This window comes from Poecilia reticulata, chromosome 14, assembly GCF_904066995.2.
Source record: "Poecilia reticulata chromosome 14, P_reticulata-male-v2, whole genome shotgun sequence".
NCBI lineage: Eukaryota > Metazoa > Chordata > Actinopteri > Cyprinodontiformes > Poeciliidae > Poecilia > Poecilia reticulata.
Genome location: NC_088843.1, coordinates 19,368,750 through 19,641,580, shown reverse-complemented (window position 1 = coordinate 19,641,580; position 272,831 = coordinate 19,368,750). Strand labels below are relative to the sequence as shown.

At 40.4% G+C, this 272,831-nt stretch overlaps 7 protein-coding genes and 7 long non-coding RNA genes across 26 annotated transcripts in view; 9 read left to right on the top strand and 5 right to left on the bottom strand.

Annotated features, from left to right (window-relative positions):
- Positions 1 to 12,458: 12,458 nt before the first annotated feature.
- On the bottom strand, positions 12,459 to 15,173 carry LOC145554781 (uncharacterized). Its single transcript, XR_014090777.1, has 2 exons — positions 14,146 to 15,173; positions 12,459 to 13,648 (listed from the first exon to the last, which is right to left on the bottom strand). It is a non-coding gene; the product is annotated as an uncharacterized LOC145554781 (long non-coding RNA).
- A 19,717-nt stretch (positions 15,174 to 34,890) lies between these two features.
- Positions 34,891 to 36,611, top strand: LOC103476217 (uncharacterized). Its single transcript, XR_535424.2, has 2 exons — positions 34,891 to 35,846; positions 36,469 to 36,611. It is a non-coding gene; the product is annotated as an uncharacterized LOC103476217 (long non-coding RNA).
- Positions 36,612 to 40,061: 3,450 nt separating this feature from the next.
- On the top strand, positions 40,062 to 84,947 carry jam3b (junctional adhesion molecule 3b). 3 transcript variants are annotated; one of them, XR_001777305.2, is made up of 10 exons: positions 40,066 to 40,222; positions 73,414 to 73,482; positions 73,562 to 73,675; positions 73,747 to 73,899; positions 74,394 to 74,596; positions 77,604 to 77,703; positions 78,858 to 78,987; positions 79,127 to 79,181; positions 81,050 to 81,231; positions 81,321 to 84,947. XR_001777305.2 is itself a non-coding variant. In XM_017308737.2 (9 exons), exons 1-9 carry the CDS (start codon positions 40,174 to 40,176, stop codon positions 81,083 to 81,085), a joined length of 909 nt encoding a protein of 302 aa, XP_017164226.1. In that variant the 5' UTR covers positions 40,066 to 40,173; the 3' UTR covers positions 81,086 to 84,947. The 3 variants fall into 3 exon arrangements, 2 of the variants coding, with proteins under 2 accessions (XP_008426610.1, XP_017164226.1); XM_017308737.2 differs by having other exon boundaries at positions 81,050 to 84,947; XM_008428388.3 differs by lacking the exon at positions 78,858 to 78,987 and having other exon boundaries at positions 40,062 to 40,222; positions 81,050 to 84,947.
- Positions 84,948 to 90,155: 5,208 nt separating this feature from the next.
- LOC103476181 (uncharacterized) lies at positions 90,156 to 92,176 on the top strand. Its single transcript, XR_535419.3, has 3 exons — positions 90,156 to 90,436; positions 90,785 to 90,856; positions 91,798 to 92,176. It is a non-coding gene; the product is annotated as an uncharacterized LOC103476181 (long non-coding RNA).
- A 5,284-nt stretch (positions 92,177 to 97,460) lies between these two features.
- Positions 97,461 to 105,721, top strand: LOC145554906 (uncharacterized). 2 transcript variants are annotated; one of them, XR_014090953.1, is made up of 3 exons: positions 98,578 to 98,683; positions 100,010 to 100,333; positions 100,416 to 105,721. It is a non-coding gene; the product is annotated as an uncharacterized LOC145554906 (long non-coding RNA). The 2 variants fall into 2 exon arrangements; XR_014090952.1 differs by lacking the exon at positions 100,416 to 105,721 and having other exon boundaries at positions 97,461 to 98,683; positions 100,010 to 100,377.
- Positions 105,722 to 111,187: 5,466 nt separating this feature from the next.
- LOC145554868 (uncharacterized) lies at positions 111,188 to 112,239 on the top strand. Its single transcript, XR_014090901.1, has 2 exons — positions 111,188 to 111,562; positions 111,919 to 112,239. It is a non-coding gene; the product is annotated as an uncharacterized LOC145554868 (long non-coding RNA).
- Positions 112,240 to 112,526: 287 nt separating this feature from the next.
- vps26bl (vacuolar protein sorting 26 homolog B, like) lies at positions 112,527 to 118,570 on the top strand. The gene is made up of 7 exons (XM_081615671.1): positions 112,527 to 113,210; positions 114,505 to 114,661; positions 115,166 to 115,330; positions 115,442 to 115,617; positions 115,712 to 115,854; positions 116,596 to 116,834; positions 116,887 to 118,570. Exons 1-6 carry the CDS (start codon positions 112,988 to 112,990, stop codon positions 116,731 to 116,733), a joined length of 1,002 nt encoding a protein of 333 aa, XP_081471797.1. The 5' UTR covers positions 112,527 to 112,987; the 3' UTR covers positions 116,734 to 116,834; positions 116,887 to 118,570.
- Positions 118,571 to 122,451: 3,881 nt separating this feature from the next.
- On the top strand, positions 122,452 to 211,036 carry arhgap32b (Rho GTPase activating protein 32b). Of its 5 annotated transcripts, none has more exons than XM_008428365.3 (25): positions 122,452 to 123,011; positions 145,884 to 146,004; positions 157,934 to 158,039; positions 162,159 to 162,253; positions 162,717 to 162,801; positions 179,505 to 179,591; positions 180,991 to 181,128; positions 182,320 to 182,412; positions 183,586 to 183,708; positions 184,160 to 184,237; positions 185,316 to 185,397; positions 187,026 to 187,076; positions 187,390 to 187,464; positions 198,191 to 198,340; positions 199,836 to 199,938; positions 201,239 to 201,383; positions 201,866 to 201,948; positions 202,176 to 202,283; positions 202,793 to 202,938; positions 203,024 to 203,225; positions 203,460 to 203,605; positions 203,690 to 203,764; positions 204,239 to 205,057; positions 205,805 to 206,457; positions 207,468 to 211,036. In XM_008428365.3, exons 2-25 carry the CDS (start codon positions 145,910 to 145,912, stop codon positions 209,628 to 209,630), a joined length of 5,901 nt encoding a protein of 1,966 aa, XP_008426587.2. In that variant the 5' UTR covers positions 122,452 to 123,011; positions 145,884 to 145,909; the 3' UTR covers positions 209,631 to 211,036. The 5 variants fall into 5 exon arrangements, with proteins under 5 accessions (XP_008426587.2, XP_008426586.2, XP_008426588.2 ...); XM_008428364.3 differs by having other exon boundaries at positions 145,689 to 146,004; XM_008428366.3 differs by lacking the exon at positions 187,026 to 187,076 and having other exon boundaries at positions 145,689 to 146,004.
- Positions 211,037 to 213,115: 2,079 nt separating this feature from the next.
- Positions 213,116 to 217,323, top strand: h3f3c (H3 histone, family 3C). The gene is made up of 4 exons (XM_008428363.3): positions 213,116 to 213,271; positions 214,878 to 215,021; positions 215,793 to 215,946; positions 216,027 to 217,323. The coding sequence occupies exons 2-4, from the start codon at positions 214,894 to 214,896 to the stop codon at positions 216,153 to 216,155; spliced, it is 411 nt and encodes a 136-aa protein (XP_008426585.1). The 5' UTR covers positions 213,116 to 213,271; positions 214,878 to 214,893; the 3' UTR covers positions 216,156 to 217,323.
- Positions 217,324 to 221,239: 3,916 nt separating this feature from the next.
- On the bottom strand, positions 221,240 to 224,272 carry crx (cone-rod homeobox). Its single transcript, XM_008428353.3, has 3 exons — positions 223,661 to 224,272; positions 222,702 to 222,853; positions 221,240 to 222,564 (listed from the first exon to the last, which is right to left on the bottom strand). The coding sequence occupies exons 1-3, from the start codon at positions 223,755 to 223,757 to the stop codon at positions 221,926 to 221,928; spliced, it is 888 nt and encodes a 295-aa protein (XP_008426575.1). The 5' UTR covers positions 223,758 to 224,272; the 3' UTR covers positions 221,240 to 221,925.
- A 135-nt stretch (positions 224,273 to 224,407) lies between these two features.
- On the top strand, positions 224,408 to 230,931 carry LOC103476199 (uncharacterized). The gene is made up of 2 exons (XR_535421.2): positions 224,408 to 227,092; positions 229,413 to 230,931. It is a non-coding gene; the product is annotated as an uncharacterized LOC103476199 (long non-coding RNA).
- A 2,085-nt stretch (positions 230,932 to 233,016) lies between these two features.
- Positions 233,017 to 263,077, bottom strand: slc8a2a (solute carrier family 8 member 2a). 5 transcript variants are annotated; one of them, XM_008428355.3, is made up of 15 exons: positions 261,916 to 263,077; positions 254,841 to 254,912; positions 245,404 to 245,818; positions 245,119 to 245,256; positions 244,654 to 244,881; positions 243,266 to 243,544; positions 241,948 to 242,382; positions 240,924 to 241,285; positions 239,472 to 239,575; positions 238,978 to 238,995; positions 237,684 to 237,796; positions 237,383 to 237,406; positions 236,824 to 236,923; positions 235,987 to 236,256; positions 233,017 to 235,677 (listed from the first exon to the last, which is right to left on the bottom strand). In XM_008428355.3, the coding sequence occupies exons 3-15, from the start codon at positions 245,749 to 245,751 to the stop codon at positions 235,301 to 235,303; spliced, it is 2,796 nt and encodes a 931-aa protein (XP_008426577.2). In that variant the 5' UTR covers positions 245,752 to 245,818; positions 254,841 to 254,912; positions 261,916 to 263,077; the 3' UTR covers positions 233,017 to 235,300. The 5 variants fall into 5 exon arrangements, with proteins under 5 accessions (XP_008426577.2, XP_008426576.2, XP_008426580.2 ...); XM_008428354.3 differs by lacking the exon at positions 254,841 to 254,912; XM_008428358.3 differs by lacking the exons at positions 237,383 to 237,406; positions 254,841 to 254,912.
- A 584-nt stretch (positions 263,078 to 263,661) lies between these two features.
- Positions 263,662 to 265,990, bottom strand: nccrp1 (P1, F-box associated domain containing). Its single transcript, XM_081615770.1, has 6 exons — positions 265,755 to 265,990; positions 264,988 to 265,068; positions 264,795 to 264,891; positions 264,560 to 264,655; positions 264,249 to 264,387; positions 263,662 to 264,149 (listed from the first exon to the last, which is right to left on the bottom strand). Exons 1-6 carry the CDS (start codon positions 265,966 to 265,968, stop codon positions 264,003 to 264,005), a joined length of 774 nt encoding a protein of 257 aa, XP_081471896.1. The 5' UTR covers positions 265,969 to 265,990; the 3' UTR covers positions 263,662 to 264,002.
- Positions 265,991 to 272,193: 6,203 nt separating this feature from the next.
- LOC145554895 (uncharacterized) overlaps positions 272,194 to 272,831 on the bottom strand; it is a 1,271-nt gene continuing 633 nt past the window's right edge. Inside the window, exons 1-2 of one of the 2 annotated variants that reach the window (XR_014090939.1) lie at positions 272,390 to 272,831; positions 272,194 to 272,259 (exon numbers count right to left, since the gene is read on the bottom strand). The exon at positions 272,390 to 272,831 is cut by the window's right edge and continues 633 nt beyond it. This is a non-coding gene — a long non-coding RNA (uncharacterized LOC145554895). The remainder of the gene's footprint in view (positions 272,260 to 272,389) is intronic. The other variant, XR_014090938.1, reaches the window with a different exon arrangement.

The following is a 272,831-nucleotide window of genomic DNA, read 5'->3' as shown; positions in this document are numbered from 1 at the left end:
CTTTCTTCCTTCTGTTTTTCTGTCAAATTGCACCTCGAAGTGTTTGATGCAGCTACTGCAGAATGATCTTTAGCAAATGCATCTTTGGCACAGGTCAGGCTGTGAACTGGAATGGCTCCATCTACTGACCTAGAAGATTTATAGTGATAATACTATCTTTTTACCAGTGACTGCTATAATTGAATTTGGCTGAACTGTAAAATAAATTTTATTGATTAATATGAATTTTGTCTTCCATGATGTCACTATAGAGTCAAGCCAAAAATCACATGGTGATCCAAAGCAACAGGCTGCTTTTTATAATAAATAAATAAATAAATAAATAAATAAATAAATAAATAAATAAATAAATAAATAAAATAAAATATATATTTTTATGTTATTTTACACATTTGTTAAAACTATCATTATGTCGTGAGAGTATAAGACAGAAAATCTGTGAAAAAAAAATTCAGCTCTTCTGCCTTTTCCCAGTGTTTCCACGACTAACTGGAGAAACGCACCACTCAGTCAGAAACAACCAATCAGAGCCAGGAGGAGGGTCTTAGCGCTGTCAATCACTCTCATACTCACTCCTCCATATTGCTCTCTGCTATCCTTTGCATTTGCTATCTGCTACAAATGCAAAGGATGGTTATCAAAGCCACCAATGACAGAGGATAAATGGTTTCTCCACCATTAACACACTGAGCTGCATTAACTGATAGTGCTCAGACCCTCCTCTTGGCTCTGATTGATTGTTTTTGGCTGGGAGTGGTTAATTTCTGCAGGTGGCGATGGTATCTCGGAGGGGAGGTGGGGGAGATTGACCTTTTCACAGATTATCCGTCTGAAATTATACTGTCAAGTCATGGTGACAATTTTAACAAACATGGGGGGGGGGGGAAACGAATTTTTGTAAAAAGTTACATACTGCCACTTTAAAAGAAGGAAAACATGCATTCACATGCCAGCACTGCACTGGGTTACTAAGCAGAGATGAATCTGCTTTGGCAAAGATGAATGAGAATGAGTGAGACATCATGTTTGTTTGCGGAGCTCAACACAAAGTCGGTTTCAGGAAACAAACATGGAAGGAGCAGGTTTTAATTTGCAAAGATCCTTGTGTTGTTGTATTGGAAAGTACTGCATAAAATTGATTGATTCTATAAAATTAAGCAATAAAACTCTAAAGAGAATCAGATGGCAATAGAAACAGATGGAGAATCATTCAAGGGACACCATGACCACAGTTCTGTGTTCATGTTTTCACTCTAGTGTGGCTTATTTTTCTTGTCCAAACCACTGAAGATCACCATGTAGCGCATCACTTCAGTGAATGTCCAGGAAAACCTCTAACCACGCTGACTTGTAACCTGCGTGAAACTTGACATGACTCACTACATGATATTTCCATTTGTGGGCTACAACTGAGAATAATCATGATGACTAACGTTAATGACCTTTCTGCTCGAGCCAACGCCAAGTACCATATGGGTGAAGAGTGACATCATCTGCTCGGCAGCCACCCACCAACACCTGATGCAAGCGAGCGGCCTACTACTGCTGTCCTTGGAGTATTGTCACCAAGACGCCACTTGTCTTTCAGGCACTCACCTGAATCCTTAACCGCGTCCTCTGTGTGTGAGCCGGGGCGAGAGACGGAATGAATCAACCTCATTGTAGCCTGTATGTGTTTTACCTTTTTGTGACAATGTGAGTGAGGGGGAGTCTCTGATGACTCACTGCTGAAACACCGGGTTGAGATTCCTGCTGGGATCCTGAGTGGGAGGGAACAGTTAGCAGCATTTATGGCCGTCAAAGGTTAATGGAAGGTCACCGAAAGGTCCAGGTCACATAAAAGAATTAAAACTTCCTAAAGTCGCTCCAAACGTTGCCTGGATTTTATATAAACAAAAGAGCTATATCCCTTAAAAACAAATAAGAAAGGGCATTTACATTACAGCTCCTTTACTCTGCTGCTTAACTAAGCTGTTCAGAGTTTAAAGTGAGTTATAGTATTGTGGGAAAAGTTAGATATTTTTTGTCATTCATTACAGACCCGAGATAAATTCATTATATGTATAAATTACATGTAAAGTGAAATATTTCCAACATGTACTTCTTGTAATTTTAGTGATTATGGCTTACAGATAATAAAAACCCAAAGCCTGTCAGAAAATTTGAATTTTGAATAAGATCAATAAAAAGTATCTACATTAAAGTGATGTAGCATTAAGGCGATCAGTCTGTGCCTTGATTGCTGCCCTCAGGTCATTGTCGTTGTCGTTGTTGTCTTTGTTGTCTGGGATCACTCATCTTCCTCTCGACTAATCTCCACAGAGTTTCTGTGGGATTCAGGTCAGACCAGCTTGCTGACTAATCAAGCACAGTAATATCCTGGTCAATGGATCAGCTTTCGTAACGTTTGGCAGTGTGGGCCAGTACCACGTCCTGCTGGATAATGAAAGCAACATTTCTATACAGCTTGTCAGCATAAGGAAACATGAAGTGCTCTAGAATTTCCTGGCTAATGTCTGCATTGACTGTGGACTTCAGAAAACCCAGTCGACCAACACCAGCAGACGATGTGGCAACCCAGATCATCACTGACTGGAATCATCACAGTGTTATTCAGACAACATGAAGAGCCTCTTCACTCTTCCTCCAGACTCTGGGACTTTGATTTCCAAATGGAAAGCAAACTTTGCTTTTATTTGATAAGATGAGCTGCAGAAATCTACACTTCAGGTATGACACTCTGTTGACAGGGTAGCTATTAGCTGTGTCAAGTAGTGGGACTAAGAATGACTATGTTTAGAGAAAGCCAGTAGAGGTGGAAGAAGACCCTCTGGTTAGGGAAATCTGTCCATCCATCCTTCCACCAATCCATCCATCCATGCATCTTCTAAGAACAAGCCACAAGGCTAAAGGGTCTAGAAGGTAAATCCAGATCTCCCTCTCCTCAGTGACACCCTCCAGCTCATTTAGAGAGATCCCAAACTTAGGTCCAGGCTATGAGAGCTATATAATCCCTCCATCAAGATCTGGGTCTATCCAAGGGTCACCTCCATGCCCAGAAAACCTACAACCACAAATCTGAGAAGCAAACTTCCATGACCCCCATGGACAATTCTTCAAGTTTTAACATCTGGTTCGATGTCTCGCAGGTAAAACCAAAGCCACATTGTTCCTCCTGAATCAGAGGTTCAGCAATGAATCTGAGAATCCGCTGGAATACCGCAGAGTATTCTTTCCTAATGAGGCTGAAAAGTGTAATCCCTAGACAGCTGGAACACACTTTCACATTGAAGAGGTACATCAACCATGACAACCTTGCTGTGTCCAGAGCCTTTTACATATTTGGCCGGTTCTCATTCACACCCAAAGGCATGCTGCCTGGAAGCTTTTTAAATACCTTTGGGCCTAATGCAATGCCCTGATGTGCTTTTTTGTGCACTTTGCCATTCCATCACAAATCACTCCAGTAATTAAACATGAAGGTGGAAGCGTTGTGTGGAGGGGATGTCTTTCTTCAGCAGGACCAAGGAGGTTTATTAGAGTCGATGGGGTTGACCCATCATTCTTTAAAAAAAATCCCAATAAAATAGATTCAAATGTGACATGACAGATTTAAGGAAGTTCAACAGGTATGAATACTTTTGTGAAAAAGGCTAATTCTGACAACCATCAACCCACAGGAGGTAATAAAGCATGCAGTAGTAATGGATGCCAATCTATCTATGGATTGATGATTATTTCAACCCATACATGATATATGGATTGATTTTAAAGTTGTTGAACAATGGGAGACATCAAGATGGTAATAAGATCAAAACAAGACAATAGAAGCTAAGAAGAAAGAAGCGTCAAAAATGTTGGCACTGCTCCTTTAGCCATTGTTTTTGACCGGATGTACCGTGTAGTTTTATGTACCATGCTGCGCCTGTTAAATAGTGAGGAAACGTCAGAACTGCTGGGATAGAAAAACTTGAAGAAGTGCAGAGTTCTGCAGAGTGACCACAGTTCAAGTTTTCACTCTAGTGTGGCTTATTTTTCTTGTCTAAACCACTGAAGATCACCATGTAGCACATCACTTCAGTGAATGTCCAGGAAAACCTCTAACCACGCTGACTTGTAACCTGCGTGAAACTTGACATGACTCACTACATGATATTTCCATTTGTGGGCTACAACTGAGAATAATCATGATGACTAACGTTAATGACCTTTCTGCTCCAGCTACCATATGGCTGAAGCGTGACATCATCCTCTCGGGAGCCACCCACCAACACCTGATGCGAGCGAGCGGCCTACTACTGCTGTCCTTGGAGTATTGTCACCAAGACGCCGCTTGTGTCCTCTGTGTGTGAGCGGCAACCAGGGCGAGAGACGGAATGAATCAACCTCATTGTAGCCCGTATGTGTTTTACCTTTTTGTGACAATGTGAGTGAGGGGGAGTCTCTGATGACTCACTGCTGAAACACCGGGTTGAGATTCCTGCTGGGATCCTGAGTGGGAGGGAACAGTTAGCAGCATTTAAGGCCGTCAAAGGTTAATGGAAGGTCACCGAAAGGTCCAGGTCACATCAAAAAAAGAATTTTAGGTTGTGTGCTTGACAAGCAACTTCAAAAGTCCTCATAACAACAACACCATGTTTGACTGTCTATATGATGTTCTGAACCGAAACCGCTGTTAGGGTATAAACATTGATCCTAAAAATCTAACCAAACATCTTTTTCTTCTTTGTACTTTCTTCACATGAAGTTGGTTTATTGACAGATTATCATCTGATTTTTGATAAACAATGAAATGTATATGTTTGTGAACATTTATGTACTTCAAAGCAGATATCTGACTTGGCGGACCAGCAATCAAATCAGGTCAACATTCCCAGACGCAAAAGTGCAAATCAGTTAAGTGCATGTGGTCCAGTCCAATTCCCTATCAAATTTAAACGACTGGTCTCAAATAATTCAGCCCATAATTGGTTACTGGAGCATAATTAGTGGTTTAATTTTTATGAACCGAGCCACCTGAGCTCCATTGACTCTCATGTTCATTCATTAGTTTGCACAGGCTTTTCTGTCTCCTGTCCCGCTGCAGGTTGGCAGGAAGGAAAGATCCATACTGGAAACGAGGCCATCACTGTGCGTGTGTTGGTGATGAATCAGTCCAATTTGCAGGATGTTGATAAGCTCGATATAGCACATTTGAGAAATCCTCTAATCTCCCATGGCAAGCATTCAGCTATGGAAAACGGCTGGGTGGACCTAGAACCGGCTTCAAAGACGAAACTCCTCCTCAGAGCTACGGTTTCTAAGCTTCTGAGCTTCCACCTCATGCAGCACCCCAATCAGCTCCTTCAGACTAGCCAGCAGCAATTAGCAAATGGCTGGTGGGACTGTACATGTCCGACTCCTGCTGGAAGTACTTGGACTTTTTGAAGATGGCTGGTTTTTATGGTGAAAAACAGTCAAAAAGCATGTTTCTGATATCAAATAGTTTCTAAACTAATAAAGTTGTTGGTAATGAATACGCATCCTTTCAGAAAGCCATTTAAACTGAAGGATCTTCATACAGAGGTAAAACTATGCTCCCCTATGAGGTGTGAAAGGATCAAGTCATGTAACACAGCAGATGGGATGTTTTCAACTGAGCGTCTGCACTTTCTCAGTTTAGTCACTGAGCTGCGCCAGAGTGTTGTGCAACAAACTCTAAACGCATAAAAATGCATGTTTCCAATCCTGAGAAGATGTAGGTGAGCTACGGTTTTGGTACTTTTGAAGGCAGCTTTATGTGATCAAAGATAAAATGTGTAAGAAAAACACCTTCATTAAAGCAACTTGGATCCTCAGACAATATATCGCAGGAAGGTTGTTGGAAATCTTGCAGCCATTTCATGTAGACAAAAACAAACATGCACATCAATGTTATATTTCAAGAACTGACTGGTGAGTGTGTTTGTTATTATAACAAGAAGAAAAGTGTCTAAATAACCCGGCATCATCTCTGCTTTGCTGCACAGCAACAGCAGTGAACTGAAAGAGTTCAGTATAAAACATAAAGGACTTGATTATCTAGAAGTGAGTTTCTGTTTGAATGCTTTAACCAGCTAATATCCTGACGACAGTAAATGACTAAGAAGAGTCAAGTTCAGCTTGGACTTCTAGTGTCTTTATTAAACTTAGAGGGGCAGTTTGATGTAAAATCAACATTTACCTCAAGTTTTAATGTCATTCCGTCATTCAAAAACGTACCTGGAGATTTGCTTTGATTCTTTCATGCATGTTTGAAAAAAAAAAATCATTTTATCTCCAATAGCAACCATTCAGGTCTGAACACCTGGGTGGACCAAGCGCCACCTTCGAGGATGAAGCTCCTCCTCAGAACTGCAGTTCCCAAGCTTCTGAGCCCTCCTCCATGACTCCCCTACTCAGCTCCTTCAGACTAGCCAGCAGCAATTAGCAAAACACTTGATGGAACTGTGCATCTGCTGAGCTCTTTATGCAAGCTACTTCTCAATTCAACGCTTGAAAAACAATCGTTAAAGCTTAATAAAGGAGCAATGTGGTGATGGTTTCCTGAAGGCAAGTTTCAGAAGTTTTTAAAGAGACAGAGGTCCAATTTCAAGGCCTTCAAGTATAAACTCGAACAACTTTTGGGTCATATATTTTATAGATAGAGCACTTTTATAACAACTGAATGTAACACAGTTAGTTGATTGAGCTATGGAATGCCACTATATGACTGGAAAATACATAACTCTGTCCCTTTAACTTTAATGGCTCTAGATCATTTAACCATTTCCACAGAAGGTGATAGTGTTGACCCCTCAGGTTGAATTGAACATGTTTACTATTTAGTAGCACTCTGTGTATGTAGTGTAAAAATAAACATTCTGCCAATTTTCGCATTTGGATAAACCACTGTGACATTTATCAAATTGGATTATTTTCAGTCAAAGTTTTCGTTGGTCTGAGTTCCTCTCCCTTTGTATCGCAGAACCGTCCAAGCGGTTGCACATCCTATTCAACCACTAGAGGGCAGCACCTTACCATAAGCTGAACTCAATCCACTTGCATGCGGGCTCTGTTATACCAATCAATACAACGCAATACGGATTTTCAAATGACAACGGCATTGGTTTTAATTTCGTCTCTTAGATCATATCTGGAGGGTTTTTCAGGTGGAGCATAAAGTCAGATTAGTCAGAAGTTGTTTTTGAGATTGCCTGCTCCCAAAGAGTGATTGTGAATGGGGAAGGAGGGGGAAAAAGCAATTCTAATGATTCATGTGGTTCACCTGCACGTTGGAAGTGAGAAGCCGGGCCGATAACGCTAAAGAGGCGAAAGAACAGAGAGCCGCAGTAAATCTGGAGGGACGCTACACTGTGTCAAACACCGGCTGCTAGTAAGCTGCAGTCTGGCATTTCCCTCAACGACTCCTCTCGCTGTCGGTGCCGTTTCACATAAACCCTTCTGCCCTGAGCCACTTCCTGTATCCACCCACAGGGGGGCCGACCCGGCTCTGGGCAGGTGGGTTGCACTTCCAGGTGGCCTATTGAGCCGCCGCTGCTCTAACGGGGCCGTGAAACCGCTGTCCCTGGGTTTACTGTTAGCGCCTGTCAGCGCAGACTGTCATCTGAGCGTTTAGCAGAGCAGAGAGAGAGAGAGATGGCACAGCTTGCTTTCTGGTGCTCCGGCTGCGAGTGGCTGACAACAGTGGATTAAGGGACGGGTCATGGCCTTGCTGATGGGATTTTTCTGAAAATATAGCTTCGCCCCAGAGCACTGTTTTCCTTTCAAATGTATAAATAATATTCAGCGTCACATGTGCATTGTTAAGCATGGGAAAGAGGGCGCTGGTTTAAAACAAGTGTGTAGGTTTCGGAATAAATTCAGAATGTTTCCAACAGAATACCAATACAAAAAAAAACTCATATGAACTGTATTTCCACTGTAAAATGTCCGGTGATGTACTGTAAAGTACCAGTGCAACATCACGATGCACTGCTACACAAGTTAGCGCATTTTATTTCAGCTTGTAAAAGGTGTGTGTACGCTTTACTCTGTAAATAAAAATGAGGGTATGATGAGCTTATGCAGCCTCTAACATCCGTTCACCTTTTGACCCTCAGTTTATATTTAATACCGCCGTTAGCTGCACAGCAGCTATGTGACAACGGATAATCTACAGATATGGCACGATGTGTTGACATGGAAAATAGAAAACTGCTTCTTTCGACTGAACCGTAGATGCGCTTGATATTAACTGAAAATATTATAAATATCTGTTGTGTGGGCAGCAGTTTTCTTTAAAGCTCGTTATTCATGTTCTTAATGCATTTTTCTTCATATTGCTATTAAAGGAGTGACAGCAACAAACAGACCAGATCAACATGAACCGACCATTTCACAGATTTCTCTCTGTTCAAATCTTTGTTTTCATTTTTTTATTTTTTTTTGGCATTCAGCATAGTGCTTGTATTAGCATCTCTTATTTCCTCGGATTGTAAATTTATATTTGACTAGTGTTGCCAAAATATCCCAGCTTGCTCTGTTATATCTCAAATCAAGAGAAACGAGTGTCAGTTTAACTGTTAGGCAGCTGAAGTTATTTGTGTTTCAGCTGAGATTCTGTCCCAATTAGCATTGCAAAATAATTGACCTGGTGGGCATATTTTTTTATTTTCTTTACCAAGTCCAGACTTTAGTTTCAAAGAGAATCAGTGGAAGGAGCTGAAGATTAGGGTGATGGGAAGGAGGCCGTCCACTGTCAGAGGTTTGGAGCTCATTGTCAAAGATAAATAATCAAAACACCAGGTCAATGTTTTTCACTGATTATTTTGAAGGCTTTTCATAGGTTTTAGATGTAACTTCTTTGTTTAAAGTAAATAAAAGGAGATAATTTGTTTTTGATCTCTTATCTCTCAGTTCTTCAGACTCAAACCTCTGGATGAATTTAAATAAATCTAAACTTAAATCTTTCAGGTTTATGAATGATTCTGACCGTAACTATACATGTTTATTGCTTTTTTTCTTAGTTTTTGGCAGTACTTTTTTTTTTTAATTACATATTTAAGTATGTTTTAAAATTTTTTGACTCAGACTGTCCATATTTGTCTTTCTCAGTAAACCTAAAACAGCTTTGATGGACATGAAGAACCGTAACCACGGTTACCCCAATGTCGTGCAGAAAAATGAAAGTCACCTGGAGGCTGATGAGCGACTCTGAACGTGGTGCTACACGCTGATCGTGGAGCCTCACTTCAAATTGTCTGCTGCTAAAGACTGAGTGGAAAATCCTCTCTAGATCCGCACCGGAGACGGGCCTGGACCGCTGGCATTCTTCCGTAATCTCAGTTCCACACACACCCCTCAACATATGTTCACATCCACTCCAGCTTTCTTCTGACCTCTCCATTCACATCGCCAACGACGTAGCAACAGGCTGCTTGTTTTGCTGAGGTTACCGCCTCTTTTTTTTTTTTTCAAGAGATGTTATTTGTTGTGACAAATTTCCAAACTGAGCAAGGCCATTGATTTTGTGTTTTTTTTTTCTTTTCTTTTGCTTCTGTCGTTGAAGGGGGTGGACATCTGTGGACAGAAATAGAAAGGAATGGGGGAGGTTGGTGTTAAAAGGAAAAAGCCTTCAGGAATGTCCAACCTTTCACAACGAGGATAAAATTATCAATGACATAGACTTGTAGCCATCATGCCATTTATTCATCTTAGAGCGTTTTCTAAACTCTATTTACTGATTTGTGTCGTGGCACGGAGGGAAACGAATGAAGGCCTGGTGTAAGGATGCAGGCGTTACTTTGCTCCTCATCACTCGTACACAAATTCACTGTTGCAAATTCATGATTACAAAAGATTTCAGTATTAATGGCGCTCAGTTGTTCCAGCCAACTCGCGCACACAGAGAGACGATGTATTGGTTTTGGAACAACTGCAAACTTTATGTCCACAGATTTAAGCTTGCTCTTCACTTTGGAGTCTCTAAACAGCTGCTGTTATGACCCACTTTACATTTGGTGAACGTAACCAACCTGACGAAGTTCACAAGCAGGTTTTAAATCATGTGTCAAACTCGAGGCCCGCGGGCCCAGATTTGGCCCGTCCCAGCTTTTTATGTGGCCCTTTGAACTCCTAATTATATCGATAAATCCTTCCGCTTTTTCACAAATCTGCTAAATTTAACACAAAATCAATAAAATCTCGTACTAATATCGTACAAATTCCTTACAGGCATTTCTAAATTGGCACCACAAAATCTGCAAATCTGATTGCAAGAAAAAAAAAACATTAAAACAATCACAAAATCCTGGAGGAACAGCTATTTATTGATATTTTAATATTTTAACAATTTAATTGGTTTTATCAATATATTCTGGCACAACCAACCCTTTAAGAACATTCAGATTTTTGATATGGCCCAAAATGAACATGAGTTTGTCAGTCCTGTTTTGCATATTGGAAGCTCACATCAGTGTCTTCCTATCATCTCCTGCTGTATTCTTTTATGGTTCAGAGGGTTTGGAATCTGTCCCCAACGACTCACGCCAGTGTGTGTGTGTTTGCTCCTCAGATTCACTTTTGGCATTCCTTGTCTTTAGAGGTACCAGCATGCAGCTTCCAAGCTGCAATCAGCTGGTGCTGTTTGTCGAGTGTGAAGTCGTACCGGTCACTGGGTTTGCCCCGACTGACCGGACTTCCACTGTCGCACACAGCAGAGGAACGTCAACCCGGCCGGGCTCCTGTTCAACATCACAGCAACACCAAACCCACTCTCAGATCTTTAAATCTGACTTATTGGACTGCTCCCTGTGCTATCCTGTAACTTGTTGGAAAGATTTCTGGCATTATGCCTCTATTGCTTGGCGCACAAGTACAACGATCCTTATCGGTCCGTCTTGGGTAACCAGAACCTGCCACTGATGTCAGCTGAAGCAACTCTTACCTCCTGACAGGTTTGAAGACTTATGTGTTACACCACGGATGAAAATAAGTTACTCTTTGACTTCTTTTACCTTCAGAAATATCAAATAATACCAATAAGAATCAACCCAGTTCACACTCACCACTTTCCCAAATCTGTTCTGTAGTTTACCACTCCACCGGTGTTCAACTCTATCTAGTTGGTACAATTAGCAAGTACATATATTAAAACATTTAGATGTGACACAGTAGTTGAACCATGACACACTAAACAGAAAAAAACCCATGCAATCATATCTGCAGATGCAAATGACTTCGCAGAGAAAATGTTGTAGGAAACATTGAGACACTTTATCTTAAAAATCGGACTGTGATTAAAAGTGGGAAATCGCTCCTTTTGTTGGTCCTTTGCCAAAAGCAACATATGTTTAGGAACTAAATAGGTGAGAAATGTAATAATGTAATTTTATCTAAAAACTCGCTCATATTTTAATTCATTTTTAAGTTTAAAATCCCCTCCCACTGGCTTGTATCAAAATGAGTTTCATATGACACGTTCAGATTTTCGATAAATCTCTGCAGCCTTTTATAAACAACGTTCACATTTCATTCACAAATGTTAAGTGTTTCATCCTCTAATTTAAGACTGTTTGTCATTTTATTCAAACGTTTGTGCTTTGCTTTGAATCATCTGCGTCGTTGCTAGATTCACATCATATACAATCAGATGCCAGAGATTCTCTACATGGAAATCATGACTTACAATGCCTTTCTACTGGTGTTATAGTTTTCAACAGATTAGTGTCTGTCGTTACGATAGGCAACTTAACACTTCAGCAACATTTTTACCTTTTACCTAGCTACTTAGCTAGCAGTTACTTAGCTAGCAGTTGTACTGTTACAGTAACAGTAAGTACAGTAAGTGGTACTGTATAATGAAACATCTATCTATCTATCTATCTATCTATCTATCTATCTATCTATCTATCTATCTATCTATCTATCTATCTATCTATCTATCTATCTATCTATCTATCTATCTATCTATCTATCTATCTATCTATCGCAATATATTCTAGCAGGTTTGGAACTTTAAAATCAAACGTGATTTTTGAGATCCACAAAAAAAGTACATTTGTAGAGGAAGCAGTGCCATACCATGTGACCTTCTATAATTAACACAAAAAGTAATGCAAGTAGATGAAAAGTGCCAAGACGGCACTATTTACCTCATTTATATTCATTTTCTGCTCTTCCGTTTCCTGTTTCAACGTCAGAACCATATATGTAACATGAAACATGTTTAAGTCATGAGCCTCAGAAATGTCTCGGGCTTCGAATTCCTGATTAAAAATGTACTCTGCCTTCCTGACGGTTCATTACCGAGCAACTGAAAGTGGACTTCCAGCCGTCTATTCCTTAAGAATTAATTACATTGGAAAACATGCATGCAGGCAGACGGGGAGCGAGGAGGCCTCCCACCGTCGAGAGTCTGAACCATGTCTTTGGCAGTTAGTAAAGTTGGACATTATGTGTGTGACTTGAATGTGCTTTATTTAGCTTTACAAAGAGGGTTCTGTGCAAATACGGTACATCTGCTTTAAAACACCATTTGTAGTTACAGTTGTGTGTACAGATACAGATATAAAGTCATGGAAAATTTAGGACACCCAATAAATATTTAGATGTTTACCATGAAATATTCAAATATCAATGTCTGGCCTTGTTTTCGTTTTGCTTTTCTCAGTCACTTTGATGCATTCCTTAAAATTTGTTCAGCCTTCAAGCCATTGTGTCACTTGTGCGCATCGAAACAGCAGTTCCTCGGTGTTCAAATGTCTTCGGGTCAAGTCAGACCCCATTTCATAACAGTTTCTTACCAAACTATATTTTGTAGAGCCCATGTGCCTCTGAAGGCAGATATTTACCACATCATAAAGAGACACAACCTTTTGATTTTATCACGGTGGAATATTATATCCAATAAAACTCTCCCTCTCTTAGATCAGCTGACATCAGCTGACAGCTAAATGATTTATTTTTTATTAAACACCAGAATAATGAGAAAAAAAATTTAACTCAGACATTTACATCCAATAAGACTGACTATGTCTGTAAATAATATGGGAGTGATGTCATTATAAGCTCCATAAATTAATTTCAAGGGAAAATCTGAAATTACAGACAAACCTGCCACCTGTCCATCCTGGAGAAGTCCAGAGCCGTCGGCCTGTCTGCTGGCGTAGAGCGTGATCAGGGCTAACAAAATATTACAAAACAAATCTGAAATCTGATGTTGACTGACACATATATACCCAATATGACTTGAAAGATGTGATTTTGTAATTTAACATCTTGAAATTGGGCATCTTTCTCTTTCCAACACTCCTTCAGGAAGTCATCACAACAAGCCTCCTCTATTAACCCTTTAACAAAATTTTTACCAGCACCAAACTGAGAAGCAGCTCGTACGATGAGCTCAGCAGATGCGCAGTTCCACTAGGTGTTTGCTAATTGCTTCTGGCTAGTCTGAAGGAGCTGAGTGGGGAAGCTGTGGTGGAGGGCTGCTCCGTGAGGCAGCAGCTTGGAAATCGCAGCTCAGAGGAGGGGCTTTACTCTTGAAGGGTTGCCAGGTCCAACACATTCTGCACAGCTGAACGGTTGCCATGGGAGACGAAAGGATTTCTCAAACACGCATGAAAGAATCAACACTCCAGGTATGTTTCTGATGAGAGAATAACATTAAAGTGAACTTTCTTTACCACAATATTTTAATAGGTTGTGTTTTTTCCCTAGATTTCTAGAAAATACAACAAATTGACCTCTGATCAACTAAAAACCTCCTGCTATCAGATAGATTGATCTATTGGAGTCACATAGCTGCTTAAACGTTCCCTTCAAATCTGTTTTCAAAGAAGCTATGAAATGTTTCCAAAGCAGATACCAGACAGGTACTGACCAAATAGGTGGTCAGTAAGAAAATAGCTCAAAAAGTGATGAAACCACAAGGAGAGAACATTGATAACACACAGCACAGTAGAGCTAATTGTAAATCAGGCCACATCAGCATAATCCATCTGCCTAATCAGAGCATCAGCCACACGAAAATGCTGGAGGAATCGAGAAATACCTCAAAGCTTAAACAGTTTTGATGAAATCAAGATCAACAACACAGGCCAGATGCTGTTAGATCCCAATCCTTCTAAATTAGCATTAACTCACTGAGCATCTCTCGTTGGGGCTAAACAGAGCAGGAGCAGCCGAGTGCAGCAAGACGACACTGAGCCGAGTTTGTTCTGGCAAAGCGTCTGGACCGGGTGGCACCGGTCCAGCCTGTCCTTTCTGCTTTTCTGCCTAACGTTTCTGTACGGACGTTGGCACATTAAGAAAACACAAGTGAGGTCCGCAGGCAGAAGCAGTTGGATTAAACGGTTCTTGAGTCCGGGCCACACGAGGTGCTGAGGGACGTCTCTCTCACCGGGACGGGCTTCCTCCGAGCCGGCCAACCAGATGGCCTGCTGGCCGGAGCATCTTCTCAGCCAGTGCACCAGTCATACCAGGCATGCTGGGGTCAGTAACAGCTGCGGAAAGGGAGGAGACATTCGGTCGGTTTTGGCAACTGAAAAAGGAACAGGTGGGGTAGAGCTGATCCGCTTGGGGCTGGCATGCATGAGGGCGTTGAGTCGGCCAAAGCCACATATTATCATCATCACGCAGAAATCCAGAACATGACCCCCTATCAGCTCGTGATGATGAACTGAGAAGTGTCAACCTGCAAGGAAATCACGGCCACAACACAACACTTGGATGGATTGTTTCAGTTTGCGAAGTGACACAGGAAAAGCAGTGAAACGTTCTCAAGATGTCCACCTGTCTTGTTTGTAGATATTTATATTTGTAGGGGAAAAACGGTGTGTGTGATTTTTAAAAGAACTAACTCAGAATTTGTTTTATTTGAGCAAAACATCCGTCCTGCCTGAATAAACCCCAACGTTTGTTCTTACATGAGGAGTTGTAAAATCTGTTTCTACTGGTTGGACTAGAGTTAACTGCAGGATCTGTAATTAATTAATCACAATCAAACATAAGCAAAACGCATCCACAAAATAAGCAACATTTTCAAGTCAAAAACCCTTTATGAGCCCAGTAAGAAAGATATTTACTGCTTTTAGTTTGTTATTAAAGTGATTCAACCATCAGATTGGTGCAAAGCGTTTCAGGAATCCCTTATTTTGTTGAAAAAACACATCTTTAGAAACGTGGACTGTGGACGCAGACGTTAGCGTTGGGGACGTCTGTGCTGTTGTGACATGTTTAGCATCGAGATGCTGTTTCAGGCTTGACTCTCTTCACTGATTAGCAATCTCCTTTTAGCATAACATCAGTCTTTTCCAGTGCACCATCAAATCGTTTTTTGAAGGAAAAATTAACCCCCAGTGAGCCAAGAGGAGCAGCTAATTTATTTATCCTCCACCACTGTTGTTTGTACGTCAGATTTACAATGGTACCAGAAACGTGTGAATACAGACGTTCCGGCAAGAACATTTGCAGATTAATATTTTTTTTTTTCTTCACATTTTTAGCAAGTTAAAGTTAAATGGGCATTAAAGTCCTGTCCCTACGTTTAATATATTACCCTCTTTTTTCCTCCTCCGTGGGATCAGTGGGAGGCTCGTTGTCTTTATCCATGTTGTGCTGTCATTAGAGTTCACTAAATCAATTCTACATAAAATTGCACACAGAGCAGATAAATCTCTTGTTGCTTGATTGGTGGGTTGAATGATTTGACAACAGCTCCATGTCAGTCAGGGCCGTGTCTATCAGCTGCCAAGAAAGGTCATGTCGTAAAGAAATGCACACAGCCATTTTGGAATCACGTTTTATAGCGCTGCCGTGTTAATTCAGTTAAAAACCTTTTTCTGCCAATTTGACTCTTTTTCAACTGCATATAAATTACTATCCAGATAGATTTCTAAGTTCAGTAAAACAGAGGCCGGCTTCCAAGCTGCCAGTCTGCGGCCAACAGCGTGCAACAGCGTATTCTGGCAACGCTTGAGAGTTTTGTTAGTCAGCAACAGTGGCTCCTGTTTCTGACTGCCTCTGCAGTAACAGACCGAGGAAAAAGCTTTATCCAATCCTCAGCCCTTAATAAAAATAATCCAGAAGGCAGACTTAATGATTTTTCTTCAAAATGATATTAAAGGGCCACGACTGTGAGGTTGTGAAATAGAAGCCCAGTTTATTAAATGTGAGGACTTTTTTATTTTTATTTTTTTACACATCTCGTGTGTTAAAGGAAGACTTTGAGTTTTCCTTCGGCTACCAATGATGTAGAAATCCTTGTCAGCCATTAATAGGAACACAGGAACACTGTGTTGAAGGTAAAAAGTCAGAAGTAAAACCTACAAGAGTTCTCAGTACATTCTCAATAGATTTCCTGACATTTCAGTGCTGCCGCCTCACTGTAAGTTTAACCTGGTGACACAATGAGCAAATAAGCTGGAAAATACACGATTGTCAATTTGTACCTGAATAGTTGAGAGGAGGAGCTCTTGGAGAACTTCTTAGCTATCGCTGTGTTTTGCTCTACAGTTGTCATAATACAGGACTCATTGTAGAGTTCGCTCCAGGGCCGGTGTCCTGCAGGTTTTCGTTCCAGCAGGTCGGTGTCATGCTAATGCTAATGAGGCATCATTTGACTCAGGCGTGTTGAACAAGGTAGAGAAATAAGGGTCTGTTCACACCGGGGATGTCCATTAGCCCTCTTGTTTGGTACGGATCAAGATTTATTTCTCTCGTTTGGTGCGGTTTGCTTTCACACCGTGCTTTCTTGCAAGCGAACTGAACCACACGGGTGACGATCATTGCTCCTGTTGGACAAAAGCAACAGAGGTCAAGCCAGAGCACACAAACTTTGAAAACCTGCTTGCTGCGTTCATGTCGTGGATATTTTGAATGTCAAGAGGAGTTCATTCAGTGTGTGTTACACAATATTTTGAAATGGCATCAGTTTTGATCGTGACTTCAGCTGCTTATACATAAAACTTCCTGTAAGCAGGTTAGCCTCACTGTTGCAAAATGGACAATGATTGTCTGGAATATGATTAAATCCTCGCATATAAATTTGCCACTGTAATTACCGTGGAAACGGTGACTGCCACAGACCTTGGTCCTGCCACAGTATGTGCTTGCTAATCAGATATTTGAGCACAAAAGGATTTGGGTTACTGGGCATAGAAGAAAAAGTGATGCGAGTCAGCACGTTGACAGAGAATATCATGAGTGTACAGTTCAAAAACAGACAGAGAGAGGGAGAGAGAGGAATACAATGGAGCGACTCTGTGAGAAAACTTACATGGAAGCATGACAGATGTGCAAAATGAAGCCAGCCTGAATCGGGGAAAAAAGCAGATTAACTGGGTTCATTCTGTCACTGGGTTCAGGGTTGTCTTTGCTCCTCTCTGTGTGTGGTGAGTCGGGAATTCAGAAACAGAGGGAGAAAAAAGAAAGACAGGGAGGGAGAGGCCAGCTTGCTGCATGACTGACATTTTATCTGTGAGTAAATTTTCAGAATGTGACTTCCTGTGCGCGGCTGACGCACCGATCCGAGCCGAAGCCGTACGTCTGCGGCCACGTTTACCCTCCTGACAGGAATTTGTGTGCGACGCTGGTCCAGTATGGCCGAACACAAGAGAGGAAGAAGGAAATCCTCACCCTGACAATCCATTATTCCCTCTGTTCAAGCTGGCTGCTCCTTTATTCGCAGTCTATCAACTTCAATCTGTCATTCATATCAGCATCCTTTTCTCTCTCTCTCTCTCTCTCTCTCTCTCTCTTTCTCTCTCTCTCTCTCCTACATTTAGGTTGCCCACGTTGCTTCCCAGAAAACTTCTCAGTCCTCCAGAGATGATTCACTGCTATCACTTTTTGCTTCTGGTGTGACCACCTGCCTTCTTCTCTTGGTCAAGGAGCCTCTGCAACGCCAAACGATCCGTCCAGCTCTCCTCTGGCTCCGAGCGCACGTGCAGTTTGCTCATGCCTGCTGTCGGCTCCCATTACCTAATTGGAATTGAGATGCATCTGGCCTCTGTTTGCATATGCGTGAGGGTGTGTGTGTGCGTGTGTGTGCTACCCTCTTGGTAGAGATACCCTCTATGTTGCCCCCCCTCCCCTGCAACCCTTTTCTTGCGGTCCAGCTGGGGAGAGCCGTTTCAGCTAATAGCAACAAGGAGCCATGGAAGTGGGCAGATAATGGCCAAGTTGGAGAAAGCCAGCTCCTGTGATTCATTGCCGTTAATAAGATCACTGTTTAATTCATGAGATCCCGTCATGCTACAGTGGCTTCTTCGTCCGCGTTGGCGAACCGAGTTTACAGACGCTTCCGCGCTCTGAGCTCTTTCATCTACTAGGCTCGGTGACCTTGCATCTCCCGGCGCGAGATCCGCGGAGGCGCCGGGCACGCGCCGAGATGCCTCGATCGCGTAATTGATAGTGAGAGGGAGAGTGAGCCCTCCTTCCGCAAGAGGTGATTTAAAAGGCCTGTCACGTCAAATGGATTATAGCTCATTAATACGCATTAATGAAGCAGCCAAACTACTGGCTAATGACCTACATTTGGGGGAAAACAACAGGGCGAATTTTGATGAGGCAATAACTTTCTGCAATTCCTCTTCCTGCTTTTTACCAAAATAGGAAAAGAGTCGATGTAAAGCAACCATCCATTCATTATTCCTGCTTAGACTGGCAGGATCCCGTTTACAACTGTGGAAAAGTAGGCAATGCACGTTACTTTTATTTTGCATTTACTTTAGTTTTGCTTTACTTAAATATAATGTGGATGTCACTACCTGCTACCTGCACCACCCGACAGTCTTTAGTATAAACTATTAGTAGTATTGATACTGTACTCTGTGAATCTATTGCAGGCCCCATACTGAGTCCTTGTTGCAGTCCCACTGTAGATAAATCAGCTGAATATTTCTCCTCTGGTTCCCTGATGATTTCTAAACACAAACTCCACAAAATGCAAAACTAAGGATTGACAATTAGTGAAAAAGAAGCCAAATAATGATGGTAAATGACAACGATCTCATAACAAAAGAATAAAAGAAACAATTAAAAGACAAATGAAACACAAGAACAGCCAAAGGAACCCAGTAGAGAATCCTACTGAATTTTCTGATTCCTAACAAACGCTTTCTGTGCAGAGTTAGAGACAGATTTACAGCCTTGCTTTTAATACTGTATAACAGAGAGAAAGCGAGAGAGATGGCTGAAGGAGCAGAGAGAGATGACAGATTCATCCCCTTCAGATTCAGAGTGAACAGATGTGTACTCCTTCTGTGGTGAGATTGAGAACATCGCTTATCTGCATGGCCCTTTCCACTGTACGGCAGCTAGAAACAGCAGTCCTTGGTAAGATGGAACATGTCTCTTGTGCAATGTTTACCGAAGTCCTCATTAGGATGTCATACGAAGCCTAAAGGTAATTTGGAGCGGATTTCCTCCTGCCGACGTACAAAGGAAGAGAACGTCCACAGAGCGCTTGATGATTGCATCCGGATGAAATCAAGACGCTGGCCAACTGTCAGTCTCAGCACAAACAACTGGTTGATTAGAAAACATCTTGATTTTTATATTCCAGATTACTCCTCTGGTGTCCTCGCACGTTTTATAACGTGACTAAATACAACTGAGATCAGAAGTTTGCATACAAATATCAGAGGCGGCGGTAATGTAAGAATCATTTGGGGCTTTCGATTATTTCTTTTTGCAGGGTGAAATTCTGAAACAACAAACAACTGCAACAATGTTCTCCCCTCTCCCAAGTTTGTGTTTTTGTTGGTCGTACAATTGAGCAATTTGACATTCATAAAATAAATTTGCTTAATGGAAACATGGCAATTTTGAAAAAAAAAAAAACTTCCATTTGTCTATAAAAAGTTTTGCCGCTAGGTTTAACATTTTAGCCATCTCAAATTTGGTTTATTTTGCAAAACTGCAATGGAAACGCTTTTTAAAAATTTTTTGCATTTAGATTGCAGTCTGATGCAGATTTTTCCTAAGGTAAATGTGGAGATCTGTTTTCCTGTCACTTTGTTGTTCCATCATCCTGTCAGTGCTTTGGACATTCATTTAATATTCTTCCTCCATCTCTGTGTGATGGTCTGTTCCAGCCACGAACGTACCAAAAGTTCAAAGAATGCTTCTCTCTTCCTCTCTGAAATTTAAGCACAAAGTTTCAGGAATGACCTGGAAACGCCTGTCGTTAAAAGGAATCTGAGGGAAGAAAACTTTTTTTTAAGGTCTGTCAGCTGTCTTATCAAAAATAAAAAAAAATTACTTTTTCTCCTCTCTGGAGTGTTATATTGTGTCACTTCTCGGCAATAGTAATTATTTAGTTTCTTGTGTGTTTCTTGTGCTGTGTATTCGGTGCATTTTTAGTTTGTTCTGATGTTCTCTTCTTTCCTCAGTCTTCAATGTTCCACCTGGTTCCATCTCCATGTTTTCCTCAGCGTACGAGTTTCTTTTCTTCCTCTTTTTCTGTTTCTTTGCTGTTTTCTCCTCGATTTTTTGTCCTGTTCTCCATCACCCTCAAACACCGATTCATATTTTGTTTTTTGTTTTACGAAACGAATAAAAATGTATGCATGTAGCGGAAGCATCCTTTTTTTCTCCCCACAGTTTTCATTCTCACACTTTTTATTAAGAGTAGCTGAATCATTTATGGCTTTAGACAGACGGAGCGGTTCTTGAGGAACGCTTAATGAACTAAGTTTGAATAAATAATATTCCAGAATTGTCTCCAAATAGTCAAACGCCACTGATTTTGTTCACGCCGACACACACTTACTTTAGAGATCAATGTATATTTCCGATCTCATTTTTGCGTGGAACTCGGGTACCGACGAAAAATATGCAACGTTATGTGAGTGAGCAAAAACTCGCAGGTTATTTTTGGACTCTCCAGCTTTCTGTCACAGATTTATTATGCAGAAGAGACGAGTCTGGGTTTCCATCTTCTCAGCAGTTATCCTTTTAATGTGGAGAGCAGGGCTGCACGAATGCAGAGAGCAAACACTTTGGAACCTGTTGCTCGAGTCTGCACTGCTTATAGAAACGCGACTATTTGTTTCAGACACATTTTAACAGGCAGACATCATTAATAACAAATCCACCAGCAGCACACTAATAAGCTGTTATGTCTAGAGTTTGATTTTTCTTCATGCTTTTATATTTATGATGAAATAGCGAACTGTCCAAAGAGTCTTTCGCTCAGTAGCCAGTGGAGATGGGGGTGTGACATCTTGTCTGTTGTTTTTGGTAATGCTAACTAAATCTGGTTTGTTGTGCTACTGATAAACTTTCTAAGTTTTTTGCAGGAAGTCATAGGATAAAGAAAATGATTAAAACAATCTAAACGATTCCAGTAGACAGCAGCAGCATCCAACAAAAGCTAAGAGTGACCAACTGCCGATTGCAGATTATTCAAAGGAGAAAGGTGTGTGTGTGTGTGCGCGTGCGTGCGTGTGTGTGTGTGTGTGTGTGTGTGTGTGTGTGTGTGTGTGTGTGTGTGTGTGTGTGTGTGTGTGTGTGTGTGTGTGTGTGTGTGTGTGTGTGTGTGTGTGTGTTAAAGAAAACATATTAGTGCTGGCCTAACACAAGCCCGTTCATCTTCCAAACAAAATCGCTGTGCAGCGAATAGGAAAATCAATATGTGGAAAATATTTAAGACAGCTGCCAGAAATTCAAATTCAAATTCAGAGCTACCAGAGAACCAGGTTAGCATGTTCATAGCAGTACATTTAGAACAATCAGCTATTTTCTGTCCAAACAGTCTTATGTAAAGTGAACAAAGTCCCACCTAAATGAACCGCAGAGCTTCTGGAAGAAAAACTTGTTGATATGAAGGCGAGAGCAAAGCGGAGACGTTTGGTCGTATTGCACAGAAACCTCAAATCAGCGATTATTCAAGGATGATCACCTTTCCTTTTATGACATTCAGTTGTTTTCTAGGCTTTCTTTTTTTTTTTTTTTTTTTTACAGTTTTATGATTTGTAGTTGTATGTGTTCCTAGAGGCATTTTAACCCTTTCATGCATGGATTATGATCCATTGTGTCAGGATTTTTTTTTCCATTTCTTTTTCTTTTCTTAAGGCATAAAAAATGGTAGGGAAGAAATTTTTGTAAAAAAAAATTTTTTTTTATTTTTATTTTTTTTATTTTAGGTGATCAATTGTAATTTTCTCCAAATACAAAGTTGTTATTTGAAACATACATCAGTAGTATTGTTCTTTAGGAATTATCTGATGTCACAATATTTTTGTTTTTTACCTGCAAGAGTCGTCTACAGTAGAAAAAGGGACCGGGTCGGTTGCCATGCTTTTTAGTGTGTCGGTCATATTGGATTTAACAAAAATAATTTCTTGCATTTGCAGCTGATGGTCAGTAGTTGATATGACGCATTAGTGTCCACTTCAGTGGTCTGTGTGCATTTATAACATAAAATTCCACAAGAAGCACAAGAAAATGGCTTTTAGACAGCTGTCTACTGTCAGGGCTCCACTTTCACTTTATGCTACAGACCAACACAAAATAGTGCAAAACTGTCAAGTGGGAAGAAAAAGGACGCATGGTTTTTAACATGTTTGTCAGTAATGTGGGATTTATATTTAACACCCCTGAGTTAATATTTTTGTGGAACCACCTTTTTGCTGCAATTACAGCTGCAAGTCTCTCCCAGAAATAAACTTTCCATCCTTTCTTCAGATTTGATAGAGGCTGTTGGGTCTTTAACTCACAAACTGATCCAAACTGTTCCATTGTATCTCTGGCTGTTTGTTTTGGGTCATCGTCCCATCAGTCTCAGCCTGAAGTGTTTTTCAGCTGTAGAAGGTTTTCCATTATTGCTCTGCATTAAGCTCCCTCCATCTTCCCAACTACTCTGCACATTTTCCCCTGTATTTGCTGAAGAAAAGCATCTCCTCAGTTTGACGCAACACAAAGTGTTTCCACCACGACATAGTGTGGCGGGATGTGCGGTGTTAGTTTTCTGCCACACACGTTCAACGTTGGTTTCACTTGACATGAACAATCTCGTCCACATTTTTCATCCTTCGTGCGCAAAGGACAAGCGGCAGACATGGCTTCTTCTGGTTCTCTCCAAGCACTGGCTTTCGTCTCGTCACACTCCCAATAAAAAAACAAAGTTTGTTGAGGAGCGAAGCTATTTTCTAATGACTAACTGAAAACCTCGTCAGGAACTGTTGATTACAAACGTATGGGTCCCATGACCTCTGAGGCAAATGATCATAGATCTTTATTTGTAAAAGCTTTCAGAAACTTGAGAAAATGTATTTTAAAAAAAGAAAAAAAAAATTTTTTCTGGTATGCTTACTCTCACAAAGCCTGTACCAAAAATTTTTTATTTTATTTATTTATTTTTGTACATCTTTCGCAAGTAGCAAGTTGGGAAATCACGAATGTTGACAAAGAGGCAAAGCAGCCAACGCACATGTCTGCTGGGACACTGAACGTTCACAAAGACTTACAGCTGTGTCCCAAGTCAACACACACACACACACGCACACACACACACACACACACACACACACACACACACACACCCACACGCACGCACACACACACACAGTTCCACCACTGCTGGAACAAATCTTGCGTAACAAGGTGTGTGAACGTATGCGTGCGGGTGTGCGTGTGTGTGCGTGTGTGTGTGTGTGTGTGCATGTATGCGTGCTCGTTTGTGGATGATCTGTGATTTCTTGTAAACTCTCCAAGGAGCTTCACCAACCTCATTCTTGATGGCCGACTCTTCCACCGGCCACCCATTCTTAGCTGATGAAGGATTCTCTCTCTCTGTCTCTCCTGTCTGTCTGAATGCGTAGCCTTTCACGACTCTGAATTGGGGAACAGGTGAGCACTGCACTGCTGAGACTTATTGATTGTGTCATTTATCTCACAGCATAGCCCTCGGAGACGCAGGGGGAACATTACTCACCACCTTATTACGCCCTTAACTCATTTTGACAGGTAGGAAAAACCTCCATCTCTGTGGGAAAAAAAACAGCTTCTGTCTGCCGTGCGAATAAATCCACGCAGGTTTATCACGATTAACAGATGATTATCTAAAGGGTTTATTCTTTTACGGTGAATTTGAACACCCTCGCCAAATATAGAATTGCATTTTTGAGAAATCTTCCAAATCCCACGATATGCTTTGGTTTTGAGGCCGTAGATCCAATCCGGCATGAAAATAACCTTTAAGAACACGGGTGAGGTTGTTGTGCTCTGCTCCAGTGCTTCACACTCAGTTTGCAGGTCTAATTTTAGCCCTGACTGGCTTTTACCCCTTTGAGGATCGACATTTTTTGCCACGAGGTTTATCTTAATAGTTGTACATGCACAATCCAACCTTCTGGATAAAAGCAGTGAATGATCTTCCTGTCAGGATGTTTCAGGTAATCTGTTAGTTCTGTGAAAAGAACTACGCCGCTGCTTTAGTCCGAATTTCATTTCAACATTGATTCTCAATTTCCAACAAAATCTTGTCATCACACTTGTTGGTGGGAGCAACTAAAATAGAAGAAGAATGTGTATTGACCCCCCTCCAAAAAAAAAAAAAAAGAATCAAGATGCCCTCATGTTGCAGATCAAATCTGGTTTTTTTTTTGCTGCTTCTTACCTTCGGGGCCCAGATGAGCGCAGGGCGAGGCGCCGCCATGGAGAATTCTGGGTGACAGAAGCTCTTAGTTTGCCTGTCTATCAATTTGTAAGATGTGAGACATGAGGGATATAAATACACCGTCTGGATCCCCTCGTCTCCATCCTTCAACAGTCCTCTCACTCTCGGTCCCTCTGACTGCAGACTGTCAGGCTGCCACGGCCCCTCGTGGAGGCTGGAGGTCCGCCCTGGTGAGCCGAGCGTTTCGCAGTTCCTGGCTCTGATAAGGAACCTCAAAATACCAACAACCTTCGTCTTAATCAGTGTGTCCGGCCACCACGACCCCAACGTGACAAACACCAGCGCTAGATTTTGGAGATTCTTCATCGCCTTGCTAACACATTTAGACCGCACCGCATTACAACCAAATGTCTTCGAGGAAAGACGCTCCGCATGTCTTGATTTCTCCAAATTCCAATCAGATTGACGAGACGGTGGATCCCCACTAACTGGGGGTTGCAGTATTTCGCCTATTTGTGGGTTTTTCTGTCGTTATGTACGGTATTTCTGTGAATACATAACGACAATGTATTCATGGAGCCTTTACCAATTCCCATTTGTTTTTATAAAGCACATCTAGAATATCCAATGGAAAATGCAGCTTGTTAAGCGGAAATACTTTGGTGCTATTATTGGTTTTCATTTGCAAAGCGGCCAATCCAGGAATTCTGTTCAATTTCCTCAGTGCTGATTGGCTGTAGGAAGAGATAAGGAAATAAGGAAAACTGTCCATGTTAGCTTCTGCGGTAATACTAACACAGTTTCATCTGCACATAGTAATTCATGATAAGGTATATTTAGGGTTTAAACTTTTGAAATATTCAGTAATAAATGGCTATTGTGCTACTTAAACCCTGCAAAAACTGAGCATCTACAGCACAGCAGGTTGTCCAGTTTTTTGTAAAACTTCTATTGGTTTTACAAGAAAACCAACAGAGGTTTTCTGAATGCAGTCAAATTTCCTGTGACATGTAGTGCCTTGCCTTTTACTCGTTTTCTTCTCCTGACTGATTCCTTTGTCCAGGGAGGTGATTTTAATCTTTTGTAACTCGTCTGGAAACAGCGGCATCAGCTGGAGGGTTGAAATAAGCAAATGTAAGGACAAACCTACCTAGAGAGCTGAACTTAATTTCAGCTAAATCAGATTCACTAGAACGGACAGCGGCTGTGAACTCAAGAAGAACTGAATGCTCAGGCGTTTGTTTACTGGGGAAACGTTAATGCCACAGACATTCATGTTCACCATCTAAAGTCTTGTTGAACATTAAACCTGCATTTCAGTGTTTTTGCTGTTTCCAGATTCCAGGTAGGTACTGGAAAGAAAAGAAGGCCGCTTGACAAACAAAGAAAAACCTTCATTTTTTTCCTCCCTTTGACATTAATTCCAGTCTGAATCAAAGATTCCTGTTCGGCAATCCAGAAGGTCCCTCACCCTGACCTGTTCCCAAGTAAAGGTTGCCATGTCAGCAAGCATCTTCATCTTACACTTAAACGTGGTTCATGCTTTCTACTGGGATGTTGTTGTTTTTTTTTTTTTAGGATAGAATAAACCAAACGCATTCACCAAAGGAACTAAAGGGTTGTTGTTTTTTTTACTCTCTGTCTGCTGACTCGGGAGTTCAAGTTCACATAAGTGGCTCCCTTTGCCGCATTATGAGCGTGTCTCTATTTATCTTTAGTCGAATTACCTAAAAACATCATGACGCATTACAAGCAGGGCATAGAGACTCTCTATAATGTGAAAAACTATAAAATTTTCAATAGTAGCTGCAATAAAATCCCCCAACGAACCTCTAGAGTAGCAATAAATTTATTGGAAGTGAGATCATGTGGGTAACTGACAACCCCACTCCCGGGGGAGACACCTAGAGGAAAAAAAGGTTTCAGTTTTCACCGACGTGTGTTTGCTGAGAGCAACAAAAAAAATTGCCTTAAGTATTCATGTGTGGTGCAAAATAACAGTACGCCGCTTCAGTCAGAGCGACAAGACGAGCATTTACACATTTAGAAATGTGTAAAAAAAAAAACTAAAAAGCATAAATGAAAAAACCCATTTGAAAAGTTAATTCTCTGAAATAAAATGTATTAACGAGGACGATTGAAATTGATGCTCACTTTGAACTTCAGCGTAGAGTTTCTGTCATATTATTTGCTCTTTTATGCTAACAAGCAACATTTGTAAATATTAAAGAGACAAAAATGAGTGTATTAATCACGCCTCCCAGTTTAACTTTGAAGTCAGGATAGCTGAATTCTTTAGAGGGTGTAATTTTATTTCCTCGGGCCGTTTTTGGGGTGCTTTTGAAGTCATTCGACATTTTTTATTAAACATGAGACAACTGTGTGTTCTTTGGCATAATGAGCCATTGTTAATAACATGATGATAATAAATTCACACAGTATAAGGCCCTCGACCTTTCCTCGAATAACACGGTGTTAGCAACTCAGCTGGAAAAAAATAGATGACATTGAAACAGAGCAGATTTTTTATTTAATTTTTTTTTGTATTTTCTGGTGGCATTTAACCAGAAGGAATGTAACAATTATTTAGTTTGGATTCAGTTGCATTTAACAAAAGAACATGTTAATAAATGTTTTCTTACAACTGACTCTTCAGAGTTTTCCCAAAACAGACATTTATGACAGAAACAATACATTTTGCTGCCTTGGCAGGTGTAACCAGTTTTTCTGAACATCAACAAACCTCATCATCCCGAGGCTAAAAATCCAAAATCCAACACAGCTATCCCCTTAACAGTTGTGATAGCAGCAGAAATAAACAGCCTATTAGCAATACCATCAGCATATACCTAATTAATGAAGAAGTAGTCTGCATGACTCTCTGTGTTTGGTAATGTCTTCTAACAAACCTGTGAGATCTTTGCATGGAAAACTGCCCTGGCTTTTATTTAGTGGTATCGGGGGTAAAGATGGCTGAAAGGGGGAGTGTTGTGCAAAAATTAACTTTTCTGAGCTTCCATCGTGCTACAATAATATTCCCTCATCAAAAACATACCTGGAATGTTGCTTTGATTCTTTCATACATCCTTTCGTCTCCCACGGCAACCGCTCAGCTGGGCAAAACTCTTGGAGCAACAGAGCCTCGCCTTCGAGGACGGAGCTCCTCCTCAGAGCTGCCGTTTCCACGTTTTCGGCAGCAATTAGCAAACAGCTGGTGGAGCTGTGCATCTGCTGAGCTACTCCTCAGAGCAACGCTGGTAAAAACATTGCTAACGGGTTAATAGAGGAGCAAAGTTGTGATGACTATCTGAAGGTGGAGTGTCAGAAAGAACAAGAGTTTCTTAAAGAGACAGATGCCCAATTTCAAGGTGCTAAATTAAATTAAAAGTCAAACCACTTTCAAGTCGTATTTGACATATACCATTTTTATAACAACAGAAGGTAACATAGTTAGTTCATTTTGCTATAAAAAAAAGGCATTACGCCTTTTCGGCCCGTTGTGAAGTTTGAGAATCAGACCGAACACTCTGGACGTCTGAACAGACGTGACATTCAAATGCAGCACATGACGCCTGGAATTTTACACAGCAGCTCGAGGTGAGGACCCGCTCCCGGCTGGCTCGGAGGCCCACACTACATGCGTCTCTTTGGGGGTCAGGAGGCAGCCCCCAGAGCAATAATGCCTCTATTCACGCAGGGCAAAAACGGTAACTGATGGCTCAGTTTGTGTGGAAATCACAGGAATCGTAGGCTGGTTCTTCCACCATCAACAGATCTTAAATGAGGGATTTCTTTTCTCAGCAACTTCTTTGACCAAACTCCCTAACCTCATCAACATAACCCAGAACGAAAGAACATTGTCAGAAGGACGTTGGCAGATCCATCTGCCCTGCTCTCTTAAGAAGGGATTCTGACTCGTAGAATAAATGTTACTTTTTTTTTCTCCCTTTAATTTGTCACCCACTTGAACACTGCAGACTCTTTGCAGGCAGAGGGAAATAATTAATTGATGAATGAGTATTATGACATCATTAAATATTTTATATATCTGCAGTGGGAGGAGAACAGCAGTGCAGTGGTTGGGCTCAGGGTTTGAACCTGCTGGCGCTGCTGTTTGGAGTTCAGATGTTTTCTCCTCCTGTTTTTGCTTCTCCAGCCTGAATAAATGCAGGAAGGGTTAACTGGGGGGATTGTCCTGACTGCAAAGAGTGACTGACTTATTCTGTGGCTCAAACATGAAACGGTCGCCAATGCTTGACCGGACAGTAGCAATTTCAAAAGTTCTGGCTGCATCAACTGTAAAAGCTGAGGATTTTAAATGTGCAATGAATGTATTTTAATGGTCCTTTGCTGACATTTTCCCAGAAACCACAGAAAGACGTGTAGCAATTACCTTGTTTCGGTTTGGGAAATCCCACACAGCCAAACAGGACTGCATTCAGACATCTGGTTTTGATGAACGTTCCTAATTTGACAACTTGGCAGCAGCCATTCATTTTCTAGAGCCATAATTTCACGATCAGACACACATTCGCTGACCGTCCTTTACCTTGAACTCGTCCTAGAGTCAAATGGTTTAGCAGCAATGCAGCGGCTGAACCAGACTTTAGTACACCAAGAGACCGTCTCACTAGGATATCATCTGTTGACGCTTTTTTTTTTTTCCAGATTTGGAAGTTTGTAAGATCAGTGTTGAAATTTTAATTCAGCCCGAAGCGTTGAGATGAAATATTAACTCATTACTGTCTAAAACACCAGAGGAGCTGGAGGCTGCTTTAAGAGCTGTTGGGGTTCTTTTAAACGGATGTTTTCAGGAATGGAAAACCTAAACAAGAATAGAGATTTAAGTTAAATTCCCAAAGAGCAGGTCGGAAGATCAATCTACCAACCCATCTGTCCATCCGTCCATCTGCCCATCGTCTATACCCACTAGATGTTGTTGGGTCACAGTTTTATTTTGTTGGTAAAAAACTAAAAGGCTTTGAAACCATTAGAAACCAGCTTCCTCCCACAGTCCCCAAACGGGACAGTCTGCTTAATCTTTCTTTTATTGAAAAGAAGTTAGGAATTCATTGCACATTGATTTTGATGGTAAGTTTTGCTCTACAGAGACCCGAAGCAGTGCCAAAATATGAATATATCGTATTTATATAGTATATCGCCAGAAAGTAAACAGTAATGTAGCTTAAACATTATAGTGGAATACGTAAGAAATGTTATTAATGTGTTCAATTTTTGAAAAGCGTTTATCAGGAAGAAGTCGTGTCAAAGGTACTGTATATTTTGCACATTATAATATTTTAAGATTGAAATGAGGCGAACGTACACTCCATGTAATCTCCAAGGAGTTTATACCAGGAAGCTGACTTTATCTATGTCGCAGCCAGTCAGTCTGCATTACGTCCGGGCTAATGCACCGACTGAGGGGGCAGCACAGGTGATGAAAGGACTCTTAGATAAAATCCCCTCTGCCGCTGCATGGATCAGTCAGAAAAGTCAACTCATTAGAATGATCACATCTTGATGGAGTTGACGCGTTAGTAAAGGTGTGGAGCCAACCAGACATCCTCCTTCGGGGTGTGATGACATACAGGGTTGTTCTGCTCCAAATTCCCACTGAGCTTTTTCCTGCAAGATCAGAAACAAGGTGATCGAGTTCGGTAAAATGACCAGCTCAACAACATCTGTCAGTGCAGTCGGTGTTAAGAACTCACTTCTGCGGTTTTCACATTAGAAGTGGTCAGTAAACACAGAGAACATCAGGTGTTTGTTATGAGAGGGGATTCCTCGTGTGGTTTAAATCTGTAAAAGCTGCCTGCACTACCATTTACTAATTTAATTTCCTAATTTAGTGCCTTCAAATTCGACAGCTGTCTCTTTAAAAACTCCACTCTTTCTGAAACTCTGCCTTCAGGAAGTCATTACAGTATTGCTCCTCTACTAGCCCTTTAGCTGTGTTTTTACCAGCATTGCACTGAGAAGTAGTTCTTATTGTGAGCTCAGCAGATCCACAGTTCTGCCAGGTATTTGCTAATTTCTGCTGGCTACTCTGAAGGAGCTGGGTGGCGGCTTTGCAGGCATATTATTTGTATTTTGAATGAGCAACCTGCATAACGGCAGGTTTGGACATTCATAGATGGTGTTCTTTATTTTTTTCCTCATCCTCAGCGGTGATGGCACAAGTAGCGCTGTTGACAAGTTTAAAGTAAAAATCTTCATTGGTTGCATTTGAATGCAGCCAATGAAGGGTGTAAGAGCTTCACCCTCATGTCCTGTAAAAAAAAAGATATTATTGTAACTGACTGATCTTGAAAGTTGAACTGATTCTGAGAAAAAGGGGAAAAAATGTTGTCTTAGACCAAAACAGATCTTAATCACATCAGTGTGACAGAAGGTGGAACTTTCAGTGGGTTTGAAAATGTTTCCTTTGAGTTGAGTAAAAGTTTTATGTCTTTTGCTTATGTCGCAGAAGAGTGAAAACTTCCGAAACACGAGTGAGACAGGCCCACTGGCCACAGCCCTGACGGCAGAGCTAAATTCCCTGACCTGAAAATATAAATGTTTACCTCTGACTAACGTTTCTGAGCGAGCGGAGGGGGAGCTTCACTCCTCTTCCCTGCAACAGAGTCCAACGTGTCCATCTGGTATCTGAAAAGCCGAACATCTGAGCTGTGGGTTGCAGTCAAAATATTGCGGTGTTGAATTTGATCAGTGTGGGAAAAAGCGGAGATGTAAGATACGAGCTTGTGTGAGAGGAGAAACAAATGGCTTGCCCGGGGTGGGAGAGCAGCAGAAGGCTCGGTCTGGTGGAACACGTGTCTGGCTTTAGCTCAAATGAGGACACCACAGAGTCACAGTTTGGAGCGTTTGCAGGGGCCGCAGCGCCTCAAGGTCACACCGAGCTAAACAGAGGCAAGCAGCTTTTATGTTTTCTGCTCAGGTTGGTCAGAGAAGAGCAGAGCAGTAGGAAATGAAGTATTACCTTCAGTGGGTCATCTGGTTTAAAAGCAAACCAGTTGTATATTTTACATTAACAGAGCATTATTCAGCAGTAAGCGAACACGTTAATCTCACTTGGGTAACCGGAATGCTTTCAAACTGACCAATCAGATCAGAACATGCGTCGATTCATGTGAGGAGCAGGGGATTCTGGGAAAATGCCAACTAAACTGAGGAAAGTAATATTCATACTTTCAATCTGGGATAGTGAATGCCATTCTGAAGTGATGTTATTTTTCTTATGCGCATACAAAATGTTGAGTTTTTTTTTAACCTGCTTGCCTCGTGCATTAACTGCAAATCGGACTTCTTAAGGCTTTCTCTCAATAACAGCTTTCCTCTTGACATTCTTCAGTAAATTAGATATGATTACATGTTCACACATCTTTTTAATGTAAAATATTTTTAAGAAAATTAAAAACATGAATCCCTTTTCTTCAGTTTGACAACAATCTGGTGTTTTGAGTTAGTTTCCCATAAACGATTCCAACAAAATGCACTGATACACACACTATTAGCACAAATTATGCTTCACTTTTAAGGTGAATGTATGAAATAAATATAACTCCTGATGTGCTAGGAGAATTTTTTTGTTTCTTTTTGACATCATACTTTCTAATTTGACAAAAGAAAAGCATAACTTTCAGTTCCCGGTTGGCGTAACAGACGAGATGTTTCTCTCCGCTTACGAGTGCGTTGCTGGAGAACAGCAGGAGAGGAGTGAGCTTGAAATACTAACATGAAAAAAGAAAAGGAAAACATTTGGTGCGTACAATGCCGGCTCGGTGCCAGCAGCTCAAGTTTTGATCGGATGAAGAAAGTGTGAGCGCTAGCATCCAAGTGCTGAAAGTAAATCTGAGACTTTGGCGAGTCTCTCGGCTTTTCTATTATTTAAAAGATACAAGGAACACAATGAAAACAAAAGATGCAATGTAGTGCATATGGATGTGTGTGTGTGGTGTGTTGGCGTGTGGATGTGACTTGGTTCCACTTTATCCCACATCTCACTAGAAAGCTTGATGCATTTAGTGCATAATTTAGCCGTGTTGTAGCTGTGTACACTTTGGGATATGGCATAATTGTTCAATGGAAATAACTGAAGTGTAAGTGGTACATGTGCAATGATGTATGCTTGTTGTATCTGTCTTTTATTCTTTTACAGCTTTTACAACATGATTATCCTGGCAGGGACAGTTTTTTAGTTTTTTAATGATTATCATCAAAAATAACATTCTACAAGCTTCCAATTTTATAAAAGGATTAATGTGGCTGTACAGAAATGTCAGCTCGTTTACAGGTAGATTCCAGCAGCAAGACTCTAAATTAGGCTTCCTTTTCATAGATCCTTTGCTAACTGTGGCTTGTTTACACTAACCAAACCAACATCCCAGTTTGGGACGTACTTCCAAATAGCATGCATCCTTTGCAGATTTTAGAAAAAAGTGCTCTCGTGGCATGTTCTCCTGTGTTCACTCCTTCACTGCCTAATAAGATTTGGCACAGTTTTAACCGTCCCATCTCACCTCTTCTAGACAAGGTGTAAATACTAAGGAGTGAAAGTCATGCCTTGAAGATATCAGGTTACTCAACATTCCTTAAAAAGAGTTTTAAAATCTGCAACATTTCAGACAGTTACACATTAGGAGATAGTTTTGTTTTTTATATATTTTGTACAATGTTCTTTTGATAATGTGCAGTGTTGTTTTTGTACCAAATTCACCTTTTGAAAAGATGAAACATGGTGACATCAGATAGCAAATTCTTTATCAGCTTCTGCCTTCTTTACTAGCTTCTAGCTTCTTTATTAGCAAGCTTCTTTATTAGCTTCCAGCTTCTTTATTAGCGTCCAGCTTCTTTATTAGCTTCTAGCTTCTTTATTAACTTCCAGCTTCTTTATTAACTTCTAGCTTCTTTATTAGCTTCTAGCTTCTTTATTAACTTCTAGCTTCTTTATTAGCTTCTAGCTTCTTTACTAGCTTCTAGCTACTTTATTAGCAAGATTCTTTATTAACTTCTAGAATTTTTGTAGCTTCTAGCTTCTTCTAGCTACTTTATTAGCTTCTAGCTTCTCTAGCTACTTTACTAGATAGCTTCTTTATTAGCTTCCAGCTTTTTTATTAGCTTCCAGCTTTTTTATTAGCTTCCAGCTTCTTTATTAGCTTCTAGCTTCTTTATTAGCTTCTAGCTTCTTTATCAGATTCTAGCTTCTCTCTCCCTATCTCTCTCTCTCTTTCTGTCTCTGCAGAACAGAGAGAGAGATGTGGGAATCTAATGGTTTCATTTTTGGTCTTCACTTACTTTCAGCATGTGCTTGAGCATTTTACTGCCTAGTGTGAAGTGACCAAGTTGTGAGTCAGCACCTCTAACTCTGAGGACATGGCTCTTAATTGGAAAAGATGGAGAGTCCATTTTCACAGGGAGTCAGTTATTCCAACTTCTAGGCGTCTTGTTCCTGAGTAATGCCGTCATGGGAAGGACTTTGGATAGAGGGATTGGGGGCTGTGTCTGTTGTAGGAGGAAAGAGAAGGGCCAAAGCATACGATGCTTCTGGAAAGTATTCACAATGCTTCACTTTTTCCACATCTTATGTTACAGACTTATTCCAAATTGTATTAAATCAATATCTTTCCTCAAAATTCTACCCACAAATAACATGGTCCATCTTGAATAAAATTATCCGATTCAGGATAGAAGAGGCTGAAAGTAGCTTGTTCTGGAAAAAAATGTATTCTGCTCAAAATGAAGTGACTTCTCCTTTGCATCAATAGGAGTAGATTGATGATCATGTGGAGTCAATTACAAGCAGACAAACAGATTAATGTGAAAATGATCCAGCAGATTTATTTATTTATTTTTTTGAAATACTTAAAGGGAGTGTAACAACATAAAGTGCATCATCTCAACAGCAGCTCTGCTCTTAACAGCTTCAGGCAGAAAGCAGAGTGGCTGTCTGGTGGTTCTGCTTTTAACCCTGCGGTGTCGTTTAGCTGAAAAGTTCATGGAGAGCAGGAGAGGAGTCTCCAGCAATGTTCAGAGCTCTGTTCCTGCAGCCGCTCCGGCACAGATCCCGGGCAGAGAGCAAGGTCATCCTGGTGACCCCTTCAGCTCCTCTCACTGTCCTCTACAGGGCTTTCTGTCTGTCATGTAGCAGCTAGAATAAACACACTGACATGGAGAACATGAAGACACTCCTGCCAAATTGCATCAGTGTTGAAGACATTTTTTTTATTTAACTTTAAAATAGAAAGTATGTCTTTATATGTCGCGACAGTACGAGATGAGACAGATAATCTGTGAAAAGCTCAAACTTCCCAATGCATCTCTTCCGGTCAGAGACAGCCAATCAAAGCCTGAAGGAGGGTCTTGGCGTTGTCAATCACTCTTGTGAACATGCTACTGAATGGCAGAGAAACAATTCACCGCAACAGGAAAACTGTCGATCTGCTGTCAAAACAAGGGGCGGATCTCAATAGTGAAAATATTCTAAAAAGAAAATCAGATTCGAGGAGCCAATCTGATCAGATGTAAAAAAAAAAAAATATCAGCTGCCGACCCGAACAGTTTGCAGCATCTCTGTCGTCCCAATCACTGCTGTGTCTTTAGCTTTCATATTCCTCTTTCGCTGCTCTTCCAGCGTTTTCCTCTTTCGCCTGTCATTTCACGTACGGCTCTTCATCTTCTGCACATGCAGGCCGGCTTCCGACCTTGTCAGCTATCACTTTGTCTGTGCTCCTCTCCTGCGTACACCGGTCCGGTTTCCACGTGCGTTTCCAGTTTCTTTGTTACCCTTTTGTGTCCCTTTTTATTTTTGTTGCCCGTTTGCCTTTCTGGCCTCTTTCAAAAGCTCCGCGCTCGGGCTGCATGTTTCACAAAACAAAATCTGCTTGTTTCGGGTACAGTTTCCAGAACGAAATTCTGCTCTCCGGCTGAACTGGAAACAGTTCACGTGACTGTCGAGTGTGCATATTGTTGGAGCAAAAAGAAATGCTTTATTTGACTGATCATAATGTAGTCGTCTGCCAACATTTCTAAGAAAAGAACCTTTGGCTTTTTGTAGGCAGTGCCGCTTTGAGTAAAGCTGAAGCTGCTGCCATGTTTTGTTTGTAGGGCAGGATTAACTTGGCATGACAGCAATAAGAGGTCCATTGGGATGCCATTAGATATTACCATCTGGCTGGCAGATCCACGGCTGACTGCATGGCAAGAAATTCACCAATCACAGGTGAGCTTTGATAAGCAACCGTTCATCCCCACAGCCACATGTAATGTTTGAAATGCGACAATGATTTTCATGAGTCACCACAAGGAGGTCGTATGTTAAAGTCAACTGCAGGTAAGGAGGCTAAGCGGCAGGTGATTAAGCGAGTGGTAAAAGGCCAGCGAAACCATCCGCAGCAACAAAAAGAATAATTTGTTTCTCAGAGAATCCGCCCCGATGTGCTCTGTAATCATTTTAACCTCATGCAGAGAAACTGTGCTCTTTTGGTTGTGTGTTTTCCCCCCATCGGCTGTGGGAGCAGAGTACATAAAAGCCCTTTGGTCTAATTCTGTTTTCCCTGACAAGAGGAAAAGGGGGGTAAAACACTTCTACAGTCATGCACAGTTGTTGTTGCTGTTGTTTCTTTCTAACCAGGTTGTTGCAGAGTAGACTCAGCCTCACACACACAGAGAAAGATGTTGAACCGGTCTGTGTGTCTGGGTGGATCGCAGACAGCTGAGATGTTCTGCGGCACAAAGCGTTGCCGTCGTAGACGCTGCGAAGAAGTCAGGAACGGGTTTTTTAATGTGCGAATCCGAGGATCTTGCTGCTTTTTCTGACTTCAGTGTGTTTCCTCCCCTGATAGATCTTCATGAGACTGCAGGAAGACTCCCTTCAAATGTTTCAACCACAAATATGCTTAAGAGATAAAGTAAACGTAACTCAAATGTACATTTGGTGCTCTGTGTTATATTTAAAAAGTTGTATTAAAGGCAAATATAAATTCTTTCTAAGTATTGTTGGATTTACAAATTGCAAGGTAACACACACAACGTTGAACTTTTAAATCAAATAACTAATAAACCTGGATGATTTAGTGCTCAACGCCTGAGCTTTCACGGCATTCCTCTGTGAAACATTATCTTTATTACACTAAAAAATAGGTTCTACTGTGGATAAATTGAACTTCCACTTGTACAATCAAATTCACTCCCCACATATTTGGGGATGCTTGAAAATCTGTCAAATCCTAAGTCTTACCTGTTCTTAAATTTGTATATAGCAAAATAACTTGTTTGTCATTTCTTTGTGATGAATTAATTTTATTCATAATTCTTATGGCTATTTGTTGAAGAATGAAAGGAATTTAAATCTTGGGCACAATGGGTCTTCCAAATGAACGATTCATATCAACGTCAAAATATGCATCAAAAGTCAATCATGAAGTTCTGATCTTAGTTCAGTAAAATGTAGACGGAGATGAAAAGGTGTGTGTGTGAGCAAGGCACCTACAAACCTGGTTCAGTGACAGTAGTTGTGGAATCGGCGAAAACTCCAGCAAATTAGTGTGAGAAGCTTATTAAATGGTACCGAGAATTGGTTTAAAAGTCACTTCTGCTACAACAATGGAAATACTTATAAACCTTCAACTGCTAGGGTTAAATTCTCCAAAATTATCTTTCTCATTATTTACTTTTTCATTTAGCATCATTATTTACTTTTTCATTTAGCAAAAATTAAATAAAATAATGTAGAATATTTTTGTAATTCTAACTGACCTAGAACAGGAAAAGTTTGTCATTGTTTAATGTCGGGTAGCGAGGGGAAAAAAGGTTGTGTTTTTTCACACAGGGTACGGACTTATCGGCTTTCCAGTGCCAAATGTTTCATAATTTCAAATAGGAAAAATTATGTTTTTGCCAGTCACAAAAAAAAGATTATTTAAAAAATACATAAAAGAAATGTGAAAGAATTCAATAATTTTTCAATGCACTCTGTCTGAAATACTTTATGGAAAAGAGTCACTCACAAACACATCTGTGTTTAAAAGGGACTTTTTTTTTTTTTTACTTGTGATACTTATCCAGATATGTGTATTGGTTACAAGAATAAAGCTGAATTTACTTAAACTGTTTATTTTTTAAGCACATACATAAATTACTGAAATACACATTTACTTGACAATTCTGCACCAGTACAACACAATTAAATAAATCAATGCCTTCATAAGCTTGGCTACATATGATTTAAAAAAACACACAACTTTAATTTGTTGAGTCAATGCATTCAGGAGAATAACAGCTAATAAAAAAATAATAAGGAAACTGAAATTGATCATTCTTTTGTTGGTCAAACAAGAAAAAAAAACTACAACAAACCTTTCAAAAAGTTTGGAAAGTGCAATTAGGAATTCTAAATATAATGTAAATTAATTAAGAAAAGCACAAAGCATAGGAATAGAGTGAATAGATCTGCCCTTATGGGTCGTCACCACTAACCAATCAAAATATCTTTTCAATATTGGGACCGATACAAATTTCAATGTCGTATTGGTGCATCTATACACCAGCACACAAATCAGAGGGGAGGAGCTAAGAGTCTTGCCCAGGAGTTGAGGGTCTGAATTCAGACTGTGGCTCCTCCCACTGAGCCACAGCCACCCTAAACGTTTAGTTGCTCACAAAAGAGGCTGCAACCAGACTGAAAATGACCGTTTCAGGACTCCAGCATCACACAATCTTTCTCACCTAGAGAGGAGAGTATTTGTGATATCTTCACATGGCTTACATTAGTTTATATCTTAAATTAGACATATGCACAGGTTATGCAACGCAATTCATAGGCACCCAAGCAGAATATAGACATGCTATACTTACATTTAGATAGAATTGTTGCACTAATGAAGTATTCTGTGAGCGTAACAATTGTCTCTACATTGACTTTTATGCTAACAGAATTCACCCAAAGAATACATCCACTGACGGATAATGAGACATAGGCAATATAGTAGCATAAATAAGCTTATTTTGCCTCATAAAGGCTTGTTTACTTGGTTGGGAGTATTTTTCTGCCCTGGCAGAGTTATAGCAGAACTCAGTACGTGGAAAAAAAATTGCTTGATGCAAGCAATGCATTTTGGCATAACCCAAGGACTGTATCCAGTGTGATGTGAAAGGACTTAACAAGACAGAGCTTGTTCTTTCAATGCGAACAAGGTAAGAGAGTCCTGGGCTGACATGACTGCAGCGCCATGTCAAGGCAGCATTTCCTCAGTTTATGACAGAGAAATGATTTACAGTGAGTAAAAATAAATGAAGGTCTATTTGTTGCACTACTAATGTTGCACTGGTGGTACTTGTACTTACGGCCTGTTGCTGGTACTTGTGCACTAGTGGCGCTTGTGCAACACCCAGAGCTATGAAGTATTAAACCATGTGTTACAGTTCAGATTATTGATTAATGTGTAATTTAAGATGAATGCATATGGCCTCTGTTGGGTCTTTTACATGTCATTTAGCTCATGCTGAATTTTGTGCTGAAGAGTTCTGATATAACTATTAAAAAAGTATAATTTTAATATTTGTGTTTAATAAGAAATATTGTTGCTTGTTCAGACAGCTTCATAAAGTTCAGTAAGTGAAACTCAGTGGCAAAATTGCTGCTCAGGAATTGCACAGTTGCTAAAAATGTTGGAATAAAGTTTTCAGACATGTTCTTTTTTATTGAGGATTAATGGTCTCTGTGCGTTTGATTGATCACAGTGTTGGTAGATGTAGACTTGTCAAGAATAAATTATGGTTTCACCATTATTTCAATAGATGATGCTTACATGCTACTCAGCAAATAAAAGGGGCAATGTCATCTTAAATGAACAACAAGTACTTCAACTCACTGATAATATTATTATTCTGCATTATTACTTTTTCTTCTTCTTAGATTTTTGCTTAGGATGCAGACTAGTCTGACCCAAGAAATTGAGAAACCCAGCATTTTTTTGTGTGTGAAATAAATAACCCATCAGTTTTTAGAGTGCACTTTCGGTCACAGCAGCAGAGTACTAAGTTCAGGTTTGATCTCATTAAGTATTTTCCTGTAACATGAAATAGCCTTGGGTGGTTACTAGAGCAGTAATTTATATTTATATTCTATATTTAGGAGCTATAACATCACCTAAAAGCATTTCTGTTTACTTTTCATTCAAGAAAAATAATGGCATTCTTTTATATATGTTTTTTTTTTTAAATCTCACTTCCCTTCCACATCACATACAAGTCTGGAAGCTGGTGGTTTCATATCTGGGTTCCCAGCTGGTGCCTGCCAACAGCAGTGTAAGGACACAGTAGTAAAAGCTTTCCTCATCGTGTCAACTATAAATTCCTGTCTGTGTGAGTGATGCTTTCGGTAGCTATGGAAACCCCATATAATAGCTCCCCCGCCCCTCTCTGCCTCTCTCTCTCCCTCCGGTAGTTTTCCCTCTAGGTCTCTCTCCCCCGCTCTATCCTCACCAAAGCTGTTAAGGCTACTTTGCGCATGTACGGCCAGCCGCACCGAGCATTGCATCGACACCAAGATGGCGAAAACACGTCTGGCTTGCCTCCTGACTCTCCTCTCAACTCACTGTAAGTACAAAATTCAACCCAAAGCAGCTGCCGTTTCAGCCCCGTGGCTTCGTTTGGGACGTGGCCATCATGGCCAGTCAACTCCTGCATCAGTTTTTATTGCCGTTTCTACCTCCGCGTTGTATGGAAAACGGACCGTGACTCACAACTAACTAGTTGGACGCAACTACCGTTAAACTCAAAAGTGACTGACAGTAAACCCGCTGTTTTTGACCCCAAATACATGTGGAGTATTTAGAACATGTTAACCGATATGTAAAAAGAGGATAGTCGCATTTTTTCACAACTTTTTGCTTAGTCCTCCTGTTTTTTTCTCAATAGACTGCGTCGCATTTACTGCTGTTTACATCAGTATTTCGCTTTTAAAAACAACATTAACGTAGCGGAGCTGTCGTTAAATCAACCTGGCGTTTCACGTCAGCTTGATTAAGTTGCACGTTTTGTTAGCGCGCACGCTCATGTGCACGTGTGTGTGTGTGTGTGTGGGGGGGGGTGTCCTGACTCAAAAGGTTCAGACAGGAAAAAAAGAAGAGAGAAAAAAAGAAAACTTTCGTCAAGTTTGGTTAATCAAATATGTATATTTGCGGTTTCGTAGCTGCAGCCGTTAACTATTTAACGCGGGACTGTGGGGCCGCGCTGACGGTAGAGATGTAGTGATGCGAGATAACGGTTTTTCCTGCGGCGGAATAAAAGCAGGCTGACCGCGGGAGGAGCCAGCCGAGCGGGCAGACTCTCGTGGTGGGTGCCCCCTCCTCTCCCTCCTCCTTCTTCACCGCTGCCTTTCAAACCGCACCGAAGCTTAACACTGGCTAATAGAAACGAGAGTGAGAAAAAAAAAATGTGTATGCTAGGTTTGTCTCCTGTAGCCGGAAGCGAAAAACGGACACCTGTAAGATATCACCGCAGTTCATTTATTTATTTCCGCATGAGCCCTAAAAGCCATGACAACCGCTCTCGTCCTTCTGATGATGTTTTATTGAGAGAACATAGTTACATTTGTGCTCCTATTAGAGCATATATATATATATATATATATATATATATATATATATATATATATATATATATATATATATATATATAAATTTACACCATATTTACTAACATTTTTTAATAGTTCAACACGAAATGAACTTTAATTTAGATCTGTATGCTTTGTGCAAAATAAAAATAGAACACCTTCCAATTTATATTTGATCGAAAGAAATTTAGTATTTAATTATGTCAAAATGGAAATGTCCTCATTCAAAGTTAGATCAATTTAATGCATTTTTCAATAAAGTGAGTGCACTGATCAAGTGAGAAAGCCAAAGCCTCTCCGTATTCAAAATAGCCTTCCTATTGATAGCTGAAGTGAGAACGGTTTAAATTGTGCTCATGTTTCTGATCATTTGTATACATTTAATGAAATCCCCCACACAGAACAACACAGCATCCTAGTAAATAAATGTCTAGTTTTTGGTAAGTTCAGAACATTGTAGCTTTAGCCAGGCCACTGACTGGTGGGTTTTTCTGATCTGCTACTAGAATACGGTTAATATGATATCGTTCTTAGAAAAAAGTCTCATTTATAGAGGAAAATAAATATGGAGTCACAAACACTTGTTTTCTGTTCTTTGTCACATTTCCCTTGAAAATCATTGAGCTAACGGGTTCCACCGCTTCGAGAAGTGTGGGTGTAAAATCATGAACATGAGTTACAGTTCTAATTATTGATGTATTTATAAATGAATATTAATTAATTCGACTGACTTTCATGTTGAGATGTAATTTATCTTGTATCAAAATACTCTGATGTCCAACTTTCACTTTGATTTCTCTATAACAGAAAATGACTTTGTTTAGTGAATTAAAGGAAATTGTGCTTCCTTTTTCTCTTTATCTGTCAGCTCGGCACAGAAACGCGCTTTGAGTTTTTCTCCTCGGATTAAGGTGTGAGAGGACAGGCGAACAGATCAAACCAAGTGGAGACATAAGAGCCTTCCCTGTGATCTCTCACGTGTGTGAGCAGGCTTATTCCCTTTACTTTAATTAGGACCGGCAGTGGAGCTTGTTTGAAATATGTTCCTGCGCTCTCCTGACATACCTTCAGGCTGTAAGATGATTTTTTTTTCTCTTTTTTTTTCTTTAATTTCAGATACTCTTGACGGTGTTCTCTTGTGTAAACCTCAATAGAAGAACAATTAGTTTTTCATGCGGGCGGTGAGCGTGTGAAGATTTAGGAATTCCTTTTGTCTCAGTGGACAGGGCTTAGCCATGTGGTCAGCTGGGCCCCAGCCAACACAGCCTCTGTCTTTGTAGAAACTGGACAAATGCAGCCAGACTTGAGCTCGCCACAAGCCGGGTTATGAATTACTAATTGTTGCTGGTACCACTGACAGTAATTTGAATGCTTCTTGCATTTTGGAAAAAGTTCTGCTCCTAATATAGATCCAAATGCTCCTTCGATGTGGGAGACTGAATGTTCGTAGGAAATGAAAGTGTCAGAGGTTGGTTCTTTCTCTGCAGGCCTTGCTTGGTTTCATTTTCTCTCTCTCGCTCTCTCTCTGTGAGAGATGAGCTTGATATTTCAGTTCATGGCGCTCTTAGGGTGGTGATCATCTGAATGTCCACGCAACTCTAGGCGGAACGTGCCGCGTTTCTACGGCCTGTCGTCGGTCACTGGAGCAAACGACGAGGCAAAGCGAACTCGCTTCCATCAGACTTGCATCCACCTTTTCCTTTGTTGGCTTTGGCCTGTTCTCCGAAAATACTCCAAAGAAATTCGTCGAAAAGGAAATCTGCCAGAAGGCTCCTGCCAAGAGCACAGCCAAGATATGTGGGGGCTGGAAGATGCTCAAAGTGGATTAGAAGTGAGCCGATAGATACTGTGAGATCATTTCTTTTACTTTTATAAGAAACACCTGTGCTGAGGAGTGAATTCAAAAGGTCGTTGTTGCTTTTTAAACCGTGAGCTTCGACTGTGGCGAGCAGCTCACTTTTAGCACTCTGATAAGAAAAGTATACACACATCGTCATTCAAATGTTTTTAATTTTCAGCATTCAAAGGATCTGTTTTCTTTTAACGTCCTGGATTTAACGTCATTTTCGCAGTTATCTGCCAAGGCCCAATTTAGGGCTGCAACTAACGATAATTTTGGTACTCAGTCGATCACTCGATCATTTTGACTATTCGTTGATTAATCGGATAAAGAAAAATTGCCACAGATTTTTCATCAAACTACTTAAGTGTTTTCAATATTAGGAATAAATTAAAAGATGGAAATAAACAAATAATGAAACTCCTTTATTTCAAATACAAAAATAAATATTTCATTGCCTTAAACACAATAACATAACGTTCAATTAATTTGAACGAACTAGGTGAATACGGAAAAATGTCACTCGATTAGTTTTGGGTAAAACATGTTTTCAAACAAAGATGTTTTTATCTCGAATACAAAATGTATACATATTTTGTACAGTTTTGGCTTATTTACTGCTCTGAATATGTTGTTTTTGTCAGCAAGTGACCTTTTTTGAGTCTACACACTCCGGTTAACGAATAATTGATTACTATATTACTAAATTATGTCACATAAAGCGTCTTTGAGTGTCTTAATAAAGTGCTGTAGAAGTCTCATAGTTGACGATTATTTCAACAATCGATTTGTCAAGGCCAATCCAGTTCAAGCCTTCTCTTTATCTCCATCGATTAGATGAAAAAAAAAGAAGAAGGCTGCCCCCTTGATGATTGCTTAAACTTTTGAAAACCTTCAGAATAACACACAGACAGGGTTCTGTCACCCAGTGTCTAACGTCTTTCTAAATGGAAACCTGGGACTCTTTTTGCACCGTTTGGCCAGCCAGGAGACGCTTCTCTTCCAGATAACTGCTGATGGCTCCCCAAGGAGGGTCTTGTTTTCTGATGTTTTCTCCCTCCACCTAAAGCTAGCAAGCAAATGTTAGGAACACACTCCAAATGACACGTTCCGTCCCCGTGGGCAAGTCGCAGACAGCCTGACATTTTTCTGAAGAGACAGTAAATGGCAGAGGAAATCGGGGACAGGCAAACAGAAAGAAGCCCTGCGCTGTTCGGGATTTGTTTTTGTCACGAGTCAGAAATCGGTGCGAGTTGGGAAGTTCTGCAGAGTTATTTGCAATCTCCATGTTGGAGCTGAAGCCGATCCTTATTTGTGCAACCGAAACCCGTCCGTGTCATGAGGTTAAAGCGCCCCGTGTCCCATACCCCATGTGGAATGACCCAAAACAGCTGAGTGGGAGCGGGCGGTGGTTGTTTTGAGCCGCGTCGCAGGCGTGACCAGAAATATCTGCTGAGTCCCTCCTAAACCTGACTGTGCCATGTTAGCAAATGCAGCATTCCAAATAGAAAACACATGGAGGCAGACAGCTCTGCATCATATGAGCTCTGACTAACAATCATTACCACCTGTTTTCCTAAAAGATAAAAAGAGTCCCCTGCCGATGAGCTGGCTGAGGTCAGAAGAGGAGGAGGCGGGGGAAGTTTTGAAGACGGAAAACTAAGTGTTTTTTGGCAGTTGAAGGCCTTCAGAAAAGAAGCGGGGTGTGTCGGTTTGTCTCCCGAAACAGAAAATCCACTTCACCGTGACTCAGAGAAGGATTCAGGACCTTGGCCTGTTTTTATTCTGTTTATTTATTTATTTATTTATGTTTTGACAATGTCTCACAGCGGTTGAGATGCAAACAGCGACTTACCACTCGCTCCAGAAATGGCAGCGGCATGCGCATGCTTCAAATGTCAATAAAACAAGTAAGTGAAAAAAAATATAGGGTTCATAAATCACAGGCCATCTTGAAGCAGCACATGTTGGCCAAAAGTTCATGATGAAAATATGATAATGACCGAGGTGTGGAGAGGGAGGATCCTTGTGGGAAGTTTGGCTTCTAGATTGGTCACATCCTGAACCTGACGGGGGGACTATGAGTTCTTGCAAGTGACGAGTCTAATTTAATTAGAGCCATCATCCATTGTTTGTTTTGTCAAGATGGCTCGATTCTGTGTTTAGGCTGCTCTGTATCAGGAACGATCTGCTTCCTTACTGGGTGCCTGGGCTTTGGGCAGCACAAGAGCAGCTTCCTGTTTGATTATCTTTATCTGCGATCACATGGCCCCCAGAGGGAGGAAGTGCCGCGCCGGTTCCCCCCTGCTTATGTATGCGCTGGATACTGATGGGAGTACATCAATAGGTCAGAGGATCCCACCATTGATCAAACACTAGAATGCTGTCAGCTTAGTGAAATAATTAGGGGGTTCATTAACAACGGCGAAGCAGCGAGCCGCGGTGTTTGCGAGAGGAAAATGCTGGAGGCTGCGCCCCTGCTGGGAGTCACAGCCATATAATCGCTCTGGATTCAGCTTTTGTTTACAAGGCTGTAGCAAAAGGGCAATTATTTTCTAAAAATAGCCACAAGGCAGAGTCATCTGATGACCTCAGGTGTTTGAAATTGTTCCAATGTGATAATGATAGTAGACAAGACTTCTGAACAGCAGCTCCAAAGTTTCGGGATGATTTTTTTCTTTTTATTTAACAAGAAGTGTAACTCGTTAGAATAAATGTAAAAGCAAGATTAACCTGTTATGTTAGGGGTTTGGTTTGATGTTTCTTCTAAAATTGTAACATGTTCCTATAAAAACAGCAAGGCACAGCTGGAGCGCTGTGTTTCATAAAACTTTAAAGGCCTAAAGGAGTCGAACATGACGTCAAACCCCCTAGTCAGAGGTTACTCTAGACATCTTTTCCCTGTAAGTTATTTTGACAAATCTATTCCTCTATCACCAGCTTGTCTACAGATATTGCAGAACATGTAGTCATCCCCTTTTCTCAGCCGTGGGAACTCCCACAGAACCCATTAATCCTTCCTGAACTCCCCACTTCCACCTGCTTGCCCTGTAAGCTGAGTGGAAGTTTAGAGCTTGCTTGTCTGTCGTCTGCCACCACATCACTCCTTCTTTTCTGGCCAATTTCAACAAACCAGTGGCTTGTTTTCTAATAATGTAGGTGTTCGAGCGTGTTGGCAAGTGCGTTGTAAACAGCAATGCCCTCTCGTCTTCTCGTTGCTCGGCCACAGGTGGTCTATGTGTGCTTATCATCAGTGAAGCTGTGAATAACCCTGTTATTATTAGGTGCCGCATGGTTATGTCTGAGATTCTGGGATATATTCATAAAAGTATTTCGTGGCGCTTAATGTGGACAAACCTGCGTTCGCACATGCTTCTAATTCTGAAACTAGACGCAAAGGCAGAGCTGCTCCTAAAATAGCTTGAAAGAGCAACCACCTTCTCTCTGCCTCTGACACAATTCAGGGGTAAACATGCCTGCACTTATTTATATTTATTTAAGTTACAGCCAGAATAAATTGCTAGTCTTTCTCGAAGACTAGAGTTACTTTTGTTTCACATATTGCACAAAAAAAGGAGCGGATCAGCTTGAGGAAATTTTGGCAGAGGACATGAAAAGTGGGGGGGGGGAAGGCAGAATTCTTCCTCTCCACCAATAAACTCTTCCTAATATTTTTGTAAAAAATACTTTGAATCAAAGAAACAATCAGTTTATAGTTACACTGTCCCTATTTGAAGAATTTTACAGGATCTAAAGTATGAGTGGAGGAAGTTCCTCTGCCAGCAAGTGTTCCTTTGTTATGTAATCAGTGTCTTTGTATCGCTGATTTGCAATAATTTTAGAATTTTATACACATTTTTACTTTAGTTCATGCTTTTTTTATCTTTGATTGAATCAGTTAAATTAACACATTATTTCAAATAAGAAACATCCTTATCAAATTTAGAAATGCCATCCAGACGCTGTTCCCTAAAGTTTTGAGGAAGGTTTCATCAGGTCAGAACCCAAAGTTCTTTGTTGAATGAAATAATAATAAAAACTCTGTCAATTTATCAATCAAACTTTATTCATGTAGCAATTTTTGTACTGTGTCAGGTGCAACACAAAGTCTGTGGACCTGTTTCCACAGAAGTTATAAACAGGTCAGCACCTTAAATTGCTAGAGACTTGCACAATAAAATGATCAAAATGACCAAATCAACTAAACGAATGCAACAATAATTATTTTGAAAATAAAATGAAGAGTTAAAAGTGACAGAATTCAACCAAAAATAGTAATTTTAATAAGAAAATATTCTAGACATGCATATATGTTTAAAATGGGAAAAAATAAATGTATTTTTAAACTTATAAAAATAATAAAGTTGAAACTGTACATGGCACACATACAAAAAATAGGAATCTGAAATATTAACAGCATGCTTAATCAATCAATCAATCAGTCAGTCAATCAAGTTTATTTGTACAGCACATTTCAGCAACAAGGCAGTTCAAAGAGATCAAAGTTTGGGATTCTTTACAACGTTCACGGTTTATTTATTTATTTTTGCTTTATGTAGGTTTCTTTATGTAGGTATTTATTTTTGCTTTATGTAGGTTTTTGCTTTTGTGTTTTTACATTATAAAAACACAAAATTAAAAAAGTTATTAAAATAACATGCAGTCGACAATTGAGACATCAGTGATATTTTTTTTATTAGATTTATTTGATAGGCACAGACACACAATAACGTAGATAAACTGCATAAAACAGAAGTCCAATGCTTGCATCATAGTGCTTATAGCGTGAGCTAATTTGCAGAACTTGACTCTAGTGACAAATGACAGTACATGAATATTAATAACTTGAACTTTCAACTTAAACTCCCAGCTCCCCCCCCCCCAAAAAAAAGCAAAACAGATTTTTGGAAAGTTTTACTGTGAAAAATGTGTCATTGTATTCCTACACTCTACATAGCAGGTGGAATTGCCATCCCTGTTAATTAATTATTTCAAACTCAACATTGCCAGTAATGGACAGAAATTTCTTTCAAGCAGTGAACCTGTCAAACTGTGACATAAAATACAATGTGGTTGAAAATTTGGGTGCACAGATCTTTGTGCTGATGCACCTATGAAAAAAAGTTAGGCGTGCCATTGCAACCGGTGTAAAAAGTTGGTCTGGAGCCCAGGAATCTGAGCCTCACATTTTGTGATTTAAAACACTGTTGCCTTAATAAGAGGATTGTTATTTTCAATGTTTCCACATCGTGACTGTATTTAATTTGCTACAGGAAATATTTCCGAACAGCCACATTTTTGTCCTTCTTGATAATGAGTCAGGAGTTTCGGAAACCCAAAAATATAGCTTTTTTTCCAGGACGGCGCCACTAGCAGGGAGGTGAACACACACAGACCCCTTATTAGTCATTCATATTGTTAACACTGTTTCTCTGTAAAAGAAAATGAGAAAGTCATGGAAAATCTTTGGGACTTATAGGAACTGTAGAGGTTAAAAGTGCAGATCTTTGGAAATATTTTTTTTTTACATTGTCACATTAAAAGTACTTCATGATCCTAAAATAGCCATTGGTTCACCAACAGGCTTTGCTGTACAGAATTTTAAGAAGAGTCCTAATTAATGCGTTTTGTATTTAATTGTTGAAATGATTCCTGAAATAACTCCACTTGATTTTTTTACATTTTTCTTGCCGCAACAGTAATGATCAAATCAAGGTAATTAGACTGTAGAAATTGGCATTATAATAAAGACTTAATGATGGCAGTAACTCTAAATCATTGTCATGATTCGCTGAAAGAGATGGAGGAAACAATACCAGGGTCTAATCAAACATTCATTTTAATTAAAACATTAAATGTTGCTGGTAAAATCATGGTTTTGAATATTTATCATATTTTTATTAATATTTTTATTTTTAACTCCTCGTGTATTTGATTTTTCAGTTTTATGCACAACTGTATATAACAAGAGTTCTCTGGAAAACAATGTTTACTAAATGATTTTATTATTGTACTGCTGAAAATAATCTTTTTTTTTAATCATTCTTCAACTTAAGATTACGAAGAGCTTTGTGTATGTAAAATCTTCACTTTACAGGCTTTATTTTTATTCCTCACAACCAGCGGTGATGGATCCTCTCTCATCCATCACTAGCTCGTGTCAGTGGGTGTTAATCCACCTACAAAGCATATATCATCTACGTATATCATCTGCTAACATCCTTTTGTGACAGGAACTGTCGGGTATTTTAGTAATAATTCCTCGAGTAATTGGACAAGCATGTGCTTTTTTTCAACCCATGCCACCTCCTGTTTCTCCTTCAAAGCTGTGCCTGCTCATATTTATGTGTACTGTACAAACCCAGACTACTGTTTACAGTTACCATGGAAACCCTCCAGCAGCTTTTAGCTTGCTCTGTTGGGAACATTGTTTTGGATTTTGCTACACTTTCTTTAGGTACATGATAAAATTAGAACTTAGAACACATACCGTGTTCTGTTGGTTTCTAATAACTGTGTTAAAGTTTAAATAAGAGACAGCAAATTAATGAATGAAGTGTGATATTTATATTAGAGAGAATAACTCAGTTTGTTCTATGTGCAACAGCATGCTTGTTGATAATCCTAAATGCTTTATCTGTGTTTTTTATGAAGTCCTGGACATTTACTATTTTTTTTTATTATCCAAAATGGCCCTAGTATTTTTTTCTCACATATGACTCGATCCATATGACATTTTATGTTTCTGTAAAATATTATTTCTTACCGTTTTATCTGTTTTCATAGCTTTCTATCGTACCAAGCCAGGTGCATTTAGAATAGAGCGAAGTTAATGCTCGACATCCAGTTATCTTAAGGCTTTCTTGCACCATCTCAAGTTCATCTTAAAATAATGCGGGACGCTTCTGACAGTAAAAATAAATCATAAATGAGTGTTGGACCAGATCGCTTTGCTGCGACTGTGTCTGTCATATTTGAAATGTCAGAGAGCTATGATGTTACTTTGATAGGGGACAAGATGTAACGCTCAGGAATGCTTACTATCTTCACATATGGTGCATTTATCTTCCCCATTAATGTGCCATATATGAAACAAGCCTAATGAAGTTTTGATGAGCAGTAAGATGATAGGATCAACTCTGGTGGCCTACTGAATCAAACAGAAGTATATAATTAACTAAAACTATTGATCTACATGGTGCATTTTCCTGCTTTAATTTCTACCAAACCCAAATGCAAAAACAAAAGTTCCCCGGTTTGGCTTGGCTGAACATTTACTGTGTTGCCTAGCAACTGCTTGGAGCAAAGATATTATTTGGCATATAAGCCCTAGAAAAATGTCCAATTGTAAACAAGCAGGATCCGGTGCGTAAAGCTGTGAACTTTATACAGGTCACTGCTTTCTGTCATTGTGCTTGTGGTAAATTGGTTGTTGTTGCTGTTGGTTGGGGTGAGATTTACCTCGCGTATCTGATCCTTTCGTCAATCTATCGACCGTGGTACCAACTAATAAAAGAAATCTGCATAGTGTCAACGTTTTTCTGCTGCTTTTCTTTTTTATTTAACAACAAGCGTATGTAAGAACTAGTGCCTAACGCGTTAACGCATGTGATTAATATGAAAATTTGAACGCGCTAATTATTACGTAATGTAGATTAATTGAGCTTCCTTTTTTGACCTAAAAGTCTCTCTCCTGTGGAAGGTTGCCTGGTTCATAGTGGTGGGTTATGGGCTCGACACACAGGGAGCGGCGAACCACAGCGAAAGGTGAAATTTTTCCACGACAGCAGACAGCAACAAAAGTTGAACATTTTTCAGCTTTCTTGTGTTGCATTGCTACCTTGCGTGTGCACGTCTACGTGCACAAACCTAAAATTTCACATGCACGAATTACACCGGTCACTTGGATGGATGAGGACAAGAGACTGTGGCCTCATTACAACAAAATTATTTCCTTTAAACTTTTCAAAATGTAAAAAACTGAGAATCTTCAGACATGTTTGGGTTGAGACAATAAAACATTTTCATAAACGTTTCTTGAAAACCTGTGTACAGTGATGGTTTTTGTTATGGGCTACATGGGCACCTGCCCAGGGTAACATCAGAAAGGTGTTGGAGCATCAAGAACTAGGAAAGAGCTACATCTTATCTGTCAGGTGTCCCCAGAACAATTTTCTACTACTTGCATGCATGTGTAGTGGAGTAAGTTTTTCTTAGTTGCTCTTGAGTACTGGGAGAATACATGACCTAATTTCTACTATAAGAAAGGCAGCAACAACAACAAAAAAAGCTAGATAATTGATTGCTTTTTAATTGGTTGGCAGGAGGAGGCGCTTCCTGCAAGAACCGTATCTACTTGCATTTTTTTTTAAGCTTACAAAGTTAGGCATAGTGATTAATCGCAACACTAGAATGTGATTAAGCTGATTAAATTTCTTCATCAATAGACAGCACTTGTAAGAAGCTGACTTTAGCATTTGAAACCAAACTGTTGCAATGTTTGTGTGATTGTATTTGCACTATAGATGTGGTCATTAGCTTTGTTTCAACTGAACAGTCACCGGTAACAACAAAAAGAGTAGCCAACATTCAGTCGAGCAGATCATCTGGCCATATGGTGTGAGGACAATCCCTTCAGGGCTGCTTAGTGCTAAATGTATTGAAACCGAGTCGCAATTGATAGCATTGTGGTTGGCTCACATGCTTTGGCAGAAAGCACTTCAATGTGATTGATCAAAATGGCCCTGGCATGGACTGGACTATACAACTCTGCGACTGTTTCCACCAAACCTTTCTCATCAGGCTTTGGAAGCGTAGTTATTACTTCAAGAAAAATGGGACTTTTTCTGTTGTGACCAATCACGAGAAGTGGTCAAAGCGTCCATGCCTTTTAGACTTTGCTGTGACTCATATCCAGAGTGGAGGCTCAGCACACACAGAGCTGCTGCCACATGTGTGTGAGGGCATACTCTGGGTAAGTGAGTGCCTTAGATATTTGTCAGAATGCCAGACATAGGCGACGAGTTTGCAACACTGTGGTGGGTTCCTGTCTGAGCTCCATTAGTGGTTGCCTTACAGTAGGACGTCCTAAGTTTCTGCATCCACAGAGCAGCGGAACAGGGGTGTAATTTGGTGAGATTTCACTCTAGATTGTTTGTTTTACGATCTGAATTACACTAATAGCGTGGCTAGAATCTCAAAGCGGATCACAAGCTTTAGGAATAACTAACTACATGAATTAGGGTACGTGAGGGACAGCAGAAAAAGAAGAAATTATTCAGTTGTAGAGGATGTGACTGTGGATATTCCACACCCTATCTCTTCTAAGGGATTTCCTGGATTTTTTTGCATGTAGTAATTGAACTAAATTGTCAGTTTGTCAACATTAAACCTCATATAACGTGCAACAGGAGAGTTACTCCCAAAATGACCACGTTATCTCCTGTGCCATTTCCTTTTCTGCTTTACATCTAAAGTCAGATTAAAATAACTCTTTTAGGGCTATAAACTGCAACTTTAAGCCTACCTCTGCCTTGCTCATTATTACACAAGATTTCACAGTCTAAAGCTGTTCTCATTTACTAAAACATACAGCAGAAAATTACAAAAATACAAACAATATAAGTTTTAGAGTTGTATTGAATTTGTTTAAATCACCAACTTGTAGCAGCAATACATAATTTGTAGGCGTGTTCTTGTTGAAACACGAGCGTAAAAAGATTTCTCCATCCGTGTGCCGGAATCTTTTCTTCCTCCATGTTGTTGAGTTAAAACTTGAAGCTGGAAAACAACTTTGAAGGACGTTGGTGGAGCCATCTTCCCAGAAAACACAAACATTTTATCGCGCTCTCTTAAAGCTTCAGCCATTTCTTCAATAGCGCCAGACCCCTGAAAACAAAACCATTTCTCATATTTGTTCTGCTAACCCTTAAAAGCTCTGAGCACAGATATGTGCTTCCTAAAATATTCAACATACAAAACCAAAGAGGCACAAATAATTTATTGAGAATTTTTAAAAGAAAAACAACAACAGGAGGAGAACAAAAGCCATTTAGCTGTTAGGGATAAAACAGAACAGGTGAACTCAAAGAAACCACTACACTCATAGTACTCTAGTAAAGTTTATTCTAGCTTGCTCTGGCAGAACAATGATTGCTGGGTTTCATCAGAGAATCTGCCTCTCCTTGTATTAAAATGTAACAAATCTCCTGTTTTTTCTCCCAGCCAGCACCGCCCACTACTCCTACTGCCCTTCCTTAAAACAGACTCTTTCATGCAGAACTGATCAACTGTACAGTTTTATCTCAAATCATCAACACTCGAGATCTGTGGGCAGCTTCCTTTGGGGCGATTGTTAGCGCGTTAATGCCGTTCAGCGAGAACAGCTCAGTTGTTCAGAGAGAGGAGACGACTGCAGAGCTGTTGTGACGTACTGGTTTCTAACCTAAGGCAGAACAACAGCCTGTAAGGCTGGGACTAAACTGCTGCTGCCTGCCTGTTACACTGTTTCTCTACAGATACAGAGCTGGTTGCGTTTAAGCAGATTGAGCCTGGCTCCTTGCCAGTTGCAGTCATGCTTTATCAGGGCAGGGCCTGCTCTGCGCAGTTCACTTGGTGAGCTCGATACCACCGAGCTGAGAAAAATAAACGCTATCTATTATCTGTATCAATGAGTAAAGTAGCTCTGTTTTATTAGCTTCAGCTTTCAACCTGTCTGTCATGATGAGTTTTTAAATGTTGGCAGCTTTGTTTGTTTTGCCCGAAATTGCACATACGCAATATGAAATTGACTACTTGCCTGCTCACACATCGTACCAAAAACAATTTTCTTTTTGTCCATATGCAACACTTATCCAACATCTTTATGGCAGTCTGTATGGTCCAATTCCGATCTCCCTCACCAAAAAAATAAATAAATAAAAAAATCTGATTCATGCCACTTTCATATGTTGTACCAAATCAGATGCCTATCTGATGGTTTTAACCCTTTCATGCATGAATTATGATCCTTTCTATCAGGATTTTTTTCCAAATGTTTTTGATTTTCTTAAGGCATAAAAGAAAGTAGTTTTTTGTTGTTTTTTTAGGTGATCAAATGTAATTTTCTCCAAATACAAAGTTGTTATTTGAAAAATACATCAGTAGTATTGTGTTTTTATGGGTTATTTGATGTCACAATATTTTTTTTACCTGCAAGAGTCATCTACAGTAGAAGGAGGGACCGGGTCGGTTGGTGTGCTATTTTGTCTGTCGGCCATATTGGATATAACAAAAATAATTTCTTGCTTGCAGCTGATGGCCAGTAGTTGATAGTGTATTTTATGATGCATTAGTGTCCACTTCAGTGGTCTGTGTGCATTTAAAACATAAAAATTCACAAGAAGCACAAGAAAATGGCTTTTAGACAGCTGTCCACTGTAGTGACCACTATGCATGAAAGGGCTAAACGTGATGAAGTCTGAACGGTTATGTCGCATTTAGTCCAACTTTTACGTCATTGACGTGACACATGCGTCATAATTTGGTAGGTGTGGTAAATCCAGACATGGACAATGGCTGAAAATTATATGAAATTAAGAACAAAGTTTGTCTGTGAAGTGCATCACACCACAATCCCACCACTAGCTCTGACTACGCATCCAAACAAAATTCTCCAAAGAAGCTGCAGTCAGTGCTCCACAAAAGCCCATTTCTATTAGTTGTGCTTTATTTTTATTAACTTCCTTCATATTGTTATGATTTCTTTTGTTATACTGTCCACTCTAAATAAATCTTTCCATCCATTCTTACTTCTATAGAGCACTTCTCTGTGACGTCTACATTCTCAGTACATGCCACATCGAACGTCACTTTGGAGTCATAAACTGTTCACGTAAAAGTCTGATTGTGATTGCATAATTCAGTGTCATTAATAATTATGCAACAAAACAGGTTTAATTTTAGCAAAAAAAGAAATTTAATTGAGCATCAAGAGCCGTGTTTGAACCGTTGCTCTAGCGTATATACATTGAGATTACTGCTTTCAGTTAGTAACTCTTCCCTCGCTACTTGCGAAGACAATTTAGAATGTAAACTTAAAAATCATCTTAGTAAAATCCTGTTTTACAGTATTTACTACTTCACACATGTATGCAGCATGATGTCCCCTCTGCTCCTGATGTAAACAACTCATCGCCGCTCATGGCAGAAAGACGAGAAAGTACCATTTGTGATGCTGTTTTGGTGACTTTTTTTTTAAAGTTTTTTTTTTAACCTAAATTCAGAACTGGGCAGAATCATCAAGATAAGCCTTTATGAGAGTAAGTCTCTGCTAAATTATTTTTGAGGTTTCAGCGTTAAAATCAGGTAAATTTTTTACAAATTACTTTGAAAAACTAGCTAGTGGCATGTAAAATAGCTGCAGCTTAGTTGGACAAACAGCAGGTAAAAAAATATATATATATATTTTTTCACCATGAAAACAGCAGTCTGTATATCAACCTATGCGTGCTGCTGCAGCTCTATAACTCCTGCCCAGCTTTGTCTCCTCCGTCACTGCAACGCACAATAGAATAGCTGATATAGAAGCACAGCTAGCAGCGTGGACGAGTGGATTATTCTGCTGTCAAGTCCCCTTTTCTGGAATTTCCCATGAAAACCAACAAGCAGTTCCTCTCCAAGTAGGTGATGCGTGTGCGGCTCCAGCGGGTGTGGGAGCAGGAGGAAGCGCAGATAGTTTCCCTGGCCACCTGTTGCTCCTGCGACATTCTCTCCCATGCAGCCTGAGCAAACTATTTGAGTCCAGAGGATGCCATTGTACACACTTGTTGTCTGAGTGGGCTGCTTGTTGGGAAATTCTTGCTCAGTTTGCGCACTTTGATGTCCCAATATTGTTTCGCAAGACACATCGCGTTCTGGGCCCTGAAATGATTAGGAGTCTTTCCCTCTGTCTGCCGCTGAGTGGAATGTATCAGACTGGAGAATGCAGCTCATGAGAACAGACTCCACCCTTTTAATTAGAAGCTCTTTTGCAACATTTTTTCATTTTCATGTTGATTTAGTTCTTCAGCGAAGACACTAAATTCCAATTGTTGTTGAGTATGTCATTCCAAAGTTAGGTGTTATAAGGAAAAAAAAATGATTTTGTTCTTTTTAACCCATCAAACAAGGGAGAAAGATGCCAGCCCCCCTCCTTGACCCTGAACCAGATTAAGTGGGAGTAGAAAACAGATGGATGGCATATATTTAGCAATCCATAGCTCGATGACTAATGCCATCTGACCCTCTCCTCCTATCCAGTAAGTTAGAAAAATAAGATTCTGGGACCATTTTATCTAAAGCAGCATAGAAAACGGTAACACTAAAAGCACACAAAGCAGGAAACTTTGGGAGAAAATGGACAGTTTTTAAAGCAGGGGTGGGCAATCCTGGTCCAACACACTTGAATCCAACAGCTGAATCACCTCCCAAGTGCAGTCAAGTTCTCCAGAGTCCTCCTTCTTCTTCTTCTTGTCGGTTTTATGGCGGTTGGCAAGAAACTATTAGTAGCATTACCGCGACTTACAGGTATGGAGTGTGGTTCGTGATGGTTTAAATATTTATCCTCATCTATATATATATATATATATATATATATATATATATATATATATATATATATATATATATATAGCAAGAGTATATATTGGGCCTCTGTCGCTTAATGCTCAGTTCCACCAGGTGTTTGCTAATTGCTGCTAGCTAGTCTCAAGGAGCTCAGAGAAGGAGTCACAGCAGAGGGCTGCTGTGCAGCTGAAGTCATGGGAGTTTCAAGGATTTCTAATAGAGCATAAATGAATCTAGGCAACACTCCAAGTACGTTTTTGATGAGATAATAACATTACCACATAATGTAAAGCTCAAAAAGTGAATTTTACATAAAAACACCCCTTCAAAAAACCCAAACCACATTTTGTTATGAAACCACCCAGCTTGAGGAATTTACTTTCAAAAGACATACCTATTTAGCAGAAAGTTGCCGAATATTATCATCAACTTTGAGCATTAGGCTCAAAGACAGTGATACAGCAAGCAGACTGAAAGTAGAATGGTTGCCAAATTACACGTTGATTGATTTTCCCTGCAATGATCATGTCACTGCGAGCTGCTCAGCACCCTTATCAGGGTCATGGACCATTTCTAATTTAAATATGTCTAAAAACAGAAATAAAATAGATTTGACCAAACAAAAAGCAAACATAACTTCCCAAAATTAAAGCTTATCTGCTTGTGTCATTCAGAGACTGCTTCAAGCTCAGTTTTGTTGTGTGTGCGTGTGTGTCTATGTGTATTCTTTAGCTACATTATCCATCTTTGCATTAAAAGTTAATATTTAGAATGACGCTATAAGCTGATTAGGTACAACATGCTCTTCAGTGTAGCTAACATGTTGGAACATGGCAGCTAACAGCCTCTCTCTCTGCTAATGCTGCAAAAGAAAAGCATATAGTCTGAGCGCTAACTGGAGGCCTCTAAAGCGGGAGGAACATGTCAGAAATGTAAATGTGATTCACATTTAAATTTGAGATCTTAAGCATTGTTGTTGTCGGGGTCAATTCAGAAAACTATTTCAAAATTTATCAGGAGGGGTTTCATTGTTTTTATACGGGAATAATAAAAATCTGTGGACATTATGTAAACCCAGTTCCCTCAGTCACACCTACCCAGTGGTCACATGTCAAGTCAAGACCCTTATACTCTTTTTTATTATTATTCCTTATTTGTGCTAATTTAGGGAAGAAGAAAAAGGAAAGAAAGAAAAAACTAAACTGCTTCAGTTACACCCGGGCCAGCTGCTTTAGCACATTTGACTCTTTACTTTATGATAGCTATTAAGTTTACATTCTTTCTGTCTAAAAGGCTGTAGGCTCCCCAACTTCGTCTTGTGCTGGAATCATAAACCACTATCACACTTTTCAGATCTTTAAATAATGTCCTGAGATTGTTATTTGGTCTGTTGGTCTGACAGGCTGATAGGGAAACTTGCAGTGCTCTGTATTTAAATACCATAAGTGCTGATTCTGCTGGTGATCTGGAGGCTGGATTTAATAGCTGAACAAAAAAAATGCCAAAATGAGCCTTCTTCTGAACTAGGGTGTAGATCTGATTCATGTTTATTGATGCAGAAATATTTCAAATGTAAATTTGCAACCCTTATTAACCTTACATTTAGTGTCTGACTGCAGTGCTTTTCAAAAAGGCTCCTCTGCACAACGTGGCTTTTGTTCCTACGTGAAAACAAAGGCCGGGCAATAGCCGGAGCTGTGTGTTGCGTTTGTTGCAACAGTAGACTTTAGGAAGACTGTGTTTTTTTGTTCAGACGTTGTTTCAGGATTGATAGCATCTTGATGACTGAGCTGAACTCTACTGGGAGGCCTTGTAATAAAGCCTTCATAAGCCTATTGCTGCTACCATCTCACACATTTTGCCTCTGTATGCCAAAAACAACGTTGGAATGTTGCAGACTGATCTAATTCCCCTTTATTAACAATAAAGTAGAATTAGGTGATTCGGTTAAGCATCGTAGTTATTTATTTAAAAGACAGCTGGAGTTCTACGTAGAGCCTAGACGGCCACGCTTACCTTTTCAGTCAAATTCTTTTTCGATTTTTTTTTTTTTCTTTTAACCAAGAGTGAGTTTTCAGGATGTGACGCAGATTAAACCTTTTGGACCTGCTAAGTCATCATGTGTCTGCTGTGTGCTGTTCGCTTATTGTTCTGTTGTCAGTGGAGCTTTAGCCAGTCGTGGTCGGATACACTCCCCATCCACAGCCTCAACAATGCAGGCTTATCCGGCAGCGGCAGAGTGGGTCAGCTCTCCCTCATCTCTCCATCACTGCGTTGGCCAAATAGGGCATTATTAGGAAAGGGGACTGCTGGTTGGTCATAAAACGACCCGGGTTATTATCCCAGCAGTCAGATTAGCCTGCTATGTCCATATGTGAATGTTTCCAGGTCTTCACGTGTTGTTATGGAACAGCTTCTTGACAGCTTTAAGAAAAAAAGTATTATTTTTTTGTCTGTTTTTATTGGACCACTGTGGTGTTAGTATAACTAATTAATTTAATTTATTTAAAGTAACTAGAGCTGAAACAATTAATTGGATTAGTCAGAATGAATAGATTACAAAATATTTGTCAATTAATTTAGCAACCGATTAGTTGTCGTTAACTGGAAGTAATAGACTCGAAAAAAGGCCGTTTTCTGAAAGAACAAAGTGAGAGTGGTAATTAAGCCAAAACTGCCCCAACAGATTAGCCCTAAACTGTATTGACGTTAAGTCAAGCTACAAATGAAGCGAACATTAAAGGAATGTTATATTGTTGCATTTTATGCAAGAAAATGTTTTGTCGTTTAAAAAAGGAGCTGAATTATTTGTTTATTAGCATTTTCTTATTCATTTCTAATATTGTGTAAAAGTGGTTAAATGTAAAATCTGCAGAGTGTGGCAATTTCTTACCCTGTTAATCGTCAAATGAATCGATAGAATAATCAATACTGAAATAGTTGTTAGTTGTGGCACTAAAAGTAGCATTTATTTGGTGATTACTTGGAAATGTTGGAATTATAAACATTTTTCAGTATTGTAGTAATGCAATTGTACTTGCATGTGTTTGTTGTAAAAAAAAAAAAAAAAGAAACAGAAAAAAGGTTGTGTGGAGATCCATCCATCCATTTTCTTTACACCCTTGTCCCTTAGTGGGGTCGGGAGGGTTGCTGGTGCCTATCTCCAGCTAACGTTCCAGGCGAGAGGCAGGGTCACTCTGGACAGGTCGCCAGTCTGTCGCAGGGCAACACAGAGACACACAGGACAAACAACCATGCACGCACACACACACACACACACCTAGGGGCAATTTAGACAGACCAGTTAACCTGACATGTTTTTGGACTGAGGGAGGAAACCGGAGTACCCGGAGAAAATCCACGCATGCACAGATGCAAACTCCATGCAGAAAGACCGGGAATCAAACCCAGAACCTTCTTGCTGCAAGGCAACAGCTCTACCAACTGCGCCACTGTGTGGAGATTGCATTCCTAATTAGGATTAAGGAAAAGGGTTAGGCAGCCTTGGCTAGAATGTAAGGCATTTGCAGTGACTGTCTCTGGTGCCATCTGTGCAAAGTATGGTGAGGAGCTAATTCTGGCTCAGAGTGTGGCCTGATTCAACAAAGATTTTGTGGTCGCAGTTTCTCTTCAAACATGGGATTTTGACTCTGGCTGCAGACTAAAACCTGTTGCAGAGAGAAGAATTAGCCCCCCTCATCACCCCCTGCACCTCTTCTCTTAGATGTCCTTTAAGCTGACGCCATAGAGCTGCCCAATTCATTTGGACATGGAACATGTGCAGCATGTCAGATTGTTCGCATAACAGAGACGCTGCGCCAGAAGAAGCACGCTCACTATCTACCCTCAGTGCTTCGATGTGCTGTGACAAGCCGTCCGTACTGTCTCCCTCAAGAGGCTGACCTAGGCTTGAGCAAAGGAGCTGTCAATTAGTTCATCATAAACAATGGTCATAAACAATGGTCAGGTTTTTTTCTGTTGTGTGTGAGTGTGTACGTGTGTGTGTGCGTGTGCGTGTGTGTGCGTGTGTGTGTGTGTGTGTGAGTGAGAGAGAAAGAAGGAAGAGCCACTGATGTTTCCACCTACCTGGGAGGGATCCCAACTCAAAGGTTGCAGATCTTTCTGTTACAAACACTAAATAGTGTCTGACCACTCATCTGTTATCACTATTTTTTTAAACAAATCATAATTACATAAATGCTACTCTCAACATTTCACTTTATATAGTACAGTTACCTTTTACAGATGATTTTGCTTCTGAATCAGAACCTTATTCGAGTTGGTTGTAACGCCATACTTGGGATGCACCAATATGAACATCCAACATCGCTGTTATGACCGATATACCCTATTACTTCCCAACTTGAGTCTGGGCTGTTTGGTTTTGTTGGGCCAATACCAAAAAAAAAAAAAAAACCAGTCGTACACTTTTATAAACATTTTATTTTCATCGATATAAGGCCATCTCGCACATACAACAGTGCAAGTGAACAAAAGGTTCAGATATATTGTTAGTTATTAAATATATCAGGTATCGCTCACTTGATAAAATAGTCTAAACAGCAAAAAAAAATCCCAATCATTTGATCAGTTTTAGTTGACATTATAAAATAGAGTACATCATTATCATGATAAATCACCACTATCACATTATTACTCTGTAAATATTTGGAGCAGCTCTTTTGATGAGCTCCACTGGCTTTTTGCAGCTATATGCCAAATAATAGGGTGACTGACTGGTCAAAGCAACATCCAGCTGTTTATCTGTTTATCTATCCTTTCATTGATTTTCTATGGGCGCATTCAAAAGAAAATCTGGATTGCGTTGCTAATTATTCGTGTTCATAAAGGAAGAGCCGGGTGGGGGGTGTGGGTTTCATAGTGTTTCCGAGGAGGCTGAATTACAGCGCATTGCAAATATAACCCAGCGGCGGATCATGTTTTCCATGAAGATCTCACGCCTGGATTTCTGTCGTTACATTTAGGGCTCCGCCGTTTTTTTAATTTTTTTTTTTTTTTTAATATCTTTGCGCTTGATGCTTATTGTTTCCAAAGTTACAGTACACTGTCGCCTTTGTTCTGTTTAATTAAGCCGTGATTCGCCCCAACGGCCTGAAAACTGTGTCAGAAAACAAAGGTCCGCATTGGCATGCTGGGCCGCTGAGGGCATGCGAAGAGGCAGTTTGACACCAAATAACCGGACTATTTTTATGCAGGCCCAAGATGTTTCACATGATTTAATGAATGTCGAATGTTATTGAAGAAAATCCATGGTTTTGTGGTTGCTCATGAGTTAAAATCACTGCGACATGTTGAGGGATCAAATGAAGGATTAAGTGCTTGTTTTTTACCTTAAAGCATCAGTTTAATTTGTATGTCAAAACCCTTTATTTATTTATTTATTTAATTTTTTTGACACAAGTCCTGAATTATTAGATCTATTAGAAAAAAAATGTGATCTTTAGCTCTTGATAATGCTTAACACTTTGTGTATATATTTTTTTATTTTCGTTATTTTTTTTATATCAGCATGTTCCATTGGCAGCTAATTACTACCTTTGGATTCCACTCATTTCAAGCAAGTGAAACGTTAAAGCAATCAGTGGCGGCGGCTGCGTGTAAGGTGAAAGAGTGAAAGTTTGTCTTCCTCCTCTGTGGTCCGGTCCTGTGAGCTAGTCATACTGAGCTCGGGGTTAAAGCGAGAGCGGGCCAGATGTAGATGCTAACGCTGACACAATGTGACAGGTTCCCAGGCATTCAATGACACCATCAGCCCCACCGCAAAGCCCCCACCTCCTCCACCCTCTCGTCGGCTCGGTCCACGTCTTTGACCCTGCCGGATCGGAGGCCTCACCGGCGGTGAGGCTCGTGGGTCACGCCGGACTCATCGGGCTCACAGATAACGGCCTGCAGCAGCTGCATATTCAAACATGGAATAAATGAATACACAAAGAGCTCTTGCAGGCAGAGCAAACTGTGTTTGAGTACACCTGGATAAGATACCAGAGCATTTGAATAAACCCCTGATACCGGGATCCAGTTCAGAGACAGAATGAGTTTATCCAGTTATTGTGGGATGTTGGGGACATCACGGTCTGTTCGGGTTTACAGGCATTCTCTTTCTATTTCTGTCATTTTATATTATATTATATAAGCCTTTGAAATTGTTTTGTTTGGAAAAATATTGCTTTGTAATTTTGCTGCTAGTGTGACCATTTTCTCTGAGATCTTAAGTTTCATTATTACCTTTAATTTGATTGAATATAAAATAATAAGGCAAAATCTATTCTGAGTAAATAGAAAACATACATTAAAGTGATTTATTGAGGACATGCAAACAAGGACAGGCTACAACTTTGTAAAATATTGAGTTTTTAATCTGTGTTACTAATTAGAAAAGTAGACAGTACCATATAATTTTTTTTGTGCCAATATATTCTTTGGCTGATGAACTCTAAAATATAACAATATTATAATATTATAATACAGTTTTTCACCCCTTCACACTGCTCTATTTTCTTGGTCTTCTTTCTTTAAGTGTTCTGCAAACTTTTCTAGAGAGTCGATGTGTTCTTAAAAATATTCAGTAATAATTTAAATGAAACCTCTGCACTCAGAGTTTTAAATAGCCTCCTTTTCGTTTTCGAAATAGATGACTTTGCTGTTTTTAAGTGCAGCCTTTGGCAAGGAACTATAGGATCATTATTAACACGACTTTCGCAGATTCTGTTGAAAAGTTTTGACTGCACTATTAAATCATCTCAAACGGACAAATCAGTTTGTCTAAACAAGTTTTTTTTTGTACTTAATGATCATTTTCTGCACTTTGACCAGGTTGATGAAAGTCCTACTGATGTTAGCCCTAAAGCCAGATTAGTTAGCTTTGTAACTAATAATCTGCCAGGGACACGGCTCCTACACACAGCTGCCAATCGTTTCAGTGATCGATTTGTTAACGTTGTAATGTTTCACCTTAATGAGGTGCCAGAGAAAGTCAAATTTTGCTCCCAACAAGTATTGTTTACATTTACCAAAAGTTATCTGTTTTAAAAGTCTTGGTGTGGAAACAGAAGGAGAATCATTCTTCATTGTTTTCAGACAGGATAAGTACATGTGACTTGGTGGTTTAGTCTTCCACCCATGTGCATACTTGTCACACTTTTAACGACTGTCATGTAACTGACTTTAAATTGATCTCACTATTTGTGTTTAAAGTTTTTTCTTGGCTGATAAAAACATTCTTTTAAATTATTGTCATGGAAATATGAAGCATACTGATTGTATTTTCTAACACAAAGGCATAAATGACTAAATTATTATTAGCATAACAATCAATGACATTATTTTTGAAACTGCAATGTGATATGTTTCATGTAAAATCATCTAAGTAATGGTTTACATTTAGATTTTAATTTATGCGTCAATAGAGCAGTTCAGGTTTCTTTTTGGTTCTAGGAATGTTCCATCGAACACGTGGACAGCAGAACCAAACAGTTGAGTGAGAAAAACCAGACGAGGCTTCCACGAACACCGTGAAAACCAGGGTCTGGTCTGTGTCTGTCCAGCTAAATGTGTTAGGTTTGTTTTCACAACCAGGCAGAGGCCAGAGAAAAACACTGCAGTTCACCCGTCTAGTTTTACCACAAATGGACGAGAGGTTTTATTTACCGAAACTGTGACGATCAAATGCGGCCCTGTCTCAAAAAAAGAAAGGTCGCTGTTAGCTAGTCACTGTTTACAGATAATTCACATTTCATCTGTTAATCTGTCATTGTAATTTTTTTAAAACCCCCCAACATGTTGCCATGTTGCATCTTTATCATGTTTTGTTGTCATTCTGTCGTCAGATCAACAAGCAATCTTTATTAGCTGACCACATCTGCACAACATGGCAACAATTGGTAACACTTTATTTGAAGGGGTGTGCATAAGACTGACATGACACTGTCATAAACATGACATAACATCTGTCATGACGATAAAGAAGTCTTTATGAATATTTATGACAGTTGTCATGAAGTCCATTGAAAGTCCATTAAAAAGGCCAACTTTGCATTAAATTATCATAATTTACAAAATCATGCAAAGTTGGCACTTTTAATGGACTTTTAATGCAACTTTTCGAGCAACTTTGCATTAAAAGTGTCATTATTTACCAAATGACACTTCATGACAACTGTCATAAACATTCATAAAGACTTCTTTATGCTCATGACAGATGTTATGTCATGTTTATGACAGTGTCATGTCAGTCTTATGCACACCCCTTCAAATAAAGTGTTACCCAACAATTTAAGAACTACTACAAAATAATTGCATAATATTAAACTTTCCTTCACTTTCCAGGCTCATTATAATAACTTGTACTGCTATCAGTCGGTTTCTGACAGGAACTGGATTGCTGTTTGTGAGACAGATTACATTTTAATTTGTGAATGATGCCAGCGCAGCAGACATTTTAGGCAGAAGATAGAAACGGTGTGGGAGGACATGGCCCTGTCAGAGACCAATTCCTCATTTTCTGATAACCAGTAACTGTTTATATTTGGTTTGATCATTTTGATCACTGAATTGTTTGCTTCTCTTGCTGTTAGATATCTCTTAAAAAAATATTTCTTTACATTTTTCACCTCTGTAAAAGACTTTATGTTGCAATTGATTGTATAGAAAATGCGATATAAATAAAGTTCTTTTAACAAGAACTAGAACATGGGAGCATTCAACTCCCCCTTGGGCAAGCTATTGATTTCTTGATGGTTATGGAGGATTGTAAGATTTCATTGGTTTTCAAAAACTCCTTTCCTCAGATCCAGGTTAGAGATGTTCAATAATCCATGGATGTGAAAAGTGTTTGATAGTTTTGAATATGAAACAGCAGCATCAGACTTTTCTGCCCTATTTTGACCATTTATCATTGATTACTGGAATCTTTTTATAGCAGGTTGTTTCTCCTTTGTTTCTCTCTTTTTCCACATCACCAGCTTTCAGCCAATAGAAAACATATGCAACACTGATCTGATCTTGCATATGATCTCCCCACATCAGTCATTTACGTCACTGCACCTAAATGTTGGCTGTTTTGGTCGTTTATATGATTGTGAGAACTCCATGAGACGGAAGAATGGGAAGAGGGAATGCTGCTTCCTGACTTCACTGGAAGCATGTCAACCTATGCCAGTCATGCCACGACACACCTTGAATTGAGCGGCCCACTCCACCCATGTTCAGTATGTAATACATTTATATGAAGGTTTAATATAGCTGCATATTTAGAATTCACTTGAGGTTTCCTGACTCTTGGAGCGATGCGCTGCTCTGGACTCAGCTCCAGTGAGGTGGCATTTGCTTAGCAGCTGAAGGAACATCTGACACTTTTGTTTCTTACTAGTAGCCATATGCTGTTTTTAACCTCTCCGCCTGTACACGCATTCTTTTTCATCGCTTTATCTGCATTTTGTATTAGACTGTGCCAGATAGATCAGTGGCTGATCTAAACCTACAGAAACATGTTTGTTTGTGCCCATTATTGAGTATTCTTTACTCAAGCTCCAAATAATAATAATAATACTTTGAAGCATTTTACATCAAAGGATATTTATCTGCCAGCAAACAGTGCTTATCTGAAGAGGAGCCAGAGATTGTTGTTGTCACCGATTCAATATTAATGTCTATATCAGTCCCAATATTGTCTGTTATTTTTGTCAGTTTCAGTTTCTTTATCATATTTATTTTTTTACAGTTTCACTGAACAAATTCAAGTTGTGTTGTTTTTACATGACTGACCAAGCTTATGAAACTATTGGTGTTATTTAACTTGTGCAGAGTTATCAAATAAATTTGTAATTTGGTGCTTTTATGTCTGTGTGTAAAATAAGAAACATTTTAAGTTAATTCAGCATTGTTTTTCTGAACGGTGTTGGTGTCATCTGATACTAAACCTAAGATATCTGTATCGGTATCGTAAGTAAAACAAAATTTTTTAAAAAGTATCGTGCATCTATGGTTAAAATTATTTTGATCAGGCATAATTTCTTATAGTGCAATGGAGCCCCATTACAATTGGCACACTAAGAGTTAAAAACTACCTTTTCAGATGCAGCTACAAAAATTGTCACCTTTCCATGATTTAAATTGGATTTAATGAGATGTCAGTGACACACCACTGCCCCTTGCCTACCTGTTGCTGTGCACTATCAGTTTGGAAATAGTTCTGGTCTGTAAAAACTCAGACGGTAAAGCTTTGGAAACACAGACGCACCATTCATCAATCTTATTCAGATAACGCTGTTTGAAACTAGAGCTGGCAGGTCACAAGCAGCATGTGTGCAAAGCAGCTGACTGCAGAAAACCTCTCTAATTATCCAGCTAGTTATCCAATATTCTGGAAACTATTACCAGAGTTACAGAGCGTTTCAATTAATAAAATAAAATAAATGTTACAGATTGCATTATAACAGTTGTAATCTATATATCTTGTTATTTTTACTACAGTTTTTCCTGTAGTAAAAACATCCACATCAACTGCTATACGTTGATGTGGATGATTGCTTAAATGGCATACTTTGCTGAAACCGAAGTATTTTTACTTCAAACTATATTTAAGAGGTTTGTAGAGAGGCAGAGGCAGGTGGATGTGTGGGAAAGATGTGCTGGGGACGGAGGAGAGCTGCTGGATGAGCGCAGCAGTGACGAAACAACCCGGGGTCATTCCTCATGCCAGCTCAGCTCCGAAGCCTTCATCCTGTCTTCATCACCTCCCAAGCTGACTGCTTTCTTATGAACGAACCGTTCTGGGGCCCGTTTAGTCACGTCCTCCCACAGCCACGGAATCAGGTGGAAAACGTGTGTTTCACTGGTGGTCACCCTCATTATGGTGGAAATTCTGTTACTATAGAAATCTCCCTGTGTTTCTATGGGAACCGGAGCACGCGTCATGATCATGTTGCAGGAAGACGTGCATCGTCACCAGCATATTTCTGATTCTGTTTCAGTTTGCGGAACGTGTTTTTTCCTCTCTTCTATTACTGGATGTTAAACATTTATGCCCGTTGGTAGTCATACATTGAGGGAATAAAACTTGTGGTGGTTTGTGTGAGAGCATAAACATTTACACCTTGTAAAAGCAGTTCTAAGTGAAGAACATTCCCATCAGAGACTCTTAGGGATGATCATGGAAAACTCCACAGTAAGCCTAGAGTAGAAACTATGTGACACAAATCTTTGTTCAAATAAGATATTTAATAATAATAATTTTAAAAGAATGTTTTAAGCTGCTTCTAGTGGTTAGAATTAAAATAAATCACAAAGCATCACCATTCTATCATTAAGAGATCCACAACAAATAGTTCATGCTGAATGATGTTTTATCTTAAGTTTTGGAATAATAATTTTTCTTAAACAAGGCTGACTTATTGACTGTTGTGGCTGACCAAAGTCATAAAATTTTTTAAAGCTATAGTTCAGGTTCTGTCAATTTCTCTTTTGTGGACAGATGCCATTCTGCACTGAGCTTATAGAAAAATTGAGAAATCCTCAAGCTAGGCGCTGGTTTTAGTTAATATCAACAACTCAAACTGTAAATATACAGTACCTATCAATGGAAGAGACCATTGTTAAGCCTGTTGCTGTTTTCTCAGTCAGACTATGCAGTTTTACTCTGCCAGAGGCTTCTGACTGTAACAATCTGCTGACCGGGCAGATCATCTGATTTTAGATCTGCCAAGATCATTTCCAAACCTCTATGTGACCTGGAAGAGCTCAGCAACTTAGCTTTATGTTTTGTTTTGTTTTGTTTTTTAACCCACATAAGCAGTTTCTGTTTGAGATTTAAATTTCTAAAAGCAGCTAAAATGGAGGATTTCTTGTTAGAATTTGTTCAAACTCGCCCTAATGGCATCTCTCTACTTCAGATAAAAACTGAAATTCATACGTCATAGAAGAAAATTACACATTTAAGTAATAAACAATGAATAATGAAGTTTTAGAGAAAATTAATTAAAAGAAGACACTTTTTATGCTTCTAAGCCTACAATTCATGTCTCATTTATCAATGAAGCTCATATGCCTGTTTTCAAAACACACTAGTACTTTGTGTAGAAACTACTACACAAAGTACTAGTGTAGTAGTTTGTAAAATGACAAATTTTGGCTAAAACGTTTGTCATTTTAGTCAAATTCTGCACATTTGCAGCAAAGTGTTTCTTACCTATAATGCAAAATTCATTTGTTGCACTTTTTTCTTTTTTACATCCATTTGGGTTTTTATTGCCCAGAGACCTATCCTAACTTGTTTAGAAGGAAACATAATAACATCCCTTTAATAGTTGAACTAAAATATTTAGCAGAACATTTTTACGTCATTGCGGGTCATTTTTATCACTACATCTATTTAATAATACTATGCATTTGCACATGCACAAAACCTTAATTACTTAATTGGCTATAATAACTTTACCTTTATGAAGATTAAAAATAGACATAAGATGCCATAGAGGAGAAACACCAAAGAGTCCGGCTGTGCAACTGGAGAATAAAAGCCACTGATCCCAGTGGAGTCTTCCTCAGCCGTCCCAGTCTTCCTCTCTCTCCCCCACAGTGAACGGCTTTGACTCGTCACCAGCCAAGCTACTTAGTTTTCCGGTGTTGAAACAGTGAAACAAGGTGCTGAATATGAATCAGGGGTATGTAGGCCATGTTGTTCAGGTAGCAGTGGAGCATGTACCGGCTGTTCGCCTGTTCTGGCTCCAAATGTACATGCATGTTCTTACCAGTGTTACAGGAAAGAGTTGCAACACCTTCAGCAGGGTGACAACACCCTGCTGAAGTACAGCCAAAGGTATATGGTATATTATCTGTTGGACTTGACCTTGGAAACGTCCCGGTTGATGTGACAGACCAGTCAGAGAACAGGGCTTTATTTTATTGTGATGACAGTCTTTGCTGTTGAGTAAAGGATGACTGTATGTTGCACCATTGTGGAACCATCTACATTGATCAGGTTTAAATAAATAAAATAACAGATGAAATAAGAACCGTCAAAAATTATTAACAGAACAGTTTTGATGCCAGCTTTTGATCGCAGCGTAAAACTGGCCGCAGCCACTTTGATGTCTTGAGTTTCCAAAGAGGCGTGGGAATGTTCTCCACAGGCATGAAGTTTGGATGTTCCACGGGGAATATCACTGGTTGTTTAATTGAACCTTTCTATTTATGATGCCGGCGTCGTCTCGCAGCAGCAGCAGCAGCAGCAGCAACGTAGGAGACAAGTGCAGCATCCCAGGAGACGCTACCAAACAAGGAGGAGCTCATTACAGCGCGCCGGCACGGAGAACTCCTCCGCTCCGCCGGGCCTGCTGTATTATTCAGTGATGTAAAACTGAGAGAGTGGGTTATGAGGGCATTACACTAAGATTACAGAGAATAGCCTGAGCCCATCATAGAGTGGGCAAGGAAGATTAGAGAAAAAAAAAAAAACAACTTTGCAGATTTGCAGATTAACACAACTCACATCTGTAGTGAACCAAGAAAGGAAGACTGCTATGTAGGTCAGTGAGCACCTGCATGATTTAAATGCTATTGATCTGCACCGCTGTCTTGCATCGCGATCACAGTGACTGTGAACTCATCCCCGGCTCCATTAGGAGGTTGTTTAAGAACGGCAAGAATGCCAGCAGGAACTGAACTGGGCCCAGTTGGAGAAAGGTGCTTGGAAAGAGAGCGGGAAACGCCCCTCCATGTCCCATCATCAGCACTTCCTGATATTTTACTGGATTTGTTTTTGCTGAATTGAAAAACACTTGGAGGTAAATGCTGAAGGTATTTTTGCTGGATGGTTACTTTAGCAATATATATATATTTTACATCCATCAATCTGATCTTCAAACATCTATTTATGCCTTTTTTTATGTGTTTTATGAGTAGGAGGTTTAACGTCAGAGCAGAGAGTTTGGATTGACAGACACTAGAAATCCAGCTAACATATTCTGAAAAATGTTTATACAACAAAATTTTTTAGGGTATTTTACTTATAATCAGATAGATTACTTTGAAATACAGAGCAGAGGACAACGAGGCAGAACTGAATCATGAATTGGTAAATTTACAATTGACTGATGAACTACTACATTTTGGTAAATCAAATCTGTATACAATGTGTATGCAAGTTCTAGGGTAGCGTGTTACTTACTTGTGAAGATGTTCCTTCTGTGCCTTTAAATAATAACACAAGGATATATTTTTTCTAATCAAGGGAAAGAAGTATGCCAGAAGCCAGTCCTTTTGAGTGGGGGCTTAATGTGATTTCCTGGACAGCTGTTTTCAAGGCACAGCTCTCTAGCTTTTTTTATCTCCATGTCAAGCTCACTTAGGCACCTAATCTGCTTTAATACTGGCTGAATAAAGGAGGAGTGTGTGTGTGGACTGGGAGGAAACTCCAGTACTTGTGTCAGAGCAGAGGGAAAACTATTGATGGCTTTGTGTGTGAGAACATAGGTGGACAATATTTCTATCTAGAAATACAGCTGGCAGATTCAGAAAGACACTTTGCCCCAGATAGACTACAGTGTGGTGATGACAACAAAAGACTTTTACATGCCAAACATTTGTAGGTAAAGCAGAACTGATTATGGGAGATAAATCTGAACAATAAATCAGTCAGTGGCACAAGTTCACGGTAAACAAAAATGTTAATATTACAATTAGAATATTATTACATGTTAAATTTAGTTAGATGTTTGTTTTGATAATTATGTGACAATACAAAGATGCTAAATTTAGTAGCAGTTTTCAAATAGACATACTTATCAGACAGACAGACAGATCGCGATAGCTGTAGATTTAACTATTACATACACTTGGAGCCTGAGGTTGTACTTATCACAGCAACAAACATTAATTTCTTTGTCCAATAGTTCAATCTCAGTTTTTTTATTAATATTATTTGTTTGAAAAACATATCACACTATAAGGGTTTCATATCAGTCAAAATTGATAATTATTGATTTGTTTTTTTGTTTTAAATATCCAAAATACTGCCCTTTCCTCTTTTAAACACAAATTCCCCCCAGGTGTTGTACTCATTTTCTGCTTTTACTCCACGCTGCTGTTTTTGTTGTTGTTGTTTTTTTAAGCAGTTAAGAGGCACAGCGGCGAAACCTTAAACTGCTGCCGTGCATTTGCTTTTTTCCCTTAGTGAGCACCTATTTACGCTGGTGTTGTGTTGTGGCTGTGAGCACCAGCTAAGTCTAAGCTTCTATCTTGTTATGATCTTGGGTTAGAGCCTGGGCTAATCAGCTTAGGCTGTCTGCTTTAACAGGTGACCGTAGACTCTGCTGTGTGTTCAGATGCCAGTTGGCTGAGGTCACTTTATCCCTGTTTGAGTGCTTTCCTTTGAATCAGAGGGCTTAAACCTCCCACCGCTAATTAGAGGCTGACTGCACCATTTCTACTGGAGGACATTCACCGGTGGCGTCGCACACTCGTGGCCCGTCCTGTTCAGTTTCACCTCCCCGACCTGAAAGGACCACAGCTGAAAAACATATCACAATATTGTTGTTTCGTGTCAGTTAATTGTTGATTATTTTTGTGTTATCAGTGTCTAAAATACTGCCAAACTGATGACTTGACTTTTTCTGTTTTATCCACATTTTTTTCCTTTCGTTTCCATTTTTTATGTCTTGTGCGGTTCTGGATCGGCGTTCAGAGAAATTATTGAATATTCTATCAGACATGTTATATATTAACATCGTCACCTTCCTAATATAGTTCTGGCTAAGTAATCTTTTGCCAAATGTCTTCTCTATTTTTTTTTTTGTCCAAGTCATCTTTTTAGGTCATTATTTTAGGAAGGTGACAATATTGATCATGTCTATCTCTCTATATGTTACTGATTGGTCCTTCATCCATTCCTACGCCTCGTAGTTCCGGTGGTTCAGGTCCAGCGTCGCCGTGTCTTTTTGGGGCCTGAACTCTTCCAATGCTTGCCACATATCCTCGTCATGAAAGCAGCATCTTGCTGATATGAATGTTCAGCAGAAAATAGCCTGACGGAAATAGATTTTCAGTGACCCTGCATCCAAAAGCCAGGCCATCATTTTAGATCGCAGCCGATCTAAGTGTTGATGAGCGCGTTCTTCGCTTAACAGTCATGCGGAAGTGATTTCCACGAATTTGTTTGCGGACCATGGGCTGTCAGGATGATTCAGCGGAGGCCCCTCCCATGCCCCCCACTCCCTCCGTCCTTCACATCTTTCTGGGGTGTTTTTGCACTGTTAGTCCCACATGGACATCAGCATCAGGCCCAGAGATAGACAGTGAGGAGGGGCGGGGGAAGAGAGGCTCGGCAGGCAGTTAAACTACTGCCATGGTGAGCTCGCCCTGAAAAGGCCACATGCCTCCCTGCACAATTATCCACTGTGCATAGAAGCAACACCCCAACCTTCCCCCCTCCCCACCCTCAACTTCGACACACACCCACGCTGACATGCACACACTCAACTGGAAGACGGACAGTAACAAAGCGAGGAGAAATACTTCTGCCTGTCCAGATTGTCCCACAGATTTAGACTTTATGCTCCCTTTGATTATGTTTGTGAAATTGAATGCAAGCATGAAATCCTTCCCCGGGGAGGGTGTTAGAACAAGGTCAACATCAGCGGAACCAGCTTGGGTTGGACACGTAGCACGAGATCATCAGTTTATCATGAAAATCCAGAGTCTTATGTTGCCTCCCTGCTTGTTGTGTTGCAGGTTACTTCAGTGCGTTGGCAGTGGTGCTAAAAACAAGTGAGGAATCCCCCTCCACAGACGAATTTAACAGTAAGTGCTTATGACCGAACGCACCACCCGAAACGGCCCCAGAATGAACTCGTCACCTGCTGTTTCTCTTCCTTTGCAGGGGTCGAGTTGTCATGTTTGATTGAGTCCATATCCACAACAAACCCACGGATCGAATGGAAAAAGATCACCAACAACAAGCCGAGTTACGTTTACTTCGACAGGAAGATCTCAGGTAAGGCTCAAAGTCAGCTGCTGCTGTTTCTCTGCTGCTTGTTGTTCAACTCTTTTCATCTCTCCCGTCAGGTGACTTGGAGAACAGAGCCTTGATCAGAGAGCCGGCAACATTGGTGATAACCAACGCCACAAGGTCAGACACAGCCAAATACCGCTGTGAGGTCACCGCCGCTGACGATGCCAAGTCATTTGACGAGATTGTGATCGACCTCATAGTGAGAGGTACTCCGGCTTCCTTTCATCCCCAATTGAACTCTGTGTGCTTCTGTTGGAAAACAGAAAAAAACCCTACAGGAAACGAAGACTAGGAGCCGCTACCTCGCCCTTAAAAGGCAGACTTCACACTGCGGATGCTGTAAAGTGAAACCCTGTTGTAGGTCGCACCGACCCGGGTGGCATACTCTCTAGGATGCGTTCAGAACTGCCCAGCTGCAAAGGCGTGTTCTGGGCTATAAGAGGAAGGCTCTGAAACTGCATCTGTTCTGAACTGCAGTGCTAAAGAAAGCATGCGCCCCGTGTTTCGGTGATGTTTTCTGGCTGGTTTTCGCCAGGTCCTGTCAGTAGTGCCACTTCAGTGACCCATGAGTTTTCGGCCTTTCTAAAAGCTTCGGGCTGATTTGTAGGCATCAGTTTGTTTCTCCTCGGTGGTGCTTTTGGACTGTAAAAGCTCGAGATGTACTGTCCTGATTTGTGTCATATGTTCTGTGCCACCACAGTGAAGCCGGTGGTGCCAAAATGCAGCGTTCCAAAGTCTGTGCCTTTCGGGAAGTTAGCCGAGCTCAGCTGCGTGGAGGAGGAGGGCTTCCCCAAGTCTCAGTACCAGTGGTTCAAGAACAGCGAGGAGATTCCAGAGGACCCCAAGTCCAGTCCCAAATTCCTTAACTCCTCATACACGCTCAACACAGGAACAGGAACTCTGGTCAGTATGCGGGTGCACGTGTCTGGGCAAGGACACACAAGCGGGGTGTGGGCGGGGCATTGAGGGGACAGTGGCCTAATGCCCAGGGGAAGGGGCAGATATTTTAGGGAGGCAGTCGAGGGGCTCGAGCTGCGACAGGAATCTGCTCTCCTCGTTTGCACATTCCTCAATTCTAGGTTAGTTTCCAGCACAGCTCAGACTGTTGCGCTCTCAGACGTGACCCAGCACCAGCCGACTGCTCTTTGTCTCAGAACCAGGCAGAGCGGTCAAGACAAAAGACATTTCAAAATGGTTCCTTCAGCTCTGTCTCACTTTCTCTTCTAGCCTGTTCGAAAAGGAGCGCTCAGTTCCAGTCTTCACAGAAAAAGTGAAGACTGGAACTGGAACAGTTCCATTGCAAATGGAGTATTTGTCAATATTCTGTTCAAAAACATAACTTTGTGATTGAGCTGTTTTCATAAAATAAGAAATTAAATTAAAATCACATTTGAATAACCTTGTTCACGCAATAAGTCATTACAAATCATGGCAACAATGGTTGCATCATTTCATGAAATATGTTCATAATTCAGCCATGGCACTAGCGCTCATCATCTATCAGCCATCAGAGGAGACATCGCCATCTCATTCAGGGGTCGCTGCGACAAACCCCTCATACCTATGTGCCATTTTGGGGATTAGGTAGTTTGTGATTTTACAGAACTGCTAAAGATTCAACATGCTTGAACAACACAGAACCTTTTATGAACTGTGCAGCTGTGAGAGCTCTGGTGGCGCCGGCTGCTCGTAGTCCAAAAAAAAACATCCATCCTCAAACTACTTCCTGTTGTCTTCTTCATTGTTTTCACCAGTAGTCGCATCCGGCTGTTGATCACGTTGTGTGAAGCGATTTCCATTGCAGTTTTGCGAAATAAACCCATTTTGATACTGCTAAAAAAAAAAGATCAAAATTAGCATGTTTCCATTAAGCAAATTCATTTTTGTAATTTCAATTTGCTCAATTTTATGGTTAATGGAAATGCAGCTGGTAATTTCATATTGCATCGTTATTTCTACATAATGAAACATGGAGAGTTTACTTTTGGACTGTTTACACACAGAGTTGGGTAATAGTAGTTACATTTATTCAGTTAGTTGAGTAATTTTTTCTGAAAGGTTACTTTTAGGAGTGTTTTCACTATGTTGACCTTTTTACTTTTACTGGAATAATTATTCTATGAAGTATCGCTGCTCTAACTTAAGTAAAATTTCTGGATAACGTGCCCAGCGCGAGTCAGGTTTTGTTAAAGTTGTTGAAGTTTTTATATGTTTTATATTGAAAGAACTTGATTTGGAAAAATCTTTCTTTTACATGATTTTGTTATTTTAATGAATTATATTGGTTTTGGTCTGTAAATACTAACATTTCCACAATTTTGTATACTTTGGTGTAATTTTTAAATATTGCATAACTGATGATTTGATCAGTGGCGTTTTTACCAAACACTTGTTTTACTCGTACTTGAGCAATTTCTCGGCGGGATCCTTTATACTTTCATTTAAATAAAAATATGTTGAAGTAGTTCTACTGTTACTTGTGTGCAGCTTTTTTGCTACTCTACCCAACCTCTGTTTTTAACCATACCATAATTTACCTTACATTACAGTATGTAGAAGGAAAATAACACTCCTGTGTTTCCACTATGCAACATTTATGCATTTACTGCTGTTGTTGTGAACAAAGATAAAGTGAAATGCTTTAGAAAAGAAGCAATTGTACCTCAGGACAGAGAATTACAGATATAAAAGCTGGTATGTGCTGCTTTGAAACGGGACACTTGTCTTCAGTTAGCGAAGGTAATCACGAGTCAGGACGCATAATGCAGGAGAACATGTGTTAGATCTGCTGTGGTTTTAGCCTGTCTCTATGTTGCGAAATCCCAGACGGACATGCTGTTCCGATCTGGACTCTATCGTGGTTAGACCATCTGTTGCAGGACTTTCTAATGGCTAAAGTTAGTTGTTTTATTTTGACTTTGTGTTGGAATCATTAAAACGCATTCCTATTGGTACTGTGTCACTACTAAACCTATTAGTGTGTCCAGTCTGCACACATAACAGCAGAAAAATGGGACAAAAGCTGCAGTTTGAGTTAATGTTGGTGGAATAAGTAAATTTTCTACTTTGGTTATGTGAAACAACTTTAACTAAAACAAGCAATGTCATGAGAAAATGCTTTGTGGTAGGGATGCGATTTTTCAGAAAAAAAAAAATGGTATCGGCTAAAATCCAGATGTCCCACCAGCTGTTGATGACTGGCAGCTAGATGGAGATCTGCACAATTCCTCACTATGTCTCCTTGCTGAAAGATGTCATTGACAAAAGTTTAAATGTTTGTTGAAAAACTCTTAATTTGTTGATCCTCTTTTTCTGGACACTTTGCGACTGTTTTACATGCTTGAAATGAAGCAACAGATCGTAGCAGTGAAAAGGTCGATGCAAAGAACTCAAATATTGTTGACTTCATGCTGTCGACAGTGAAATACTAATCAAATTGTCTCATGACAATAACTTGCTGAGCACTATTTATTGAGATGTATGTTCCTCTACAAATGAAAACTGACTGCGGTAAAAACTGTTTATGCTAATATATGTATTAACCTTATTGCACTAAATCCTGAAGAAATGAGCATTAGCAAAGGGTACTTTAACCAAATTGCCACTTTATCAAGAAAAGCGAGCAGATAATTTTCTTATTTAAGTTGAATTTAAATTAAATTACTCATCTAAATATAACTTTGCCCGATTGACAAGTAACATTTGGTCTATTAGTGGTTAGCATTAATATGGCGTGAAAGTCACTGCTTGTTCTTTGGTAGTGACTGTCAGTGCCAAACAAAGCCAGAGTTTTCATCCTGTAATGTGTTGAGATTTTCTTAAATAGGGAGTGACTGAAGAAAAGAAAAGTGCAGTCGCAGCAGGGGCCTGTATTATTCTGACGTGTTTCACTCTCTCTCTCCCTACGCAGAGATTCACGTCAGTCATAAAAGAAGATGCAGGCGAGTATTACTGCCGAGCGAAGAACGATGCAGGACATGCTCAGTGTGCAGCCCAGAAGATGGAAGTGTGTAAGTGTTAACTGTCTCCATCAAACTGACCGTGTTTGTCACCGTTGTAAATAGTCAGTCATGTTTATTTTTGTAGCACATTTTCAGTAACACATTTTCATCAAAACAATCATAGAGTCACCAATTGCGAAGCCAGTAACAAGCTCTACGTTTTGTCAACTTGCTTATCATCAAAATCGTCAGATATGTTCGTGGATGTTCCGTGAACAGACTGGATTTTAGACTTGATTTAGCCTAAACGCTGTTTCTCTGTGTTTGGTTCTGGTTCTAAGCTATAATCAGATGATCTGAGTAGTCTGAAAGGTTGATTAAAGGTCGTTAATGTATTTTGGTGTTAAGCTGTTCAGTGATTTATAAACTAGCAAATGTATTTGAAAGTATATTCTCTGAGCTACAGGGAGCAATTGGAAGAACTTTAGAACCGGGTTGTTGTGCTCTGTCTCCCTGGTTTAGTGGGAACGTGAGCAGCAGCGTTCTGGATCAGCTGCAGCCGTCTGACGTTTTAGGCAGGAAGATACCGTTGCGGTGATCAATCCGTCTAAAGTTAAACACGTGTCTAGATTTTCCTGGGACGTCCTGGAAATGTTCCTCAGGTGACAGAAGGCTGACTTTGTAACTGTCTTTATGTATCTCTGAAGGTTCAGGTCTGTGTTCATCACTACACCCAGATTTCTGGCCTGATCAATACTTTCCAGCTGTCATAAAAACAGAAGCTGTGTGCTGACTTTAGATAGTTCCTCTTTAGATCCAAAGATAATAATATTCAGTTTAGATGTAAATGAAAGACTAAAGGAACTGATTTAGTTAATTTAGTAGCTGGATAGCAATGCTGTAAACTTTTTGTTTATATCTGAGAGCACTACGTTATGTGCTGCTGGAACTAGCTTGTATTGTTTCACAGGTATTGTTAAACGTTTCTCAATAACAAGATTGGAACATTGATGTGCATTGTGGCCTTTGTAACACCTGACAGTGTCAGTTATAAAAATTGGTATTGACCAAAATCAGAATTGGCAGGTCAGGCTTTTTAAAGATTAGCGATTGTCCAGAAAACTGCAATTGGTGCATCCCTAGTTGTTAGGTTTATTCTAAATGTCATTTCTGACCCCCTCCCACCCCTACCCCTCCGCCCCCACCTGATTTAACCTTTGCAGATGATATTGACATTGTGGGGATCGTACTGGGAGTGCTGGTGGTGGTTATTGTGCTCCTATGTATAACGGTGGGAATTTGCTGTGCATACAAACAAGGCTACTTCTCCACTCAGAAACAGACCGGAAACAAGTAAGATGCCCAAATATGTCGAGGTGACATATACGTGCATGTCACCTCGACATCCACAAAATATATCTTTTTGTTTTAAATTAATAAACGTTTAAGCTAGCCAGACTACAACAGCTGTGCTTTGATTTGTGTTTGCCAGCTACAAAGTTCCAGCCAAGGGAGACGGAGTGGACTACGTCAGGACAGAGGACGAGGTTTGTACATCCAGCCTGCAGAAATCATGCTCAGTAAAAGATAACGTGTTGAAACTGGCCTATTAAATACATCTCAGGCTCAACAAACACTGACAGCCTCAACAGTCAAACTAACGTGAAACCAGCCTGTCAATTTTAGCTGTTTTTGAATAATAACTGCAGTCTGGAACTATGACCACATGACACAGCTTCCAAGGTGAAACCTCGAGTTTTCTCTACTATATTACATCATGACATGGCTGTGACATGACAATCAGGATGAAGGATGTTAGTTGAATATACTAGCTTGCTTCTATGTTCACACAAGCTTAAAAAATGTTAAAATGTATACTTTTTTGATCCCAAAGGGAAAATGAATTAAGTTGCCATTTTAGCTACAAAGACAAAAAAAAGAGTAAATTGTGAGAATCATTTCTCAAATTTTTGAGAAAAAAACAAAAAAGATTCTTTGCTGGTGAAAAGTTGTACATTTGTGAGACAAAAAACTGATCAAATAGTTGAATTGAATAAATGTTAAATATATTAATATTGAACATTTTGCATTTAGTAGTGGAAATTAGTAGTTTTTTCTTGCAAATTTACAACTTCAACAGAGAAAATATGAAAAATTAATCTTAAAATTTCTGGGGGGTTTTGTGTGTGTTTTTTTACAGATTTTTGACTGTACAAAATCAGAGAATTTTTTTATTATTTTGAAAATTTGCATAATTAACCTAAAAATTTTATAACTCAAAGGTTTTTGGCAGAAATTTACTACCTTATTTTCCCTTTTTGCTAAGTGCAGAATGTGTATTTGCTGCTGTAATTATTTCATCCAGTAGATGAATCATAAAGTAAAAAAAAAATCTCCAAATGCGACTACGCTAGCACTTCAAATCAGAGCCGTAACACCATATTGGTTCAGCTTCAACCCTCATGTCAGCTCAGTCCTTACACAGGTCATATACTAAGACGGCAGGAAGGTGATTCTGGTCTGGTTGAATGTATTTTGGGAAATGAACTAAAGGCTGTAAGGTCGTGACCTTTAACACTTACCATTCTAAATTAGGCCTGTGGAGCCTCAGAAGGAGTTCTCTCTCATTTTTCTAAGTAGCAAAGAGACGTCCACTCCTTTGACGACTGTCACATCACATCTTAAAAGTTTTGCACTTATAAACCGTCTTAATGTAAAATAATGAATTTATGAATTTTGGGCCATTGCTCCGTGTAGCTTCTAGCATTGATATTCTTTAAGTGTAATCAGAAAGTGCACAATGTCCATTTGGGTATATTTTAGGAGATACATTTGTTTATGTAAGCAATCAGGTAATAATACAATCAATTATTTGAACTGTGTGCTAAACTATATTATTTTGAAGTACAATCACTTTTCTAAATGTTATTTATTAAACCCTGCAGATTATCTTTGTAATAGTTTTGCCACGATGGTCGTTAAATATCCATTGCAACTCCCCCTGTCAACCCCTTCAGACTAGCCAGCAGCAATTAGCAAACACCTGCTGAGCTCATTATAGTGGGCTACTTTTGGAGCAACTCTTGTAAAAATGTTACTGAAGGGTTAAATGAGAAGCGATATTGCGATGACTTCCTGTTTTAGAAAGAGCAGGAGTTTTTAAAGAGACAGAGACCCAATTTCAAGATGTTAAATTTCAAAGTCAAATTTCTTTTAAGTCATATTTTATATATGCAGCAATTTTATAACAACTTTTTTTTCCTTTTCTTTTTCTTTTGTTTTGTTTTTTAAACAGAAATGTAAACTTAATGAAACGTATGTTTATTACCTGTTTAAAGGCTGTTAATTTCGGGCCTCGTTAGAATCCTAATATCCTAATTTATGGACCATGCCTGCACGCTCTCTCTCTCCGCAGGGGGATTTCCGACACAAGTCATCATTTGTGATCTGATGACGGAACAAGGACAGTGAGGGCTGCCGCGCTCCGAGTCGTGACACGCGGGCCCGCCCTCCACGCTGCTGGACCGCCGAGCTGCAACAGGCCGAGCTCCGGAGTTCGCAGCGGGACTGAAACCCAACCACTCAAACTTGCCAAAGGTGACAGGAGCTCGCAGGCCACAAGATGTACAAAATATTATCACCCTCATTTGAGTTTTGTTTGCTAAATTATGGTTCTTCATTTCCAGTCATTGCATGGTTTTTAACATAAGCTGAGGAGGCAGGAAGGAAGCATCTCTGATGTGCCAGGTAGAAACGGAGGAGGCAGTCTATCATGTCAACTTTCTACTGTAAACATTTAGCTTTTGTCATTTGTATAACATTTGTTTTCTACTGTTGAAACACTATTTTTGATGGAATATATTTTAAAATGCCTATAGATAAAAGTTTACTTTTTTAAATATTTGTAATATACTAACATGTGTGTAGGTTTTTTTTTTGTTTTGTTTTTTTCTTTGGTTGTGGATAAAAGTTTGTAACACTTTAACCACTTTGTGTTAAGCTGTAAGCATTCTCACCTTCTCAAAAGAAAGACTTGCTGCTTCCACATCCAGAAGTAAAACCCCGATGGCCGCTCTCACTTACAGAGTCGCTCCAGCCGGTCCAGGTTAAAGTGACAAAACTTCCACCTTCGTGTTCATAGATAGTCTTAGCGAGAGGCTTCGGTGAGCGCCAGTCGAACGCCGTGAACACCGTACCAGTCGCAGCTGCGTGTTTTCTCGTTTTAAGTGTCCTTCAATGCTTACGGTTTAGTCCTCTGTGTATTGCAGTTCCTGTCAGGATAGAGTTTGTCGTCGTACGCCGCAGTATGTGTTCAGTGTTACACCGTAGCAGTGAGAGTGACGATAACACTGGTTTTGTACGTTAACCTTCCAGAACCAGAGGAACCCAAACAAAACTGCTGAAATGCTCGATGTGGTGCCAGCGGGGGTCTCTATGCAGTCCGGAAACGTCTGGAATTTGATTTCATTATACAAGTTTGTTTTCTCAGACTTTATTCCCCATCCAGTTGACTAAGCGTTGTGTCCGCCCTCATGTCTTCTCCAGGCCTGTCACAATAACACATTTTCTGCCACCTTCAGTCTTTTATTCGTTCCATCCTTCCTCCATGCTTGAAAATCATAAATATCATCTTAAAAAACAACCATCTGAAGTAAACGTCAAGAACCAAATCTGGAAAAAGTTTGGAATTTTCGGAGAAAACCTGCGTAGGAACCCTGTACTTATTTTTAATTCTGCTAAGAAAAAGATGTCTTTTAAAGAAGGCTAACAAGAGGAATAGCTCATCAGAACCTAGTACTTTAACTAGACTCCACTTTGTCCAAACTCTGCGTACTAACATCAATCATCTCTGCTTAGCAGCTTTCACAGTGCACAAAGCTAAACATGGAACAAAGACTGATAAAGCCCTGGGCTGCACCAACAATCCTTCAATCTGGGAAAAGTCTGATTCCACTTTGAACAAACCAGTTAAATCAGAGCAGGTTCTCCCCAACACTCACAGCAATTTAAATGCATAAAGTGTAGTAAACACAGGACAAACATGAGATGGATTTAGTATAGTTAGTTGAGTAGTTCCTCAACTAACATACCAGAAAACTGCAAAAACACAAAATCTTACCAAGGATTTTTGGTCCACTCTCTAGTGCAAATATCTTAGTGCGCTTGAAATAAGACAAAACTAACTTGCGACTAACTTTTCAGCAAGACAGGATCTTTTTTGATGGATTAATATTGATGGAAAAAGTACTCACATGTTAACATAACATGGTAAAATATATTGTTATAAGGGGAAAAACCTGCCAGTGGAAGTGATACTTTTTCATTAATATTAAGGAATTATTGACACGCTCCTGTATTGTGCTTAAAAGTTACTTATATGTCAGTTTTGTCTCATTTCAAGTGCACTAACATATCTGCATTAGAAACTAGACCATTCTCGGTAGGAGTTTGTTTTTTTACAGTGAACCCTTGAATCTGCTGGACTGAGACAAACATCAACAGACACATGTGGCTTCAATTACGTCCCATTTCTACTTGGAACTTATCACATCTGAGTTCCAAGTCTGAAAAGTAAAGTGAAACTTCCTCTTTGAAATCGGAATTTTAACGTGGGATCTTGACAGTTGTTCTCCCAACCCTGAATAGGAAAAAAAATTAAATAAAACCTCGACATGCTGCTGAAGTTTTCGCTTTTAACTGGGAGCGTCATCATTCCCAGATCCAGACTCCCAATGAAGCGAATCGAATGCAGAAAAAGCCTCTTTAGACGCCCAAATACAAAGAAAAATCTTTTTTTTTTTTTTTTTTTGGCAAAAATGGTTCAGACCCTGTAATTTGAAGCTGAAGGTTTGTTTTGGTGCAGCTCAGCCTCTACAGCTTTAATCACAGCTTGTTCTCATTCCACTCAGCAGAGCGTTACGTCACAGTGAAGTATTGATTCATTTAGGGTGTGGATGATTAACGCTTGTACTGATTGTAAATAGATGTTTGCTTTTTTTCTTTCTTTCTCTTTCTTTCTCCAGATTATGTGAAGGAGTGAAAACATTTTTTATTTTTAAACTGAGGCAATATGAAACTCTTTCCATTAGTGAGACTGAAGAACATTTCATGCGATCTTTCACAACAGGGGAGAACAAGAGCTTCTCCGGTCGGCTTTTGTTCCGAGCTCTTTGTCCATTTTAGTTTTGTAACCTGATCTCCTGCTTCGGTGTTCTCCAGAAGGCCGGCTGTGATCAGAGACGGAGAATCAGCTGAAATGTTAACTTGCTGTCAGTCATGGTAGAGACGATGTGCCCAACTTATTTTACACCGTCAACATGTCAGTCGGGTTCCTGCAAAGTCGAAAAATGCGCAACTTGAATTTATGAAAATAAAATCCTCCACTTTCACATTTATTGCTACCAAACAAAGGTCAAAATACAGAGAATTTTTACAAGTTGACTCTGGAGCTACTAGATTTAAAAAATAAATAAATAAGCAGGAACCCTGTGTCTAAGTGTACTCTTTCGACGAATCAACATTTTCCAGCATGTTGCTGCAGAAATCCCCACTCTTCATTTGTAAAAATAAAAAAAGTTCATTCCTCTTAAGTGCCTTCCGCCTTCAGACCCGTCCCGTGTCACCGGAGACGTCTCACGGCGTCGTCGGAGGTTCCCTCACCATTTTACCCGCAAAACCTTGAGAGGAATGATGCTACTGCAAACTCTGCTTTCCCTCTTTACATATCTGATCGTTTGTAAATATAATTTTTTTTTTTTTCATGGATTTGAAGATATAGACATGTTGAAGTAGAAATTAATTATTGTTAGTGCCTATATATAACTATCTATATATATAGTGGGACAGATTTTCGGGGGAGTGACGACTGCGACCCAAAGCACCCCGTCTTTCCAACAGGTTTCCTTTCCATCCGCCGCTGCATCGCTCACCCACGTGATTTGGTTTGCGAAGCCGCCCCTGTTCTGCTGCTCGCCGAGGTAAACGCCGCGCACAAGGATGAAACCAGACTGTGTGTTCACTGATATGACAGGCAGGTGGAAATGAGGCAGAGTTCTTGCCTGCAGGTGGCTCTGAAGGAGTGTGTGTGTTTGTGTAGAGGCTGGGGACGATGTGGGGGTTTTGTTTTCACATCATGTACATGTGGAAGCGACGCTTCCCACCGTGTGATAAAGAACACGTCACCTCTGCTGCCTGTCGAGCATGACTCTGAGCCGCCTGCGCGAAGAGGGGATCGAGCCTCTGGGTTGCTTTTGTTCATTTTAGAGCAAACTGCTTGTGATGAATAAAACTCACTCCTTATTTTCCTGGAGAAACATGTTTGTGTGGGTTTCTGTTCTTGCGTGTCAGTCCCCAAAGAGTCGGGTTGTTTCTGTTTAGAACGACTTAATGTCTGTGAAAACCGTCAGCTAGAGGTGTGCGACGCTGCGTATTTAAATGTAGGTAAAGCAGGCCCGGTTTCACCGATATCCGTATCGACACTTTTTTTTATTTGTGGTTTTTTTCTTTGAATTATTTTTTTTAAACCTTGGACAAAATTTGGACAAAGTTTAATATGATGAACACAAACGATAAAAAAAAAACTAACCAAATGTGTGTGTGTGTGTGTGCATATTTTCTAAAACTAGAGCAAAAAAAATATCACTTGAGAGCTAATCAAATCCAAATCTTTTTTGAGCTAGATTTGAGGAACTAGTGCACAAAAAAAGTGATGAAATTTCATGATCGATAATAATTTCAAGATTATTTTCGATCTAACCCCACTAGTATCAATCCCGATACTGATACTGACTTGGTATCAATATTAGTGGAAGGAAAATATGTATTTGGTAATCAGCTTGCTGGTCTTAAATCTCCTAAATGAGTCCAGGTTATTGGTTTTAAAAGTATTATTCTTCGATAAGAAAATTCACAAAACATTGAAAAAAAAAAAAAACGTTGCTTTCCTCAAGTTTGTTTAAAAATGGCTCCTGTTGCAACACGCAGCAGCAGCTAGAGAAGCCATGTTTTATTGTTGAGTCCATTTTATGGATTCATTTCACAGTCCTTCCACCAAACTTTACAATTAACCGAAACTAGATTACAGATCAACTGTGTTTGTTTTGGGGGGTTTTTCCCCAGGCAGCCAAAAAACTCAAGTAAGATTACCATCGTTATTCTTACTTAAGAAAAATATCTGTCCAAGAAACCACGCAGGTAAGTCTAACACTAAAGCTTCACAGCTACTGGCAAACTGATCAGAACATCTGATCTGATGGTTAGAAATTATGGAATCGTTCAAAAACTATGAAGTGGTGTTTTGAAGACACAATGGAAAAAGATACAAATAACAAATACTTTTCCCTATATGAAACTTATTAAATCAATACTTAGATTGTATTTTTTTATGAATCTAGAGTATAAACAGGAAGTCTCACTTTAACACAAATCGTAGGAGTGAGTCTGTGTCTGGTGCATTTTTGGTTAAAACATGTTTGTTCTTCATCTAGAGAAGTTCTCCACAGAGGGAGGAAGAGTATAGCAGTGCTTCATCATAATATCACTCGAAAAGTAAAAAGTGCAGCGCATTAAATCTACAGAAATCATGCAGAAATCCCCACTGTTAAAAACGTTTTTCTTGGCAATGATAAAGTGACACTGAAACAAAAAAAAAATTCTGCTGATTTGATACCTGAATAGTTTTGTCTTCTCACCGAATAAAAAAGTAAGACAGAAGCGAGGCTAAAAGTGAAGGTAGCTTGCAGAGAGCTGACTTTTTGTTGCTCTGAAGTATTTTTTTTTTTCTTCCATGGAGTAATCCAAGACTGCTCCGTGTGTTTCATCCATGTGTTTATAACATCTAAGGTACAGGCACTCTGTAGGTGTCTGGAAGTTTTCAGAGCAGAGAACTTGGAGCTGACATGCTTGCGGAACAGTCAAAGGAATGCAGATGGGAGGTAGATCGTGTCTGACGGCAAGATGTCGCCTATTTCAGAAATATCACAGCGCCACACGACAAACTGACAACAAAGATTTCAGCTGAAATAATTGTTATTATTATTATTATTATTATTATTATCATTTGTTTTAGGACAGCTTAAAACTCAGCTTGGTCAAAGTCCTTCTGCCGTTGCCATAAATAGACCAGAGAGTCGAACAATTTCTGATGGGATTTCATTGAGGACTTTAATTTCTCTCCTGATTGTGTCCCACCGTCTCAGTCAGCTTGTATTAAAGAACATCATTACGTCTGAGCTGCAGGGGAGCAATTTAACTGTTGTCAGGTTGGATCATAAAGCTATTCACAGTAAGCGGATCATCGTAATCTTTTTTTCATAAGTCACCAGAACTAATTAGGTTGGTAAGAAAATCTGTTCCCGGCGGAGCGTCGTAATGAGATAAAGCAGCACAACGCCGTTCGGAACAACGGCTTCCTCACATGTTCACACGAAATGGGAAATACCGTCACCAGCAGTGATGAGCCATGGCTCAGTTTTCATATTTAACTGCTTCCTGACTTGCATTACCTGGTAAAAAAAGCATCCAGTTTTCCACTTTTATTCACATCGTGTTTAAATTCCTGCCTATTTTATTTGGATTTTTCTCAATAAAGCATAAAGTAGTGCAGTGAATTGTTCTCTAAGAAACCTCTGAGGCCTTCACACATTGCATCGTCTTCAAACATTGTCAAAGAATATTTTCAGTCAATTAAATGCCGTTTTAAGTTGGATAAAAATGATTTAGGTTTGTTTTTGGAGCAGCAGGAAAATGATGAGTACCCTCCCAAATCCCCAAAACGTTGCTGACTACGGCCTCACCAGACTGGATGCACTATTTCTGAGCGTGGATAGTAAATATTTTACTACACTGGATGAAAACGGATGAGCAGGATGAAAGTGAGGCCTGCCAGTGAGATGAGAAGTTTAGTCCTGGCTCAGCATTATGAGCACCGGTGATAAACAGCTTCATTATGCCCTGGAAGGTCAGGGGTCACAATAGAAACTGTTTGGGTTGTCGTCAGTTTCAAAGCTTTTTCCCTATAAGCTCTATGCTATCCTGTCCAAAATCTGAGTTAATTTGGAAAATTATTTTCAGGCATATTCTAAATGTTTTCCAGTGACAATACGGGCTGAGTAATGTTATGATTTTTTCAGTTTTAGCCAAATTCTTGCTTTCTAGAGACTCTCAACTCTTCCAAAAAAGGGTCACTGGCATTTACTTTTTAAGAATTCACATTTTTACAAAAATCTTAGTTTTAAAGGAACTTACAACCAATGGATTGACTATGTGATTATCAAACATATCACTATTTTTAATCAGGTATTAGCCATATTATAGGCTATAAAGATGTTCCATCATGAATAAAGAACATTTAGGTTTTTTCCCCGTTTCTGTTGTAAACATTCATCCGTTTCAACAGCACTAACAATGATATGAGGGTCTAAGAAATAAATAACCATTACAGTGTTAAGTATTTAATATCCAGCCTGATTTGAAATGTGCTGTTGTTTTTCTGTTTGTTTTGTTTCCTCCTCTATTCATTTTAGATGTTTTTTTTAATGTGACAACATGGATGAGCACAGCTCAGCCTCTGAGCCTTTGGTCATACTTTACTGATGTGTTTAAAATGTAAGCAAGGATTTATGCAGCATGGTTATTTTTATAGTGCAGAACGATGGTACAAAACATACGGCGCTTAAATCCATAACCCATCTGAACTCAGAATGGAGGAGGGCACTCACGTCAATCCATGTGGTGACTCATGTGACTCATGTGGTGCCACTCTGCCCTCTGCTGGTCATTCTGACAGCTGCAGTCCCCGTAACCTGCTGTGTGCACAGTGCGGGCTTAGATCATGCAAACATACAGTCAATACCTTTTCACTTTCAGTATGAAGACTTTCACACTTTTGGAAAAGTCATTTTATAACTTCTTAAACCTTGTGGACTTTTAAAGCTCTCATTTAAAGTCCTCAGATATAATGCAAAACTTAATGAAAGAAGCTAAAAATCTCAAAACAATAGGCAATGTCTGCTAAAGAGAGCGTGTTATAAAGCAAATAATAATGGACCCAGAACTTATCCCGACTTTATTAAAAAAGTGCTCTGCTCAAGGGCGTAGGAACAAGTTTATTATTGGGGGGGACACATATCGGAAACCTGAAAGATCCGTAAATAGCTTGAGCAAAAATGTCAAACAATGGTGTCATCAACGTGTCACTCTAATCTGACCCCTTGTAACGAGTAATCTAACGTGTTACTATTTACAATCCAATAATCAGATTAAAATTATGTATCCAAGTTACATATTTGTGATTATTTTAAGAAAACACATATTGTTGCTTTCTTCCTTTTTCCTTGGGGAGATATGTTTCATATGTAACACCAGCGACACAAACGTAAACGATGGAGGGAAAAGAGATGCACATTTTCTAGCTGATAGATGAATTTTTCATTGAGTGATCAAATTATTATTTCAAAGTAACTATGCCATCCATGGCAATAAACTAACTACACTACATGTCATATGTGTGTAGACCTGTCAAAATAACAAATTTAGATTTTTGATAAACAATATTATTGTTTTTAGACCATTTGTCAGGATGAGTGGTGGATGGTGGTGAGGAGATGACGCTGAGACCCAGGTTATGAAGAAAATGGTGGATTTAATAATGATAAAGCACAAGGAAAACAGTCCACGACAGGCAGCACGGCAGGAGCCAAGCGCACAGCTAAAATGCCGGTAGCAAAGGCCTAACAGGACTAACATGCGAGCTACACAATCCAGGACTTGGCAGTTCCACAGGAGAGTGTAGCAAACCAAAGAGGTGACAGCAAATGACAAACTTCGACAAGGATCCAACGAGGAACACAGACAACAGGTGGGACTAAATACACTGGGAGGGTAATCACAGGGAACGAGACACACCTGGGAGACAATCAACGGGGAGAACAGGACAGAGACTCACAGGGAAACGGGATCAGACAGAAAAACTCAAAAATAAACACAGAAAACTACGGATCCCAACACCATTTTTAAGTAATAATTGTTAATGGCAAAATAATAATGCAAGAACACAATCTGAAAGATCAGAAAACTTTAAATCATAATGAACATTTAACACTGCAACTGGGAGGCATTTCAAATATCCAAAATAAACAAAACGACAAATAAAATAAATTTTGAAGTCTTTGTAAATAAAATTGTCCCTCAAAAAAGGTTTAACTGAGACGCCGATCTATGTTTTCGCATCCACATGAATAATGTGTAGTTGCGCCACTGTCCGTGCGTAACAGGATTTGTGCGTGTGTAAAAATATCTATGTGTGTGTAATAGTCGATTTGTAAAACTTAAAAATAAAATAAACCTTCTCCTACGCCTATACATGTTGAAAAAGTACACACAAATCACCTGGTAAACACACACAAAACTGCATTTACACACAAATCCGTTTATGAGAGCACAACTATTTTTGAGACTCATTTCACGCTTCGGGGAAGCTCCCAGATTTGTGTAGATGGTGCGTTTACATGCTAGTTAAAGCTGGGACATCTGAGTTTTGCTCGAAGTCGAGTGTTTTTATCCTCTGAACGTTTCTCACTGTGCTTGTGCCGAAGTGGCAAATACGTTAGTTCGGTGAAAAACGGTAGTTCTCAGCACTTCCTTATAATATCCTAAAATTATTTATAGACATATTGTGCGTTTTTGAACGGTACAGGAGACTAAGTGGTCTGAAAAAGGACCACTGGGTGGCGGAATGGTTCGCTGTCCGGAAAAATGGCCAGGCAGAAGCAAGACGGAGCGTCCCGGTGATCTGTCATCTGAAGTAAGTAGGAGCTAAACCTGCAGGCTTTGCCCTCCGATTATAATGAGACATGGAGTAATTATAAATTATTTCAGATTACATTTTATATGTCTGGTATTTTGACACTCTGCCCTCATATGTTTCTGTTAGCGGGAGCTAATGTTTATGTGAGCTATGCTACGTTAGCTGTTGGGAGCCAAGTGTGGATTTTTATTCTCTCACTCTGCAGTTTGATAGTTTGTCTTCAGTCTTAACTTTAACCCAGGTTGATCTAGTTTTATGATGCCGAAGTCGGCTTGCATGTTCAGGAGATTATGGCAATTATGGATGTTGGTCATTATCACTGAAACCGTATTGTTGCTTCAGCAGTAATGAAGGTAGAGCTGGACTTGCAGGAACATCATCTGCTGCTAGACTTTATTCACCAGAACAAACTGAAAGGTACGTCATTTATGTTGACTTTTCAACATACGGTACTTAAGGATTTAGTCTAATGTTCACACATAGGCCTGTTAGAATAATCAGTTAATCGGATGATAAATTAAAACAAAGTCAATCATTTCCATTGGCATGATTTATTGTTTCTTTTTTTCTCTCTACCAAAAACTGGATAAGTAAAGTCTTCAGTTTGGTACATTGATCTCGATTAGACCTTATATTGAAAAGAAATTTTCTTTAAAAAAGACTTCAAAATTCATTAGTTTTATTTATTCTGGATATTAAAAATGTCTTCCAGTTCCAGTGTTAAATGTTCATTAGAATTTAAAGTTTAATTACCTTTGAGAATGTGTTCTTGCATTATTATTTCGTCATTACCATTACGCAACTTAAAAATGACCTCAAAAGAACTATATTATTGTTTGTTGAGAACTTTGGAACAACTTATACAGTAAAAATATTTCATGGTGACAGACCTATTCACATATCCTCCAGAATCTTTAAACTGTGTTTGTGTCTGGACCCCATTTCATTGACCCTTAAACAAATTTATACCTCGTCTGCAAACCAGGACAAACCTGCTGTTCCTGTTCGTCTTCATTTCATGTTGATTAATGTAGATGGTAAATATATTCAGATGGTTTCGATTTTTACAAGCAGTAAATTTATTTCTCAATTGATATTTTTGACACAATTGACAGCTAATAAACACATACTTAAGAAAATAAATATTTTATGCATTTATAGCACCACTGCAAAAATAGCCTTCACAGCAAAACAATTAATGTAAAACATTTGATAAATATAAAAAGTAAAATTCCTACATACATTGTGATGATTCAAGTGATGTTCTGTCACAGTCAGGTCTGTCAGTGCATCAGCTGATCAGGAAAATCAACATAATTTTTCTAACACTAACTGTCTATTTTTCTCTGCATCTTCAGCCAATCTGCAGCAGCTGAGATTCTGGGAGGTTCAACACCAAAACCTGATGCTTCAAACTGAGCCGTCAACTGGACCAAGACACCTTTCAAACTACAGTAGTTAACCTGCTCTGTTGGTAGATGTTATGGTGTCTCCTCAATCTGCCTTGGTCTTCTTTGAATACACATCTTTTTGGTGTTTTCTTTTAATTGATTATAGTCAATATTTGAACATCCATGTAAGTTTTAAGACATTTCATTGTTAACTTTAGGTAGCTGTGAATCCACCCGTGTTAATGTGAACTTATCTTGTTAAAGATTCAACAGATTTGTTGCATTCTTAAATATTTAATCTGTCTTTTGTGTGCAGTGAAATGAACATTAAAGTTAATTCAGGAAATACTTTTGTCATCTTCTTTCTACAGTACAAATTGAATAATGCCTCTATTAAAATCATGTATTTGTGACATCAAACTTTTTTTCTGTCATAAAGCAGTGGTCAAACTATGGCTTGTAATTTACTTTCAACAAATGGAAACCAAAATGGTTTTAAAGTAAAGACACTGTGTAAACTCCTCATCTACCTCAACACAGGTAAAGTTTCCAATGTATCCAAGTAAATGTGATTACAATTGAATGACAATTGTACAGCAGGACTTCAACTCCAGTACATAAGGGTCGGTGTCCTCCAACTTTTAGATGTCTCTTCTTTAACACACCTGAGTCAAATCATGAGGTCAGAGGTCATTAGCAAGACTCTGGAGAACGTGACTGTCCTAAGCAGCCATTTAATTCAGGTGTGCTGGACCAGGATGTATCTAAATGTTGCAGGTCACCAGATAATCAATGTCTGGATCTGAGGATCCTGTTAGAGGATCAGTGTGTTCCTGCAGCAGCTCCATCGGATCAGAAGATAGGTGAGATCTGAAAGATCCTGATGTTCCAGAAAGTGAAATAACACCAGACCCGATCCATCAATCAGCCGTTTTGTCCTGTGTAGAGATAAATATAAAATGTTATTTATACACATAGAAACTCAATACATTAGGATAGAAAGGCAATTTATTTCATTTAATTTTATTTACTTAGTGAATAAGTAAAAGGCAAATCAGAATTTCTCACAAACTATACAAATATCAGTCAGCAACATGACTTAGGAATTTGATTGGAACCTTTTGGGCAAAACAGAAACTGAAAGAACCACACAGATAATTTTTATGGATTAAAGACTCAAACTGTGCTAAGTGAGAGAATAAAAATCCACACTTGGCTCCCAACAGCTAACGTAGCATAGCTCACATAAACATTAGCTCCCGCTAACAGAAACATATGAGGGCAGAGTGTCAAAATACCAGACATATAAAATGTAATCTGAAATCATTTATAATTACTTCATGTCTCATTATAATCGGAGGGCAAAGCCTGCAGGTTTAGCTCCTACTTACTTCAGAGGACAGATCACCGGGACGCTCCGTCTTGCTTCTGCCTGGCTATTTTTCCGGACAGCGAACCATTCCGCCACCCAGTGGTCCTTTTTCAGACCACTTAGTCTCCTGTATCGTTCAAAAACGCACAATATGTCTATAAATAATTTTAGGATATTATAAGGAAGTGCTGAGAACTACCGTTTTCCACCGAACTAACGTATTTGCCACTTCGGCACAAGCACAGTGAGAAACGTTCAGAGGATAAAAACACTCGACTCCGAGCAAAACTCAGATGTCCCAGCTTTAACTATCATGTAAACGCACAATCTATACACAAATCTGGGAGCTTCCCCGAAGCGTGAAATGAGTCTCAAAAATAGTTGTGCACTCGTAAAGGGATATGTGTGTAAATGCAGTTTTGTGTGTGTTTACCAGGTGATTTGTGTGTACTTTTTCCAACATGTATAGGCGTAGGAGAAGGTTTATTTTATTTTCAAGTTTTACAAATCGACTATTACAGTAGGATTGTCAACTTTGTTTGGTGCACATTTCTTTGGGAGATTTACATCTAACTTAACGAGAAATCTTTACAGAGTTTTAGAAAAGTTATTTATTTTAGAACCATTAAACAAGCAAAGGTTACAAAATACAGTCTGACCAGCCAAGAGTCGAAGAGGTCGCATCCGACAACATTGTCGAGAGGGAAGTACAGCCACCAAAAACACCTAAGCGTAGGAAGAAGAAGGTGTCATTTGGAGTCTGGTGGGCGCTGCACGAAGCTGAGGAGCTAAAGAAGACAGCTGAAAATATGGAACAGCAGGACTCTTCAGTGGAGAAACATGCTGCCGCTGATCAAAGGACTTCAGATGAAAGTTCTGGAACGGAAGACAATTCACTCCGAACAGGAATCGATCTCCGAACTTAAGGAGACACCAGAGAAGGAAGTCCAGCGCTGAAAATGCTATCAAGCAGGACACTTCTCTGCCTGAAGAAGAAGGTAATCAGGAAAATAACTTAAAGGAGATTAGCAAAGAGGTAACTGATTTCAACACCAGAGCCAGTCACCGAAAAGGAGCATGATGAGGCAGCTTCCTTGAAAAAGGAAAGCTATTCGACGAACACTGTGGTTTCTACAAGTCAAACAAAGTGTACAAGTCTTTCCAAATCCAAGGAGTCTGAATATATCGAGGTACAGAAATACTTAATGAAACAGCTGGATGAAATGTTCGATCTAAATAATAAGCTGAACGCTAAACTTTAACAACAGAAAGATCTGACGAGGAAAGTACTCTCAGAAAGAAGACAAAGGAAGAAGTCAATGGTTTCTGTTGCAATTCAAACGGATTCACAAGACACCTCGCAGCAGAAACCTGTCTACAAATCTGCTTTGACACAAACGGAGATGACAGTTACCATCAAAAATGAGAATCACCCAAATGATACAGTCATCGGTAAACAACAGCAGGTGATCGAAGAAGAGACGGTCTACACACCACAACAAAGTGGGGACCATCAAGAGAGAAAAAAGCCATCGAAGAAGAGAAAAGCAGCAATGAGAGCTGTCGCTGAGCTGGAGACCCTCAATAATGAAAATGCGTCTGCCAAAAACACTGAACCAGAACTTTCAGTACTGGAAATATTTGAGGATCTGGAGGCCTCCATCAAAATTGAGATCCACACAAATGACATAGACATCGGTAAACTTCAGCAGATCACTGGAGAAGAGAGAGTCTCCACAGCACAATCAAATGGGGACCAGCAAGAGAAAAAAAAGCAATCAAGGAAATCTAAATGGAGGATGAAGAGAAAGGCAGCAATGAGAGCTATGTCTGAGTTGGAAAACCTCAGCAATGATCAAGTTTCTGGAGATAACACTCAACAGGAAGTTTCAGTACCAGAAATAGTTGAAGATCAGGCAGCCTCCATCAATGAGATTCATGTGATTGAAACAATAATCTCACCCCACCAGCATATCTCTGAAGAGGTAATTATCTCTGAAATGCAACAAAGTGGGAATGAAAAAGTGAATAAAAGGTCAAAGAAATATAAGCAGAAGAAGAAGAAGAAGAGAAAGGCAGCATTGAGAGCTGCGTCTGAATTGGAGGCCTTGAATAGTGGAAACCTATCTGTTGAAAACACTGGTGAAGGCGATGTTTCAACACCAGAAGCAGTGGGGACTGAGACAGCCACCATCATAATTGAAATCTATAAAAATGAAACAGTGATTGGGAAACAACAGCAGGAAACTGAAGACAAAATGGTCCCTGATATACAACAGAATGGGGACCAGAAAGATCAGAAAAAGCCATTAAAGGAAGGTAAAAGCAAGAACAAGAGAAAGGCAGCAGAGAAAGCTGAACTAGAAACTGTCGTAAAGCCAACAGAGACAGATACAAACTCAGTCCCCAACGCAAACACACCAAAATCTGATTCAGAGATCATGCCAGAGATCCCCCTGACAATAGAAACAACACTTTGCACCACGTCAGAAGACCTACCAGGTAAGGCTCCTGTAGTTTCCATAGAAGGTGAGAGTGACATAACAGAAGAACTGAGAACAGAGTCAGCAGAGAACATTATATCTGAACAAGAAGAAAGACCCACAAAAAAGATTTCAATGTGGAGGCGAATAAAAAAGGCCTTAACTCCAACACCTCTGCAGCAATTTAAAGACAGATGTAAAGTCTGTCCAGCATAGACATCACCTTACGTCTGAAGTATATTAGATTTGAAAGGAGGGTGGAGCCACGTGTGTTTTGGGTGATTGGCATTAATTGGAAAAAGAGCTACTGTTATTAATTGGGTATTTTAGTATTAAAAAGACAGGACTTCACGGTGGGAAATGTCTCCCCGTGTAGGTGTGGGTTCACTCCGGGTGCTCCGGCTTCCCCCACGTTCAACAACATCAGAACTCATATTCAACTATTTTGAGATCTAAATTTCTAATTCGAAACAGAAAATCCGACAACCACATTTATTAATTACAGTTAGATTTAGAGAAAGAAAATGTAAACGACAAACAGAGAATTTTAGAAGTCTAAACCTTTATATATAAATCTATTATATATATATATATATATATGTAGATATCTACATATCGATATCAATCTATATATCTATCGATCTCTCTTTCATTTATATATATATATATATATATATATATATATATATATATATATATATATATATATATATATATATATTAGAGATGTGCCGATCAGGTTTTTTCCTGCCGATTCCGATCACCCATGAGGGCTGATCACCAATACTGATCACATAATTTTTTTACATTTTTATCATAAACACTACCGGTTACATTATATGGAAATAGGAACCATAAATTCACCTTAATTTAGACAAAAACTTGTTTTTAATACCTTTTTCCAAGAAAAAAACAAAACAGGTTTTGTGCAAAATGTACTGCCACCATCTTTAACAGACTGAAAACATATGAAGGCTCTGAAGAGGCTAAATAATGCAAAGAGTCAAAATAAAACCTCTCAGCATTGCCAAAAAATTCAAGTATAAAACCATTCAAAGGCAAATACAGGATCCATTACAATAAACAATCCTGAGTTACTGAATGAAAACTTCCTGTTAGCATGGCGGCTAGCTGATTACTGCTAGTTCTGAGTGGCTGTTTCTGACTGAGCGGAGTAATTATGCAGAGCAGGGAGGAGATCGATTATTTTTTTAGAGATTATCTGACTCATGTTAGGACAGCGAAAGTTTTAATACATATGTAAAATGTATTTTTTTGAAGTTAGATGCTGCAGTTTTAAACAGAGGTTCGGTGTGAGAGTCACTACCAGGTGGAGCAGAAGCAGCGCTCCGTCTGTGAAATATTACTACCTGTAGCGCGGAGCAGCGGTTCAACAGCGAGAGCAGAACCAGCGTCTTACATCGCAGCTCGAAGACTTAAATAATTTTGCGGGTTATTTCTTTAGCTTTCTGACCGTCATGCTAATCCGGGTGAGTGTTTGTAGCTGTGCGCTGCTTTACCTGCTATCTGATCCTCCATATGTCTTTTTTACTGCAGTGAGCCTCGATGTAGTCAAACTCCGTCAAGTATGACATTGTTTTTATGTCGCATTAGCTTCGTTGTGTTGATGCATTTTGACCTGCTTCAGCCCACGTGCTTCAATTTTCGTCCCCATTCACTCAGTGCTATAGTTCCACACCACATCGCTTAGGATTTGTTGCTGCGCGTTTGCGCACTGTGAAGGAAAGAGGAGACCAGCTACATAGCAGGCTGCGAAATGAGAAGCAGGTGATCGGTTTGTGTGATCGGCAACAAGAGACCGTGATCGCAATCACCGATAATACACTTTTTCACGGAAATCGGCCGATTATGATCAGCCGATCGATCGGCATATATATATATATGCCGATCGATCGGCATATATATATGCCGATCAAACACACACACACACTATATAGTGTGTGTGTGTGTGTTTGTGTGCATGTGTGATTCTTGAGAATAGGGACAAAATGGGTTTTAATTTTCCCATAATTTTTTTTTGTTATTTCTCAACCTGATGTATGCAAATATGACAAATAATGTTTTGGAAATGTAAAAATGCTAAGGTACAGACTCCCAGTTGCAACATTTTTTTTAAATTACATTTTTTATCGACCTGACCCAGAACTTTGTCATCACCATCTGACAAAAATAAATAAAGAATAATTTTTAATGACCCTATTAGTGATATTTTCACTCATTTTGCAGACAAATGCATCTCAAGAAACAAAATAAATATTATTTAAAACAAAAAACAACAAAAGTCCATCTGACGGAGTTGACACTGCATGACGGAGTTGACACTGAAGGTGGTGACAAACTAGTGAGCAAAATGAAAAACTTGGTACATGTGAGGTAATAACATTTATGTAAAATACATTAAAATGAATTAATTGCACATTTAGGTGAGATTTGACTCTGTTCTCCGACTAGAAGTGAGTTCTATGTTTTCGCATCCACCTGAATAATGTATAGTTGCGCCACTGCACGGCAGTAACACCAGCACATAGCTAATACCGGTAGCAACTGAAAAACTGAAGACTGAATAGGAAAAAATCTCAAAATAACTATACAGAAAAACACGGATCACAACAAATATTACTTGTTATTAATTTGGTTTTAAGAGATAAGTAGGTTTTTTTCTGGTAACGAACTGCCACGACGTATAAATCGAGATTTTTACTTCTGTGTTGAATTTGTGTTTTATAATATATCACTAATGACAAAAATAATTAACTTTTCTGCAAAATTCACCAACTACACAATTCTTAAAAAGTATAAAATATGTGGTATTTCAAGAGAGCAGAAGAAATCATATGTTTTTTGAACAATAACAATTTTTGTTGCTAATCTGTTGCTAAGAGATGGTTGTGTTTACTGGTAAAAAGGGCCACGAAGTGAACTTCAGATTTTTACTTCTGCGAAATTTGCCAACGGTAAATGTCTTGTACCTAATCAGGTAAGCGTTAGTTCGAAAGAGCTTTTGTTTTAAAAACTCTATAACTTATTAACTTGGTGTTAAGAGATAAGCAGGTTTTTTTCTGGTAACAAACTGCCACGAAGTATAAATCGAGATTTTTACTTTTGTGTTGAATTTGTGTTTTATAATATATCTACCACTTATGACAAAAATAATTAACTTTTCTGAAAAATTCACCAACTACACAATTCTTAAAAAGTATAAAATAAGTGGTATTTCAAGAGAGCAGAAATCATGTTTTTTTAACAATAACAATTTTTGTTGCTAATCTGTTGCTAAGAGATGAGTGTGTTCATTGGTAACCAAGTGCCACAAAGTGAACTTCAGTTTTACTTTTGCACAAGTAAAAATCAAAAAGCAGAGCAAACATTTCTAATGCAACCATTGCCCACATTAAAAGTAGACTTTTTCCTAAAAAAAAAAAAAAAGAGACGGGACCCACAGGGAACAGGGTCAGACAGAAAAACTCAAAAATGAACACACAGAAACACAGATCACGACAATACCAAGTATAGGCTACAGAACAAAGACAGAAATATGTACAGAAAGAGATGTTTAAGCATCTCTTTCTTAGAGATGTTGAAGCAGAATTGTTGCAAAGGCAGAAATGAGGAAAAAAAACACAATTTATCTTAAACTCCTAGAACTGGCTTAAACTCTTGAGTTAAAGGAATTCTATTAAAAAACAGAAACACCCGCTTTAAAAGCAGACTTAAAATGTTCCTTTCTGTGAGCACCCTATGTATCATCTGATATAGTTCAGACAAGTTCAGATCTGATATCACTTGCCTTGTTAAATTTCCTGTTCCCAAGTTCTCTGACGAGGCCCAGAAATTTGATAACGAGTCAGATTTCTAAGTTTTAAAATGTTATCAGAAAGGTAGAAAGTTTGCAAATTATTTTCCTTACACTTTACAGTTATGCAGCACTTTGTATTGATCTGAAGTAATCATCTTTGTTGTAAAATATCTTGGAATTTGTGGCTGCAGCATTGCAAATGCTAGAAATAGTTATGGGATGTGAGCACTTCTGCACATCATGGTGCTTGTTAGAGAGCCCTAAATATTGTATGTTCATGTTATTTCCTCAGTTACTCAACATATACTGTTACAGAAACTCACAGTTTCAGTGTTGGGGTCACATTGTATTTGGGAAATGTTTGATAGTTGTGCACTTAAGAAAAAAATAATGTAGTTTACTGCTAGGTGAAACGCTAGTTAAAATCAAACCTTCTTAGAGATACTCAGACAATGTGTATATTTATTTATTCATATTTATATAAACTCCCTTCTCACCCTTCCGCAGGTGGACTCTTTCATCCTCTGAGCTCGGGTCGTCTACCAGAGGCCTGGGACCTTGAGGGTTCTGCGCAGTATCTTGGCTGTGCCTAGAACCTGACATTTCCAGACTGAGATGCCTGATGCTGTTCCTGGGATCTGTTTTAGCCACTGCTCCAGTTTGGGGGTGACTGCCCCGAGGGCCCCGATGACCACAGGCACTACCACAGGTCCCTGCGCTCCTCGGCCCTGTAGACGCAGGGTGAATCCTAGCAACCTGCGGCCTCTTTGCCGGGAGCACCGGATGCCACCTGATGGTGTAGACCCGTGTATTTCTGCCAGGATCGGTTTGGTAAATGCCAGGTTGCTGACAAATAAAACTTTCGTCATTAGGGATTTCTTTTCCTCTTATTGATTGGATGTTTTATTAACAGAATCATGGACAAGTGGTTTGGTGACGCCAGCATTTTTAATGAACTTGTACCTTGGAACTGCGTCTATTTTAATGCTCCAAGGATGTCGGGGTCCGGTGGAGGTATAGTGACCGTTTTTAAAAGCAGTTTTACTTGTAAACAGTTGCCTCTGGCCTCGTTTAGTAGCTTTGAGATCAGCCTATTTGAACTCGGCAGCTCTCACACTGTGCTGTGTGCGGCGGTCTATCAGCCACCAAAGTACAACAAAAACTTTATAAATGACTTTTCTGATTTCCTGGCTGATATGCCAGGAGTTCTCATTGTTGGTGATTTTAATATTCATGTCTGTCGTCCTACTTCACCTATGGCTCAGTCATTTCTTAATTTTACCAATTCTTTTAATTTTGTGCAGTCTGTGACTGGTGCTATCCATGAGCATGGTCACAGTCTTGATCTGGTTTTATCTTATGGTCTACCAGTTTGTAATTTAGTGATTGGTGACTCATTATTTTCAGACCATATGCCTGTTTTATTTGAGATAACGCTGTCCTGTGCTAAAGCTAAAGCATGTGCTGCAGCTCGGTTCTATCGTGTTCTTAACCCTTCTACTGCTGGTCAGTTTTCTTCTGTTTTTAATCAATTTATTGGTGTATAAAGTGCTTCATAAATAAAGTTGGTATGGGATGGTATGGTACTGTGGTCTTCACCTTCCAGGCCTTTTCCAGTTCCTCTCTGAGGCCCTGGTATTCCTCCATTTTCTTGTGCTCCTTTTTCCTGATGTTGTAGTCACTTGTTATTGCTACATCCACCACAACGGCTTTCCTCTGTTATTTATTCACCACCACAATGTCCGGTTGGTTCGCCATTACCATTTTGTCAGTCTGGATCTGGAAGTTCCACAGGATCTTAGCTTGGTTATTCTCCACCACCTTTGGGGGTGTTCCACACTTTGATCTTCCAGTCCATATTCTGCAGATGTTCCTGTACACTATGCCTGCTACTTGGTTATGTCGTTCCATGTACGCTTTCCCTGCCAGCATCTTGCACCCTGCTGTTATGTGCTGGACTGTCTCAGGGGCCTCCTTGAACAACCTACACCTTGGGTCTTGTCTGGTGTGGTAGATCTGAGCCTCTATTGCTCTGGTGTTTAGGGCCTGTTCCTGTTCAGCCAGGATGAGTGCCTCTGTGCTGTCCTTGAGTCCAGCTTTTTCCAGCCATTGGTAGGATTTCCTGATATCAGCCACTTCAGTTATTTGTCGGTGGTTCATCCCATGAAGGGCCTGGCCTCCCATGATGGTACCTCCAGCACCTCATCCTCTGTTCCCCATTGTCTGAGACATTTATTGAGCACATCGTCTGTTGAGACCTTGTCCTTGGTGTATTTATGGATCTTGGATGTTTCATCCTGGACAGTGGCTCTCATACTCACTAGTCCTCTGTCTCATAAAGATGTCCCATTATTAAAGCACTATTTATATCATCAATAGTATTTACAGACTTTAAAACAGTCATCTTATAGAACATATTTTGCAATAAGCTGCTTTGTAATCAGTTTTTTAAGCTGGTTTATATTTCTACTTTTTTGAACTCATCATTCAATCCATTCTATACATCTACTCCACGCACCGATAAACAAAACCTCTGCATGGTTGTTCTAATACATTGTTTTTTAAAATGTCCTTCACCTCTTAAATTATAACCGCCCCCTCTGTCACAAAACATTTTCTGTATATTGAGTGGAAGTTGCTGATTTCTGACCTTAAACATAAATTGTACAGTTTTAATATTTCAGTATTCTGGGACCTTGTTGCTCAGCTTGGGTTCCCAAAGGTTCAGTTTTGGGCCCACTCCTATTTTTACTGTATATACGCCCAATAGGTTTTATTTTAAATCTCCACAGTAAAGGATTCCAAAAAGGTTTGGTTCACTCAATTTAGAAAACTCAAGAAATCATCTCCCTTATTTACCTTCCTTGCGGCTCGTGTTTAGTCAGAATACTGGATTTGGGGTGTAGCCCTCGATGCATGGTTAGTAGTTTCAGAGTCTTAACATCGGTGGTGTTTATCTCCTCCTTTGGCCAGCTGATTATTCCTGCAGGGTCTCTGATTACTGGTAAGGCGTAGCTGTTTATTGCACGGATCTTGTTCTTGCCATTAAGCTGGCTTCTCAGGACTTGCCTTACTCGTTGGAGGTATTTGGCTGTGGCTCCTTTCCTTGTGACCTCATCGAGGTTGCCATTTGCTTGTGGTATTCCCAGGTACTTGTAACTGTCCTCAATGTCTGCTATTGTTCCTTCTGGGAGTGAGACCCCTTCTGTGTGGACGACCTTCCCTCCATCCGACCACACTTCTCTAGTCCGAATGACATCCCAATGTCAGTGCTGTAGATCCTGGTGGTGTGTATTAGTGAGTCGATGTCTCACTCGCTCTTGGCGTGCAGCTTAATGTCATCCATGTAGAGGAGGGTTAGGGTAACATTAATGGTGGCCCCATTCTTGAGTCGGTATCCATAGCCAGTCTTGTTGGTGATTTGGCTGAGGGGGTTCAGATGCAGAACAGCAGTGGACACTTGTGCAAGTGGTTTGCAGTTTGCATTATATATAAATAAAAATAAATAAAAAACAAAACTGCAACTGCAAACCAATTGTGCAAATGGTTTGCAGTATATATTTAATAAATAAATAAATAAAAAAACTGCCCTGCAACAGACTGGCGACCTGTCCAGAGTGTACCCGCCTCTTGCCCAGAACGTTAGCTGGAGATAGGCACCAGCAACCCTCCCGACCCCACTAAGGGACAAGGGTGTAAGAAAATGAATGAATGAATGAATGAATGAATGGATGGATGGATGGATGGATGGATGGATGGATGGATGGATGGATGGATGGATGGATGGATGGATGGATGGATGGATGGATAAAAACCTGCAACTGCAAACCACTTGCACAAGTGTCAATCAAATGGGGCAGAAATCAAAAACTCTGGAAAGAATCATAATTCTTCCCAGGAAACTCTCTGCCCCACTGCTGTTCTGCATAGGTCTGAACCCCCTCAGCCAAATCATCAACGCGAGCCATCCCGTCCTTCCAAACAGACTCCAGGATGGTGGCTCATGGGATCCTCCCGGTCAGAGCAGTCATGCACTCCCGCAACATCTGCCCCCGACCCGGAGTCGGTTAGGCACCTACTGTGGGAGTGCAGAGCTGCTGTGGACTTGAGGGCAAAGGCCGGCTCCTTACAATTCCCATACTTGCCAGCAAGGGGGGTCCTCGACACGCAGCTAGTGCTGCACGGGGTGAGCCACCGGAAAACAGCAAAAAAAGACTTAATGGAGATGTGGCTCACCCTAGCCCCCATATGGACCCCCAGAAACTTGCTGGTAAGCAGGCGCAGGCAGATGCCCACCCACGTTTCTGTGATCCGAATGGTGGTAACAAAAAGAAAAACATAGAGCTACAGGTGACACGCCTGTAGCTGAAGGACACAGGCACAAAGAAGAATCGCCTGCGCCTCTTTGGACGAAGGAGCCGGCGCTCCACAGACAGAGGTCCCAGCAGCAGCGGCCTGGCTCTCTGGGTGAGGCAGGTGGGAAGGAGCAATGGGGAAGGAAAGCCCCTCTGAGCACCATCACTGTTTGGAAGAATGGGATGGCTCCAAACTTCAACCAGACTGGCCACGAAAACCGACTCTAGAATGCAGCCACCAAAAGTCTCCTCCTCTACATGGATGGCATCAAGCTGTACGCCAAAAGCGAGCGAGACATCAACTCACTGATCCGCACCACCAGGACCTACAGCACTGACATTGGGATGTCATTCGTACTAGAGAAGTGTGGCGGATGATTACAAAGAGAGGGAAGGTCATCCACACAGAAGGGGTTTCACTCCCGGAAGGAACAATAGCAGACATTGAGGACAGTTACAAGTACCTGGGAATGCCACAAGCAAATGGCAACCTGAATGAGGTCACAAGGAAAGGAGCCACAGCCAAATACCTCCAACGAATAAGGCAAGTCCTGAGAAGTCAGCTTAATGGCAAGAACAAGATCCGTGCGATAAACAGCTACACCTTACCAGTAATCAGAGACCCTGCGGGAATAATCAGCTGGCCAATGGAAGAGATGAAGACCACGAATGTTAAGACACTCGGAAACTACTGACCATGCATGGAGGGTTCCACCCCAAATCCAGCATTCTGATTAAACACGATCCATAGGGAAGGTAAATAAGGCAGGTGATTCCTTGAGTTTTCTAAATTGAGGGAACCAAACCTTTTTGGAATCCTAAAGACCTTTATTCCCAATTAACAAAACCTAATCAATTTCTATTTGCTTTTTCTCTTTATCTCTGTCCGAGCCTCGCACGGTTCATCTGACCTCTGACCTCAACTCCTCCCATCTGTCCTCCCATGGACCAGATGATGTCCCTCCTACAAAACCAGCCAATGAAAATGATCGAGAAGATCTGGAGGATCAAGAAGACAGAAAAGACCTCCATCACCTCCAGGGGACAACTGTCAGTCTCCTGTTGGGCATTTGGACTGAAAACTGTGTGAGACTGAGCTTTAACAACCTCCGCTGGTCTGCTGTCCAGTATCAGCGTAGAGGAAGAAAAGCTAAACATGCTTCAGAGCTGTGAGAATCCACATCAACCACTGTGAAGGACGACCTGTCTGTAATGTCAATCTAGATCACGACTTTAAATCTGAAACAACAGAGCAAGAGTGAGCAGCAAAACTTCACTCTACCAAGTATCAAGTACTTCAACTTTTGACACCAAAGAGGACAATGTCCAGAGCAACAGCTAGTTTGGATGTTTCTGAAAGGCTCTCCACTCAAAGAACTATTGCTGGTCCACTGTCAAGTGACCGAAGTCCAGAGTGAAGTTTTAGACTTTAATGACAGGAGGTAACAAATCCTCCTGAGCAGACAGGCGATCAGTGTTCCTGCTTCTACGCTTGACCTACTTTCCAGATGGAAAATCTGTGCTTTCTTGTTGGGTTTTGAACGGACACTTATCCATACCTTCACTACACTAATGTAATTTTTTTGTTTTGTTGGGTTTACTAGAAACCACATGAAATTGGGTAGCTTAATTATGATCATTCTTAGTTGTTTGACTCCTAAGGATGTTTAAGAGTTTAGAAATTCATTCTTCTAGACATAAGAGAAGTCAATTTAAAATTAACTTTAATGTGTGTAAAAGGCTTGTGTGTTGTCTCTGCCTGACAGAGCTTTCCATCCAGATTTGCTTCATGATTGATTGTCCTACAAGCTCTCTGTATTGTGCATAATTTATAAATAAACCTGATTGAGTGATTTTACCTGAACAGTGCTTGGTAAGAGTTTTTTTTTCCACAACAATGGACAAAAACATTAAAGGATGTTGGACCCATGAGCCCATGCTAACATTAGCGTCATCTTTTCAAAGAAAAATGTACCTGTAACCATATATGCGAGTAGTAAAGGCATACATGGCACATGAAAATATACTGAAGACGAATAACTCACCTTTAAAGAAGCTCTGTTTCTTCCAATGGAAGCTTCCCGCACTTTACTGCGCATGCGCATCACTGAGCTGAAGCATTCACTCCAGTGACAAAAAGTCAAATCCAGTTTACTCAAAATAACGTATAGTCTTGTACTTTTCTCAGGCCAGACATGTACATTACTCACATTACTTCAGTTGAATAAACAATTTAGTGAGACTTTGAGACTTGAGTAAAGCATACAAACCTAATTTAAGTAAGAATCGGAATTGTCTTTTAGCAGGGCCGTGCAGAGACCACTAAAGGGGCAAGTGCTCAAAAAAAAAGGGCACATCCAACCGTATTTTAGGGCAGAATATTAACAAAGCCTCTCAGCTTTCAAAGTTTAATAAACAATTTATCATTGTTTAATAAACAATGGTAAATTACAAAATTGTGAGATATACAATCAAAGCTAAGGAGAATCTCTACATAGAGCATACAACTATGCATATGTAAGATATTTTATTAGTAATTTCTTTCTGCAGGTCTATTTTGTTATAGGAAAGTATTGCAATATTCAAACCCGCAATTTAGCAAGATATGTAAATCAGAGCTGGACCACCAGACATATTTTGTCTTTACATAATTACACTGCTAAAAATATAAACAGGGGCACAATGCAACCTTTTAGTGGACTGTAATCTATAAAAGAGCTGCCTGTTTGCTGCACTTGCAGTGGAGATGAACATGGTCCATTCAGGAAAGCAGAACTGCATCAAACTTTAATGTGGAACTGCAGAAAAAAACAAAACAAAAACAAATATTTTGTTTTTGTTTTTAGTATGTCACCATGAGAAAAGCCTACTGAGTTTTGCTTAACAAACTTTTTTAAACATTTAAATCACACATTTGTCTCATGAAGTGAATTTTTTTTTTTGCAAAACAAACTTATTTGCGCATGTCAGAAATATTTTCTTAATAATCTAAGGTTTTGTTTGTGACTCAAAGTTTTGCTTGTGATTCTCACATGAGTCGTGGGCAGGGCCCAAAATTGCAATAAAAGATTTATGATGTGTGCAAATAAAAGTTTATGTTTGGCAAATAACTTTTTATGTTGACAAGACAAAAATTTGTTATTTAATTAAAAAGTTTTTTAAACAAACGATTTGTTTTTTTAAAAAGATTAATCATTACAATTCCAAAAGTTTTGATTACAATTTTATTTTACTTAACTGAGGTTAGTTTTTTTTCCCCCATTGAATAATTGGGGAAAAAAATGTAACTTCATACTCTGCGAACCAGACCCTAAACTTACTTAAAGTCTGGGTTGAGTTTTTTCTCTTTCATTAATTACACACTTTATATCTATCGTGGTAATTCAGTGTGAGTTATTTTTAATTCTAAATTAATATCCTTGTTGGACTTTTATTTAAGTGTTATTTTGCTTCAAGATACATTTACCTAATGCCAGGATAAATGAAATGTACATTATGCAGCAAAGGAAATTAGAAGATCGGACATATATCCATTATGGAGATGATCGGTTTTGGACGGGCGATGTGCCCTTATTGCATAATAAATACTAAAGAATGGCTGATATCATTAACGATACAGGGAAGAAGCTTTTTAGTTATCTTGCTTTGCTAGCAAAGTCGTTAGCTAGCAGCTAGCTAATAGCATAACAACAACAGCCTAATGTCTGTATGATAAAAATACTGAATCGATAGATAAGAATAGTTTCTCCTCACCTGGCTGTCTGCTCCGGCTCAGTGGTTATTCAGAGAAAGGCAGACGCAGAGGCCTGTCAGTGTCTGTTGTATTTCATTACCTCTCTGTTTAAACCGCTACTCTGTGCTGAAGCAGAAACGATACTTCAACGTTTTCCGTCATCTGACAAGTAGCAAGTTTACTCCAATTTATTCACCAAAAACGGTTTTTTTTATTCACCAAAACTGTTCTGAAATCTGGAACGTTCGCTACGTTTAGCTCCAGTTAGCCGCTTTGTCGCACTGCGCGAGAGGCAACTGCGTCATGCGTCACGGGCAAAAGGTCAAAGGTAACAAGATGACCGGCTTATTATGTTGTACAAAATAAATAAATAAATGAATAATAATAATAATAATAATAATAATAATAATAATAATAATAATAATAATAATAATAATAATAATAATAATAATAATAATAATAATAATTTTAGTACATGTTATGTGTCACAAGAGGACTTAGAAAATAATAATACAAAAATAATAATAATAATAAAAATAAAAAATTGACCAAAAGGGCACTTGGGGGCAAGGAGGAAAAAGGGCAGGTGCTCAAGCACCCCCAGCCCGCCCCTCTGCACGTGCCTGCCTTTTAGAGCACTCTAGGCACAGCCAAGATACTGCGCAGAACCCTCAGAGTTGATCGTAATACAAAGCGGACTAAGAGGACTGATCAGTGACCCAACACTGTTTATAGTGGGGATGGTGCGCTGCTGACCTCAACTCGGGACGTTGTGGGCCGGTGGGCGGAATACTTCGAAGATCTCCTCAATCCCACCAACATGCCTTCTGTTGAGGAAGCTGAGCATGGGGACTCTGGGTTGGGCTCTCCAATCTCTGGGGACGAGGTCGCCGAGGTGGTCAAAAAGCTCCTCGGTGGCAGGGCCCCGGGGGTGGATGAGATCCGCCCGGAGTTCCTTAAGGCTCTGGATGTTGCAGGGTTGTGTTGGCTTACACGACTCTGCAATATCGCATGGACATCGGGGGCAGTTCCCCTGGATTGGCAGACTGGGGTGGTGGTCCCCCTGTTTAAAAAGGGGGACCGGAGGGTGTGCTCCAATTACAGGGGGGTCACACTCTTAAGCTTCCCTGGTAAGGTCTATTCAGGGGTCCTGGAGAGGAGGGTCCGTCGGATAGTCGAACCTCGGATTCAGGAAGAGCAGTGTGGTTTTCGCCCTGGTCGTGGAACACTGGACCAGCTCTACACCCTCAGCAGGGTCCTGGAGGGTGCATGGGAGTTCGCCCAACCAGTCTACATGTGTTTTGTGGACTTGGAGAAGGCGTTCGACCATGTCCCTCGGGAGGCCCTGTGGGGGGTACTCCGGGAGTATGGGGTACCGGGCCCTTTGATACGGGCTGTCAGGTCCCTGTATGACCGGTGTCAGAGTCTGGTCCGCATTGCCGGCAGTAAGTCGGGCTCGTTTCCGGTGAGAGTGGGACTCCGCCAAGGCTGCCCTTTGTCACCAATTTTGTTAATTACTTTTATGGACAGAATTTCTAGGCGCAGCCGAGGTGTTGAGGGGATCCGTTTTGGTGGCCTTAGGATCGCATCTCTGCTTTTTGCGGATGATGTGGTCCTGTTGGCTTCATCGGAACGTGATCTGTAGCTCTCACTGGAGCGGTTCGCAGCCGAGTGTGAAGCGGCCGGGATGAGGCTCAGTGCCTCCAAATCCGAGGCCATGGTCTTGAGCCGGAAAAGGGTAGAGTGCCTTCTCCGGGTCAGGGGTGTCGTCCTGCCTCAAGTGGAGGAGTTTAAGTATCTGGGGATCTTGTTCACAAATGAGGGAAGAAGGGAGCGGGAGATCGACAGGCGGATTGGGGCAGCGTCTACTGTGAAGCGGGCGCTGTACCGGTCCGTCGTGGTGAAGAGAGAGCTGAGCCAAAAAGCGAAGCTCTCGATTTACCGGTCGATCTACGTTCCCACCCTCATCTATGGTCATGAGCTTTGGGTCATGACCGAAAGAACGAGATCACGGGTACAAGCGGCCGAAATGGGCTTCCTCCGCAGAGTGGCTGGGCTCTCCCTTAGAGATAGGGTGAGAAGCTCGGTCATCCGGGAGGGACTCAGAGTAGAGCCGCTGCTCCTCCAAGTTGAGAGGAGCCAGTTGAGGTGGCTCGGGCATCTGGTAAGGATGCCTCCTGGACGCCTCCCTGGTGAGGTGTTCCGGGCACGTCCCACCGGGAGGAGGCCTCGGGGAAGACCCAGGACACGCTGGAGGGATTACGTCTCTCGGCTGGCCTGGGAACGCCTTGGGATTCCCCCGGAGGAGCTGGAAGAAGTGGCTAGGGAGAGGGAAGTCTGGGCCTCCCTTCTGAAGCTGCTGCCCCCGCGACCCGACCCTGGATAAGCGGAAGAAAATGGATGGATGGATGGATCTGTGACCCTTTTTAGGGCCTGTAGTCAAGGCTCCATTAAGCCTCATTTCCATAATGTTTCTCATGGCCCCATTAGAGATAAGCAGAGGAATTGTTTTGTATTATTCTACCAGATATGTGTGATAGCGTCTTCTTCCGTTCGGTCCTAGGCCCTCCCACCTACTGACCTTTCCTCATTCTGACTATGAAAAACACACGAGATAGAGATAAAGGGAACATCTGACAGTTTGCAGCCCTCTCCACCTCTCATCCATCACATACAAATGCTTCCCTCCTCTCTGCCCCTCCAGCCCCAGAACCTCAATTGCTGGTACAAGTTCTGCCTCCCTCTTTCAACCCCTTCGGCGTACCCCTGCCTGCTCTGAGCCAAAGCACGACTGCACGTCAGCCGCGGTTTAGAAGAGTATGCGTCAGGAAAAAAACGAAGGGGATTTCAGCCGTTTCTCTCTCTCTTGTTCTCCCACTTCTTTGCGATAAGCCCACAGTCACATCGGCTAGCAGCGCTATGGATCACTGGTAAATGGCATGTCAAAATCCAAATGTGAGCACCATTAGAAAGATCGTCATCGTGTATAAATTGTTCCAGTGCTTTGCTAAGCACACCTCCAAAGCTTCCACTTCAGTCTTCAGTACATAGCAGCCTAATTAAATAAAATTTACCGTATACGTCGGAGAAATGAAACTTCTACAGGTAGGACGTATTTATAAGAAATCTGCTGCGTTTTTATTGGAATTAAATTAAACACAGACAAATGCAGATCACCGCAACTCTTTTTTACGCATTAGTACGTTGTATGACAGACTTTATTAAATACAGCGCAGCCGAAATGTGTCCACCGAACTGCGCAGATCAGATCAGATCACTGTGCACCTGAAATGATAGGATATGATTAATGTACACTAATATTACACCGTTATTACGCAGCTTCAATCTCACACAGTTTCGCTGCCAACATCTATTTAGCAAAGTTTAGTAATAAAGAGTGTTATTAAACAACAATATTTTAAAGCATAGGCACAAAAGAGCCCACAAGACAACGTAGTTTGTCCTGATTAACCGCCAAACAATAACTTGTTTAACGACATTGCAGACGGCAAACTAAAGCTTATAAATATATTTACAAGCTGTCTGTCATGTAAACTAAAAACATGAAGTAATACAGCAGCTTAATAAAAGCCAGGTATAAAATAAATTAAATAAAGCTTACAGTAATTTGCGATTAAATAAAACACATGAATCGAACAGAGTCACATATGAACCGAGTCCAAGACGCCGGCGTCTTGCGCCGAGTCTTATAAAAATATTTATCAGAAATCTGCTGAGTAAGCAGTATGTGACGTAGCATCGATGCGCGCATGCACATTACCCACAAGGTAGGACGGATTTAAGGGTAGCACTGGCAGAACACCGGCGCAGGAAATGCGGCGGCCATCTTGGAGCGGTCGTCCCTCCTACTTTGTTCAAGCAAAACAGCAGAAGATGCCTCAGCACTGCGGGATATTGTTATTCGGATCGATGGACTATTGATGTGAGGGCTCGACAGACAACGTTTCACACGTATGATGGACATATTATTGTGTATATTTTGTAATTTAGAATATTACTTTACTGTATTTATGTCCACGGGTGAGATACCAGCTAATATTAGCTATAGTGCTACCCTCGTTACGTCGACTAACCGAGATTCCATAAATCTTAAATTAAAAAATGTATTACTCTTTATCATTGAATTAGATGATGTGACACAAGTGCCTACCTTAGAAATGAAACAATGTAACATATATTCTAAAACTTATATTGCTATAACATCCACCAGCAAAGTTTACAAAGTGGTAAAGACTACTATTTATATGTAATTCTTTCACTCTGTCACAAGTAAGGCACCTCCCAAATCTTCCGTTTTTGTTTTGAAGGTTTCCTAAAGACACGGTGTGAGGAAGAAGTGGGTACTATCTTTAAAGAGACGGATTCACTGCAGCACTGATGAATCTCGCATCAGATTTTGTACTCATTCTCAGCTGCTGAATCACCCTGAAGCTAGAACTCAACCAATCAATAATATATTAGGCTATACCTGCTTATATGTATATTTGTATACATAGACATGTATCTAATATATTATTCAGTATTAATAATTATTTATTTGTGTCATTATTAATCATTGTTTGTGATTGTATATTCATATAAATTTGTACTGATATTACTAAATAATTTATTAAATACATTATGAACGGTTCTGTGTTTTGTAAAATGCTAATCATACATCAGTATTACATCAATATTAGAATATTCTATTCCTATTCTATTGTTTTCCTCACTAAGCATATTTAAATATTATGAACTATGTATCAATACAATTAAATAATACAATTGTTTATAAATGTAGATTTGATAGCTGTTTGAATAAGGTTTTCAGTAACAAAAAATGTGTGTTATGTTCGATTAAATGCACTGATATATCATTGTGCCTGCCAAACACATAAGGCTGAGTGGAGCGGTCGACCGCTCCAAGATGGCCGCCCTAAATCTCATCAGCTACAATAGGCGAGAGCGGTCCAGGAGGAGTCTATTCTTATATTATCTCTATGGTAGAGCCACGCACCGACCATAGTTGACTCAGAGCGGAAAAAGGCAGCGGATAGTATAGTTTTACTACAAACTGTACTTATTTTAACTCTTGTACTGGAATATACTTAATAAATTTCATTAGTTTAAGAAAGAGAATAAAACCAAAGTCCAAAACATGTTGAATAAACACAGCAGAAAGAGTTTTATTTACAGCTTTCCTTCACATGACTTTCTACGCATGCGTACTCAATCGGTAGTAACTAGGAATGTTCATGTTCAATTATCTGGGAAGCAGCTCGCGCTCGACACCACACAACAAAACGAGATCCGACTGTCTTGTGCTGTTCTAGACAGGAAGCAGCACGTCGATCTGCACGAGCCGCGTTCAGAAACTGAGGTAGCCAACGAGCCGCAATGAACTTCTTCGGGTTCGGTCAGACTGCGGACATCGATATAGTTCTGAATGACGCCGAGACGAGGAAGAAAGCGGAACACAACAGCGAAGACGGAAAGAAGGACAAATATTTCCTATTCTTCGACGGAGAGACGGTGTCGGGAAAAGTAAACGTCACGCTTAAGTACCCGGGAAAGAGGCTGGAGCACAATGGCATCAAAGTTGAGTTTGTCGGCCAGATAGGTGAGCAGCTAGTAGGCCTGCATTTCAGTGTCCATAGACAGAAGTCACCAAAGTATTGCGCGACACAAAAAGGCTTTCAAACTATCTAAACTCACAATGCAGTTAATGAATGTATTCCACGTACAGCAATGGATAACTGTTTTCACTTCCTGCCAGCGCTCAACAAGTTAATTGTGAAAGTGGCAGTTAAAAAGTATTGTCTCGTGATGTGACAACTAACTGTCATCAGCTGACGTTATCAGCCGTCGACGAGCTTTATTTGCGACCTCTGCAGGCGTCCCTCTGTTGTTGGAAACATTGTTCGTGTGCCATATGTTGGAGTAGCAAAGTATGCAGCTTTCATTTAATAGTTAATTTCATAGTAGAGCCACAGATTCAAATCAAAGATGGCAGGCCGAGGTTTATCCTAATCAACACGACTAAGAAATTTATTGATTTAGACACTTTTTCACATAACAGGCTTGGAAAATTCTGTCCAAACTAGACAGAATTTTCTGTCAAGTGTGGGTTGATTAATATTAGAGATGGCAACTTTCTTCACTTACAGACACTTGAGCAGTTTTATGTGAACTAGGAAGCAGTAAGCAGATTAAAGGAAATATTATTTTACTACTTCTCGTTTTTTGTTTTGTTTGTCCAAATTTGAAAAAATATGAAGAAAGAAAAACACCCACGTGCATGCAGAAAAGTCAAAAGCTGCCTTGTGGGAGGATTAACTTTACGCTTAACAAAATTTGGGTTAATAGCTTAACATTAGGGACACTTGACAGGGAAGCATGGAGGAGGAAGTCAGGAGAAACTAATTAAAGTAGTTACTTGGTAATGTAACAAACCAGCGCATTATACAGTAATTAAAGTTCAGTGGTAAGTCCAGACAACAACTCATTTAAAACACCACAGTTATGGGCACATCCAGGTTGATCCTGTTCTGAGTAACGTTGTTGGTCTGATATGCACTGGCAACAACTGTATCACCAGAACAGCCAGTATTATGTTGGCAAACCATGCACTGGTTATGTAGATATCACATTTTTACACATAACCAGTCTGTTTTACGTGAGAGGTTTCACTGTGATGCCAAACCAATTATTCAGCTTAAACTGAACCAGAAATCACTTAACTAAGACATAGTTCATAAAGTATGAGCCTTAAGTTTCCATAGAAGTAAATATAGTCCTAAGCTAACAGTGAAACTGCATTTATTACACAGACCAATATCAGTTTTTTTTTTAAACTCAATCAAAAGAAATGTCAATGATACCCTATGTCCTCTCATATAAATATGTTTTTTCAGAGCTGTACTACGACAGAGGGAACCACCATGAGTTTGTGTCTCTTGTGAAAGACTTGGCTCGGCCGGGAGAGCTGACGCAGTCTCAGACGTTTGACTTTGAGTTCACACACGTGGAAAAACCGTACGAGTCGTACACTGGTCAGAACGTCAAGTTACGGTAAGTTAAGTCCTCGTATGATCTCTGTCATGTTGCCCATCAACTGAACTAGTTATTCATGGTAACAGTAGGAATTATTGGAAGATGTTATCCTCAAGCTGCTTGTTTGAATAATCCAGTGAAACCCAGGTTCACCTCACAGATAGTAGTTGACAGTGGTGACAAAACCATCCATCTTTCTGTTGATGGTTTTGTGTGTCAAAGCTATTTGGGACTGTGATCATTTTCTCAACCTGTGCTTAAAACCCGAATAATCCAGCTGTGCTCTAAAACAATCTTAGAAACGTCACCACTTTAAATATTTCTCCTTCCCCTCCATTACCTATGTGACCTGTGGTTTTCATGTCACATCAGCTCTTTGCACTTTGAAGAGTTCATTCAGTCTGACATGCACAAACTGTTCAACTAACAAGTTGCCTGTTTATTAGACTGCACTGTCAGTTGATTGTCTTCAAATCAATGGGTTTTTCTCCAACATGCTCTAAAGACTGTGTTTGCTTCCAGTTACTTCCTCAAGGTGACGATAGGCCGGAGGCTCAGCGACATCACCAAGGAGCTGGACATCGTGGTTCACACCCTGAGCACATACCCTGACCTCAACTCCTCTATCAAGATGGAAGTGGGGATCGAGGACTGTCTGCACATAGAATTTGAGTACAACAAATCCAAGTAGGAGTTTTTTTTGTTTTTTTTTTAATTTATTAAAATTCACGAAATGACTACACCTTCAAGTTAATAGTGGCATGCTCACTGAAGGCTAACGCTGTTTTCTGCTTGCAGGTATCACTTAAAAGATGTGATTGTTGGGAAGATTTACTTCCTCCTGGTGAGGATTAAGATCAGACATATGGAGATCGACATCATCAGACGAGAGACCACCGGCACAGGACCCAGCGTTTACAACGAGAATGACACCATAGCCAAGTACGAGATTATGGACGGCGCTCCGGTCAGAGGTGATCTCTAAGTCCTGCCTTTCTCTTCCTGTCCAGCACTATTATCGTTTCTGCAGACTCACTGCTCTGTTGTTGTTGTTTTCTGGTGCGACAGGAGAATCCATTCCCATCCGGCTGTTTCTGGCAGGCTATGAGTTGACGCCCACCATGAAAGACGTCAACAAGAAGTTTTCAGTGCGATACTTCCTCAACTTGGTTCTCATAGACGAGGAGGACAGACGCTATTTCAAACAGCAGGTGAGCAGAACGTTTTGGTCAGCAGCGTGCAAAGTAAGCGCGCGTTACTGACAGAACTCAAATTTTACTTAGAGGTGGGGAAAAATAGGACAAAATATCAGATCAGATTTCACATTAAAATAACAACAAAATACGACTATTTAATAAACGAACATTTACTCAGTCAAGTATATTATTGTATTGATGGGTGGGAAAAGGACTTGGATTGTAAATTACTTTGAATGGTCAGTAAGACTAGAAAACAGCTCTACATGAGTATATAGATAAAATTATATTTTGATTTTAAAGAGTTGACAATAACAGAAGTTGAGTAAAGTTTCCTCGAGCTAATGATTGATGTTGCATGCAAATGAAGACAATAAAGCTGATGTTTTTGTTGGACAGTTAAGTGTGGTTTGGTTTCCCTGAAATTTAGCTCTGTTTTGAATGTTTTGCAACTACAATGAATCTTTGAAAAGATAAAATGATGAGCTGGACAATGACGTGCAGCAACAAATTCTTCTCTGAAGCAATTATTGATTATTGCCAGTGTTTGTTAACCTCAATGCTCCAGAGTAGCACAGTGTCAGAGCCAGAGGTGGTCGCATCCCTCCTAATCAATTTGGTCAGTTAAGTTGATTTGATAAGCACACCTCGGATGCTGCCTACTCTTTTTCATGGGAACACCTGTGAAAATAATATTTTCAGCTTCAGGTAAAATTTCTCATTTTTAATGCGATTCATGCCAATTCTTTAATGCAGGAAATCATTCTGTGGAGGAAAGGTGACATAGTGAAGAAGAGCATGTCTCACCAGGCCATCATTGCTGCGCAGCGCTTCGAGGGCTCCTCCAATCCAGAGAGGTCCCACAGTCAGAGCGCTGAGGACGACAAGAGCTAAACCACGGCCACTCGGGCACTTCCACTTCCTGCTGTGTCTGAGTGAACACAGCTCTTAGGTGTCAGTCCAAATGTTGAGTGAGTGAGTGAGTGAGTGAGTGAGTGAGTGAGTGAGTGAGTGAGTGAGTGAGTGAGTGAGTGAGTGAGTGAGTGAATTCCAGTATGTGTGTGTGTGTGTGTGTGTGTGTGTGTATGTGCGTGCGTGTGTGTGTGAAGGGAACAAACAGTGCCACTCTGGGCTGGAGTTGTGTTGATTTGATTTTAAGCATCTTGAAGCACTATCTACATGGAGCAGGCCACATTCAGACTGATGAATCGGCGCCAGCAACTTTCTGTCTTTCCCTGTTCCACGTAATCAGTCTGGAAAGGGTCTGTCTGCTTTATCTCTGTGGCATCTACAACAGCAGTCGCTTAGGAGGACATCTTCCAAAGGTGCACTTCAATCTGTCACTCACAGGTGTGTTTGGGAGAGCGTTGGATGTTTATACGTGGCTAGAATATTGCACTGTGAGGAAACTAGTCATACAGTAGCTTTCTAAAGAGCGACTAAACAATAGCATTTATCACACGTCTGTGACTCTTCACAGGAACCTAACAGTGTGATAGGAACTCATTAATAGGATTATTTTTGCTGCCATCTTCTGCTTTTTTTCTGCAAACTTTGCCTGTATTTTGCAAACTTGGCTTGCTCCCAGAATCCCAAACAGGAATTGGCAAACCTCATTAACATGACAAACATTGATTATCATTTGGAAGATATTGTCATACATTCCAGTGCTGTTGTGAGCATTCGGCATGATTGTAAGGTACTTTTTTAAAACTAAAAAAAATGTTTAACCAACCTTTTACATGTAGTACACATTCATCAAGCTGTTAAAATGGATTCTATCACAAATGGAGTTTTGGTATGTTTATAATCTGGTTGTTACAGTCACCAATGACTTGTTTCTGAGCCCAACTTTCTTATTTTGCACTATGACATCCTTCTGTTTAGTTGCTTTCTGCTCTCTGTTCTGTTTGTGACAGATGTAGTGGCAGGGGTTTATGAGCACAACTTCTAATTATCATAACTAGAGATGCATCAATCAGATGTTTTCTGACTATTAGTGGTTTTCTTTGAGGTCTGACCTGCTGTTTTCTTAAAGAGTTTAACTTGGATTCTGACAGACATGAGAGTTTTAAAGTCAAATTGTCACTAACCTCCATTTGATTTTTATTCAGCTAAAAGCATGAAGTACATGCGGAGTTCTTAGTTCAATTGAATTTGAACAGATTTTCTTTACGTCGACGCACGTAAGCCGATCAAGGGAAAATTGTACAATTCCGAACACGCGCCAATAGATTGGTGCATCTCTAATCAATAACATCTGGTCTCACTTCAATCTAATCACACATAGACACTTGATTATGTTCCTTTCACAATAATATCAGCAGAGAATGAAAGCTAGATAAATAACAGTGGTGTCTCTTATTTAGGGCTTCTGTTTTCTTGCTGTTTTTAATCCCACCAATTACCTTGTTTATGCTCACAATGGACAGTTCACCAGTGGAACCTGAAGGTGAAATTTGCCTTCGGCGTTGATACGTGTGTCTGTGTGTGATGACCTTGAAGTGACCTCTGCCTGTTGATGGTTTGCAGGCTGAACTTTAGCCAGTTGTGTCTCTGTATAGTTTAGTGCCAATCATCCAGAACACTCCCTGGGGTTCTCATGTACCTTTCTTGAACTGGTTAAGCTGCTTTGGATCATGATTTTAAATGTAAAAGAGGGGGGGAAAGGACAGCTCTATTTTAATGAGCTCTTAGATTCAATAAAAATTCCAAGAACTTTTTTCACTAACCGGTGTTTGTTCTTACACACAAAGCAGAACTGTAAAATCCAGCAGACAGTAGACACAACTGCTACTGGCCCTACTTCATGCAGCAAGTAAACCCAAAATTACTGACATCTTTAGCAGATTAAGGTTTAAATATCAATAAGTAATATTTCTATTTCCGAGTTCCAGTCTGTTAAAGATCAGATGGATGGCAAGAAGGTCTTCTGACCTCAAATACTTGGAGCTCATCACCAATCAAAAATCTTCAAAATGCCATTTTGTATATTCAATAAGCTGCTCTGGGTTGCTGTGACTCCAATAAACATCTTTCTACTGAGATTATCTTTAATGTCTGGAAATAACTAAATGAAAAAAGAAAATGGATGTTTCAATAAAAAGGCACACAAACAATATGTGCCTAAAGGATGCTTCCGTAAATATTTAAAGATAACTAAACATTTTTTGATAATGCCTTATAGAAGAATAATAGCTCATATGTTTTTCAGTTTAATTTATTCATAAAGTTTTAATTCATAAGGGTAATCTCAAGTCACTGTACGGGACAAAATGAGTCCAGTTTTGACTGTATTATGTTACAGTCAAAACCTCCAATATGTATTATCTAGATGTTATATGAAAGATAATTACAAAGTAGGTCATGATTGTGAAATAAATGAAACATACTTTTACATTTTATTACTAATAGAATAATTACACATATACATGCCACAGTCTAAAAAGTCTGGCATGTCTGTGTGTGTGTTGAGTCTCACAGTCGGTGTGTCACAAAACCACATTTTGCTGAAATTATCACTCCAGACATCTACCATTCTTGGAAAATCTTCAACCTGAAAATGTATTTCCAAAATAACTCGAACTGGGATTTAAAAAAAACAACGCATCTATGAAAAAATCTAATTTAAATCTTACCAAGTGTTTTTCATGATCAAACATTTTTTAAGTTAAAATGACAGATTTCATGAGACAAATCCTCAGATTCGTGATAAATAAGCTGTTACTGATGATCTTGAAAGTAGTACACCATTTTGTTTATCTTAAGCGTGATTTAAAATCCGATGTATTTTTCCTGGACAGCTCCCGCCATAATTTTAAAGGTATTAAAAGTTTGAAAGAAAAATCTTTGGATGGATTTCATACCGTATCTTTAATATGGTAGAAGTGCAAAGCGTAGGTTTATTATTATGAATAAACCTTATTAGCGTAGAGTGTTGTACATGCTCTCACAACAAGCACTGCTACAAAAACCTTCTGCTCTATTTCTGTTTAGATTTAAAGAATGTGGGTGGGGCAACAATCCACCTTTTGGGGTTCCATGTAACATCTGGGTCGCTCAGATTGGGGTTAGAGCTGTCTCTTGGACCCTAATAAGCTTGTTAGAGCTCCAGCTTGTTACCAGCCCTTTGGAGCGACCGGGACTTCTCTAAGCCTCTGCCAAGCACTCAGAAAATTAAAAGAACTGATCTGAACGAACGAGGGGAGCAAAGCTTATTCCGGCAGCAGCTCCCTCAGCTCATAATGTCATTAAGAAGATGTCTGGTGAAGCTGTGGTCAAGCTTTCAGAGAGCTGCACTATGATTGGTGCCTGGAGCAAGTCTGCTGCAGTATGAATGGAACCTCTTGGACTGTTAATGTAAAAAAAAAAAAAAAGTCCTAAATGGGAAGAGGAAACAATAAAAATATTTTATGTAGAAAATTGTTTCATTTGTGCATAATTATAGTGATATATTGTCTAAAGAAAAAAATGATCACTTAATATTTTAAACAAACCCTTTGCATACAAGTCAAGACAGCCCAAGATTCTTGTTTTACCGGAATAAAAAAAGACAGAAGCTCAAATCCTCTCATAAAAACTGAGAACCCTGACTATGACACATTTGCTGCTGTGTAAAGTGTTAACACTCCATGACTCAGAGCTGACTGGGCAACATTTCCAGAACCTTTGTGTCAGTGACGGAAACAGGGAATTAGTCTGCCTTAAAATAAAGTGCTTTTTTTTATACTCTGCTATTTTATTTGGAATCTACTCACTGAAGTCATTTCCTAATAAGGATTTAAAATCAACTGAATTCAACGTTTTAATGTAAACTGATCATGAAAGCTTTCACTGGATGCAACATGCTGCATGGAAACCAAATCTGCCACTAGGGGGCAGGGTTGAATCAAATTTATTTGCACTCTAATTTGAGGATTAAGAAATCTGCAGAGACTATATTGGTATTAATGGCACTGCCGTATTCTGTTTTATCTTTTGGTACTGTTTTTGACAGTTTCCCAACGCGATGACTGGAGCTCCTTCAGAGGAAATAATCACTGATCCAGATCTGAGTGTGCGAGATGAACACTGAGAAACAGCAGGCAGGTGATTTATAGCAGCAAGTAAGTCCAGAACCACTTGAACAATAGGAACCAAATATCACATGAAACTTTCCGTCTCATGGTATCCATTATAGTAGAATTAAAAAGTGAAAATATAGTCACAACATTTTTTGTTTGTTTTTAATTTTGTGCTATGGGCCTGAAATACAAGGATGGATGAATATCAACAGATTCTATTAAATTCTTAACATTGTGTGATACATAGAAATAAAAGTCACAGCTTTTGCGGTGGAATACCACTGTCTGAACTTTCTACGGGTGCATTGTTTGAGTTCAGCCCACTGATGCAGGTCTTCGTGTGAACAGGTGGGTTTATTGTTCAGCTGATGACTGGCGGAGTATAAGCTTTCAACTCATGTTTGCCCTAGACTAAGAGGATCACTTGACCGGAATCGTCGACATCTGCAACATGTATGAATCATGCATTTCTTGCAACACAAACGCAGCATTTCATGCGGTATGGAAGTCACACGTTGCCACGTTCAGAGGGTCACAGGCTCATCTGGGATTAAACATTTTTAGAAGACTAGTAGAGTATGCCATATCTTAATTACAACTATAAAGTACAGATATGAACTGGCACTGTTAGTCAAGTTACAAAAGCAAACAACGCGCCGTTTAGACTTAATTTTCAGTTTCCCTCAAATAAGTAACGAAATGCAGGTGTGTATATAAAGAGGCCTTGTTTATTATGATCAGGAATTTTTCAGAAAATGACAAAAACACCTTGCTACTAAATGTAAATTCAGAGGGTTTGGTTACATGTTCTTACTGATGCTTTTCTCTGCATATTTATCAAAGAAACCATAGTGTGAACGATGGTCAAGATAGCAAGAAAACTGAAGATGACTAAAAATATTATCATAATAAATAATATATTCAGCATTAAATGACCTGCCTGCTTTGGAGAAATAACAGTGGAGAAGATGGAAAGGTGTATTTTTTGCATTCCATCAGGCGAAGCAACAAAAGGTTGGCGGTAGATTTGCAGGTTAGGGAGACATTTTCCAGCGTAATAAAGCTACTGTGACTGGGCAAAAATGTTCAAAATATTCATGGATGCTAATCAATCTGGATGTTAAACTGACAGATGGATTATGGCAAAAAATAATTTATAGAGGCTCCACAACAGAACTCCATCTTGAAAAGCAACTTTTAAACTGAACTGGAATCTTGATTGAGCTCTGATTTCCCTACAACTTAATTTCCTGTTCCAAATAAATGGAAGGGAATAAAGGGTACCTAACTCGTTTAATTCAAATGCAGTTTTGTTGTTACAAAAATCCACTGTGTTTACCATCCAAGACGTATTTAATCTGTTATCCCGCATATGTTTTTCTGTTATGGACCGCAAAATTTCTGCTTGTTTGTGTTCAGTGGTGCTTTCAATGAAACCCAGTTCATCTAAACTACTTCAGCGATTTTCAGTTGAACATCTGTGTGGTGCGTTGTTTCTCCCATGTTTCAGATAGGCCGTGAACGCATCGCAGAGATAGCGCGGCTGCTGCTCCCCCTGCTCTGACCGTTCCAGTCCGTATCCACCCCGAGGTGTGCTCACTCTCTCCGCTGAGCTGCACACGCCGGACTGGCTTTTAACAAGTTTTAAACTGGAACAAGCTTTGGGAGGCACTGGGGAAAGGCAGGACATTGCTGCGAGTTATTGAGTTTTGCTATGAATGGGATGAAACGATGCGGAGGAGACGGCATTCCTGATTTTTTTTCCTCCTCCGAATAGCGACAGTAACTGACAGAAACCGCCGCCTGTCCGCCTTGTTGTCCCAGTGGAGCCTCTTCTCTTTTTTTGTTGTTGTTTAGGGTGAAACTAAACTCGCTGTGAATGCGAGCCGTGGCGCGCTTTTTTTTTTGCCCCCAGCCCGGAGACTTTCAGGGGAATATGCTCAGACACTTTGCGTCTGTCGTGTTTGGACTGCGCGGGGCTAAGCCGTGATGAGGAGGGAATTAAACAGCGGTGAAACGCCAGACGGAGACAGCGAAAGCTAAAAAGCTCATCACCCCACCAGCAGCGGACGGTGGTGAGCGACCGCAGCCCGGAGCGGACAATTCAAGGTACTCTGACCGCATTTCTCAACACCAGCCTCCTGCCGTGTGTTTGTCGTTCCTCTGTGTGATAAAATGATGGAGAACCAGAGAGGAATTGGCTAATAATACAGTGCACGTGCGTGCCAGGGAGGAACGACCGAAGCCAGACTGGCTCGAGGGAGGGGGTGTGGGGGCTCCCGTTTCCCCAGAAACCAGAGAGAACGGCACACCGGTCCTCCATTCAAAGCAGGATCGATTGAACGCTAATCAGCGCTTTTCTTTTAGCACAAGTTTATACATGTGATGGTTGCAGGTAGTATTTAATAGTTTAACCACCACAGAAAAGATTAGGTAGATATTTCACTCTAAAATCTCGACTAGTCGTTCCAAACTAGTGCCACTTGCAGAGGCGGTCGATTCTTGATGGGTTAATTATGTCTTCGATCAGGTTTTTCGTAACGGATTCTGATTAGTTTTGATGCATTTAAAGAATGGGCGGGGTTGTTAATGTTTTAATATTTGACCTGGGAGAAAATCATGGGAAATCTGTGGTCACCCACCTAGGCTTACATATCAAATCAGCACTGCGGGAGTTCAGTGTTTCTACTTGTACAGACTCATTCAGTAAATTCGAATATTATCGAAAAGCACATTGATTTCAGGAATGTCTAGTGAGTGAAACACATTCATATATATTAATTACACCCAGATAGATGTTTGAAAGCCTTTGTGATTGAGTTTCTACTTCAGCTAATAAGAACATAACATTTAAAATAATATTACATCTGACCAATAAAAAAATACAACCTTGTGCTTAATGAAAAGTATGTTTAGTACCTGTTTAAAGGTTATTTTCAACATATACTTTTAATCTGACAAGACTCATCGGGATGTATATTCTAATTTACTGAATATGACTGTATACCCATCTAGAAAAACAGGACATTTTCCAGTTTCCCAACCCTGGTCCTCAAGGCACACTGCCCCGCATGTTTTAGATGTTTTCCTGTTTTTAACTGATTAACATGTTGAACTGCAATCAGGATCAGGTGTGTTACAGCAGTGAAACATCTGAAACATGCAGGGCGGTGTCCATCAAGGACCAGTGTTGGGGAAACACGGGTGTAGAACTCACAGTTGTGTGTTAACACAATACCAAGGAAGAAATACAAAGGTAAGGATCTTAAAGGAGTGAGGCTTTCTAGTGAGGGACAATAGGCCATTTGTGAACTATTTGAAAGTCATTCAAGGAGATTTCCTTTTCAGTTAAAATAAAAATGGTGGCTAATCTTTCCAGAAGTGAACCTCCTAGCAAATTCATCCCAATATCAAAGTGTGTAATGCTCCTAGAAATAATGATAATAATAAAACACCTCAGACTCTTCATACCACAGTTCGGATGTTAAATGTCAAAATTCATGTTGGGACACTTACAGGAAATCTGAAGGAGTTTGACTTATTATGGAGGGTTAAAAGAAAGCATATCCCCTTAAGAGGAGCCATTTTCAGCTGCTTCTGTCAAATGCATTGTATCATACTACATACTAAGTTCTTCTATTTTAGTTTCATCTTTCTTTACTAGATAATGACAGATAATTTTTGGATATTAGAGGTTAGATTAACTGCAAAAGGGGTCAGGCCATTTGGACAGCATCCACTTATAAAACCTACAAAGGGTGTACTTTCTTTCCTCCGTAGCTGTAAATGAAAACATTGCTTGGATTAGCTGAGATTATTTGCCTCCCGAGAGCTGGATCAGTCAGAAGTACCATCAGGCTCTGATCTACTGGATCAGTTTGTTGTTCTGTTTAGAAATGATTGGATGTAAAGCGTTGGATTCCAGATGAGGTTTCAGCCACATAGGCGTGTCTGAAAGCTCTTCTCTTGTTATCTGAGCCACATTTCCCATGGTCTTTTAAAACCTACACTTCCCATATTGGTTTACATTGTAACAATGCATGCATGGAAGGCTGAAATGCTTGTTTAACCACGGAGAATATACACACACACACAAGCTAGGTTTTAGGTCAATGAGTGTTTATACTCGGGGCTCAACCGAAAACACACTAGGTCCAAAAACACTTCTTCTACTGTCATTTGTTTTACCAACCCTAAGCCACAAAGCTCCCAGTTTGACTGATTAACCAGCAGAGTTGTTGTGGTGGTCTAATGGTCCAGTCAAAGTCCAGTCCTCAACCTGGAAGGTGTTTTGAGGAGCTTTGGATAAACATGTCAGCACTTAGCCCCACCTTGCCTACTGAGCATCAGTTGCTGTGTTTCCATTTCGAGTGTGTGCAAATCCTTGTCTATATTCTGCCAATGTTAAGTGAATTCATTTTCGTAATTATTTATTTAATAATTCGTAATGGAAATGCAGCTGGTGAATGAATAAATCAGGGGTGCACCGATTGCAGTTTTCTCTCCGATCACTGATCTTGAAAAAGCCTAACTTGCCACTTCTGGGTTTTTATTTTGGCCAATACAGATTTTTTTGTTGTTGTCTGAAAAGTCCCTATAAATAGGGACTTAAGTTTAGTGGAGTTGATTGATAACCGCGCAGGAGCAGACATGACCTGGTGGGCAGGTGTGTCAGTCAGCCTTCTCTCATGGTAAAGAGAAAGAGGACAGTGACTGATTTTCAGACCTTTGCAGAGGTAGATAAGATCGGTTTGTTGTGCATCGGCTGATCATAAATCAGGGCCGATTTATCGGTGCACCCATAGAATGTTTACCTGTCTGTGAGTGAGATTAGGTGAATGCGGCTCAAAGTGTCTTCAGTGCAAAGTATGACTATAAAAGCTCTATGCAGATTCAGTCCATGTACCGTTCAGAACTCAATGAAATTTCAACTGAATTTCTTTGACCAGCCAAGAAATAGTTGTGGAAGAAACCCGTTTCTGAAGGCTGGATTACAAGTTGGAGTCCTGTAATTCTTCTAATGTCATAACTACGTGGTTTCCATCGGGGTCACAGTGGGAACCATGCACTTATTTCATCCATCCTCTAGTCGCTCAGAATGACTAGTTGGTTATTGTATAGACTCGTCTCCGCACCTGGAAGTGTGACATTACAGGTTATCAGCTGTTCTGCCATCAAGGTCATAGGTCAGTTCTTGGTGGAACATTTGTCTGCAGCAGGTTGTGTGTGTGTGCTTGTTTGGATTTGGAGAATCATCCCCAGCTCGCCTGCGTTTGTGCAACTGCCTCCACATTCCCAGCATGTTGTTGCTTGGTGTGCGTCTCTGATCCAGCACTCTGCTCTCCAGATGAAGAACTAATGCCGCTGTTTTCTGCTTTTATTCCTGCAACTTGTTCATTCATGATGCTCCGCGGTAAACATTTACGGATCTCTGCAGGAACACTGCAGGTTAAAGTGAATAACAGTGCAGTGTGTGCGAACATATTCTCTGAAATTTGATTCTTTGTAGCATCACTCACGAAATCCGATAATCCTGTGTAATTTGATCATAGGGGCTTTGGAAATGCTAATTTTTCTGTTTTTACCTGATGGCAGATTTGTCTGTGGGTTATTCCCTCTCTGTTCGCACTCATCAGAATAATCATGTCTTATAAATATGACATCTTTTATTTGTGTACAGGTAAAGTTGCAGCACAGTGCATGGAGCTGACACGGCGTCAGCTCCATGCCTTCCTTGTTCTCGGAGTTTTCTGATTTCCGTCGGCTTGTTTATATCGGAGATAATCAGAAGTTTTCCGTCTCTAGATGTCACATCATAACTGCTTCGACATTTATGTTTTTGACATTGAAACTTGTGTTTTGACACCTGCTGGAGAGGTGGGGTGCACAGAAACATCGGCCCCTAAGCCATTGGCCCTTTTACTGAACTCAGTCAGTGTTGATAACGTCTAGAGCTGAAAGAAATTTTAGTTCTCAGGTTTTTTTTCTTGTTTGCATTGAATAAAATAAAATTTTCAATATTGTCTGTCTCGATATTGAAATTTTTTAGATATCTGCACTGGAGGTGGAAAAAAGCGGATGGATGCATCCCGACACCTGGCTGGGGTTTGAACATATTTTTTTCTAAGAAAGGCAAAACTTCACCTCCAGTTCCTCAGACGTCCAGGTCTCATTGTTTTGGGTTAACTGAGAGAATAAAATGAGTCCTCTGCAGTACAACTTGCCTAATAACCACCCACAGTGTAAACAGAGCACAGTTGATCATACAGTGTGACAGCTCACCTTGCCGGTCTAATTAATTCAGCATTCTGAATTTAAATCGGTGTGTGGATACACCGTCTGTGTGCAGCCTTCTGCTCTCGTTTCTGCATAAAACATTAGTACTCTCAACAGTCTTTTTGTCTGCGTGCGTTTGCCAGTGACAAAGCCAGACACGACCTCTGACCCCTGCATCAGACACTGCCACATATATGTTGAGGTTAACCAGCCATTGTTATGTCTGCCTGTGTGTCCCCTTCATTCCGCCTGACGGTTATCCTGCTACTGCCGACTCCCGAAGCGCCTAGCTCCAGTCCCACTGCGGAGTCGCGGAGATGCCGCCGCGGCATTCCCAGAAGAGATTCCATTCCTCCGTAAACAATCCTGGCATTGACGCCGCCGCCGATTAGCTGGTTGCCAGGGTATTTCCACTCCGGCCTCAGATCAGATCTGAGAAACGGGAGTTCTGTTTCAGGGTCGGTCTGGCGGCGGCTTTGTGTGAAGTCACTCTGGCGGACGTCAGGGAAACCAACGCTGTTGATCGCTGAGCTTGCTGCGTTGCCAAGACGAGTGGAAATTGAACTGGAGGTTTTCACAAGGCCGTGGAACTTCTGGAAACTGTCAGCATGGAGTTTAAATATTCCTCCCTCATGTTTTCATTCAGCAGTTTTACAGCGGTTGAAAAGTGCGTGCGCTGCCTCGGTTTGAGTTTTTCCCCTTTTCATTGAATTGGATGAAAAATGTTAATGTCTCAATGCCTGAAGGGATCCTTCTTTCTTTGAATAATCAAGGGGGGGAAAAAATCAGAGCCAAGAAGAGCCATTTCTCAACTATTAGAATAAAAGGCTTCAATAAAACCTAATGGATGGAAATGTTAAGGACGGAGCTACGTTTAATCGGCTCATTTGCATTTTGCTAAAAGTTTTCAAAAAAAGAACTGAATGATTCTTCCGGATGCTGCCCCAGATTGAGTCGTCCGAACACACACACCATGACACACAGTTCTGACGTGTGAATGTGTGAACACAGAAACCGGACCAATGAAACCAGGTCATCATTTCCAATGATGCTGTGCCAGCCCAGTGTGCTCCTTCTGATCAGCCGGTTTTACTCCCAACCTAAACCAGCCAGATGCCTACCTTTATAGAGACACATTTCCTGTGTGTGTACTATATTGAACACATTATTTGTGTCTAAAAGTAAAGAGATGCAATGGATTTTGTGGAACATGAACTCTGAAGAATGTGTCACTTTTGTGTACTTCCTGCACAAAAGTGCAGGAAGTACACTTTTGTGTACGTAGAGCTGTGTACATAGGATCACAACTCTAAACAGACAATGAATCAAAGCGTGGTTCACCCATATCTGCTTTTACATTACTAAAACTTAGGTACTTTTATTGAGAGAATAGACACATTTTTTTTTTTCAGTTTTCTTCAAGCGAGCCCAAAAGAAATTAGTAAAGTAGCTGCCAGGAAATATGCAAAACCCTTTTGCAGTTTTAGGACTAAAAAGATTTACATTCCTTTCCAGACTTTTTCATTTGTTTAGATTAATTTCATGCCAAGTTTATTGTTGAGCTGACAAAAAAAAAGTAAAACTTTGTGATTGTTGATTGGTTTCTGGTTGTTTTGAAGAACTGGTTTGGGTTTCCACAGCTGGAAAAGCAGCTTGATGCCACATCTTCACTCTCATCCTGTAGATGTTTCAGGTTCTCCATTTCTTACAGGATCATAGTTCAGTAAAATGAATTAAACAGAGTTGGCAGTAATTAGATGTTTATATCAGTAGGTCGAAATCTCCAGGGGTCAGCTGTGTAACCAAAGGACAGAATCCGTCACCATCTCCTCTGTCCGGTGTAGGGAACAGTAACACGTTTCCCTCTCAACAAACATGTAGCCGTCTCAGCTTTAGAGGTCACTTAGGGATGACATCACCGCAGTCAATAATTGATACACTTGTAAAATGAGCGTGTGTCCAGCTGGGATGTGCTGAGCTCAGGCTGGCGCTGACCTTTGTTACACGATAGCCCCGTGGCCCTCCGTCCAGCAGACAGGAAGTAAAAGAGAAAATCGAAACGCCAAAATGAGCTTTTTGGAGCTGGGATTTAAATTCTCACATGACACGCTTCACTAATCTCTATTGCCTTTTATTTTAATTTTTAAATCAGGTCTTCACCCAGCTGAAAAATGTTTTTTTGTCTTTAGCCAGTCATGGTGTTGTGCAGCCACGGTTTTAAATCTTGGCCTTAACTCCCCTTAATAGTACTTGGTACTGGTTTCAGTGCCATCATGGATTAGATATCAGTGCATGCAGCCTTGCTCCGGGTCCCAGTGGAGCCTGCTTAGTGGCCCCGTTTACAGCTGCAGGACTCTTGAGCCTCGGGGCTCTAAGCGGCCCCCAGCCTCAGGTTGTATGGCGGGTCGCGCAAACCCACATTTCTTCACCTCCATGTTGTTAATTAGGTTGATGGATGCAATGTCCATCTTCTTGCATTAAGATCAAACTCACCTGTCATGTCGTTGCAGAACTTCTGCCAGTCATTCTGTTTGTGCGTAAAAAAAACTTTTTCTTGTTCTCTCAGACCAATAGTCACAATCTTTAAGTCTCATTGCACTGAGCACATTCAGACTGGAGGGACACCAGCCTATCAGTGACGTGGCTTCATCCGAACAGCCAATCACAGCGGTGTTTAGCAGACTGACTCATCTGAGCAGCTGTTTAGCATTTATCTGTTCTGTGTGCTCTTTGTGTGTTGGTCTGAAGTGAATGTTTTCAACTTTAAGAGTATTTGAAGTGGTAAAGCACGTTTTTCTGATGCTGTAATCTTCAAGTTTGAAGTAGAAATCTTTCAGCCTCAGTAAGAAAGCTATTACCTCGCGTTTAAAATCTTCCATACAGATTGCTTAGTTGAAGAAAACGACACTACTTTATTTATTTATTTATTTTTACTGGAGCACATTAGATTTGCAGCAGGTTTTTTTTGGTAGCTTTATCATGTTTTGCAGTTTGTATAAACCTACTTTGTTTTCTGTTGAGGAATATTGGTAGTTGTGTCATGGTGACTTATTGGTGAGGGAAACCGCAAAAATGGAAGTTGTTTTAAGAAGAGATGCACTCATGTGTCAGCGATTGAAATCAGAATGGTGATTAGCACGCCAAATGTTCTGTTTTTCTCTCATAATTAAATGCATGAAATTTAAATACTCCTTAGCATTTTTGAGTTTTACAAAGATTAGGAACATGTCATTTAATGATTTAATGGTGAGGGTCTTTTAAAATGTGTTTTTTTTAATGAATTCAATACTCTTGCTCTGATCAAATAAGCTCAAGGACATTTCTCTCTGATATGCTATATATTTGAATATTAGATGTATTACCTATTGATACTGATCATGGGTATTGTATTGCTATTGCTTTATTGTCAAGTCCTTGGACTATTCCTTTGAAAGTTAATTTGTACTCTAGAGAATAAAGTTCCACATCCTGTAGTCTAGGCTCTGATACGATTTTATCATGTCAGCAAGATCTTTTTCCAAAGTGCATGTTATCAATAATATAGTTGTTAAAACGCTTCAGTGAGCAACAAAGGTTAAGTTACAGGAAGAAACTCCCCAGTTTCTCAGTCAGAACTCTGTACCAAGAGCTTTCGCCTCTCACACCGAACACAGCCCTGTGGCCGGGCCTTATTCATCTTATCAACAGAATTAACAAGGTCACTGCTGATGGCCGGTCCTCTGAGACTGGAGACAGGAGGCTTTGGAGAGGGCATCGAATGACGAGCATAATGAGGTAGATAAAAACACAACACTGAAGGAGAATCATAATGCCTGTGTCTCACTTTGATTATAGTCTCGAGTGGAACCTGCGACATCTAAGTGGCTCCTACTGAAACCAGCCGGCATGGACTGAGGTGAACTGGATTTAAACGCACCTTCTCCAGTGACCTGGGACTTTTGTCCACTTGAGTTATGGTTGAGAAATTACTAGTATGAGCAAAGTAGCCTTCAATTCAGTTGATGTCTAATAGTGACCTTTCCTCTGTACTCTGTTGGATTATACAAGACAGCCCACATGATGTTAATGTCATTTAAAGGAGGCAGAACAAAGTGCTTGGTCATGGCATAAGTCTTGTTTTTGTTTTTTTTTCTTCGTCAGCTCCTAATAACTAACTATTAAAAGAAATCCCAACTGAAGTTGCTGGGGGTAGTGATCGTACTTAAAATCAATCCATGCAGGTTGGTTTACATTTGCAACAACTAGAAAGCTTCATAACATCATTAGAAGGTTTCCAGAATAAACACAGTAGGTGTTTGTAGGTCGTTCAGCAGGCAGGAAAGAAGACGAGTTGCTCTATCACTTTATTTGTTACAGAACATTTATGGAATTAAAATGATTGATTTGATTTGCACCACTCATGGTGGCAGAACTTTGGTTCTGTTATGATAGGGATGCACCAATATACAAATTTGGACCGATATTGATATCCAGTATTAATATTGCCGTTATGGCTCATAACTGACATTCATTGAAATTATATATATTTCTTTACACCTTAGGGAAACAATTGACCAGGAATAAATGGCAACAAGACGAAAACAAATATTGGTTGTTTATATCAACCTGCATTTATTTATTGAACCAGGAGCGTTATGTAAAATATAACTAATATCGGCCGCTGTCAATGTTAATGCAGATATTTTGTACATCAGTGTTCATGTTTGTTAAAGATGAATAGCAGAGACTGGAGGAGGAACAGAACATTACCGAGATTGAAATCAGGTTGTTCTCTGACCTGGTCATTTTGATCTAAATTACTAGTTGTATTCATAATTGCCATAAGCAATTATTTATTGTTATTCCTAGGCAAAACCAGACTTCTACTGGCACAAAAAAGCCATTTCTTCCATCGATCATACCCCCAAACTCCGACGTCTTTCTGCCCGACTTTCTAACCGGACAGAGACTTGAAGATGAAACGCGGCAAATTAGGTGGATTATCAGGATTTATCAACAACTAGATGATGCCATCCAGATCATGTTCCAGTGGAATATCTCTGCTGCTCAGAAATTGAGCTGTTAGAATGACGTCATTGTCCTGAGAGCATGATCCAGCAGCAATATTCAGTCAGAGGCTTCTTCAGGTTGATTGAAAGACTGACCTCTGTCAGAGATGCTTCCTGCCCACAGCATCACCATCCAACCGTGGCAAAAACCTTGAAGGCTAGAGATATTACAATAAAATTACTCCATGGTGTTCTTTGAGTTTCTGTCTGATTGAACATACTGGGTGTGGAAATGATGGCAACCTTTTTGGAAATCCCAGAGATAAAGTGTTTCAGTTCTGCGGAGACTGATATTTAAAGTTGGTAATGCTAATCATGCTAATTCCGCTAATCCCCAAAGACCGTTTAAAATGTCAATTCTGTTTTAATTTTGTTATTTTAAAAGGGTAAAACTGTTTTTCACATGGACTCTGCTCACTCACACACATGGTGGGATGTTTCCTCTGCTCCTTGTATAAATAAGTAATGACCACTCACAGCATGAAGACTTCAAAGAAATATTTTGCAGGCTGTTAATTATAGTTCTAAAGAGAAACGTGAGTCAGCGTGGCAGGTCAAAGTTTTACTGCAGATTGTAACCGAGCCAGAAAATCTCTGGGTAAAATTAGAAATTTCGAGATCAGTTTGCTTAAGTTTAATTATAAAACACGGTTCAATAGCTGTGTTGCCTGAATGCAGTTAATCTCAATGAGGCTGCATGTTTTCTCCTGTGGAGAAGTGTAATTGGCAACAACATGTAACTAGTTGACTGTAGGAAATTAAGCAACCGCATCAGTCATCATCTATTGGGCCTACAGCAGCAACAAGGTCTTTCTCTGGTCTTTCAAGTCTTGCGTGTCAAAACCTCTGAGTGTTGAGTGGATTCCACAGGAAAACATGCAGTTTTGGACAATGTTGTTTCTGTAAAGGATAGTCATCAGTCTTAAAGTATTTCAGTGACAACAATCCAAGTTAAATCCAATTAATGAGTGCTGTGCCGAAAGAAAGCTTCACAAATTCCATCTTGTGCCCGGCGTGGCTGACACAATAGCTGTTCAGTATCTTTCCATCTGTTGTGCACTGTAAATGGAGTATAATACGGATAGAAACCCACTTCAGTCATGGAATCTCAGATGGTTTGCTTGGTTCAGGAACAAACTTTTCTCTTGCTTTGCCTCCAGAAACTGAAGTTAACAAGCCAAAGGCCACAAGCCAGAGTTAAACTTTAGGGTTGATAGGTGTGTCTCTTGGCCAGCATATCTCTTGTAGAGTTGAGTGAGACTCACTTGATTCTCTGAGCATTTGGTCTGGCCAGTTTGAGATTATCTGAAAATTTAACTTTGTAAGTCCTCCATTTTCTGTTAGATTCAAAGCTACTTAAAAGAAGAAGAGGAAAAAACAGAATCGGGTCAGATTTCAAAACCAGAGACCTGCATTGGTCAGGAAAAGCTAGACTGAGAAATCTTTAGTTTTTACAGAAAAAAGTTAAATTGAGGAACAATGTGCTTTTCCTCCGTCGAACTGTTCACAAGATAAAACACCTTAACACCTGACAAGGGCCACCTTTCAGACTGTAACATGTTCAATTTGAAAAGCATGTTATTTATCTTGTTGAAGTAATTGTACAAAAGGTGCCCCAGATTCATTCAGTCTGTGTAGTTTTTTCTAGACCTCTGGGCAGGTTTAAACGATCGGGTTTTACCAAACAAATACAGATGGATTTAGATTCATTTCATCTTACACAGAAGCTATAGTCACGTGTTTAAAGTGTTTGCTGTTCTCTACATAACATTTCACTATCACTGTGTGTATTCAGTCTGCGACATTAAACTTTAACACAGCATCCATCTCATCTCTCTGATATTATTTACATCCGAACTGCACCGCTAATAAATGTTTTTGTAATTGGTACTCCATTTCACTGTCGATGTGTGGTCAGCTCCATTTAAACTACAGGAAGTTGTGAAGGCTTGTGTAATGAGTTTCCTGTCGGAGTGACTCATACTTTTGTTTGTTTAAACGGCTGCGGTGCACTCGATGATTTGCATGATGTCCTAAGCGCTACCTGGATTTGTCCCGAAATCTTATTAAACAGATTAATACGCGGTCGGCAGATGCTGTACTTCTCTCAGTTCTTATTTTTCAGGTTTTAAAAAGTTTGTGGAAATGAACTGCCTTAGGCTAACATAGATATACATGGAAAATAGGCTATTTCCTTGTCCGTAACTGTCAGCCTGATGGTGTTGGACGTTTGCTGGCAGCATGCAGCCCTCGTCATTAATCAGAGCTGCAGGGGAAGTTAATGAAGCCGGCTTGTGGAGCGTCCGCATCCAGTCAGTGAACCATGAGTTGTTTCTTGCTTGTCTTTCAGTTTTAAATGCTGTCCAGGGTAACTGACAGGACAGATGCCTCATTTGGACAGAGGATTAGTTTCAGCTGAACCCACCTGCTTTTTCAGCACAACTTTCTGGGAGATTTATGTCAAAGGTGCCCTGATAAATCACTTATTTATTAATGTGTGTCAGTGTGAGTCAGCATGCTATGCTGTGGGCCAGATGCAGTCGTGTCCTCTCCTCGGTGACATGGCGCTGGTGCCACGCCTCAGGAGAACACTTGTCACTCACCTGGAGTTATTCCCTTGCAGGCTGTTGCAGAAAGCGCCAACAACCTTTTGTAGTGACTGCTGAATGATTTGATTAAGGGAAAAATTCTCATTAAGAAAAATAAGTAGGTAAATATGTAGGAATAGCTTATAAGAATCAAGCTGTGCTGACAAAAATTAACAATTTTAGTTTAATAAGATAGACTTTTCTTTACATTTTTAGTAAAACGTATTTAATAAAGCCCGGTCTTTTTCTCTTTTTGTTGCTTTTACATCACTGTGCGTTTAATTTTCAGGTGTCTGAACATGCTTTGCTCAAAAACACACTTGGAGTTTTGCCTTTATTCTTGCATGTCTGAGAAATCCTTGAATTTCCCACGACAACCATTCTGGTGGGCAAAACGCCTGGGTGGCGGCGCCTCGGAATAAGAAACTCCTCAGAGCTGCAGATCCAAGGCTTTCGCCTCACAGAGCAGCCCTCCTCCCACACTCAACTCCTTCACACTAGCCAGCAACAATTGGCAAAGACCTGGTGGAACTGTGCACCTGCTCATTAAACAAGCTTATTTGTGGTTTAAAACATTGCTAAAAGGGTTAATAACAGCAGTGATGTCAGGAAGAACATGAGCGTCTTAAAGAAACAGAGGTCCAATTTCAAGCCATTAATTTCCAAAGTTAGATTTCTTTCTCCTGTTTGACATGTACAACATTTTTAGAACAGGAGGTAACACAGTTAATTGACTGGGCTATAAAATAGCACTATGTGGCTGGAAAATACATAATACTTTCCCTGTAAAGTGAAACTATTTTTAATTAACAATTTCCCTGGTAACTATAGATAGTCTGCCTTTTATTTATTCTGTTTTCTGCTGTGAATATATGGTATCTGTAATAAATGATTTTACCCTGCATGCTCGTTTATTATCCATAAATCTGAAATGATTTTTCACTTGGTTCTTTTTATACATATTTCACAGCATCTATTTCAGTATTCATGAAACGGGAAAGTAGCTCTGCTCCTGGTAATGATGTCAACAACACAACTACTGCAAAGCCCTTTTCAGATCATACTTTGAACCTGTGATCTGCATGTTCACTGTAAACACTGCACTCTGTGATGTGTGCACTTCGTAGCTCACAGAAATAAAAGTCCAGGTGAACAAGGACACAGTGGTTCAGTGTATAGAACATTCATCTGTGTCGGCTCATTGTTGACATTTTTTACTCGTCCTTAGCTTTGCCACAACTGAAGCAGACAACACAGATTCATGTCTCACTTGATGTTTCTCTTCTTTATTGACGGGTATTAGTTGTGCAGATCTGCTTTTATTATAGGTTTGGGTCAGTATGAGATTCTACAATATGACAAGATTAACAACAAATCTAAAGTAAAAATGAATAAGATGATTCATACAAATGGCTTGTCAAATCCAGTGTTTGAGCATCATTATCTAAACTTTTGGTCTTCAAACTGGAACTCTTTGCTTTTTATGCTTTAAATATTTCAAAGTGGCTAAATTGTTTCTACCTGTAAATGTAAGATAAACTTAACAGGTTTGTATCAGGAAGTGAACCAGCGGTGCAGTACTTCTAGATCCATACAGTAATGACTAAGTTGTGAGTCTGTTTATGTGATGCTAGTCTATTTTAAAGGAAGGTTTTATTGTCCAGCATAATTCTTGTATTTTCATCAGCTCAGATAAAATGACTTCACAGAAATGGAGTTCTGTCGGTGGTCAAGCATGTGGTCGGTAGCTGGTAGCGTTGCGTCTTCTGTTACTGTTGAGGTTATTTGGTCTTGTTCATAAAATTCTCAGCTTTATGTTAAGAGACGTGTACCAGCTCACAAAACCAGCTGTTGTGAATAAAGGGCCATTCACACTTAGAACAATGACTGTTACAATAAAATGGTAATGATGGGAGCATTCAAACAGTTGAGCGCCAAGCTTTTGTAAGCAGTGATGGCAGCATCCTCTGCATGCTTCAGCTGTGCCGAGGCCTATAAAATGGGCTTTAATGAGCATCTACTGCTGTTTGGTTGCACAGAGGAGGAGAAAAAAGTGGAGCAGGCCTCTTGAAAACTCATGCTGTGTAGGCTGACTGGAAATACAAATCAAACCATTAGTACCTCACATAGTACTTGGTGTTTCCACAAGCAGTAAATTGTTTTTAGGGTTTTACAAGAACTATTTTTTGGCCTCAAACTTAAAAAGGAAGAGCAGCACCAATCAGAGTCTTATAGCCAATATCCACGGGGAGACACTCCCCCATCTGCTAGTTTGTCAGAGGTTGCTCAAAGGTTTTTGTTATAGTCTTGGTATGGTGCAATAACTGATTGAAAAATTGGGAGTTTTAGGTTTGTGGCCAGGGTTGGTAAGGCTGAAACTTAGTCAGTTTCAGTCACCAGCTGATATTTTTATTCGGTGCATTTCTTCTATTCACATGTACATCATCTTTGGCATCTTGCTGTGTAAACCACTTCATTCTGATTCTACAAAAATCATTTTCCGCTGTGGGTGATACTGACTGGTTCTGTTGGGGTCACTAGGCCAGTCCACCAGCAGCCCACTGTGTTTTTGCACAGACACAAAATGAATAAATTTTGAGTGTGTGAGATATAAATACATATGCCTCACTGTGATCAGTTTCACTGCTCACCAACCTCTAAAAGCGTGACCATAACTCTGCCTTTATAGTGGCATTCTTAGAGGTTCGCATTGACTGCACACAAGCCCAGTTTTGTTAGGCAGTGAGCAACCCCATTTCTCTTTTATGAGAACAAATCCCACATTCTTTTTGTTTTATTTTTCTAGAATGACATAGTTCTCATTGAATTGTTCACCTTTTATTCTCTGGACGATTTAGTTTCCAGATGTCCCAGGTAATGAGGAGGATTCATCAAGGAAAATAATTGTGCACCAGTCTACTGCTGTCCATCCTCGTGCTTGATATTTTTTTTCAAAGCTGTAGGCGAACTTTGTGATTTATGCGTTGCAAATTATGAGAGGGATTTGTGCGTTTTGAAGACGCATTCCAATACAAGACTCATCTGCACAACAATGAAGCCGTTAGCAGATGAGTTCAAGGTTGCTACCAGTGTTGATGCTGTACAGAGTGGGGTTAGACACAACTAGAGGAATGTTGAGTAGCTCCAGCCTCATTAAACACAACTCAGGGTGTCATTGTAAATGTCAGGGTCTCACAGAGCCGTGGTCGAGCTGCAAGTAGAAATAAATTCAGGTGATTCCCCCACAATAGCCACAGAGGAGGGTTTCATCCAACTTAAACTGATAAATGTGCCTGCGAACATTTTCCTCAAAATGATTTATGAATAAGAATGAGGAGAAAATACTCTGACATGAGGAGCTATTACCAGCTATCCCTCCATTGTACTGCATACTGATCCAGGCAGGCTGCTCTCACAGCGTTCCAATAAAATATAATTGCCTGTCCGATTGGAATGATTGATGACTTAAAGGAGGGGATGGGAGGGTTGTTGGTCTATGGCAGATATTTAAAAAGTCTCTTTGGATTGCAAAGTATATCTAACTGGACTGCACTGCCCATAAATGAATGAAAACAGATGGGATTGTAGCAGTATGAAAGTTGACACTAGAGGTACGTCAGTTGCAGTTTTCTAACCGATCTTTAAGAAGCCCGACCTGCTGATTTTGATTTTGGCCAATGCCGACGTTTTTGCCTGAAACGTTGATAAATTTAGCGTTAAAGTCACTAAGTTGGGAGCAGTGGGATGACAATTGCTGGCGTGAACCCTGGTGGATTTGATATTTAACTCAAAGTAGGATTTAACGTATTGATACTCGCGAATGAAAAATCTATACTTTCTGAGGAAAAAAATATAGATAAATATCGTAGAGTCGATAAAATTGCACAGCCCTCGTATTTTTCCATTTCACCAGAGAGCCTCTTTAACCCGTTATGTCTATTACTGGTACTGTTTATGTATAAAAAACCTATAATAAATAAACAAACAATGCTTAGCCCAGAGGGAGCGCAAGCAAAGCCTGGTGACCCACCAGGCTTATGATGCACTTGGGGGAAACCCTGCAGTTTTCAACATGTCGTATATGTTTTCTTTTCTAACAACGTCTTAGATGTGTGTGAAAAATTCACATCTCTTTTATTATAGAGCCTCAACAGATGACTTTAGGCAATAATATCTTCATATTGACAGTTTTGATCCAAAACCAAGAATTCCCTAAACACACACACTCCCACCCTCTGTATCAAACCAATGGGAGGAATCTATTTCTGGTTATCAGTTTTGAGCTGGAATCCACTGTTCTGTTGCAATATGTTGCTTTATTTGCTGTAGAATGAACTTGTGCACAGAATTGAGCTCACTGTCGCATGTTGCCTCGTCATTATGGATCACTGACCTGGAAAATAAAGTTCAGCTTGTAGGCTTCTGTATGTCATTGTCAGGCTTTAGCCATAAAATCAGCAAAACCCCTGCATAGTTAGATCCTCACTACTTCACTTAAAGCTAGGGCTGCACATTTGAAAACAAGATGGCTTCGTCAGATAAAGTGAATGCGGCAAAGAAAGCAACTGTATTTCATTGAACACAGTGGGGAAGCTGCTATGTGGGTTAATGCCTTTCAGTTTGGGGTTCTGCTATCCATGGAGACCCAAACTCTCGCTAAGACTTCCAGAAACAATGCAGAAAGAAGCGGGAGAGTGAATGCTGTTGCTAGGTCCTTCAGGAGCTGCTTGACAAGTGCCCAGGTTGACGTCACCGGCTGATTTGCACATCAATATGTCGAGGCGGAGAGGCTGCGCTCAACACTTGTTTTTCATTCGGATTGTTGGCGAGTTCAGTCCAAAGATCTCTGACTTTGTTCCCACCAAGGTTGAGCAGCAATAGCTGATATAGCTGGTTAGATTACCCAAGTTGGACATGAGTGTTTGTGATGGAAGCATTCACAAGGTGCTTGCTATGCCATACTGTGAGCAACAGATTGATAGATTCTTTCTCCCATGCTATTCACAGAAAGCTGGAGTAACATTTTAAACAAACCTTAATTGGGTTTTCTGTGGGGGACAACCCCTCTCAGCCCCCCTCTGGGCTTCAAGAACAGATTACTGTAATTATCACAATACAGGCATGCTCCAAATTTAGCCACAGCTAACTTAACTAAGCAGATGTTGCATCTGATTACTCAGCTGCTGTCTATTCAATGAGTAGCAGGATAAACAAGGCATGGCTGGGATTGGGAAAGTTGCATCTAAGGCAGCCTGGTGACTGATATAATGACTGTGAGAATAGGTGTATAATTAAATAATGCAGTATTGTACAAAAGTCTTGCTTCTGTTGGTTTGTGTATTTTTTTGCAAGGATATAAGTAACAGATGTTCTAAAAGTATAGAAATAGTACATCTGGGTATTTGTTCCTGCTTCAGTTTAGCTGATTTTCAAGAGGTTTTTATTATTCATGCAGTAGTTTCAACCTATGTATTTAGGTGGAATGCAAGCATGTACAAAGAAGCTAACTTTTGTTTTAGAGAATATATTTGTGACTCCTACTAAACAAAACTTTTTAGGAAAGCCTGACTTTTATTGCTATGAACTACTGCTGTTACTGTTGCGGCTGTGGACTATACCAGCTTAGCTCTAAATCTGTCACCAGAATACTTCTGCTGTGTGCTTGTAGGGTTTTGAATTAATTGCTGAGCGTAAACACTCAGCCATATGCTGTCAAAGATTTAAGGAAAGTACTCTCTCAGTTCTGATGTTTTAATGGTCCGGTTCTCTCTGCCAGTTTCTGAACTTATTTTCTATCTAATCATGCATTCTTCGGGGTTCCCATCGAGGGGTTATGAGGCAACCCACCAGGCTAAAGCCAGGTTTATAGTTCACGCATTGAACTGTGCGCGAGTTTGTATGCACCAGTAACGGCATCCAGACCAGTGTAACTTGGTTGGAAATATCAAAACAAATCTTTATCTGTGTTTTTTTTTATTTCATTTTTTCAGCATCAATTATAAATTTTTTTTCTCTGTCTGCTTTGCTCACATCAGAGCCCCAAAATTATTCTTAAACTCAGAGAATAATCTGTATCATCTTAACTTTGAACAGCTATCACTTAAATGTGCGTTTTGTTTTTAAACTGACTGAAAATTATTGGGTTCTGTTGGCGTACATTTTATACCACTTAGTTATTCAGAAATGAGCTTAGGGCATAAAGTAGAAGAAACAGAGTTGTGTGCCGGCTTCTAGCAAACCCTAAAATTACATCCTTGTCTCACTTAACAGTGTTAAGTGAGACAGGCTGTAAATATATCACTCCAGCGTCGTCTCTGCTGTGCTGCCATTGTGATGACGGGGAGGATTTTTCCCTCGCGTGTCAAGACTTTTCAGTCCTGACTTTTAATCTCCTCCGAGATGAGCTGAGGCTGTGTCCTTTCACAAGGTCGGCCATTTTCTGTGTTTTCTGCTGCATCAGGTGATCGTGGGAAGCTCGGCCTGCTTTGTGCTGCGTACACGCAAACACACACTTTCTGTCCCGACTAATTTGCACACCTTATTCCCTGTGCACAAAAGGTGCGTGCATTTCCATGCATCCTACTCAAGCAGGCGGACACTGACATGATAAAAACATGGAGTTATGTCAATGCGAGTTCGGTGTGTGTGTTGGTGTGTTCTCAGAGTAGCAGTCGAGAGCTACTCTTAGCTCATGTTTCAAACCTTTCTAAACAAATGAAGGGCCATCTTGTGCAGGTTTGGTGGGACTGGAATTAATCACAGCAAAGATGATGCCTTCATTTGTGTAGAACTGCTCCCCGACTGCCCATATTTCTACAGTAAGTGTACATGTCGGCTGCTTTTTTAGCAGAGAACCCAGAGGATTATGTGTGCAGGAAGTCTGCCTCAGATGTAGAAGCAGCTGCTTCATTGGGGCTTGTGAAGATCCCCTCCCTTCTTTCTCTCCTTTTGGTGTCTCTCCTGTAGGATTACTTAATCTGCCTGAATGAACACATTGTTGTTTTGGGTCATTTCTCCTGCCTTACTGTTGACTGTTTGACCTGGAGGAGGTCATGTTGTCTGTGGTGTCGCAGCAGATATTCCAGGGAAGGTCTGATTCCAGGTACAAGGATGATGAGAGATGGAGGAAAGTTGACTGCATCTTCCTGTTTAAGCCAAATGACCTGGACTTGATTCAGTTAATAATTGTGTGAAAATAGTGGTTACTTGTGGTAAAAAGAGTAGGCTGCAGGTGAGCCTGAGTTTGAGTTCCAGAAATGGACAGGTTTTTACAAGTTTTAAACACTTGAAGCATTGTAGTGGTTCTGACAAACAATATGTTACACCTTGGAGTACAGCCGGTATACATTGTTTTTCTTGTTAGTTATTGATATTTAAATTGGGGCTCCTATTGTTCCACACCAGATATATGTATTGAGTTCAACTGATAAGATTAGTTTTCCTGTCTCCCAATTTCTTTAATAATGTATATATTATTTGTTTTTGTGAAGTTGCAGTAAGTCGAGCAGATTTGTGGTGGATACTTAATTTGGCCAATTTTTATTATCTTAAGAAATATTACTAGATTATTTTTTTTCTATTTGTTTTTTAGCCTTCCTGTTCAGTTATATCTCTTAGAATCACATTGAATGTCTCAACCTGAATGATAGAACAAAATGTTTAATACAAAAAAGGAAATTAACTAATTTTCAGGCTTCTTGTCATCACTTTTAAATGCCTCACACATACTGAAAATGTATACTTTTTTAGTATTTAACTACCTTTTTTAAACACAGACATAAATATATTAAATTATAAAAATACAGGTGCAGATATTAATCCTGGATTGGTGCATCTCTCTACTTCTGTCACATTCTGAGCTGCTTTAAGAACTTAATGTGTGTCAACCAATAATCTTTATTGTGGCTTAAAACTCTGGCAGGATGTTCCACAGCTGTCAACTTTATAGGAGTGATTTTCAGCTCCTTTACTATGACTGCACCTGCTGCCAGAGTCAGTATTCGGATCCATGTGAACACTAAAGCAAATTTAGATCTGTTATCGCTTGTTACTGCTTAACAAACACTCTAAGCCTGGCAGTGCTGAAGGAGGCTTGTCTCGTCTCTCATCTCCATCAGCCGGGAGCTGACTGGGACAAACATGGAGCCTTCTTAATTGAAGAAAAGTCAGTCCAAACAGTGACTGCTTCATGGGATTGAATATGACATGGAATAAACTTCACATCTTTTGAAGCTCAAACAACTCTATGCTTTGTTTTGATCAGAAAATCTGTCCGGCAGTGACTCAGAAAGTTGCTATGTATCCCCATTTACAGAATTAAAACAGTCTTGGGACATTCATTCTTTCTTTCAGATAAATGTCTGAAAACCTGAGGATCATCCTGGTCTGTTACTTTCTCAAGGTTTAGGAACATTGACTTGTAGAGCTGAATCACTAAGTTGGAGCTAACTTGAGCTGGGCGATGGCGCAGCAGAGAGTCGATTCTTTTATACTTCCAGTAACATTGTCACTACAAAAACTAACTCTGGGTTTCCTTCTTCTTTTCTTGTGTAAAACTTTTGAAGTGTTCAGTTTTGGGAAACGAGTAGTCAAGAAGTTTCATTGTTTCCTGAGAAGAAACTTGATCTTAAAGGTATAAATAAGTAAAGATGCACCGATGCGGTTTCTCATTAGTGTTCATTAATTATTCATATAAGAGAAGAGTAAACGCAGCATGTGTGAGAGCTTTTGCTATAAAACTATGATCACTTTTTACTAGTTTATAGCGAAGACTAGCTGATTTAAATTTGACTTTTCGTCTATAATATATTTGAGATGAAAATTGTACATCCAAAGGGCCATCCATAGTGTGAAAGACTAAAGCATTTACTTCTTCCATGTTGGGGAGGAATTTTGACATTTAACAGTTCTCTGGCTGACAGCGGCATGATCTGCTGTTTTTCTTTGGCCTGCAGGTGGAACAGTGTAATAATTTCTAGTGTTTGTCTTGTTTCAAAATATTTCAGCTCAGTTGTGTATGCTGCCTCTCTCGTCAGTCTTTTTTTTTTTTTTTTTTTTAACCACTTTGTTTACCCTCATCTGTCCTGGCACCCCAATTACAACCATCCGAGTTCTGCCTTCTGCATTCCTAAGAACGAGGTTATAAATAAACTTCAAGATAAGTTTTGACATTCATTAAACACTTAAAATCGTTGATTTTAAGTGTTTAATGCCTCCAAAAATAGATTTATCCCTCACCTCTAGCTGAAAGCTTAAAAGAATAAAACTGAGCAACTTTGTTGGAATAGATTCTGACTTCCTGGTATCTGCTGAAAGTCTCACTCTCTCTCTATGTCTTGCAGCCAGAACATTTTGAAAATACTGTCCACTTAATACCTTCTCTATGCTTCCTTCAACTTCATCTTTAAAAGCACCACATTGAGACTTAAAGTGGCCAACTCTGAGTATGCATCTATTTGTATCAACTTCGGCTCCAAAAACATTGTTGTCAGAGCAACCTGGCAGCCCTTGGTTCTTTCACTGACAGGAAAAATATTAGATTTTCCAATTTCCTACCTTGTTTATCACCAGTCAAGCAGAAAGTGTGCTTACGAAAGGATTCCCCCCTGCATCTTTAGAAATGTGCATTTCCTCCACGATTTTGCAATTGTTTTTGTGATTTAAAAAAAATAAAATGCCACAACCAAAATCACTGATTTTGTGGTGCTACTTTAGAAGTTTGCAATATTTTTTCTCATTAAGTCACGTTATTGCAAGGCCTGTAAAATAATTTTCCCCCTACTGTCATGGAGAACAGAGGGAAACTGCTTTTCTCGGTTTGTTTTTTTGCGCTTATTTATTACAGTGAATATAACTTCACTCATCATATTGATCTGGGACTATAACTTCACCTGAAGTAAGGCTGAGGCAGGAAGAACAACTGCCACCTGCAGGTGGGAGCTAGCAGTCACTTAAAATCAGTGTTTTTGAGCAATTTTATGGAAAATTTGCAGTAAACTAAATTTTTCATTGGTACAGAAAAAAAAATTTCTGGGGATGTGGATATTTTTTGAATTTCCGCAACTGCGAGAGGGCAAGAAACTTTAAACGGATGTGTCTAAGTATTGTTGTATGTTTGGTCTTAAACTTCAGTTTAATTCATATGAATTAAACTAAATACTTGCTAAAGTATTTAGTACTTTGGCAACTAAAGTACCACTTTAGTTACTTATGATGCAACTAAAGTACATTTAAAAGTTTGTAATAAGTAATTAATTGCATGATAAATTAAAATGAGCTTGATAATTTCTACTCTGGTGATGAATAGTTTTCTAAGGGCATTTTTGTTTACACAGACTTCATAATCCATTTTATTTCTGGTTTCAGTGGAGGGAGGTTTTTATTTCCATTTTCTCTCTTGTTTTTGGTTCTTGTGTTTTAGTTTTGATATTTAAATTTTTTCCCATTCCGGGGCAAATTTGCATTATTGTGCCATTATTGTACTTGAAAATGGTCTCAAAACGACAATATCATTGGATAATTTACCGTCCAGTAAAATTAGTTATTGTGACAGGCTTCAGCATGTAGATTCTGTAATTAATGCCAGCTGTCTGGTGTAGTGCAGTCGTAGCTCTGTTGTTACCTTGACGGTGAAGAGCCTGATCATTTCAGTCTGGGCTGGGAAGGGAACTTGAGAGCAGAGGATGGCAGCGTGGCCCGTGTTGGCGTTCAACTGTTGATTCACACACGGTGTGTGTGCCAGAACCTCCATGTGTTTACACTGTGCCAAAATCCTGCTCATAATTTTCATGATTATTTCTCTCTCTCCTTCCTCCCCTTCCTCTCTCTTTTCATGTTCTCCTCATTTTTCTCTACAACACTCATCATTCCCTCAGCTCTGCGTCCCCTCTGATTCCTCCCACTTTTCTCCCCTCTCCCCAACCCCTCAATCCCCTTGTCGTCATCTCCCTTGCCTCTACATGTGATTCCTTCTGTCTCATTTGTCTTTTGCCTTCCTGATCTACCTCTTCACATCCTCTCCCTTTCTCTCCCGCTCATCCCTCCCTCCCTCCCTCCCTCTCCTCTGGCAGACTGCTCATTGCGGTGAGTCAGTATCATGGAGGCAGGCAGCGGGGCTGCCGCAGCAGTGGGGAGTGCAGCACTGGGACTGCTGGGAGCCACAGCCACGTCCAGCCATGACATCCTGGACAGGTAAGTGGCTGGCACACACCCTCAACGTTAACTCTATGCATTGTGTGTGTGTGAGAGAGAGAGAGGTTAAGGACCACACCTCAGGAACGGTTTTAGTGAGCATGCTAGTTTGTTTATAGTTATTGAAGGAGTGAGTGTTTGAGGTTTTAATGTGTGTCCGTTTTTGTCATGACTCCATGTTCCATGGGTAAATAGCCTGCTTTACGACAGTTCGAAGATTTGGTGTGTATGTTGATGTTTGTATGTGGGCGCACATGTATATGTTGATGGGATGGTGAGTTCCTCAAGGAGAAATGACACCAAGGTATGCGCAAGCAGGGGAGAGAGGGGAAGGGGGGGGTTGGCATCGATGTACAGCCGTGCCTCACTGCAAGAGCTGAGCTGATAGGGTGAGTTTGCACAGTCACCACCCCACCCTGTATAAAGTTTGCCTCCCCCCACCTCCCCACCCCATCCCATCCACGACTCTACTCCCAAACAGAGCCTATCAGCCCCCATAGCAACTGGAAGACGGCGGTTCCTAATGGTCTCTGCTGGGAGCCTCCATTCACATCTCCAGCAGCCCCGGTCATTCAGCTCCACCAACACCATGCAGCTTTCAGCCAATTACGTCATCGTTCCAGCTGCACGCCCACACCAGCATGCTTGTTCAGTGTCATTACACGCACACGGACATCTTTGACCATGCGTTAAACGCCAACAAACACACACATGCACCTGCATCTAAAATCCTGCTTCTAACGCTGGAGGCTGTTTTACCATAAACACACACAACATTCCGGCGCATGGCGGCTTGTCTTAGCAGCCAGCAGGTGCTGCGGGGGATGTCACTTATTTCCTCCACATCACAGTTGTTAATCTTTGTTGGGCTAATCTCAAGCACTTCCTGGGAATCTCTTCTGGCGCGTTGAGCGGTGAGACAGACCTTAAGGCGGTGACGTGTTCAGCTTCCTGTTTGCCTTGCTGCTGTGGTCACCGTCATTAAATGATTTGTATCTCTGAGTTTTAAACCTGTTTTAGGTGAAATGGTCAACCGTGTTCTGTGCCTTGCAAAAGTATTCAAACCCTTGCACTTTAGCACATTGTGACATTACAGCCACAAATAGAGTATTTTGGTCTGATTTTTTGTGACCAACTCAAAGTAGCACATAAGTGAGTTGATGAAAAATTTGGCATGCTTTTCAGTTAAAGAAAAACAAATCTAATGACTGAGGATGAGTTTTGTTTTCAGTCTTTTTGAGTGAATATTTTGTAGAGCCACATTTAGCTGCGGTTCTTTAGGGGTTTTTCTCTACAGGCAATCTGACATGTCAGTCAGTCAGATTGAATGGAAAGTATCTGTAAGCAGCAACTTTCAAGTATGCGCACAGATCCTCGATTGTTTTTAGGTATGGACTTTGACTGGTCTGTTCCAATACACAAATTTGCTTTGATCTAAAGCATTCTGCTGTAGCTTTGATGTTAAGGGTGGTGGTCCTGCTGGAAGATGAACCTCCACCCCAGCCTCAAGTAAAGGTGCACCGATAAATCGGCTCCAATTTCCTTACTTTGGGCGATACTTGAGTGATCCACTGATCTTATCTGCCTCTGAAAGATAAAGTTCATTTTCTAGGCAAACATTGACTTTGCAATTAATTGCTGTTAAGCTGATCACTCTTTATAACATTCTGGATTATATGCAAATTGCCATTATAAAAACTGAAGTAGTAGACTTTGTAAAAAATTAACATTTGAATCATTCTCAAAATTTTTAGCCATGGCTGTATGACGCAGCAACCATAGCCCCACAAACACAAATAGTTGCATTTTAAGCCATTTGTAATATGTTTCCTAAGGGCACCGTTTACATAAAGTGTGATTTCAGTCACTAAATTGCACGCAATAAATGCATTTAGTCATTTTTTAATTGACTGATGAACTTATTAAACGAACAGTGGAGGAACTACTAAAACTATCAATCCCATCAATAAAGGGTTTTCTTAAGCAGTAATTGGAATTTATTGTGACAACGATAAAGCTAAATTCATGATGATATGATTATCATGAGAAATGTATTTATTTATTTTTAAATGATAAACGGTATGATAAATGCCCACAGCTATTTGTCACTTTAGGGACTTTTTAGATAAAAAAAAAAATCTGTCAAAATCTGAATTGGCAGGTCAAAACGGCAATCAGTGCACCTCTTTCTTGAAGTGTAGCCAGTTTCCTATTGTAGCCTTTTCCTCCAGTCCTGCTAAGGCAGCTTGATGGTGGTTATTCCTCTGCTGGATTAACATTGTTATGTTTTTTTTTGTTTTTTTGGGGGCTAGGGATAACCATCAAATCTACTCAGGCCCTCCACCTGCCCACAGTCCATCTCCGCTCCTGAACTAGGTCTAAATCCTGCTCTGGGGTTACCATGGCAGCAGCAGCTTAGCATATATTAGACAGCGGTCCAACATGGCAACTGACGACAGTGTGGAGAAAAAAAAAAAGAGGAAGAGAAAGGCGGGGCATTTTGCCAAGGCTAGTGATTTATAAAATTTGTCCGAGAAATCCTGCTGGGTGAGGCTGGATCAGAGGATCAGCAGCTTGGGATCGGGGGGGGAGAGAGGAGGGGACGGGTTCCCCGAGATGACACCGAGAAATGGAGCTAAAAAGCTTTAGAGCTGCATTCTGTCTAGTGACTCTCTAATCCTGCTCGTTAGATGATTAATGCAGAAACAAATTCTGCATGAGGATATGTTAAAAACCACACTTCATTCCCTATTCATGTACATGCTCTGGCTGTTATATGTAATATGAGCATGTAATATTTTCTATGCGATCTACATTATCTATCCCTTTATACACAGTGATGTACTCGTCAAGTTCACACACTGCAAACTTTAATGGACACAAAACGTACAAAGCAAGTCAATACCTGATTCTTTGTTTGAAGGAAAGAAAAATGACTGCAGGCAAACACGTTATTGATGTGGTGAAAATCATCCCTGAACTTTGACTTTACTACAAAAAGTACAATTTACTCTTACTGTTATAAAATATTTCATTAATTTATCTCCTCTTCCGATGATCCCTAATCAAAATTTGATTAATCGGAGATAAAGTCGAAATGGCATCCTTTTTTGTCTTAAAGCTGCAATAGTTAACTTTTACAAAATATTTATTTTTACATATTTATTAAAACTGTCACCATGTCGTGTCAGTATAATATTAGACAGATGATCTGTGAAAAAGTTCATTTCCTCCCTTAGCTACTACTGACATCTGAAAAAATACAGCGCTCTCGACCAGAAGCAGCCAGAGTCGATAGGAGGGTTTCACTGCTCTCAATCATCCTCAGGTACTTGCTGCTCAAACGGCTTAGCATTCCAGGTAAACCGTTTTTCTGTCGTCATTGGAGGCCATGCCAACTACCCTGAGCTATATATGGGGAGGGTATGACAGTGCTAAGACCCTTTTCCTGGCTCTGATTGGTTGTTTTTGACCGGTAGCGGTGCATTTGTTCAGGTAACAGCAGGAACACAAGAAGAAGGCAAAGGCATAGGAGCTCGTACCAAACTGTCCCCATATAGTGACAGTCAACAAAATTGTAAAAAACAATTTTTTTTAATGAAAGTTATATATTACTGCTTTAAAGCTAATGACCTAATTCTGTTGTAACAGGTGTACCTTCACTTTCCTTCAACTAAACTTCACACGCGCACCATCTACAGGCAGCGTAGAGGTTTACCAGACATGAGAAGTGCTCAGAGTTATGAGTTCTCAGGATGTTTGTAGTATCAGGTTGAAGACTTTTGTTTACTCTCTTAAGGTGTTGGAGTTCCCGCCAGGCCTGTGAGCAATGACGTGTCTGTTAATAATTCAGAACCATCGATCCAAAGGCAGGCGAGAGCACCTGGAAACGACCATCAGCTCTGTGATTCCTGTCTAAAAGCATCTCATCGTAACTGGTTAACACAGGATCCCTAATGTCCCCTAAACTCTCCTAAAGCTTCAGCATGCTGGTCATGCAGAGTGTGTTCCCACCAGACAATCTGGTACAATCCCAGTTTGAATGGGGACCAAAATGCAACATTTCCTCCTTTGGTTCAGTTCGCTTTCGCACATTGAAAAAATAGTAAAAAATCAGTTTACTCACTCGCCTGTGGTGGCGCTGCACCAGGAACCACTGAAGGAAATAACATGAAAACCCCTAGAGGAAGACATGAGCGTAACTTCTTACTTTGAAAAGTGTAAACAAATATTGAGTTGCATTAGATTTTAGCGGTTGTAGAATTTCTCCTTTGTCTAAAAATACCACGAGCCATTTGGTTTGGTTGTATTTACCCAGAATGCCCTGCGCTATATTCTGCTTTTTGAGCAGCCCAGAGCTCACTTTTTTTGTGCGCATCAGAGTTTGATTGCGCATTCACACTTCCTCAAACAAACCAATCTTTCTGGGCAAATGTAATAGAATTTGATTAAAGTGGAGGGGAGGAAATAGACCAGAGGACAGACGTACGTAAGTCCGGGGGGGAAAGACGAAAGTACAAAAATAATGTACAGGATGCAGGGAGACGCGACCGGTAGACCAGGGGACGAACGTAAGAACGTGGGGAAGAAATACGGGATATTTACAGCACCTTTGTTCTACCATGTAACGTCACGATGAGCTCAGTCACCCGTTTGTTGAGACCAAGATGATATGAAATTTATTGTGCGGTTCGTCCATAAAGCTACACTTGCACTGTAAGCATCAACTACTCAGCCGCCCGCCGTGTTCAGTCTGTCCGCTCACCTGTATAAATACTCCTCAGCGCTCTTCCCGCCGTTCATTTCAACCAGCAGTCGTACTCCAGGCATCGCGCCAGTCATTTAAATGATGCTTATTGGTCCCCCAAAAACGATAAAAACCCGGTCATTAACATGGATCAATAAAATCCCTGAGCTTGAAAATTGGACGTTGTGCCGCTAAAACTTAAATTTCGTCAACAACTCATAGGCGGAAGTGAGAGCTCCGCGCAATGCAAATAAAGTCCCGGTCGGAAGACGGTGCACTAACTAATAAAACATTAATTAATGAAGCTTTGAGGCAGATAAATTTTCCTCGAGGAATTTTAATAATCGAGGTACTCGAATCATTCAGACAATTGTCATTCTAATGAAAATGTTTAATTACACACACAATGGGACTGTTTATGGTCTGAACCAGGATGGTTACTAAGCTGTTAACAGTCCAATGACTCAAACAGTACAGTGCGCCAGATCAGATGAGTTGGACAGTTTTTTTTTTGTTTGTTTTTTTTTCCCCGTTCTTCTGGAGAGTTGTGTATGGACGTGTCGTCTGTGATGCCATATGTAGGACAGATAGTCCGTCTCAGTGGGATTGGAGCTAAACTCCTGGCCAACTGGAGCGATTTCCAGTCCGTGGAGAAGATCCAGAATGTGCATAAGGTGATAATTGCATGCGTTGCTCACTAATAGTTTCTGCTCATTCTTCCCTCTCTGTTTGTTGTTTTGTTTTGTTTTTTTTCTCTAGCTAGAAAACTAGAATTCTTAAAAGGTGCATCAGTGAGGAATTCTGACATGATTAAATGTGCAGGAAAAAAAACGGCACAGATTTAAGCAGCTATTAAATGGATAGCGTACTTGGCACGGTTGAAATAAACGGATCCAAACGTCAGCTGTGACCTCAGGCTGGCCGCTCTGATGTGCGACTGTCTGAGCCAACAGGAACCTCTCACGCCGATGGGACGGACGCGTTTCAAATCACAGGCCTCACTTCCAGCAAAAACACGGACACACTGATGTGTTGTGTATAAACTGGGAACATGGTGAGAATTCTTGGTGCCCATTGGAGCTGAACCTGTCTTATTAATATCACAACCAACTGCTTTATTTTGAGCAGAAAAAATACACAGTGACAGGTCTGCTTTCATTCAGAGTTGAGGATGATGCTTACTAAAACGTTTCTTTTCTGCAGCTAGTGGGAACTGCTGACTCTGTGTCTAAAAACTTGAAATGCAACTTATGTGACAGTTGCTTGTGTAATGTAGATCTGTGAATCTTGGCTGAACTCAACAATGGGTTCAGCTCTGTGTTTGTGTTACATTACATTACAGTAATGCTTATTGTAGCTGGGGTCGGGACTTTAATGCGTTAATGTCTATTAATTAGTTACATAGATTTTCACACATTAAAAATGTTAACAATTTTTTTTTTACATGAAAAAGTCCTGAGCAAGAACCTTTGTATTCTCGTGATTCTGTTTGTTTGTAGTGGCATCTAATTAAGAGATTAAAAAAAAATAAAAATCTTTGGTTATGATCATCATATAATTATTTAATAATTTAGAGGCAAAATTTAGCTTTTTTTGTTTTTGGTTAAAATGCAGTTAACGGCAATTAACTACTTATAGACAATGCATAACAATTAACTCGATTTGAATTTGTTATTAAGCTTCACCACTTAATTTTAAGGTGCCCTTTTGTTGCATGAAATGTAGGAACTGAGTTCCACCATTAATGAAAACCATTTCTCAGTTTCATGGATTAATTTTAGGTACAAAAAGAAATTATAAGACTCCATGCTTTTAGTTTGAAAATGGCATTAAGTCAACTTGCGACCGGAAAGTTTAACCAGAAACTAAAAATCTGACCTTAGTTCTGATTGAGTGCACCAAATTGCATTAACAAGTACTGTACTTGGTGTAGAAAGCTCAAAGTTAGCTGTTAGCTCTTTGTTTTGATATCACTGTGATATCTGCTAGCCCCCCCAGGCCTCTTTATACTACTGTAGCGTTTACTGTTATTGGCTCAATTTATTAAAATATTAATTAGAATCTTTGAATGAAGTGGTTTATAATACATTTTAATGCTCAGTTAGTGTTATTTCGCCTATCGGTTTAGCCGAGGCTGTTTATTTGCTGTAGAGCTGAGCGTGATGTCCAAGGAGCTCCCTGCAGCATTCCATCACCACTCATTGGCTTTCCTTTCATCAGCGCAGGACGGTAATGTCCTCTAGAGGGTTGTATTGGCAGTTCTGAAAGTGGCTTGTATCCACGTGTTTTCCGTTAAGGCTTAGAAAACATGCTCTGCTCCAAAGAGTTGTGGATATAAGCAGTGATCACATCCATCCATCCAAGCTGGCACACTTGTTGCTCCGACTCTACTGGACTCGTGTTCCTCCCGGGATCCCTTATCATATTTGTCATTGACAAATCAGATTTCATCCTGAGCCGCTTCTGACTTCTTCCTTTGCAGATATAGATGAAGATATGATTGCATGACGCCTTGAATCTTGTAGAATGTGATACAAACTAAAACTTTTTTTACACCGTTTTTCAAACGTCACTGAGATTCCTCTGATTTGCTCAACATTTACTAGTGACATACATGATATCAGATTTAGCGCATCAGGACATTGCTCTCGAAACTGCTTAAACTTTTCCAATTTCAGGCTAGATGTTGAAGGACTCGCATCTCTAAGTTCACCTGGAAAAGTTATGGTGCATTTTAGGGTCGTCTTGAAATTTTACCCCAAAGCTGAATATCCCTAACTTTTTGAGGAGTTTATATTTAGGCTTATTTTAGCCCTTTTGGTATTGTTAGACTTCTTTTTGAATTGATTTTTGTTTATGCAACTATCTATGCAGAGGTGGTTGATATATTCGATCATAGAATGTGTCGACAATCCGCCAAAGCAGAGAGATTGTGGGATCGTCTTTAGAGCACATTCCGCGCATTGCAGTTCTCTGCTCTCCCTCAAACACATCACTTTTGTTCCTTTTCTTTCACCTTCATGAATAACTGTTGCAGGGTCGATATGGTTGGTTGTCTTAATTACAACAGTATTGTATTTTTTTTAGTATTCCTGTTAAAGGGGAGTTTCTCTCTCCGCTGTCGCTGCATGTATGTTCAGTATCAGGGATTACCAATGAACTGAACTTTGACCTTGATTTTTTTTTTTTCCCTTCGTATTACTCCTTTTCATTCAAAACTATTATGTCAATAAGTGACATGTTTTAAAGTGATTGAAATAAAATAAAAAAATGTCTGAAATTTACTAAATAGAGAAAAAAATCACAAATCTTTACATCATTTGTTTAACATCTTTTAAAGAAGGTCTAGTTGACTGTATGTGTGAACATAACTTCCAGAAAAATTTCGATCCTGCTTTATGAATTTAGCGCCTAGTGCTCTAAGCAACATTCGCTGCTTTTTTTGTCTTTCCCACACAGACAGCTGTTTGCTTTTTGAAAAAGAGCTGCAGCTGAATACACACACACATGCACACCCACACACACACAGGGGGAGCTGCAGCCTGCTGCCAGTTGAATAGGGTTGTACTTTCACTAGTCCTCTACTGAGAACATCATTGTAAAACATCACAAATGCTTGATTGTTGGTGAAAACCCAGACCTTTATTTATTTATTTATTTATTTTTATCAATAATTGTTTCTTGAAGCTGTGAACATAAAAATAGGCCCTGATTTTTATATAATACGACTTGCTGACTAACGGTATGATTCCAAGAAAAAAGATTAATCAAAAACGTATAATGGTATGCATTTCATATCAGTCTATCAAATTTAATTATTGATCAATTTTCGTTTTAAACATCCAAAACACTGCCAAACTAGTGAGGAGAACTTCATTTATCCGCCATTGGTAACTGAAGAGTGAGTGAGTGAGTTAGTTGATGCCACCAGCCTTTTTCAGCTCAGTCTTTCCTCTGCCTACAACCCCCAGAATGCCATGCGGTTCTGGATCAAAGTTCTGTGAAGTTATAAAAGTTTTAAGTCATATTTTCTTTTGACAGATCACGTGTTTATCACAGTTGATAGTATTGTTTGATCGCCCAGGTTAGAACAGATGTGTAACAACCTGACCAGTGACCACACATATTGATTCGGCTTTTTTGAATCAGCTGTCTTTCTTCTCAGTGTTGTTGTTGTTTACAGCATCTGCTCTCGCTCCAAGCTTGACTTTAAGATGATGGGAAAGTGTTGGATCAGCTCTAGATTGAGCCAGAAAGACATCACTCGTAGAACTCCTCCCAGCAGACGGACTTCTACTTCTTAAAAAGTTAGGAAGAGCAAGCTGCCTCTCAGTAGGAGATCCTTTTCAAACTCCAAGCGTTTTCTACATTAGGTCACTGAAAGAGGCGAATTGTCTGAGTGTTTCACTGGCTAGCTTTCCCACTAGTTGATGATATAATGAAATGAAATGATTACCCCCTCCAGCATATTTTCAGTCAGACATGCAGTGGCTCCAGTGGTGAGGAGCAGTGGTTGAACAGAAATGCTGGGAGAGATTCATGTCTTTCATTTCAGAGCAAATATTGAGCCGTTGTTCTTGTTATTGACCAAAATTGAGGCAAATGGAAATGTGCAGTCGGGACTAAAACTTCTCACCATTTTAAATGTGTGATTTTTTCCAGTTGTTTACTGACATAGTGGGATAGAGGATCAGTTTGAACTAGAGACTGTAGCATGAGTGACTCTTAGAGAAATTCTGTCACATTTCCCTCATGTTTGTTTGGCCTCAATGAATGTCGAAAGAGATGAGAAAAGGGGGATGGAAATGAGATTTTTGAGCCTTGCTGTGAAACTATGTGCTGCAGGGGCTGAAGGAGCACTTCCTGTTTGCTGACAGTCCTCTTCATCAGGGAGTGTTGAACTGTGGGACTGCAGTGCAGCTCTGAGCAGAGAGGCTGAGTAAGTTGTTGAAGCCGGTTCTCCTGCTTGGTGGTCCTTAAAGCTCCTTGGTATTTTTGATGTTTTTTCTTTAAAGGATTACACAACTACTTGAACATGTTGGCCTATAACTGTTGTGATTTTTCTATTAACTCTATTACCACCTACAAAACGTCTACATTGGGGCAAACTGCCTCAAAGTTTTCATGAACAACCGTGGTCAGCTTGTGGCTTTCTCCTTACTATATTAGCAAGAGCTAACGCCATTAGCAGGAATCAAATCAGAACATATTTCTATTTCTAATGAATGGATGTTTAGCAGTTTGGCAGTAAGTCGGGCTCGTTTCCGGTGAGAGTTGGACTCCGCCAAGGCTGCCCTTTGTCACCGATTCTGTTCATTACCTTTATGGACAGAATTTCTAGGCGCAGCCGAGGTGTTGAGGGGATCCGTTTTGGTGGCCTTAGGATCACATCTCTGCTTTTTGCGGATGATGTGGTCCTGTTGGCTTCATCGGAACGTGATCTGTAGCTCTCACTGGAGCGGTTCGCAGCCGAGTGTGAAGCGGCCGGGATGAGGCTCAGTGCCTCCAAATCCGAGGCCATGGTCTTGAGCCGGAAAAGGGTAGAGTGCCTTCTCCGGGTCAGGGGGGTCGTCCTGCCTCAAGTGGAGGAGTTTAAGTATCTGGGGATCTTGTTCACGAATGAGGGAAGAAGGGAGCGGGAGATCGACAGGCGGATTAGGGCAGCGTCTACTGTGAAGCGGGCGTTGTACCGGTCCGTCGTGGTGAAGAGAGAGCTGAGCCAAAAAGCGAAGCTCTCGATTTACCGGTCGATCTACGTTCCCACCCTCATCTATGGTCATGAGCTTTGGGTCATGACCGAAAGAACGAGATCACGGGTACAAGCGGCCGAAATGAGTTTCCTCTGCAGGGTGGCTGGGCTCTCCCTTAGAGATAGGGTGAGAAGCTCGGTCATCCGGGAGGGACTCAGAGTAGAGCCGCTGCTCCTCCACGTCGAGAGGAGCCAGTTGAGGTGGCTCGGGCATCTGGTAAGGATGCCTCCTGGACGCCTCCCTGGTGAGGTGTTCCGGGCACGTCCCACCGGGAGGAGGCCTCGGGGAAGACCCAGGACACGCTGGAGGGATTACGTCTCTCGGCTGGCCTGGGAACGCCTTGGGATTCCCCCGGAGGAGCTGGAAGAAGTGGCTGGGGAGAGGGAAGTCTGGGCCTCCCTTCTGAAGCTGCTGCCCCCGCGACCCGACCCCGGATAAGCGGAAGAAAATGGATGGATGGATGGATGGATGTTTAGTGAGAATTAAACATCTTTAAATCTTTGTAACACAATATATTTGGGAAAATGTTTTGATCCTGATGCTTACAGTAAGCAGCATGAGTTAGAAACTGGAACTCTTTGCTTTCCTTTCCAGTTAGCATTTCCAGCTTTTTCAGCTGACTCTCTCCTTTTCATCTGTTTGGTTTCCCCTTCTTACCTCTGCATTGCCTTCTTTTCCAACATTGTGCGTTTTAAAAGTGAAGGGGCTCATCTTTCAATTTGCTAAAGTAGCTCTAAGTTACCTTAGCTAGCACCTCACATGCTTCACCTACCCAGGATACTGCAGCGTACAAATGGCAATGACAGTGTGACAATATTTCATTTGAGTTTATAAAAACTAAACAGCCTACAGTCTTTTTACTGTATTGTTTTTACATCTGAAATAAATGTTTCTCACATAAAGTCTAATGTTACAACAAGTTGTGGATCCCTTTAAATGCTAAACATGACTCATTTACAGTTATATGAGTAGAATATTAGGGCAAAGGAGGCTTTATTTATGTTGGTGTTCTTTTTCAAACGGGGACAGAGAAAGTATAGATGGAAAATAACCCGACCAGCTCCTACATGGCAGCTTAAAATTATTCCTCAACATACTTTTAGGGATTAAGTGCTTAAATTTCATATGTATATTAAAGACGGCTCAAAACATTTTTGTAACCGATGGTAAACACTGTCAAAGCAAATGGGATGTTATGGTTCTGTTTAAATCAGACTGATGACAAATCACTAAAAAGGGGGGAGAAATGAAACAGAAATTTTTAATTTCATTTAAATTTTGTTTGGATTTTAACCCAAGTTTCAACACCGGAATGAAATGAAGACGTTTCATCTTTGCGACAAATATACAGTTACCAGTCTGACCTACCTTTCCGCTCTCTGTGTTGTCCAGTATAATTGACCATGCGTGATTCTGTGTGTGTTGGCTGTAGGAGCCTGAGGCCAGGACGCCACATAGAGGACGATAACATCGTGCCTGAACTCGCGCACATCCATCCCAGAGAAAGACCCGACTGGGAGGAAACCATCAGTGCCATGGTGAGACTCAAACAGCTCTGTTAATCAGTCACACATGCTTTACTTCATAAAAACAAAAACATAAAATGTCATAAAACACATGTGAACATTGCAGCTTCAGTGCTGAGAATGCACCTCCTACTATTGGAAAGAAACCCAAGCTCAGTTCTAGAACATGAATAAAACTCTGTTATTTCAGTCTTTTTAAAAATGCATCATTTTGACATCGATGTTCTCTAACAAACCCCTGAGGCTTCACAGAACAGCTGGATTTATTCTCAGGTTAAATGGCACACAGCTGGACTATAATTACTTGCTAGTTGTGGTTGTTCTGGATTTTAATTTGGAGTGTCAGAATAAAGAGGGACAAATGTGCCGCACATATGCATGAACCACAAATCAAGTCTCATTTAATTTGCACGTCATAATTTTGCACCAATTTGCTTTGGTCTGTCGAGTAAAATCTTATTTAATAGAAAATGGGGGAAAGTTTCAGCAGTTTGGAGTTTGTTGGTGAGGTATTGTAGTCATTAAAAAGTCAATTTTTTCAAACCCATTTTTTATTCAGCTCAGTCCAGTTCATTGGGAATAATAGTGTTTCTATGTGAAGCCCAAAGTGAATCTCTTCCATCGTCTGACCGTGTTTCCCGGTTCTGATTCTGGCTCCCTCCTCAGCTTCTGTTTATAAAGCAGCAGGCCGGCGAGTTTAAACTTCCACTACTCTGAGAACGGCGCCTCAGGTTTCTGATCAACTCGCCTCCGAACCACTTCAGACTCTCTGCCATCTTCCTGCCGTCGTCTGTTCACTTCAGCCCAACTCCGGTGCTGGTTCCATTCAGCACGTGGCATCATTCATTATTTCCTTTCCTCCCCTGGTTTTACTGCGGGCCTTGCATCTTGCATCAACAGCACAGTGAAAATGAGGCCGTCTCCATGGTAACACGCTGAGCCACCCGTGGTCGGCGCGTGGTAAGAGCTTTCTCGCAAGTGTTCGCTTCGATCCGGCAACAGACAGAGAGGCCGTCACCAACCTTATTCATCAATATTCATCACCAAGCTGATGAATATTGATCAGAGAGGCGGGGCTTTTAATTCTTCATGTTGGCTCGTCAACATTTGAGAGCAGAGCGGCTATGAACTGGGCTGGGATTAAATTCTAGATGTCTCCAGTGGCTCCAGAAGGTGATAGATATTAAGCAACTTAGTGTAAGCTGTTACACCAACACCCTGTTGCACCGGGGAGCAGAGAAATGGAGCAAAATGCTCCCAAAGCCCAGTGGGCTAATGGTGCAGAGCTTTACACCGAACATGGCACAGGATGTGGTACTTTGATCTGAGCTCCCTGATGGAAGTGGAATCTGAAACTTTCAGGCAAGATGTAAATTCGAACTCTTGCTACTTGTTTTTTATCAAAGAGAGAGCAGTTCAAAACTCAGACTGGCACAACTCTCACAGATGATTGATCAGAAACCCAAAACTACCTCATAATGACTCACTAGAGAGTATTATGTATTTTCCAGGCACATTAAACAATCAAGTACTGCGTTCAGTTATTCTAAAAATGCTATGCATCAAACATAATTTAAAAGAAATTTGACTTCATAATTTAATGTCTTGAAATTAAGAACTCCTGGTCTTTCTGAAACTCGACCTTCAGGAAGTCATCACAACATCACTTCCACCAGTTGTCTGCTAATTGCTTCTTGCTAGTCTGAAGGAGCTGACTGGGGAAGGAGGAGGGCAGGGTGCTTTGTGAGCTGGGAGTTTAGAAGCTGCAGCTCCAAGGAGGATCTTTGTCTGGAAGGCGGCACTCGGTCCACCCAGGCGTTTTGCACAGCTGAATGGTTGCCATGGGAGATTAAAGAATTTCTCAAACATGACAACACTCTGATGAGGTAATAACATAATATGAACTGCAGCAGTTACTGCATTAGATCTAATGGATGCAAAAATCAACAGTACCCTCATTGTCAGTATGACGTGTCATTGCAATATCAGTGTGTACAATATTCATATCGCAAAGAGACGGTTGGATTACAATAATTGTAGGTCAATATATATAGATTATATTTTGATGAAATGGAAAATGTAGAAGTGTTACACCTGGGCTTAGCTTATTGCTAAAGATTGTTCTGACCTTTTTAGGTCATTCTTATTACTGCTGCCGTGCCAGGCGCCGGGTATTATTCTGTACCATCTAATATAGTCAAGAGAAATTAATGAGTGAACTGAGAAGAGGTTTCAGGTAAATGCTACAATTAACTCACCTCAGTTAACACCTTGAATGGACATGAGAAACACCATGGAGGAGGATGCCAGGACCAATTCCCGAACAGCAGGCCAGGATAATTTACAACAGTTGGTTTGTTTGACAAAAGCCTGATTCCACTGATCTCCATTGTTCTTTAAGGGACCTGGCTGTCCACTGAAGGACTTGCGCGTAATGTTATGTGTGGACAGAAAGGCTAACTGCATGCTGTCTGCTGAGGGTCGGGTATTCAGGATGTAAGTGAGGTAGCACTGTGCCACAGAACCTAATGCTGCAGTGTTTAAAACAGCCTGTTGGCTCTGTCAGCTTCATGCTGTGAAGACCTTGGGTAGAGGAGGTGCAGAAAGTTCCAGCTGACTTCATCTGCATACCACCTTCACTGTCACGCCGTCTGGCTGCCAGGTCACAAGCTGCTTACAAGAAACTTTCCCAAATAACAATCTCTGCTTTCTTAAGAGCTCACATAACATCCAGGGCTCAGTTTTCAGTCTGTTTTTCAAAAACAAACCAAAACAGAGAATGACTTCTTCTGTTTTTATTTGTGTTTCCTGTAGTTTTATTTTTGTCTGGCAATCAGCGACTAAAAATCAAGCACTGATATCTGCTGATATTTCTTGACTATGCATTTACAACACAAAGTTATGAGAATCTGCTGCATAAATTACACGGATTACACCCGATACAGCTAAGTGTGAATCTGATTGGAAGTAAGTTGGGTTGAATTGGGCAGAATGTTAATGTCATGCAGTAGTTGATGCCTTTCTTTTCTCTATATCATACATTCTGGTTTATGGATCTGTTTTTTTGACTAACTGGCAGATAAATTTGCTTCAGCGTCCTCATATGCGGCTTGTTTTACGTTTCAAATAGCAGGATGGCAGTATAAATACACATGAGGACAACAGTTAAAAGACCGGTTAACATTTAATTAATTTCATTTCCCTTTGGGACCAATAAGAGATCTTAAAAAGGATAGAATAAATATTTGATCTCGAGGAGTTTTATCCTTATTAAATAAAGATTATAGATTTGAGTTTGAACATCACATCCATTGCTTGAACTTTTTCTGCCTTAAAGAAGGTCTTTGTAAAAGATAAAAATAAAGATCCATACACCACTTTGCAAAATATTTAATACTCCTTAAGCTTTTTCACTTGTTGCCATGTTACGATCCGAAAACTACAAACTGTTTCAGACCAAAAAACAATAATTCAGTCTGATTTCAGTTTGCTTTATGTGGAAAAGGTGTTTTACCTGGAGAAGACAAAGAGGAACCTTTTAGCCTCTAAACCTTTAAAATGTGCAAAGCAGGTAGAGAGGAGGAGAGAGATGTTTCCACAAAGTACACTACGATTTTCATGTTTTATTTCTATTCACCTAGTGTTGTTTTGGGGTTATAAATACTTTTACAAGACACTCTAAAACTTCCACGTTTTTTTTCTGGATGTTCTTCACTAAACCCAGAAACAACACCTTCTGCAAAAAAAACCCCAACAAAAAACAACTTTGTTCTCCCTCAGTCAGATGACATAACTGCTTATTCAAGCAGCTTTGACACAAGATCATGGGATGTATTTCTGCTGTGTTTACAGAAGTAACTTCCACAGCATCTACAACTGAGCTCTTGACCTCCTCTGTTAACTGAGCGTACACATGGAGGTAGCGGGTGATCCGTACCAGCACACTCCCCCACCAAATCATTGTTTCAATAATCTCATTTGATCTGAATCTGCAACTTGCGCACAATTTACTAGAACAGTGTTGACAGCGCCTCATAGGTGTAGTATGTCGGTACCAGATGAATGTTTATGCACACGTATCACTAATATTTGTGCTTCTGCTAGTTTGAATTTCTTTACTTTTTTCTTCAGGCACGAAGTGCGGAGATTCCTGAGCTAAGGGCGGAGCCCCTCATGCGCTCCAGCAGCAGCAGTACGGCCAGCATGAAGGTCAAAAATGTCAAGAAGTGAGTAATCACACACACAGGTTATATATTTTTGCTTGATATGTGATCCATTGTATCTTTGTCCACCACCTGGAAAGAACTAATTTCTTACATTGCTTTTTCACAATAAATTAAAAGCATAACTAATTTCTATAAAAGAACCAGTGTTTTAATTTGGGTGTTTTAACAGATGTCAAAGTTGAGTTCTACCAAGCTATTTAAAGATCAAATCAAATCATCTTGTTTGGACATTATAGCTTGAAAAACTACAAATTTCTTCCAGATGTATCTGTTGAAAAAAAATGGCTGCTGTGTTTAAATGACAGTAATTTTTTGTCATCAACAGAGAGATGTAGAGCTGCACCAGTAACACTGACTTATAAAGGGACTAGTGTCCCTGGTACAGAGCCTTGAGGAACACCTCATCCCTTGTTACCATGGCCGTTCTGTATCTAAACAATCCGTGTTTCTGTTGTGTTTCCAGACTTTCCTTCACCAAGGGACACTTCCCAAAACTGGCCGAGTGTGCCCACTTCCACTATGAAAATGTTGATTTTGGAACAATCCAGGTACAGTCCTGACACTTCCACTGGAACTTCTTCACCATACTAGTGACTCTTCTGATAGCATACGTCCTTACCGAGGAACAGTGGGTCATGCCGGTTCTGTTTCTAGTCACGTTTCTGTCTGCTGTAGACTGACTCTTTCATCTCAGATTCATTTGCTTCCTAAATTGGAAGTGACTCAAAAGGGTTTAAGTGTTTCTTGTAACCTGGACATGAATGAGATTGTGTCTGGTGGTATCTGCTTTGTTTCTGACCTTGGTTCTTCCAACAAATACTTTCATCTGTTTAGTTTAGATCATTCTTCAGCTTTTAATGTTTCCTTGTGTATTATGGGCATGACCATAATACACAAACAGTGTTGTTCTCCACTGTTTGTACTCCAGCTCTCCTGTCATATTTAGTGCCGTAAGAGGACATCCATGGTGCATTTGGAACGCTGCATGTAAAATAGGACAGAATAGAATAACATCCGTTGTCGAGTAATTCCATGTTAGCATTCAGGGGGTAAAAATGGAACGGCTTAGTCTTATAAAATTAGCTGTCGTTCTCCAGCCTTAACCAAATGCATCCTGGGATTGTTTCTTTTTCCTGCTCTGACTGAGAAAGCAAAAAGAAAAGAAAAATAGTGATGGAAATTGAGAGCATGCCCTATTTCTCTGTCCCAACGCTGCTCCTCTGAGTGTGAAAGTGTTTTCTTTTTCTCCGAATCTATCAGCTACATACTGACTAATCACACCACTGAGGTTCATACCGTTTCCTGCTGAAATTACTTTAATGCACCAGTAGGGGTCAGCAGTGGGCTGGATTAATTGCACTAAAGCAGGAGAGGAAAGTGGCTGCAGGTTATTCATTGCTTTGTCTCCTAACTGCACACATAGAGAAGATGTTGGAGCTGCAGACTGTAACTAGGTGTTCCTGTTAGTGTCCCATCTGTGGCTGCTGGCTGCTGATTGGTCGCCTCCACACACCTCGGTGCAAAACTGCTGTCATGTATCTGTGTGTCTTCGCTTTACCACGTTGTCATTTCGCCTCCCTGATGAGCCAACGGAAGCTCGAGTCTGTAGAAAGAGATTAAACACTCTGTCATGTCGGTTAGTTTCTGTGTTTCATATTTAATATTTTTACAACTGAACACATTAGTTTGGTTAAATGCCTGATAACTGAAGCTGTGTGTTTTTGGAGTGATGACATGACACTAACAGCTCAACTCTTCTGCTGGATAAAAGCATGGCTGCTGATTAGCCTACATGACGTAGTGGTGAAGTTTGTTTCTTCAGGGTTCAGTTTCTCCCGCCAGCCATCAAAGCTGAACGACTAAAAGAAAATAAATCATCAGAAAAGGCCAGAGTGGACTTTGGACAGACTTTCAGACTTGAGGTGAGATCTGTCCTGGACGGAGTTTAGGCTTTACCTCAGCTTTGGGTTTTGGCCCCTTTGTTGGAAGATTTTTTTTTCCCCTGTCTGAAAAAATAACTAATCAGACGAGCTATGAGTCAGAGCAATGATTCCATGGAAAGCTCTTTTTACATTCAACTTAGAACTTTGTTTTGGTTGCAGTTAAAGTGGCTTCAAAAGTATCTAACTTTTCCACATTTGGTTTCCGATTAAAACCAAAATATTAACTTTGTTCAAATTCTAGTACAAAACGGCTCATAACTGTGAAGGAACAAGACGGATGGGGTGAAGCAATGAATCAAATTTACTAAATTAGTAATTGCTGGAGTATACAGACTTAAAAAAAAAATTAGATTTGCTGAAAAGCACCCTCAGAGCAGTAATTAAGCCAAAACACAACAAAAAATAATATATTTAGCATTTAAGATGAAAAAAAAAGCATCGTCTGTAAATATGTTCTACCCACAACTGCTCAGGTAGGAGTTTTAACTTTGTTGGTTTAAATTGTGTAAAAAACACCTTAAGTACCTTTTGCTTTCCAATTATTAATTGGCTAATGCAAAAATTAATTTACATATGACCAAGTGTACACTATGTCGTATTTTTGGCAATAAAATCTTTTTCTCACTTAAAAAAATGAGCTGAATTATTTGTTTATTTACCTATTTTAACATATTTCTAATAATGTACAAAGAGGCTTAAGTGGTTACATGAAAAATCTACAATATGTTCCAATTTGTTTCTCCAATTAATCAATTAATCATCTAAATAATTGATGGATTGTTTGTTGCAGATTTTTAAAAATCCAAATCTGAGGAACTCTGAGGTTTGTCTTTGAATCGATACGCTGTAAAACCTCCTTGTACTGCAGTTCCAGCTGCTGGTCTTGTTTTCTTGTTTCTGCAATACATGATGATTGCATGTAGCTCAGAATACAGTTCTGTCATAAAATCCCAGTATAACAGAAAACGCCTGTGGTTGTAACATGAACTGATGTGGAAAGGTTCAGAGTTGTGAATGCTTTTGCAGGTTTTTCTTCTAAACGCTAACCAGTGTAGCATTTTGTGGTATTCCCTCCTTACCCGATCTACTGCTTTCAGCTTTGCTCTGTTTTTTTTATTTTTTATTCCTCCTGTCGTGTAATCTTTTCTCCTGCTGCAGCAGTAATTGTGAAATCTTGAACTGATTGAAGCCGGTTTTCTCCAGTGTAATTTTTGCGTTTACCTGCAGCTGCACTCCTGGAGTAAATTGCAGACTGCAGTCCTGTCATCTTAGCAGGGCCCACTCCCACTCCCAGTGTGGCCACCTTATTGAGTTGCAAACATGTTATTTCACGTGTGGTTGGCGGTAGAGTGCACTCTCACTGTCGGTGCACATGTGTTTTGTATTGTGCAATTGTAAATGCTTATAGACTGACAGAACATTGATGTTTCAGCTTATTCTAGCAATATGTCAGAGACCTAGTTAACATCTCCTAGCTTCTTTCTGAAAATGAATTGAACCAATAATCATTCATGGAGTTTCTTTGAGGAATCCTTTATAAATGTGGATTGAACGCTAATATTAGGTAGCGTTCAATCCAAATTTAACGTCGGTGCTGCTGCGTCATGTTCAGCATTGAGATGCTATTTTAGGCTTGAATAGCTTTACTGATGGGCTAACTCTATTTAGCTCGACTTGAATACAGCAACAGTCTTTTCCTGCATCCTATCACACACGCAACACACTGTGTTGCGTGTGTGTCAGATTCACGGGCGTACCACAAAAGTTCAGGCTGGAACATTTGGATGTAAACAATAATACAGGAGATTAATTGCGTTCAGATTTTTCATTCAGTAATATCTAAATCATTTATTACTACAAAATTAACGTGTTTAGCAGAAGCACTAAATACAACAGTAATTTTCTCATTGGAAATGTTTTCTTCTCTAAGATTCTAAGAATATTATTCACAAACGTGTCCTTTAGATCGTCGTAGGAATCCCTGCTCTTGTTCCTTCAACCTGGAGAAGTGACAGCACTCTGGCTAATCTTCTCAGCTTCCTGTCACTCTTCCAGGCCTGGGACTGCATCAAACCTGCTGATAGACCTGCTCATAATAACTTTATTGACTTCAGTAATATCTCTCCGTGCCAGTCGGCTGTGCTCTTCCTCGCAGCAAATCCGCAGCCGGACATTTTCCCCGCCCTGTTGCCGATGGCACGCGGAGCTCAAAGCTTTCAAACGTTTTATTACTAATGGACGCTTCCATGTAAACTGGTCCTGTCATCCACTGTTTGCTCTGCCAAGCCAGCCTGCAGTCCTGACTTGTCCACAAATGAGAATATTGGGAGAATTTTGCTTTGCATCCTCATTTTTATAGGAAACATGAAATACCTTACATTCACTTTTTCTGAAATGAAATCAGTTCTGATAATTAAAGTCCAACCCATCAGTATTCTTCTGGCTGGTACTGATTACTGATTTTCTTCCAGGTCTGACCAGCCAATTCCAGTTCTCTTAAGAGCTACAACATATACCAACAAATTTGCTTAAAATTTCTTTTAACTCTATTAATGAAGTTAACTGCAAAAAAAGGATAGGGTATGTTCCTTTATGGAGCTAAATCCTGTTTAAATTCAATAGAAAATAAAGCAGATGAAAAAACTTTCCCCATTTATGCATTCATGCCTATGTACCTATTTTTTAATCATTATTTATGGACTTTGTTGAGTTGATGTGTTTACCGAGTCTGATGGATTTATTGAACAGGGACTTATCTGACTAGCTTATCAAGGGAAATTGGCTATCACTCACTGATATCCAATCAACTGGCGGATCACCAGTAAATAACTTTGAACAGGTCTGCCAAAAAATATACAACTATTTATAGTATTTTTATTCATTACCTATTGTATTATTTAATGTTTCACAGCCGATCTTAAGAGGGACACTGTGCTGCCAGTGCCTGACTCTCTAAAAAAATGAACAAAGCTGTAAATAAAGACCCCTGTGTGATCAGGGGGAGATATTTTGACACTTTTTAACATCCTCGTGTGACTCCAAGAAAATAATTGGCTGGGATATTAAATCTTTAATTAAATCTTTAAAGGGGTGGGAATTCGATCCGATAGAAAACAATAATCATGACGGAGTTAACAGCTGTGATGGAGTTTCCCCTCATGTTGACCGCAGTGCAGCAGTCAGAACGGGTCGGCCAGCCACAGCAGCAGGTTGCGTGTATGGAAGCAGCCATCCATGTAATGAAGATTGGCACCCACAACCCCCCAACTCTCCTTTTAGTGTACAGCTACCATGTCTTCTACCTTCTGATTTGTAACATGAAATCCATTTTTTACATCTTCAGCCGTCATCTGCATTTGTGCAAGGCCCTTTCCTAGTGGGACGCTATTCATTATTTTAAATACCTCTTCATAGCAAACAACTTTCAGCCATCAGAAAAAAGACAAGAGTCAATAAAGAGAATCTGATTTTGTAACTCTAGATATTATTATCTGGAGTTATTGGTGAGATTTTGTCTCTTGAGAAGGTGAGAGCCTTGTTCTGTCATGTCGAACCCCGTGTCACATGTCCATCCAGAGGCCTGGGAGTGATGTAACTATTAGTCATTCTGCTCTCGGTGCGGGAAAACAAAAGCTTGGCCAGAGCTCGGTCTTTGTGCCTCGTGGTCATTGTTGAAAGGTTCTTAAAGCTCCACTGCGGACAAAGCGGCACAAAACCCAGCACTCATTAGGCACTGTTATGGTCGATGAAAACGGGCTCAGGGTTGATGTTTTTCAGTTTATGACGTTATCTGTTCCACGCAAACCTCCGCTCCTGAGTTTTAGGAGTTTATTCCATGACGGGGTTTAGTCAATCATCAATAAGCATGACCTGCTCACACCGTTCTGTTTGCTCTGTCTTCTTGTAGCGTCTGAGTAGACTGATTTATTACCACCGGCTCCGGTGGGAAACGTGCTTAAATGTTGGAATGTTTTAACTGCTGAGCCGGCTGCTTGGAGGAACTGCACTTCAGGGGGCCGATAAGTCATCTGGAAGACCGCTACTCTGCTTTACCTGACTCATCAACATGATTTGTGGGTCAAGAAAATTACTTTAAGTTTTTTTGTTTTTGTTTTTTTCTTTGTGTTTTATCTGACACAACAGGATAATAATGGACGGTTACCACCAGTGTGCAGAATGGCCTGAATTAGCAGGATGCACATATCGACTCTATACTCTTTGCACTTTGGTGGAAATCCATTTCAGCCCCACTTAGTTCCCTTTGCAACAAAGGTTAATCTGTGTTGGATGGTGCTCCAGCTATCCTTACGCAGAGCTGTGCATGCACACCTCAGTAATCAGATTTATTTGGTGTCCCTGCTCCAAGCTATGATCTCACCCTGCTTTCAGCAAACTCGCTCTGTTTAGATTCCATTGCACTCCTGAGCCCTACACCCAATCCATTTTTACAGCTTAAGTAATGATTTTAGATATAGCCCCTTCACACTTCCTTCTGCAGTTCCCATTCACTGCAGCAGAGGCCTGCAGGCGGCCCGACTCTACCTCCGCCTGCTCTGCTCTTCTGCAATCTGACAAATTGCCGCCATTGTTCTCTGAACTGCAAACTGTCATCCACACAGCTTTAGACTCCAACCCCATGGTGTGTTGACGAGTCATTTTTCACAGTAAATCTTTTCTAATTGAGTTCTTCAACACAAAGACCTACGTTTAATGCTGAAAAGTAAGTTGCTTAAAGTTGCCGTTTGTAACTTTTATTAAAAAAAATACGTTTCACGTATTTATTAAAACTCTCAGCATGTCGTAACAGTTTTTCTATAAGACAGATAGTCTGTGATAAGATTGATTTTGTCTCTGAACTTCGACTGTTGTTTGAAGAAATGCACCACTACTGAGTCGTTCTGACCGAAATCAACCAATCACAGCGAGGAGGAGGGTCTTACCACTCCCAATCATTCTCATGTACTTGCTGCTAAATGTCCCAATGGTGGAGAAGCAACTTACTGTAGCAGGAAAGCAGTTTATCCACTGTCATTGGAGGCCATGCTAACTAGCCTGAGCAATTTGACAAACTGCTAGCTGCTGGTCCAGCTCTCCGCTGCGTGTCTGTGTCCAGTAAGATTTACTTGTAGTGACTGTCAGACACTCCAGTAATTATCTGTTAACCTCAGAGAGCTGTGGATGGAGAGCAGCTGATATAAAAATGCCCTTAATTGTGTTTTCTAGCCTTCCTGCCAAAAGGAGAGGTGACGTCATATTTTTTGTGTGTGAGGAGTTGTTAAAATGTAGGGGATTTGAGACCTTACTCTACTTTTAGCATTTTAAATTAGCGGTGTTTGGTGTTTTAAACTGTGAAAATCCATCTCCCTGTGAATCTATTTGAGAGGAGGTAGAACCTCCCTTAGCTGAGATCTCCAAAAAGCTGCCAGTATTTCTAACCAATCCTGAATCAAACTCCATAATTTTCCGGACTGCGTAGGAACCTTTTGCCAAGACAAAATGCATTATAAATCCCAAGCTGCACTGTACTCTTAAAGGGTTCTTGGCAAGTAAATTCCAAATCGGTACAAACTTTTGAGTATTATTTTTCTAGTAAAAGTTTAGAAAATTGGATTTAGTTTTAAATGTGCATTCTTGTCTTTAGTTAAGACCGTTTTATTTTCTCCCCCTTAGCAGCTTGGATACGCTATGTTAGGTTTCCTGGACATCATCAGAGCTCGTCTTGTCCAACCTGTCTTTGGTGTTGCGCAGCAGTGGGCTGAATAAACTGGGTCATCACTGGATTATCATTTGATTTTCATAAGCAGACGTATAGTGGTGAGATTCAAAGCTCTGCCGGGGCAGCTGGGGTGAGCGAAATCTCAGCTAACGGTAACGCACAGCTTGGGTTGGCCCGGCAGCGAGTGCTGTCACTGCGCCTGTTTTCCACTGCACACGGTGAGTTGCAGGGGGCGATTTTGGGGCTTCAGAGACTGAAGTTTAGGCTTTGAAATGCTGCTGTAAATTTAAAATAAATTTCAGGAATGATGTATGGATCTTTTAAATTTCTTCTGGGGGAGATGAACAGTTTTGTTAGCATTCAGGCAACCCGTTGTGCATGGACGGATGAGCATACAGTGAAAGTTATGTCAGGATTGAGGCAGAAGTGTGAAGCCTCTTGAGCTGCTGCCATGGAGACAAGTTGGTGAGCGGTATGGTACGGTCAGGGTGGAGCTACACAATACAGTTTATTTATTAAACCATCGTTGCTTGAAACAAGCATGAGACATACTAGTGAGTCACTTTATCCTTGCTTTAGTACGATGCCACGTTAGGCGGTTGAGTTAAAACCCGCTTGCCTAATAAGAGTCCAGCTGGCAGTGGAAAGGTTCTCCTGAATACACCGTACCATATATTATCATACCGAGACCAATGCTGTGCCGTTCATTTTAAACAAGGTCAATAGAGCTCACCTAACTTTTCTGTTTTTGACTAAGATTTTACAGAATGTTTTATGAAGGTGCAGTTAATGGCACCCGGAATCAAAACGAAAAGACATATAATTAAAGATGGTTTACTTGAAACTGTTTATTGGGAAATATGAACTAGATAAAAGCTCAGTTTAGTTTTTCTTGTTTCTTCCAAAAAGTCATTAATCAGCAGTTAAATGAACCTAATTCTCCACTAAACTCCAATGGTTACTACAGGTGAAAAAGAAGAAGAGGGTGTCATGAAGTTGTTGGAGGATGTACTGTATGTTTTAATGACTTGAACAAAGATATTCATGTGTGATTTTAATCACAATCACACCCAGTATTTGATGGAAACATCACCATTGCGATTTCTTTTTTTTTTTTTTTACGATAGTGGGATATCAAATCTTTGCACACATTTGTCATAAAAACTCAGCATATGTTCTGTATTGAACTTAAAATGTATTAGGTAACCTAATCTATCAATGTTTATCTTGATTAGTTGAACTTTTGGTTTTTTTTCTAAACATTGTCTCATTGTTTCGCATTTTTCTGTTGCCTTTTAAATCGCCAGCTGCAGAGTGAATGGCCGAGAGTGTTCTTCAAGACTTAGAATCTCAAACAGTGTATGTATCCATATTGGCATACAGTTATGGTGATGGAGAAGAGCAGCCTCTGACAGTTTTAATACATGAACAAATGATCTGCTGTCTTGCATTGTTTCTAAGTAAATAGGAAACTAGCGGTGGGAATCTTTAGGCTCTTGTTGTGTTGGTTCGATTATGACTCAGAAGGTTAAGATGCGATTATAAATAAATTATTGACACCTCCGCTGTATGACTCAACACGCTCGCTGAATATGTAAAGTTATGATGACATCAGAATTTGTGGGAATAGCTTTCCATGCATCCTATGTTACAGCTATTTTATTTGCCTGTTACTTTGAGCTCTAGATTGGTTCTTTAGTAACGTAGCTCTGAGGAGAAATGTTACATCTAGAGTTGGGATGCAGCAATATGAAAATTTGGGCCATTATCGATATCCGGTATTAACATTGCTGTTAATTACTAAGTGATATTTACCAATGTTTCATATATATATATATTTCGCTAGCCTTTTGACATCTTGAAAAAAACTCGCCCTAATTCTGTCCCGTGCCACTGCTACATGACATAAACAAATGCCACATGACCTACCTCCTCCACTCCCCCTCCAGAAACAAACGGCAACATGGAAATAAATATCGGCTCTCAATTTCGGTCCAGTTTCATCTTGTTTTACTACGACCCATATTGGCTGATACCACAGAGCAAAGAACATGGATATTGCTTTGCATCGCTTTGCCAAAACAAACCAACATAAACTTCCTTCAGTGGACTCTAGGGATATATCTAACGATCCATTTAAGTAATCGATTATTGTATCAATTACTCTGATAATCGATTAATCAAACAAAGAATTGGCCACTCAAGCCTCTTTTGTATTATACATTAAAATAGACCAACAATTCAGTTCCTATTTTAAATAAGAAAAGGAACCGTCTGTGAGTTTGATCCCAGCTCTCCTTCCTGCCTCCAGTACTTCATGTTGTCCACCAGTCTGCTGGAGAATGCTCGTCATTTTGCCTCTCTGCCTGTTGCCTGCTCGAGTTTTGTACTTTCATACCAGACAAAACATGCTATCTTATGAACAACTAAAAATCCATATCAGCTCTTCAAAAATAGTTTTAGTAATCAATAATGCTATCTGTTATTCTGACAATTAATTATATAAAAATAGTGGCACATTGGTGATTAGTTGATTACTAAATCAGTTGACGATTATTTCAATAATCAGTTATTGCGATTAATCATTTCAGCCTCACTGTGTTTGTGCCGTTACTGCAGAGATTCAGGATGCAGACTCAAATCCAACAATCTACTGCATATTACATCCAAGCAGTTCTTTGCTTACTTTACATGCTCTGATATCATGATGCTGATTGTTCAGCTGCAGGTCTGTAGTTGCTCTTTGTGATCTTGTTTGTAATTGGTTGAGATGTTGGGCTGTGACCGGAGCAAAGGGCTCCCGAGGTCATATATTCAGAGGATGTATGTCGCCGTGGTTATTTTCTGCAGCAGACTCTCTTGGAGTCTGCAAAAGCAGCTGAAACTGAGGCAAAGTCTCAGTTATTAATATGTAGGGATGTGCCGCAAAAAGGTAGTCCCTGGTCTGCACATGTGGAAGGACAGAAAGCAGAAAGCACCCCCTCCCTTCATGTCCTCTGCTTCTTTTTGGAATCTCTCTCTTTCTCTCCCTCCATCGTTCTTTGTCCTGCAAACACACAAACCGGAGAAGGGTTGAAGGGGGGAAGGGGGAGGGGTTAGCAAGCATGTCAAAGACGGAGGGGGGGAGAAAGAAAAAGCGAGTGAATTGCATGTGGCAGAGGGACACAAAAAGCAGACGGTCAGGTCAGCCGAGAACAAAACTAAACGAAAACATCTTTTCTTTTCCTTTTTTTTCCCATCTTGATTACGTGTAGCCTCTTCTTTGCTGCTGCTGAGCAGATTAGGTGTCAAACTTGTGCTGGGTGCGAGCCGTCAGAGAGAGGACGCCAGCTAGAAGGTGAACGTTTAAAGAAAAAGAAAATAAAAATGAGGATGGGGTATCACAATGGTTGGATGGAAAAGAGGGGAAAATGGAGTAGATGAAAGCTGTCCCACTGAGGAATCCAGCAAACCGCTCCACCACCGGTCGCCCTCCAACACCAGCTGCTGGTGATATTGTTGTCTCTGAATCGCACGCTAGGAGAGCCTGTGCTGTAACGGGAAAGAGGGCGCAGAGCTGACAGCCGGACCCTGCTGCGGAGAAAACGAGGCTCCTTCATGTCCGTCCCGTCTGTAGAGAAAGACTCAGTGGGAATGGTGCTGGGGACAGGTGCTGGAGCGATCAGAGCGATCAAACCAAGTGTGAAAGTGTCGACTTTGAAGGGAACGAACACCCGCTAGGAGTGCAATCTGACTCGACCCGCAGTAAGTGTGGCAGATGTTTGTGTTTGTGGCTTTGCCCTTTGGTTCTTCATGCAGATTGTCGTCCTACTGCAGAAAGTGGAGGAACTGCTTGGCTTTTTTTTTTTCTTTCACTAAAGATCACACCAGAAAAATCCAAATTCTTTTCTTATTACACTAGTCTGATGCAATTCAGTTTCCTCTCTTATCTGTGTGGCTAAAAAAAGTGTAAAACTGTGAGGTGGAGAAATATGGTGGCATTCTGAAGATCTTTGCTCAACAGAATAATAAACATTTAGCTGTGTGTAGTTTTAAAACAACTTAACACTTTGACCGGTCTGAATTGTTCTTCATCACTATTTATGAACTTGGCTAAGATTTCTACTATACTTGACAGTTTCTTCTAGAAATGTAAACATTGATGAAAAGATTGGAGGGTACGAGGTATTTTCTCTCTACGTTACCAGAGAATTTCCTGAGAAAGCAACATGGATGTGAAGTTTTTGTGAATCCAAAGAGGTTTGTGGTGATTTATGTCCTTCGTAATTCTGTTTCCAGATGTGCAACTTGAACTACAGAAGTCCACAGTGGCCAACTCAGATGAGCTGAGCTAGCAATTAGCCTTTCTAAATGTTTCAGAATTAGTCATTGGGTATTCTAATTGTCTCTAGACAGTTATTTTTGAAAACCACATTTTCTGTCTTTTATTTTGTTTGCTGTTTTTCTTGTGATACAGTATTTTCCGCACTATAAGGCACACCTAAAAACCTTAAATTTCCTCAAAAGCCGACAGTGCGCCTTATAATCCAGTGCACCTTATATATGGACCAATATTGAGCCACAACAGGTCTAGCAACTACGGTAAGCAGCCACTGACTTCATTTTCGCCCGTAGAAGAAGCGCACGGTGCATGCTGGGATAGTTGTCAACATGCTGGTTTGTTAATAAAGTTTGACTGACCTATCTACCTACCGACCTGATAATCCACGAACATGCTGTGCGCGAACGGAGAAGGGTGACCATCGTCCGGCCACGCCCCGGCCCAGTCACGAAGGCTCTCCTCGCCGACCGGAGTCGGACTGTTTTGTTGACATTCCCGTTAGTGCAGCTCCATCTAGTGGATACATAACGTAACTCCAGCCTCTACTGTAGCGTCTATTCTATGCACCTTGTAATGCGGTGCGCCTTATATATATGAAAAAAGTTTTAAAATAGGCCATTCATTGAAGGTGCGCCTTATAACCTGGTGCGCCTTATAGTGCGGAAAATACAGTAATTATATTAGCATTTCGTAACTAAAGCTGCTCAGTATTGATGTCCAGTTTTAACCTGCTGGTTTTCAGTTGATCCTTTAACAAATAAATAACGGTGAAATTGTTTTTTTTTTTTTCTAACATTATTATTTATATTGAGCATCAAAAAAATCAGGTTTACCGTTTCTGGTAATGTAGAGAGAAACAAGGATGAAAGGTTAGCATCTTATGCTAGCAGTTGGCATGTTAACTTTAGTAACTCCCCACAGACTGAAGACCTTAGCTTTAACTGTAAGATTGCCAAAAGACTCGAACATTTCCAAATCCAAAGTTTTCTGAGACAGACTGATGTTGAAAGGTCAGAAGATAAAACATCAGCTTTGTGGCCTTATCCTCTGTTAGCTTGCTAATCAAGTAGCAGCCTGAATGGAATGCCGACATGTCATAAATGGCTTCCTTTTTAAAATCTGGCATGCCGGTGCTTCCTCTGATAAAATGTCTAAACACCTGACTGATGCTGGAGGCAGATTTCTTCTGAACATGGCACATGGCATTGATGCCAGAGAGTTCAGCATTTGTTTTATCAGACCGGAGAATTTTAATCCTAATGATTTGAGAGTCCTGCAGCTGTCTTTTGGTAAAGTCACTCCACAGAGCAATTGTGGAGCTCTAACAGAATGACCATTGGGTTAATGGTCACTTCCCTCATTAAGACCTTTCTTCCCTATTTGCTGAGTTTAGTTTAGGAATTATCCTGGTGGTTCCAAATGTCTTCCATTTACGAACAATGGAGGTAATTAGGAGCTTCGAAGCAGCAGGACATTTCCGTAGGCTTCCTTACAAAAATCTCTCTTAATGCTTTTTCAGCAGATGAAAATACAAGACCTGGAGTTAGATGGGTGTTTGCCTTGAGTTCAGCGGTATCTACTGTAATTTGCAGAGTTGGATAGATGGTTGACTTATTTATTGGTGGGAAACAGTCCTGTCAGCCTCCATTGGAAAAAGAGATTGAGCTTGTTGGCAAAATAGTTGATTTGTTGTTCATGTTTCTCTCTGTGTAAATACTTTGATGTACCGGAGATTAGAAGTCAGATTTTGCATTTTGGATTATTAAAATAGTACTTCTGAATTATTTTTCCCCTGAAGTTTCTGCTTTCAAAATCTCCTATAATACATAGTTGACCTAAAAATCAATGAGATGATGTTCAAAATGCTTCTGATCTTTCTCTGTTAGGCTGTTGAGGCAGCATGAAGCTTTTCCATAGGTGGTTCATAAAGAATGAGCCAAACATGCACTAATACCAATTTTTTGTGGGTGTTTTATGATCTCTGTCAGTTAGTTTTTGTAGAGCGTTAACCTGCCAAACCTGGCTTTTTTTTAAATGTAAGATTTAAGGACAGCCCCAGGTCTTTTTGTTGTAAGCAGTCATTATTTACGGACTGCGGTGTTCCCTTTGTGAAAGCAAAGATGCTATAAAACACGGTTTTATTAATCTTTTAATACAAAAGCCTGTTTCAGATCATCCTTTTACTCTGTGATCTACACTTGCTTATGATTCTGTGTGAATGACCTGAACATTGAGTTGTAAAATGTCATGCAGGACTGCAGAGGGAGGGGTGTGGTAATGTGGCACAAATCAAACGGAGAACAGCAGCTCAGAACCAAGGCCTTGTATCGACCCCCTAGTTGTCCATCTGTTTGGAGAAATATTTTTATCAGCAGAATCTGTTGCTGAAGATGACCCACAGCATCGTCGCTCATAGTTAAAACCTTGAATCCATTCAGACAGCCTGCCTGCATTGAGATATGGACACATGCACTGTGGGGTTTATACCTTATGGAAGATCCCTTGGTGGAGGAATGCTACTTTGTTAGCCGCTAGCCTCATCGATCTCTGCAGGTCAGCTTCAAACGATGTACAGTTCATGTTTATGGTGGAAGCATTGTCTGAAAGGGGTTAAAGGTGAAATAATTCTGGAGCCTCTCTGCCAGCATTTCTGGACCCAATATCTTGTCCACAATGTTCACACTGAAGAATGATGGTTTTTGGCAACCTGGTATCACCTGTGAGACTTTTACCGAGTGGAGGAAGATATTTTTTCAGCTTCTGGTTGTCAAGCTAAAAACAACCAGCTTGACAAATAATTGGCATATGATGTCCAATTATTTGCCACAGGACATAGCATAGGGTGTCCAAGAGGGTAACACAGAGGACCAACTTTAGGACTGGTCCAGTGTTGGGTCTGTGGAGATCTTTACATGGGTGACAGGACCCCAAATATAAGCTATTGGTTGTCACTTGAGGTCTTGGATGCTCTTTTTATGCTTTTTAACTTTTATTTTCTGTGTATCTAGGTATAACAGTCTTGTATTTGTCCTTGGATTGGTCCATTTGGGACATGATGTTTAGGTGGATCCATAGCAACATCTCCACATCGCAATGACTTCTACTCTTTATTTCCATTCAAACCCAACATTCATTCTGATGAAATTCAGGAAAGATGTGGTCTACTCCTCTTAAATGCCTCCAACTATTGGTCCATTTTTATTGTTGCTTCACTATTTTCTCTGAAAACAGGAAGACTTTTCAGTCATGTATGTAAAACCGAGATAATCGGCTCGTTGCTGTCATCTATGTTGTCAGAAAGCAGAGAAACGACCACAGAAAGGACATTGTTGCCATGTGAAGGCTCTATTCACTGTATATCTACCAGAGACAACTGCGACTGATTGAGGTTTGCTCAGATGGGAGCACAAACACACAGATGTCTTTTTCCTTCACTCACTTTGGAACCCCTCCCGCTTCTACCCCCAACACACACAAACACAGATTCACACGTTAATAGTAAATGGACTGCATTTAGCTGCAGCTTGTCCAGTCTTACTGACCAGTCAGTGCTTTCACACTACCAGTCACATGCAGCCTTTCACACACACACACACACACACACACACACACACACACACACACACACACACACACACACACACACACACACACACACACACACACACACTCTGACATGCAGAGGATCTGGGTCAGTGCAGCCCCTCACCAATATGTGCTTTCATTTCAAACATTTTTATCCATTTCATCCCCCTGTACTTCAAGCACTTTGTGTTAGTTTATTTCATCATGTAGTTTTCATATATGAATAAAGTTGTAATTAGCCACAGAAATGCTCCAATTTCACCATTTTATTAAACTGTATTTTTTTCTCAAAACTTTGTTTTAAGCCCCATTTACATTCATTATGAGTATGTGTGTATATATATATATATATATATATGTGTGTGTGTGTTTTCTTTTTAAATACGACACCTTATGACTACACAGTTGCGTCTCAATTTACTCAATTTAAATGATTGGTTTTGCAGAGCGGTGCGAGTTGGTCTGAAACGTCCTGCCACCATATGGCTTTAGGATGTTTTGTCTGGTGTGAAAGTACAAAATAATTCAAACTAGAAAGGGCAAAGAGGCAAAATGATGAACATCCTCCAGCAGAATGGGGGACAACATGAGGCTCAGTGTCCTGCCAACAAACTGCTGGACGCAGGACGGCCAAGTGGGATCAAACTCACAGACTTCCTACTGACCACACAGTTACCCTTCAAAGTTTTCTTGTTTAGAAAAATTGTCTAAAATTTGCCCTTCACTCACACATTACCAATTAGAATAGTTTAAAACATTATTTTGAAATTTCCTACCCAACTCTTTTGTGCACAAAGTAGAGCCATCTGGCAGTCGATCTGTTACCACCATATCAACTGGTTTTAAGATTTGGAGCCATTTTCTAGAATCCGCTAGAAAATGGCCATAATTTGGTCATGTGACTCCACTAAACCATTCTACCAGGAGGAAACTCCTGACAGGTATTTTTATGTTTTGTGGTAACAATAAATCAGCCCAGATTTTTTTAATTTGGGTAGATTGGCGTGGCTGAAATATTAAAATATTTCATGTTTACATCCATCGCTGCCATGGTTTTTAATGACTTAGCAAACTTATCATGTTTTGGTTTTAAGTGAATTTCTTATTTAATGGAAACACAGCAATCGGGAAATTTAGTTTTTTACACTTGAGCAGAATATTGAAAAGGTTTTGCTCACATTTGTAATGGAAACGCAGCTATTGTCCCTTTTTACCTGCAGTCAGAAAGAGCTGACTGACAGACGACCCTGGTTACATCTGAACGTGCGCGGTTAGCAGTAGTCACCACACTGTTGCCACCCGACTGACTTTATTTATATATTTATCAACTTTTCAGACAAAAAACATCGGTATTGGCAGGTCAGGCTTTTTAAAGATCAGAAACCTGATGACAAACTGAGACCAAACTGTTTAAGTAGAGTCTAAAGATCAGTGTAGTCTTCAACCTGTAGTGGCATATCCTGAGATCAGCAGGTACTTTTTTACCAGATAAACCGAAGTACCGTCACAAACACTGTAATTAGATCATTTACTGCATTCTGCATATCTGTTAAATCCAGGTTTGTAGTCTCAGATCTGTTAAACATTGTGTGGCTCTAAATTAATCCAGTTCTTGTGATCTGAATCTTTATTGTTCAGATGGAGATATGTAACATTTCCTACCAGTGTGCTTGTCTGATCTTTCAGCTGACCCTGGGAGAAGAGCAGTGTGAAGTGACACGGAACGGTTACGAGTCCAAAGAGCTGGTGTACTTGGTTCATATCTACTGCCAGGTAAGACTGCAGACCTGACGCTAGCTGTGCTTCCACTGGATTGCACAATTTGACGTTTCCAAAATGAATAATAAAAACACAAAGATTCGAATTAATTCTCGGTTTTCGATGACAAACCGTGATGCAGCTCTACACAAATCACATGATCAACAACCTTATTTGGTTGCCGCTGGTGCAAACCACGAAGAAGACGGCGGCGGCGGCGGGAAGAAGTTGGACGATTATGTTTTCTAATGAACAAACTTATTCACGTGTGATTTTAATTGCGTTTCTTAATTGGAAACACAGAAATAGCTAAATAGTGTGATTTTGACATTAGCAGAATATCGACCATGTTTTGCACATTATTCAGCTACTGATCGTCATCACATTCTGTTCAGGTATAAGATGTCCTTCCTTATTTATTCAAATCCTTGCAGCCGTCGGAAAACCTGTAAATCTGCCCCGGTTCTATTTGGAAAAGGGGAAAAAACCTCCTGCATAAACATGGCCTCGAGTCGAGCACTCTGATTCCTCAATAGAGGAAGACGGGTTGAGTGCCACAAACCCAAAAAAAGGAGGAGTAAGCAAGGGCGCCGTCTGAAAGTGGAGCAGAAAAGCCCACAGAGTCCTCCCTGTGGCGTCTCTCCCTGCCAGCATTTTTTTAAAACTGCACCAGGATCAGTCGGCTGAGCTGCGTTCTGCAGCTCCCGTCCCACAAGTTCTGGCTTCACTTCAAATACATCCTTCTTTAGCAAATCAAAGCAGAGGACATTTTCTACCTCTAGTTTGCCTCCATGGGGGTTTGGGGTTCTTTGACAGGATCAAACAGAACAAATCTCTGAAATCCTGGTTTTGTTTTTGACTAGAAATGGGTTAAACTGAATGGAGAGGATTAGAGGAAGGAACTCTGGGGTTTTTAAAAAAAAAATCTTTGATTATTTAGATAATTGTCAAAGCCAATGAAAACCCTTTTTTCTCAGTAAAAGCTAAATATTCCATAGGATCGAGTTAAAAATGCTTTTTACAAGAATGTTAGTGGAAAATCAGGTGGAAGGAAAAAGTGTAGTGGCTAAAGGTACACCAGCAATAACTACAACTGCAACCTTGACGTTAGGTTGCAAAGTCAGTTCAAGAGTTTGAGGCAGAATCACAGCTGGAGTTAGGAGCCACTTCACACACAGTGTGCAACAATTTGAGACCAGAGGTCACAGTTACAGTTATTGTGAACAGATTATTTAGATCCTGAAACACAAAATATTGTTGAACGCAGATTTTGCCTTGACTGTGTTTTTCCTGGCGTCTTGTAACGGCATGCATCATCTTCATTAGCATAAGAACGAGCAGTTAGCTCTGGAAGCAGCCAGTGGATCTGACCGCTGTGTGTGCGTGCATATGTGTGTGTGTTCTGTTCCTGAAGGGCCGGAGCTGGATTGTGAAGCGCAGCTATGAGGATTTCCGTGTTCTGGACAAACACCTGCATCTCTGCATCTATGACCGGCGCTTCTCCCAGCTACCTGAGCTGCCCCGATTGGACAGTCTGACTGACCAATCAGAGGTGAGCTCGTCTGATCCATCTTTCTGTTCGGTGTTGTGATGTAGAAAAATAAGACGGGTGTTCAGGTTAGGAAATGAGCGACTCCATGTCAGAGCCCACTTTCTCCAATTAAAATGAAGGTGAAAGTTCAACTCTAACTCTTTTATACCTTCATACTCTCACCAGTTCTTAATTTTTCTTCATCCATTTCAGCTCCACTTTGAGTCAGATTAAAGCTTTGTCGTTCGCTGACAATTATCTTTTAAGATTTAATTCAGCTGTAAAACCTGCCAAAGTTGCTTTGTGCTATTTAAGATAATATAAAACAGAAATATAAAAAGGAATTTCTGCTCAAAGAAAAATACTAGAAAGATATTAATAGCTGTTAATGTTCTGAATTAATCAAGAAGTGTTGTTTTTTATCCTTTGTAATGACTACATTAACACCTGTTTCTCCTGTCTTCATGTTGGCCACGTCTTCATTATTTATTGCTGTAAATTTTATTGCACAGATGCTTCTTCCTTAATGGTTCACTAGAAGCAAACTAATCTGAGGAGATTACTGAAATGACTTGGTTAGGAATTACTGAGTGCTTTTTAAAAACCGAGACAAGCAGTGGGTGAGCCTTCACCTTCATAATAAAGATTTACAGATTATAAATAGGATATAAAATCTCTCTTACAACACATGTTCACGTGTTACTTCAAAAACTTGGTAGCACTTTATTTGAAGAAGTGTGCTTAAGACTGACATGACATTGTCATAAACATGACATAACATCTGTCATGAACATAAAGAAGTCTTTATGAATGTTTATGACAGTTGCCATGAAGTGTCATTCGGTAAGTAATGACACTTTTAATACAAAGTTGCTTTAAAAGTTGCATTAAAAGTGCCAACTTTCCTTGACTTTGTAAATTATGATAATTTAATGCAAAGTTGGCACTTTTAATAGACTTTCAATGCAACTTTTAGAGCAACTTTGCATTAAAAGTTTGAATCTGCATTAATGGTTGCGAACGCAACTTCACAACCTTCTGGTTAGAGACCTGTAGGGCCAACAGTTTGCTGCAGATGTAGTCTCTTATTGAAAGGAAGCACCTTCTCAGGTAGCAGCTCACCCATTTCAGTTAAAGTGTTTATCACACAGTAGTCGTAGTTACCAGATGACGGGGACGGTGGAGTAATGGGCTGTTATCTTCCATCTCCAGTCGGTTTCCCAGATGTTGTTGGCGTACCTCTCCCGACTCTCGGCCATCGCTGACAACAAGATTAACTGTGGCCCCGCCCTCACATGGATGGAGGTAACTCTGCTCTGTCTTAAAGGTTTACCTTAATTTTGTTTCTGAAATGTTATTCTAGTCACGGCCAAAACCTTTCAGCTTTGGTTCGTGTGGTGTCAATCTAACAAGGATTAGGCTCTTATTTATTCATTACAAAGAGAAAATTCTGTGTACCTGTATATCGCTTTCATATAAGGGTCAGTCCTTCGCCAACGTAAAGCTGAGGAAGTCTTTTTGAAATCACATGGAAGTGCTCGATCTCTAAGAATGTGCCACTTCATAAAATTGTTTTTATCATGGGAGGTATCAGCTTTCAGGGTGAACCAGGAAACACCAGGAGCCATTTATGTCTGTGAACAACAGGATTTAATTCAGATTTGCAGGCTGCAAATCTGCAAAAAGCACCAGAGGAAGTTAGTTACTCCAATAAATTTGCCTTCTGATTGTTTTGGAGATCTGGAAAATAGTTTTATCAACAGAAAAAAACAGATGGTGTAGTTTCCCTGCAAGGTAGTTCTACTTAATTCTGCCAGGAAAAAATGAGTGGGATCAAAACATTGTTCAATAGCTACTTTTTCCACCATTTCAAGCACAGGTTGGTGATCAAAGTATGCTGCAGTCTGAAGGAAGCGTCTCAAAGATGAGAAGACTGATTTTTCGGCAGTGGTCAGGAAACTCTTCAGATCTCATAACCTCATTGAGTAGCTGGGATCAGTTTTTAAAAAGTAGATGGAGAAACGGAAACCAGGTTCACTATCTGTTAGGATTTGGCCCAGAAGTTGATATCCCTGATGATCTAGTGAACTGTAAATGTTAAAGTGAGCATAAATTTTAATTTTGGCAGGCCATAGAATAAAACATTTGTCCATTATTTTTGTTTGACTTTGAAATGCCTCATTTTTATATACAGTGAAATTATAAAGTTTGCACTTAATACATTTTTCCAAAGCAGCTTTTTTCCGTAAGTGGAACCTTACAATGGTCTGAGTCTGGTAACTTTACATTTCTCTGGAGTGACTTTATTTAACAAGATGAAATAAAACTTAAGCATGATTGCTGCTTTTGTAAATATGTCCAAACTAAAAACTGTGGAGACATTTCTTATAGTGATCTATTAGTTGTGCATTGATGCTGTTAATGATATTTATTGTGTGTGCGTGCGTGCGTGCGTGTGTGTGCGTGCGTGTTGACCAGGTGGATAATAAGGGGAATCATCTGCTGGTTCATGAAGAGTCCTCCATCAACGTCCCGGCCATCGCTGCAGCTCACGTCATTAAGCGCTACATCGCTCAGGCCTCAGATGAGCTGTCATTTGAGGTGATGATCATAAAAATTAGTAAACCAACAGTTTGTTTTTTTTCTTTATTATTATTATTATTATTATTATTATTATTATTATTATTATTTATTTATTTTTCTTTATTATTTGTATAAGCATTTCCTGTTTTGTGTTTAAAGGTGTATCCGTATGGATGGTTGGTTGATGTTTAGTTGGTTATGGTGCAGTGAATTGATTGAGAGAAGTGGTAAAATAATTTTCTTGAAACTACTCTTCTTCATTTAAAAGTTTTTGTTTGTCAGTATGTAACATGCATTACAAACTGTAAATGAATTAAATAAACAAATAAGTAATAAAAAAACAGCACTTATCAACTAATATCATTAGTAAACCAGTTCCACATCTGATGACAGCAAGCATTAATAGAAACTGAAAAGATGTTTATATGTTGACAGTGTTGATCCTCTTCTTGTCTGTTGCTCTATGCAGGTTGGGGACATCGTCTCTGTGATTGACATGCCCCCAAAAGAGGACACCACCTGGTGGAGGGGCAAGCATGGCTTTCAGGTACTCTCACGCCACATGGCAGAAATCAAAAGAATCCACCTTCACTTTCAGTCTGAGCCTCAGGCGTGACAGCTTGAGGATTTTAGGAGACGAGAAAGAAGCATTGCGTTTCAAAGTAAATTTTTGATGAAAAAAAAAACAAAGCAAGAAACAAATCCGCCTTGTGTGAGGCTTTGCAGAGATTACCGGTGCACCTGCCTCTCCTGTGACACTCAACGCATTATTACCAAGCTTTCAGTTCAGATCTGAAACTGGTGTTACTCAGGCATGACTTACATGAGCAATGACCTGCTGCATTATTGACTAGATAGTCACACCTGCAGTTTAACAAATCTATTCCGAAAATGTGAAAAGTGACGATAAGATCAATTTCTTTGTTCTGCTTCTCTTTGTTTTTTGCTCTTTTTTTGTCATATTCTTTAGGACACCAGTCACATAAAGAAAATGTGATTTGTATCACCAAACAGCTGACAGTAACTGCATTTAATTATATTGTCACATTTATTGACATTCATTGGTGCCGTCATGGATCATGGATTTTAAACTATTGGAATTCATTGTAACGGCGATAAATCAAAATTCTTATGAAACAATGTTTTATCATGATAAATGATAAACAATGCAATAAATCCCTGCCCCTATCAACAACACAATACTTAAGAGCAGCATTCAAAATGTTTTTTCCACCCTTCCTGCAGCTCACTGGTCAGAGCCGGTCAAGCTGAAATTTCTGTTGTTTTGATCATCTTTTCTCTTATGTAAAAATATATCTTTAAAATCTGGATCTAATTAAGTTTTTTTGAACTTCATTAGTTAAAAAAAAAACTAATGAAGACAGATGATTGAAGGGAAGCAACTGCTAACAGTATGTCTTCTTTTGCACCGAATCATTATAATGTTATATGTTTACCGTAGCCGTGTAACACTCTGCAAGCTAAACGTACAAACCTGCAGATTACCAGAGTAATGGTCGATAACTGATTGAAAGAGACGAGCTGCAGATGAAACGAGTTCTCGTGTTTCCAGTCCTTGTGTCCTCTAACTAACTCCAGCTCTCTCTTCGCTTCCCTCCCTTTAGGTCGGCTTCTTTCCCAGCGAGTGTGTGGAGCTCATAAACGATAAAGTTCCACAGTCCATGACCAACTCTGTGCCAAAGCCAGGTACTGCCGGCGCTCTGCATCCATTCTGGACTGGGGGCTTCAGGGTGGGCTTGAGGTTTCCTTAATAATAATCGATCTCTGTTGACGACATTATAGATCATAAACAGCCGTCTTATCACACCAGACTGACTCAGATGTAGGAAATCCGTGCAGATCGTTGTGTCTGGAACAAACAGACTCGCTGTCCTTGGCACACCCTCCCTCACCCCAACATCAGCTGCAGCTGTTGAGCATTAGATCGTCCTAAAATGGAAGAGCGCCATCAAAATGCAAAACCCATTCATGATCAAAGCGCAGTGTGTTTTATAAATCTGCCTCCTTCCTTCCAAATCCATGACTGTGACTCACTGTCACAACCATCCACTGGGCTTTATGGTGGGTGACTGAATCCAAACCACCACAGACCCTCTAAGACATTAGGGAATGATGAAATGGAAATGAAAACACTCCAAGTTCCACAGCTAATGAGGATGTAGGAATTTCATCAGAGGTTAACGGGGCTCTCAGAGGTTAAATTATCTGGTTTTACTAACCTCATCCACTCTAACTAAACCAGACTGCTGCTTTGCTTCTTAGCTGTCGGCCTGCACATCCACAGCTCCCCTCTGTCTCATGTTGGGTTCCTGCTTGCCCACTTCCTGCTTTTCAATGTTTCAGGGCCTGTTTTGATTTTTGCATCTGTTTTGCCATAAAATAGTCGTAGGTCAGTTGCATCATTTGCATACCTTAAAAGTTGCTTTCATTTTTCTGTTCTTTTTTTTTTTGAGCCATAACATGTCCTATATACAACAGAGTATTATTATCATAATGAATAAGCTCATTATGAGAGTAAAGCCGTAAGAATGAGAAAAATGTCATAATAATAAAAGAAAAATTTTGTAATAATAATACAAGAAAAATTTTGTAAGAATGCAAGAAAAATGTAATACAAGAAAAATGTAATACAAGAAAAAAGTCGTAATAATGACAGAAAAGTCATGATTCTAACCCTAACCCTAACCCTAATAGTCATAACATTACCAGAATAGTGGTGATAATATGAGAAAAAGTTGTAACACAAGTAAAAAAGTCATATTACGAGGGAAAAAAAGTCAAATAGGAGAATAAAGTTGACATAATATGAAAATTAAGTCATATTACCAGGATAAAGTCGTAATGATACAAGAAAAAAGTCATTTGACAATGAAGTTGTTATATTTGAATGAAGTAGTAATTCTAAAACTTCTGCACAAAAAACAATTGAAGATTAAGGAATGTTCAGCATCTTTAGTGCTGTTTTAGGACATAATCTTTATCAGCAACAGTAGTTTTTGAAACAACTTTCCATTTCGAAGGAAGAACCGCGAACCAGACAAATTGGTCACCTCAGATCTTGAAGCATTGCTCTCATTAAAACAACTTTTTTTTTGGTAATTTTATGACTCTCTTAGTCTGACCCTCCTACTCTGCTGTACCTAAATGAACATCTTACTGCAGATTAAAGCAGATTAAGTGTTAAAGCACCCTCTGATGTGTTGAATGACGCACTGTTTGCTCAACACTGCTTCACTGCATTGTTTATAATGTTTGCTGGTTTGTTTTGAGCATGCCTTAATTTGCTGCCTTTGACTGTGACTCCTCTGCCTCAGCCTCCCCCTCCTCTGGCCTGCAGCCTGCTTCATGGAGTCTCTTCCCCCCCTGTGCGTTGTTGGTATACACACCTCACCTGCCTGTCTGAATATTCACCTTCACTCACCTGCATATAAACACAGTTGTTAAAAATGATTTTTATTTAAAAATTCAGATCAGATTCCAGTGCAGCTTCTTCACTCGTTAGATCCAGCTAGTTTTTCCTTCGTACACACGAAAACGTACACGGCTGGTTTGTTATCTGACTTACAGTGCTTTTCTCCCTCTGATTCTCTCATGCCTCCATCATCCAACCATGCATCCATCCATCCATTCATCCATCCAAATGTCTGTTGGTCCATCCGTCCATGGGATTGCATGCAGACTTGGAGATGGAGAGTGTAATGCCGGACAGTGCATGGGTGGCCGACCCGCTAAACCACTACAACCTAAGTTCAGGTAGACCAAACCCCTTTCCAGTGTGTTGTCCCACCACCTCCTAACAGCAACACACACACACACAAAAAAGAACTAACTCCTTCTTCCTGAGTGTTTGCACTGTGTGTCTCTTAACATTCTTATTGGTTGCGGTATCTAAACTGGGTTTGGGCTCAACTCTTCACTTACGGGAAGGTTTTGTGGTCTTTTGATGTGTTTTATTTGAAGAGAACATGAAAATAAATAGCAGCACACCCGCAACTTTTCCCTTTGTTTTCTTTTTCTTTCTTCCTATGTTTTGTTTGTTTTTCTTTCTTTCTTTCTCTTTCATCACCAAATAACGCTGGATTGTGGGTAGAAGTTGAACGTTTTTAAGCAGAAATGCGAGTCTCTCTGGGATGAGGAGCAACTATTAGGACTTTAACTTGTTTGTACAACGCACAGCTTGTGGTAATGCTCACCTTTCTGTTCCTTGTGGTGAAGGAATATCCTGATGTCACAAGGAATGAGGAACGGAACTTGGCTTTAGCTTTCTTCTCTCAATCCTTTTACATCCTGGAAGTGTCCATTTATTGTTGATCTTCCTAAGTTTGCATCCTTGGCTTTTACACACCTGCTGATTTATGGCAAGCTCTGCCCTTGTGTGCAAAGTGCATGCATAATATGCACATTAATCTAACAAATCTGAACCCAAGTTAAAGAAGAAGAAAAAAAGTATTCTTTGGTGTAACTCTTCAAATGATGGGAGGAACATTTGTAAGCAGGGAACAGGACCGGAGTAAATAAGTGATGAGAATGTGAATTCTGATCCTGGAGAACCACACAGAGCTGCTGGGGGTGTGTGTGTGTGTGTGTGTGTGTGTGTTTCTGCTTAAAAACGTTAAAGGTGCGTGCGTGCGTGCGTGCGTGCGTGCGTGCGTGGGGGGTGGGGGGTGGGGGGTGATGAGGGCCATCTGTGTGTGTCTGGTTAAAGGTGAAAGGCCGCTACAGGAATGCCATGGTGCTAACCCTCCACCAGTCTTGATTTATTTAATCCGTTCACAATGAAGGGCCCTGTAAACCCATCCGAGCGACGTTGAGGCTTTGTCCTGCAGGAGTTGGAGTCTCTGTCTCCCTCTCCATGGCGACTGAAAGAGCACATTCCTGCAGGGAACCACATGCTACTGGAAAAATCTCCCCGCTCTGCCTGGACCCACTCTCCCCCGCCACCAACCAATGCTGGATGGAAACTGTTAGCGTGCAACCGTCTCAGTTAAAATCAAGACCATGCAAGCTCAAGGCTGCTGATCCTTTATTCTGGATGCTGGGGTTGCTTTGCTCTGAAACCTGGGATTAGACTCTCCAGCCCCGAACAGTAGAAATGAAGCTTTTTCTTCTTTTGTTTTGTTTTGTTTTACGTCAGTTCGAAACCAGAAAGTTGGGAAACTTCAGATGAAGTGAATGTCCGTTAGACGTCTTTCCTCCGCACACGGCCCAGTAGACCTGACCCAGATGCAGAGCCGGCTCTCGTCTGCTCCCCTCTTCATCATGTGTGGGGACCGACAATCTGGGCAGCTGTGAGCATGTTGGAGCCAAGACAGCTGGTTATGTGAGGCAGAGAGGAAGGGGAACGGGGAGAGAATGTGCGAGACAGGGTTTGATTTGTCCTCCCGTTCCCAAGGATTATGGATCATTTCCTGCTGCTGTGAAACTATGCAAGCTGCTTTGTGTACTATGCTAAGCCTCAGGAAGGTTTGTTTGCAGGAACTTTTTGTTGTTTTCCGCTTCTATTTTATTGCAGTTGTACTCAAAAAAAAACAAAAAACAACAGAGTTGTAAAACTGTGAATCAAAGATTTTTAAAATGCTAATCTGAATATAGATGAGTGGAAGAGTTAGAGCGGATTAGAGTTACAACTAAGTAGGTAGAGGCGTAAAACCTCTGACCTTATCCAGAAATCAGAGTTGGACCTTTGAACATTAAGTTTGAGAAGCCCTGATGTAAAACTGCATGTTGTAGTTTATAATTTAATTTATTCAATATAAAACACTCACACACGCACACACACACACACACGCACACACACACACACACACACACACACACACACACACACACACACACACACACACACACACACACACACACACAGTAGTAATAATAGCTGTTACTATACAGTCAAAACTCCAACTCGAAATTAAAGAAATTCAAATCAAAGTCAAGTAAAAATAATCCAAGTGTTGCATAAATCACTTATACATGCCTACACTTAAGGTGTTTGTTGCATACAAGTCATTTCAACTCTTCATAGCTTTACAATAAGAAAAAGTTAATAGAAAACAGAATCAACAACTAAATCCAGGCAACAGGAGAAAAAAGATTAATAAGTAGGTGAATCGTCAAAAGAAGGTTTCGATCAGATTTCAAGTCCCTTTATAGCCTTCACTGATTCTGTTTTAATTCTCTTAAACTGTCACGTTTTTATGTAGTTTAAGATCTTCAGGCAAACTACTCCACTACTTAACCCCAGCAGAGCTGCACGCATCCCCATCTTAACTCATATCTCTTTTCATCCATAAACAATGTTTGAATCTTTTTAGGGAGCATATTTTTGTTTTGCATGTTATTTGTGAAGACTTAAATTTTACTAGCTCAACAAACTTTACTACTCCCCACTGGCTTAGCAAAGCATCGGTGTGTTTGTTATATAATGCATGATTTACTCTCCATATGGCTTTTTTTGTTGTTTTTGCAGAACATAAATAGGTTGGAAGTTATTTATCCAAATCTTTACACAACATGACAAACAAGGTCGACCTCTACCTCCGCCGTTTGATGTTTGATCCTGTCCTGCTTTGGTGTGTTATTGTGAAGAATTATGATGGATGGAGAAGATTTAACTCAATCATTCATGTGCAAACAGATTCCCTCATTATCACCAGCTTAATTTGATCTGTGACAAAATGGAAAGAAAAAAAAAAATATATATATATATATATATATATACATGTATGATTTGTGGGGTTTAGGCCTGTCACAATAACAAATTTTGCTGGACAATAAATTGTTTCGGAAGTTATTGCGATAAAAGATAATGTTGTTTTGAGACCATTTTAAGTAATATAATAGTAATGGCAAAATAATAATTTGAGAGCACATTCTAAAAGATCTGTAAACGTTAAATTCTAATGAACATTTAACACTGGAACTGGAAGACATTTTAAATACATCCAAAATCAATAAAACGACAACTAAAATTAACTTTGAAGTCTTTGTAAACAAAACTGTCCTTCAAAATAAGGGCTAGTTGAGACCAAATCACCAAGCTGAAGACTTTTATCGTCCAGTTTTGGTAGAAACGGAAATAAACGATAAATCATGCCAAAGGAAATTATTGAGTTTGTTTTAATTTATCATGCGATTAATTGATTTGTTGATTATTGTGACAGGCCTTGGTGTGAATACTTTTGTAAGGCACTCTCCTAACAAGTCAGGCGTTATGAACTGTTTAACTATTTCTTGTTTCACAGTGGGGGAATCATTTCAATAACTGCAGTCATGTAAAAAAAGAAAGCAAAGCAGGCGTCAGTTTTAAGGTTTGATATATCAGGTCATAAAGTGTTGACACGTCATAATACGCTGCGTGGTTTCATTCATTTCACTTTGTCCTGACTCACATTTTAGGACCTTATTAGGTGAGTTTTACGTTCTAAAATGTAAAACTTTAGCGCTGAAGGAATCTGTTCCTAATTTGTATCCTGACTACATTACACTAGATTGACCCTGAGCCTTTACATGCTCTGCTGCCTTTACATGCTCTGCTGCTCGTTATATAAACAACATTCTCACGGTTCCCCTGCAGTTTTAAAACGTGCTGCTATGAATCCAGCAGGTAGGAATTCATGTTTATGTTTTTGACAGCTTTGCCTCTGCCTCATCGAACTGAAACCATGTTTCCTGTCTTTTCCCTGGACTTCAATACATTAGCTATACGCAGGTTACTGCACTTAGCACACAGCACTTGAGGTGTTAAGGAAAATATTAGGACAGCTAGGACACATTAAGTATTAGATTAAGTCTGCAGCTCTCTTATGATAATATACTTTTATTGTACTGCAGTTGCAACTTACTGCTGAGGTATTCTTACTTTTCTTCTTTAACTGCTAACATGGCCACTGGTTAATTATTTAAAGACGATATAAAGCTAAATCTGATGAAGTCATGAGACAAATGAGGCAAGTCAAAAAGAGACAAACTCTTAAAGAGATTCTCAGACCGTTGAGGAAGAGTCAGATTCTTGTTTGGGTTCAGTTTTCAAATCATATCCACAGATGGGTTGGTAGCCAGGATGAAGGTTTATCAAAAATTTACAGGTTGAAAAGCGCTTTGGTGGTTTTCTACTTTACGGTTTTTATTGTTCAAAGTTATTTTAATGGGATCCCAGAGAAACATCTAATTTTTTTTCCTGCTGTTTGGAGAATAGATGCTGCTCTGCTTATCCTCTAACTGTTGCTGCACACTTCCTGTCATCTGGCTGAAGAAAGGCTAATACACTCTTTGGCTATTTTTTAAATATTTCTCTTGTCAGCAATTACTAGATAAGCTATTCTTTGTACGTTTTTCCTTAAGTCAGTATATCAATATCAAAGTAATTAAAAATTGTAAGTGAACATTGTAACTAATCACTGTTAAATTATTTTTACAAGTTAAAATACTGTTGCTTTTCTGATTTAGGTATAGTGATTAGATTATGTTACACTTTTGTTTCAAAATGTTAGTGGAAACACTGTGATACCATTAAGAAATATTGTTTTTACTCAAGGTCATTGTACTGTAAAAATCTTTCACTGGTCTATGGCTATTAGTGACTTTTTAAAGCCAGGACTAAAGAACTTTACTTTTAGCCACACTCTTTATGGTTGTGCTGTTTGGCTTCTCCTAGCAGCCACTGAGAGTTAATGTCAGGCCCTGGGAAACGGGAGTGAAACTACACCCACTCAACAAAGAATTAACCACAATTCTCAGGAACCTACCGTACTGATAGTAGGCGTTTTATTTGAAACAAATAACACCTTAAATGTTGTCGCAAATGTTTTTAATTACACGTAAACCGCAGAGCAGAACAGCGCATACACTGGGGGAGGTATTTACAGTGACATTTCTCATTAAGTTCAATGATGCCTTCAATTGCACTTGTAAATATTTTCTGGAAATGAATTCAGAGGCGAGAAAGTGAACAAATAGAGCATCGAGGAACGTTGTTAGAAATATAAAGCTGCGGTCTGTCTGGTTCACAATCGATTGTGCTAAATGAGAAAATCTCCTTTTAGGTACTCTAAGTTGTAAATAAAACGTGTTTTTACGTTTCAGTTTATCTTCGTGTTACATTATATATGCTTAGTTTAAACGCCAGTTTTAAAGCAGCATTTTCTCGTACGTGGTGAACCGTTTGAAAGTTGAGTATTTCCGGGTGCCCTTGAACGCAGCATGCCTAAAGCTTCTTGAAGTCAGGGAGTGAACGAGTCTGCGGCGCGCGCTCTGTCTGACCTTTAAACCGTTGTTACCCTGCATTGTGGCAGCTCGCGCTTCTCTGAGGAGGTCCAACTGGGATTTTATTCTGGCGCAGATTTAGCAGAACAAAAGCGAGTTGTGCTTTGGATTTGAGCTGCTTTCGTAAATTAAAGCCCCACGGTATGGAGAAGAGGTAGGAAACAGAGTTTAGATTCTGACAAGTTAGGATTTTTTTTTTCTTTGTTTTTACAATGGAACTTTGTGGACTTATTTTTGTAAACATCTTGCGCTATTTTCCGAAGGGATTCAATGTCCTTACTACCAAAACCTGCACAGGTTATTTAATTGAATTAGTAAACTATATTTAATTACTTGGTATCGTATCGGTCATCGTCAGTCCTTCAAAATGACATTTAAGATACTGCTGACTCACTTTTCCTGAATAAGCTTTTGTTCTTAGTTTAGTAGGGTGTAATAAAACCAGAGATAAGTCCCGACGGAAAGCACACAGCGCTTGTCGCTAAAATTTGAATAGTCAGACAGCACCTTGTAAGGTACATGCAGGAAATAGTTTGCAATTAAAATGTCTCTTCCACCTTAATAAAGTTTATCGTTTGAAGCCTCAGTGCCAGCTCTGTGGCCTATCTAAATAAGGAGATGGATTCCATTTATGTTTAGCCACAGTAATAAAATTACAAGAGATAACAAAGCAGCCTTTGTTTTGCATTTGATTGTGCTGATATTCCCTATAGTCTCCTGTTTTCTGTGTTTCTTGCCCAGTTATTTTTGTTCTCCTCTACTATGGAGGGTTGGAGTTAACATATGGAGCACAGACAGGCCGTATCTCTGGAACAGTTGCCTCTTTCTGGTGTCATCTATCCACAGGGAGATGAAAGCTTCAGACATTTAGCTGTCCTCGTCATCACTTTGAGAGTCTGTCTAAACAGAGGTCACTGACAGTCATGACTGCCGTTTTATTAGTAAGACACTGCACTGCTGTTTACACACGTAGCAGTGTGGATGTCACCCTGTCAGCAGCTGTAAAGTTTAAACACTGCATGGCTTGCTGTTAATTCTGTCAATAAACATTAGTTTTGCACAGAGATATACTGTTTTGTAATTTTCTAGAAGTTTTGTTGTATAGCTTTACTAAAAAAAAAAAAAAAAGCCAACTTTGACTCAGTCATCCACGACTGTTTGGGGAAATAAACGTTTTAAATTTTTCTGTTGAAGTTATGCTAGTTATATAAGGTAGACTTCCGCATTCTGGTATTTCCTAGAGGCAACAGTGAGAAGAGTCTAAATTTCCTGTTCAGCAGTCTTGGATGTACTGGAAGACTCGACAGACTTGCTGTCAGCGCATCAGATATTCCAGCCTGAAGTACCAATGTACCAATAAGAGAAAATATTGCTGCAGCTTCTTTAAAAGTAGTTTTGAACCAAACCGAATATGAAGAAGCATGTTGGTTAACATTTTCTTATTCACTTCCTGATCAGAAGCAACTTTGTCCTATTCCAGGCTCTGGCCATTTCACTGGTGTGTTTCTAGCCGAGCCGGCCCAAGCCAAATGAGAGTTGAGTAACCTCTTGGGACCTGTACACCTCTAAGGGGGTTCCCAAGAGCACCAAGCTTGCATGAAAAAAATATACATGTACATATTCATAGAATAATAATAAAAATACAAACTAAATGAACATGGAAAATGACTTCCATATAATTTTATAGTTGTTACATGAATAATATGTTAAGATTTTCCTGCTGTTTTGAAGTTATAAGATAACAAACTGTTTATCAGCTGGTGTTAATTTCAAACAGTTAAAATAATGTGACACACCTAAATACCGCTCTGCCTTTCAAAGTCCAAATATTTTAGTTTGCTACTCTTGTATGGTTAACATCAATAACCATAATAACACTGGTAATGATGAGCTAATTACAAATGATGCTAGCGATAGTTGGTATGCTACACAGATAGATAAACATTCATCTTAGCAACATGCTGGTAGGAGGGACCCCTAAATGAAAATCTGCTTGGGGCCCCAAAAAGCTTTGGACCGGCCCTGACCTCTACTCAGGCTCTGCTTGCTTTGGTCTCGACTCTGTTTTACAGCTGTCGAGTTGTCCTTTAGTCTGACTGCTGCAGACTTCCAGGTCGTATGACGTAGAGAAATTAGGTTAGGAAAGAACATCGTTATCATTAAGTCTAGTTTCTTAAGAGATACTGGTGATTCATTGTAAATGCTGATTCAACATGCAGTCATCTAAGAGCTTCGTGCGTAATCTGCTCAACTTCTTCAGGTTTTATAATCAGCACCTTGTGTTTGGCTTTGTCCTGCCTCGGTTTAGGAAAGAAATCGGTTCAGGCTGCTGGCTTCCATGACTCTTTCTGTAAATAAGCGAGTCCCCCCGGTACCTTCTGGAGTCTCACATTGCCAAAGTGATTTTATGATGTTTGCAAACAATAACCACTCTGTCCCACCGGTTTGTAATAAACTCGTATTAGCAGAAGAAAAAAAATGCTGTACTATTTAGAGTAGAATTGGATCGTTGGGAGTCTTCTAACTCTTAAAAGTCCAAAAGTCGGTCGCTGGACTGCCGGGAGGTTTTAGAAATCGGTTGAAACTTTCGCTTTTATTGTTTTTAGAGTTGAAAGTTTCCTAAAACTTTATGCTCCAGATTCTTCTCTTTGTGCATACACTCAACCCAGCAGAAATCCTCTGTGTATGAACACTGTGCATGCTGTAATTAATTGTTGCTCCCAGCCTTTCACCCTGCTGCTGTCTTGGACCTTTATGGCCGTCATCCTCTGTGACAACAAGCACATGGGAGTCTCAGTCCAGCTTCTGAGGCATGTCTGTCACTGAACTCATCTCCGTGTTGTCCTCTCAGTCAGTGACGCGTCAGCGTGAGCCGGTACTGTTGCACCGTCAGCTTCTCTTCCTGCCATATGTGGCAGTGACACTGAAAGCCCTTTTTGATGCCTCGACAGTGAGCAGAGTTAGCTGCATCAGCAGTTCCCGGTTCATCCAGTAGCACAGAAGAAATTTCTTCCAGGGGGGAAACTTGGAGCTCCACGCTTCCCTGATGTGGGAGATATTGTTGTTGTTGGTTTTTTTGTGCATGTGTGTGCGCGCATGTGTGTGTGCGTGTGCATGACTCTGCAGAGGCTGGCTGAAGAGTAGGAGCTGACTGTGCTGCTTTGCAACACAATCAGGAGTCTAGAGGTGTTTTCAGATGTGACTTTTCTCACTGGGAGGAGGGAAGGAAATATAAAGTCAATAGTATTTACTTTAGTAATTTCAAATATTCAATAACTGTGACAATTTTGCAATCGTTTCATGAATTTTGTGTTTAAAAATGTTTTTATTGTAATAATTGAAAATTTTCTTATCAAGGCTGTGGGCTGTTCTTTTTAATCACAGTCTTGACTGCAGTTTTTTTCCCCCCAAAATTATAGACGCATAGCAGATTTTATAAAGCTCAGAACTGCTGATCCTGATTCTAGCCATTTCCAGTGTCTCTTCCAGTACTGTGTATGAAGTGTTTGTTTCTGATTTTGATCAATTCAAAATTGAAGGACTTGCCATTAGAATGTGTATAAATAATGCAATAGTTTCAGAAAAACCAGGCCAGAGTTTGCAGACGTTTTTCTCTCCAAATCACTAAATATCCACAGATCCAGGAAAATTTACTAGAACAAGTATCTAAAAGTAAAACCACTACTACTGTATATATGTATTCTTTTAAATCCTTTTTAAAATGTTAAAAACGAAAAATCTCAGATTTACTGAACCAGAAATCTCTGCAGATAAAGAATTTGACAAACGTTTCAAAATGGAGAAAGAAAATGATTTAAGCTCCTATATTAAATTATACTTAGTTTACCATATGAAAAGGATCAAAACTGTTTTGTTTTGTTTTTTCACATTGACATAGAAGACTAAGCTAATGTCATTTCAGTTCTATTAGGATTACCAACATTTCCATTTGCTAAATGGCAGAAGAAACTGAGGTTTTTTTTTTTTAATTCAAAATTTCCTTACTATTCATTAGCATAGCCTCTGCAAGACTTGGGTCAAATGTTGTGGCATTTAGTGAATAGAATCCACTTTGGTTATCCTAACTGACCTGAAACAAGAGAAGTTTAGTCTGCAGATGGTGAAGAAACATGCTTTGAATGTAACTTATCAGGTTTCAGCCAATTGTAGTGGCTGCCTGAGTAAAACAGCTGGCAGCTCCTTGTTCTCTTTGTGGTTTCCACGTACACCTAGCTAATTCTCAAACTAGCAATAACCTCATTAGCAGCTTCCACACGCTGTTGTTTTCTGTAGGGAAGTTGAGCTATCAGGTTTTCAGATTCCAGTTTTAAAAAGTTCAGATAACACTTTTGTGTTCTTACGCTAACTTAAAGCTTCCAGCCTAAGATGAAGAGCAAATACAAACTTTGCTTACATTAAGTCCTGTTTATCTGAGCTCAGCAAAGCGCCACATCGCCTTGCAGCAGAGAACAAGAGCAACTCCCACAATAGTCGGCTTTTACGTGATTAGATTCCTTTTTTTCAGGTTTTCGGTACCACAGCAGTTTTTCCATTAAGACAGGAAATGGTGGCCAAAACTTATACAGCAGTTTCAGAGTTACTTAGAATGAACATGTAAATTAATAACTTCCAGATGTTGTAATGCTTTAACAGAATAGTGGGATAACAAGACGGGATGATATCTGACATGAATGTCCTCTTTGAAGCAGTGGCTGTGATGGGGAGCGGAAACTGAGCCGGTGGCAAGTTATGCTGCGCAGAATGCTGAGCCCAAAACGATTCTGTAGTTCTGGGGTCAAACAAACAGAACCAGAGTTTGCTGCTGTTCTCTTACTGGTGGCTAACTGGAAGGTTTTGAAACCGTCTTGAGAAGCGAACGGCTTTTTTGTTTGTTTAGTGAACTTGATAGCCTTTCCCACATTTCTCCAGAGACGAAGAACGAGCTCATGACGTTCCTCCGACGGCCTATCTAGTGTTCAGGAAGGTGTTCTGTGGAAGATTCCTTTGTTGTCGCCTGGGAGGCGGGATCCGAGACAGCACGCGCATAAAGAGCGACTTAGCATGAGAATGGAAACTCAAACACACAATAGGGCAGCTTTGACCAGTTTGGGGTTTCACTCCTGTGCATGGATCAATGTGAGAGTCTGTGTACAGCCCACAGTAAACAACCATTCTCATCACCTAACGCGTCTTTTTTCTGTCTTCCTTCCTTTCTCAGTTTCTAAGAAGCACGGCAAACTGATCACCTTCTTGCGCTCCTTCATGAAGTCCAGGCCCACCAAGCAAAAGCTGAAGCAGCGAGGGATCCTCCGGGAAAGGGTGTTCGGCTGTGACCTGGGAGAGCACCTCCTCAACTCAGGACATGATGGTAATGCTTTTTTTAATTGAACACTTCCAGTTTTTTGCATTTAAACGAGTATTTCTGTGCTTTGCTTAACACAGAGACACTGAGTGAATCAGCAGAGAGAATCCGTTCAGCTTTAAGCTAAGAGCTTGGGTTAAGGGAGGCTTAACTGCACAAAAATGCTCCCTGGGGATGGAGAGGTTTACTTGCAGTTAATATAATACACATCATCTAAGTACACATCAGCCTCCCCGTCTCTCTCTGCTGCAGGAGAACCAATATTTACATTCATTGGGCACCGACTGTTTGAGCTTTCCTCAGGTGAGCCGAGGAGCAAAATGGAGTCCAGACTCTACTCTCACCATCAGAACCTGGTTTAGGCTTAGTTTAGCCTAAATTTAGTTAGTTTTGGCTTTCCAAATTAGTGCTGAAGTGATTAATCAGATTAATTGTGACTGATTGATTATTAAAATAATCGTCAACTAATTTAGTAATCGATTGATTAATCGTTAGCTCGAGTACAGACTCAAAAACGGCCATTTTATGAAAAAACAACACACTAGCAGGAATAATTAAGCCAAAACTGTGCAAAAATGTTTACACTTTGCATGTAAGATTAAAAAATATATATTTCTTTGTAAATATGTTCTACCAAAAACTCATCAGTTGGCATAGTTTTAGCTTCATCTGAATCATCTCGTATTAAGCACCTTTTGCTGTCAAATTATCAATTGGTTAATCTAAAACATAAACGGATCTAAAGTGTTTCTCAAATGACCCAAATTCCCAAAACAAGTCTGATTCACCAGAACCCTTCCCAACAACCCACCGCACCCAGAAGAACCTGCTTCTGCTGCCCTACTGCCAAACACCTCAGAGCTATGGTGTTTTTGATTTTCTTCATTTTGTTGTCGTCGTCGTCTTTGGGGAAATGAGCTGAGTCCGTCCATCCTCTGGAGAAACTCTTCCTGGTTTTGTGTTTGCTCTGCGGCTGTGTGGAGTTAGTCAGAACAGCTGCTCCCCTCAATATCTCATTCTGTCCTCTTCTGACTGGTGTGTGTTGGTGGGAGGTCTGGAAACTCTGCTGCACACACACACTTTATGTCTTCTATAAACAGTGAGCATATGTAGAAAACTAACATGTCTGTGTGATTCACAGTAGCTGAAGCAGAACGGAGGAACTTTGTTAATGGGTTTTTTTTGTTCCCGGTATGCAGTCACGCACTGGGCGCTTTAACGCTGTGTGTGTGTGTTGGATTGTCTCAGTCACAGGCGTCTTATCTTACCATGGAAACATGCAACATTACATTACATGAGGATATTTTCATTTAAAAAGTAGTATCCCATTTTCTTTTCAAACTGCATTATGTTAAGAGCCTGCAGACGTTTTCCACCAGCCTGTTGATTCCCTACTCAACCTTCAACAGCAGGGCTCTCTGTTCATGGAACTGTAGTGCTCAAATCAGACAAAACTGATTGGAAATGGATGACATGCTGGTCTTCTGTTCTGTGTTGGCAGTGCCCCAAGTCCTCAAGAGCTGCACAGAGTTCATCGAGAAGCACGGCGTGGTGGATGGCATTTACCGCCTCTCTGGGATCGCTTCAAATATCCAGAAATTGCGGTAAGGAGACATTTCCTGCTGAACGGAGTTTGAGCTCAGAAAGCGTTGCTAAGACATCCAGGCTGCTCCAGAGAAGTGGTGACTTTCTAATCGCTACATAGACGGCAATGTAAAATCTGTCATGCTTATAGGAGGCAGAGTTTTATGTCATTACGTTTCTAGGAGCAAAGCTCTGTGTGCTACCGTGCAGAAAAGATTCCTGCTTTGAGTTTCAGTAAACTCACTTTATGCTGGTTGATTCCTTGGTGTTTCCTTCTTATTGGCGTCGACTCAAGAGTAACGATTGGACTGTAAGCGTATCTGAACAGTGGCAAGTTTGCATATTCTGTGCTCTTGTTTAGATTTTCATTTCTGATGTTTATTATTGGACCGCTGAAAGCATGAGCGGATCTCCTTTGATTTTGTTCATTTTGAGGAAATACTTGTGGTGTTTTTGTTTTAATTCATTGTCTCTTTTTCATTTCCTGAAGCCATAAACTGGCATCCATAAGAGACGAGTAATTTTTCAGCTGTGAACTATTCACAGGGTTTCTACGCAGAAAGGTCTGCAAGTCGTTGTCATCATTTTCCGAGTCTGATTAAAACATTCCTACATGTTTTGTCTGAATCGTTGAGGCGTAATCTGAATTTCCATCAAACTTATTGGTCAGTTTATCAAATCTGTTTATTTTAGGACACTGTTTTTCCTCCCCAGAATTAGTTTTTTTTCTATATGCTTTAGGATTTAATCATGTTTATTTAAAAATTATTGAAATTAAATAACATTTTTAAGCAGTAAATTCTATTCTAAAATAACACTGAGTTACTGAGTGAAAAAACCATAATAAACATCCATCCTCAGAGCTTTCATTGCTTTTTAGGGATTTAGAGCTTCATAATTCCCAGTATGGTTCTTAACCCAGAAACCCAGTTTTAAAAAAAATTGAAAACATGTAATGTACAAACTGTGCTTTAAGGAGCTACACCTAACACATCTAAGTAGATATTTAAGCAGAGGTAACTTAGCCAAACAATGAACTACATTAATAAACAGTTTTTTTTTAATCACATTCCTGGATTGGAAGGTGAACTTTGTATCGTGTTGTTTCAGGATCTGTAGAACAACTAGATACATTTCTTTGCTCTCAAACATCCAGAATATTTTTTTTAAATTTAAGTTCAGAAAAGCATGAAATCCTAAAATGGAAAGTGTGTTGCAGTTTTTTTATCTTCCACAGATCCTCCCAGATTCATAAATGATTCACAGATTCATTTATTAGCGTGTTGACTGTTGCTTTGTTCTTTCTGTCTCCGTCATCAGGCATGAGTTTGACTCGGAGCAGATACCTGACCTGACCAAAGATGTTTACATCCAGGACATCCACTGCGTCGGCTCGCTGTGCAAGCTGTACTTCAGAGAGCTGCCCAACCCGCTGCTCACCTACCAGCTCTACGAGAAATTCTCTGTAAGCAAAACACTTCTCCTTATGCGTGCTTAGAAAGTTATCACTTGGTGCAAAGTTTTCTTCCTCCAGGGTGTAACACGACTGTCTCTGGCCTTCCCTCTTGTTGGACTAGCTGTAACTCTTCTTGCTGTACAATTGTTTGTAATTTTTGTTTTTAAAAAAAGAAGCAAAATTCTTCAAAAGTGATGACATTATAAGCCACAGAAAACCCCAAAATATTAACATTTTACCTGACACGCCCTGTCGTTAGAAATGCTGCAAGCCACACTTTGTGACTTGGAATAAAAACCTCCTCCAAGCACAACAGAGCCGTCCCTGAGGCCGAGGTAAATGTTTTCTGGTTGCCATGGCTGCACAGGGGGCGATGGGGGCTTCAGTGGTTGCTATCTCCACTCAGGGGCTTTTATAGCAGCAAAGAGTAACAATGTGTTTAATATTGTCCCCTCCTGCCATTCATCTCTGGCCTTGGTTTCACTGTGAAGGAGGCTGTATCAGCAGCAACGGACGAAGAGCGACTCATCAAAATTCATGATGTCATTCAGCAGCTTCCTCCGCCTCATTACAGGTCAGTGTGGCAGCACACTGCCATCTGCTGGCAGCTTAAGAAAGAGCGTTGTTAAAGCTACATTGAACTTGTTAATGTTTGCTGTCCCTAAATCTAGTAAGTCCCTAGATTCAGGGACTTACTAGTCCCTAAATCTAGTAGGTACAGTTGTTAAGAAGTGACTCTGCATGGATCATTAGTTTTAACATTCCCAGCTGAATCTCTGGCGATTATTATTGGATTTCCAGGACCCTGGAGTTCCTCATGAGACACCTGTCCCGCCTGGCAGCGTTCAGCTACATCACCAACATGCACACAAAGAACCTGGCCATTGTCTGGGCGCCCAACCTGCTACGGTAAGGGGCATCATATTCTATAAAACAGAGGGGATGTGTCCTATATTTAACCATCTGTTGATTTTCTTTTCCATTGTGATACATGCCGATAGACCGTAGCAACTGCACCACTAAACTGAGCTGTTCTGTGTTGCAGATCTTTAATTAAATGTCGCGGCATCAACAACACAATCTCTTTTGATTGTGTACCCTGTAACATATTTGCAGAGTCAGCCAGGAGTTTCAACTAACAGTAATCAATCCAAACGAGATGACACTACATCAGGTTTAATTAGTTGGAGCAAGGTTAAAACATTTAATAATTTTAATACAGAATGCAGTAATTATTAATGTGTGGGTAGTGAAAAACTACTCCTGGATGAAGATATAGCAACAATAAACAACAGCCTGCGTTATGTCCTTGTGTCACGATACGCAGGACAAGTGGATGCTTTTGAAAGGAAGTGCTCAGGCTTCTTTTACTGTAGTTCTTTATTAAAACAAGCCTATTCTGTACTCTGTTGATTCAGGTCAAAGCAGATTGAATCTGCCTGCTTCAGCGGCACAGCAGCCTTCATGGAAGTACGAATTCAGTCTGTAGTAGTGGAGTTCATCCTCAACCACGTTGATGTGCTCTTCAGCACCAAACTCAGCTCCCTGATCAGAGAGGGCACAGGTACACACAAACATCTCACTGCTGCACGTGCTTTTGGCTCCACGTCTACATTGCCGCCGTTCATTTCCTGTAACTACGTCACCAGGACACAATTCTCTATCTCGACCTAAATCCCTGCTGGTTTCGTCACCTTCCACCAAACTTCTGAGCCTGGAAGAGGCCCAGGCCAGGACTCAGGCTCAGATCAACTCTCCGGTGACTGAAGACAGCAAGTACATCGAGGTGGGCGAGGGTCCAGCCGCCCTGCAAGGGAAGTTCCACACGGTCATCGAGTTTCCCACTGAGAGGTTTGTCATGTTAGTGCTTCATGAAACAGTCACAATTTGGAATAAAGTGATAAAAACCTGTACTCTGTCTCCCTCTGCTGGAAGCTTTGTGAATATTTAACTCCCACATCTCCATCTGTATAATGCATAATCCTTCCCCTTTTAAAACATAGCTCAGAGTGGATTCTTTAAAAATCTGTATGCAATATTTCAAGTAGATTTTGCATTATCGTAATGTTTGATAATGCTCTACAGGAAAAGACCCCCTATCAAATCCAAAAAGTCTCCTGTGGGAAGCTGGCGCTCTTTCTTCAACCTCGGCAAATCGTCTTCTCTGTCCAAGCGTAAGCTGCAACGCAACCCCAGTGAGCCCAGTGAGTTGAAAGCCATGGCTCTCCCCGGTGAGTCTGTAGCGCTTTAACCAAACAGCGGCTGCCTGCAGGAACCCAGAACTGTGCATTTAGAAACACTGTGTGACGTTTCAGGAGGCCGAGGCGACACGGCCACGTTGAGGTCAGCTAAAAGCGAGGAGTCACTGAGTTCACTGCACAATGTTGAAGGTAATTATTTATAGGCCCTCTGGTGCATTTTGACTCAAAATCCTTGTGCTTGTCTAGAGATGCAGAAAAAAATTACAATTCCTCATCGTGGGAATTCCGACTCAAAATGCTCAAATCGATTTTAGTCTGCACTGTTTTTATATTTTGAATAAATCTTTTATCTATTTTTGATTTAAGAAAATCAAAGACAGGGAGCTCGGCTAACACAATGCTGGTTATTTAAATTACAGGATTTTGTGCAAAAACATATTTTAGTTCAAATATAAATTGATGACATTTGATACAGTATGGAACCTTACAGAATTGTTTTAAATTCATTTTCTATTTGTCCTTGTCGGTTCATAATTCAAGCAGGATTTCTAGATTGTTTCTGAATCAAAAAATTACGACCCTAAAAATGGGAATCAAATCGCGAGAGACTGAAAGACTGCCGTCTCTACTGTGATCTCACTATAGCTTCTTGTCCTCCTCTAGGGGAGTCAAAGGTGTACCGTCCTCGCCGTCCTCGTTCCAGCAGCGACGCTCTGTCGGCCTCCTTCAACGGAGAACTGCTGGACAGCCGACAGCAGTGCAACTCTTACGACAACCTCGACGCCACGGAGGACAGCGACGGAGACGACGGGCCCATCTGCGTCCCCGCCCTGATCTCGCCACCCCGCTCAGCGGGCGAAGACGTGGACCTGAGCCCACCAGACATCGGCATGGCCTCGTTAGACTTCGACCCCATGTCTTTTCAGTGCAGCGTGCCAGACACCACCTTTGCCTTCCCCTTGGATGACTCCTCAACTGGCGCTGAAGGCTCCACATTAAAGAGGAGCCCCAAGAGCAACGCCTCCAACCTCATCACCGCCTCCTTCCCAGGCAGCGTGACCTCCCCGCTGTTGTCTGCAGACTGCAGCATGGATGCTGCAGAGAAGCCGGAAAGCAAGAAGCTGACCACGTCTTACTCCTACACTGATAAGCCCATGCAGGCTGTGTCACCTATTAAATGTGGGAAAGCCTCCAGTTTGACTCCGTTTGCTACGTTGGAGCTTTTCTCCCCAGAGATTTCTGACAGAAACGGAGCTGGACAGCCCATCTCTAAGCAACCTTTATCTCCTCCTCCAATGCCCAAGGAGTCTCCTCCCCTGATGGGCAGTGTGCTGCTTAGGGGGGCCGAGCCATCACTCACTGAAGCTTTCCAGAAGGAGCTGCACTCTAAGCTGGCGACCTTTGACACGTTGGACAGTAAGGACCTTGTAGGAAAGGAAGCAGTGGAGCAGGAACCGGTAACCACCAGCCAGGAGCATCAAGGTAAGAAGAAAAAAAGGATCTCTATAGTCTGACGCATGCTTTTGTTTTTATGATGTGTTCAGACCGAACGTAGCGTCAGGGCCATCTGTTTATGTGCAACATCTATGTGGACGCTTGTGTAAGGTGCGTCGAGAAGTCTCATCTGGTGCTGCGCGTTTGAAGCGTTTTGAGTGTTCAACGTGTATCCAATGCTGGAGTTACAAGATCTGAAATTTTGCAGCTGGATGCAATAAGACATGGTGGCCTGTAGTTGGTGTGCTGCCAGGAGATGTAGGCAATAATGCAGGTCAGCAGGTCGTCAAATTGAGCTTGGGTGAGACAAGCTTGAATTATCGGGTGAAATTAAACATGGCGCAGAGGCGGTCGACGACAGCATTCTCCCACTTTCTGTAGATAAAGCCAAGACACTCTCGATATTTCATCCGCCATTGTATAAAGAGACCGGGAGAGGGGAAAAAAGTTACAAGTCTAGAGCCCCTCCCCAGCGTTGGTTCCAGAGCTATTTTGAGGCTCCATATCAAGCAACCAACTTGAGGTGTTGACAGGCAGAATGTGTTTGGTCTGAACACGGTATTAGTTTTTTTTTGTGGTTTAACCTGAATCTCTCACTACCTTACCAAAGCCCCATGCTCAACATCCCCCACCTTCTTGTCTTGAACCTTCCTCCCTGCTGTCACCTTCACACTCTGCTCTGTTGCTTCTTGATGATTCAGCTGCACATCCCTTCTGTTCTTGTCTTCCTGGTAGGAGTCCTCACTCCAGACTCTTCAAAGGACCTCCCCCCTCGTTCCTTCAGCTCTACTGCCCCCCCTCCCCCTCCACCTCCTAAAAATGCTGCCCGCATGTTGGCCCTAGCTCTGGCCGAATCGGCCCAGCAGGTCTCCGTTCAGTCTCAGCTCCAGTCTTCTGGGCCCCCCACGCTGGTGTCCTCTGTCCAACTGCAGGTCTCACACGTTCCAGAATCGTCCCGTCCACCAGCTCCACCGGCCCACACTGCATCTGAGGAAGGAGAGGGAGCAATAAGTTCTCCACCACCAAGCGTTACTTCTGCTACTGCTATCACCAGCTCACATGATCGAACCACTTCCAGCCCACCAACCAGCCTGCCGCCATCACAGTTCACCAGCACCACCACTAAGCCATCAGACAGTTCTGCTACAGCCCAGTCCAGAACTCAGCCAGAGACTAAATCCACCCCGCCAAGCACTCCGCTTTATAAATGTGCCCAAGTTCCCACTTCAACCAGCCTGACCTCTCCAACCAGGAAGAGTCCTGAAAGACAGCAGCAGGTCTCCAGACAGGCCGCCGGTCACAGCAGCTCATCTGGTGCTGCTGCAGCCACGACGCCGAGAGGCAGCAGCAAAGACGAGAGGGTTCTACAGCAACCTGGTTCTGCTGAGGTAAATGTTATGGAGATCAGAGCTCTATCACTCTGCCATGATCCTAAACTACAGCATATATGATAAAGAAAGAGCTAAACTTTGTTGCATAATAGAGACTTGCTGACAAAAAAATGTCTAAGCTGAATTTGATGTCAGATTGTCTAAAGAATACCTGAAAACAGGCTGGCAATTGACGGATGTTTACACCTGGTGTGTTCAAGGTATAGTGGAGACTTTTAGCTGACTTATGTTTATTTGCGTAGCGCATCTCAGAAGAAAAGGAAGTTCAAAGTACTTTACATGATAAAAGCTTAACACAATAAACCGCTCAGACAAAATATCCAGTGAGCTTTTGTCTCCAAGTACAGCAGCAGCTTGAAGTAATGGTAAAGAAAAAGCCTCACATAGTGGACTCTGTTTTTAGCATGTCAGAGTCTGCTCAAGGGAAATAAATACGACAACAGGGAATATCTATCTTATTATCTTCTCTCTTGCAAACGTCTCAGTTGACCCATACATGTGGGAAGTGTCAAGTATTTACCTTTTATAAATCAGTGTTCTCAGCAGAACATTCAAGTTGTCAAAGCTTCTTACAAAATAAAATCTGAGAGGTATGGTACGCATTTCTGTTCAGCCCCCACAGGTTTAATACTTTTGAGCCACCTTTCTCTACAATTACAGCTGTAATTAGGTGCCGTATTCTCAATTAAAATTACTTTGACCGCAGCGGTCTAACACATATGACTTAAACTATTCTGTTGTACCTCTGGCTGCATGGTTAGAATCATTATCATGCTGGAAAGTTAATCTCTACCCCAGTCCCAGTTCATTTGTAGACTCCAACAGGTTTTTCTCCAGGATTGCCCTCTAGTTAGCTTATGTTGCCATCACCAAGTGTGGTAACTGTGTGTATGAAGACTTTTTCAAGGCACTGCAACTCAGGACAGTATGTAGATCAGGTTTCTTTGACTTTTCCCAACTGGAACAAATCCTAACTTGTCTTTTTTTTCTGTTCTTTGAATCGTCAGATGAAAGCTGAGGATTGTGCGTCAGCTCCAATCCTTCCCAAACTATCAGAGCAACCTCCTCCAACAGCTCAGAAACCCATCAGGCAGCCAGTCTCGCTTCCTCAGAACCAGCCTCAGACTCTGCTGCACAACCAAGTTCACACACAGCCTCGTCTTCCACCGCAGCCTCACTCAGCTTCCCAGGCCCACCCCCATCCCCAGGCCCACCCGTCTAAAGCCAGTGCCAGAATAGCACCCACCTCGGCGGAACCTGTCGAGAAACCGTGGGAAGCCATCAAACCCGTACAGCCGTGTAAAGAACCAGCCAAACACAATGACTCTTATGGACCCACTCCTCCTGTTCCCCCAGTTCGCACCTTGGAAAGCAAACTGGCCACAGCAGCACTTAGTCAGAGTGAAGCTTCCTACGAGATGTTCAGGGAAGGCCCTACAGCTGGCCACCTGACAGAGGGTTTTTCCCATCATCCTCTGTCTCCACGGAAACCCTCTTCTCACCAGCCAGCCTATATTTACCATGTTAAAGGAGAGCCCATCCTTATCGAAGCCCCAGGAGCGGCGTACTACCACCAGAGGCCTGTTCCTCATCATTACCGCCCGGACAGTGTCGCCCCGCACTCCTACGTGTCCAAGTCCGAGCCTCAGATAACCTACAGTGCCCGAGCAGACAACAGATACAGCACCTTAGGTCCCAGGTCCTACCACCACTCCATGAAGCTGAGAGGAACCCCCCGGGGTGTGCATGTCTCCCCAGGGCCGGATCACCAGGGCTACAGCCACGACAGAACCCACGGCTATCCCACCATCCGCAGAGTCCACTCCTTCCACGTCCCTCCCACCATTCGCTCTGTCCCAATCCAGAGGACGGAAGTTCCGCCGGAAGACGACATGTTCTTCCATCACCGACCCGTTTATCAGTGCAAGGCGTACCAGCAGCCTCCGCAGCAGTCATCCCAGACCGACTACCACGTCACCCAGCTGCAGCCGTACTTTGAGAACGGCCGGGTGCAGTACCGCTACAGCCCATACTCTGGCTCTGTCCCATTGGAGTCGCCTTTCTACGACATTGACCCTTACAGCACAATCCGAGTTAGGCACTTTCACTCCTACGGAGGCCGGGACGCCGGAGCTGCCGGAGGCCGACCTGGCGGGAAGGCAGCTGGTTACCACTACGTCTCCCGCCACGGACTGCCCCCTGGCAAAGAGCATGGCTTTGTCAGCAGAGACATGCCTCCCGGTCACGGGAGCAAGGAAGCTGCCGTGTTCCTGCCATGGGACCCGGAGGAGGCAGAGAGGCTTCGCATGCACTCGATCCGCAGGGAGAGCAGGGCCAGGCTGAAGCTGAGAGGCCCTGTCCTCTCGCAGTACGACAATGTTGGCCTCTTTACACCAGCAGATATATCTGGGTATGAAACCTTGCACCTGCGGAGTAAGTCTGACCCTGGTAAAGCTGTGCTGCTTCCAGTGGAGAGCAAAGATGGACGCTACCTTCCCAGACACATGGTGTCTGACCCTGATGGGCTCGTCTACATGGAGACAGACAAGCATGTCCTCGGCAGCGGAGACAAGTCGGACATTTCCAAGCAAGGCGTTTCCAAGAAATGCCAGTCATCTCACTCTCTTCCCGCGCCTCACCAGTCGGACAGCAGCCGGCACGAGCTCAAATACGAGAGCGGAGAGGACAAGCTGGGCGGCGACGGCGGCAGGTCCAAATACCGGCAGGAGCATCCCACCAAGAAGCCCTTCCAGCCACGGTACGAGTGCCCCGATTCTGACCACCACCACCACGACAAGCTGAAGTCATCTGGTGGTTACCACGGTACTGACGAGCCTCCTCCCCGGGACCAACTGGCACGTTGCAAACCGGAGCGTTCCCACGGCGCCCGAGAAGAGCAGCACCTCAACCAGAGCAAAGCAGACCTGGACAGGGACTACAGCTACCAGAAACACAGCAACAAACCCATGCAATCCCACTACGACAACCTAGATGATTACCACCCGGTACCTCAGCCTCAGGCCCCGGTCCAAAAACACACAGGCTCTGGCTCCAGCTCGTACCCTGCCAACCCCAGCAGCAGGGCTTACTCCACGGCTCTGGGCCAAGGAGCCTTCATCCAGACTGAGCTGGGCCTGCAGAGGCCCGAGACAGAACTCCGTACCGAATGAAGCGTTTGGGTGGGAAGGGGAAGAAACTGTTGAGGTTTGGGTGAGCAGACTCTGCAGGACAGTGGACTGCTAGAACCCTCATATTTTTGCTTTTTCTGTATTTTTTATGAATTGTAAAGAATATTGCAAGGCTTTTTACTGAGTCCTGAATGTACCTGAAATTATTGTCCATGAGGTCACAGTACTGTGACTGACTGAGACTGTAGCCAATTATAAATGTATATAAGAAAGACGTAAGGTACTTTTAGCAGGAACCCCAAAAATGTAAAATATATACTATATATAGATATATAAATATATGTTCTACAAATGAAATCACTAGTAAAAAGGGATTTTAAGTTGACTTTTTTTAGGTGTGGAGCTGGGCATGAGAATCAACTGGAATAAGATTTGCATTTTAGTAATTCATGATCAGTTGTGTGTAGATCTCTTGTTGTGTTCTGTCTGGATGTTACAGCACAACGTAAAAGGACATCCGCCCCCCCACTCCCGGTACCAACACAAGAAGAGGGTTCTGTGTGTCCATGTTGGCTTTGATGAGTGGAAGATGTGGCATGGAGCTACTTGGGTTGTCGCAGTGGTTATCAATGTCTTACTCTCTCTGTTACTGTGCCATTTTTTAAGGTAACGTTACTCTAAACTGTTTTCAGTGGCTTTTTTTGGAATCTTTCAGTACTTGTGTGTTTTCTGTTGGAAGAGGGACCAAAGACTTGGCACAGTTGTTGCACATATGAGGTAAAGATGGAAAAGTGGATGAAAATTGTAGCTTTTGAAGTTTAAAATGGTGTTTGTTTTGTTTTGTTTTTATTCATTGTACTTTCAGGTACTAGACTAATTGATTAAAGCTGAAACAATGTCTTCTCATACAACATGATGAAAATGTTGCTGCTGCTTTGTGGGAAAACCAACTTGTTAATGAGCCTTAAAATTTTGTTCCTGGAGAATCGTACATTGTTTACTGATACTGTTGACGACAGAAATGATGTTCACCACTTTAAAGCAGGTTTAGTTTTAAGATATTTTAGTTGGCTTGGGATTTTAAATAGTGAGGGACTGTTTTTCTTTCTACCTTTCTTTTCTTCAGATAGTGTGTGGGTCCATGGTTTTCAGGCTAGAGGTAGATGTATAGTACATCCATCCATTAGTCTAATACAAGGCCCTCTGGGCCAGCATAATGGATGGCATACAGTATAAACCCAATACGTTTAAATCCAGGTGTACTCTCTAACAGTTTAACTTCTATATTGCTTGCAGGTTTCGCCCCTCTTGCCTTATCTAAAGCCTCTACGTTCTCAGATGGGCTGTTACAGTAAGGCACTGTGTACTTGAATGTGAAAAAACTCATTTCAAACTGGAGGAGTCTAAAGTCAGATATAAAATAAATAAAGGTGTTCAGGAATTGCTCAGCTTGATGTTTTTTTTATTATGTTCTGTCTCCTGTACTGCCATTCATTCAGTAGAAGAGTTCTAGCAAAAGGACAAAAAGCTTCCTTCATCAATGGTTCTGTTGTTTTCCACTGTCTCCGGTTGGGCTGGGGAACCATCAGGTCCTGGTACCTAATACACACCACACTCTACTAACATACTCCAGCTCATTCTTGGGTTTGAGAATTTTCACTCTCAAGGTAAGCAGGCCCACCACGATTGGTACCAGCCCATATTGCTTCCTCATAGGTAGTGCACTCTGACTCGAGATCGGGAACCATCTTGAGCAACAGGGATACCAAGATGTTTCCAGACCAGATCAAATATGTACAGGTACCTCTAAAGAAAATGGATATTAAAAGGGAAATAGTACTTGTCAGTCATCATAAAAATATATTATCTAGAATCATCACAAATAGAGAAATATATTCTAAGCGTTTCTAGTAATTTTACTGATTATGGCTTGCAGATCCATCCATTTCCTTACACCCTTATCACGTTGGGGTCAGGAGAGGAGCTAGTGCCTGTCTCCAGAGGTCAACGGGCTAGAGGCAGGGTACACCCTGGACAGGTTGCCAGCTTATCGAGAGGCTTGCAGATAATAAACAAAATTCAGTATCTCAGAAAAATAGAATACAGTGGAAACTCATGGCATCACATCCTAATTAACTCAAAACACCTGCAAAGGTTTCCTGAACCGTTAAACGGTGAGTCAACTACAATCATGAGGAAGACTTCTGACTGGACTGGTGTCCAGGAAATGGGTATAAACACCCTTCACAAGGAGGGGAAGCCATAAAAAGTCACTGCTGAAGAAGCTGGTTTTTCACAGAGTTCTGCATCCAAGCAGAAAAAAATTGTGGAAGGCAATTTTATGTGCCTTCCACATAAAATTGAGTGGAAGGCAGAAGAAATGTGACGGGGAAAATGCATCGGCAACAAGCAGAACTGCAGCCTTGAGAGGATTGTCAATCAAATGCCAGAAGTCACACACCAATATGGGCTACACATAGTATTCCTTCAAACTTCTGTGAAAACATATCAGCTGCAAAACAAGAGAAATCCTGCTTGAAAAGAAGCTGCTGCCTGACTACACACAAACTTTGCCATTTCTTCCATGCAGACATGAATTCAATCTCCATACACATGTAACATTACAAAGCTCTGCAAAAATTTATTTGAACAGTTGTGTAATCCTAATTGGACGGTTTAAGATCCAATTTTTAATGTAGATTTTGACATCTACATTTCGCACAGATCAACCAACACCAGCCAGCAGTCTCGTGTGTGGAGAGTTAGAGCCTTGGGGTTTGCAGGAGACAGTACTTAGATTTGCCTCTGTTTCTGGAACAGAAAACCCAGATTTGCCCTGATTTCAGAGTTGTGCTCAACATTTTGACAAACTACCATCTGGAGTAACCCCAAACTTCCCAGAATAAACCATCATGGCAATTTATGCCCGAGTACTTAAGTAAAAACTCCAGAAAAATAGGTTAAAACAAGATAACCTGGAAATTCTGGCTTAATCCCTGGTTGTAGTTTTAACAGTCCCCGGAAAAGTGAGAATTGACAGACCATACGTAGACCGACACGTAGACCATATAAAAAAGAAAATACAAAACCCTTGAGTTGAAGCTGAGTCATTGTGAGCAGTTTGTTAATTTGTGCAGATGTTGATTTATGAATCATTCAACTGCTTTAAATACCAACGCGATAAATATAGTGGTATAAACTATTTCCCGTTCTGTTTTACAAGGGAATATTAAACCTTAAAAATGCCCATCATGGTTTTTTTTTACTACAGACCTCATTTCACTCCATCCATCACTCAAAAGTTTACAATCTGCTTATTTATCGCCATACTGTAATATTGTAGCTTTTAGGAGCCTTTTATGTACTTAAACACTTCCTGTTGGGACGACATTTGAAACTGAAAAACGTTAGTCATCAAAACACGATTATTTTCTAAATTAAGCGTACTCTATTGAATTGTGATTCCCCCCCCCCCCCCACTCTCTCCGCCACGTTTTAGGTGAAAAAGTTTCAGTGTTTACAAATGTTGGCATTGCATTGTGGGAGTAAGATGATTGACACCGGCGCCATTTTGCTCCTGCTCGCTCTGCTTCCATTGTGTGAGAGATAGTAAATATCTGACACTGCCACACAACCACAACACACTGAAACGCTGCGAAGCAAAAGCCGAAAATTCAGCCCCGGTACGTAAACGTTTCCACATACTTTTTAAACGTTAGAATATAAACCATTGTTTTGTGTTAGAATTGGACGGGCGAATGTGTTTTGGGAGCTTATAAAGCGTTTAAATTCGACGCCGAGGTGAGGCGAAAAGCAGCTGCCTCGATGCCCAGACAGGGAGAAAAACGGCTCAGTACTTCCACCGCCGAGCTAGCTGCTCCACTTTCAGCTTTCCTCTCTAATATAGCGTCGCGCCCACGACTCCGTTGGTGTTCTGATACCTATATGTATATCCTGTAATTTGTTGGTAGTTTAATGCGCCCACGTTTCTAGTTTTGGTAGAGAATCATTCAAGTTTCCATCCTGCTCGTTGACTCTACATTGGTAGGCTGGTTCGTTTCAGTCTGCGGCCATAATCTTGCGGTATGAGGCGGGGCTATAACTGTTAGTCCCGCCTTCAAACCATGCAATCTGAAAGTCTATTGGTCCACAAACACGGCTGCGCCTCACCGGATTGGTGTATTTTCTTGCATTCGCCCGTTTCAAATTGTGATTGGTTGTAGGGGTTTGTGGTTTAGTGTTTTGATTGGTTGGGCACGATGTTTTTGGGTAACTGCCAAAAAAATTGTGCGCCGAGGGTTCCTAGGAGACGTCGGAACTGAAAGGAGAAACAAACAAAACCGCGGAATTGGAGGAAATAAAAACACTGATGAACATGATTTCACTCTGAGGTGTAGCTGCGTAGGTAAACGGGTTTTTGGCAATAACGAAACGCTTTACATTTAGGATCCAACAGCGGTAAACGACCCAGAGAAACAATTCTGAAAAGTGTCTCACTGAGCTTTTGTTACCAGCATCCTCTCGCAAAGGCCCATCATTTGCAATTACTTCTTAGAGTCTTGAGAAGATGTAACAAAATGGCTTTAACATTGAGGGGGAAAAAGCTATTTTCACCCAGCAAGATGATGTTTGTAAAGCTTGTTTTAGCTATCTCTTTTGCGTGGTCTTTAAAAATAAAGAGGAACCTGGATAACAGAGGGCAACATGAAAGACCTGGCTGTCATCCATATGTTTGGGGGAAATGGAGAAAAAAAATTGAGACAGGTTTCGAGGTTGGGGTTGTGTTGACAAAGTCCAACCCAAAATGGCACCAACAAAGAAAAGGTGAGAAATGTCCTTCAATAAGCCTGGAGAATTTCCTGAACAAAGTTCAGACTGTGAACCCCGATTCTCGCCCGGAACGTTAGCTGGAGATGGGCACCAGCACCCCTCCGTACCCCACTAAGGGACAGGGGTGTAAAGAAAATGGATGGATGGATGAAGTTCAGACTGGACTTCAGGTTTTGTTCAAAACTAAATGGTCATACTAATGTTAAATTTGCTAAGGATTTAAAATGTGTACGTTGTTATTCCCTTATGGACTTGGGACGCTAATTGACTTTATACAACTTTTGTTGTGAATACTACAAATATATGGATGGACATCAATGATTGCTCCTAACTATATGGTGAAATTCCATTTTTTTTCTGTACAATTGGACACAAATTCAGGCATTAAGAGTTAATGATCTTGGTAGAGAACAACATATTCCATAGATAATAATTGATTGGTTCCATTTTCCCTTCCAGGTGAAACTTTGTCGTCATGGCCCGTACCAAGCAGACCGCTCGTAAGTCCACTGGAGGAAAAGCTCCTCGTAAGCAGCTGGCCACCAAGGCTGCCCGCAAGAGCGCCCCCTCTACCGGGGGTGTCAAGAAGCCCCATCGTTACAGGTGTGTGTTTTCACCTACAGGAAGAGGTGGCTTTCCAAAACTGGTGACATCACTGTTTGGTAGCATTCACTGAACCAGCTTCACTTGGTCCTTTTTAAATGAATGCTATTTATTAGGTGATCTAATAAAACATGCATTATTATTATTATTATTATTTTGCTTATTTATTACTGTCTACTAAAAGCTTTTGATTATCGACTTGTTACTGAAATACAAGTTGTGTGTAACTAAAAGCAACCAGGTCAGAGTTCTGCGGCTGATTTTTCATCTGTAGTTTTGGGAAGAGTTATTAGTAACAACTTCCACACCGAAGAGTGAGACCTGGGAGCGCATGGGTGTGGTGCGTTTGCTGTCCAAAAAAATCCGATTTTTTTTTGACAGCAAAAATGAGTCTATAGTATTCAGCTATAGACTCATTGCTTGTCTGCCTTGCCTCCTTCATTAAGATATATTTGTGAAGTTTATTCTTTAATTAGCAGATAAAAATAAAAAAATAGGTTTTTGCTATCATAATTAAGAAGAAAAACAAAAACGTTTGGACACCGCCACTAATTAGCATTAAGCACTTTGTCTGAGAGGTGGAGTAATGAGTAAAGTTATTGTTTATCAGTCATATTTGGCAGTGGGAAGTCCAGACCCAGGCTTGGTTCTGATGGAGTACCCAGCTGATCAAGCTGAAAAAACACAAAATCCAGAACAGACAACTGGTTCTGCCTTAGCTCCCTCAAGAACCAGCCGACTCTTCCTGATGAGCCTGTGTCGTCGTTTCAGGCCCGGTACCGTGGCTCTCAGGGAGATCCGTCGGTACCAGAAGTCCACAGAGCTGCTGATCCGTAAGCTGCCGTTCCAGCGCCTGGTGAGGGAGATCGCTCAGGACTTCAAGACCGACCTGCGCTTCCAGAGCGCCGCCATCGGAGCTCTGCAGGTGAGCAAGGCAACGGCGACTGAACGTTGCGTGGTGGAAGTTGTGTCGCTAATCCGCGCTCTGGCTCTGTGTCCGTGCAGGAGGCCAGCGAGGCCTACCTGGTGGGCCTGTTTGAGGACACCAACCTGTGCGCCATCCACGCCAAGCGGGTCACCATTATGCCCAAAGACATCCAGCTGGCCCGCCGTATCCGCGGAGAGCGCGCTTAGATGCTTCTCTGCACTCCTGTTTTTCTGTCCCTGTCCTCACTGCTTCATCCAACCCCCAAACCCGCCACCCATCACCCCTCTTCCACCCTCCAGCCCCGCCCAACTTCTTAGTAGACTTTAGGCTGATCCTGATCATGAGCAGATAGAAACACGTCGAAGTTTGGTCTCTCGTAGAAGTTTTTCATCCTCAAAATGTTTTTAGGGTACCTTTCTTTTTTTTTCTTTTTTGTGCATGTAAAAAGTTTTGTGGATCAGATGCGCATGTTCACACACATACTCAAATGTGTATCACTGGATTTTCCTGGTGCTTCTCAACACAGAGCCCGCCTCTGAGCTCACCTGTTCTGTTGGAGGTCGGCTGCTGCAGCTTGTGGAGCAAACAGAGCCGGAGCGCAGGGACCTGGCCGAGGGGCTAGTCTGCTTAAGGGGAGCTGCAACTTCCACAGCAGGGTGCTATTAAAACTAGCCCTGAGGTCCCCTGAACACCCCCCTCACACCACCCCTGACCCCCAGCTGTGGGAGAGGCTGGACTGCTGCTCTGTTTGTGTGAACCCGCCAGCCCTGACCTTCCAAACCAACCGTACTCGACAAACGTCCATCTCTCGGTTGCTTCAAATTAAGGATTATTGTCGTGGGTATGGTGTCGGTGGTTTTTCTTTTCTTTTCTTTTTTTCTACACATAAAATTCATAATTTACAGAGTACGTCTTATTTTACACTTTCTAAATTATCAAAAATAAGAGTTTTCTGCAGTGATTTGATTTGCTGTAGGACTTTCTGAGGAGCTTCTGTGTTTTCCCAGGAAACTATTATTCCCATCGCAACCACACGGGGGCGTTAGATCACCGCCACCTTTTCTTTTCAGTTCTTCACTGCAGGTCTGTAATCACACTTGATGCTACTGGCGCCCCCTGTCTTCATAGATCAGCATTAGATTTGACATAGTGAAAGCTCTCTGCATGTTTCAGGTCTTCGTCTTTCCTGCCAGCTCTGAGCTTATAAACTGTCCCTTTTCTTGGAATTTCTGATACAGAATATAACCTCATAATTGTTTTCTTTTATATTTTTCGTATTCCTTGAGATTTTCAGACGTATAAATAAGCTGATCTTTGTATTTTCCAAATTACTCATATTATGGTGGTAATAAATAGATGTTAAAACAAGCTTCACGGAGTGTGTGTGTGTGTGTGTTTGTTCTTTACAGTATTTCACAAATGCACCTTTATATACATAAAACATTGATGCTGATAGATCAGGGGTGTTCAGAGTGCAGCTTTGGGAGTAGTTTTGTGTTTATTAGCAATTAAAATTGGATTTTCAATTACATTTATGTCTTAAATAGAAAAAGTATGAAGCAGGTGTTAGTCTTTTATTAGCTACATTTTTCGTTTTGCTTTCATTTTAATGTCATAGTAAGCAGGACCTCAAACCAGCTACTTTTTACTCATAAGCAGACGTAATCACACTCGATAATTAAAATGGACTAAGGGTTTTCAAAGACGGTTCTCATTTCTGTTGCTGGGATATTATAAAATATTTTTTAATTTGTTGCTGGTTGGGTGTGTTGTGGTGGTGCAGGAGTTAAGCACAGTCAAGCACAGTATGGAGGCCTCAGTCCTCGACGTGGCCATCGCTGGTTTGATTCCCGGCCTGATGACCTTTGCTACAGGATTTCCCCTTCTCTCATTACCCACTTTCCTGTCAACTATAGCTGATAAAACCTTTAAAAAATAATTTGTTGCTGGTAAGATAAAAAAGGATTGACAATTTTTTTTTGCATTTTTAACTGGTAATTTATTTTTATATAGTGCCAATTCACAGCTAATTTGCAGAACAAATCAGTTCAATCCAGACAGATTCGGTCATTTTCATGCTAGTTATCCAACAATGCAGTCAAGTTCAATTTATTTTTAAAACTAAAGAGTTTTCTGTCAGGAAACCCAGCAGTTTACATTGATCAGTATGTGTTGCTTAGTCCCATTTAGTTTCCAGTAATCCCTCATACTGAGCATGCAAGTAGCAACAGTGGAAAGGAAAAACTCCCCTTTAACAGGAAGAAGCCTCTTCATGGCTGATGAAGTCTCTGTCGCTGCCCCAAACGTCTGAGTGGCGGCCTTGTTATAGTTCAGTCTGCTTACGGAGATCACTCAGATACCGTTCCTCAACACTTCCTGTCTGAATGACATATGACATTCCACTGCTGTGTATCATCAGCTCAAACAAATAATTTTACATAATACTTTCCCTTTAAAGCCAATGAACACTTGTATACGATGCATCCAGACTTTGTTACAGTGTGTCCTGAAACGTGTGCATAACAAATCCTTCAAGCCATCCCAATAAAAATCTTGTCTTTATTGTTTCTCAGGGTTTATCTGACGGAAATGGCTCAGGAAGGTGATGATAGAGGTAAACGGCTGCAGCTTAGGACAGATTTGGAAGCCAGAAGTGTGTTGATTCCCATGGCGGAAGTATGTTTTGTAATATAAATGACCGTTTCTGATTTGTACTGCCACCATCCTCATCCTTCGCCTCTGATTGGGCAGGAATCACCATAGTTACCGCTCAGCAGGTGTTGGTCTGATTGGAGGCCTTCTAGCATCCATGATGGCTGTGGACATGGCTGATGTATGATGTTGTCATTGCATTATTTTAAACAGGGTGTAAACAGGACACACATCACATTTTAGGTGATTTATTTATTTTTTTCAAAAAAAAAACTTTTTATTTCTACTCCTGTTTCCCTCCGATGCTATTTATGCTAAATGTAATCCCTAAAATCTAATGGAACAGTAATTATACTTCTAACTGTTGATGGTTTTCCACATTTCTCACATTACAACCCTAAATGTTGATGTTTTATGTAACAGACCAGCTCAAAGTAGAGCTTGGCAGGGAAGTGTGAGAAAATTTCCACATAGCTTCGCATCTCTTTTCCATTAAAAATCTGAAAAGTGAAGGTGAACCTGTGAATCGGCCTCTGACTGGGTTTCTTCCAGGATCACCCTGTCTTCAGCTCCACTCCACAGTACAGCACTGCCACCACCATGCTTCAGGATGGGGTTAGAGCATTTAGAGGGATTTGCACATTTATTGTTTGGCATGTAAGTAAAAAAGTTATATTTTGATCTACTCTGTCCTGAAGGTCTTTATTTATCGCTTTCTGTCTGACGCTCTTTCATGAACTGAATACAACAGCATGCCACTCCTTCATCATTTACGTTGGTAAAACTTTAAGGAAACCATGCACAGAGCCTGGATATGGACACACTGTACTCTATTCTCATCTCCCTTCAGCGCTCCGTCTGAGATTTCTCCCATTGAGTTGGATTTCTCCAGTTGGATTTCAACCTGTCCAATAAGCGAACACAAGAAAATGTTGTGAACGATGATGTCGAGTTTCTGCGCCGTTTTTTAAGATTAGAACAGTGGCAGGTTTTTACCAGACTAGCTTCAAACCAAACTAATCACCTATTTTTGGTCAATCTGAGGTAGCAAATTTATTTCTCTTCCATAAGTACCTGTATAACAGGAGAAGGTATTTTTAGATAATTTTTTATTTGTGTGTGTGTGCGTGTGTGAAGCTTTGAGGTTTTGATATCAGAATCACTTGTTTGCTTTTCCATAAGAAGAAGTGGTGTGTTTAGGGTAGGGGCTCGGTTGACGACTAAGGTGTGAATTATGCTTCAATTCAGATTAGGATTAGGGAAAATGTCTGGGTTAGGCATAAATTCAGATCCTAAAATAAAAGGAAGTCAATACAAAGTCCTTTTCTGGGTAGAAATACAAACTTGTGTGTTTAACTTTAGGTAACTTTTTAGTTAAAATTGCTCAGTCAAAATTTTTCCCTTCACCTGCTGGTGAGATTCTCTCAACTCATGAGAATCTGACTTTGTGAAAGAATATGGAAACGTCTCTCAGAGCTGTTTTCCTCCGCCGTCTGCATGTAGCAAACAAATCACCTTCATCAAGGGCTGCTGGGCGCGCTCCATCCCCCACCACATCTGCTCCTCCCTGGGATTACAGTGCAAATGTTTGTCTGAAACACCCAGTGCTGAGAGGGGAGATTATGGCTGAACTGGCTTCTCCGAGAGGGGGCGGGGGGAGCGGGGGGGGGGGGGTTAACCAATCAGAACAGCCAGACGCAGGGATTAACCAATCGTGCCATGGAGAGGGAGGGCAGAGGGGATTAAGCAGAGCACAGAGTGGGATTAGGTCAGAAAAGTGCTTTGAAATGTACTTTGTTGAACACTCACTTCTACCGCGCATCAGATTTCTGATAGTTCAGCAGAAACACAAGATAGAAGCTGCATTTCTTCATGTGTAAGAAATAAATTCATTTCTACTGTAGTCCTGATCTTCCTCAGTCCCAATCAAATCCACTGACTGTTTTGTAAAATCTGGGAGATTAGCTTTAAATTTAAAAACACAAATCGATCCACGGCTATGGAACTAAAACAATCTTTTGAGCACACCACTCCAAAATCCTTCGGCATATTCGATGTCATCATAGCTCTGTTTATGTAGTATTCAGGTCACGGGCGGATTACCAACTTGTCCAAAGAGCTGCGGAGCATCATGGAGGATGGAGGAGGTGGGGGGGAGACGGGGGGGAACCTCAGAGAACCCCCTCCCCCCCCACCTCCGTTGAAGAAGGTCCGCGTTTAACTCCGCCGCTGACCTGTCGCACATTTTCCACGGCGGAAAAGCCAAGAGTGCAGAATGGAAAAAGTTGAACAGAAGAGGTGGAGAGATAAAAGGAGCGAGCCACGGGTGGAGGAGGAGGTGGAAAAGGTTGAGGTGGGTGAGAGGCAGAGGGGGATAGGGCAATAATCCCAACTAATTCACTTAGGGCATTGCTGAAGGGAGGCTAAGAGGATTGGGACACTCCCAGAATCAGATCACCTAAAATAACCAAGATGGAGCAGAGCGAGGTGGAGGCGAGGCGAGGCGGCGCCGAACCGCCAACACGACGTCGTCTGCAGACCGGACAGGACCACCCCGCAGCTGACCCCCTGACCTGAGAAACAAAACTTCCAAACTGTACAACTCACCTCAATGAGCTTCAGCACACACACACACACATAAAGAATAAACCACTTTAATACATCAACACAGCTAAAACAGAACATTTGTTTTATCCTATGGAACAGACTGAAACACTAGACACCAACACTGATAGACATAAATGCCCCAAAAATAAATAAAAGCAAATGACAGAGCTAAATGTAGCATAAAATAATGATAATAGTAATAATAAATAGTTGAGAAAAACCTTAAAGGAGGTGCAGCCTACAGTTCCTTCATCACAATGTGAGTTTAAAACACACAGCGAGTGTTAACGTGCGTGTGACCTTTAACCTTGCAAGCCTGTCAAAGGCTGCAGGTTTTATATGAACATGAGGAGGACCGACTGTTGGACTCAATTCAAAAATACTTAACTGATCCCAGAGGGGAAAGTAAATGTTGTAAATCATATTAATTCAAATTCTTCTAAGAGTCTCTGCAGATGTTGATGGCTGTTGGCAGGAGAGATCTCCTGTAGCAGTCTGTGTTACAGTGGGTTTGAAGAAGCCTCTGACTAAAGACACTGTTTTTCCCAGCAGGCCTTCCAGTTCTGTCCGTTCCTACAACGCTCACACTCAGACGAAAAAAACAACAACAAACAGCCTAACAAACAGGAAACAGCAGAAACCTGCCCTCTCATGCTAGACTAAGTCACACACACGCGCGCACACACACATTCATGAAGGGACGCCCCTCCTCGCCTCCTAGAGGACCTGGAACTTCCAGGAGTTCTGGTCCTTGTGGTCCAGGCAGTCCATGGTAGTGAAGCCCAGTTTCCAGGCCTGCTGGTCCTTGTAGTCCAGGCAGTCCACGGAGGTGAAGCCCAGGGAGGAGGCGGTACTGTAACCCTGCGAGGACAGCGAGGCCGGGGACTGGCTCAGAGAGCCCCCCATGGAGGGGACAGTGATGGGGCTGAGCGCGCCCCCAGTGCCCGACAGCTGCGAGTGCATGGGGGACAGGTAGGCACTGCAGTCCAGGCCCGTGAAGTAGGAGGTGGTGCTGGCATAGCCCTGGGTGTAGGCCGAGGGCTGGCCGTAGCTCATGGGGTAGGGCGAGGGTCGCTGCATGCAGGGGGCGGAGGAGGCCAGGGGGTCGGGTAAGGGGGAGATGGCCGGGCTCCAGATGGACACGGCCGTGTTTCCTGTGCTGGAGCTGGGGGCCAGGCTGGGCCCGGCGGACTGAGCCGAGGAGGGGCTGTAGGAACCAGACGGATTGGGGACTGGGTCGGGAGCACTGGGCTCCTGCGCTGGTGAGGCCTTCTTTTTTGGAGGCCGAGGCTTGGACTGGCCACTGCTCTGCTGCTGCTGCTGGCGGCATTTGGCACGGCGGTTCTTAAACCACACCTGGAAGCGCGGAGAAAGAGAGAGAGAGAGAGAGAGAGAGAGAGAGAGACCCGATGGGTTAGAAACAACAAGTTCTGACTGGAAACACCGGGCAGAAAGCGGCGCGGCGCGGCGTGGCGCGGCGCGGCTGCGTGTACCTGCACCCGGGACTCGGGCAGGTTGATCTTCAGGGCCACCTCCTCCCGCATGAAGATGTCCGGGTACCGGGTCTTGGAGAACAGCGCTTCCAGGATGTCCAGCTGTGTCCGAGTGAACGTGGTGCGCTCCCGGCGCTGCTTCCGCGGAGTGGCTGCCGAAACGGGAGACACGCACGTAAATATGTTGACAACATATGATAGAGATGTGGCATTGAATAACATCACAACGCAACAAACTCAACCGCTGAATAAATAAAAATAAAATAAAATAAAAAGTGCGTCAGGGTGCCAACAGACCAACACATCGGGTTACTTTGTCTCTCAGTACGACAAAGAAATGTAATCGTGACAAACTGTCAAACTTATTATTTTTACAGGTGTATTTTTAATCTAACCTGTTTGCAGAAAAAACTCAAAGGGAATATTTCAAGTTTTCCCGCCACATTTTACTCGCTTGATGAGAGGAATACGTCAAAAGTCAGAGGATTTTGTTTGAATTATGTCCGATGCTGTGTTGTCAGCATGCGAGACTAATAATAATAATAATAATAATAATAATAATAATAATAATAATAATAATAATAATAATAATAAAAAAACAGCAAATAGAGAAAGTTTATCTTAAAAGCAGCCCGTTTTCCACACTCTAGACTCCTAAAGAATTCCATTCCACCAAACTTACTGTGGAAAGGTTGTTTTGTATTCCGAAGTCTATGTTACAGCAAATACACCCGTCCACAACTATAGTAAACCTTCCGTCAACACAAACATAAAGCAACTGTTTCTTCATTGCTTTTAATCCTCGTTTTGGCTGCAGCGTTGCGCACCAACCTGCGCGCTTTTACGCATCACTTGTAGTATCGGATATAATACAAAGCAAAACAAACAAAGAGTCTTTTTTTTAAAACATTATTACATATTTTAAAACACAAAACATAAAACCTTCAGGTCGTACTCACGGGGATAAGCGACTGTGGTGTGGAGCACGTCCATCCCGGGACCGGGCAGGTTTAACCCGTTCATGGTGTAATGAGGTTGTTTTATGTAGGACATCATCCTTGCAGCTTTTTCAAGTCCTGTCGTTGACTTGGAGGTCGGACGCGCAGCGCGGCAGCTGTGGGACCCTCGGAGCGCAACCCGGTCGGCGCGTCTGCGGGGATCCGCGCGTGGAGCGACGCGGGGACGCGCAGGAGAAACGTGAACAGGGATTTCTGTTTTTCCTTTTTTTTTCTTCTTCTTTTTTTTAAAGCGCACTTTGAGCCGAGAGTGGGCTCAGCAGCGGAGGACGGAGGGGCGCGCAGAGTATCCGGACAGACAGGCACCGCGCAGGTGAAGTGGCCCCCGGGATCCCTCTGCGCCTCCGACGCGTCGCGGCTCTGAGGTTCTTCTCCAGGACGCGCTGCTAATTAGAGGGAGCAAGTGACACCAGCCGCAAACCCCTCCCACACTACACGCGCACAAGGTGGCACACAGGCTGCAGAACTGGATCAAGTGTTTTAAGTTCCGGACCCAGGAGTCAGATCCAGACTCAGATTTGATATGAATAATCGATTCACCCCTTCGATACAGAGCTGCAGGGTTACATTTGTTGGCATATTTGTTAATAAAGTTCAAAACGTCTTTTAAATTAATCCTATAGCATCACAGAATAGAAATTTAAAATTTTAATTTAATTCCATTCATTCGGGAGGTGAAAAAAAATCAGTTGTGATATTTCTTTTACACTAATTTATTAGTTTGACTTTTTAAAGTTGCTTCTAAAAACTTTTGATTAGCAAACTACAACTTCCTGCTTCCCTGATGTGACGTGATGCTCATATTGACAACATGAATAGTAAACAGGACGGCCAGAGAGGCAAAAATAAAATCTCCAAAACTTTTAGAGACCTGCAGCAAAGGGTGGCATCTGGGGACCGCCAGGTCTCCATAGCAACCATTAGAAACCGCCCACATCCAGGAAAACGTTTTCCATAAGTCCCAAACATGTAAAACATTTCAGGAGTGCTGTCCTGTTCGCAAAAGTGAGTTGTGAAAAATATTAATAGGATTACAATAATTGTAATAATAATTGTATAATAATTATTACAATATTTGTAATAAAAGAGATTCTGCTGATAATTTTTTGCTCCTGAGAAGGGTCAGCATTTATCGTATCGTTTATCATTTATCATGATACGCTTCTTGTCATAATAAGAATAAATTCCACAATAAAATCCAAATCACATTTAGAAAATACTCCAAAACTGTCCATATTGTCGGCACTGTTATTATTATTTCTTTTTTTTTTTTTACAGTTTTCTCCACTGTTTCGTTCAATGAGAGGATCAATAAATTTGAAAACATATTAAAAGCAGTGACTGTGTGCAGTTTAGTGGTAGAAATCACACTTCTTTATGTGGCTGGTGTCCTAAAGACACCAGCCACATAAAGAAGTATGGATATGCTTTTCAAGAACACTATTTGTTTTTGTGGGAATAAATAGTTTTTATTGTCACATTTGTCGCTATCACAATAGTACCACAAAATACTATGATAAAATTTTAAGTAAATATCGCCCACCCCTAGTTCATGAAAACTTCTTTCTCTACTATCTACAGTAAATGTCCTTGACATGAACGTTTTCTAAATATTTCAGAGACGATGTTGTAATAAAATCTGAACTTATATCAAGTCTTTGATCTTTAGCAGAATACAGAAAGCTTGAGTTGTCACAAATACATTCTTAGAAGTATAAATGAATATCAGTTTATATCAATCAGGTGTCAACATGAATAATTTTATACATGTATCTGCATAAATAATCATCCAGTAAACCTTCACACAAACCCCACCACCAATATGGATCTCCAAAACAGCTGGACGTGTTAAATTCCCCCCATCCACACACACACACACACACACACACACACACACACACACACACACACACACACACACACACACACACACACACACACACACACACACACACACACACACACACACACCCAGATGCACCAAAGCGATAAAGCTCATTTGATTTATCATAATATGCTTTATCTGAAAACTAAGTATCTTATCTCCAGATAAAGAGAGGAAAGACAGAGCAATCCGTTCAGTTGGTGGAGCAGGAAAGAGGCTGAAAGGACGTTGGCAGCTCCAGGAAAACGGACGGGTCGGAGTGGAGAACCAACGGGAAGAACCGGAGGGAAAAGCAGACAAGAAGAAAAGGATGAGGGGATGGGAGGAGATGTGGAAAAAGGATTCAGGGTGACGAAAGGAAACGGGACAGGATAACGAACAGTTGAAGAGTGAGAAAATGTGACATTCATGTAAGTTTACTGTGTGTGTGTGTGTGTGTGTGTGTGTGTGTGTGTGTGTGTGTGTGTGTGTGTGTGTGTGTGTGTGTGTGTGTGTGTGTGGGTGTGTGTGTGTGTGTGTGTGTGTGTGTGTGATCCATGTTTGTGCACGAACCAGATGTGTGCAATCCTGCATGTTTTGGCAATGATCTGACACCAAGTAAATACATCGGCCCCTGGTACCGATACTGATACCGATACTTTGTGTTTAAGTTTGACTTATCATCAAAGTTCTGACCTCCAGGTATGTTTTCTCTGAATTACTTTGTTCCAACTTACAATGTTTAGATAAAGTTTTTGGGCATTTACAAAGGAAAACTTTAATAGTATATTAACATGATTTGTGTGCAATATTTCTAAACAAAGTGCAAAATATTATTGTTTCAGAGCAAATCAAAATGGTTTGAGAGAGAGTTGAGAAATTAAAATACAAAAATGAAAAAAATTCCAGATGGAATCTGAAACTATATCAGTCTTATCAAGCTAGTATCGATCTGATACTGATATCGACTTGGTACCGATATTATTGATATTTTGGAAGGATCCGCCCACCTCTGGCATGTCCTGTTTGAAGCTTTAAAATGTGAGAACTGGTTTAATTTAGTCTTTGATTAATTAATTTCATGTCTCTTTGTTTTTTTTATGTGTTTTTTTTTCATTTTCACAACTTCAGCCTACCACAATGTACGATTGTAAACACAAAGCCCAACAGTACCTGCAAACGTGTTGCAATGGGATTTAAAAAACTAAAACTATCTGATTCATTTCAGTCTGATAAAAATAAAAAAGTCACCCTAAAGGTTTAAGAAACCACTTTGACTATACCAGTGAAATCTACTTGATAGATCCTAACAGCAAACGGAGAAGCGGTGGAGAGGACAGAGTGGGTTTAATCCCTTCCCCCCATGAAGCTGGGCTCAAACGGACTCAATCAGGGTGATGCAACTGAATATTTCGGTTTTTCAGACCAAACTGTGCGATCGGCACCGAGGGGCTGAAAACGTCCAGAACCGGGCGGCACGAGGAGAGGAGGGAGGGATGGAGGAAATGCAGGTGAAGGGGCAGAGGCTGGTGGTAACTGGTGTGTGTGTGTGTGTGTGTGTGTGTGTGTGTGTGTGTGTGTGTGTGTGTGTGTGTGTGTGTGTGTGTGTGTGTAGGGAGGGGGGACTCTGGTCCTCGTCCCCACTGACACACTGCTGCAGTTAATCCAGATTAGAGCGTCTAAAACAGGTCGGCTAAATCTGCAGGCCAGCCAGCACTACAGAGGCTGCTGTCAGCCCCAATCACTCACCGCGCGCACACACACACACACACACACACACACACACACACACACACACACACACACACACACACACACACCCCCCCACACACACACACACACACACACACACACACACACACAGAGTCATAATCTCTTCTGTACAATTCTGTACAAGCCAGGTGCCACCCACAGCCTGCCAGTACCCCAGCACCCCCTCCCCCCCCCCGCCCCACCCCGACTCCCCATCCAGTCGCACCAGTCAGACCCGCTACAGCAACGTTTAAACTAAGACAGAACTGAGAATTGGTCCCACCGCGAGATGAGGTGGATTATGATGATGATGATGATGATGATGATGATGATGATGATGATGATGATGATGATGATGAATATGTCCCATTGCATGTCTAATCTGACGAGTCATCAGAAATCGCCACATGACCTGTAGATTTCCCTCAGTCAATAAATCTGCTTCCACCAGCGGAGAAGCTGCAGCGGCAGCGGATCGACGTGTTCCCGTTGTGTGATCCGGGCGGAGCGGACGGGGGGTTCCTCACTACATCAGCCCGGTTCACCGAGCTGCTCATTCATTCTCAATCAGTAAAGTTAACTCAGTTAATTAATCAAATTACTTTAAAAAGTTTTCTGTCTACGGAAGCCCAGCAGGTTGCATGGAATCAGCGACTTTCACCGTTCACTCCTCCTGGATGAACACGTAGCGTCAGTCGCTTGCACTGTCAGTAACTTTATAGCAGTTCCTCATACCACGCATGCATGCAGCGACAGTGGAGAGGAAAAACATCCCTCTAACAGGAAGAAATCTCCAGCAGAACCAGAACCAGATTAGTTTTATTCTTTAGTTTATTAAAACAAAACCAAAAAGCAGTACGAGAAACAAAATATGACAAGTTCATGTAAGTTTGGGACCAGTTCAATTTCTCCAACACATATGAACAAGGCTGATGTCTGGAATGACTTGATTTAAATCACTCTGTTTTTTTCTGTTTAAGCCTTGTTGTTCTCTTAAAACACTCTCGTCTCCATAGCGACTGAAGCGGTGTTCAGTATCGGATGCATGCAGAGTCTACAGGGCTCTAAACCATGAATGTCAAACTTGTTTTCATTTTGGGTCACATCAAGATCGAGACCATAAGGTCGGTCGTGGCAGCATATATTTATAAAACCCCTTGACAAGAGTTAAAGTATCAATAAATAGCTGCCACCGCATTCGATGAGAACTTCTTAAAAGTCAAATAACTTTGAGCATCTTTTCACATTGATGTATTTTGACAGAACAGAGATTAAAATCGACTTTGATTTGACTGAAAATAATTTTTAAGCACACAACTGTTATATTAATGGTTCTATTTATTCGTCCCTCTTGAGTCCAACCCAGGGGTCTGCAAATATTACAATCCAAAACGCCATTTCATTAATTAAGACCATTTATAATTAGAACTTTGGAGAAATGATAGGAAATGTGGTCATTTTTAAAGAACTGCTATTTTATTTCTAATTTGAGGCTTAACTTGTTGAACCAATTTGAATAATAAACTGAATTTGACTGAATAGTTTGGGAACTGGGGTAAACATACAACACACTGATACAAAATAACATATTTAAGACATTAAAAACACACTAGTGTTTATTAACAATCCAAACTGAGGAGGCTGAAGAAATGACAACAATCCAGCACAGAGTCAAAGAAGTACAGAGAGACTTATGGTGCCAAAAGTATTCACACCACTTCATTTTTCACATTGTGTCATATCATACAGCGACAAACTTCAATATATTTTATGTTACTGAGACTGTAGAGTGACAAGTAGTAGTGCATAATTACGAAGCAGTGAATCATGGTGGTGGCAGCGTCATGCTGAGAAGAGACTTTTTGTAAATAGATTTTGTAGCTGTAAATCTGGCTATAGATTAAGCCTGCAGCTGTAACCGTATGAGAATCGAATTGTTCAAAAACGAAGAACTCGAGGAGGTTGAATGGGAATGAGATCGAAGTAAAACACAAAACCCGTTCAGCTGACTGTCAGATCACATTTTTAACACAGTTTGTGGAAAGGAGAGATTTTTTCTTTCATTTTTCTGATTTTCAGACGTTCTCCTTCAGACTGGTTGAGTTTTCCAAAGAACTCACAATGCCATTCCTCAGTCCGACATACAGCAGATTGAAACCAGTCCAGGCTCTTCAGTGGTGCATCTATCCAACTCATTCCATGGTTTTCCATGAACATCCGGTTCCTCTGTTAAAACTGTTTTTGATTTTCACATGTTTTTCTTTCATAAATATGTGTGTCATATTCTGTAAAGGTCGGTAAAGCTACTCATACCTGATACAGTTGTTCAACTAAGAACTGTGATGATCCAAAGCACAATAAACTTCTTATGCGAGATATTCTTGTGTATCAGTGTGTGTGTGTGTGTGTGTGTGTGTGTGTGTGTGTGCGTGTGTGTGTGTGTGTGTGTGTGCGTGTGTGTGTGTGTGTGTGTGTGTGTGTGTGTGTGTGTGTGTGTGTGTGTGTGTGTGTGTGTGTGTGTGTGTGTGTGTAGTGACTCAGGAGCTGCACCGTGAGGTGAGGTGTGTCAGTTTGGAGGATGACTGATTACAGTGGACAGTAATCCTGCAGATGGATTAGCAGGTGGTATTAGGAGAAGTGGGGGTGTAGCACACTGCCACCTTTGAACTGTAACAATATGGAGCAGCAGCTCAGCCACACATGCACAGTGCGGGGTGACCCACAGCGACAGAGGCCCCCCGAGTCGGGACACGGGTTCTGGCGATGATAGAGGTCTCTACCGATGGAAGGTGAAGTCTGACGAGTCCGCCTAATAAGTTCCCACGACTGAGTCTCGCTGAGATGAGAGTAAAAAGGAAAGAGAGAAAATGTGTCCAATGGAGAGAACTGTCCAAAAGTCTGACGTCAGACTCTGTTTCTTTGGTGTTTTTTATTTAAATAAACACATTTTTCACTTCCTCATGTGTTTAGAATTCAGATCACTTCTAAAATACTTTATTGATCAGCCTGAGAAAAACATATGTTCTTAAAGCAGCCTCAGAGCATGGAGCTGCCACCCAGAACAGCTGTCAGGATCCTGAAACATTGGGACCTTAGTCCAGAAGAGAAATAACTCTACTGTCAGATTATAAGTAAGTTTTTTTTAACTGGGCTGCTTTTGTTGTAAGGAACCTGGGTAAAGGATGAAAAACTAACTAATCTTGCTGTTTGTTTGTTGTGTAATGGCTTTAAACATTGTCTCTGATGACATATTATGTTGAGTCAAAGTTCTCCACTCTTTAGCTTTTATGTTCCTCCTTTCCTACATTATGAAAAAGATGTATTTATTTTAGTCATTAGCATCTACCTACATTTTAACCAGTTTTCAGATTCCAAAAAAATAAACACATATTTTGTTGACACCTCACCAAAAGTTAAATTAAACTTACAATATGTTTGAGTGATGAATCTTATTATAATATTTCTCTTTTTTCTTCAAAACGTTTGTTGTGTTTGTGTTTATTTGTATATGCTACATATAATTAAATGAGATGGCGCTCATGACAAGGCTTGTATTAGGTTGATAAGTACAGAATAATAAACAATATTTCATGTTGGAGTGGTGCTTCCTTTAACAGCAGGTAAATATTGGTGAAAATTAGACATTTTGTTCACTCTAGACATGTAAACATCTCCACCCCATTAGCTCATTTAAGATGTTTTTAATCTGACCTTGTTTTCGACATTCACCTTCTTCTCTGGTCAATTACACTTTAAGAGAAGGTCACTGACGACCTCTAGTGGACAAGCGTCAAATAACAGAATTCTAAGCAATGAGGTGATTTAATCAGGAAACCCGTTTATATTATTTCATACATTAGTAACAGCTTTAACAGATAATCAGTTTCAAATGAATTAAAAAATGATAAACGCTCACAATAACGTTGATCAACCAAATGGTTTCTGTCTTCCTGAAACTTACTAAGTTTCATTCTTGCATAACAGAAGCCATGTTGGTCCAATGAAAATTTAGCTGTGGGTCATTTGAGATTTTTTAACAGCAAGATTTTCTTAAGGTAATTAAAAAATCTATCTTTTAAATGTAATGCATTCAACTATCTTGTCACGTGCTTGCTAATTTACAAACCTCGGCATTCAGCATAATATGCATTACAAAATAAGTGGACAGACTACTTTTTTTGTAAGCTCTTAAGAAGCATCTTAGCACAGATTGTGAGTCAGTATTTGAGGTTGTGGTAGTCCACCCACATACAATAAATAAATAAATAAATAAATAAATAAATAGTCAATTTCAGACCAGGTTCTGAAATTGAGAGCGTTAGGATGCTTTGACAGCAGCGTATATAGATGCAACGGCGCCCTCTAGAGAAAGAATTTGGTGTAACATCTGCAGTAATATGCTTTAAGCAGTGGTCCCCAAACTACGGCCCGCGGGCCGGATCCGGCCCGCCCCCACATTTGGTCCGGCCCCCTGAACAATACCAGAGAGCATTCAGATTTTTTTTCATATACCGTATTTTCTTGACTATAAGCCACTACTTTTTTCCTAAGCACTGGGCTACAAACCATGCGGCTTGTAGCCCAGTGTGGCTTATATGTGGATTTTTCTTCAACCACCAGGGGCCGCTGTCCTGCAGTTTTTAGATGTGCAACAGGTACAAAACACTGGAATGAAATGGCTTAATTACCCCCTCCTTGTGTAGATCAGTTCTCCAGAGTCCTGCTAATGACATAATTATTCTATTCAGGTGTGGTGCAGCAGAGGCACATCTAAAAGTTGCAGGACAGCGGCCCTTGAGGACTGGAGTTTGACACCTGTGCCCTATTGCATACGAAATACTAAAGAATGACTGCTATCATTAAAGATACAGTGGAGAAGCTTTTTAGTTATCTTGCTTTGCTAGCAAAGTCGTTAGCTATCAGCTAGCTAATAGCACAACAACAACAGCCTAATGTCTGTATGATAAAAATACTGAATCGATAGTTAAGAACAGTTTTTTCTCACCTGGTTGTCTCCTCCCGCTCAGTAGTTCTTCAGAGAAAGGCAGACGCAGAGGCCTGTCAGTGTCTGTTGTATTTCATTACCTCTCTGCTTAAACCGCTACTCCGAGCTGAAGCAGAAACGATACGTTCAATGTTTTCCGTCATCTGACGAGTAACAAGTCTACTCCAGTTTATTCACCAAAAACGTTTTTTTTGTTGTTGTTTTTTTAATTCACCAAAAACTGTTCTGTAATCTGGAACGTTCGCTACGTTGAGCTCCAGTTAGCCGCTTCATCTCACTGCGCGAGAGGCAACTGCGTCATGCGTTACCACAAACTATTTGTCAAACTGTGGAAATTTTGTTTAAAATAAATGTTTACGTTCTCTTAAATTATCTGTTTTTCAGGATTAGTTAGTATTCATCCGATAAAACGGCACTAATTTAAAGCTGAAACTTCGCCATTTGATTTCTGGGTAGAACATATTTACAGACAATGTATAATTATTATGTTATACAATTATGTTATTGTATAACATAATAACGGCTTATTATGTTATACAAAAAATAAACAAAAAAGCAAATAATTTTAGTACGTTTTTATATGTCAGAAAAGGGCTTAGGAAATAATAATACCAAAAAAAAAACAATAAAAATTTGACCAAAAGGGTACTTGGGGCAAGGAGCAAAAGGGGCAGTATCTATCTATCTATCTATCTATCTATCTATCTATCTATCTATCTATCTATCTATCTATCTATCTATCTATCTATCTATCTATCTATCTATCTATCTATCTATCTATCTATCTATCTATCTATCTATCTATCTATCTATCTATCTATCATTATGCTGCAGTTGCTTGTACTTTACACAAGATGGCGCCAGATACCAGTTCATTTGCTGCTTGGTCAGCTGACATCTGTATCTCTGCAGATAGACATTTCATTGAATCAGTTGCTTCCAATAAATGGAGAGTTGAAGGGAATAAGTTGCTAAATATAAATAACCTATGATTATCAAAAACAATTAAGAATATCATTGCTGTGGACAAAGATGATTTGAGAACAACCATGAAATAATTTCAGAATAAATGAACTCTTTATTTCCATCTTAGTTTTAATAAGTGGGTATAAATAATAGATCAGTGGATATGTAGAGACAGTCAGACTTTTACATGTATAAATCATATAAATCATTATTATTCTGCTCTGGGTCACCATTTATTTTACAGTTCTTTTTACAAGAAATTGTAGAATTAATTTACATGTATTGGTTTTTCTTGGCTTCACCCATCTTTTAAATATTCTGCACATTTTTTTATTTGTATAGTTGCGCAAAGGGCCGGTCAAATTTAGCATCAGATAAAGAAAATAATTCAGGCTGAGGGACACCAAGACTGGGACATTCATTCATATATTACTTAGGGTGTATGAATATATTTGAGCTTGTTTTCATATTCATGACCAGTGTGGTTTAAGAAAAATCCACAATCAATTAAAACTTGGGCACCTAGTCCTTTTTTTATTGTTACATTTTTTTTGTAGAATTATTCCACCCTTGAAAAAAAATAGTTCAAATACATACTTTAAAGCTCAGTATTAATGACATACATGATGAGTGAATGCAGATGACTGAGTTTACAATCATAATTTAAAAAGTACACCCTCTATCATTTATAGGCTTTTAATGTATAATTGGTGCAATGTGTAGCAAATAAAGTGAATTAGAAAACAAAACACTGGACTGTCCAGTGTTTTTGGAGTGGAAAGCCACAGACTTTAGAGGGTGCATTTTCTTCTTGCCATTTCTACAGGTACATGTGTTCCCACCCTGACTGTGAAATGAAATACACTTGCATGTATGAACCAAGTAGCTTATTAATGGTTGTGAGCAGCGTCAGAGTCTTGCAGCCTGAGAAAGTGATGAACTTCACATCTTTTAACTTTACCTGTAGTTGTTTACTTTCTTTTAGCCCCTGATTGAATCCAGTGAAATACATGTTGTGTAAATGTATTCCTCAAAGATCCAGTTCTTAATAAGGATCCGTTCAGAGTGAGAAACTCTTCCAAACAGGCTGCATCTGCATGAAATGAATGGTTCAAACCCGATTTTCCTGTGCTGTCTGTTCTCAGCTACTGTATTTCCGTAGAGTCATTAGGAATGTTTCAAAATACAAGAACTTCTGATCGGTCGTGATTAGATTCCCATCATGGATCAATTAGGATGTCTTCTTTTGGCAAAAGCCTTGGACTTTTAATCAAGCCATTTCTCTTTGATTATCATTAGCTACGAATGTTTCTCTTACATAATCACTGGTTTCTATCGTGCATAAGAATATTTGTAATTAAATTTGTCTCTGTCTACATGATTTGATTGAAATGACTGCATATAAACATTCCATGCGAACCCCTCTTCCCCCAAAACTTTTTCACTTCCACTTGACTTTTAAAGTCAAGAGAAAAAGAAAATTTGGTCAGATTTAGAAAATGGATCTTCAAAAAAACAATTTATTTCCGATTGCCTTTCAGGGCTTCCGTACATTTCTGTATATAAATTGGATGTTTATCTTGTAAAGTGCCTTGAAACAATGCTCATTGTTTGGATACAACGTAAATAATCCGATCTGCACTGAATTCATGCTCTGTGCAAACCACATTTTACATGTTACCAGAGTCCTTGGCTTTGTACGTGTGAGTGGAGACAATGCCCAACTTTATGTCTGGATGTGAATTAAAAGCATTATTTTAATGATCAGAAATATTTGTCTGCCTATACCCTTCATGCATAGTGCAGTTAACTATAATCTAATATATTTAAAAGAAATGAAGTTGTATTGTGACAAAGAGTCCTACTGACTGGAACAGTCACACGTTGTGTATATGTTTTGAACCATGGCAGCAGGAGTCAAACGGTGAGGGTGATGGATTCCTATTGGTAGTTACTGTCACAGTTCCGTGTCTGTAAGTGTGACCTTATGACTCTCTCAGAATCCTTGTATATGGCAATAGGCCTCCAGGCTGGAGAAGAGGATGTACAGGAACCAGAGTCCGAAGAAGAGCAGCGAGGTGAGGACCTTGGAAATCCTCGGACCGCCGAGTTCGCCTCCTATGGACGGCCTCCTGCGTAGCATCAGCACACCCATGCTGAAGAACGCAAAAATAGTGAAGAGTGTGACCGAGAAGGCCAGGGAACCAGGGTCGACGCGGAAGACCTTCCCTTTCACCTCCCAGTATACCGCAGCAACGGACCAGGCCAGGCCAATGCCCAGAAACACGTTGACTGCGTTGCTTCCCGTCACGTTCCCCACGGACGCGTCTGCATACTGGTCCTGAGTGGCAGCCACTTTACTGGCAAAGGTGTCTGAAAGGATGAAAAACATAGAGAAGTATTATTTAAAATCAGTTAATTTGGTTGTTTTTTTGCTTTTCAAGTGGAAAACAATTAAGAACAGGCATAATAGATTGTTCAATGTGATTCTGTCAAAAATATTACAATTATTTCCAAGTAGACTTTTGTTCTTATTTTTGTTGATTTGATTGGGGTATTTATTATTATTATTTTTGATCCTCCTTTCTGTAACCGTGGCTTGTAACCTTTCAACAGAACCTCACTTCAGAAATGCTGGACTATCAGGTCAAGTAAAGTTTGCCAGAATGAGAGTGAATGTACCAGGAAGTGAAGTCCCCAGCGCCACAAAGACCACAGCAGTCACAGAGTCTTTGAGGCCAACAGTGCAGCCAAAATGCGACGCCAGGTCTCCGATGATGGCGGTTAGGAGGCCGATGACAGAGATGGACACAATGAAGCACGCCCAGCCGTTCCAGTACTCGGTGGGCGGGACAAAAGCAAATAAGATTTTCCAGAAAACGCAAAATATGTGCATAAAATAGTCAAAGCAGTTGGGCGTTCTTTGCTCCTGTCCCTCCTCGTCATCATCACCTGTTTGAAGAAGACACAATGATGAAGCTGGGAGCAAACAGACAATAAAATGAACCCTTACTAAAACAGAAAGTAGTAGTAGTTGTGGTCTGATGTATTAATAAAGTCCAAGTCTCCACTACTACTAAATGTATGAAACATGTATACATCATTTCAAAATGATTCCCACACATTTATACTTTGAAACTCAACTAAAAAATTTGTAAAGGAACAGTTGCATAAGTAAACACATCCTGAAACTTAATACCGTTTTGAAGCACCTTTTGTTTTAATTATCCACAATTTTGTCACATTATAATAACCTAGTATTTTAATTTGTGATTTTTTTTATGAACATCATGGTGAAATGTGATAGTGAATGTGATAGTTCACATTTTCTGTCAGGATACTAAAGTTAAACAGAATTTCAACAGCAGTTAGAAGATGTCCTGGATACAAACAGTACATTTAGTGATGAAAACACTAAATGTTTTACTGTTTTCCTCATATTCAAATATGCATGGATGTGTTGGTTAAATATAACCGACACACAAAAAACAAAACATTTAAGTTCAAACTTCCACTGACCTGCGCTCACTGTGACTGCTCCAATGAACTGCTCTTTCCATGAGTGAGTCCCAATCACTTCTGCTAGATTTGTGTCCTGGAGGAGTTGATCCACAGTGTTCTGGCACCAGAAATGAAACAGGTTAGGAAATATTAATCATAACTCACACTGAGGTGAAGCAACAGATGAGCTTCCATTTCATCCTTTTGGCCTACTAGTTATACAGTTAACATAAAAAGCTGAGCAAACATTAATAAATCTGCTCCATTTATGCTCTAAAGCGCACGCAGCACACAGAAGCAACATACTGTGCAACCACAATGAAACAGAATACAGGAGCCTCGCAAAAGTAGTCAGTGAACCTTTTCACATGTTGCCACAGTATTGCTCAATGCACTTCATTTGGATTTTTTGTGACAGAAAGTAATGTGTGATCGTGAAGCGAAATAAAACTGATTTATAGTTTTCAAACTTTACATATTCAGAGATTAAATTACGCTCATAAAATGAATACTTTTGCAAGGCACTTTAGATAAAAGCATAAATTTATTCTGGTAACACAAACTGTAGGAACTGTACCTGGTCTATGACTCCATTGGGAGTCTGATGGATATGGAGAGAATCACATTGTTAATGAAGCAAGACAGGCTGTCCTCCAAGACATTAAGCTTGGAGGACAGCCAAGCTTAATGGCTGTCCTCCTGATGTATTGATAAAGTCCAAGTCTCCACTACTACTAAATGTATGAAACATGGATACATACTCAACATGTATTTTGTTGAGTACATGTTAGAATATTGACCCAAGTCATCTTAAAATATGTTATATATCTATGTAGTTAAATCAAGAGGAGAATAATCTTTTTCTACGAGGCGCACACCTTAAAATCACAGGCTTCTTGTATGATGACTTCTAGTCTGCTGTGCTCTCCTAGAATAGGTTTGCCCATCTCAGAAATCCTCCTGGCCTCTTCCTCCTCAGGAGTTGGATTACCTTTTAGAGGGTACAGACGTTAATCTACTATATCATTAATAAAACAAACGCACGTTAAACCTCTTTGTGCTGAAGCCTGAGGAACACAGCAAACAAAAATCCCATGTACATGCACACGCACACACGCACGCACGCACGCACGCACACACACATGCACACACACACCCGTAACACTGAAAGGCGCCTTTGTAGCATTAACTGGATTTCTAGGTTAATGTTGGAAGGATTGGGAGATGTATCTGGTTTGACAGAATTTTTATTATAAACTTTGCTCGTGATTTTCAGAGATAATTGAACCGCCTGAGATGAAGGGACTGTTTAGTGGACACAAGCACTTTAAATCCTGGTCACCAACAAGAACTGCCTTTTTTGAGTTCCCTTAAAAATGTTCTTGCCGAGACGACAGGTCTATCAAAAACAACAGCAACAATTTCCAGTTTGTTTAATTTTCAAGTAGAACCGTGTTCGAGTCGATGGCTAGATGCAATAGGTAGAAACTTTTCAAGATACTTTAAACAATGAACTGAGATTACTGTACTGTTGGATAATTAGAATTAACTGGGATGCATGTGTGACTGAATTGAAATTAGAGGCGATATTGTTGTGAATTGGTGCTACATAATTAAACGGAACTGAAATGTAACATTGTTGTTGATAGTTAAAGAGCAAACTGCTTTATCTGTGACCATCAAAGTTGTACAATATTATAATACCGTATTTTCCGGACTATAGAGCACACCTTACAAAGCCGCACCTACAAAGTAAAAAAAACAAAGCAAAAAAACTGGAAACGTACAAGCCGCACCAGGCTATAAGCCGCGGGTATCTCCGCTGCTATCGATCTGTACTACCAGATCGATAGCCTTCAACTTAAAAGTTGCATCATATGAGTTTGAAAACATTCATCCGTCGTGCCTGCTGCTAGCATGTGCTTGTTCTAAATGAAAATGAGCACTTTCTTGTTTGACTTCCAATTTTGACTTCCAATGATTCACTTCCTGCTAAAGCGCCCTCTGGTGGTTGAAGGAAAATCCACAGAAAAGCCACACCGGGCTATAAGCCGCATGGTTCAAAGCGTGGGGGAAAAGTAGCGGCTTATAGTCTGAAAAATACGGTACTTTTTAAAAGCTGCAAAGGCTCCCTTTAACACCCACATCTCAACTTGTCCCCCAAAATCTTACCCTGGTTCAGTAGTAGAGCTATGAAGAGAAACAGACAATTACTCAATACATAATAGACATTGAAATAGAATATATATATATATATATATATATATATATATATATATATATATATATATATATATATATATATATTTCCTGGATGCTCAAGCCTAATTAACAGCTCCAACTTTACTGCTACTCTACTACAAAATGACTATATTTTTCCCTCACAGTTCCTCCAGCATCCAATAGTGGGGTTACAGAAACAGTCACTACGTTCATAAACGCTGCAGCACATGTTGATATTAAGTTACTGGCTCTGACGTGTGCAGGCAGCTCCACACACGCACAGCTGAGCAGTGATCTTGGTGCTGCGTCATTCTACTTACACCTATTGTGTAAAAAGAAAAACTTGCTTGTCTGTCTGCTTCATAGGTTTTAAAACCACTTAAAGGCCACAGGTAGAAAATTACAGGTGACAGGTATGAAAGTGAAACTGCTTGTAGACTCACCAGAAATTCCTCTCTTCAGCCACTTGGGGTCTTCAAGCACAACGAAGAAGTTTTCCTGCTTTTCGTACTCCTCCACATTTAAAATGCATATCTGTAATGACTGACTAGAAATGTTCAAGAACACAGATATTTCTTTCATTAAAAGGCAAATTAAATACTTGTGTGAACACGACAGCAGTACGTGTCAGAAACGTGAACACAGAATATAAAAACAGTTATGTTCCAAATACGAGCCCACGCTATCATACTTTCTCTTTAAAGAATCAACCTGTTGATGTTACAAAGACATCCATTACTATGTGTTCAGTTTATCCATGTACAAACACAGCTTATGCAGCCTAAAAATTTAATGTGAAAAAGATCTGTCAGTTTACATGCGGCGACTGAAGTTTCCCCCAACTAATCAGTCAGGATTATCCGTAGGTGTCAAATCATCGGGTAGTTCTGTCTAATCGGACCTCCTACAGTGAAGGCTGATGACCCACAGCCTCCTTTCAGAAAGGCTCTAATGTCCCTTTTCTCTGAGCCCAAACCAGTTCAGACTTCCAACAGACATCCAAACGTGTTCAGTCTGTGCGTTATGTAGGACAAAAGGGAAACTATTTTATATGAATTATAAGACATAAATAGTGTTAACAGCCCAGCAACACTAAATATCTTCCAAAAAATATGTTGAATAATCAAATAAATGTGAAAATATGACTTTATTTAAACCTCGACTTCACATTTCAACATTCCTGGTCTGAGGGAATGTGTTGAGGTTGAAAAAAATTTTTTCTTTCAGAAGGAGAGCTATGAATACTTTTCTAAGTGCCAGTTGAAGAAGACAGGAATATGTGACTCTTCTGACTCTTCTTTAAATAAATAAATACGACATAACTACAGCAGATAAATGACTGGTTTATCTGTGCTCCCAGTGCTAACTGCAAACAACCAATCAGAGCCAGGAGGAGGGTCTTAATGTGGTAACACTTTATTTGATAGGGTGTACATAAGACTGACACGACACTGTCTTAAATGGCATAACATAGCCGTCATGAACATGTAGAAGTCTTTAAGAATGTCTATGACTGTTGTCATTCAGTTAATAATGGCACTTCTAATGCAAAGTTGCTTTAAAAGTTGCACTAAAACTCAATTAAAAGTGACAACTTTGCACTAAAGTGTCACCATTTACCAAATAAAGCAACCTTGGCTCTTTTAATGGCCTTTTAATGCAATTTTTTGCACAACTTTGCATTAAAAGTGTCATTATGTACCAAGTAACACTTCATGACAACAGTCACAGACATTCATAAAGACCCCTTCATGTTCATAACAGATGTTATATCATATTTATGACGGTGTCATGTCAGTCTTATGAACACTCCTTCAAATAAAGTGTTACCCTTAATGCTGTTAATCACAATCTCGTGTGGCGCTGCTCAGCCCTGTCCACATACTGCACCTCACCTTGTCTGTTCATTGGTGAATTCCACTTCCCCTCTGGCCTCCTCATAGTCCACTCCAGCCTTGGCACTACCATCCTCAGTATGGTACGGCACAGCTACTGTGCCCCTGGAGCCCGAGTTCCTCAACACGGTCACTGTCAGCACACCGGTGCTCTCGCTCACTCGCAGCACCTGCTGCCCAAAGGTAAAGATCCCAGCATGGTCATCGTCCAGTATAGTAACTGTGGCCAGCAGAGGTTCCACCAGTCTGGCCTTGGGCGGAGAACCAGTCCCTTCGCTCCCTCCCTCCTCTAACCTCAGATTCTGAAGATGCACAAAGAAATGTTCATCCTCTTCAAAGATGTCGTCATCCAAAATCCCCACCTGCAGAGAAAGCAGCGTTGATCCATTACGTTTCCCTCTAGATGCCAAGTGACGATTTAAACACAAACACATCTGCAGGCTGAATGAGTTTAAGGCTCTGCTTTTAATTTACAAAGCAAATAAAGAACCTGTTGCCACTAAAACACAGATATTTGTATCAGCTTTCAAACACAGATATAGGCCCAAACCTTTAAATTGAAATTTCATTGAAAAATGTACTTATTTGAAGCTCTGGTATGTAACTTTTATCAAACGTTTTTTACATATTTGTTGAAACTGTCACTATGTTTTGACAGTATGGTATTAGATGGATAATATGTGGGACAGTCGCCTCTGATGCGTCTTTCTGATGAACACCCAGCAATCAGAGTGCCAACATCAATAAGACTCAGATTTGAGTCAAGCTTCTCTTCCTGTTTGTAAAAAACATGCATGTTAACATATTTACAAAATGTATATTTTCTTTTTATTGCCCTTTCTATACATTTCTATCCAAAATGTCCTCACTGAGAGCAAAGTGAAATCAAAATCTAATGTCTTCATTGTGTGCACAAACTTGGCAAATAAACAGATTCTGATTACTCTAAGACTTTGACTAATGGTTAAAAAAGTTTCAGTGGAGAAACAGGAAATGCAAAAATAACTTAATAACATCTTTTCACCTTGATCTCTTTTCGGGTTTCCCCTGGTTTGAATGTCAGAGTTCCCTTGTTAAACTCATAGTCTGATCCAGCGTTGGCAGATCCGTTTTCTGTACAGTAATCCACGTAGAACGTGTTTTGGCCTGTGCCTCCATCGAGGACCACCCAAAGGGTCACAGAGCCGCAGTTCTCCGTGCATTGGTACTGGACACTTTCAAAACAGATATGTGAGCACGTCGCTTTGTCCGCATCCTGTCCCAGCGCGCGCCGCTTCTGATCTGCTGCGTGCTTCTTTAAGATGTTTCCAGCACCGATCATCCTCCGTGTTGCTTGGACACGATAAAAGGCACGACTCTTCTTCTGGTGGACCAGGGCAGAGTAGTTGGCCATCTCGATCAGCTGGTCCAGGTCTTTATCTGGATGCTTCTCCTTCAGATCTTTCAAGATGCGGACTACCTGTCCAAGGGAGGAAACAGGCTGTAAGTGAAAAACTGTAGCAGAAGAGATCTGGGAGCTTCCTGGAGTCAAGTAGAAATACTTTAATAACTGTACTTGAAGTTCTGCTATAACCTTCTAGATAATGTTACCACCCACATGGTTGTATAAGAGCAAAATGAGAAGATTTACAGTGCTTTTTGTACAGTGTTTTTTGGCGTGCTTATGCTTTTCTGTCGCCTTTTAGATTTCAGATCATCAAGCTAACTTTGATGGCAGACATATGCCTCTCATATTTTACATGTTAACCCTTTCATGCATGAATTGCGATTGTTTGTGTCAGACTTTTTTCCATTTTTTTTTATTTTCTTAAGGCATAAAAAAATGTAGGACAATTTTTTTGTTAATAAAGATATTTATTTTATCTTTTTAGGTGATCAATTGTAATTTTCTCCAAATATAAAGTTATTTGATAAATACATCAGTAGTATTGTACTTTAGGGGTTATCTGATGTCACAATATTTTTTTACCTGCCAGAGTCGAGGAGGAGGGACCGGGTCGGTTGGCATGCTTTTTTTGTCTGTCGGTCATATTGGATTTAACAAAATAATTTCTTGCATTTGCAGCTGATGGCCAGTAGTTGATGGTGTATTTTAAGATGCATTGGTGTCCACTTCAGTGGTCTGTGTGCATTTTTAACATAAAAATCCACAAGAAGCACAAGAAAATGGCTTTTAGACAGATGTCCACTGTAGTGACCACTATGCATGAAAGGGTTAATAAGCTGTCTTTTAAAATTTTCTCATGGCCCTAGCTACAACAAACAGAGCAAACTAGCATTTACTGAGACGTAACACCATCCCAGTTTCAATCTTGCCTCTTTCCATGATCTACATGTCTTACCTCATCTTTGTTATGGTCCAGCTCACTGCCTGTCTGCACGGACACCGTCACACTAGAGGAGTTTCCAGGGCCTGGACTGCCGTCTGACAGCTTTCCGTCCATGATAACATCAATGCCTTTGGGGGAATCGTCCCCCTCCATTTCCACCACAATCCCATGCCTCTTGTCGGCACGGTATCTCTTATGCATGTATTTGTAAAAGAGCAGGCGGCGGTCAGCGATCCAAGCCAACATCACACAGATGGGAAAATACAGCAGTGTTACTACAGCTTCCCAAACCTGGAGACACAGACAAGATTAGGTTATCTATGCTGTAAATGTATTGTACTTGTTCCTTATGTGAAGTCACATAATGTTTTACTGGGGATCGACAGGGTGGACTATTTACAAAGAAAAATCTAACTCAACTCCTGTGATAACTACAATTATTTAATTTGTTCGTATAATGACATTTTGTGTATAAGTTAGTGGTCATTGCTCACATTTACAGTTATGACCTTAATGCGTCCCCTTTTTTAGTTTTTTAAGCAGAGATTTTAAATTTTACACATTGTCACACCAAAAGACATTGGATCTCTTCTACTGTTATTTATTTTCAATATTCTTTCAAATGATATCCAGCTTCAATCTGGTTTATTTTATCTTTTACTTGTTTGTATGAGATGTACAGAAAAAATTTACTTTGACAACCAACAAAATATGTTAGTTCCCGGTGTTCAGTATTATATACTGAATTGAAAACAGGAAGTCACTGTTGATTGTCACTCAAAAAGGAAATCAGGTTATCCAAATTAAAAATAATTTGTTAATTTGTTAGTAGTAACCAAATTAGATGTATCCAACTGAATATATTAAGTTTATTAAGATGTTACGTTACACAAACAAAATTAAATAAACTTAATTCAATTACATTGAATTAATTTTTTTAAAGTTGGAGCTCTTCTCTTTTTTCATGTTTGTGTTTGAAAAATATATGTTACAAAAATTTAAGCATAAGGAAATGAATAATTTTGTGCAACATCAAATCCTCTAATGTTTTATAATTATGTGTGTTGCTTTTGATGTGATTCTGTTCTGTCCTGATGTTCTGCTGCATCGGGACAGAATATCACAATTTTGACACGATGTCACTGTCTTGGGTTTTTATTGTAAACAACAGGATCAACTGACTATCTACGAATAAAATTTCACTTGCTTTAAGAGTGTTCCCAAGTAGTCAGATGATCAAAGTCGATCAGATGTACAAAAAAAATTACTGTGTAAAATCTTTACTTTTAGTGAGTGAAATGTCTTCATTGGATATTTTGAGACTGCGTTTGAGAAGTTATTTGGTCCTGACTGTTGAATCTGGGTTGTAGTTGAGGATAACGGGTAGAACGGAGACCTACCTCAACAATCCCTGGGGAGATGACGGCCAGAATGAGGTAGAGCCAAATGTATGCAAAGATGCTCCAGAAAGCTGTGATAAAAAACACTCGCAGGTGTTTGATCTTGCGAGACTGTCCATCTGGAATTACTGACACACACAGACCAATTATCACAAGCATGTTAAAGGCCGCACTTCCCACTATGGTGCCTGGGCCGAGCTCCCCGGCATTGAAGTTGTGCCCACACACCTGTACAAGGGAAACAAGAGCAGAACGTTGAACGTTTCTGAACCTTTGCAGTTGGTACAAATATCTTTAAATGTTTTACAATGAATTTCAAAAAGTAGGTCATCATAAGAGTCAACTTTTTTATCCAATTTACCTACATATTTGTTTAAATAACTAGAGAAATAAAATTTTTTACTCATTTTGCACTTTCACAGGCAGTGTTTTTTGCTTGTGTTTATAGCAGATGGAAGAGAGTACCTCAATAACAGAGAGCAGGATCTCTGGTGCGGAGGAGCCCAGGGCCATGAGTGTCAGGTTGGACACGGTTTCATTCCAGACCCGCACGGTTTTCACCGTGGTTTCCCCATCAGGTTTGGTAATGGTCACCTCCTTCTCCTGATTTGGTCGTTTCAGGATATAATATTCACATGAAACACAGAGAAATCTGGTGAGTCATAGACACAATCACAGAGCACAAACTGGATGCTGTGCATAACGAGTCTGAGTCTAACAGGTTCTAAATATTAAAGAGAGTGATGATACCTGAGATGTAATGACTTCTATGGATGCCATGAAGCGGTCTGCAATGATGGATACTCCAAGGAATATGTACATGAGAGAAAGGAAGTACACAATCGCCCTCCCTGCTTGTTCCCCAACTGGAGGGTTGAGAGGCTCCCAGACTGGCAGCAGGATGCCGGGTTTACACACCACGACACCTGTACATGTCCTCTTTTCAGACTCTGTGGAGTTGTCAGAAGACTCAGGTTGTTCAGACGCAGACGATCGCTCGAGAACTTGAGGCCTGATGGAAATGCAGGGGTAGCACAGGAGGAGGAGGAAAAAGAAGACGAAGAAGAGTGGGCCGTGGTGAAAGGAGAGGAGTCCCATCGTATCCCTGAGTCAGATGGCACCTGGGGGGTCAGAGTTCACTGGGGGGCTGGCAGCTGGGTTGGTCCTAGAGAAACAGAGACAAGACAAAGGAGCTCAACAGTTTATCAGCCCAACTGAAGACTGAATAAACTTTAAGATTTAGTGAAATATGAAATTCAGGTACTTTTTTCCCTTTTGAATCGGCCAATGTCCAAATGTTGACGGCGTTCTATAAAGTGTAAGAAAATTTCATCTATGTTGTATTTATTCAGCTTAACCGTTTGATCCAGGTAAAAAGTAAATGAGTTCCAGGTCAGGACTGGACAAGTGGATAATTTTTTATCAAATCTGATTGTGATTAAATTTAACCTAGAAGCAAAAAAAAAACACTTAATAAACAGTCTATTATGAATATAGTTATAAATTAACAACAAAAACCTTGGAAAATTATGAGTTTCATTTCAAAAATAATCTTGTAAAAGAGATTTTTGATCTCAAGGAGTTTTATCCTGCTAAATAGAAGCTGAAGAAGAAATTTCACCCCCTGTTAACCAGTGGGAGATAAAGCTGGACTGGTTGGTAATTAAACAGGCAGAAAGACTAATTCTGCAAAAACATTAATCATGTCTGTTTGAGACTCAACAGAAATGTGTCAGAAAAAGCAATCAAAAGACACACTCCTGTTGATTCACTGTAGTCAGTGAGGAGAACTAGAGGTCAATCAGGTTAGGAACCTGCGGCAAAAGAAATAAGGGAACAGACGTGTCACTTGCAACGATCAGGATACATTATGCAGCATTTCAAACATATATTTTTAGAATTTAATAAGTTTACATTACGGGTGCACCAACTGCAGTTTTCTGGCCGATTACCGATCTTTAAGAAAACTGACTTGCCGATTCTAGTTTAGGCTGATACGGGGTGGCCCACGAAAAAGTGGCCCGCCTTCCTGCCAAAGTGGCTACTTTTTTTTTACTTTTTCTTTTTACTTTTTTGTACACTTTTCAAAGTGAAAACTTTACAGCAGTTGAAAGACAATATTCGTAATGCAATTCAGAGCATTGGTGCCCCAGAGTTGCGTCGCATATATGACAATATGTTAAGGCAGGCGGGCTGTGCATGCGTGGGTTCTCTCCGGGTACTCCGGTTTCCTCCCACAGTCCAAAAACATGACAGTCAGGTTAATTGGCCTCTCCAAATTGCCCCTAGGTGTGAGTGTGTGTGTGCATGGTTGTGTGTCCTGTGTGTCTCTGTGTTGCCCTGCGACAGACTGGCGACCTGTCCAGGGTGACCCCGCCTCTCGCCCGGTACGCTAGCTGGAGATGGGCACCAGCAACCCTCCCTTGTCCCCACCAAGGGACAAGGGTGTAGGAAAATGGATGGATGGATGGTTAAGGCACGCCCAAAACTGTATTGACGCACAAGGGAATCATTTCCAGCGCTTTCTGTAAAGAGTGAGTGAAGATTTTGGCATTTCAAGTTCTTTCTTTCTTTACGGAAGGTCGCCAGTAATACTATAGTAATGCGGGCTACATTTTCGTGGGCCACCGTGTACCAATTTTTTTTGTCGACTTTCTTGCTGAGATGGCAAAAGTGAGGTGACTATTGTTAACTGCAAATGTGCAAACATGACCTGGTGGGCAGATCTGTCAGTCAAACCGCAATAGAGAACAGTGGTTGATTTTTAGACCTTTGCAGACAAAGTTAAATCGGTGGATGATATCGGCTTCACATAAGTATGGGCTGATCACCATTCTCCCAAAATTAAAGAAATCTGGGCCAATTTATTGGTGCATTCCTACTTTATATGTGTGTCTTTGACATTTCCAGTTTATCAGTGGGCTGTGAACAATTTCTCTGGTTGGAAAAGAAAAACACCTGGGGACCAGCAGCAGTGACAGCTGAACCACTGGCCTGGCCAACAATCTCCACAACGCTGTTTCAAGAGGGCTGTTTCCTTTCAGTGCCTGCCCCCTGTACCACAATAACAGTCACATTTTCCTGTTGTGGCTAGGTCTGACAGTGAAAAAAATATCCCCTCTGTCATCTGCCATTGAATTGTGGTGTTGAAGACCAAGTTTGTTTCTAGTTTTTGTATGCTACCATTGAAAAGCCAGAGATTGTCTGTGTGTTTATTAGGCTCACTGATGGTGACTGTAAGGTATGTTAAACGTGTCACAAAAAAATGCAGCACCTGTTTCTCAAAGTCGAACAGCAAAGACTTTGAGCTGATAAGCCTTCGCAGTGCAGCATGCATCAGAGAGGCAGAGGAAAATCTCAGAACATGAAAGCAGGTCTGAAACCACAGTGTGATCCATTTAAACACAATCCTTCTTCTTTTTTGGTTTCAGTTGAATTTAACTACAGTTTACTCACACATCAGCCATGAGATACAATATATATGTACAGTAAATATTATTACAAAGATTAAATGTTTGAAAGCGTCACCCCAGGATAACTATTTAAAGATTAATTGGATTCAAGAAGAAGAAACCGTTATACCAAAAAGATCCATTTATCTACACGAGCGTTTCCCGGGGTATTAATGAGCATAAGTAGCTTCAGTAAAAACACGGTGAGGACTCAGATCAACATATAAAAGGGGCCCTTTAGATTGTTTTCAACAGAAAATACAAAATTGAAGCTTGTAACAGTAAAGATGAATATGAGTGATTTATGACTTATGAGGGCACATCTGTTGCATAGATGACAGAAATACTTTGTTGGCCTTAACACAGTAACTGACCCATAGTTGATTAGGTTGGCAAGGTTCTGAAAAACTAGTAAAAGTTTGCAAAAGTCCAAACACCCCCTTTATTCAATTTTGTCTCTGTATACTCACAAACATATTTGTATTTTACTGTCATTGTAAATAGTAATTGGCAGTGCTGTACTTGTGTTGTACTTTATCAAGTCCAGAGACTCCAAAGCTCTTCACACTACACTCAGTCATTCACATGCTAATTGTAGCCACAGCTACACCTGGAGCAATCTGACAGAAGCGAAGTTGCCGTGCACCTACGCCATCAGGCCCTCTGACCACCATCAAGGCGAGTGAAGTGTCTTGCCCAATGGCACGACACAGTCAGATGGAGCAGGGGCTCGAACCGACAACCCACCGATTACCTGACGAACTTGTACCACCATTTCCCCAAGGTGACAGATCAACAAGCGTAGCAGAGGTTTAAAGTGAAAGGAAGTGGTTTTGAACATTACCAGATGCACCTCTAACATAATGCTACCTTTTGTGAAGTTCCAGAATAAAAACAAACTAAAGAATTCAACAAACATGTCAGAGGTCTTCCACAAGTCTGGTTCATCGGGGTAAGAGATACTCTTTATCAACTGTAAAACCAGATCTGTAGCAACACAGGCTGAAAGGCTGAAAAGCTTGGGCACTAATGGATCTTCCATGTGGACAATTACGCTACAACCAGATTAGTTTTAAAAAAAGTAAAAGTTTTAAAATCAGTTTTACAAAGCCCTGATCTCGGCCCAGTAGGAAAATTATGGGCAGAGACGGTGTGAGCAAACTAACTACAAACATGGCACAGTCACACTAGGCCTGTCAGCAGAATGGAACAAAATTGTAACAAAGTATTGTGAGAAGTTTGTGGGAGTAAATATTTAACCTCAATCACAGAGTTTAACAGGCAGTTCTAACTACGTGTTCATACAGCACAGCTGAAGATAAACACACCAGGCTCATCTATTCACTTCCAGCTGCTCACCTGAACAATCACAGCTGACAAACAACAAAAGTCCATGATGCACATTTTAAACTTCTGTTACATGATAAATACAGAAGAAATATATCACAATAAATTATAAACAATATGATAAATGCCAAACCTTATTCAGTATTCAGGAAAATCACAGCAAAACATGCTCAGTGTCCAAAGCTTTGGCTTAGAGTAGTTGATGCACAACGATGACAGCTGAGAAAGAGCGAGTCAGGGAAAAGATGGACTTATTGCACCTGATAACATCATTGCACTACTTAATAAAATTAGCACTATAGTGTTATTTCCTAATGTTGCACAACCTTACTATGCTGAATATTGACATAATTCAACTTAAGAAAAAAATTGTTAATGAATACATTGATTTTTACTAGGTAAACAAATGTGTGAAGGGAATGGCAAAAGCATTCTTTAAGTGCATAGAACATGCTGAATGGTTCAAACATTACATCAAACACAGTCAGACTGAACATTATGGAGCAAGGTTGGCGGATCCTGGAAATGTTAACTAAACTCAACGCTTGAAAGATTCCAGAGTTTTGCTGCAGAGCTGCAGTCTTTATTCCACCAGACCAAAGTGTGCATTGAAACAGATACTTAGGTTTTGCATCTTTGATGCAGCTCGAGCTCAGCTAGCTCATTATAGAGTTGTGATTCAGAAACACAGCCCAGAGGGCTTGCTGCATCGCATTTCACTTTCCAAGGTCTGCTATGGTTACCACGGCCTCAGGCAGAGGGCCATTTTACACCTGCTGTACTGTAGTGGGTTGGGTCGCTCACCAATAAAACCCAATAAAAGTTACACTTTGAAAACAATACAGCTCATAACCTAAGATAGGCATAGAGTGAAAATAGTTTAAAAAAGCAGATAAAATAAAAATAATTAAGTACAAAACTCATTTGAAGTATTATTGAAGTGTTTGATATTGAAACAATCAACTTGTTTGTTGTTTTTTTCAGTTTAGTGGAAAACCAGAAACAAATTTTAAAGGGGAAGTATTATATATTTACCAGCCACATAGTAGATATAGTATGTGAAGCATAATCAAGTAACTGTGTTAACTTCAGTTGTTATAAAAATGCTATATATATCAAATATGATTTAAAAATTTGACTTGGTAATTTAACACTTTTGATTATCTCTCTTTAAAAACTCCTGCTCTTTCTGAAACTCTGCCTTCAGGACATCCTCACATCATGTTTAGACGTTTAATAATGTTTATACTAGTGTTGCACTGAGAAGTGGCTCACATAATAAGCTCAGCAGATGCACAGTTCCACCAGGTGTTTGCTAATTGCTGCTGGCTAGTCTGAAGGAACTGAGTGGGGGAGTCTTTGGGGAGAGGTGCTCGGTAATGTGGAAAATCGGAACCGCAGCTCCGAGGCGTCGATCGGCTCACCCAGGCATTTTGCACAGCTGAATGGTTGCCATGGAGATTCAGTGATTTCTCTAAATCAAGGCAACACTCCAAGTATGTTTTTGATGAGGGAGTAACATTATATAAACTGATTTTATATAAACTTTTGTAATCAAATGAAACCTGAACAACAAGGAAAATCTATTCACCACAGGCTTAAACATGTTACAGTGATCTTTACCATCAGAATGCTATCCTCAAACTCCACAGATGATCTTGGTATGTTATTAGACCTACAGGGGTAAAAAACAGATTTGTTTTGATAGATGACACCAGATTGGTCCTCAAAGATGACCGGCAGCAATCAGTAGGGCTGTGATGGAGGACAAGTGCGTGCTGATAAGATCCGGTACTGGAAGGGTTGGATGCATTATTGATAGATGCATTCATCTAAATACCGCAGGATATCTATTCCTTTTGTGTCACGTACAAGTACCTTGGTACATTTTTAGATGGTGGCCTTAACAGTTAGTTATTATGTTAATACTCATCAGTTGGCTCTTTTAATGAATTATTTGAGACTGCTGCTGCCTCATCTAAACACATCAAACACAAATCAAATATTCTTTTTCTTTTGTTGTCATGGAGATGGATGTTTTTCACAAACCTGAATACTGAATACTGCGATAAATGCGATTTAGTTTAGTTTCTATTGTTATTTATTTCTATATATATATATATATATATATATATAGAAATAAATAAAACAATAAGTAAACAAGTAAGAAATAAGACTCACTCTCTGCTTACAAGTGTTTCATGTCTGGGAGGTAGAGGTCGCTGGACGGTGATAGCTCTTTGGTCCACTTTCCCTCTTCATGCACAGAGAACAGAGAGCTCATCTCCCCTTACTGCCTCTGTCACAGCCACTGTCTGTCAGCACCGGCGATAAGTGATTGCCTGGTTTATCTTACACTGATAGGAGTGCCAGCAGAAAGGAGTTAGCACCTTTCACAGTTTAATATTTCCTTCCCGTACGCAGACACAGGGGTGCTGCGAGACAGGGGAGGTTCCTTCACATGTTCAGATCACTCAGCTGTAAAGGTGAGATAAATCATTCAGGTAATCAATAACAGCAGCTCTATGCAGTCTGAGTCACAGGAAGAAAGGTGGGCAAACTCAACATCTTCTGAACACCAGATTAACATCCTTTTGTGGTTGTGCGTTTGACTGTAAATGCAGGCAGTGACATGTAGCATAGATCAACTTGTTGCGTCAAGTTGCTCTACTTATAACATCAATGGATCAGCCATTACAGTCAGATCTGTAAAATATTGGCATGAATAAAATGATATATCTTCCAGAAAAATGGAGGGAAATATAGTCTAGAACTCATTGCAATTTGCTTATATTTTCATAAATGCTGATAAATAATATACTTTGTTTAGATATCTAAATAAACTTCCAGGAAGGTATTGAGAACATGCCACATGCTGGTAAACAAGAACAAACTATATTTGATGGACAAATTGAATTCTACTGTAAGTTGTTTAACTTACTTCACCTTTTCAGAGTGTAATCTGTTCTCACATGTAATCCTATGCCATCCCGTGTATCCATTTCAAAGCATGTCAATCAAAGCCTGTGTCAGCACACTGATTGTAAGGTAACACATAATCGCATGCTTCTGAACAACTAAAACAGTCCCAATATTCAAATCACCAGTTTAAATACTGCAAATATTCCTTTGCAGTATATTGTGCTCCTGCTAAAACTCTGAGCAATCAGGGCCATTATTCAGGTATTGTGGGGATGGGTCTCTGTGAATCAAGACTTTTTTAATTCTAAGTTTTGTTGGGTTCTATTCAGAGGTATCCAAGAAATTAGCCGGTAATCAAAAGCAGATGATTTTCGGCTTAACTTGCCCCGATTGGGAAACAGATGGTCTGAAAATGGAAAATCTGTTCTTCTGACCAGTGAACGCACCACAGAGTAAGAGCTAAAAGGTTATCCTGACAACACTCTTCAGTGTGGAAGCTGTAAGAAGCTAGAAGGTTTCCACAGTGGTGCATTTTCTGTTCATTCAGACAACTACAACACAGAGCTAGCATTCAGTTGGTGCTGACCACTGAATGCACCCTACCAGTGATACCAGTGCATCATTTGTGATAACCATAAATTATGCAAATTTAATTCTATTTAGACTTAGGTTCTAGATAGAATTAAATCTGTCCAGTTTTAATGGCAGCTGGAAGTATTTTGTTGCTGTTACCACAAAACTGTGATAATGCAGCAAGTTTTCTTTTTGCCAAGATGAAGGCTATTATAAGAGTAAGGATATCTACAGGTTGCAATCCATTGCTTCTACTACAAGGATGGGGATTTATGTCTTTGTTCCTCTTGTCTTCAAAGACGAAGAGGCAGTTATAATTTAAGACTAAAGGTGTAGGGCTTTGTGTGCACTTTGAACTCAAATACCAAAGATTTATCAGAAAGAAATGTGATATGGCTAAAAACAACCAAAGCAAACAATGTCAGGAAAGATATATATAAGTTCATTCTAGGCCTGGTGGGCAAAGTACATTTAAAACTTTGAACTGCACAAAATCATCAGTAGACTCCGAGTAATTAATGTACATAAGGCGTTTAAAATGGCTGAAAATTAGTTTTTTTTTTGTTCGACGTTCTTATGAAGAGTCATAAAATATATATAGTTAAAATACTTCAGCCTTAATTCACTCTGGGAGGAAATTGGTCCAATCAAGCCAAATTGCTAAAACACCTCAATTACAAGAACAACCTCTGATCGGTTTACAGCCAAATCAAGGCTATTAGACTGTCTCAGCGTTCTATTTTCTTTCTGTTTGCCGCCGAAGCAAAGAAAGGAAAAGGATCCGTCCCTTTAATAAATAACACAGGGCTTTGGCTCGCTACTGTAGGTCTGTCAATGAACCAGATGAATCAGAGTGTAAAATAATCCATCTGGCCACACAGGCAGACACACAGACAGAGTGTGACCAAGCCAAATCAGTAACAAGGCATTAAATCTATCTATTTGATCTTTTGTTGTCACAACTGAGTTTTTTGCATATTCTGAAATCTCAGTTTTACTTTGCCTCTTTATAAAGGCTTTATGAACTACCCTCCCCACAATTTGTATGACTGGCTAGCAGCTAGAATATTTAGAAGACTTCCTGGAGTGTGAAGACAATCATAACACTGCTGTGGCTGTAGTACTCACCTGGTGTTTCCATCTCCCAGCAACACTTTATTGCCCCTTCACCATGCTCATTTGTCAGCAACACCTTCCCACGGCCAGTTTACCACATAAACCTAGTTCACATCATACCTTGACTTACTCAGACCACAGCAGAATGAAGCTACATGTTAAAAAGAAACCACACAAACACAATGCTAATGTCTGTATCCAATTCTTAATGACCAAGCCATACACAGCCATCCAGAACTCATAAACACTGTGAAAAGACACATTAGGTGCTCATCCAAACTGAGGGAAGGGATCAAATTAATAGATTTGATTATGTTCAATCCATCATCAAAAACACAATTGCAAATCGACCATAACATGGCAGGGACTCAAAAAACTATGGGGTAACACTTTATTTGAAGGGGTGTTATGTCATGTTTTTGACAATGTCATGTCAGCATGACACTGTCAAAAACCTGACATAACATCTGTCATGAATATAAAGAAGTCTTTATGAATGTCACTAAATTATCATAATTTACAAAATCATGCAAAGTTGGCACTTTTAATGCAACTTTTAGAGCAACTTTGCATTAAAAGTCTCATTACTTACCAAATGACACTTCATGACAACTGTCATAAAAATTCATAAAGACTTCTTTATGTTCATGACAGATGTTATGTCATGTTTATGACAGTGTCACGTCAGTCTTATGCACACCCCTTCAAATAAAGTGTTACCACATAGGGTGTTTGTGGAAGAATGGCAAGTGGAAAAACACAGAGTGGGTCACCTACCACACGATGCAGACACAACTACAGTGTCGATACATGTTGGTCACAGCATCATGCCTTAAAGGTGGTTTTCTTCTGCAGCAAGGGAAGAAAAGGGTGCAGAGACAGCAGGGAAAAGAAGAAGAAAGAAGAATGGAAGAATGTCATTCTTTTTTCTTCTTTACGGAAGAATGGCAAGTGGAAAATCATTGTTAAAAGACAGATGGCAATGCCATAGCCTGGGTGGGGTAGATAGAAAATGAGGAAAAAGGTATTCTTGTCAAATGAGACCACAATTTAACTTTCTGGCCTACTTTTGCTCACAGTAGACATATACTGAGTGGCACACCTGCCACGCTATTTATGCAGATACCACCACATTGTTGATACATGGTGGCTACAGCATCATGCCGTAAGGGTGCTTTTCTTCTGCATGGACAATTAAACGGTTTTAGAGTTAATGGGAAAATAGATTTAGCTAGACATAGAGCACTTCTGGAAGAAAACATGTTGCAAGCTACAAAACCTAATCCTGAGGCAGAGGTTAACTTTCCCTGAAACAGCTAGTGCATCAATAAAATTGTTTAGTTCAGGGCAGTGATGTGTTAGAATGGCCTAATAAAATTTTAGACATAAAAAAATGTGGAAAGACTCGAAAACTGATATTCAAAAATTAACTCTATGAATAAATCTGACTTAGCTTCAAATATTATAAAAGCAGGGTAATCAAAAGAGTGCAGATGTGCAAAGCTACACAACGCATATCTCAAAAGACTTGCAGCTGTAATGACAAAATAAAAAAAAAAAGTTCTACAAAGTATTAACTCTGGAGAGCTGAATCCAAAAGAAACATCATACTTGTCAGACTGTTATTTATAAAATATATTTTGAAAAACATGTCATTTTCTGCCACTTCAAGAATTTGCTTCCTTTATGAACAAAGAAGTTGTGAAGTTAAACAGTAGTTTAAGCAGCAGTTTAACTGTCTTTTTGTTCACGAATAAGGTTATAGCGGGATGTGTAAAGCTGAATTTTACTGAGAGGCACAGTATGAAACAAGTTCAACAAAGTCGGGTTTTATTATGCTTGAAAATTCAACAAAACCTAAAGCTTCACTCAGAGATAATGGGTGGTTATGATGTTGCTTTGCTAAATCTAACTCCGACTTGATGTGTGTTCCTGTGAAAAGTCTGGCTGACGTCTAAGAAAGAGATAGGTTTAATATGTCTGAAATAACATTTCTTAAAAAAATATAGAGAATAAATATATATATATATATATATATATATATATATATATATATATATATATATATATATATATATATATATAACTCTGAACAATTAACCTGCTTCGGAGCAGGATATTACGTTAACAGCTGTTGCCATGGTGATCTATCTACCAAATGAATCTAGCTGATTCTTCTTACATCCAGATATAAATGAAATGATGTTAAATGGAAATATTGGTGTGGAAAAACATTGTTAGGTTTTATTTTTACTCTTTCTAGCCTAAACTTGTGTTTTTTTTCTTGGTTTACTTTTTATAATAAAAAAGAGGTTATACAAAGTAGACTAAAGTCTGTTAAAATGTTATCGTACCGAGCAGTTTCCATTGCATGAAATTTTCCAGAGGAACCTCTGCAAATGTTTAAGCGGGTTAAACATGTTAGAGGGAGGCCTCCTTGCTGCTCACAGCATGCAGGGCTGACGGATACAATGTGCTCAGAATCTAAAAGACCAACCAAGCAAAATCATACAAAATGGAGATATTTCAAAGAATAGACCCAGTGTGCTAACATTGATTGAAGAGAAACAATCTGTGTGAGCAGAGTAACTATTATCTATGTCATTTCAGCTTCCTTGAACCCGTAAATACTAAGCAGAAATTAGTGTGTTCACAAGTCCTCATCTCTCTACTCCTGGTATTTCCACAGGGCTTTGGTGTGCCCTTTATTTTATTCCTAAGCCAATGTTTTGTGAAGTAATAGTTTTCCCCTGTCAGGACTGGCTGTCATGAGTTTGGCTATGGCTCTGCACTAAACCCAATGCTGCAGTCAGGCCATGATTATCCATCTCTCAGAGTGCCTAACAATAAATTAACAACAGCAGCTCAATCAGTACCACAGAACAGTTAATTGCTTTCCAACATGTCAGTGCACTGCCTCTGTTTCCACTGACTCAAAATCACCATCAATCTGTACAGCAGCAGTGCAGGCCTGGCTGAGCACAAGGCTTAGCTTACAGTGCGGTATGAACACTGTCGCAATGTTCAGTACCTCACGTGTACTGATCTGTTTTCAGTGCCCGGGTTTCTAATTTATCCTGCCTACAACAATTTACATGTACTCAGTGACTGACTCGCACAAGAAACAGTGCAAACTGTCTCAAAGATGCATGGTGAGACTGCAGCTCAACACTGACAGTTATGAGGTAGATGAAACAGACCTAGATGCCAAACTAGCTCATCAAACTTGCTAGAGTCCTTTAGGATTGTGAGAAATGAAGGAATTTGTTAAGAAATGTAGGATATTAGGTACGCTTGACTATAAAATCTCAACCATCCACAGAATCCACACAGTACATCTGAGAAGAAGGAGAAGTTTCATGTTTTGACAATGTGTCCTATAGCTGCTTAATAATAATAAAGATCAGGGTGGAGTCAAAGGGGAAAATGAGTACAACAGTTCGAGAGGAAATTGTGGATAAAAAAGTAAAGGTCACATCACGAGTTTGGCAGTATTTTAGATCTTTAAAACAAAAAATTGATCAATAATTATCTATATCGTGTGGCAATCCTGGTTGATCTTAAGCGTGATCTTCTTGATAACCTTCACAGCCACTACAGGTTGTTCCACAACTTTCTTGTGGAATATCTTGTTCACTCTAGGACTGAGAGCTTTGGCTGAAAATACAACACTTATTTCATGACAGGTTTTTCAGCCATGTTGCCCAGCCCTTACCTTGTTACCAATAACTAGCTCATGCCTACTCCAGATCGCCATGTGTCTCATTCATTGGCAAGAGAGGGTGCGGATTATTATGCCATTACCGCTAGATAAATTGAAAACGGTCTCAATCAACAATATTATTGTTTATCGCTATATCTCCTGGCACAATTTATTGCCCAGCAGAATTAGTTATTGTGGCAGGCCTACTAATACTGTGTGCATGAAGAGGAAAAAGAGGCCGTCATGATGCCATCGGTGGGTGACTTTGAAAATGACACAGATTAAATTAAAGTCGAAACTGATACATATACATTACGATGTCCAACCTACTAAGACTGACATTGCATAAAACCTGGGTGAAGATAGTTCAGATGTGAGGGCTGACACATTCAGCTGTCTACAACTGAGATCGAGGCATTTCACTTGTGCCTCAAAGCTTTTGGTGAACCTGAGGACATCGCCAAGAACTTCACGATATATAGCTTCGCAGATTCAAAAGTGTTTTCACATTAGACAGAGGTTGGTTTTGTTTACATTTTATAACAGAAAGATGATACAGGAAGTAGCAGAAACTTAAATGGCATATCAGATCAATTAAAGAGACAGTTGTTGGAGTCTTCAGTGACAGGAAGTAAGAAGTTAGCAGGTTTCTATTGCGTTACTCATTTAATTTTGATGAAAAACGGGTCCCTTTGGACTCACTAAGTGATCCCCAACTCTTGTTTCAGCAGTTGCACAAAACTTAATTTTCCCGAGACTTCTCCACTTAAACCTCAGTGCTGAAGGAGGCTGCATGGGGTCAGAGGTGAGGCTCTCAGAGAGGGGTCGGGAGACGAGCGGCTGACAGCCAGCAGACAGCAGCTCCGCAGGTTTCCATTACCTGAGTCACTCTGCTTAGCCACCAGTGGCCCTGTCACCTTAGAAGGAGCAGTGTTCTCAACTTCACCATGAACCCAGACAGGGACACCTGTTATGCAATATTCAGTGTACTGCTCGAAACATCAACATCAGTGAGAATATGCAAAACGATCTGACGATATCATATGAACAAACACCGTTCACGGTTCAGACATAAGCAACCGGTCGTTTCACCGTGCCCTTCTCCCATGTGACCATCAGTGTATGGTTGCCTTGGAAACGTAGCCACACACACCACAGATTTAAAATACAACCACAATATGTGGTGTATTTTATGGAGATGTTATGCCATACACCAACACAAAGCAGATGTGTGAAGTCAAAGGAAAATGACAATTTTGTTTTACATGGGCCTGAGTCTGAAAAGTGCCATGAATTTGTATGCAGTTCCCTGAGTCTTAACATCTCAAACAAATCTCTTTTGTTTCTAGCTTTTAATCTAGAGATTAACATCTTTACCCATTCATTTTTGAATTAATACCTCAAATCTGGATGGAGATTTTAGTCAGACTGGACTGAAAGTCTAAATAACAATTTTCAAGTCTTGCCCCAAATTCTCAGTTATATTTTTGGACTTTGACTAAGCCACTATGAATAAATATGGTTTGATATATTCATCAATAAATATAATATATTCTCTGGCTGTATTTTAAAGGTAGGGCTGCACAGTGGCGCAGCTGGTAGAGCTGTTGCCTTGCAGCAAGAAGGTTCTGGGTTCGATTTCCGGCCCGAGTCTTTCTGCACGGAGTTTGCATGTTTTGCCTGTGCATGCATGGGTTTTCTCCGGGTACTCCAGTTTCCTCCCACAGTCCAAAAACATGACTGTCAGGTTAATTGGCCTCTCCAAATTGCCCTAGGTGTGAGTATGTGTGTGTGTGTGCATGGTTGTGTGTCTCTGTGTTGCCCTGTGACAGACTGGCAACATGTCCAGGGTGACCCCGCCTCTCACCCGGAACGTTAGCTGGAGATAGACACCAGCAACCCTCCCGACCCCACTGAGGGACAAGGGTGTAAAGAAAATGGATGGATATTTTCAAGGTTACAGTCCTGTGGGCAGGTAAATCTCTGCCCTGTCCCAAGTCAACCTCAAAGAGGCTTTCTTTTAAACTTCACTCATCCTGCCATCAATTCTGACCAACATCTCTACTCCAGCTGAAGAAGTTGGTCCCACAGCAACATGACGCCACTACCATGTTTCCATGCAAACTTCTCCACAACTTCCTCCCTGACCTGTCTGCTATGTTCCTTGGTGTTCATGCTGTTGCTTGAGCTTTCAGAGATTAAATCACACACCAGATAGCTTTTTGTACTAAATAGATGACTTCTCAAGACAATTTGGTCTTGAGAAGTCACCTGGTCTTGATTTCAATTAGGGACACCATTGTAAAAGGGGTTAAAAAAACACTTTCATTTCTGTGTAAAGATTTTGTTTTCTTTTGACTTTGTGATGGTTTATGACATAAAATGCTAATGAAATATATAGAGGCTTAAGTTTCAAATGCGAGGAAAAAAAACTAAGTGGTAAAAGTCACTAAATATTACTTAAATACTTTTTTTTAAATTTCTGTTGTTTATTGACTGTATGACAAGCTCCAGAGGAAAAAAGAAACAACCATATAAAATTAACTAATCACACCCTTTTGTCCATCACTGCCTCCTGTTGTCCAAAGTAGCACCAACTAAATGTTAACAAAATGTGGGGAGATAATAAACCTGGAATTCAGTGACAACAAAATTGATCCTCGCTGTTCTCTCCAACCCACCAGAGAGGCAGAACTTAACAATACATTACAGCAAAGTGTTATTGTAACCTAACCAATGCAATGTTAACTATAATAAATAAAAAAAAATTCCAAATCTCAGATCACAGTTACAGGAAGGAACATCCAGAGTATACTGTATGTTATCATGTTCTTGGCTATTGTCTTGGCAATAAAGGCAAGGCCATCCAATTGACTGGGGATAGAGGAGAGCCATCTGTAGGTCCTAACTTCCTGAAATCAAGCAGATGAAAGGATGGAGAGTCGGATCATCTGTACAGTTCTACAGATTCACTGTACAGGAAATGTGAGAGAAACGTGAGGTGTAATGTGGCCCATTGTTCCATGAACAACGGTGTTTACGGTGCAGAAGCATGCATGTATTTACACTGCAAACGCTTCTAGAATAACATTCTCTTACCACTGACGAAAATAAAATTGCATATTTAAATGTAATCTGAGATAATAAAAGACCTGTAATATTCCTGTTACGTTTTGTACAGTGCAGTCAACAGCACCTTTTCCATCAGTAACTCTTACGTAGATGGGCATTTCTGTGGCTGATAAAGGTTGCTGTGAGTAGTTCAGCATTTTTAGATAAGTTACAATTACATCCCCAAAGGTCGAATCCAATTTAGCCTTTGAATGAGAGATCTTTTTTTTTTTGCTTTCAAAGAATTGTAGAAACATTTGATAATCTTGAGATCAAAATCTAAAAGAACAGTATGATTTCAGAAATTGTTATATTTTTAATAATTTTAAATTTTTGAAACATCTTTGACCTGATCCTGCTTGAAAACATCAAGTTGGGTTAACTGTTTCACAAATAGCCTTTTTTTCTTTCTCAAAAATAAAATATTTTAAAGAATGTGTCAGACTGAAAGAATAATTCAGTTTTGAAAAGTATGAAAAATTAAAGGACTACAGGCCAAAAGTACCACTTAGATCATTTTGTTTAACATTCCTTAGGTCACAGCTCTCCTGGAAACAATTTGAGGAAAAACAAGTGGACCTTAGTCCAGGTTTGACCTTTCCTTTCTTAGATGTTTAGATTATGAACTAGAAATGATCAAATCTAGTAAATATTCATGATAACGGTGAAATAGCTTTTCACAAAAGAATAAAAAAATGAGTCAAGAATTTGACAAACATAAAAATATGATATACAACCGATAGCTATAAACTAGTTGAGTGTGAATGCACAATTTTAACCAACTGGTTTATTTTTCTATTTTGTTCCAGCAAAATTAAAAAACTATTTGCAAATGAGTAATTTTCCATCGTGGAAAACAAAAAACAGCTTATTTTTTCAATAACGCCCTCAAAAGCTTTTTTTTTTAAATAGTTAAATAGACACTTTTGCTATGGAGTGAAATTTTTGCTAATTTCTTGATATCACACTTCAGACTGGGTGACCAACTAGTCTCTGTTCAGCAGCCGCTACTCCAATCTCCTTTCCCCCGGTTCTTACCTTCAGCTTCGCGGCGTGGCTCCACCAAAAGCTGCCATAACCGGTGGAAGTTCTAAAAAATTATCACCCGGTTGAGCTCTCCCCTTTCTGAGACACGCCTGAACTCACACAGCGAGTTTTCGGGTTCCCTCTCATTGTCGTTAACTGACAGTGGCTGGAGCTGTCGGGAGCGCACGCGGCGGATGACGTGCTGCCTTCAGGGTCCGCTCGTGATATCCAACGTCGGAGGTTTAACAAGTAGCGAATATCAGTGTCTATTTGAAAATAACATCAATGTGACTACTTTCTGTCATTATTAATACTAACCAACATCTGAAACCGCTTTTCTTTAGGCAGCAACATTACATATAAATGGTGGTACAGACAGTCTAAATGTCGCTGTTGGTGCAAGTGAAGGCAGCACGAGCCGAGAACAGTTCTCATCTGCACCGTTTGCTCGTCTTTGTGTTGAACAGACTGCCTCCTGTGGTCACAGTACTTTGTCATCGTTTTCAATATTTAGCTTTAGATACCTTTACTCCACTTAGTAAAAGTAAAAATATAGTTTCATATGCGATATATTTAAGGCTGGAATTTGTTTTAAGTCACTCACGTGAGTCAAAGTGAGAAAAATAACTTTTAAATCAGCTTACAAGTAATAGTTATCATTTAGTCAGTTTGTTAGTTATTTACTAATTACTGAATAGTTTTGATTGGGCCGGACATAAAATAGAACAACTTTGAATGATATTTAAAAATGAACTCAGAAGGTTTGCAAAACTCAGATACAAATGTCACTATTTGGTGCGTGTTACCAAATTTTAGCAAATAAATACTTCCAGTCTGTGCATCTGGCACAACAGATATGTGCCAGATACACTAAGAGAATGTAAGATCATTTCACAATAATACGTTGTACCTACAATTATTCAAGAAACGTTGCAAGTTAAGATTACTGACAAAATTCAAAACACATCACACAAAAACGGTTTAAATATTTAAATAAACTAAAGAGCTTAAAAAGATTCAACACCAGACAGATCCTGCAATGAAGGTGATGGCAAAGAGGTATTGGCTCTTCCAAGACTTTTAACTGGTTGCAAAAGAAAAAGTGTAAAAATTTGGTCAGAAATAAGATTTTAATTGCTGCAATGACATTTTTTTTATCCAATGATTGTTGAGAAAGGTATTAATTTTAATATGCCAATAAATGTAAATAAAACATTTTTCAGAACAAAATACAAGCAGAGACAAGCAAAAAGCTAGTCGGCATTTAGAAGAAGTGTTTGACTGCTTGATACCAAAAAATATTAAGCAGGGTATAAATTATTTTTGAAATGTAATTTTATTTTAATTCTAAAATGTAATTAATAAAAAAAAATGTTCCCCCAACAAACATTTCTTGTCTTTTTTTACATTTTGTTTTAATGCCTTTTGAGAGATACTGGTCTGACTTCCTTCCTTCTAGATTTATATGCATAAAATGCATATAAATCTGAAAGTGATCTGACTAATTTTGGACTCCAACTCAACTTTTTTTTTTATGGTAAACTGACTATGTTTGCACTGTATCATAGTTAATCATTTCCAATTAATGGACATTAGGATTGAATTGCATTTATATAAATTTACACTACCTGGACTGAATCAAACTGAACCAAACTGTATCCCATGTAACTTCATTTGAAATGGAGCCGTTTGTAAAAGCCCTTTATGTGACTACACTAAATTGGCAGTATGAAAAACATTTGATTATCATCAACCTCGTGTGGTTTTGCATTTTGAAACAAATGCTTTTGTTTAATTCGTGGTTAGCGTGCCCACCCTGTACACCCATTTCATGCAGGTGTCAACTCAAACCAACAATACAATGTTTGTATGAAGCCACAATAATGTGTTGGTTCCCCACAGGTAAATCCACCTAAGAACAAATGTGAAATATGTCAAAAAAATTACTCCAAACCAACAATTGCACAAAGTAAGAAGTTAATTGTAAGACTATTAATGGTAAGACTGTTGCACTACACAATAAATGTAGTGCAACATTTATTATGTTCTTTATAAAGCTGACCTGACCTAGCAGCTACGTTTCCGTTAGGAGCTTAAACCTATGAACTGCTTCTGACTGGCTTCACAATGACAGAGCTGTCAGTGAAGCGTGTGGGGAAGAAGTCGTTTAAGAAGCTGTTCTTCAGTCTGTGCTGGAAGTGGACGTATCTCACACCGGGTCCGTAGCTGGAGAACACGTGAGACACCTGCAGGCCAAAACAGGCAGTGAAAAAATCCAGTCACAGGTGAATCAACGTAGCAATCGGAATGGACTAGAAAAAAAAACAACAACAACAAAAAAGTACCTCCTTCCAGTTGTGGGAGTAAACACTCATGTTCTCTTTGGGCTTAGCTGTGTGCAGTGAGATGATTGTCGTTTTGTCTGCAGCCAGCAGCTTTACATGCAGCTCATAGATGTAATCGTGCAGCTGACTTTCCTCATACCTGATGACGTAACAACACACATGACTCGCCTCGCAAGATGCACGACACTAATTATTAGTAAACCACTCTAATTAGGAGACTGGTTGTTGGTTTAATTAAAAGGGATCAATAAAGTATATTCTATGAATATTATTTTTAGAGTTGGAGTGGAGGCGAGTGCTCAGTGACCTACCAATCTTGAATGACTATTTCAGGCTGAAACTTGTCCAGCAGCTCATCCCACAGTCCCTCTGCCTTCAGGTCCACAACCTGCTCCAAGGTGAACCAGCTGAGGGCGAAACCACATGGCAGTAAATTCTGTGTACTGCTGCTTTTTTCTTTTTTAAGCTAAGCCCACAGCTTAGTTTTAATAGCAGTGTGTACAGTATATTTAAAGATAATCCTTGTTAATGTTCAGCAAAACCCACCTGTGCTGCGGCAACCCACAGACCACAACGCCCTCTGGGATGCCACTGGTGTCATAAGGCAGGACCTCTGTTTTCGTGGTCCAGCTAGCAAAGTTACCTGAGATTTAAAAGATTAGTTCACCAAAATGTACTTTTTTTTTTTTTTTTTTTTTTTTTTTTTTACAAAAAGAGGCTGATTAGCTCCGTCTCTCACCTTCAGGCTGAAAGCGGGGAGGTCCACCTGGAGGAGCATCTGGATACTCGGGCTCAGGCGGAGGGGTGTCCTTACTAAACCCTGTAGGAAGAGGCAATGCACCACTATGACCTCAGGAACCCCAAGGAAAGCATCACAACTCAAAAACAATAGTCCCATTCTTCTGAATAGGATTACTGGGTGTGTACAAATGTTAGGCTCTAGTCAGGATCATTGATGACAAGTTTTAAGACACACCTCAGCTCTGAAATAAGGAAGCTTTTAACTTTCCAGCCCTCTGAACAAATTTTAGTCACTGCAGTCAGGCTTTTCCTTATGTTACCACATTTTTTCAACAGGATTGCATGAATGCACTGTTACAACCCAGAGCAAAGTTTCAGAAATCTAAAAGAATAATGTAACTCAAGACTGTTTTCTATCCCCACCTGCAAACTAACTTCTTTTCCCCTTCATATTTTCTGAGAAAGTGGTTATCAGTGTGACCTGAGATCATAAACAGCAGGAAAAGTTTATAGAACTGAAATCTCAGAGTCAAACGGGTTTTGAAATTGTGACAGTGTACTCTGGAAGCTGACTGCTCCCTTCCCGTCACAACTGACTCAACAGGAAACTCCGAGCCAGTTCTTCTTACTTTTAAGAACTTTTCCCTCTGGTAGCTTTACGCCTTCTGATTCGGCCCGAATCTGTAAAACAGCTTCGGAACCAGCCCAGTAGCCTGCTGTGAATCATGACAGGACAGAAACTTGAGTGTGACAGTGAAGTGGTACCGATAGGAGCCGGGTTCTTCAGCAGGTTCCGTCCCAGCGGCTTGGCTTCATACACGGACTTCCAGTCCACAGCGTCAGGCATCGGGACGCCCTGCAGACCCCACTCCGCCTCGCATTTCTGCTTCCACTCTGCGGCAGACATCGCGCGTGACAGGCTCCGCGTGGTCTCGCGCTCCTCTGAAATAAGCAGGAAGCGCGAGCGGCGTTGGAGCATCGGCAGCCCCACCCAGCTGTTGCAATGTAAACAGAGGACTCCCCTCCGCTCTGCGGCCTCTTAAAGTCACAGCAGCGTAGACAGAGAAGAAGCCAAAGGACAAATCTAAACTAACTAGTGATGGAACTGCTGAGTCTTACAGGGGAACCGAATCTTAAGGATGCGTACACTTTACAGAGCTGTTCATTTTTGGAAAATGTACATATTTCTAACAACTAATATAATTTAAAAAATTATTTATAAAATCTGTGAAATTCACAAAGAAATAGAATGACTGAAGTAAAATTAATATATTCAAAAGGTACCAAATAGAACCACAGTATATTCTTGCAGCTTATCTATAAACACAAACATAAGTCGAACTACTCTTACTGGATATTTACCCGGCCGTTTTATTACTTGTTAGGGCAAATAGAGACTCAGCCAATCACATTGCCGCATCCCAACGTAAAGGGGGAATTGCTGAAGTTCAGACTGAGCATCAGAAAAGAGATGGCATTGACTTTAAGCTTATTGTTGGTGTCAGATCAGAAGATCTGAGTATCTCAGAAACTGTAGATCTACCTTACCGGACACAGTTGTTCAAAAACAAAAGAAAAAACATCAGCTTAAAAGAACAAGCTATAAATCCCTTGAACTCACTGAACGATTACAAAGAGGCTCAGGATGGATCAATTGGTCAAACACCTGAAAAGAATCCAGTTGGAGTAAAATGTCTATGATGTTTCAGTCTAATCAGTTCCTACTGGCTCTCTCTTTACTCACCTTTACTGCATCCAGAACCTTTGCCCCCACAGTATCACTCCAAGGTTGTAAGAGTCCCGAGAAAAACCTTTGGTCCATGCTGATTTTCTCAATGTGGACTGTTGAGTTGTAGGTAATAAAGTTATCTTTTCGGGGAAAAGAAAGGAGGGGTTTTTTTATAGTATAATTGGCTGGGCAGAAGAAAATGAGTTTCTTCTCAAGACAGCGGTGACAGAGCTAGACCTATGTGTGTACACGGTCATAAGTCATAAGGTGCAAGAAGGTTTGTAGAGATATTTTGTGACTTAGAATTCATTCTGAAGTCATTTTGATGTGGAGGAACAAAACATGACACATGGCTTAAAAAAAAGTTAAAAAGAAAAAAGGTTGGGAAAATCAGTAGGAGAAATATGAATTAAGATTTGATCGAGTCAAATAGCAAGAACGATACTCATCTTTGTTTCTGACAAGGCTGGAATAGAGACCTGCTTATTGGAGTGGAAAGGATGCCGATGTACTGCAGACCACTAGATGGAGACATTTATATAGCAATGCAGAAGGCGACTGCCCACCATCTGCCACTCAGGAAGTTTCCATAATCTGTGAAGCAATGAAACGACGTCTTTCCTAATAGGCTGGGAAAAAGAGAAAGACAGTTAACTAAACTTTACCTGAAAAGTAAGGAAGTTTGTGTTTGGCTGATTATTTCTTTGTTGCAATATTTCCTAAAATGGTTGGGAGATCTTTTTCTTTCCCCTCAACCTCAAATGGTGAAACGTTTGTGACAAACATACATTTGCGGGCTGAGCATCAGTGTCGAGTATGTGGCAATGCCAAACCTTTTTGTAAATTGTATTTGAACAAGCAGACTGTTGCAACTACACTAATTGTTTTTATTCTTAATTTATTGTGAGATCCACAGAGAATGGCGAATGTCGGTGTTAAAGGCATAAAACCATATCAGCTAAGTGAACATGTTTCCTCATCAGACCTTGAGTTAGACAGATAGTCTGGGTTTTTATGTTTCTCAACGACATTCACTTCAAGTACTCAAGCTTCTTCTTTTCTACTTCTTCATCAAGTTTCCTCAAAATGTTAAGGACACATTGCACACTATGCTGTCATGGGAAACAAAACACTATACTAGACTAATATGTGTTCAAAGAAGCTAAAGACCAGTGAGTTAATGCATAAGACCTTAAAAAAAAGCATGGAGCACTATTGAGTAAGATCACTTTAAGAAACCACCAGAAGGTCTAGCAGCTGGGATAGAATTGCAGCCTGGGGTCTTTCTGCATTGTGTGTATGCATGGGTTCTCTCCAAGTACTCCACATTCCTCCCACACTCCTAAAACACCTGTTAGAATAACTGTTACGTTAACTAGTCTGTTAAATCGTCCTTAGTGTGTGTGCATGGTTGTTTGCCCTGTGTGTCTCTGTGTTGTCCTATGATAGAATGGCCACCTGTCCAGGTTGTACCCTAAATTTTGGCCAGTGATCAGGTGCCTACCTGGTGGAGGTAGGCACCAGCTCCCCATAACCCTACATGGACAAGCGGAAGAACAATGGGTAGATGGACACTTGGTGGCCATATTGGGTTTGAGAGACTGTGTTGTCAAGAAACGTCACAAAGTGGAAGCCTAACTTTAAGACTGATTCTTTTGTGTTTCTCCTGACTTGTAGCTAATTGTAAAATTAGATTACAACTTGCTGAGATCCATAACAGACTGAGGTCCTACGAATTGTCAACCGTTTGTCCCTTCAGATGAGGTGATGCACATTTTCTATGCTGAAATAAAGTGTTTCCTTATGCATTAGTTAGAGAGGGTAAAGCCCATCTCATCAGCATTAAACATGGTTAACTTGCTAACCATGTTTATGAATGAATGAATGAATGAATGAATGAATGAATGAATGAATGAATGAATGAATGAATGAATGAATGAAGTAGAGGACACGGTTTGTGCGTCAGCTTTGGATTTGAGAGTGCGTTTGCAGAAAAACCTTGTTTGCGGAGTTTTGCGACCTGCTAAGCCGGAGCTAAGGCCCAGGCTGAGATGAATAGAAAACTGAGTCGATGAAATTGAATCAGGCTCCTGCCTGGGTGGGGGTTGCTGTCCGACAGGGCGCACTTGGAGCTAGCAAACCTTGTATAATTATAGCGTCGCCCCTGACCATGATGCGTACGCATAACTTAAGTTTTAGTGGGTGAAGACTTTGCACCGTGACAACCCTGCAAAACCAAACTCCTGGGATATACAGTTACAATCTAGTTTCAAACACTTGATGGCAATGACAAAGGCTAAAACAGTCAGATGATTTGATGTCTTCTAGTCCTTGATGAACATATGCAAGAGAAAGTCTGTCTGCAAGAATTACCCCGTTGCTCTGTTTGATGCAAGTCTGTATGCCAGTTCCTCTCAGACAGGTGCTGCACTGACAGAGATTTAAATATAGTCTGTCATAAAGGCGTTATTTATAGCCCCTTCGTACGTCATTTTCGTAGTTGCCCAGCACATAATGTGTCCATGCTTGTCATGTTTTGATGAAATTCACGTGTAATGCCCTTTAAACAGTAGAAATGCATGGGTACTTTTAACAAAGGGATTGAAATGACATAAATCCTTCTATTCCTGAGTCACTTGAGCTAATTTGTTCTCACCTAACAGTTAAGAGTAGCCCTGGGTTCAGCTGCAGCTTGACACCAAGCTATTCCGACACCGGTCAGGCAGTTGGCCAGGATTCCTTTCAAAGGGTCATGGTGCTTTAAGAAAAGGGTTGCTCACTTCCTCTGAGAAAATGTAGCAGCCAATAAAACAAAAAACAAAGATTCAAGTACTATTTTCTGTTTTCATTGCTTTGAATTCTATAACTTACTAAATCAAAAATGATTTAAAACCTGCTGCTACATTGTACAACATGAGTAATTAGGTAAGTATTTCTGTAACCTTTTGGGTGTTCCAGCGTACATGTTGCAAGGATTGTATAACCACCTTGTTGCATAACTGTCCAAGACTGGAATTATTCAATTGCTGTAAGTAAATGTTAGTGTCAGATGTGCTTGTGTCGGTTTGCCTTTCTAGAAACCAAACCTTTAAACTCAATTTGAGCGATGCTAACTGTTGCAGTACACATCTTGGAACAACTTTTTTTTATCCAATCTTGGGAATTTTTCTAACTTAAAAAAACTCCCAAGCCTGAGGGGAAAATCCTTTTTCTTTTCCCTCAGGCTTAGGTTTGAAAGGTTGCAAAAGACTTCTTGAACAATGTATTTTGCACAGACAAAATCAAAGCTAAGATGCTTTGCAATAAGGTACAGGAAGTCAGAACGAAGAACTATTAACAGCTGTTAGGCACGGTGGTGGAGGGCTCATCGTTAAGGTTCATTTTGCAGCCGTAGCACTGACCCTTTTGCAATCTTTTACTCAACTCTTTCTAAATATAAGTAGATAATAAAAGCAGGGACGTAACAAAACATCTCAACAAGGAGTTAAACCGTAGCAACTCTCTACTTGAAATGATGTAGGATTTCAGCAAACCATTGACAAACTGAACAGTTTCTAATCGAAATAATGTAAAAGAGGGTTTAAAGAAAAGAGTGTGCCAAAGTTTCTCAACCAACATTTAAGAGACTGACATGCTCACTCAAAAGATGATGATTTCATAATTTTGCAGCTAAACAGCATTTATTCCAAACATTTTGAAATTTCACCTGAGATTTCAATCCAAAACCACTTTGAAGAAGCTTTTGGTTTTCATAAATGTAAAAATTTGACTGTGCTAAGATTTTCTAAGCTTTCCCACATATAATGTGACATTTACAATGTACATTCAAGAAAAAATATCTTAAACAGATAAAATCATAAGTATAAACCCTGCAAACTAATACCTAGGTGATGCACCTGAAATAAAGTTTAAGTGTCCATGTGGTACTTACTTATTTGCTTTTTTTTCCCGACTAAAGCCTACAGAGAGTTGAAAGACCATCTCAAAACAAGCTCCTTCCAAGTACGGCGTCAAGAAGTTGAAGACCCCTTCAATCAATGTCATTCCAAAAAATTTAGCATAAGTTTAAATACTGCCAAAAATAAGCTTCATGAAACACAAAGGTGACAGCCTTATGATTTGTGATAACTTTTTGTCTGATGGAACTGAGGTTTCGGCTGAGATGGATGAAAATATAATCGGGTCAATTTTGACCCAAGACTTTCAGAGTAGGAGATAAAAAAATGATTGGGATTTAAAGTTCAGAGCAAAACCTTACAAAAAAAACCTATGAGGTCACGAGGATAGGCAATGAGGACAAGGGATGTCCTCGATGTTTGATGGACTGTGAAAAGGTAGAGTGATCAAGGCAAGACATGGGATGCAGATATTGAATCTTGTAAATGCCAGATTATTTTTTTATTTTATCTTCACATGTCAAGCTGTGGAATGAAACCCAGCTAATTGCATATTATAAGCTTAGCGCATGAAGTGGTTGCAGAAACCTGCGCTAACTTGGTAACCTTTGACTTTGTGCAGGACAGGCAGTGGACAGCTGGGTAACATGAGAAGAGGTTACTTACATGGGGAGTGTGTGGGCAAACGGCCCTGTCCGCTGCACTTCCTGATCCCACCTGCGCCAAAAGCAGGAACAAGGAGAGAAGCTGACAAAATACCGTCAGAGAAATGGTGAGAGCTCTTTTGTCTCGAGATCTTTGGCTGTGACGAAGCATAAGCTTAGCAGGGGGGATGTGATTCCAATGTGCCGGTTGTGCGCAGACAGGAGCAGTAATATCACGAGGAAGCAGGAGTAGCAGGTGTGAACCAAGCAGCTGCCTGTGAGAGGGCCGGGGTGTCCCACAAACACAGCTGCAGGAAGGATCCTGGGATCATCACAGTTTTAACTCTAACCTAATGGTTCAGCAGTTGAAGATCTTATTTGACAAAAAAGCTTGGCTAACTACAGAGCAATACAATCTGCAAAGGAGTCCAAATGAAATTATAGTAAATAAATGGCAGACTGATTGCTTCAAAACAGAAGCAGATATTGGTGAAATCATTATCTTCAGTAAGGTAAGAGTAAACTTTGATGATGATGAGAAGAGCAGCAAATAAGCTCTTTAAATGCATCACAGACAGAAAATTCACGGGTCAGTACTGGTTGAACAAATTTGGTGTATTTGCAGAAAAAAGCTTGTAAAGTCAATAAAATGATTTGATTGGCCCCAAGTTGAACTTATGCCCTCATCAATGCAACATCTGGACTGGATGCACTAAATTGTCTCTCATCTTTGTTTTCTTATAAAAAAAAGGTTGTGACTCTTAAAAAAAAGAAATAACTAATCAACTTTACTGCAGAATATGTTGCATTTTAATCGTAGCATTAATGATCCATCAGGTCTTTCTTTTTAGATGAAGTTGGTGTGAGCACCTAAATTTACTTTGAAGTACATGACAAAGGATGAAAAATCATCACGTGAAGGAGGTTTTTATTAAATTAAGTTGTCTTAAAACAGGCAAGCATTCATCTGACAAATGCGGATCAAAGAATTGCAGGATCTCCTGTAAATTTTTAAAAAAATTTTAGTTAAAAAGTTGAGAAAAGCAGTCACAGAAAGACAGCTTTCCCCAGATACATACTTTATGCAAGTTCAGGCTTACATGGCTGTCTAAGCAATATTGGATAGTGCACCTTACTTAGGGCTGCATGATGGTGAAGCTGGTAACACTGGTGGCTTGCAGCAAGAAGGACCTGGGTTCAAATCCCTGCCTGGGGTCTTTTGGCACGTAGCTTGCATGTTTGTAACTTCCTGGCGTCTCTCCAGATACTTCAGCTTCCTCCTGCAGTCCAAAGAAATTGCTTGGCTAATTTGTTTCTCTAAATTGCAGTAAGCTATGCGTGTGTGTACCAGTACATTAGACTCTTTGACAGACTGGTGCCTGGTGATAATAGACTTTGATTTTTGCCAGTTGCACTGTTTGACACTAATGGCAGCCATCTTGCATTTTAAGGTTGGAATTCAGTCTTTAAGAAGACATTCCAGGTAGTTTGAAACTGGGATATTCAGGTTTTTAGAGATGGAGTAAAAAAAATGTTTTTAAGACTCTTAGACATCACTTTGATACCTGTGGCT

What these genes read in the sequence shown, in the direction of transcription:
- jam3b (XM_017308737.2), top strand. Translation starts at nt 40,174, where the DNA reads ATGGCGAAAACACGTCTGGCTTGCCTCCTGACTCTCCTCTCAACTCAC. An exon ending in CTCCACAGACGAATTTAACA is followed by an intron (nt 73,483 to 73,561) that starts GTAAGTGCTTAT and finishes CTTCCTTTGCAG; the next exon opens with GGGTCGAGTTGTCATGTTTG. An exon ending in GATCGACCTCATAGTGAGAG is followed by an intron (nt 73,900 to 74,393) that starts GTACTCCGGCTT and finishes GTGCCACCACAG; the next exon opens with TGAAGCCGGTGGTGCCAAAA.
- vps26bl (XM_081615671.1), top strand. Translation starts at nt 112,988, where the DNA reads ATGAACTTCTTCGGGTTCGGTCAGACTGCGGACATCGATATAGTTCTG. An exon ending in TGAGTTTGTCGGCCAGATAG is followed by an intron (nt 113,211 to 114,504) that starts GTGAGCAGCTAG and finishes ATGTTTTTTCAG; the next exon opens with AGCTGTACTACGACAGAGGG. An exon ending in TTTGAGTACAACAAATCCAA is followed by an intron (nt 115,331 to 115,441) that starts GTAGGAGTTTTT and finishes TTCTGCTTGCAG; the next exon opens with GTATCACTTAAAAGATGTGA.
- arhgap32b (XM_008428365.3), top strand. Translation starts at nt 145,910, where the DNA reads ATGGAGGCAGGCAGCGGGGCTGCCGCAGCAGTGGGGAGTGCAGCACTG. An exon ending in GGGGCAAGCATGGCTTTCAG is followed by an intron (nt 184,238 to 185,315) that starts GTACTCTCACGC and finishes CCCTCCCTTTAG; the next exon opens with GTCGGCTTCTTTCCCAGCGA. An exon ending in CCACTACAACCTAAGTTCAG is followed by an intron (nt 187,465 to 198,190) that starts GTAGACCAAACC and finishes TTCCTTTCTCAG; the next exon opens with TTTCTAAGAAGCACGGCAAA.
- h3f3c (XM_008428363.3), top strand. Translation starts at nt 214,894, where the DNA reads ATGGCCCGTACCAAGCAGACCGCTCGTAAGTCCACTGGAGGAAAAGCT. An exon ending in AAGAAGCCCCATCGTTACAG is followed by an intron (nt 215,022 to 215,792) that starts GTGTGTGTTTTC and finishes TCGTCGTTTCAG; the next exon opens with GCCCGGTACCGTGGCTCTCA. An exon ending in CCGCCATCGGAGCTCTGCAG is followed by an intron (nt 215,947 to 216,026) that starts GTGAGCAAGGCA and finishes GTGTCCGTGCAG; the next exon opens with GAGGCCAGCGAGGCCTACCT.
- crx (XM_008428353.3), bottom strand. Translation starts at nt 223,757, where the DNA reads ATGATGTCCTACATAAAACAACCTCATTACACCATGAACGGGTTAAAC. An exon ending in CACCACAGTCGCTTATCCCC is followed by an intron (nt 222,854 to 223,660) that starts GTGAGTACGACC and finishes CCGTTTCGGCAG; the next exon opens with CCACTCCGCGGAAGCAGCGC. An exon ending in TGCCCGAGTCCCGGGTGCAG is followed by an intron (nt 222,565 to 222,701) that starts GTACACGCAGCC and finishes CCGCGCTTCCAG; the next exon opens with GTGTGGTTTAAGAACCGCCG.
- slc8a2a (XM_008428355.3), bottom strand. Translation starts at nt 245,751, where the DNA reads ATGGGACTCCTCTCCTTTCACCACGGCCCACTCTTCTTCGTCTTCTTT. An exon ending in AAGAAGCCTGTGATTTTAAG is followed by an intron (nt 237,407 to 237,683) that starts GTGTGCGCCTCG and finishes CATATCCATCAG; the next exon opens with ACTCCCAATGGAGTCATAGA. An exon ending in GCTGGGGACTTCACTTCCTG is followed by an intron (nt 235,678 to 235,986) that starts GTACATTCACTC and finishes TCATCCTTTCAG; the next exon opens with ACACCTTTGCCAGTAAAGTG.
- nccrp1 (XM_081615770.1), bottom strand. Translation starts at nt 265,968, where the DNA reads ATGCTCCAACGCCGCTCGCGCTTCCTGCTTATTTCAGAGGAGCGCGAG. An exon ending in TCCCCGCTTTCAGCCTGAAG is followed by an intron (nt 264,892 to 264,987) that starts GTGAGAGACGGA and finishes TTTAAATCTCAG; the next exon opens with GTAACTTTGCTAGCTGGACC. An exon ending in ACTCCCACAACTGGAAGGAG is followed by an intron (nt 264,150 to 264,248) that starts GTACTTTTTTGT and finishes TTTGGCCTGCAG; the next exon opens with GTGTCTCACGTGTTCTCCAG.